A 288,358-nucleotide genomic window follows, 5' to 3' on the forward strand; every position below is an offset into this window, starting at 1 on the left:
CCTAAACAAAGTCTCCCATGAAACAGAATGTCAGTCATCAGACAATGGAGTGTCAGTGGGCTCAACTTCAGAGAAAGAAATATCCAGCCTAGAGAAAGGGAAATCAGCCTGTGCTCGAAACAGCTGCAAATACGCCCTTTCTATTGTTATTCCTTTCTCCTTCATTTACCTTTCGCCCTGGAAAACGCTCAGGCCCGTATTTCAAACCCCACTCCGAAGCGCTCAGCTAAAGAGTTAATTGAACCCCCAGCTCTGGCTGCAGATTCCAACCACAGTCTTGAGTGTGTCCTGCCTGAACCTCTGCTCTTTACTCAAAGCCACTTGATGAATGGAAACTTTAAACATTCTTTGGATGTTCGTGGTGTTTGAATCACTGTCTAAAATGGGTTTCACGTTAAAAAATTTGGAAACTTACTGGAGAAAGGGGAAAAGGTGAGGGAAAATGTGGGAACTATCCGTCTAAAAAATAGGTGATCCTGTGTTATCTCAGAACAGATCCACACCGTAAACCAAACAGCGGTCTCCGGAGGGCAAGTGTGAGTGGCATCTGGACAGCCCATCAGGGACCATGAAGACTGTTGATATTGCTGCCACCCTTCTGTCTGGACCTTTCTTGTAACACCCTTCAGCATCATTCTAGATTTGTGTGATTCTAAGTCTCTGTGGCTACAAGAAGAAAACTGAAGTCCAACTGAAGTAGAAGTAAAATTATTTTCTTGTAGTTCGTTTTTGTACGAACTACAAGTATTAGAAAAGTATTTGTACGAACTACAAGTATTAGAAAACCAGGAAGTTGAGGTGAGCTGGGATCTCTGGAGAATCTCTTGGATTTTAAGGGAGGTGTAGCTAAGTGTGGCCCATCAGAAGGTTCTCTGAAGTAACCCGCTGGAGGTGCCAGGGAAACTGGCATGGAGGAAGTCAGCCCAAATAGGCCTTATTAATAAATACCTCAGATTCACTGTCACACACAGAAGGTGAAGGGATGGATGGGACATGACAATGGAAATGGAAAATGGGGTGAAGGCAAAGCGGGGGTGAAATAACCAGGGTTACATGGATACAATGAGACAAGGAGAGTGGAGCAAGTGTAAAGGGCTGGTTGACGCTGAGATTCAGAAAAAAAAAATCTTTCTTTAAACAAATCAACACCATATTTTTCCCTCTTACAGAGGTAAGAAAAGTGGGGGTGAAGCAGCCCCAAATAATCTCCAAGAGCACCAACCTTTTTGGAGATATGACAATCTATAAAGCCTCTGATTTCCCAACACTCTCCCTTCTGTTCCTCCCAGGGCAAAGTGACGTCGATTTATGCAGCATAAGTGAACGAGGTTAATTTAGCTTTGAGGATTTCTCAACGGGCTTCTGATAATTGGAGACAGTCTAGGTTGTTGTGAACCTGAAGCTGGAAGTTCCTGCCATCCCACAAATCTGGGCCTAGAGAAACAGACTCACTGCCTCAGGGAGAAAAGAAAGAAAAAGGAGTAACCAAACCCCACCCCCCCTTTCAGGTAACTAACCAGAAAAAGAAGAGGCAATTGTATTTAATATATGATTTTGTGGGCTTCCCTGGTGGCGCAGTGGTTGAGAGTCCGCCTGCTGATGCAGGGGACACAGGTTCGTGCCCCGGTCTGGGAAGATCCCACGTGCCGCGGAGCGGCTGGGCCCGTGAGCCATGGCTGCTGAGCCTGCACGTCCGGAGCCTGTGCTCCGCAACGGGAGAGGCCACAACAGTGAGAGGCCCGCATACCACAAAAAAAAAGAAAGAAAAAAAATTTTAAAAAAAAATATATGATTTTGTGGCCTCAGAGATCCACCCTTCTGAGATCCAGCTGTGAGGTTGGTACTGCTGACCTCTGGTCCTGGAGAAGGGACCTGCTAAGGCCGAGGGCACTGTGGAACTCAAGACAGCTGGGTAGAGGCCTAGACAGGAGCCTCTGAAGGTGAATCATGCTGGTTAGTGAGTTTCCTCAAACAAAGAGCACACACGCGCACATGTACTAGATGGAGGACAACTTTCTATAAACATTTCCTTCTGAGCTAAGCTCAAGGCACAGGCCAGCTTTTTCCCGTGGAAAAGGAGAGAGCTGAATGGAGATCCCTACACTCGGGTTTTCTTGATGAGGTCCTAATTTTTCATTATTTGACGCAAGTAATTTTATACACGTTGAGATGGATGAGCCACCTAACGCGGACACGGCCGAGCTTACGGCTCAGCCTCCTGTTGGAAAGTCTCTGAAATCCTTCAGCTCTAAAATAAATCCTTCTTCCTATGCTCCCAACCAAGCTTTTGTTAACAGCAGCCAGAGCTGTTTTCAATACTCTTCGGCTCAGGGCTGCATCCAAAGCAGAGACAGGCTCAGCAACCTCTACGGAGGCTGTAAGGCTGATGCTTACGGAATATCTGCCTTCTGCGTGTCCGGTGTCACGAGAGGCCCCAGGGGATCACAGAGGAACAGGACCCAGTAGTTCCTGCCCTTGAGAAGTTCAGGGTTTAGCGGGGGAGCCAGGCTCCAAGGCTCCTCACATGGTAGCAGTTCCTGAATGGGGGCCATGGTTGCTAGGCAGTGTATTCAGGACAGTTATTCAAGTTGGGAAGTCAAGTCCTGCTTTTAGTTCTTCCCCTTGACATGTGAGGTAAGTCACTTGTCTCGGGATCCTGTGCCTACCGTGTAATACATACAATTAGAGAATTACTTAACATCTCTCCTATAATGAGCTGCAGTTGCATACATATATGCCTGGATATATTTTAATGATTAAAATTAAAAGGGAATATAATTTTGTTCCCAGATCATCTTGAGTAAAATCCAAGCACCTTTTCTCACCAGTCTCACAGGTTATTACTATATTTCTATGGTGTCCTCCAAAACGCCATTCACAAATTCAATAAGTATTTGCTAAGAGAATGAGCAAAGGACTCATGCTGCCATTTTGATTTCTTTGAATCATTTGTTGGCTCCTCATGCTACAGTGTTTAGCATTTAGACAACTCTGCCCTTCACTCTATCGTGGACCTCTGCCCAGTATCCATTCCCTCTTTTTCTAGTATAGAATACCCCTTCGTTTGGCTTTAGGGACAATCCCTCCTTAGAGGAGACAATCATGGTGGTTCTTTTATACAAACCTAAGCTAGGCTAGAAACATAACATCAGAGTTTCAGTCTGGAATGTTCTTGAGAATGATCAGAGTTCAACTGTGACTACAGTATTCTGAAGAGATTATTCCTTAGTTCCTGCTGCCAGGACCCCAGGACCTGATCTGGCTCCTGTCCTCTTCGAACCTGTGTTTTCTGCTTTCCCTTTAGCTCTGTGACCTACCTTCATATCCTCAATAAATACCTTTTGTGCTTAAATAAATTGAAGTTGGTTTCTTTTGCTTGCAGTTGAAGTAGTCTACCTGCTACACACACCTCCAGGTTTGGGTGGGTAGTTACACTAGGTTATCAGGTTATTACACTAGGATTCCAAAGTAGAAAAAGAGAACTTTCAGAGTTAAAGAAGCCTTCAAAATCTAGTCCAACCCTTTTGTTTTGCAGACGATCAGACCCAGAGGAGTTAAGTGACTTGACCAAAATCCTTACATTCGTTGGTGAGAGTCAAGCCTAGAACCCAGGAGACCTGGCTTCCTGTCTAGGTGCCTTTCCAATTGTTCACTGTTTCCTGTCCTTAGGTCTCCTCTTCTAAGGTTATTGCCTATGGCTGCTTTCACACTACAATGTCAGAGTTGAATAGTTACGATAGAGGACATACCATTCCCAAAGTCTCAAATATTTACTTGCTTGCCCTTTACAGAAAAAGTTTGCCAATACCTGCCGCACGCAATTCATAAATGAATGACTGTGTTTGTGTTCCAATAAAACTTTATTTATAGACATTGAAAAGCGAATTTCTTATAATTTTCAAGTTTCTCCTAATATTCTTCTTTTGTTTTGTTCCCAAACATTTAAAAACCTAAAAGCCATTCTTAGCTCACGGACTGTACAAAAACAGACAGAAGTCTAGGTCTGACCTAGTCCACCAATCGCTAGCTTAAGCCAGTTTGAATTAGGGTTTTTGCTACTTTCAGTGAAATACAACCTAACTGATACAATAAAATTATCATACATTTATTGATCATCTACCATGTGTTAGGTGTGCAGTGAGAAATGACATACAGTCTGCTGGGAACCCAAGGACCTCACAATCTAGTTAGGGACCCAAAGCCTTCCACAATCATAGCCACCATTTACTGAGCATTTATGACAATGTGCTAACCCCCTTGCCTTTAGATGAATTATCTCAATCTTCATTAACAATGCTACGAGACCGTTTATATTATTATTCCTACTTTACAGGTGAGGAAAGTGAGGCTCAGAGAGATCAAGTGCCTTGCCTAAGGTCACCTAGCTAGCAGGTAGTAGAGTGAAGACCTCTACCCAGGTTGTATGACTCTGAAGCCTGAGGACCCAACCACTGTGCTAGGTGAACCCTCTATAGTGTGGCTCACGCCCACACTTCGATTCCCACCGTCCACCATCTGCCCCCTCCTGCCCCATCCTCGCAGACTGGAGAGCTCACTGTGCACCACGCCTGTCCCTCATAGCTTTCCCTGCAATGCTGCTCAGCCCTCTATCCCAGTTCTTTGAACATCCTAACCACCAACTCTTAGTAACTACTCCTGAACACCCACAGCCTCCGATGTCTTGATGACTCATCTTGAGCTTATAGAGGGTTTTGATTGCCATTTAACTTTTTCTGTTTGTTCTCTTTATACTACTGGTGTCAGGGTGGGAGCTGCCTCTTGGGTAAACTTCATGGACTGGCGTACAGTGAGCTTAAAGTTGGGAAAAAACTCGGCTAAAGAATGAGATAAAAGGAGAGGTTGAGCAGCTAAAGAAATAATTAAGAACTAAAATAACAGCACCTTCTATAAATAAGAAAAATAAAAGCACAAAAGAGACCACCCCCTCCCCCCAAATGAAACAAATACATCTGGGAAATACTTGAGGTAGTAAAAGTTAAAAACAGGGAGACAAGATAAAGGTTAAAGCAACAATAAAGAAAGGAATAGAAATGGAGGATAAATTGGTGCCTATATCTGAAAGAGAAGCCTCCTCCCCACCCCAAAAAAGATAACTGGAAAAATATTTGAGGACATGATACAGAAAAATTTCTCCAAACTCAAGGAACATTTGAATCTGCAGATTTAAAAGTGTTCACTCTAGGGCTTCCCTGGTGGCACAGTGGTTGACAGTCCGCCTGCCGATGCAGGGGACACAGGTTCACACCCCGGTCCGGGAAGATCCCACATGCTGCGGAGCGGCTGGGCCCGTGAGAGCCATGGTCGCTGAGCCTGCGCGTCCGGAGCCTGCGCTCCGCAACGGGAGAGGCCACAACAGTGAGAGGCCCGCGTACTGCAAAAAAAAATAATAATAGAAGCACCAAAAATTGGGAGACGGGAAGAAGCATGAGAGCACTAAAACATCTCATCACCTGGTGGGAAGTCAATCAAAACTACCCACCCAAACTTTCAGTTGATTTTCATCATCTAATTTTTTTTCTTAACCTTGGACTGATCTTTTAGGAATGAATATATCTTGTCATTCAGGAACTAATAATATTTGAAGTTCATCAAGTTCACCTGAGTAGTCTGGAATATACTTACTGTGTGTTATGCATTATTTTGGGATGATAATAGTAGCAACAGGTAATTCTTGTTACGTGTTATCTTTACTACACTATGTGTCAAGCACTATCTTGAGTGATCTAATGCATCTGCATATTTAATACTCATAAGATTCCTAAAGTGTAGATACTATCATCGCCCCAAGTTTACAGATGAGGAAACAAGCATAGGGATGCTTCCTATGGTGGCACAGGTAGTAACTGGGAGAGCTAAGAGTCAAACCCAGGGCTTCAGGCCCCAAAGTCTGTGCTCTTAAGTATCACCCTATACTGCTTGTCCACAAGTAGGTAGGTAGGTCATTTTTGGCTGTCCTTGTACTTTGAATTTTTAATTGATGATTATGTATCATTTTTTTTTAAGTCATTACTGAACTATGAAAGAGCTTATACTTGGAAAACAGGATGAATACTCCCAGGTATTACACAGGCCAACAGAGCAGAGCCTAAAATAGCCCCTCACACACATCCTGCTCTCCCAACTACTAACCTAGGCAACTTCTCCTCAGAGGGAGGGGGGGTGTTCAGAAGATTAACTCCTTAACAAACTAGCACGGGCTTTGGAACAATAGGTGGTCTGAGACTTTAATGATAATCATTGCAAAAGAGTTGAATCGAAATTCAAAACAGTATACCTGTGTTTTATTGGCTTTGGACAGATTAGCTGGAGGAAATAAGCATCCTTAAGGGATCACCTCAGTGAGAGAAGAAAATGTGTAATAAACCAAAGGTCGAAGAAGTCCCTGGTGTTTGCAGTCACGCGTCCAGGTTACTGTATCTCTGAACAATTTGCTGGATGGCTTCCTTTCAAATGACATAACAACCAGCGTGATGCATTCTGCCATCCAAGCGCTATATAATACGGGTGGTAATGGGCAACACTCCCGGGAGGGTGGAGGAACAGCTGTTTGTGTCACCTGGGAATGGCGTCCACGTACAAACCTCATCTCTTTGACAACAATTCTAAAGTCCTCCATCACCGTCACTCACCCGCAACATTAATGACTAAAGGGGAGAAGGAGAGGAAATGCCTTAGCCCCTGAAACAGAGAGAAGGACTGGGAGAGGGACAGAGCAAGTTAATAAATAAAACAAGAGCCTGAAGGGAAGAGTTGCTTTGTCAGAATATAAATATTTCCCTTCCCCTTTTATCTTTAATGTAGTGTGAGAAGCTTATTAAAGGGAAATGCATCTCTGTCCCTGGAGCCCTCGCACAAGCCTTGCAGGGAGCTGCCTGCAGAACGGGCTCGCCTAGCCCCACGCTTATAAACTCTTCCCCCGCTGGAAGTGAGCGTTCACGTGCAGAGCAATAAAGAAGGGCTGAGGGAAGAAAGGGAAGCCATTGTGGCCATTAGGATCCTTATCTTGATGGTCTGGTGGCATGTTATGTTAATCATCGGGAGATGCTGAGAGACGGAGGATGAGGAATGCCTATCTGCTCAAAGGCTTGGCTTGAGATTCCAAGGGAAGCTGGCATGACTAGACCTTTACTCCACTCCATTAGAGAGAACAATATCCAAATTTAGACAAAGGGGAATTTGTCTTCAAGAGTAAGACAGACATAAAAGCTGACGAGCATCCTGTGAGTATTCCTCCTCCAAGGAGCTCTCCATGGCTGCAGGCCTCACGTCTCCGAGAAGATAGCCAGGCTGGGCAGTCCCAATGTCCAGCCTTCTTGCTCCCAGAAACATCATTATTCCAACAGCGCAGAAGATTTTCATCCTCCATGTCTTCTTCCCAAAAGCCCTAAAAGGAGGATGGAACAGGCTGCAAAGCAACTCAGGCTAGCACAGAGCCTTGAACTCGTTGGATACTCAGGAAGCTTGAATGGTATGGTGCAGGGACTGTGCTGGCCCTGTTTATCACTATACGTGTAGAGCCAAGCACGGCACCTAGTACACATGCTTTTGGATGGAAGAATTGAACACATGCATTTGGACACAATGAAGGTGTCTTTTTAGTTGGTTATCTTTTCGGCCTCTTCAAAGGATCTCAGTTCTGATCAAGATTGGGGTTCTGCCAAGCTCTGGTACTATCACATCTTTGCTGACCATTTAGAGATATTCAGCCATGTGATTACACAAGAAAAAGCCATCCATTCATCAGGTACCATAGTCTAGCCTAAGGCCAGATGGGGGTGTGGGTTGGAGACAGCTAAAATCGGCTGCCAAAAAGTGCTTCTCCTTCCTCTGGACTGAGCTTGCCCAGGGGAGCTGGCCCCAGTTGCTATATACTATATACTATACCTACCCCATAGCATACATACGCATTTATATTTCTACAGTGTAATTAATGGAAGGGACAGAAATTTTTTTAATCAGCATTTCTGGCTCTCTTGCCAGGGTATTCATATATCCCTTGCACTTAGCAAGGGTTTACTGCCATTTCAAACCCACCAGGCATCACGTAATCATTCCTGCTGCAGAACCTACTTTGCATCCCCATTCAGGCCCCGCCCCATTATGATGTCTTTTTTTGGTCTCATCCTCCCTAATTTTGTGTGTCTGGTTCCCTTTCCCACTGAACCCCATCTAGGCTGGAATAAAGACTCAGCTACAAATCAGAGGGCTCGAGTCATTGCTATTCCACTGCGCTCACCACTTTCAGGACCAATTACATCTTATGGCAATGTCTGTGTTACAGGGAAGTATGTAATTCAGGGATGATGAGCCATCCTTAGCCGGTTCCTAGGGAATTCCCTGCCCACTATTCTAAACATTGACTAAGAGCTATTTACAATACCTGATTTAATATTCCGCCTCCTACATAAGCCCTGTCCAGCCTCCCCTCAGCCTCAGCCGCTTTGGGGGCCTGGAATCTTGAGAGGGTATATTTCCAATGTTCCCACAAACAGTCCAGAGGAGGAGGAGGTGTGGGGGAAGGGTGGCACGCACATATCTGAGGGGCAGTTGTGTGGAAGAGGGATTAAATTTATACTGTGAAGATCAATGGAAGCCTTGGAGAGGCAGATTTCAGTTCAATAGAATGAAGGACTTTTTAACAATTAAAGCTGTCGGAAAAATGGAACAGGAACCCTTTAAAGAGACCCCTCTCTCCCTGGAGTTCAGGCAGGGGTGAGATCTCTCCAGCCAGAGCTGCCCAATTGTCAGCAACACACACACTTCATAGTTGTGTACTCAAGCAGTGCCTCCAGTTCCTGAGCCAGATTACCTGGGTTCATAATCCTGCCCTAAAACTTAGCAGCTCTATGATCTTGGGCAAGCTATTTAGCCTTTCTAAAAAACGCAGATAAAAACACATTAGACTTTCAGGGAAATTGTGAGGGTTTCTTTTCTTTCTTTCTCTCTTTTAAACGTTTACCAAAAGAATCTTTACACAGTAAGATAGTGTTCTAAGCCTTTGGGTTCTCAAAGTTCTTACTGGTTTATAGAAGTCATAAAAGAGAGGCCACCATTTTTCACTAGCTACAACATAAAACAGCATTTTGTAATTAATTGTTACTTTACATACCTACATATGTAACACAAACCTAACTGTATAAGTTTTCGGAAATTGTGATGAGGAAAATTCTTTTAAGCCAACATATTGAATTGCGGAGGGTAAAGAAAGGTAGAAAACAACAACTCATTTATTCAACAAATATTTATTAAGCACCCACCTTGTGCAAAGCTTCTTGGGAAATACAAATATGGCCGAGATGCAGATGTGCCTGCCTGCGGCTTGCTGTGTAGCAAGTAACTGTTTCTGACCCTTTCATTTGCAAAAATGGGCAGTGTTCCACAGGCTCTGTAAATTTTAAAATGCTCTGTAGGGCGTTTTCAATTGGTTTGTATTCTAACAGAAATGGACAAGACAATAATATAAAGCATGGTAAAAAATATACCACTTAAATTTTCTCTCCGTTTTCCATTAAAAGTTTAGCTTCTCTAAAGATTGTGATCATGTTGATAAACTCTGTACATATTGTCTAGGAATGAAAAATAACTTTTTTTCTTTCATTTGTACTTAGCACAGTTCTTGGTTCTGAAAGCCCTCTGCCTAAAAAGGACATGGGTAGAAATAAACATGCAATGCCCAAAATATCTTTTTTCTATGGGTTGTAGGCATCCAGATTTGGAAGAGAAAGCTTCCTCTTCGGTAGCTCCTGTGCTCTGCAGCAACTTTCAAATATCCAGCTCTTCAGCTTATTAATTCATTGGAAACATGACTTTCCCTTGGCCCTGCCATTTCTACAGTATTTGCATTCTCAACTGAGCATAGAGGATGCTGGTGGCCTTCTGAGAAACCAGAAACTTTAGCCCCCATCTGCCTCAACTCTTTAAAACCATTAAAGAACAATAATAATTACCCTTTACTGAGCATTTACAACATGCCAAATACTAAGTTCATTGCATTATCGCATTTGATCTTCATAATCCTGTGTGGCAGGTGTTAGTATTATCACCATTTTACAGATGAGGAAACCTGAGGCCCAGGGCAGTTAAGCAGATTGTCCAAAGCCACATAACCAACAAGCTGCTGGACAAGGATTTAAATCTACAAAACCTCTGCTCTCAACGTTACTCTCAAACTGCATCTCCAAAGAAAGAGGATAGGAGTCCCCACTACACCAAAAATGAGAACATTCAAAACAGATAATGGGAAGGACTCCCCCGGGGGTCCAGTGGTTAAGACTCTGCCTTCCAATACAGGGGCACGTGTTCGATCCCTAGTCAGGGAACTAAGATCCCACATGCCACAAAGAAAAAAAAAAAGTTAATGGGAAAACTATTTTATCACTCCCCCTAGCAGAGTGAAAAATGTAATATGGCTCCTGGGGGATGCCCAGCATCCTATACACCTCACAGTGAACCAGCATCCCATGAATGTCCTGGTCTTGTGATGTCCTCTTGGACAGCTGGCTACAAAAGAGGAAGATAGAAACACGTCCTCAAGGAGGCTTCCACAGAACACACATGTTCACCCTGTCTGTTTGCTCTCTGAGGCTTTCTCCAGGCCAGACATACTTAGGTGTTTAGGTGGCTCACACCCCTAGGAGCAGACTCAACTTCTTCCCTATACTTCTTTCCTTCCCACCAGTTTTCTTCTTCAAAGCGAGAACTGGCTTCAAAGTCCTGTTCTTTTACCCACTATCTGTGTGATTTTAGACCTCTCTCTACTTTGGTTTCCCCATCTATAAAACGGGTCCAATAAATAGTCGCCACCTCAAAGGGCTGCTGTGAGGATAAAGGTTCAAGGAGATAGTGCTGGTTAAGGGTTTAGCACAGTGCCTAACCACGGTAAGCCCTCAATAAGCATTAGCTGTTAATAAAAATAGTAATGATAAGACTACTAGCAGACACCAGAGTCTGTCAGCTGGCTTTCTCTTAACCGTGTTCAACGGAAATTTAAGTCAGGGTATCATCAACCCTGGGTGCTAAGACACAGCAGGACCAATATGGTCCTCAGAACTAAGGCTTTAAAAATAACGAGTCATCTCTGGGAGCGGTGGACTAGCTTTATAAATTTTAGGCCAGGGGAAGAGGAGGAGTGAAGTTTCACAGGTAAACCAAAGCCCCTTTTGCTAGAGTGAGGAGTCTGTCGCCTCTTTTGTTTATTTCTTCTCTAAATGTTTCCTCTCCCGCCTCCTGGGCTGTTTTCAAAACTCCTCCGTTTTGGTAGCAGCTCTTCACAAGTCCGCTGGAGGCCACAGGAACAGGCCAACAGCCCCTCCCCAGCTCAAACAGCCAGCAGGAACTGCCCCAAGGCCCTCCCCTGGCTCGGGTCTGGCTGTCCCACGGTGGTTTCTGCAGCCCCGCTTCCGGCACCTCCCTGACAAAGCACAGCTGAAGGGGCTCAGCCCAGAGCAGCCATGCCGCCAGCGCTCTGTGCATCTCCCAGCACAAGCCAACCTGGGGCCCCTTACTTAGCCAGTCGCCTCTGATCTTTCACTCTGGAGCTCACAAAAGTCATTTCCAGTGTGAGGAGAACAGGAAGCAGAGATAGATAGATAGATAGATAGATAGATAGATAGATAGATAGATAGATAGATAAAGTCAGGCCATTACATGCAAAGCTCTTGGATTAAAGTACAGGCCCAGGAACCCAAAAATGTGAATACTAGTTCCATCATTCTGTGATCCCTTGGACAGTTCAGTCCACCATCTTGGGCTTCAGTTTTCTCATCTATAATATGAAAGGGAAGAATTACTGAACCCTGATGTCCTTTCTGAAAAATAAATCCCCAAGCCATTCTCCAACTCGGCCCCTCCTTTTTAATCGCAGGATGTGCTGGCTCCTGGCCCAGTGCCAAACTCCCCTCAGAATTTTGATACAAACTCAATGTCATCACCAGATTCATTTGTTAATCAGGATTATCAGTTCCAAAGAACTAAACAGACATTTCTCCAAAGAAGACATACAGATGGCCAGCAGGCACATGACATGATGCTCAACATCTCTAATTATTAGAGAAATGCAAATCAGAACTACACATGAGGTACCACCTCACACTGGTCAGAACGGCCATCATTAAAAAGTTTACAAATAACAAATGCTGGAGAGGGTGTGGAGAAAAAGGGACAAACACTCCTACACTGTTGGTGGGAATGTAAGATGGTGTAGCCACTATGGAAAACAGTAACGGAGGTTCCTCAAAAAGCTAAAAATAGAGTTGCCATATGATCCAGCAATCCCACCCCTGGACGTATATCCAGACAAAACTATAATTCAAAAAGATACATGCACCCTTATGTTCACAGCAGCACTATTCACAATAGCCAAGACATGGAAACAACCTAAATGTCCATCAACGGATGAATGGATAAAGAAGATGTGGTACATATATACAATGGAATACTACTCAGCCATAAAAGAAAAGAAATAATGCCATTTGCAGCAACATGGATGCAACTAGAGATTATCATACTAAGTGAAGTGAGTCAGAAATAGAAAGACAAATACCATATGATGTCACTTATATGTGGAATCTAAAATATGACACAAATGAACTTATCTACAAAACAGAAACGGACTCACAAACATAGACAACAGACTTGGTTCTGTGGGGGAGGGATGGATTGGGAGTTTGGGGTTAGTAGATGCAAACTATTATATAGGGAATGGATAACAACAAGGTCTTACTGTATAGCACAGGGAACTATACTCAATATCCTGTAATAAACCCTAATGGAAAAGAATATTTAAAAAAAGAATGTATATATGTATAACTAAGTCACCTTGTTGTACAGCAGTAATTAACACAACATTGTAAATCACCTATACTTCAATTTTTAAAAAATTATTAATTCCTTGATGGCAGGGATACATTATATTCCCAGCAGTGCCTAGCACACTGTAATCTGTAAATATACATTTTTTTAAATAAATGAAGGCCATGGCATTTTATTTCAACTTAAGATGTGCCTTACTCATTCATGCAATCAATCACTTATTGAGCACCGCTATGTACCTAGTGCGGTATCCCACTGCAGTGTAACTACCCAAGACTTGAATAAACTTCTGTGACTACTTAAAATCAAAGTAACTGGTGACCGAGGAGGGGAATTACAAGCAAGGAGGGATTCCTCAATATATGAATAAGAGAGTTAGCTAAGAAATAAAGGGCTTCTCTGTTCCCCTCCCAGAGACTTCTGATAGCCAGCATCCTGATAAAAGTTGCTTTTACCAGCTTCACACTTTCAAAGCCAAAATTAACACCATACAACGGAAGGCCCCACACAAATTCAGAAGGCAAGACCCGAGCCAGGGAGGGAGTCCGATTTGCAAATGAAAAAGAAATCTCAAAGCCCTCTCTAGTCTCAACCAAGCTCCCTCCGCCCTCTCTTAACCACCTCTCTCCAACCTGCCACCTTCCTTTAGGGACCCTGCCAGGTTGCTCGCCACGCCTCAGCTCTTCCCGCAGGTGAAGGTATGGTCAAATTAAATCACAAAGAGGGGCAGCCAGTCTGCAAGGATCTGTGTTTATTTAGTAAATAGGTTGATGGCCCTCATTTGTGGAGATTAAGAGTTAATTTCTCAACGCAAAGTGAGCCATTTCTCGAAGGGCAGCCCCAGATAATTAACAGGAAAAAACAAAATTCAAATGCCTTCCCCCACCCTCCTGGCCCCTTGCCAACCAGTTTCGGCCTTTTGGTGGCCTCTCCTGCAAGGTAGCCATAGGCCCCGGCTTCAGAGAGTTTCTGACAGAGAAGAGAGAGGATTTGGTAAACAAAGGCTTAGGAATTCTTTAGGCCCCTTTAAACTGACATCTGGCAAATTCGAGATCCCCTAACAGTTTCTCTCTCTCCCCCCGCCCCAGCTTTGAAAGGCAAATGTTTTGAGGTTTGTGTTTTGCCCCATTCACAGCATTTTTAACCAAGCGGAGTCAAACCACTTTGTCTACACCTTAGTTGAAGAGCCTGGCTCTAGAGCTTAAAGTACTATTTTACAACAGCAGGGGGGAGCCAGGGAGGGGGAGAAGGAACTAAGTGGAAATGTGAACGAGAAGAAAAGCGATGGGTAAGTGGCCCTCGAGGACGCTCTCAGGGGGCTATGTGCTTGCCTTCTGGGCACACGTCGGGCACAGACGGACAGCGAAGGGGCTGCTCCGGGCCAGTCATCAGGAGCTGGGAAGAGACTGGCTCAGCTTTGGGGGTAACTCCCACAGAACATTCGACAAAGCCCCTACTGTGGGAAGTCCTGGCCCAGGGGAGGAACCCCCAAATAAGCCAATCACAGATCACAAAGCCCAGCTTCCTGGCCTTACTGATGAAGAAACAGGCCCACAGAGGTTAACCGATTCACCCAAGGCCAAGGGGTTAGTGGCTGGATCAAGACCCCGAGAATTCTTCTCATTTCCTTAGCTGTAACTGAAGCCTTTCCTCTGTTTGATCCTCTGGAGAAAGAAATGCACCACATCCATCTTAAAACAAGTTTCCCTTACTCGGGAAGACAGTTAAATGACTTCCTATATTTTTTCAAGTGAAACAACCAAATATTTTCACCTTGTCTTCTCATCAGCTGTTTGGGATCCTGGCTGCACATTCGATGCACATGGTGAGATTTTAAGGAGATTCTCTTGGGTAGGACCCAGGAACTAGTTTTTTTTTTTTCTTTTCTTAACTAGATTTTTAAAAATAAATTTATTTATTTATTTATTGCTGCGCGCGCGGGCTTTCTCTAGTTGCAGCGAGTGGGGGCTACTCTTCGTTGTGGCGAGCGGGTTTCTCATTGCAGTGGCTTCTCGTTGAGGAGCACAGGCTCTAGGCATGTGGGCTCAGTAGTTGTGGCTCACAGGCTCTAGAGCGCTAGTTGTGGCTCGCAGGCTCTAGAGCACAGGCTCAGTAGTTGTGGTGCGCGGGCTTAGTTGCTCTGCGGCATGTGGGATCTTCCCGGACCAGGGCTCGAACCCATGTCCCCTGCATTGGCAGGCGGATTCTAAACCACTGCGCCACCAGGGAAGTCCTTAAGTAGATTTTTTTATTATTAAATTTCTCCACCACTACCCCCACCTCCCCTTTAAGGATCACCTTTTTTTAAATTAATTTTTAGTGGAGTAGAGTTGCTTTACAACGTTGTGTTAAGTTTCTGTTGCACAGCAAAGTGAATCAGCCGTACGTATACACAATCCCCTTTTTCAGATTTCCTTCCCATTTAGGTCACCACAGATCATTGAGTAGGGTTCCCTGTGCTAAAAAGCAGGTCCTCATTAGTTATCCACTTCATACACAGTAGTGTATCTATGTCAATCCTAATCTCCCAATTCGTCCCACCCCCTCTCCCCACCTTGGCAACCATAAGCTTGTTCTCTGCATCTGTGACTATACCTCTGCTTTGCCAATAAGTTCGTACCATCCTTCCAGATTCCACATATAAACGATACCATACAACACCTGTTTTTCTCCTTCTGACCTTCTTCACTCCACATGACACTCTCTAGGTCCATCCACATCTCTGCAAATGGCACAATTTCATTCCCTTTCATGGCTGAGTAATATCCCATTGTATATATGTACAACAGAGGATCACTTTTTAATTTATTTGGGTTAGTCACTCTTCCTACTGGTTCCTTCATGCCACTTTATTTGGTTCATGTATCCCAATGCATGTTCAATTTAAAACATTTCACAGTCAACCCACATTTAGCTTGTGGTCTATCCTGATTCCCAGATCTTGTCCTTAGCTAGTCTTTCACCATTCTGTATTTCTGTAATTTTTAGGTTTTTAAATTTTTTTCACTGAACTTCATCTGAATTGTTCAATTTGATTCAACAAATGGAAACTTGTGAAAGGCAAAGGAGAAAAATAAGACACAGTTCCTACTCTCAAGGACCTTTGAGATGAATAGGTGGGATAAGGTAGGCACTAAAATAGAAGAGAGAATAGAAGTCATATCATAAGAGCTATAGCACCTTCAAAGAAAGTTGGTGAAGAAAACTGACATTCGATGAGTACCTACTATGTGCCAAGCCCCACGAGACAAATTAGATTAGGCTTGGCTGAGAGGCATAAGAAAACCTAAAATAATGTTGGCTTAAACAAGTCATAAGTTTACTTTTATCTCATATTGGAGAAATCCAGAGGGAGTCCATGAAAGGCTGGTATGGTGCACCACAGTGCTAGGGACCCAGGCTCCTCCTATCTCTTTCTTTTTTCCAAGGTTACCTCATGGTTCACAGCAGCCTCCAGACTTCCAGCCATCGGGGGGAGGCGGGGAGCACATCTACCCCCTTTGTGTTGAATACAACAACACAGCTGATGCTCCACTGGCCAGAACTTAACGATGAACCCATGGAAGGCTTTTATATGGAGTCTTTATTCCAAGTGGTCATATGTCTGGCTAAAGACTGGGGGCTCCACTACCATGAAAGAAGGGGAAAACATATATTGAGGGGCAATTTGCAGTCTCTGCACCTTGCTAAGGACTTTATAAATGCTTTAGAGCATTTATTTCTCTTTCTTATAACAGCTCAGAAGAAAGAGTTCTCTTGGGTCTTTATAGATAATTCCTATCTTGCAACACTTTTGCAATCATTCAATTGAGTCAACTCAGTGTCAACTGCAGTCCTAGGAAGTATCTTCTCAAATGCTTTATCCAGGCCATTGAGCAAGATGAAGGTGACTGCAAGACAGCCTTGTTAGTCAACCCTGAATGGTTGCCTCTCCTGGGCCGGTGCTGATCCTCGGAGGTCAGCCTTCCACAGCTGTGGGCCCATGCCCCAGGAGAAAGCCAGAAGAGACCTGTGTTTTCACCCTTTTGCAGACCCCAGCACTATTGTTAGTGAGGTTCTCTCTAGTTGCTAGAGCAGACAGGCAGGCAGGTGACTTCATTAATGGGGATAGTAGGATTCCAAGGGAAGGAGCTAGGAAACAGCTCTTGTGACGTGGTCTTCTTGTCTTCTTTTAAAACAGGTGTTCCTTCTCCTCTTCCATCCATCCTTTATTCCCTCCTTCCCTCCTTTCCTTCCTTCCTTCCTTTTCCCTTTCTCCTTTCCTTCCTTCCATCCATCCTCTCTTCCTTCCTCCTCTTCTCCCATAGTATTCCACCGTGAGAGGTCTTTACTATCCTGTCTTTCCATCCGCGCTCCTGTTACCACCATCTAATTGCTCTCCCCACTCACCTCACTATATCATGGCTCTTGCTTCCCCCAGGCTTCTATTCCTTCCTGGTTTCGGCTTGTTCCTTTCTCATTGAATGTTTCTCAGCTTTTCTTGTCAATGTATTTTACACTCAGACTCCCCAGATGAAAGGATCTGATTGGGTGGCCACTGTATATCCAGTGGGCACACATGTTGGACAGAGGTCTGATGCCAGAAAACCTCATGGCTGGGTCAGATGCTTGCCTATTCCTGGCTCAATCATCTGGGGTTAGGGTTCATAGAGTACAGGGGGCAAGGATGGCAACATTAGTCTGAGGAAATGCTGTGAATGAACTGTAGGAGTAGCAGCTGTTACCTTTTAGAATAGCCACTGTGAACTCACTGAGCTTCGTAAATGAAAGTCTCAGACCTACCATTGCACCCTGCAACCAGACATTCATCCAACCACCCCCCCCTTTCTCTCTCTTATCCTCTCTTACACACACACACACACACACACACACACACACACACACACACCCCTCATCCTCCTTGATGGTTCTCATTATTCCAACCTTCAGTTCAAAACCTTATCAAGTAGAGTGAGGACTTTATGCAAGACCAGAGACCTTCTATGAGGCATCAGCGACACAATACAGCTTTGTAATACGAGTCTGGGTCAGCAGTTCTCAAACCTGACTAATTCAAAAGAATCACCCGGTCAGCTTTTAAAAATTAAATCTCCAAGTCCAATGCCAGAGATTCTGACTCAACATGTCTGAAGTGGGGCCCAAACTTCTGAAAAAACTCCTTAGGTGATACTGATGACTGATCAGGTTTGAGATCCACTGCTCTAGCTCCCATGGTCTTTCTTCTAGAAGGTTCTGGGGGATTTTATTACTACTCTGAGTCTTCTTCCTGCAGCTTTTCCTAGCTCTCTGCTGACTGTCCTGGCCTGCCAAGGTGGGGAGGGCCTGGTACCCTGTCAAATTTCCCATCTGCCCTAGTGGCTGTAGCAGAGTGCCCACATTTCCTAATCTAGAACTCACTGGTGCAGTTTCAGTAATGGGAATTAACTTGTTCCTTGGAAAATTAGAAAAAAATAGTGGTCATTACCGAGTGGGTTTGAAACCTATATAATATTCAGAGGGTCATCACCAATCTAGGCTTGATAGCCCAAGCCTAGAAAGTCTGGGGTTTCTCTAAATTTTAGAATGGCTTTTGATCCGACATATAAAAGGACCAAAATTAGTGATATTTACCATGAAGACATCAAGTAGCAGTGCAGTGTGATGTGAAAAATGTTATATAGATCAGGTTTTAGTCCTGGCTTTGCTACTATGAAAAGGAGCTTATACCTGGAACCTTGAAGAATTGTTATAAAATTAGAGTTAGTGTACCTAAAGCACCCGGTACCTTATAAATGGTAGTCATTCTATTAAAAATATAACTGTTTTTGATGCTCTAAATCATCTGAAAAGAGTAAGTCCTTATAAATCCAGTGGTGTGCTAGAATCAGCCCTTAGGGGCTTGTGAGAGCTGATTATGTGCATCTTTTCCAAACCCCAAGTTCAGTAACATCATGTAGCTAGAAATCGGCCATGGTATCAGTATTCACACCATGGAAATTGGCAAGTGTATAGATCAGGGCTTATTTCCTGGAGAGCTAGTTATTAAACATTTACCAGCATACCACTGTAAAAAACCATAACCTCAGCAAAGAGCCAACACCATAAACTATGTACCTAACTTGGTCTTCTATTTATCTCTATGATTTGCATCCATATAACCAAACCAGGATTCTGCCCTCATGATATTTTGCCCACAGATCACGAAGCATTTTGTAAATATTATCTCATTAATTCCCACAACACCCTGGAGAGCTAGAGATGTTAAGTGACTTGCCTGAGGCAGGACAGGAAATCAGTGGTGAAAAGCAGAACTAAACCAGTCTGTACTAACACCTCTGCCACACTTCCTACACATCATTATCGTCCAGACTGACATAAAGCCACAGGTAGTGATTACCAATGATGATTTTACCTCATAACCCAAATAGCCAATAGTCAAAGACTTGGTCCAAATGCTTGGTCCTTTGAGTACAAATCTGACTCCCAAGAACGGCTCCCTTCTGCACTTGGAGGTTTTTCCCCTGGGTTGCTGATGGTCTTGTGTTAATCAACTTTCCCACATTCTTTCTCCCTCTAGTCCAATGACATGTGTTTGAAAAAGACAGTTGACTTTCCCACATTCTTTCTCCCTCTAGTCCAATGACATGTGTTTGAAAAAGACAGTTGGCCAGAGAGAGTTAGGGTTTTGTTATGACTCCAGTAGATGCAACTGGCATTATAACCAAGCAACATGGGTTGTTATTTGTGACCCTTTCTCTGGACACTGCAAGGGCAGAGACCCAAGAGTTTTGTCTCTCTGAGGCTTTATCTCCATAATAAGTAACAGGAATAAGTAACACTTGTGGTGAACCACCTCTACAGGGGTTCACCCTTCACCCTTCAATGGGTTTTCACACTCTAGAGTAACCCTGCTGCCCCTTGACTGTGGGTAGACTTAGTTTCTTGCTTCTAAGGAATAAAGTAAGGCAAAAGTGACAGCATGTCACTTCCAAATTAGATTACAAAAAGACCATGACTTCTATCTCTCGGGAGCAAGGTGCCATGCTATAAGTGGCCTCATGAGAGCTGCACATAGCAAGGAACAGATGTCTCTGGCCAACAGCTAGCAAGAACCTGTGGCCTGCCAAAAGCTATGTTATGAGCTTGGAAATGGATCCTCCTCCAATCGAGCCTTGAGGTAACTGCAGCCCTGACCAACACCCTGATTGCTGTCTTGTGGGAGACCCCAAGCTAGAAGACCAAGCTAAGCACATCCAGATTCCTAACACACAGAAACTATGAGATATTAAATATTTGTTGTTTGAACCTGCTGTGTTTGGGGGTAATCTGTTATACAGCTATAGATAACTAATACAGTCCTCAGCCAACAAGGAAAATGGTCAAATAGACTCAATCACTGGCTCTACCACACAAGCCACCTCTGCATGGGAGGGCCTAGCATACCCGACAGGACTTCAGCATGGCCCTCCTCTAACTCTTCTCATTCAATCTAGACATCTCTAACTTTCATAACCCTTAGGGATAAAAATGTTCCCATTTTTTGAATGATCCAACACCCCAAACTAAAATGAAAAGAAGTTAATGGCAACCTGCAATTGGAAATTCCAAGTCCTCAATGTTATAAAGTCACAAACTGTCTGGTAAAAGGGAGGCCAGAAAGGAAAGTATATGCTAAAAGCTGCCCTTTTGGGTCTTGCATTAGTAACTCTTGCAGCTGGAGTTTCACTACAACCACAGGATTGTGGCACCACGAAGGTGGCCATTTTCAAATCTGGCCTGACATCAGAATGTAATTCAACTAGATAAACCTGGGACTTGGCCAAGATAAGTAAGTATTATTTAAATAATAATTGGAGCCAATGAATAGCATCACTTTTCTATGGAACCATATGACTATGATGTGAAGAAATAAAAGCCTTTGTTGTTGTAAAGGGCAGGGACAATTGGAAGTTTTGCAGCAGACGGTTACAAAATTTTCCACCCTTAGCTCTCCAAAGAAGATACCAGTTAATGGCTTTGGGAGTTGGGTGTGGAAGTTGTTACTTGGAAAAGACAATTAAATTGATTCTGAACAGATGTGAACCAATGTTACTACATTTATCATAGAGCCTAAAACAGACTATTTAGGCCCCTACACTGTGAGCTTACTTTTCTGAACTACTCCCTTTTATTACTTAGCTCCTTGAAATCAGCATTCTATATCAGGCAAGGCATAGAAAGCTACCACACCCCTCTCACAAACAGCAAATTCTTATTTTTCAGAATAATTTTGGAGTGGTTTTTAAAAAAACACTACACTCTCCACAAAATTGGCTTTGCTTCTCTGTTTTTTGCACTTGTCTGCCTGGGTCAGAGAAAGAGGACTCCCATCTGTGATACATTTCATCTAGATAAATAGGGCTGGGTTTTCTTCACTTTACATGTAGATTGTTTTAAAAATATATCATTTGTCCCTCGTATTTTTTTTAAAAGATTTATTTTATTTATTTTTGGCTGAGTTGGGTCTTTGTTGCTGCATGCGGGCTTTCTCTGGTTGCAGCGAGCGGGGGCTACTCTTCGTTGCTGAGCCAGGGCTTCTCATTGCGGTGGCTTCTCTTGCTGCGGAGCACGGGCTCTAGGCGCGTGGGCTTCAGTAGTTGTGGCTCGCGGGCTGTAGAGCGCAGGCTCAGAAGTTGTGGCGCACGGGCTTAGTTGCTCCGCGGCATATGGGATCTTCCCGGACCAGGGCTCGAACCCGTGTCCCCCGCATTGGCAGGCGGATTCTTTTTTTAAAAACGAAACATTTATTTATTTATTTATTTTTGGCTGTGTTGGGTCTTCGTTTCTATGCGAGGGCTTTCGCTAGTTGCAGCGAGCAGGGCCCACTCTTCATCGCGGTGCGCAGGCCTCTCACTGTCGCGGCCTCTCGTTGTGGAGCACAGGCTCCAGACGCGCAGGCTCAGTAGTTGTGGCTCACGGGCCCAGTTGCCCGGGCATGTGGGATCTTCCCGGACCAGGGCTCAAACCCGTGTCCCCTGCATTGGCAGGCGGATTCTTAACCACTGCGCCACCAGGGAAGCCCCTGTCCCTCGAATTTTTTAAGGGCTCTCTTTTTTTCCCCTCTTTTTCAAAAATGATTCCTATTATCTCATCAGGGAGTTGTCTGGGGCTATAATATGAGGAGAAGAAGCTCATAACTAAACTGGTTTTAGTGGTATTTAAGACAGTATTTTATCCTGTCAGTTTTCATTTTATTAGATGACAGTGCTTGTAATTTCTCCCTCAATAAGCAAAGATGACTTAGATCAGTGGCCTGATGAATAAGCATGAACATTTGATTTAGAAAAGGAGACCATCCTGGAGCTCGCAGAGAGAAAAAAGGATTTCCAACCCCCCACCACACACACTTTAAATGACAAAGCAAAGAAGCAGCACCGTCTTTAAACAACATCTTTCAAGGCAATCAATATCAAGGCTCCCCAGGGTTAGGTGATAAGAATAATAATTTAGAAAGAAAATGAGGAGCCCTTAAAAAATACAAGGAGGCAATAAACATTTTAAAAGAAAATATTATTAATCCTTCCTATTACCTTGAGGCAGACACTCCAAAAGAAAGAAAGAAAGAAAGAAAAAAAAAAAGTCCTGGGTGTGAAGGGAAAACTGATGCTTTGGAAGAAAAAGATGAGGACTCCTGTTGAGGGCCGGACGGAGAATGGGAGCAGTCTGACACCCTACCTTGGCCTAAATGATTCAGCCCTCCAGACTCATTAACAAGAGTGGAGAAGGACAAAGAACTGTGAAGTGGAAGGACAGATTCCCCGTAAACCAGTAATAGAAAAGAAAGAAAAACAGAGGAAGCCAAAGTCTCCCATAGAAGGGAACACAATTAATTGTCTTCGATTTCAGGATCAGTGTTTTTTTGCTGGAGAAGAGGCTCACCGGGGGCAGCAGAGGCAGCAACTTCTGCAAACATGCATCCTGATCAGAAATCCCTCAGGGCTCTAGCGCCTGGAACTGAGCTGGCAGGAGTGAGAGCTCAGCCAGGAGTTAACACTTTTTAAGGCATAGAATTGCTGTGCGTGTGCGTGTGTGTGTGACAGAGAAGCAGATTTTTCCTTTCTCAACATGTCACTTTCCTGCATAGGAATTCATGATATTCCTCGCAGTCCAGCCAGAGAGGAGAAACACCCCCCCGCGCCCCCGCCCCCGTAACTTCTGATCTCGCCGGGAGTAACCAGAGAGAGCGCGCCCGCGCCCAGTGCCTTCAGCCGGGCGAAGATTTGACCGGGAACAAAAGGACGCTCGCCAATCAGAAAACGCTACCCGAGAACAAGGATAACTACTCTTTGCGTTTTGAAAACTAATTAGCAAATGCCCTTGGTTTCTAATACGCATGAAAACTTTTCTACGGAAATTCTAAGGATCAAAATCATTGCTTCTGCGACGAAGGTGGGGTCCCGAAGGGCCACGCGTCGCAGAACTAAGGAAAACAAGGCAATCAAATACTCGCTTTAAACCGTACAGTGTTCCTGGACACTCGGCCGCAGGTTTTTTTTACAGTAATTTTCTCCAACACTGTCTTAGTTTTCTAATGATTTCACTAAAGCTATACCAGATCCCTAGACTCTGGGCCGTGCGCGCGGTCAAGGCGGGCTGGGGCCTGGGTCCCCCGCGCCCGCCGCTCCCCGGCTCTCTCCCCTCAGAGGGGTCTGCACTTACTCCTGCCTTAAGCCGGCCCCCTCCGCCCGACTCCGATTTCTCCCTGGACGCGGCCCCTCCTCCTTTTTACCGCGGGGAGAGGGGGTGAGAGGGGATTGTGTCCTCACGTGGTCTGAGTCCCGGGAGAGAAAAGCAATCCGCGAGGCGCACCCCTTTCTTGCCCCATACCGAACCCCACATTTAGGATCCCGCTACCTAAAAGCGCCCAGCCAAACCCAGCATTTTCAGCCCGGGGAGAGCTAAAGTGAGTCCGGATTACGTCTCTCTCCGCTGAGGCGCTGCTCTATTCTCAGCTTCTCCTTGCAAAAGCCTTGCCCGGTGTGCGCCCTTCTGTTTAGGAATGTGTATTTTAGTGTATCCGGAAGAGGAACAAATCTTTCAAGCAAATTCCCTTTCTGGTGCGCTCCCCCCCTCCCCAGGCGAGCGAATTCAGGGTAAAAGTTTTTCTTAACTTTTCCCTCCCAGCCCCCTGCCCCTCCCCTCAGGAATCCGCCCAGAGCGCTGCGGACAGTGCCTCTCCGGTTCCCTAGCCCGCCCCTTCCGACTTCCACCCAATCCAAAGGCGGCCACACAGAAAACAAAGGCTGCCATTGGGCCGCCCTGGAGCTCGAGGGCCCGCCCCCGGAGTGGTTTGTGAATGGGGGGAGGGGAGGGGGCGGGGCGGCCCGGAACCCTGCGAGCCCGACGCTTCTTCTGGCGAGTTGAGCGGCTCCGAGGCGTTACTCTGCGCTCCCTCCCGGCGGGCGGCGGCGGCTGCGGGCGCTGGGACTCACCAGCCAGGGTTGCGCGGGGCTGGAGAGGCCAGGCCCAGGCCAAGGGCACCGGGATCTCGCAGCTTTGGACGCAGTGTGACTGGATTTCTTGAAAGAACTCGCTGAGCTCTTGGCTCCAAGAAGCCGATCGGACTCAGCGAGAATCAGTCGTTTGGCTAAAACTTCGGGCCAAGCTTTTGGAGCTGAAGAAGGAGCGGGGAGTGGAGAAAGAGGCGAAGGAGGAGGAGGCGGCGGCGGCGGCGAGCGGAGCCTCGAGGCGAGGAGGCGGAGCAGCACCGTAGAGGCGGCGGCTTTGGCTAGCAAGCGGCGGCGCCCGGCTCTCGCCTGCTCGGGGGCCTGACTTGTTGTGGGGGGCGCGCGCGTTACTGTGCGCTGTGAGTCAAGAGACTTGGGCAAACTTTGAAGGGTAACCGGAGACGCTTGTTGCTCCTCGCTGCAGAAAAAGCCTCACCGTTACGTCGCGGCGAGCGGAGAAGGCGGCCCCCGCCGGCGCCCCCGGCCCAGGCAGACGAGTTTGGGCCCCCGGCTGCTGCGCGAGTGCCGGGCGGAGGTGGCGGCGGCGCCCCCGCAGCGCGAGCACCCCAGCTGCAGCGCCCTCGGCTGCGCACCGCCCACGGCCCAGCCCCGGCGCCGCGAAGACTCTCATGCGCCCGGCGCGGCGGCGCCTCCCCGGATCCCAGCCTTTCCCGGCTGCCTTGTCGCGATTCTCGGGCTGAGAACGCCGCTGCACCCGCGGCCGGCGATGCTGGGCCCCCGCGCGGCACCGTCGCGCTCGCCTCTGGGCCTGTGTACTCTGGTGATTGCACTGCTGGGCGCACTGCCCGCGGGAGCCGGGGCGCAGCAGTATCACGGCGAGAAGGGCATCTCAGTGCCGGATCACGGCTTCTGCCAGCCCATCTCCATCCCGCTGTGCACGGACATCGCCTACAACCAGACCATCCTGCCCAACCTGCTGGGTCACACGAACCAAGAGGATGCGGGCCTCGAGGTGCACCAGTTCTACCCGCTGGTGAAGGTGCAGTGTTCTCCCGAGCTGCGCTTCTTCCTGTGCTCCATGTACGCACCCGTGTGTACCGTGCTCGATAAGGCCATCCCGCCGTGCCGCTCTCTGTGCGAGCGTGCCCGCCAGGGCTGTGAGGCGCTCATGAACAAGTTTGGCTTCCAATGGCCTGAGCGGCTGCGTTGCGAGAACTTCCCCGTGCACGGCGCCGGAGAGATCTGCGTGGGCCAGAACACTTCGGACGGCTCCGGCAGCGCGGGAGGCGGCCCCACCGCCTATCCCACCGCGCCCTACATGCCCGACCTGCCCTTCACCGCGCTGCCTCCGGGGGCCGCTGACGGCAGGGGCCGCTCAGCCTTCCCCTTCTCGTGCCCACGCCAGCTCAAGGTACCCCCCTACCTCGGCTACCGTTTCCTGGGCGAGCGCGACTGCGGCGCCCCTTGCGAGCCGGGCCGCGCCAACGGCCTCATGTACTTTAAGGAGGAGGAGAGGCGCTTCGCCCGCCTCTGGGTGGGCGTGTGGTCAGTGCTGTGCTGCGCCTCGACGCTCTTCACCGTGCTTACCTACCTAGTGGACATGCGGCGCTTCAGCTACCCAGAGCGGCCTATCATCTTCCTATCGGGCTGCTATTTCATGGTGGCCGTGGCGCACGTGGCCGGCTTCCTGTTGGAGGACCGCGCGGTGTGCGTGGAGCGCTTCTCAGACGACGGCTACCGCACGGTGGCGCAGGGCACCAAGAAGGAAGGTTGCACCATCCTCTTCATGGTGCTCTACTTCTTCGGCATGGCCAGTTCCATCTGGTGGGTCATCCTGTCGCTCACCTGGTTCCTGGCGGCCGGCATGAAGTGGGGCCACGAGGCCATCGAGGCCAACTCGCAGTACTTCCACCTGGCCGCGTGGGCGGTGCCCGCTGTCAAGACTATCACCATCCTGGCCATGGGCCAGGTGGACGGGGACCTGCTCAGCGGAGTGTGCTACGTGGGCCTGTCCAGCGTGGACGCGCTGCGGGGCTTCGTGCTGGCGCCCCTGTTCGTCTACCTCTTCATCGGCACGTCCTTCCTGCTGGCCGGCTTCGTGTCGCTGTTCCGCATCCGCACCATCATGAAGCACGACGGCACCAAGACCGAGAAGCTGGAGAAGCTCATGGTGCGCATCGGCGTCTTCAGCGTGCTCTACACCGTGCCGGCCACCATCGTTCTGGCCTGCTACTTCTACGAGCAGGCCTTTCGCGAACACTGGGAGCGCACCTGGCTCCTGCAGACGTGCAAGAGCTACGCGGTGCCCTGCCCGCCCGGCCACTTCCCGCCCATGAGCCCCGACTTCACCGTCTTCATGATCAAGTACCTGATGACCATGATCGTAGGCATCACCACTGGCTTCTGGATCTGGTCCGGCAAGACGCTGCAGTCGTGGCGCCGCTTCTACCACAGACTCAGCCACAGCAGCAAGGGGGAGACTGCGGTATGAGCCCCGGCCCCTCCCCCACCCTTCCTTCTCCCACTCCCTAGCAGGGGGAAAGGCGCGGTAGGAGAAGAACTGCGGGGTAGGGGGGGGCTTGTTTCTGTCACCTTACGCTCCAGTGAGAAGTGACCTAGAAGTGAGAAGATATATGTAGAGATATACGTGGGTTTGGAAAAGAGGCCTGAGTGGAAAGACGGTTTGGATGAAAAGACTTCTGGCAAAGACTTGCAGGATGACGATCATCATCATCACGTTAATCCTGTACGGTACGGACCGACCTGGGCCAATCGAAAAGATTGAGATCAGGAGGTTGCTGTGAGTTCTTCTCGGCTCTGGGGCCGGACTGGGACTGTGAGCGATTCCCCTGCTGCAAGACAAGTGGCCTGTCCTCACTCCTGTGAGGCCCGGGTGAAAGGCACAGCTCTGTCTGCGGCGGCTGCTTTGTTGGGAAAAGGGAGGACTCCCTGCAGAGTCCTTGTTAAGCGGTGGTCAAACCGTAATCTCTTTTCACTGGGGCCATACTGGAGCCCAGATGGGTTAATTTCCAGGGTCAGACATTACAGTCTCTCCTCCCCTGCCTCCTCCCGCCTGTCTTTCCTCCTCTACTCCTTTCAAGTCTTGTGAAGTAAGCATTTTGAAGTCTTGGGAGGCCTGCCTCCTAGAATCCTAATGTGAGGATGCAAAAGAAATGAAGCTAACATTTTGCAACAAGGGAAAGACGGCGAGTAGTAGGTATTTCTACTACTTTTTTTTCTTTTCTGGGGAAGGCAGGAGGAAGAAAGAAGGGTGTTTTATTTGGTTTAATACCCTGAAAAGAAGTGATGACTTGTTGCTTTTCAAAACAGGAATGCATTTTCCCCCCTGTCTTTGTTGTAAGAGACAAAAGAGGAAACAAGTGTCTCCCTGTGGAAAGGAACAACTGTGAAGAAGACAGCAACTTTTATAGGCAAAGCAGCGCAAATCTGAAGTTTCCCTTTGAATGTTAATTTGGTTGCGATAAACATTCCTTTTTAAGGAAAAGTGAAGGGCAGTGTGCTTCCATACCCCTTTCCGTCAGAGGTTCTGAGTTGGCTAAAGGAAATGCAAGGGGTTTTGTTGTGTTTGTTTTAAGTAAATTTAATTCAGAACACATGATCTAACAGGCTCTGTTAAAACGTTCAGGGAAATCTCCCACTTCATTTTCTTGTCTTCCCATAAACCTGCATTTAGGTTTTTTTTTCTATTTTTTTCACTTCAGTTTGAATCCTTCAAGATAAAAGGAGACGCATAATGCCTTTAGCCTCATAATAAAGGAACGTTAAATTTTTTAAGAAGTAAAAAAGCATTTTGTCCTGTTTCCTTTGTTCCATAAATCCGTTTATAAAATATCATGTGTATGCTGACCCTGTCTTTGTGTGGCCGGGTGGGAAGGTGACCTGCAGAAATGACAGTGAGTGAAGCGGACAGTTCAAACCATGGGCCCCATTTTTAAGGAAAGTCATTAAAAGAAGGTAAACTTCAAAGTAATTCTGGAGTTCTTTGAAATGTGCTGGATGACTTAAATTTATTAATCTTAAATCATGTACTTTTTTTTCTATAATAGAACTCCAATTCTTTTGCGTAATGGGCTAAAGCTGAGCAGAGAATCACGGGAGCTAACCTTTACTCCACCTTTGACACCACCCTCCAATCTGCCAACACTATCCTATTTCTCAAAACCGTCTTTAAATGCTGTTTTAAATAGTTTTTAAATCATAGAGGGTACTGTCAGGAGTACAAGTTGCTTTATATATGTAATGTTAGGTTGAGTGGAGCTGCTTTTTATATTAAAGTTAACATTGACCTTGTGTTCCTTAAACCTCCAAAACTGTCTGATTTGTCAGATTTTTAAAACTCCCACTACACGGTTTTTGGCATCTTTTGTGTTGTATCTCTTGCATGTGAAATTTGTAAAATAGAGACAAGTGCAGTATGTATATTTTGTAAATCTCCCATTTTTGTAAGAAAATATATATTGTATTTATACATTTTTACTTTGGATTTTTGTTTTGTTTTGCCTTTAAAAATCTACAAGGAAGCCCCACTTTATCACTTGTACAGATCACAAATAAATTTTTTTTTAAATACAAAGTGAACGTATATTTAGTTTATGGTTCCTATGTAAGCCAAAGAATAGAATGTTGTATTATGGAAAGATGGTATGGAGGTATGCCACTGTATGTGTCCCTCATAGAGGAAGATGTTATATATATTAAGGTCTTTTTTTCTTGCCTTTTAAAACACAGAGTGTGATGAATGCCTTCACTGTCCTTTATTTTTTTTTCTGTTGTTGTTGCTTCCGGCCTCTCTCCACACCACCCTACCACACACACCACTAAGCTTTTTCACATCCTGCTCTGGATAAATTACTGAAGGTACAGAATAAGCATCTCTTTTAGAGGGGTGCTATGTGATCCATGTTTTTACTACCCTTCAGGCATACAGTCCATATTTGAAAGAGGACTAGATATTTTTGGTCCACTTTTCTGGAGATGTTTTCCTTGGGAAGAATTCTGAGATTTTTTTTTTTTAATCACTGATTGGTGTTTTTGTATTCTAAGGCCCCTTATCTAAAGTGTAGGGACTTAAATCCTTTGGGTTCAGGTGGCTGGGAAAGTCTGTAGTTGATTCCAGAGATCATAACAGGGGCATTGCACGTGGAGCCTTCCCAGCTGTAGGCTTCACTCTACCTTGTAGGTCAATTGAGCCAGAGGTCAAGTGATTCCCCAAGATGGCAGTGACTCAGCAGCTCCGGCAGGAATAGACTCCACGCCTGACCCCAGGATGGCCTCAGAAGCCACTGAAGCTATTCTTTCCTCTTGTCGGAGAGGCTAACTTTGGAATCAGATTAGACCGAGAAGCCTTCCCTATCCAGGCACTTTGATATTAAACAGTCCCTCAGGGAAATAATAAAGGCATTCTAAATACTTCCAATACAAGCCCCGCTAGCTTTTTTTGTTGTTGTTTCACTTTAATTCAGGTGTCTATTTGCTGGCTTTTCATAATAGAGTCCCCTCATTCTCTGGCAGTCATCACAGCAGCAGACAGGACGCTGCTGTTTCTCCTTCCCTGATTTAGCTCTAAGTTTCTGTACTTCTAAAGCTCAACAGAAACAGTTCTGGTTTTGTTTTAATTAATAGGCTCACACACATGGCTGGTGTGTTTTACAAACACATGGAATGAAAACCAGTGACAGTCCTCCCCAAGAGGAGGAAGGCTTGCGTCTGCACTGTGTGCAAAGCGGCTTTAAGATCCTCCTGGGTTTTGAACATCACAATGGGTGGGAGGTCATCTTAAGCTGTGAAGATTTTGGCATCGAGGCAGGGAAAAAATAGCGACTTCAAGTCTCTTAAGGTTTATCCCGTTTTTGCTCATAAAATGACACCTTTTAGGTTAAAGAATGCCTCTTTTAACACCACAGTAATACTGCCTATTAAGAATGTTTGCTTTTGGAGTAGGTGGAAGGCTCCCAATGGGTTTTTTGCTCGCAAATTAACTGCTGAAGGCACTTAGACCCTTCTGTGGGAGAGCTATGTGACTGCTCCTGTAAATGTGTCCCCTTCCTCTCTTGTCAGTGCTGCCTCGTCCTGCAGGGCGCTCAGATTGCAGAGCACTTGTCTTTAGCGAGGGAACAAAGACTGTGTATGAATAAATTACTAGCTGCTTTTTTGCGAGCAAAGATAGAACTGTTCAGTTTAATTCCTTTCACAATGTGGTACGTCCTAACGTCATAGATTCTTACCTAAGAATTTTAGAGGCTTGGGGATCCTTAAGGAGGTGCATCTTTGCAGAAAATAGGTGAGAGAGAGTGCTTGTGAAAGGGCATGTGTGGAGTTTAGGAAAAACATTGGCAGGAGTTTGGTGTTAATCCCTAGTTAAGGAGCAGAAACACTTGTGAACATTTTCTTCAGTTTATAAAACAAAATTAGTCTATACAATAACCCTATGCAACACCTAATCATTTAAAGTAGGTTTGTGAGAAATCTTGGTGAGAAACAAATAAATGTCCTGTTGACAACATCTCACCATTAAAGAAAAAGATTTTTTTTAATGTGCTTGATAGAAAATAGTGATATCAGAAATTCTCTGGGTAGAACTATAGAAGTATAACAGCTGTAGGTTTGAGCCCTGTAATTATACTGGGAAATTCTCTTCTAACTCTCCCATCTTTAATTTCACTGAAAAGGCAGGTGGCTATTTATAGATGGTATATTTTTATATATGCATATGTGGATGGTGAATAACAGTCTACAGGGCTCCAGGAAATTCTAGTAGAGACCGAAGCACGCCAATGTGGACTTAAATATTTCATAGATCTGTTCTATTTTTCTCTTATTTCACTGTCAGTGACATTAAAGTGATTTCATAAAACTTGGTTTTTCAACTCTTACTTTCCCATTAGCGATATTTCTTACCTCTGAATCTGTATTCCTCACATTTCATAGAAAAGTGAACTAGTTAAAAAGGTACCATTAAAATGTCAGGTCTTTGGTAAATACACATTGTGCCTCTTATTCTCCGGTTGGAAAAAAAAAAGTTCTAATTGGAATTTTCTCAGTACCACAGTGGTGGAGAAAGGGAAGTCGAGTCAAGACAATAGTTTAAGTGATCTAGTCCAAGAAGCACTGATCAAGCAACCACTACAGAAAAGGTAGTATGACAGGTACTAAAGGGATTACAGGATGACAGATAAGAGCAAGAAAGACACATTCCACCTAAAGTAACTTGCAGCATAGTTCAGGGTGAGGGAGGACAGCATCCCCCATGGAGGAATAAGCAACTAATTATCTTTCCAGGAAGAACTTGACAAGCGTCATCACAGAGGCCCAAATGCTATTTAGAATAATATTACTTGACATTTGGTGGCATTTACTGTTTTAAAGGCTGCTTTCACATTCACTATTTGACTTTATCCTCAAAATTATTGTAACAATCACGTAACATGGAATAATTCCTATTTTAAAAATGAAGAAGCTGAGCGGCTTAGTGAGTTGAAGTGACACAGGAAGAGGAAAGAATCATCTCCTGTCCTGAGATTCTGAGCTCATCGCACTCCCTGTAACATGCCACACAGCCTCCCTCTAAAAGTACTGGAAGGTTCAGTCGTGGGAATAACCTATCTAATTGCAGAGGGTGGGTATCCAGCAAGAATACATTTCCCAAGAACTCAGATTATGTGATTCACCATAACTTTCATGCTCTTAGATCAATTCCTTCGTCTCCATGGGCCTTGCTTTCCTCAACTGGTGAAGTTGACGTCTGAGACCAAGGCCCTCCTCCAGCATCCTGCGATTCCAAGCAGCTGGTATGAAGTACAAATATGGCTCATCCATTTGTGGACCATCCGCGGGTATTTTGAAATCCCTGACTGGTTGTTTTTTCCTCCTGTAGGCCAGAGTGTCCCACCTCTCAGCAAACCAAGCCACTGTGTGCTCAGTGAAGGAAAATGAACTTTCCGTCGGCCATTATAAGCGCAATTCAAAAAGTAAAATCATTAGTGTATTACTGTACACTGAAGCCAAAATATGAGTTTGGGAGGCTGTCTAGTTTCTTCAACTAGCTACCATCTTCTCCTCACTCCTCTTCATAAGCAATTGCTTTCTGCCCCTGGGAGTCTGCCTTCCTCAATGCCAAAGGGGTTTATTGCATCAGATCTTCTCGGTTTCTCTCAAAGACCACGTCCATATCACAACCAGGTTGGCTGCAGTCTCCTTATCCTGGAATTCTCATTGCTGGGTATTTCAAAGCCAAATCAACGTTTTATGTGGCTGAAATAACAGGACAAAGGTTTTTGGTTCTGAACAGTTATACCGGCCAAAATTTTAAATGCTTCTCTAGGTCATTGTCCTTAAAGCCTCTTTCAGAAGACTTCAAACTAACAAAAGAATATTGAAACTACTATGAGGGATTCCAGTGTGCTTTGGCTGGGGGTCTACTTCACTTTGGAAGGACCTTTTGGGGAGCTCAAGGCCACCTCGTTTGCTGTTGAACTTCCTTTAAAATGCTTCACACCTGCAAATCTGTTTATGTGGCGTTTCCCTAACATCAGTTCAGCTTCGAGTTTAAGAAGTGGTCTCCGAGAGACGGGCATATCAGAATAGAAGCAAGAAAGGGCATTTAGGGGGCAGAAACAAAGGGAGGAAAAGTGGGGAGATAAAGTGCCAGAGTCCATAAATGAAAACAAGCTGCTCAATTGATTTAGGTAAGACGACCACCTCATACCACCTACCCTTAGAAAATGTGATCCCCAAACTTCAGCATGGCCTTGCAGATTCTGGAGGACAATTCATTCAAAGGGAGAAGCATCTTGGGGAGAGTATGGTGGGACGGTGGATAGGAAATGTAGTAACGAACAATGAAACTTGTGTGGCATAACCTAGCACCAGTTATATTTTTTAATTTCCAGAGGAAAACAAATGGCATGTAGCATTTAGTTCCAGTTTCCAAATCTGGGTTAGCTGGAAGGAGGGATGCATGGCAGCTGGTCCCTGAGTTGCTTTTTGTAGCAGATGATGTACAGAATAAGCCCTTGAGCTAAAAATCATGAGTTATCTTCAGTGCCAACAAATTGTTTCTTGAGGACCTAGGACATGCCAGGTGCTGTGCCAGGCACTGGGTTTAGCAGACTGACTTCTGGAAATTGTTATCCTGAGTCTTAGCCAGAGCTAAGCACATACTTCTCACCTCACTTATTTCCCACACCAGCCTCTCAAGTGGGGAGTGGGCCAGAAATACCTTCACTGGTGTTTACAAACTATATTTCTCACCACTGTCCTAAAGTACAATAAGTGGTTAATGGTAACTTGATCACATTCTGAAGATGGGGTAACTAGTGAGGTTAAAAGCAGCTTGTTCAGTGTCTCGAGTAATCATGGGCCAGGCCATAATGAAGGATACACTCAGGATTCCCAAAGACCCTGAATCTGAGCTTCAAGATGGGGTGTGGCTAGAAGGAGAGGGACATAAGACGGACGGGGGAGTGACGGGTGATTCGGACCAGCTTTGGGAAAGGGAGCATGACTGCACAAACACTTTGCCAAGGGCAGTGAAGACTGGCTCTTTGTACTTTGCTGATATTGTCATTATCTTTTTTTTTTTTTTTTTTTTTTTTTGCGGTACGCGGGCCTCTCACTGTTGTGGCCTCTCCCGTTGCGGAGCACAGGCTCCGGACGTGCAGGCTCAGCGCCCATGGCTCACGGGCCCAGCCACTCTGTGGCATGTGGGATCCTCCCGGACCGGGGCACGAACCTGTGTCCCCTGCATTGGCAGGCAGACTCTCAACCACTGCACCACCAGGGAAGCCCACAGCTTTCTTAAAAAAAAAAAGCCAAAAGGCTTGATAAAGTCAGAAGAGTCTCAGAAAATGTGAACAAGTGTTCAAACCAAATCATCCTCTCAAGTCCTAAAGATGTTTTATTTTACTGCTAGCACAAGTAGCTGACAAAAAGGAAGGCTAAAAATTAAGCTTTCAAGTTCTCCCTTCAGGGTTCACTTAGGGGAACTCCCTCTACAAAAGTGGATTCATATTTCTTTTAAGGTGGGAATCTATGTCACTGTAAGAGTTAAGTGAAACAGCAAGGAAGTTCAGTTAGTTCATCTCTGATGAGAGGAAGGTGACATACAATTCTTCCATTCACCAAGTGGTTTTTGGTCTACAGGTTATACAAAATGTTTACTCCAGATAACTAAGTCCCCTTTCAGCACACACACCACTATTATGCATTTATAACTGCACTGTGCTTGTCTCTCAGCATTGCCCAAATCTGTCTGATCAGTTGAAGTGGAGGCTGAAAAAAATCTAAATTCGATCTCTACTATCCAATCAGAATCTACCTAAATTGCCTTTTCTTATTTTTAAATCATAAAACACAATTTTCTGCTAGTCAGAATACCAGGTTTGGACTCTGCTTAAAAACACAAATACTCAGTGGGTTCCACCTCCATGACAGGTACTGCATGTGTAGGGTAAACATTATGGTGTCTCTTAATCCTGGCTATTCGATTTAAAAAATGAAAGAACTTAACCCAAGTTTAGCCTTCTGCATAGGATCAGCCTTCAAGAAAAAGCAGAATGGAGTTAGCCTCATTTTCCTCAGGGACACTTCTTTTACCCTAGAGATCTTTCTTACCTGTTACTGTGAACCAAGAAAAAGGAAACACAAAGATGGAATGAGTTTAAAAAAAAAAAAAAATCAAAGGGAAAACCCAGGAAGGAGAGACAGCAAGATAGCAAGAGAAAATTCTGAACACAGCCCTGCTTCTGAGCCACTGACACCTCGATTCAATCATTCCTTTGACAACTATTAGTTGAAATAGTTGAGAGATCATTACCGTCATTCCCCGTGCCCCAGAGTTATGATGAATGGTAACATTAATTGAGGGTTTTGATGCACCAGGCGCATATGCAGAGTATACTAAGCACATCTTATCTCATTTGATTCTCTCAACAACTCTCTGAGCTAGATACTATTATCCCAATTTAAAGATAGGGAAAGCTGAGTCACCAAGAGGTTAAGTTACTTGCCCAAGACCCCTTGATTCCTATGCTGTACTGCATTCCTCTTTCTGCTTTATTTCCTACCCTGACTACTGAATTGTTGGTACCCATAGAATAGGCTCTGTTTCTCTGAAATAACTCTAAAACTGTGATTAGTTTTTCTTCGGATTGTGAAATATATTTATTCCAAGTCATGCGTTACTTATTAGCAGGGTATTAGACCCTGTTTTTCCATTATCTATGCTTAATGACTTTACCCCACATGGCAGGGTATCATAGGAGGATCATGGCCACCAGTGGGGGAGCTGGTGACTAGTGGAGCCAAAGTGGATTTGGATTGAGCTCATCTCATTGTGTTGTTACATAAAAGCGGTTGCAGGGGAGCCTCGTAAGAGCCCCCCTTGGGCAAAGTGACTCCAGAAGATCAACATCCAAGTCTACATGATGACTGCGTGTGGTCCCCAAGTGTTCACTCTGAGTTCAGTCTCCAAACTCCCCATAAAGATGAGGATTTGAGAAATAATGACAGGTTCCCTAGGGAGTTTGGGAGTTGTTTGGGGAAATGAGTTAATGGCTCCCTCTAAGCGTTAAAAAAAATCCACTGCTGTTATTCAGTTTGGGGAAATAACTTCAGCTCATTTGTTGTGTGCATGGTGCTAAGATGGTCAAAGGACAAAAGAATGTCTCAAAGCCAACCTAGGCTCTGCCACTCCACAGCCTGAGATGTCCCCTTTCTCTACCAGAGGCATCCTGGGTAAGAGAGCACTGTTGGCAGAATAAAGGCAAGCAGGCATCTCTCTACCAGAGAACTAGTTATTGTAACTCCTCTATGGGACTTGCCTCAGGGGAGAGAAGGCAGTTACAAGGAAAATCACGCTCCCCCTGTGGTTGTCGGAGGCTGGCTTTCTCCACTGTCTTCCCCTGCAGACCTGCAGGCTCTTGGTGTTTAAGAGGCATCGTGGCCCGCCATGACAAAGTCAATATTTTACTCTGCCAGCAACTGCAATTTATCCTTAGCTCTGTCCTCTCCCTTAACCCCTACAATCAGCCAACCAACCTGGATTCCAGTTTCCCCACGACCACCATCTCTTGCTTAGATCACTGTAATGTCCCCCTAATTGGGCTCCCTGCCCTCATTGTGGTCCCTCTTCCAAGTCATCCCCACTCCATGCCAGAGGGAAACATGGTAAATGCAGCTATAACTATGTCTCTTCCTTGTTGAAAACCCTAAGCACAGCATACAAGGCCTTCCATGGTCTCTGCCTAACTCTCCAGCCTCATCTCCCACCATTCATGCTCTGCAGAGACTACTCTGGTAATGTTGACCTGTTTAGAGTTGCCCTACATACTCACGATTCACTTGAATTCTTTTTTATTTTCATTACTGAAGTATAGTTGATTCACAATATTGTGTTAGATTCAGGTGTCCAGCAAAGTGATTCGGTTATATTTTTTCAGGTTATATTCTATTATGGATTATTACAAGATATTGAATATAATTCCCTGTGCTATGCAGTAAATCCTTGTTGCTTATCTATTACAAATTCATGTTTTGATGAAAGGGAGAATTTGTAGCTATTTTGACTGCTGAAAGTGAATCATGCCCCTTATTGGATGCACTCCAGCTCTCTTGCTCCCTACAAAAATGGACAGGAATGTAGATACAGAAGAAAAACAAAGTGGAGACCTAAATACCTCCATCATCACCCTGGGACACTCCTACATCACCCCAGGACAACTAAAAGAATTCCAAGAAGAAAGGACACTGCTGGTCAAAAAAAAAAAAAAAAAAAAAAGTTAAACAAGGTCATTAAGTAGTATTAGTACCTAGGCAGCGATCTGTCTTATATTTAGTTTCTGGTGCCCAGTGTGATATCCAACACATAGAGATGCTCAGTGTACTCGGTTGGATAGTGTCCCTCCAAAATTCATGTCCTTTCTGGAACATCAGAATGTGACCTTATTTGGAAATAGGGTCATTGCAGATGTAGTTAACTGAGTTAAGATGAGGTCATACTGGAGTAGGGTGGATCCTTAATCCAATATGACTATTGTCCTTCAAAGAAGAGGAAGAGAGGCACACGGAGAGAACATCATGTGATAGCAAAAGCAGAAATTGGAGTGATGTGTCTACAAGGCAAGGAATGCCAAGAATTGCTGGCAACCACCAGAAGCTAGAAGAAGCAAGGACGATTCCTCCCCTGGAGGCTTCAGGGAGAGCGTGGTCTTGTTGACATCTTATTTCAGACTTCTAACCTCCAGAACTGTGAGAGAATAAATGTCTGTTGTTTTAAGCCACCTAGTTTGTGGTAATTTGTTACAGCAGCCCAGGAAACTAGTATACTCAGTGAATATCTGTTGGATAACTAAATAAAAGAATGAACGATTGAATCATATGTGAAAAATTATTTGAAGCCAAATAAAATATTAGCACCCTTAGAAATATGATTTAGAGGTTATCAAACAAAATCATGTTCTCCTGCCCCATGACCCCATAACTAGATTAGAGCTGAACGTATAGCTGGAACTCTAAGTACTAGTTTTGCTATAGACTAGCTACAATACCTCACTACAGCTAGAGAACAAAACTAAGAACTCAGAGGTTCTTTTCAAGGAATCATAGATCATTTTGAAAATCTGATGGAAACTACTGGCTCAGTCCTCAGAAAAATGCATATATGGTCATATGCATATATGACCAAGACTGCAGACAATTTCCTCCTACCTCCCAAAACCCACTGAACCAAGATTAAAAACTCCTGAATCAGAAAATATAGGTAGAAGGCTTCCCTGGTGGCACAGTGGTTGAGAGTCCGCCTGCCGATACAGGGGACACGGGTTCGTGCCCCGATCTGGGAAGATCCCACGTGCCGCGGAGCAGCTGGGCCCGTGAGCCATGGTCGCTGAGCCTGCGTGTCCGGAGCCTGTACTCCGCAACGGGAGAGGCCACAGCAGTGAGAGGTCCGCGTACCGCAAAAAAAAAAAAAAAAGAAAATACAGGTAGAATATTTAGGATTTTTCACCGATTCTTTGGACACACCGAAAACAGAGAATGGTAGCAGAGTTTTTTCTCCTTTTTAAAAGGCCTTGCCAAATCACAATGCCCCCATCATTTGAATGGGCTTCAGTGGCTCATCGAAGAGTGAAGACAGGCTACAGGAGAGCAACCCAGTCTGGAAATGTAGAGACCTGAATTCTAAATCCAGCTTTGCCATTTAATTATCTTGTTCTTTCTCTCTTCTGTTCACACCAAGCCGCAGTAAAATGTGGATGCTTTTGGGGTCAGAGGACAGGTTAATGAGATAATGCTGGTAAAGCACTTTGCCCCAGGGAAAAGTTCCTACATAAACATGAGATATTATTAGACATTATCAAACTTCAGCCTTGCCAGCATTGACCCAGCCAGTGGTGAGTCCACTTTCTTATCTACTGTTTGGCCAAATGGGGTTCTTTCTCTAAGGCAGAGAGTGTAGGAGGTCTCCTATGGCTGGTGTTGGGGACTCTGATAAGTGGACCTTATCACCGCCCCTTGAGCAATGCGAACAGCTCATTTGACTACGTTCAATTAAAGGCTCCATCCTTTACTAACAGCCCTAAATCTCTTTGTGCATACATATTAAAGCAATAATCTTTAGGGAATTCTTTCTTTCCTGTGTGTGTTAAGTTCAGTGCAAATTATTCAAATATATCAATAGGAAGATAAATGTTATTTCATATTTGGTGATTGCGATTTTTTTTTTATCACCTATGAGGAATGATTACATAGAATTTCCCCTTTATTTCTGCTGTTCTTGGACAATTTGAACAAAGGAGAAAAACATGATGACCATTGGTTTAGGGATCATTAGTTTTAGAACTTATTAAACGTAACAAAAAGAAAAGAGTAATTTCTACAATTAGTAAATTATGGTTAAACTCAAATGTTTCAAACTAACACTTTTTTACACTCCAAAAAACAAAGGAAAAAGAAAAGCAATCACTTTTCTATGGGAAAAGTTCTATGGGAATTTGTTTAAAAAAAAAATCTCAAAAAAAAAAAATCTCAAGGGAGCTTTTTTCATCATCAGAATTGACAAGGACACAGTGAACTAAGGGGAACTTAAAACGACAGCAGTAATTTTCATCAACATGAAGATAACATGGAATCTTAATTCAGACCCTTAAGAAATCCCACTACAAAGGGAAAAGTGTTCACCCACAATTACCCACTCCTCATGCCACATACTAAGGGTACCTGACACATGACATTAGCCAGTGCTCTGCATTTGGTCAAAATACATTTTACCAAATTTCACCAGTCATGCATTTCAATCAGAAGAATGATCTTCCAAAGAGATTATTGAATCCTAACAATGTAGAATATGAGCATCTTTTCTCCATCCTTCCTTCCTTCTTCCCTCCCTCCCTCCCTCCCTCCATCTTTCCCTACTTCCTATCATGTATCAGGCACTGTGCTAAACAAAGGTGAATGACTTACATTCTACTCCTATAAGATCAGTATTTAAACCACTGGGATGGTAGGTCTCACAAACTTGGATAGACAGAGATGCACTTTGGGATGAGGAAATTTTCTTATATGTGTGTGGGGGGAAGGGGAGGGAGCTGCAGGAGCAGAAGAGGGATAATGGATAAGAATGATTGCCCTTGGGAAGTCCTATTTCAGACAAGTTTGAAAGGCATAGTTATGATCTACTGCTAATATTCCCACCATTTTACTTCCTCTCCTTTCCCTCCAGTGAATCAAATATTTAACTCAAAACTTAAATGACCCCCCCCAAAAAAACCTGATATATGCATTTGTACCTAGGACACATGTATTTATATCCCAGGCTAAATTATGAAGACATGGTGTTCTCCTCATTTCCTCTCTGCATAAGAAACATTCATGCCTAGGAACATTCATGCCTCATCAAAAAGGAAAGAGGATGAATGAAAAGTAACCCGAGAAGGTTTTAGAAGAGGTATACATTGAAGTTGTTCAAATACATATTTAACATTTACTAAAAATAGCTCTGATTGCAGGAGAAGATTAATTAAAGCAGACAAAAATCTACTAATCAGATTTAAGCTATCTGATCGTGTAATTAGACCTGGCTTTTAGGCCATCCTAACAAGTTTATCTGAAAAGGAAGAGAGATCATTGTTTATTGGAATGGCAATAATGTTTTAAATTAATTTAATTTATTTATTTATCTATTTTATAAATTTATTTATTTTTGGCTGCCTTTGTCTTCGTTGCTGCATGTGGGCTTTCTCTAGTTGCGGTGAGCGGGGGCTTCTCTTCATTGCGGTGTGAGTGCTTCTCACTGCAGTGGCTTCTCTTGTTGCAGAGCACAGGCTCTAGGCACACGGGCTTCAGTAGTTGTGGCACATAGTCTCAGTAGCTGTGTCTCGTGGGCTCTAGAGTGCAGGCTCAGTAGTTGTGGCACACGGGCTTAGTTGCTCCGTGGCATGTGGGATCTTCCCAGACCAGGGCTCGAACCTGTGTCCCCTGCATTGGCAGGCAGATTCCTAACCACTGCACCACCAGGGAAGTCCCCAGGAATGGCAATAATTTGGGTTTCTTTAATTGACTCCTGGTGTGAATACCTTGATATCTGCTGTTCTCTAAGAGGCAGCATGGAAAGTTTCCAGGAAAAGTTCGTATTCCCGGGGCAGCTTTGGAATCTACTTACCACTGCAACCCAAGTCTGCCACTGGGGCTTGAGTTCTTCCCAAGGAAACACCAGTTTTCACGGGCAGCCTCACCAGGTGGCAGTCACTGCAGCTGTGCCAGGGCCTGGACAAGGAGCTCAGCATTGAGCAGGGACATCAAGGTAATGGAGGGCATTTCTGAAATCTCACCTTCCCCATGTCCAAAGCACTAAGGGCACCAGAGGCTGTGATTTCAGGAGACAACAGTGAGGATTTGGAGACAGCATTAACATCCTAACATTAAGTCAGCCCAATGGAGCTGCAATGAAGTGGGGGAGGAGAGCACCAGATCTTTCTCCTCCCACTGCTCCCAAATGCCCAAAAACAGTGTGGCCAGGTGCCTGCTAAAAATGAATACATTCCATAGGAATTTAATAAAGTGCAAAATAAAAATAATCCATAACCTACTTGAAAGCAGAGGCATGTTTTGAAGTCCCTCACTGCTCTAAGCTCTAGTAAACTGACGTTTTCTTTATGAGAGTTTTAGGTAAGAAGGAAGGTAGCGACTGGGGGCCTGAAAGAGGAAGTGGGGATTTCAAAGCCTGGTTTGATCGCAGGTGACCAGCTCTAGACACAATCCTAACAGCGCCGTTTACTGGGCACACCTGTGGCACGTTATGCCTCAGTTCATCCTTAAGTTGCAAGGTTAACGGTGTTATTCCAATTTTACAGATACGGAAGATGAGGTTGAAGGAGGTTAAGTAACTGATCCTGGATCTTCTGGCAAAGTTTAGCCGGTATTTGAGTTTAAACCTGTCTGACTCCAATATCCATGGTCCATTGTCCACTGCCATCCGGTGTGCCTGGCCACACTCTCCCCCACTCCCTACAGATTAGCCAAGACAATTGGACCGAGACAACTGGGGACAACACATGAGGTTACGTGATATTTCACTCTCTGAAATATTCACTATGTCCTCTCACCCTCTCTGGAGGGGACCATGCATTTATTTATTTATTTATTTTGAATTTTATTTATTTTTTATACAGCAGGTTCTTATTAGTTATCTATTTTATACATATTGGTGTATATATGTCAATCCCAATCTTCCAGTTCATCCCACCACCACCACCACCACCTCACCACTTTCCCCCCTTGGTGGGACCATGCATTTATATCCCAGTCTCCTCTTTTTTTTTTTCTATGTTGCTTTTACCTTTCCATTAAATGGACAGCCATCAGCCAAAGCAGATAAGAAAGCTTCCCCCGGGGCTTCCCTGGTGGCGCAGTGGTTGAGAGTCCGCCTGCCGATGCAGGGGACAGGGGTTCGTGCCCCGGTCCGGGAAGATCCCACATGCTGCGGAGCGGCTGGGCCCGTGAGCCATGGCCGCTGAGCCTGCGCGTCCAGAGCCTGTGCTCCGCAATGGGAGAGGCCACAACAGTGAGAGGCCCGCGTACCACAAAAAAAAAAAAAAAAAGAAAGCTTCCCCCATTTCTCCATCTGGCCCACTCAGTTCACTCGAAGCCGAAGGATGTGCTGGACCAGGCCGAGCCACGACAGGGGAAGAGCATCTTCTCTTTCCTCCTCTGTCTCTCTTAGCATCTGCCAAACAACTCTAGAAACACACTCCTACATGGGTATACAAGAGGGTCCCACTTCATCACGCAGAAGGTGGAATACTCCCAATAGTCAGAACCATGTTTTTTTTTTTAACTTTCTTTTTTTGGCCACACTGTGCAGCATGCAGAACTACACCAACTGGGGATCAAACCCGTGTCCCCTGCAGTGGAAGCTTGGGGTCTTAACCACTGGACCACAGGGGAAGTCTCCAGAACGACCTTTTTTTTTTTTTTTTAACATCTTTATTGGAGTATAATTGCTTTAAATGGTGTGTTAGTTTCTGCTTTACAACAAAGTGAATCAGTTATACATATACATCTGCTCCCATATCTCTTCCCTCTCGCGTCTCCCTCCCTCCCACCCTCCCCATCCCACCCCTCTAGGTGGTCACAAAGCACTGAGCTGATATCCCTGTGCTATGCGGCTGCTTCCCACTAGCTATCTATTTTACGTTTGGTAGTGTATATATGTCCATGCCACTCTCTCACTTTGTCACAGCTTACCCTTCCCCCTCCCCATATCCTCAAGTCCATTCTCTAGTAGCTCTGTGTCTTTATTCCTGTCTCACCCCTAGGTTCTTCGTGACATTTTCGTTTTTTTTTTTCTTAGATTCCATATACATGTGTTAGCATACGGTATTTGTCTTTCTCTTCCTGACTTACTTCACTCTGTATGACAGATTCTAAGTAGATCCACCTCACTACAAATAACTCAATTTCATTTCTTTTTATGGCTGAGTAATATTCCATTGTATATATGTGCCACATCTTCTTTATCCATTCATCTGTTAATGGACACTTAGGTTGCTTCCATGTCCTGGCTATTGTAAATAGAGCTGCAATGAACATATTGGTACATGACTCTTTTTGAATTATGGTTTTCTCAGGGTATATGCCCAGTAGTGGGATTGCTGGGTCATATGGTAGCTCTGTTTCTAGTTTTTTACGGAACCTCCATACTGTTCTCCATAGTGGCTGTATCAATTTACATTCCCACCAACAGTGCAAGAGTGTTCCCTTTTCTCCACACCCTCTCCAGCATTTATTGTTTCTAGATTTTTTGATGATGGCCATTCTGATCGGTATGAGATGATATCTCATTGTAGTTTTGATTTGCATTTCTCTAATGATTAATGATGTTGAGCATTCTTTCATGTGTTTGTTGGCATTCTGTATATCTTCTTTGGAGAAATGTCTATTTAGGTCTTCTGCCCATTTTTGGATGGGGTTGTTTGTTTTTTTGCTATTGAGCTGAATGAGCTGCTTGTAAATTTTGGAGATTAATCCTTTGTCAATTGCTTCATTTGCAAATATTTTCTCCCATTCTGAGGGTCATCTTTTGGTCTTGTTTATGGTTTCCTTTGCTGTGCAAGAGCTTTGAAGTTTCATTAGGTCCCATTTGTTAATTTTTGTTTTTATTTCCACTTCTCTAGGAGGTGGGTCAAAAAGGATCTTGCTGTGATTTATGTCATTGAGTGTTCTGCCTATGTTTTCCTCTAAGAGTTTGATAGTGTCTGGCCTTACATTTGGGTCTTTAATCCATTTTGAGTTTATTTTTGTGTATGGTGTTAGGGAGTGTTCTAATTTCATACTTTTACATGTACCTGTCCAGTTTTCCCAGCACCACTTATTGAAGAGGCTGTCTTTTCTCCACTGTATATTCTTGCCTCCTTTATCAAAGATAAGGAGACCATATGTGAGTGGGTTCACCTCTGGGCTTTCTATCATGTTCCATTGATCTATTTTTCTGTTTTTGTGCCAGTACCATACTGTCTTGATTACTGTAGCTTTGTAGTATAGTCTGAAGCCAGGGAGCCTGATTCCTCCAGCTCCATTTTTCGTTCTCAAGATTGCTTTGGCTATCTTTGGGGTCTTTTGTGTTTCCATACAAATTGTGAAATTTTTTGTTCTAGTTCTGTGAAAAATGCCAGTGGTAGTTTGATAGGGATTGCACTGAATCTGTAGATTGCTTTGGGTAGTAGAGTCATTTTCACAGTGTTGATTCTTCCAATCCAAGAACATGGTATATCTCTCCATCTATTTGTATCATCTTTAATTTCTTTCATCAGTATCTTATAATTTTCTGCATACAGGTCTTTTGTCTCCTTAGGCAGGTTTATTCCTAGATATTTTATTCTTTTTGCTGCAGTGGTAAATGGGAGTGTTTTCTTAATTTCACTTTCAGATTTTTCATCATTAGTGTATAGGAATGCCAGAGATTTCTGTGCATTAATTTTGTATCCTGCTACTTTACCAAATTCATTGATTAGCTCTAGTAGTTTTCTGGTAGCACCAGAACCACCTTTTAAAGCACAAACTGCAAGCCACTCTGAGGCTTCAAACCTTCAATGGCTTCCCATCCCAAACCCCTTAACGTGGGCTCACAAGGCCGTGCTTGATCTGGCCTCTACCTCCCTTACCCTTGTCCTTTACTACCCTCCCCCTTGCCCACTGCTCCCCCCCGACCCCCACCATACTCCTTTCCGTTGGTTGGACCCACGAAACAGTCTTACTGTGAGGTTCTTGGTGTGGGAATGCTATGCCACCCTTAGCCCAGCAGGCTCCTTTCCTCTCTAAGGGCCTCAGCTGAAATGTCCTTCGAGAGGATTTCACCGACTATACTACCTAATTAGGTATCTCCCCACCCCATCATTCTCCATCCACATTCACTGTTTAATTCTTTTTTTGGAACTTATTACAACAACTTGCAATTATATATTTTTTGTTTCTTTGTATACTTATTGTCTGTCACCCCATCTGGGCTCCTAGCACCTGGCACATATTAGATGTCCAAAAAAATATTTGTTAAATGAACAAATGTGCTAGCTCCAAAAACTGTTTTATTATTCTTGACAGAATGGCTATAAAACACAAAGCATTATATCCAATATACTTTTTCAAGTAGAACTGGAAGACACCATTTCCTGCAGAAATGCCAATACGTGATTACAGAAAAGAAAAAACTCATGATATGGGCAAGAAAGAAGAACTTAGTTATAGAAATATCCTCATTCATGATCAAGCATTATCATGTAATATTTTAATTATCTGTGTATGTGTCTGCTACCCCAGTAGACACCAAGTTCTCCAAGAACTGGGACTGGGTTTTGTTTTTATGTCCAAATCACAGTGCCTGGTATATACCAATTGTTCAATAAATGTGTTAGGAGGGAAACAAGGAAGGAGGGGAGGGAGGAAGCCAGTTAGTTAGTTAGTTGGTTAGTTTCAAGTGAGAGGGTAGTGCTAAGCATAAGAAGTGCCCAACAGATTTCTAACAGATTGACAATGTATTGAATCATAGGATCTTTGAGTTGGGAGTCCTCTTCACTTGTCTAAATCCCTAACTGAAGAAGTTTCAGTGCAGAGACTAAGTGGCACATAGCTGGTTAAAGGCATAACCAGGATAAGGCCTCCTGACTCTAAACCTAAGGCTCTCTAGCTATGTTAGAAAGATTCCTTCTGGTCAGGGAAATAAGAGGCACTTGAAAGGAGAGCTCTGCAAATCTGATGATTTGGGGTGGCTGGGAGAGGGTTTCTAGTAACTCTGAGGTTGCAGTCCCTATGGAGCTGATAAAGTCCAAGAGCAGTGTGCCCTGACATGGGTTCATCCCCTGCTCAGTCTCCTCCTGAGAGGTTGTCAAGCTCTCTGCACAAGAGTGAGGTCTGAGTGCTTATGCATGGCTGAGCAGCAGTGAAGAAACATACATTGCAAACATATTCTGTGTAGCGTGACTGTGATTTTGTCATCTCAGCAACCCTCCTTCCTTCTTCTGAGAACATCCAACATGCACATAGTGACCATGAACCCCACACTGCTGGTATAACGTGGACCAGTCACGGCCTCTTCCCTGACCCAGTCTCCATGAGCACAGTTGATCGTGGTAAGGGTACGCATCTGACCCAAGCTAGGCCAAGTTGAGCTTTCCCCTGGGAATCAGAACTGGCATTGAAAAGGGGAAATCAGTCTCTCTTTGGGTCCCTGGGTTGTAGGATGTAAAGTCCAAAAGCCATTAGTGGCCATCTCACGGGCCTCAGAAATGAGAGGCAGCAGTAGCATGCTAGTGCCGTCCCGGCCTCAGGTTCTGCTTGTTCCTGCGATGAAGGAACTCAGCAGCAGCGTCACAATAGTTCACCATTTTACTTAGTCTAGTTTGCATTGGGTTTCTGTCATTTGTAACCAAAAGAGTCCCGACTAGCAAAACAAACCTTTCTTTAAAAAACAAACTATATTGAAAGAAATAATTAGCATAATAAGAAAAAATTAGGATGTCTTTCTCATCATCCTTTTTTCCGGGAGACTTCGCTATATGCACTTCTTACTACCCAAAATGCGTCTCACCCTGGAGAGTAACCAATGATGCCAACTTCTAAAACACAGTGGTAACTGGAAAAAAAGGTGAGAATAATAAAGCAAATGCAACAGCAGATTTGGAATGCATTGAAGACACCCACCTGGCACCTCCACAAGACTGGGTGCCTGTCCAGGTCCTCCAAGAAGCGGACACCAAGACAGGATTAGGTGTGCAAGGGATTTATTATGAAAAACACCTGTAAGGGAAAATGGGAAGGGAGCCAGGAGAACTACCAGGGACAGGTCTGACCACATGAAGAAGGGAGAAGAAAGTTTGGATTGTAAGTATCTTAGACTCTGTGCAGTTCTAAAGAAGCAAGTCTACCCGGGGGTCCTTGAGCCAAAGTCACTCCTGAGGAGCCCCCATTGGCAGTGCCTCCTGAGAGCATACCTGCCTGTGGTAGCACCTCTCTCATTCTCAGTCCTCTGCTAGGAACAGCCTGCGGAAAGCTTGGCCTCAGCGCAAACACAGTGATGGATTTCAGAGAGCACAAGTGGGCCCTCGGTCAGTTATGCTTCTCAAAGTTGGAGATCTGAGAAGTGTTTGGGTTTTTTTTGACCTCGCCACCTGCATGTGGGATCTCAGTTCCCTGACCGGGGGTGGAACCCATGACCCCTGCAGTGGAAGCACAAGAGTCAACCACTGGACAGCCAGGGAGGTCCCGAGAGGTGCTTTTTCATGGCCACCACAAGCCGCCTCTTTTCTCCACATGACCCCATCCAGTACGTATTTCTTCAATGTCCACTTGAATATCACCTCCTCCTCTGCCCTGATTTATACAAGCAGAGGTACTCTATCCCTCTGAATTCCCATAGCATTTTCTCCATTCCTCTCTTACACAACTTAAAAGTTTCTATCTTGTTTTACTTTCTTGTGATACTTTCTATTTTGTATTGTGTGTGTTATATGCAACACACCCGGATACAACTAACCCCTGAAAGACACGATTCTGTAAGGGGACTGAGGTGTGGGAGGAAGCTGCTTACCTTATTTGCTAACTCTGGGCACTGGAATCTGGAGCTGAATGCTGAGAGTTTACCTCATTTAGGTACCCTCTGTATTCCCTTCATTCTCAGACTCTTATTTGTTCACATCTTAACAATTCCAGAATTGGGATGCTGCTTATATCATGTCCAAAGAAATTTGCCACCTGCTGGCAGGAGAGTGAGTAGAGACAGAGGTGTTGTCTACCCATGGGAGAGCTTAGCAAGGCATATTTACAATAAGTGAAGCCAATATTTATTGCTGAAGGCATGACTACACTTTCATGTTTTCTTGCAAAACAACAGTCAAGCACTTCAGAGGACACAGGAAGGGGATTGCCAGTCTACACAATGGGCACTGTAATTACTTACAATAAAAATGGACAGATCTCTCAGGAGAAATAGAATTTTTAAAGTTAAAGGAGGTTGGAATGATCAACTCATTCATTTCAAAGTCACCTGCAGGTGCCAAAGAGTTTTCTGAACCTTCTGGATGACTTTCAAGACAAGCTGTTTACCTTCCAGAAAGGAATAATTTAATTAAGGGTAGGAGAATACTATGAGTTTAACCAAACAGGAAATACAAATGAAGCCCTGGTATGACTAACAGACTGCCTAGCCTACATTTGCTAAGGAGTTTGAGATCTCTAAGCCAGGTGATAAAAAGCAGAGAATCCCCATAATGCTATGCACAGCTGCCAATGGTCAAAAATGACTCAGGAAGAATCATTAGGCTGAATTTGAAAGAGATTTATTCTCAGAAGTTGAGTGAAGTACTGAAAATAAAATGTCGGGATAAATGTTACCTTTAGTGTTCATATATATGGTAGGTTTTTATCCTTAAAACCTGTTATTAAATTAGCAATATATCTTAAAATATATGACATCTTGGAATTGAAGAAATGGGTTTAACATACTAATAAGTAGAATAGTTCTTTAACTTTTGATTTTACATTAACGCCAAGAGGATTTGTTAAGAATAATTAAATCCACACCCTGTAATGACAATTTACAACAACAGTTGTAACACTGAATTGGCAAAGCTCACTGTCTGTATCACAATTCACTCTTCCTCCCTTGCCTATGGAAGACATAACAATCAACTATGGAACTCTATTTTGCTAGGCTAGGATCCTGCAGAATTATTCTCAATCAAGTGTTCTAGGGAGCCACTACCAACTGATTCTACTTGGTACATAACAGTAAACCTATATGCCATCCCTGTACTATGTTCTTTTATGGAATTAACTCCAAAGAATATACAAGGGGTTCTAACCCCAGTCTCCTCTTTCTCCATCCTAAAGAATTAGTGATGGGAACTCTGGTGGTTCAGTGGTTAGGACTCCATGCTTCCATTGCAGGGAGCACAGGTTTGATCCCTGGTTGGGGAACTAAGACCCCACAAGGCTCATGGCACAGCCAAAAAAAAAAAAATTAGTGAAAACTCACAATAGTGTGGCTAAAAGAACCATTTGGGGATCAGCTTGGAATCTTCTTGCAGGTTCTGGAATCTCTAGACTTTGTGCCCCACGTTGCTGTGGCTGCCCCCGCCTTGTTAGTAATCACAAAAAGTTGTCTTTGTTTACATATTTACTCTTATACAGCCTTTAACACCAAACATCTTTCAACTGATGCATGTGAAAGATTTTCTTCCTTAAAATATGCCCTACAAATGCTTGCTTGCTGTCTATTCTGCTAACTAATGAAAATGGCAGTGTAGTATTTCATAAAGTCAACCGCTCTAACCAAGGGTTCTGCGTCTTTCTTCTCTTGGTCTTTAATCAGAGTGTGCTATCCTTTGCTAGGAAGGATAAGAATCACTTCCTGCTTAGAATCCAAGCTGAAAATGTGTTTCCCACTTCAGAGTGTCTTGAAACTTCCTGTGTCACACCATCAAGCTTCCCCCAAGGAAAATCAGCTCAGAGTCTTATTACTTAATCATGCCCAGCCCAGTAACATACAGGCTCACTGTAGCATGTCTTCTTTTCCATTGCTAGGCTGTGAGCTTCCTGAACCCAGGGACTATATATTTATCTATTTATCCCTATTACACTATCTGTTATCGAAACCTTCATGTAGATGCTCAATAATTTTTTTCCTTTTTCTTTTTTTTAATGTAAAAACTATTTGACTAAGACCTATCCGGAAAGGGCTCAAAGACAGAGAATGAAAATGCTTCCACTGCACCAGGCTACACGTCCGTTCCAATCTGTTGTAACTCCTGGATCTGAAGAAAGAGTTAAGGAATTTTATTATTACCTCCTCTTCATCTCCATCCCCAAGAATCCCTGATGTTCAAGGAATTCCTCAGCCTAAAAAATAACCGAAGAGAGCCTTCCATCTGCTGCATCTGTGGTTCTCAACACTGGCTCAATATTAGAATCACCTGGGGAGCTCCTAAAAATGATTAGCGTCAGGGCCCTACTTCAGAATAATTTAATCAGAATCTTTGGGGGTGGCACATTGTTTCTCCTAGTCCTTGCCATAGCCCCACATGATAAATGCTATCATCCCCATTTTCCAGATGAGGAAACTGAGGCTCAGAGGGGTGAAGAATTTTTCCATCACACATCTAGTAAGAGATGGAACAAGCCTAGTGCCCAAATAACTCTCAAATGTGTGTTGTTTCTGTTAAGTGCCCTCAATAACACATTTTAACAGCTTGTGAGGTAGCACCACCCAGAGCCCTTACCCTGCTAAGCTGCAGACAGGCTGGTATCAGACACAGAGAGCCTTTCATCCACACACACAGCTGCAGGAGAGGACCTTCGCTTGCCAAGCAGAGCAGCCACAAACCCTGTCTCTGAATTGTCAACTGTCCCATTACATTTTGGCACCACGACCAGGATGACTGTTTTCCCTTGAGGAACCAGAAGGTTAGGGCAGCACAAATATTAGGATGGATGGCCAGGCCAAAAGTCAACATCTTTTGTAAATACTACCGTGAATTCTGAACACTTTAATTCCTGAATGATGCTATGTGTTTAGATTTCAGTGAGTATAATAAGTACATGGGATGAAATTTGATTTTAAAAAAAGATAAAATGAATTAAATGGATCGGTATGGGTGAACCAAAAGTGAGAACAGCTTGTCTTTGTCCTCATCTCTACTTTATTGCTTTCATTTTATCCATTCCCTAGACAAAACAAGAAAACTCAAAGCAATTCTCCATAAGATTAAAGAATTCCCCTAAAAATGCCCATCTTTATTAGAGAATCTCATCAACTTTTTTTTCCCCCAAATGCTGCACGAAGAGCTACTTTTTCCTGCTATTCTTAGCAAATCTGGAGCTGCTGAGACTTCTTGGGGCGGGTGGAGCAGCCGCCAGACTCCCCGGGTTCTATTGGAGGCAGACTTCTTCCCCCAGCTTGTGGCTGACTGGGGACAAGCCTTCCACAATATGGATTTCGTCGTCTGAACTCCCTCAGCTCAGCAACGCCCCTTGTCAGAGCACAGAGCCCGCAGTTATAACACAGATCAGCCCAGGAAACAGCTAGTCATGAATCACAGCGGCTCATGGGTTTCTGCAGAACAAAGAAAGCCAGCTCTGGGAAACTTTCTGGCCCAGGCTTTCTCCCTGTCCCAGTGGAAAAGCAGGTAATTTCCAACTGGTCCTCTAGAAAAGCAGTACAAGGATCACACAAGGCAGGTGTATCCAACCCAGTCCATTGCTTTATCTTCTCACATCCACAAATGCTATTTTTCATACCAGCTGCATCCTAAGCCCTGAGTTAAGATGGTGATTAGTGGTGGTGGTGGGCGTCTCAGTAGGAGCTTTCTTAAGAAGAAAGGGCTTTGATTGAGCCAATGAAAGCTGTTGCCAGGGAACCAGATGCCATGAACAGACCACTCCAGCAGCGTAAGAATACAAGCCGGGAGTGCTGGACTGAGCATTAAGTGTACTTGGCAGCCGAGTCCTACGAGACCTGTTAACCCTTTGTGCACCTAACTACGTCTAGACAGCGAGTCAAGGGGAGGATTATGGTAAAATCTGAAAAGCTACCCCTGCTATCCGCCTATCTCATTGGAATGTACCCTTTCAAAGATGTTCTCCCTGCTTGACTAATAACTGGCCCGGACACCTGCTGTAGAGCAGGTTGGCATCAGAGGTTGGCATGAACAAGGGCTGGCTAGAAGTATAAGGTTCTGCAAAGGGCACTGCTCACATCTGATCACACTTGTGATAACACTAGTGAGTAGAGTTGTATCTGGTCTTTGGCCTCTGAGAAGGGACTCTGCTGCCCCAGGTGGGTCTGCTCTGCAAGATAAGAAGGAAATGCTCCCCTCCTTCCTTAAACATATACTTACAGAACTTCCTCGGGCCAGCCCGAGGTTAGCTACCCCTGCCCCATTTTAAGATTGTTGCCTGGAGGAGCACGGGCACAGGCTGGCTCTCTGGGAAAATGGGGAAACAGGCAAAGCCTCTGTGGACAGGCCTTCTGACCTACATCCCAAGGGAAACCATCCTCCATCTTGCCCCACCTCTTCCTCTCCCTCATTTCTCCCCCATCAATCCCAAAGCCAGGGATCCACTCTGGGTCCCATTCCTGCACAGCATGGTTAATTCAATCTCTGCAGAGGGACTTGCATCTTAACTCAGTTCTCGGGAAGATGTGAATGCTTTCCCAGAGGAAACTATAAAGGTTGAGTAACAGGCAATCAGTATACCTGTGGGCTAGGGGCTCCTGGGTTCACAAAGTGAACTCTAGCAATGTGGGCCTTGAGGGGAAGTTCTCCCAGAACCCAGGCTCCCTGATGCCTCTTCCTCTTCCTCAGATTGTCAGCTCCAGCTCCCTGGCTGCTCTCCTCCTAGGCTGAGAGTGAGGACTTTGATTTGTACATCAAAACCTCACTAATGTGGGCAAACAGTGGGGAGGTATTTGTGTACCTTGCTTTATGCAATACAATGTCGCTGAAAAGATACATGTTATCAAATTAACATTTCTCTAAAATGATTAGCAGACAGCTGACAATTTTTACTCTGTAGTAGTTAGAAAGTGTAAAAACCATTCTCATCAGAGAGTTTACAGTGAACTGGAAGCCAGATGGCAAAGAAGTATCTAGTTGTACAACCCAGTGACTTACTGTCTACTACACATGAGAGTCCCTAGTGTGAGAAAATGGCTTTCAGAGCATCATTTTGCACAACAAAACTTCACTACTGTGTGCTAATAGCAGGGAGAGAATTCATGTGTATTCTCAATTGTGTGATGCAATTATGTCTGTCATACAGAATTACGTAAGTCAGAAAGAAAAAAACAAATATGTTAATGCAGATACGTGGAATCTAGAAAAATGGTACAGATGAACCTATTTGCAGGGCAGGAATAGAGATGCAGATGTAGAGAACAGACATGTGGACACAGAGGGTAAGGGGAGGGTGGGACAAACTGGGAGATTAGGATTGACATATATACACTATCATGTGTAAAATACATAGCTAGTGAGAACCTGCTGTATAGCACAGAGAGCTCAGCTCAGTGGTCTGTGATGACCTAGAGGGGTGGAATGGGTGGGGGGAAGTCCAAGAGGGAGGGGACATATGTATACATAGAGCTGATTCACTTCACAGTACAGCGGAAACTAGCACTATGTTGTAAAGCAGTTATACTCCAATAAAAAAACATATATATATATATATATATATATTTCTATTTATTGAGTACATACTATGGGCCAGGCACTACACTCAGTGCCTTACATAAATCATCTTGTTAATTAAATAAGCATCACTGTACCAATATTTAACAAAAATCAAAAGGAAAAATTTATCCACCACCGTACTAACCTCATAAGTAAAGCATTTTACCTTCTTACGCTAATAGTCAATGGTTCTAAGTTATCAGCATCCGTGTACTTTTGGCGAATGGCATCTGCTCTGAGATTCTCCACTTAGAACTGAAATTGCCACTGCTTTCATCACCCTTCACAAGTTGGCTCCTATGAAGGTCTGTTCCATTTGCCCCTAGTGACTGAGCCGCTAGCCAAAATAATGACTGATTTCCCCCATGTTACGAAAGAACGAAGAATGTGTGATTTTTATTTCTCCTCTAAACTTACTATCTCTCCACCATAAATTTAAAAGCTTGAAATTACTGTGAGCACTCCTACTAATAAAATAAGCCCTGAGCAAAAGCATAACTAAATACTTTAGACTCCCAAAGCAAACTCTTCAGAAAGATCTAAAGTAAATAGATCCCCAGCCCTCTCACTACTCAACTAGACGGACCACGTGGTCATAATTTTTCCATAAGGAGAGGAAGGGAGCAGAGTCATCGCTGACACTTTCTCCCCTGCTATGATTCTAGAGTATTCTTTTTTTTTTTTTTTTTTTTTTTTGCGGTACGCGGGCCTCTCACTGCTGTGGCCTCTCCCGCTGCGGAGCACAGGCTCCAGACGCGCAGGCTCAGCAGCCATGGCTCACGGGCCCAGCCGCTCCACGGCACGTGGGATCCTCCCGGACCGGGGCACGAACCCGTGTGCCCCGCATCGGTAGGCAGACTCCCAACCACTGTGCCACCAGGGAAGCCCCTAGAGTATTCTTGATTGCCTTTTGCATTTTCTTCTTTCAAACCTGACCTGGGCTACGTGAGAAATTAACCCTACCCTCTGAACAAGCCAAGGAACTTATCCTCATCAAGTCTGTGCTCCTTCCAACAAGCTGAGAGCTCTGTGTCTTCCACACTGATTCTCTTGGTGCCCTTCAGCCTCTAAATACCAAGTTTTCGTTGGTCAGTGACTCTGACCTAGGACTCTGAGCTTTGTACTACAGGCAAACTACTAATCACTGAAACAGGCTTTGACCTAATTCTCTTCTTTTCATACACCGCTCATACTGGCTCAAGATCATTACACATCTCGCTGCACATGTTAAAAGCAAGCAACAAATATTTATTCAGTTGTTACTATATGTAAGGGGTGCTATGGGAAGTATTAAGAATTATAAGATGTGGTCTCTTCCTTCCAAAGACTTACAGTCTAGTTGGGAGTATAAAACACAAGCAAATAGAAAGAGTTTTAATAATGCAAGGCCATGCTGACTGTCATATACACAGCCCATATTTTAAAAAATCCTTTGTTTGGACTTTTTCATACAACTCGTCTTTGGTGCTTATGGCAGATAACCGCAGATGGCTCTACCAACCTTCATTCCACCTTCCCTCCAGTGTAGGAGGCTGGAAAGCTTAAAATGTGATTTCCTAGATTCCCCTGCAACTAGATTTGCAAACTAAAGTGAGGAGAAACAAGGTTGGGGAGATATGAGTGTTCTGAGGTGGTCACAGTAGCTGGACACAGATCCAGGGTCCAGTCACCAGCTTCATGGCGGAAGAGGGCGCTGTGATGGCCTCAGTCAGCAGCTTCCTGACGGGTGGATATTAGCCATGATGTAATGTAGCTACTTATGAATAGCTGCTGCTCTGTTGCAGAAGTGGGATGAACAATAGGCTTGGATTAGGACAAGATTTGGACAAGGTATCGTTTCGCCTCTGTTTCATCCGTGGATGAATGAATCATTTGCATTTATGCAAATCATTTCATTTCTCTTGCCCTGGTCCTTCCTCTTGGAGTAACAAGGACAACAGCAACAGCTCCTCTTGTAGGCTGCCCATGCAGGTGACTACAATTCCCAGACCACACTCTCACACTGCCCTTTAAAGGGAGATGAGGACCCTGGCACCATCCCACAGGCTACTGCCCCAACGTGGCATCCATTTACCTCAAAGCACTTTGGAGCAAGGGACAAATTCCTGGATGCTCTGGGGACATGGCCATTAAATAACATATCTTTTCTTTGTTTCATGTGGTTTCTATTTATTTACAGAGCACCACGGTTATTCGTGATGCTTTACAAACCATAAAAACAAGGTCTCCACCCTATAGAATTTACAGAGTAATTTAAACAGACATGCTGCATGGGCTGACAGGTCAGGCATGCCAGGAGATGGTGTTGGTGTTATATAACATGGGTGTGGAGGGTTTCTTCTTGAGTTATAAATACTTTCCAGTTACAAGGGCCTTTCATCTGGGAACCCCTACCACTTTAGAATAGCAATAACTTCGATTGCTTTCTAAATGCACTTTCCATAAACTGCTGTGGGGATGGAGTAAATGCTTTTAAATGTCTATTAATTGATCTGTACATCTGTTCATTGTCCATATTAAACAGCATGGATGTAAACACGACAGTTTAGGAGAGGTCCACTTCGGGCTCTGGTCTGGCTGCTCCCAGACTCCAACCCCAGAGGGGCCTAGCAGCCTTGCTATACAGCATTGAGAGGGCCAGATGGGCACCTGGCTATTTTCCCAGGTGAGATGCTCATTCAACCTAGACTCAGAAAGATCACTTCCTGGGGACCGACTTCACCATTTATAGATGAGTTAACATTTCCAAGTCAGGTGAGCTCAGAGGAAGAATTTCCAATGGCAAAACTTGGAGTTATTCCTTGGATGACAACAATGGCTCTCATTCCTGTCCCAGTCACTCCGTCACTTTTCTCTTATGCTACCTTACTTCTCTTCCCTGAGCAATGGCATTTTCAAAATGGCAACATTTATATTTCATTGCAGTTGGTATGGAGTTTCCCCTTCTATGTCTCTCTCAAAGGCCATTTAGCAAGTGACTATTCCTGGCCTATTTGACAAATTCATTCACACCCAAGGGAAGGTTGGCCTGGGATGCAAGGTCCTAAAAGTTCACTTTTATGAAATAAGCTAACATCCCTCATTCTATCCATCCTTTATACTGTTCTCAGAGTTATCTTTCTAAAATCCAGGTAGAATCACATCACCCCCCATTTAAAAAACCCTACCTGAAGAATAAAGTCCAAGGTGCCTTCGCAGGGACATGTGGCCTTCATGGCCTTGGCCAGCTGGCCTGTCTCTCCAGCTTCACCTCTGTCCATGGTATCTGGGGCTGTGGCTACACCAAAGAAGTTGTCCCTTCCCCAGAGATCTTAGACTTTCCTTTCCATGCCTCCTGCCATATGCTCTCTCATCTTCCCTCCTCACTATCCACTACTGTCCATTAAAGCCCACCTCTAATATCCCTCATCTTCGTGACCTTCTACAAGGCCCACCATCATGCATCATCCCACCACCACTCCCTCTTCTTTCCTAGGGCACCTACTCATTTCCACCTCCATATCACCTTGTCACATCATCTTTCAGATACTGGCTCACACGCACCTGTCTTATCACCCTGCTGGGAGCTTCTTGAGGGCAGAGACCACATCTCACATATAGTAATCTCCCAGTAGAGCTTTGTTGAAGGGTCCTTTTGGCACTTTGAAGGGATGGAGAAGGGGATGGGAGACAGCAGCTGTAGCTTAAGACCCGGGAAACTATTTGGAACCCTCAGTTTGTAGAATTTTGTCTCATCTGTTGTGAGGAATTCACCCTACAATTATGCTGACCAATTGGCTTTCACATTATAAAGTGCTAAATTCAGTTTTCTGTTTTCTTTGCTCTACATTTGTTTTAGATTTTAACTCAAAATCTAAAATATGCATAACGTAAATTTTATCATTTTAATAATTTTAAAATGTACCATTCATTGGCATTAAGTACTTTTACATCGTTGTACAATTATCACTATCACCTATCTCCGGAAATTTTTCATCTTCCAAAACTGAAACTCTGTACCCATTCAACACTAACTTTCCATTCCCTTTTACCACATCCCCTGGGAAACGCCACTCTACTCTGTCTCTATGAATTCGACTACTCAAAGTACCTCATATAATTGGAATCATACAATATCAATATTTGTCCCTTTGTAACTGGCTTATTTCATTCAGCATCGTGTCTTCAAGGCTCAACCATATTGTAGCATGTATCCAAATTCTTTCCATTTCAAGGCTGAATAATATTCATTGTATATGTTTGTTACATTTTGTTTTTCCATTCATCTAACATCTGTCAAGTGGACACCTGGGCACTTCCCTGAAGGTCCAGTGGTTAAGACTCCATGCTTCCACTGTGGGGGGCTCGGGTTGGATCCCCGGTTGGGGAACTAAGAGCCCACATGCCATGCGGCATGGCCAAAAAAAAAAAAAAAAGTGGACACCTGAATTTTTCCCACATTTTGGCTATTGTGAATAACAGTGCTGTAAACATGGGTGCTCAAACATCTGCTTGAGTCCTTGCTTTCACCTCTTTGGGGTCATATACCCAAAAGTGGAATCGCTGGATCGTATGGTAATTCTATGTTTAATTTTTTGCAGATCTGCCATACTGGTTTTTGTTGTTCTTGTTGTTGTTGTTCTAGGCTGGGCCACGCAGCTTATGGGATGTTAGTTCCCCTACCAGGGATTGAACCAGGGCCCTTGGCAATGAAAGCTCAGAGTCCTAACCACTGGACCGCCAGCGAATTCCTGCCATACTATTTTCCATAGCTGTTGCACCACTTGATATTCCCACTAACAGTGCACAAGGATCCCAATTTCTCCACGTCTTCAGCAACAATTGTTATTTTCTGGGCTTTTTGTGCTTGTTTTTATATTTTTTTAACAGTCAATTCTAATGGGTGTTGAAGTGGTATCCACTGTGGTTTTGACTAAATTCTGTTTTGAGCCTCTGCATTCACTGACTTGATTCCCCATGATAAGCCCAATCTAATTATACACGATGACCTCTATTTCTTCCTCATGAGACTTGAGCCTGCCTCCGAGAAAAGTGACAGCCACAGACGGAGATTTAAAGGTAAGTGGGCCTGGATTGGGGCCAGCTGCACTTCTTCATCCAGGTCAGCAGGGGGCGCTCCCGTGGGACTGCCCTGAAGGCTCTGATGACAGATGACAAGGCAGGTCGCTTTTCCAGACCAAAGCAGAGTCCTAGATAAGCAAAAATGTCTCTTTGTTTTCTGACCCTCTTCCCCCAGTTCTGTCCTCCTCACAGTGTCAGTATCAAGGAGAACCAAGCAGCCTAGGCCACAGCAGTGTTTCTCAAAGAGGATGCCATTGACATTCGGAGTAAGACTATTCTTCATTATGCAGGACAGCGGACAGTCATTGTGACAACAAAAATGTCCCCACCCGCATCTCCCAAGTACCCCCTCCCTCTAGAGATGGGAGGTGCCCAAGTGACATCCAGGTATGCAAAGGAATCTGGAGATTCCCAGTGTCCTGCACTCACTCCTGCAAAGCAGCGACCACCAGAAAGAGGACTCCTGTCCAGCTGAGGAGACCCTGGAACTCAGCCAAGGAAAACATCACAGGTCGCCTTAGGTGACCTAGACGATTCCTCTGAGTCTGTTAATGATCACTTGACAGTGAAAGGCTCGCGTATCAGGAGAAGGGGGAGATGCTCTCTAAAAGCAAGACCAATACTATAATATAACAGAAAAAATATCCCAACATACCCACCCTCCCAATCCCAAAATCAGGACTTGAAATCTGAGCCTGGTCTCTTCGATGTCCATTTGACCCTCCCTCCCCGCAGGGTGTGAACCCTGTCCTCCGAAGTCCCTGACTTGCCTAGTCCGGCTTAAGGGATTTCACTTCCCTGTGCTGCCATAGCAACCAGGAAACAACCTCCGCTCACAATGAGAAGGATGGTGCTGTGGCCCAGATCTGCCGAGGTGCACGGCCGGTAACAGAGCAACAGGACCCGGGGACAACAAGGGCACAGGCGAAGGGGAGAGAGAGGTTGCCCAGAGAGTTGACAATCCAGGGCTTGAGGAGTCTGGGTTTGCGGTTTATTTTTTCTCCCGACAAAGACACACACTGTCTAAACTGTGTGACTGGTTGTTATTAAGAAGCTGCTGTATGAGGGGAAAATGTATTTAATAAAAGGCCCAGTGTTTGTGGTCTTCTTGGGCTCACTGCTGAGCTCAGGAAATCTTGAGGTGTGACCAGTTTTCAGCCTTCAAAACCAAGATGAACTGCCCTTGAGAAGGGTGGTCAGAGGGAAAATATGTTCACCCTCTCTCTCCTGAGCCGGGGACAGGGGAAGTTGGTCCAGAACAAACAGAAGCTAGAAGTCTATTTTGAACCAGAGGTGAGTCTTACAGCTGAATAAAAGCATATTTTGGAGGTGGAGGAGGAATGTTCTATTTTTTCATTTGGGGCTGAGCCCTGTGTGTTTTGGTTTGTTTTGTTGGTCCAGTGGTGGGGATCACTGGAAGATTGTCCCTCCTCCTTTTCTTAAATTCGAGAAAACAAGAAAGTTTGCTTGACACACAGAGATTGCCACTGGGGCCCTCGTCCTCCCCCTCACACACTGACTTACAGCCTCATTTGCTTTAGACTGGAGGAGATTCCAAATTGTCTAGAAATTGGGCGGTTTGGTACAAGACCAGAATTTCCACCTGTGTTCTAGGCAAGCTGATGGCTGTTTGGTTTTTAGACATTATGCTCTGTGGTTGAAATGCTGAAATATTCGTGCCAATTCAATGGCTTCCTTGAACCTTCTGGAATTCAACCCCCAGGACTCACATGTAATATAGGCCAAAAATTTTTTCAGTTTAGAAGATTTTAAAGAGGTAGCAAAATTCCCTTGTTGTACTGGAATTTTATTTCATTGAATCCTGCCAGGAATAAGAAATCCACTGGGGGTACTTTGAAAAATTTTGGATCACACAGAGATTTCCTCTGTTGTTGTAGTTTGTCATGATATTTGACTTTCACTGTATTAAAAGACATATAAATTTTCAAAGGACCTCTGTGGCCAATGGCATTTACTTACTTACAAGATATGTAACTACTTTATAGGCTCTTAAACAGCCAAATTAGGTAACGTTACATAGCATCTAGAATGTATGGAAATTCTCCCTGTGTACAGCTGAAGTGATGGGCTGGAATGGTTTTCTCCTATTTAAACTGCCAGCCGGTCCAGGTCTAATTTCAAAGTTATCTGCTGCCCTTGGTAATTCTGAGGACTTACTTGCATACCAGGAAATTTTAACGGGCCTGGAAGCTACACTCTACCCTATTTAAGCCTCCAGGCATAAATGGCTCTCCTGAAAGTTATATAGGGTAAAACAGAATCGTGCCCTAGGTTCTGCTAACTCTGAGAGGCAGAGAACAAAAACAGTTGCTAAGAAGAGTGAATGTATTCTGTGACACCATGTGAGCAATTCAGAGAAAACCAGTCACTAAAAACATGCCAAACACCTGCCCAGGCAGTATTTCCTATAAAAGGGCCTTCCACTGTGGACCAATCAAGGAGGTTTCTTTCCATTGCAGGATTACCTGAACTGGAAGTCCCCAGAAGATTATACCCTGGTCAGCAAACCGCAGGATGAGGGCAATGCCAACCAGCACAGGTGGAGCCTCTTTCTTCCTAAAACATTCAGCACTAGAAAGGGTGCCCTGATCCTCTACTCGGAAGGCTTAGCCATATCAGCATTGACCCCCAAAGAGAGGAGTAAAGGCCCCTACTGCCCCAAAGGCCACAGGAAGAGGCTGGATCTTGAACTGCACACACTTCAGGACCTCAAAGAAGCCATCCTGGCGTACGGAAGGAGACAGGTAGGCAGAGCACTGTCCAGGGTTCAGGGAAGGCCCTGGTCTGTGTCTCTAGAAATCCAGTGGCAGCTTTGGATATAACTTCTTTGCAGACCCTAGGAAGGTATGAGACCCTCAGACCTCCATTTCTTCATCTCTAAAATGGGATAGTACTCACAGTACACAATTGTCATGAGGCTTAAATGCAATAATCTATGTGAAAGGGCTCTGAAAAGCATAAAGGGCTATATTATTATCATTTTGTGTTTTCCTTTCCATTAGAATATGACACAAAGTCCTTTTCAGCATTCAGACAGATCTGGGCTAGCACACGTTTCATCAGAATCCTTGAAGTTCTGTCTCATAGCCACAAGCATCATCATCTCACCTCTGATGTTCTGGGCTTTGTGGAAATGAGGAGAACGTTTAAAATATTTACCTTGAGCCCTTCAGCATCTGCAGGATAAGTTAATGACTTTTTCCACTCTGAATTTAATATTAAGGGGAAACCCCTGTTCTCATTTCTCTGATTCATATGCTCTAATGTCTTATGAGATGTGTACATGGCCCCTGCTTTATATAATGACATGCATCAGCCCTATGGTTGAGGCCATGAGAGAGGCTGGGACAATGTGTCACTTTGTGAAATTCTAGCTTATAGATGGTGGGTGACTCCCTAGTTTAAAAGTCTCTGCTGGCTTCTCATTCCCCACAGGATAAAGTCGTTAACTTCTTGTACCAAGCGCTTCAAGCACTGGCTTTCTCTTCCATTTCTAGCCGTATCTGCAACTTGTTCTAGCCACCGCCATGACTATGGACCCCTCAAGACCCCACCCATGTGAAGAGCTTACCGTTCCACTAACATCCCATGCCCTTTTGTGACTCTACACTTTTGCATATGTTTCTACATCTGGAAAACTCCTATTCATCCTTCAAAACACAACTCCAATGTCATCACCCACTGAAGCTTCTCCCACTTCCCTAGACAGAGCTATCCCATCACTCCCTCCTCTGTGAGCATTCCCATACCATCATACATTACAATTCATCTCTTTGTCCAATGGTTACCATCTCCTTGAGGGCAGGAGCCACATCTAAATCTTAGCTTCCAGAAAAAAGTGAGTACCCATAAATGTTTGTGAAATGAATGAATCGATCATGCATGATACCGTCAATGTTTTTTAGATCATCCCCCAGTATCATTACTGAGCAATTTATCACCTACCCCACCAAGGCAGAGTTTCCAAAAGGAAAGTTCCTCTGCTCCTTTTCCTTCTTTCAAAATACAAAGAAGCTTAATGACCTTGACCAAATGCCCAATTGCTCTTTGTATTAAAAATCATAAATTCTTGGACGAAAGGAAACCAACTGTTGTTGAATGCTTAGTATTATATTACAGCTATTATTTCATTAAATCTTCACAATGACCTGTGAGATATAGTTTTTCTTGCCCCCTTTTGTAGATGAGGAAAATGAGGCTCGGAGGAGTTAAGTGATTTGGCCAGGGTCTCAGAGCTAGTTAATGACAGAGCCAGGATTCAAACCCAAGACTGCCTACTCTCCAGGGCCAGCATGCTTTGCACTCCACCCTATTGTCCGTGGACTTGGAAGGCCTTGGCGTGTTTGCCCTCACATCCACTCCTCACCCTTACCTTACTCTACTCTGCATCACAGTGGGGTTGACCACAGGCTGCATATAATTCCACAAACATCTGTGTCAACTGGCTTCTAATTGAATTTGCCATTGGAAGACACTGGAAGGAGATTGGAGAGGGAGAAGAAAAAAGCCCGGGTATTTCTCCCCTCCCATTCTACCTGTAGTGGTGAGAAGCACCCGTATCACCTCTGTGGCCCAGCTCCCAACAGACAAGCAGGGCCGTTGTAGCTCTAGGTTCCTCCAGGTGACCCTGCCAGCTCCTCACTCTGCCCTTTCACCTAGGGGTCAGACTGCCTTCCTGATGTTACTAATCTCAGTGTTGCCTCAACATCTTTTTGGCTTCTGAGCTCTCTATTCACTTGTGTAACCGATTACCTGAATTAAATTCCTTCTATGCTTAAATATTTAGAGTGGTTTCTGTTTTCCTGTCTGGATGCTGATAATGTAGGCTGACTTACTGCCCAGAGCAAGAATACCCTCCACAGCTTTCAGATGCTTGTCTATAGGGCTTAAATATTCCAGGCAACAGTGATCTTATTACTTTATAAAGTAGATGAGTCTGTTTGGGGATGGCTTCAATTTTAGTTAGACTTGGGCTCCATGAAAAAAAGTTCCTGTCTTCCTGAGGTATCTAGCTACCAGATTTACAACATGTAACTGTACAAACAGAACACTGTAGTCTCACTCCAAATGAGTAGAAGGGAAATGGTGTGAGGAAATCAGAAAGGAAAGAAAAAGTTTGGAATAGTAATAAGGCAGGAATTTAAGATTAGAGGACGTGGTACATTAAAATAGGAGGAAAAAAACTCAAGAGGGATTTGGAATTAAATACAATGAACACGGGCTTCCCTGGTGGCACAGTGGTTAAGAATCTGCCTACCAATGCAGGGGACATGGGTTCGAGCCCTGGTCTGGGAAGATCCCACATGCCGCGGAGCAGCTAAACCCGTGCGCCGCAACTACTGAGCCTGCGAGCCACAACTACTGAGCCTGCGTGCCACAACTACTGAAGCCCGCACGCCTAGAGCCCGTGCTCCACAACAAGAGAAGCCACGGCAGTGAGAAGCCCACGCACCACAACAGAGTAGACCCCACTTGCCACAACTAGAAAAAGCCCGCACACAGCAACAAAGACCCAACACAGCCAAAAATAATAAATAAATAAATTTATTAAAAAAAGACAATGAACACCTCAGAAGAGGAGAGCTTTGGAAACTACAGAGCACCATCTGATTATGAAAACTATAGCCTGGCAAGAAACTTAAAATCATAATATCCAGTGCTGGGATGGCTATGGGGAAATGAGATGTCTCATACATTAGGAGTACAAATTCACATGATATTTCTGGAGGGCATTTTGGCAAAAACCTAAAAAGGGCTAATACTCTTTGATTTAGCATTCTACTTTTAGGAAGTTGCCTTAGGAAATAATCAGAGATGTGGCCAAAGATTTACACACAAGAATGTTTACTACAGGGTTATTTATTACCATATAAAACATTGAAAATAATAAATGTCCAACAATGGAACAGTGATTAAAGTACAGTCATACAATGGATTTGGGGTCAGGCAATAAAATCATGTATTACTCATGAATTACATGAGAAAATATAGTGTATTTTTTAAAAGCAGGTTATAAAATAGTATTCATATTAAAAATAGCAAAGTTCATTAACATTTTTTGAGTATTTACTATGTTCCTGCCACTGTTCTAAGTGCTTTCCATTGCATAACTCAATATGCTTTCTATCAATTGTAGGGGTAGGTACTATTATTATTCCATTTTAAAGGCAAGGAAATTAAAGCACAGAGAGTTCAAGTAATTCACTCAAGATTTATATAGCCACATAGATAATTACACCAGCATTCGAAACTAAGTGTACAAAACATCACCTCTCGAATATAATCTCAAGTTTTAAAAATTAGTTATACAAGAAGGAGGATACACATCAAAATTTAACCATGGGTGATGGGACTATAAGTCATATTTTTATTCATACATATCTTTTCACCAAACATTATTTTTTTCAAGTCATGGAATTTTTAAAATAAAAGATTTGTCTAAGTGACATACCCACCAGCACCATGACAGTTCTGAGGCCGACCATCAGAGATCAAAAAGTGGGTGGTGGCCCCATTCCTAGAAATCTCCGCCCCTTCCCCAAAATATTGATAGTTGAAGTAATCCTTCCCCTCATTAGCCTATGCAATTACCCAGCCCATAAAAACTAACCATGCCATATTTCCGTGCCTCTCGCCTTCTGAGATGGCCCACACTCTGTCTATGGAGTGTTTCTCTCTAAGTAAATCCACTTCTTACCTATCCAAAAAAACCAGAAAAACAAAACAAAACTATGACTTCAAGGAGGTAGACAATGAAAGGGAAGGCCAGGTTAACCCTAGAGAGCCAGGTGGGAAACAGAATAGAGCTGCAAACTGAGCCCCGCAATAACCACACCATCTGTTCCTCGGGATCAGTATTTCTTCGTCCAAACAGTATAGTCCAAGAGTTAAAAACACCACACTCAAAGTAAAAGAGCCAAAGTGGGGAGGGGAATAAAAGGGAGGTTGGGTAACCAATAGAGTAGCGCTGCTCACAGAAGGATCTCTCCTGGCTAAACTGTGAATCAGGAAACCTACACAACGCTGGCTCCACTCAGACCTGTGACAATCAAGGCTGTCGCAGGAAGGTGAATTAAATTTTTAAAACATCTCACACCATCTCCAGTTCTACATATGGATCTAATGACATGCATGGGGCAATCCATCTGGGTTTCATTTTATAGCTCAATACGCACCTACTCTAACTTTCTTGATGGCCCAACTTCCTAACGAGCAAAGATAAATGCGCTAAATCGAGAGATTAGATGTCAGAGTTCTTACACTTCTAGATACACACAGATGTGTTGCTTGTTTGTTTTTTTTTAAAACTGAAGGAAATACGGTACAAACATTCCCAAAATTAAAACCATTCTTCTTGAGGCCTCTAATTCGTCCAGCTTCCCATCACATATTTAAAACTCAAATAGCTATGAAATCTAAATAACCATAATTTGGGGTAGTATCTAAATGATACTCATAATGATGCTTTTGAAGCATAGCAGAAACCTCAAGTACCTCTCAAATCCCTGGAAATTTTAAACAATTCTCACATTGTTTTCGTATTTCTTATTCTTATATTTTTAAAATTTTGCAAATCCGGTGATATTTTTTACATGTCCAACATGGTACATTGATTAAATAATGTATTCGAAATAATATGTTTTAAAAGTTCAGTTCACAGAGCATCCCATTTCTTTATCCCATTGAAGCATGAACAGGATTCAGTTTACAATAGCTGGTTTCAACCGAGATTGTATTGCATCTGCCATCTCCCTTATAAGTGTGATCACATTTAAGAGTATTGTCAACCTTGTTCCACTGATTCCATACTGCCTAATCTCTCCCCACATCTCAGTACTCAAGGTGCTTAACTCTTTAGTTGGTGTTTTCAGTCAATATACAACCCATGAAGGCACTTTCAGACTACTATTTTATCAAGTAATATTGTGATAAGTTATGTTTTCTGAATAAAGTTTATTTTTCCACTCTAATCATAACATCAGCTCATTATACAAAATAGAAAGATATAGAAAAATAGGAAGAATAATAAATTATCCTTTCAGCCAAAGATCAGGAAGACAAAGTTCCCTTTGCAAGTCCTAATCAATTACCTGCTACTGGTTTGATGGTGCCCCTACGAAGTGCTCTGATGGCTGTCAGCAAGGTTCTAAGAGGTACCAAAGCAGCAAGGGGAGAAAGAGTGGCTTGACTGCACTCATTCTGCCAAGTGTGCTCCATTTGAGCAGCTCCTGAGCAGTTGTACTTAGAGCCTTTAATAAACCTAGAAGTAGGAAAGATCAGGAGAGAATCACGGTCATCCGTAATGATGAGGTCAAAGGTATTGTCAGCAATAGCTAACACTTGTTGAGTGCTTGGTGTAGGCCAGGCATTTAATCTCTATAACCACACCCAATCTGCACAAGCTAATGAGCTGGGTGCCACCATTACTTCCATTTTGCAGTAGGAAAAATGGGGGTTTGAAACTAATTAACTTCCCCCAAATTATACATCTAAGTGGTGGAGCTAGAATTGGAGCCTGGACAATTGAGTCCAAAGCCCCACTTTTAGTCCCTAGAGGGCCTAATTTTGAAGATTCCACATGCTCCAGGGAAAAGAAACATCTCTCCTGCTTTAACAGTATTTTTTTTTTTTTTTCCGGTACACGGGCCTCTCACTGCTGTGGCCTCTCCACGCACAGGCCCAGCGGCCATGGCTCACGGGCCCAGCCGCTCCACGGCACGTGGCATCCTCCCAGACCGGGGCACGAACCCACGTCCCCTGCACTGGCAGGCAGACTCTCAACCACTGCGCCACCAGGGAAGCCCAACAGTATTTTTTTTTAAGGGATCTTGGTCTTCCAACACATCCCTTAAAATCCTTTATTACACAAATCAGATTTTCATTAAAACCAATCTGGGTCGTTAGGTAACATGTTCAAGTAAGCCATATATATGATCCAGTAGGCTTGGCTTTATGTATTTCATCCATTGGTTCCCTTGTATAACCACTAGATAGAGAATATTTATAATAACGGCTAACACTTAAGTAATAGTCTAACACTTAAGTAATACTATTGTACCCATCACCATTCTAAGCACTTTATACTTACTATCTCATTTAATCCTCACAACAACTTTATGTGTACTTTTTATTGTTCTAAAATATACATAAAATTTACCATTTTAATCAATTTTAAGTATACAGTTGAGTGGCAATAAGTACATTCACATTGTTATCAACCATTACCACCATCCATCTCTAAAACTTTTTTATCTAGCAAAACTGAAACTCTCTACACATTAAACAGTAATTCCCTATTTTCCATCATTCTACTTTTTGTGTCTATGAATTTGACCACTGTAAGTACCTCATATGAGTGAAATAATAGTTATCCTTTCAGTATTTTGTAATTGGTTTATTTCATTTAGCATAATGTCTTCAAGGTTCGTTCATATTGTAGCATGTATCAGAATTTCCTTTCTTTTTAAAGCTGAATAATGATTCACTACGTATATATCACATTTTGTTTATTCATTCATCAGTTGATGGACACAAATTGCTTCCACGTTTCGGCTATTGTGAATAATGCTGCTATAAACCTGGATGTACAAATACCTGTCAATGTCCCTGCTTTTAATTCTTTTGAGTATATACCCAAAGTAGAATTGCTGGATCATATGTAATTCTATTTTTTGTTTTTTGAGGAAGCGCCATACTGTTTTCCATAGTCGCTGCATCATTTTACATTCCCATTAGCAATGCCCAAGGGTTTCAATTTCTACAAATCTTCAACAACACTTGTATTTTCTGTGGGTTTTTTTAATAATAGCTATCTTAATGGGTGTGAAGCGGTATCTCATTGTGGTTTTGATTTGCATACCTTAGTAACAAGTAATATTTAGCATCTTTTCATGTGCTTATTGGCCATTTGTGTCTCTTCTTTGGAAAATTGTCTATCCGAGTCCTTTGCCCATTTTAAAATCAGGTTGTGGGCTTCCCTGGTGGCGCAGTGGTTGGGAGTCTGCCTGCCGATGCAGGGGACACGGGTTCGTGCCCCGGTCCGGGAAGATCCCACATGCCCCAGAGCGGCTGGGCCCGTGAGCCATGGCCGCTGAGCCTGCGCATCCGGAGCCTGTGCTCCACAACGGGAGAGGCCACAACAGTGAGAGGCCTGCATATCGCCACAAAAAAAAAAAAAAAAAAAAAAAATCAGGTTGTTTGTTTTTGAGTTGTAAGGGTTCTTTATACATTCTGCATATTAATCCCTTATCAGATATATATGATTTGCAAATAATTTCTCCCATTCTGTGGGTTGCCTTTTCACTCCTGCTAGCGTCCTTTGATGCACAAAAGTTTTACATTTTCTTTCTTTCTTTTTTTTTTTTTTTTGGCCACGTGGCATGCAGGATCTTACTTCCCCCACCAAGGATTGAATCCGTGCCCCCTGCAATGGAAGCACGGAGTCTTAACCACTGACTGCCAGGGAAGTCCCAAGCTTTACATTTTCATGAAGTCCAACTTATCTATTTTTTCTTCTGTTGCCTATTCTTTTGGTGTCATATCCAAGAAATCATCACCAAATCCAATGTTGTGAAGCTTTCTCCCTACGTTTTCTTCTAAGAGTTTTATAGTTTTAGCTCTTAAGTCTATTCTACTTTGAGTTAACTTTTGTCTATGATGCAAGGTAAGGATCCAACTTCATTTATTTTTGCAGGCAGGGTATGTACTTTTATCATCCTTATTTGACAGATAAAGAAACTGAGGCACAGATGGGTCAAGTAATTTCCCCAAAGCCACACAGCTAGTAAGTAATGGAGCCAGGATTCAGACTGAAGCAGACTGAGCTCTTAAAGAAACTGAAGCTTAATTTTTTCTGTTTTCATTTCTAGTTGTTGTATCTTTGCTTTTGTGACATATGGCTGGTCAAATCTTTGATGCTAAATGGTTTGGTTGAGAATCAAACCCTGTTACAACATTGCAACTATGGGAAAATTCAGACCACTTTATGATTCTCTTCTTAATGGCTTGATACTCAGGAACATATGGCCACCAAAGATATGTGGGAGAGATAGTATCATTTGTACAGACTCTCAGAAATTAAACCTGCAGAGAAAAGGGCTAGCTGAAAGTGGCAGTGTTTACACGAGGCTGATTAAAGTCAGGCTGGGGCTGAGAAGACTTTTCAGGCACAGCTGCAAGTGGACACACATCTCTCCCCTCCCACCTCACCCTCACCTCAACTCTGGTTGCACTCACCTGGCAGCCCCAAGTCTGGCTCCAGGCACACCTGCACAGGTGCAACAACAATGGTGGTTACCCTCTGTTCTAATAAGGCTTGGCCTTTGCCAGGGCACACTAACTCCGGCAAGCCTGACCAAGGGGCAAGAGACATGAGCTATGCTCCTCCAGAGAGAAGGACTTCTGACTGGAGTGGGCAGCTCAAGGTACAGGTGGTCAGCAGGAAAGTACAGACATTTGGGGGATTTCTATTCCATTAAGCTAACATCTTGAATAGTTATTAAATACTCAGTGCCTTGAACATTGCCTGACACATGGCAAATTCTCAACAGATAGTTGTTAGATGAACATATTAGTTGCCAGGGTGTGGCGGTGGGAGGTCATAACCTCTACCCAGTAGGGTTGGGTGTACAATGTGGTCAGGTAGGCAGATTTGTGCTCCTGCGATACCTGATACAAGGCGGCCCATGAGAGGAACTAGACTATAATTTATTAATATGCTGTCAAAGTATAAAGATGCTAGAGACTGAGATTGCTTCCTACTAGGAAAATCTGGAGTGGCGTCATGGAGGAGGTAGAATCTGAGCTGAGTCTTGTGGTAAAAAATAAATGGAGCGCGGCCCTCTAGGCATAGGTCAGTGAAAGCCCAGGGGGGAGAGTGGGCAAAGTCAGAGTAATTAGACAGGTGTGGCTCTTACCTGGAGAAGCGGGTGGGGTCAAACTACAGAGGGCTTTGCCTGCCAGCCCTGGGAGAGCTGGATTTCTCTCTTTACCTCTCTGTTGACTCCTGCACACAAAGGGTGCCCACCCTCTGTGGTACGATGACAGCTGGCGATCTGGGCATTTCTTGTCTTCCTGGGGACACTGGCACCCTGCCACCGCGTATCTGCTGGGCAGGAGTACTGCACACATGGGCTCCTTCCACCTTCTGAAAACCCTTGCCTGCCAGGACCGAGGTGGGGTGGCCATGACAGCCAGTGTGGGGCTGCGGACAGATGCATGGGCGCCCCTTTGCCCCTCTGCACATGGAGGCCGGGGGAGCACCAGGGAGCTGGCAGGCCAGAGCTAGTCCCTCGTTAGAGGAAGCATTCCCGGTGGAGTGTGGATAAGAGACCCCTCTGTGCACACTAATTACTCATTTCAGAAGAACCAAAAGCTGGGGTTGATTAGCAAAGCCAAGGCAGGCCTGAGAAGTCTGGAACCATCGGCAGCCAACCTCCTGCTATCGTTTATTTCCCTGTTCCAGAAACTCCCTTCCTGGCTCCCTTCTGCCTCCTTTTATGTTTTAGAGTAATTTTGGTGGTTAGAGGTTCAGGATAATGTTGGAGAAGGAACAGAAAAATACGGAGAATGTATGCAACGGTGGTGGGTGCAAACGTGTTTTCCATTTATAATATAATCTATTTTACTGAAATTTTGATTCCATAAAAAGAGAAGAAAAAACGATCTGTAATCTTATGCCCAACACCCTAATACTATTGTTATTAGAATTTTAATGTATTTTCTTCCAGTTTTTCCACCATGATTATATATTTATAAAATAAACTTTAATGGGATTGTAGTTGTACTATACATTCTTTCTAATACCTTGCTTTTTTCCACTTAACTTATTACTCTACATGTTGGAAATGAGTGAATAGATTTAACCCTGAGTGAGCTTTTTGGTAACCTAAGCAGGCCTGCGGCCTCCCGCAGTACTTCAGTTAATCCAATGAGATGTGAAATTTATGAACCAACTTCACAGGCATAATTTGAGAAATTACGAACAGGAACCAGAAAACCAGAAAAAAAAACTTAAAGAGGTTGTCGTAGGCAGAATAATGGCCCCCCAAAGATGTCTACAACCTAATTGCTGGAACTTATGAATATACTAGGTTATATGGCAAAGGGAAATTAAGGTTGCAGGTGGAATTAAGATTACTAACCAGATGGCCTTAAAACAAGGCGGTTATCCTGGATTATCAGGGCAGGCCCAGTATAATCGCAGGGATCCTTAAAAGGGGAAGACGGAATCAAAAGAGAGAACCAGAGAGATGGCAGCATGAGAAGGACTCAGCCCAATGTTGCTGGCTTTCAAGATGGAGGAAGGGGTCACAGGCCAAGGAACGCAGGCAGCCTCTAGAAACTGGAAAAAGCAAAGGAACAGATTCTTCCCTAGAGCCTCCAGAAAGCCCTGTAACACCTTGATTTTAGCCCTGTGAGACCCATTTCAAACTTCTGACCTCCAGCACTGTAAAATAACAAATTTGTATCATTTAAAGCCACTAAGGGCACTTCCCTGGTGGCGCAGTGGTTAAGAATCCACCTGCCAATGCAGGGGACATGGGTTCGAGCCCCAGTTTGGGAAGATCCCACATGCCACGGAGCAACAAAACTCGTGCGCCACAACTACTGAGCCTGCACTCTAGAGCCCACAAGCCACAACTACTGAAGCCTGCGTGCCTGGAGCCTGTGCTCCGCAAAAAGAGAAGCCACCATAATGAGAAGCCCGCACACCACAACGAAGAGTAGCCCCCCCTTGCTGCAACTAGAGAAAGCCCGTGCACAGCAACGAAGACCCAACACAGCCATAAATAAATAAATGTATTTTTTTAAAAAATCCACTAAGGGGGTAATTCTCTGGTGGCCCAGTGGTTAGGACTCAGCACTTTCACTCCAGGGGCCCAGGTTCAATCCCTGGTCGGGGAACTAATATTGTGCAAGCCACGCAGCGCGGCCGAAAAAAAAAAATAATAATAAAAAGCCACTAAGTGTATGGTAATCTGTTAAACAGCAATAAGAAACTAATACAGAGGCCAAGATCAGCTTTCAAACTCAAGGCAAAAATGTATCTAGATGTGCCAAATTCCAGGATAAGGGATTCCCTAATTCTTCTCGGCAACTCCCTGCCACATTGAGCAAGTGGCCAAGCAAAGCTACAGAACCAAGCAGGTGCTTCAGAAATGCCCCCTACTGAAAAACAAGGGGCTCTTATCCAGATCAGACAGGGCGTCATGCCATCTGCACCAGGGCCATAGCACCTCAGAGGAGGCTTGGTTTTATCACATTTAGAGGGAAGTCATTGGAAGCAAAGATTTACAGGAGGAAATGAAGTTCCAGTTCATCCAGAAAAAGCCTTGGATCTAGTGGTTCCATAGACCAGGGCTTAACACAGTGCCTGGCATGTAGAAGGTGCTCAACAAATTTTTATTGCACAACCAAATGAAAAAATGGAGTGAGTGAAAGAACATAAGTCATTTTGTGTCCACTGCCCTCCCTACAACTCCCTCTCTCATGTCCTCTGGAAAAAGCCTCAAGATTTACGTGGGGCTGAGTTTTTCAGGCTCTTTTTGTACTTGAAGTACTTGCCACATAAACTGTCCAGACATGAAGGACCAGGTGATGCTCTGTGCTTGGATTCCAAGCATTCATTTAATTAACAAATTCTGAGACAGTAGAGCCAATTGAATAATAAGCCATGCTTTTTTTTTTTACCTTTAGTCAATTTATATATTAGTTATCAATCTGCCTTATTTGTCGCTTTTTCTCCAGAGAAAAAGCAAAGACTCAGATCACAATCAGTTCTTCAGTAAAGAGTGCTGTGATTGATTGGTGATGTCTGCCATGGACAACAGGGATGAGGAGAGATGTCAACACAAGGACCACGTGTTTGCTATTCTTGTGCTTAACTGATTATCCTTAGAGAATTTCTACCTCATTTAAGTGGTTATGATATTAACTTGTCCACCTTAAAGGATTATAATGAAGTGAAAATTATTTGTAGAAGATAAAGCCCTAGCCAAGTGTAAGATGTTATTATTCACATTTATTTCCCATGATGTCTTGCATAGTGACTTTGGCAGGTAGATTCCCAGAAACTTCTCCCTGGCTGAAACAAAATGCAGCAGAGCCAGATGTTTTCAAAATGCCATGCTCCTCGTGAACACGGACAGAGTTTGTCTGTCCCATTATTCATACTGCAAACATTGAACGCTGATGCTGATTTGTCGACCTGGCTTTCTCATACGGGGCCACTTTTTAAGATACTAAAATGATTTCCACAGGCTTAACTAAATGATGTGTTTTCTTTTGAGGCTCTTTATCCTTTTCTGGTGTTCTATCTCAAGATGGGATCTGGTATTTCTCATTTCTCCTTCTCCTTCCAACTGCAAATACACAGGGGCCTTTCAGAGCTTTGCTTGGTGGGCTCTTGGTTTATGTCTGTTGGCCGAGGCATCCGTTTCTGGTGCCTTCCAGCACCTTCCGGGAGTCTCCCAGATTACTGATGAGGATTGTGCTAGCCAGCCTGTATCACTGGGAGGCTCCCAGCTCAACAGCCATGCTGTTTCCTGACTGCTGTCCCCACAGAGAGAGCAGGACAGAGCCTGGCAGCCGTACCTCCACTTCCGAAGCCAACCAGAGAGCCAGGGCCTACGGTGGATCCAGCCTGGGTATTCAGCCACGAGATACCTCCGCGGCCTCCTGCGGACGTGGCCCCCTGACACCATGTACAGGCTCCAATGTGCAGGTCAGTGGGGACATGGGAGGAGGTGCACCTTGAGCCTCCCCGCCTCGCATTCTGGTGTGAGAGTGTGTTTTCCATCAAGGTCTGAAACAGCAGAATTTCAGGCCCAATTCTGTATTAATTGTGCCGTTGCACCTTTTGCCCATCAGCTTCCCCCACGTGTGCGGAGGGAGTGCAGCCTGAAGTCTTGCCTTCCCTCTACTGCCTCTCAACAGTCTCACGCTCTGCATCCCAAGCAGAACGTGCTTCCCAAGCTTCCCCATGCAGAGAATCCAGATCCTCCAGTGCAATCCCAATCTTTTACAAGGGAAGGAGAAAGAGGCCCAGAGGGGCAAAGTAATTTGTCCAAGGTCATTCAGCCAAAAGCAAAGCTGAGACCAGAAACCAGATCCTCCCCACACCCCAGGTGCCACCCTCTTCCCAACATCCCCTACTTCCCCTTCAGAGGGACCTCAGGTCCCCCAGGACGTAGAAATGTTAGGCCTCCTCCTCAAAGAAGGTGGCTCTCCAGCACAACCCACCCAGGAGTGAGACAGACACCCTGCTCCTAAACAGAGACCCCAAACACACTCTGTAATGGCTTAAAAATAAAAACAGGCAACGGCTGGGAATTAGAGTTGCCAGATTTAGCGCCTACACACGTGCACATACACACAGAGGCACGCACAAAAAAGTTACACTTGTAATATTTGGTACATATTCCTACTAAAAAAGTATTCATTGTTTATCTGAAATTCAATTTAAACTGGACATCCCATATTTTATTTGGCAAACCTACTGGGGAAGAGAGGGGAGAGCAGTAGGATTTGCCAGTGGCTACTCAGCTAGCTGCCACCTCTTCAGCACCAACGAACAGACGGGACCAGAGGAAAACTGCCTTTCTTCTTGCTCTACAGGTTTATTTCGGGAAAGGAGAGAAAACAGCTCTCTCCTCAGTAAGTGATGACTTGAAGGAAAATGAGAGATGTGCGTTTGTCCAGTAATTGGTTTGCCCCTCACGGTGGACCCACGGTTCCAGGCAGTTCCATTTATCTAACACTTGTGAGAAAGAGCCTCTTAAACAGAGATATGTTTATTGTTGGGTGGGGCGGAGGGCAGAGCAGGCCACTGCCCCATGGCCCAAGCCCAACATCTTCAAGGAGGAGAGCCCCTCTTAACATCAAAAAATGTCTCAGACCCTTCTGTGAAAGTCATGTAGCTACAATGTGTGGTTTAAGGAAAGGTCCATGTGTACGTGCATTCTTGGGCCTCTTGCCATAATTCCTCATCAAAGGCCTTCTTGAGGGTGAGACTCTCAAGCTGGAGGAGCAAAGACAATACTGGGATTTGAGATCATTGGCCCAGTGGGCTCTGCCACCCCCTTCCTTCACATCTCAGAGCTCACCACCTTTGTGATGCTGGTATGTTCCCATCTTTCCACTCCTATGATAAATCCTCGCCACCCTTCAGGCACACATCTTCTACAAAGGCTTCTCTGACAAATCTAGCCAATGTTGAGCTCCTCATTTTCTGGCCTTATATAACACTGACACTTGGGACCACACGCATAGAGCAGAGGAGAGCTTTGTCTCTCCAACAGACTATTAGTGCCTTTAAAAAGGACCCATGTCTGGTTTCTCTGTATCCACCCTACTGCCCAGTAGAGAGGTGGACCCAGTAGAGAGAGAGACCATTGATAAGCCCTCAATAAATACTTATAGAATGGATTGAAAATCATGGGGGTTGCAGAAGCAAGCAGGATATATCCATGAGAAACCTTTAGATTTCCTCCCGAGGCAGGAGGTGCCTTTTGGCCAACCCCAAAGAAGCAGCCATGTTTCTTCCACAAGGGGGACCCAATTCCTGGGAATGGTGGAGCGGAAGAAGTATATATGTGGCACAGGACCAGAGGCACCCAAGACACTAGACAGAGAACCCTCTATGGCTTCTATCTGACTTTTTAATCTCTCGCATCTTCTAATTGTCTTCCTTAATGGGCAATGTCCAAAACTAAGACTAATGCAAGTGAGGAACCCTATAGTTATCACCAAGACGTCTAGACTGGCAACCATTACTTCTACCAATAACTCCTGACCTACTCTTCAGGATACATCAAGGATTCTGTCCTGCTCCAGGAAAGTCAACTTAATGTACCAAAGAATCTCAGGCCACAACAGGATCTTTCAGGTGTACCCCCCAACTACCATCTCCTGCCTGTCTTCCCTCCATTTTGGATTCAACCAGGAAAATCTTTGGAACAAGGTACATGTTGATTTTATCAAACCAGACCTCAAATACTTGGATTTTTAACAGCTTAAAATGAAGTTTTCCAAAATAAGGTCTAGGGATTCTGGGTTTCATTGTCCTCATCTGTAAAATGAGGGAGTTAGTCTAGACCAGCACCATCCAATAGTACTTTCTGCAATGATGGAATGTTTTATACATATATATTTTTTTATACATATACGTGTGTATATATATGCATGTATGTATATGTATACATACATGTATATGTGTGTATATATATATATATATATATATATATATATATGCTGTCCAATTCCAATATAGTAGCCATCAGCCACATGTCGCTATTGAGCTCTTGAAATGTAGGTAGTATGACTGTGAAAATGAGTTTTTAAATTTTATTTACTCTTAATTAATTTACATCTAAATAGCCACATGTGGCTAGTGGCTACTGTATTGGACAGTGCATATCTAGAGTCTAGATTTTAGACGATTTCTTATGTCTTTTTCACTCTAACACTCTTTAACCTGTGGCTTTGTGGCAATATCATAAGAAAAAATACAGGCTTTGGAGCCAGAAATCTGGCTGTTCTGCAATGGCTGTTCTTTCTCTTATTAGATGTAAGATCTTGAGCCAATCACTCAACCTCTTTGAGCTTGTTTGCTTATCTCTGTAATGGACATAATAAGGCCTACCTCGTTACTGCACAGAAAATTGTGAGCTGTCTGTAAGCTGTTCAGTACTATGGAGGTTCCACCTGTCAATATTATTGTTGGGAACTTGAAGCATTAAAAGAGCCAGATTTGCTTTGCTAAGGGACATGGGAAAAGATGACTGGATAAAGATGACTGGGCAAAGAATAGGGTCTTGACTAGTACCAGAGTTTTTGAGAAACGAGAAGGAAAGGACAAGAGCCTAACATAATATAAAGTTAATTTTTATGAAATGAAAAAGGAATTTTCCAGAAACAATAGTCGTGCCTAACCAAGCCCTGTACTTGCAGAACAATCTAGTCAGGATAAGTAGAGAATCTGATCTATCAAATGGAGTGGAGAGGAACATGGCAGGTTCACAGAGCCTGGTGCCATAAACATGCCTACCATATACCTCCCTTAAGTCTAGACTCCATTATCAAGGAATTTTGGTCATAACCTTGTCCAGTAGTTCATCTGTGGGAAACATGCTGGTCAGGCAATTGTATTTCTCTTTGTAATTATACCCCGGTCTATATATCAGTCTCTATGCACTTTGCTAATGTGGGTCAACATCTCTGAGACCAGTTGATTCTGAGGCACTGATGAGATCAAGTTTCTGGGCCATCCATGTACTCACCCAGTAATCCTCCTGTGCTGGAACCTTCTGCCCTTCCCCAGGTGGCACCCCACCTTGCCATTGCCTAATGCCTTCTTGCTTCAAAAATTCTACTGTCTCCAGTTAATATCCTTAGACTTCGATGCCCTAAGATCTAAAAATACTGGACTGTGGACTACAGTACTTCCATTTGAGGGTGGATCAACACTGCACACCTAAGTGACTTCCCTAATTGATGCCATATATGGAGGAGTTGTCACAATCAGGCAGAAACAGAGAGGCAATATTAAATAGTGATTAAACACATGCCCATTAGCACCAGATTCTAAGCCATGTGACCTCTCTGGGCCTCAGTTTCCTCATTTATAAAATGAAGATGACCATACCCACCTATACCTCACAGGATTGGATGTGGGACTTAAACGGGATAATGCAGTATCTGGCTCATAGCAAGTGTTCAGTAAATGTTAGTTATAGACCTCCCTACCTTGTGGTTTTTAAGCATAACTGTAATGCCCAATTGCCCATGATCACAGGGACCAAAAATCAACTTGTAAGGAAGGAAAAATAGCTCAGAGACTATAGCCTGAACCCTGACTGATGGTTTATTTGTTTTAACTTTATCTCCCCTTGGTCTCCGTCTCCTTGCCAGACACTGTATTGGAGAAAGTAGCAAAAGTCCTGGCTGCAAATCTCAGATCCCCCAACAATGTGATGTTGGCTAAGTCACTTATGCTTTGTGCATACTTAGTTTGCTCATCTGTAAAATGGTAGTAGTGGTGTCTGCGTTCCACTCTCTCTGGGTTGTTGTAAAAAACCATAGGAGAAGACACAGGTAAAAAAGCTCTCTAAGAGCTCTAAATTACTATCCCCATGCACACTGTTTGGGTAATCTGAACCCATATTTGAGATAGAGAGAGACCAAGTTGTGTGGTCTCCTTTCAACAACTGAAACTTCCAATACCTTGCTTGCAAACCTGTTTCTGTTAAGCATAGATAAATGAGCCACAGATGATGTTTACTAGAAGGATCTTGGTTTCCCTCACATAGATTGAGTCATATATTCAATATCACCTGGGATACAGCCAAAGGGAAGAATGCCTCTCTATATCCTCTCGCCCCAGAGCACCCTGCCCCAACTTAGCCAGTCTGCCATATAATACCGTTCAGCAGGTGAGTGGCCATTTGGCCAGAGTTTCACTTCCTCTACCCTCAGAAATGCATTTGGCTCCCTGGTGAATCTGACCAGGAAGGATGGCCCTGAAGTCCAGCTTGACCCCAAAGGATCATTCTAGAACACACAGAAAGGTCTTTAGTGCTCCATCCTATATGAAGTTGAGGCTTTCTTGGGAGCAGGCCTAACGTGGCCCTGGGCCACCCCAGATTCAGGGATTCCCTGGGTCACTAAAACCTGAGCAGTCCCCCTGAACCTACGTCTGCATCTGCCCCACCAACACTCTCAGCATCAGCTCAGACCCAAAGTAGCCTTCAGGAGCCAATGGGCAGAGGAAGGGGAGCTGCAGGGAGGGAGTAGTCCCACAGATAAGCACTTGGCTCTTGACCCAGTGACACCAAGGATGAGAATGATGTAAGGGAATGACAAGCGTTGGGGAGTATGGGGGACAGTGAGGCTGGCTGGGAGCCTCCAGAAGCCCAGCGCTCCAACATACACAGAGCCCCTGAGGGCTTCCAGCGCCTCTGGTTGAAAGACAGCCCCATTGTTCCACGGAGCTGCAAGCAGAGAGTGGAGGTGTTGCTAAAGCGGCTCCAAACGAGGAAAGTTTGCCAGACTGTTTCAGCAATAAATTTACCTTGAGTAAGTGATGAAAATAGCTGCAGGACCCTTTAAACCATCGATGAAAGATCTGTTAACTATGCTGGAGTCATCTGTTGACTCAGATCCTTCCTGAGGGTTACACAGACAGGGTAAGTGCAGATTGCTAAGCAGTGCATTTGCCTGAGTTTTTCTACAAGTAAATGGACAGCAGACATCCCAGGAAATCAAATGCTTCAGACTGAGCATCTCAGTGACAACAGAGCAGGGCTGCAGGTCACCCCACCATCATCACACCTCTGTTATCCCCGAGTCCCTCACAGTTTACAAAGGGGTGTCATGTTCATGATCTTATTTGAGCCCCAGACAACTCTGCAAGGAAGCGAGAGCAAGAAATCAGTATCCCCATTTTACAGATGAGGACACTGAGTCCATGAAACAAAGACTCAACCTTGAGCCTCCTGACTCTTAAAGCAGTTCTGTTCCACTGACCTGGGTGCCACTTCCGTGGAGGCACTAGCAGAAATACAGTAATAAGGAGGGAGGAGGAACAAGGGCCTTGATCGACACTTTTGCTCAGAAAAGCAAGAAGGAAGGCAGTTTGGAAGCAGCTAACAGCATCATACCTATCTCTGGGCCTGTGAAGTTGACACACTGTTCACCTTTGCAGGTCAGCAGGGCCTGGATGAAGGGGAAGCTGGGGCTGGTGGACACATGGACCTGGGCTCTGTAGCCAAGAACCATGGCAGCCAGGGGACTCGCTTGCCACCACTCAGGAAGCAGCCCTGGCAGGAAGATGAAACCCAGGCAGAGGTACCATTTCTAATGGGGTCCCCTCTGTCACTATTCTTCTTGACTTTAGAGATAATGCTCCCTCCCTTCACCATTTCTTGGGGTCCTCCAGAGAAGAGAAGAGTACTTTGAGCCTACTGACCCCTGTTTCCCAAAGTGTCACCTGTGGAACCCTAGCATTGCCAGATGCTCCATGCAAAAAAAGGGTTTCTTGGCCAAATACATTTGGGAAATGCAGCACACCATATCCTCCTCCCAGAGAGTCACAGTGCACATTTGACCATGGACCATAGGTAGTTCTATAGGTAAAGTGGCTGGTTTAGCTTTAACTCATGGTTTTCCAATCTTACTTAACCACAGATCCTCCCTACACTCTTCACCCCATCTAGGCAGCTCTAGTCTTCTCTAGAAAAAAGAGCATTTTGGCCTTAGAGTTGGAAAAGCCTTGTTTTGAGTCCTGCATCTTGCTAGCTGTGGTGACTAACTTAACTAACTTTGAACCTGAATTACCTCTCTTGTAAAATGGAGCTGTTATCATACACACCTCCCAAGGTTGCTATAAGGATTAAATAAGTTAAAATGTAAAAATGCTTTCTAAACTCTAAGGCCCGTGTGTGTGTGTGTGTGTGTACAAGGTGACAGTGGTTCAGAGAAACGTAGACAACACGTGCTCCTATCTTGAATAAACATGTATGACTTACAAGCAGGTCACACACCAATGAAACAGGAAAGGGGGAGAAGAGAAGTACCACCTAGTGAGAGAGAAGAGACATTTTATGATGGATAAAGACAATGATACTAGCGTGAATATACTTAATGCAGAACTATACACTTAAAAATGGTTAAAATGATAAATTTTATGCTACGTATCTTTTACTACAATAAAAAAAAGTTTGCCAAAAAGAAAAGACAGTGATACTAATGCTTGATTTTTAATTTTTTGATTTTGATTTTTAAATTTTTTGCAAGAAAGCACTATATGTCAGGCATGGTTAAATGTCATTCTCTCTATCACCAATAATAAAATGTTTTATTATAATAAACATCATGAAATATCTTGCCATTATAACCATGTTTTTCTTCCCAGGCTGCTAAGGAGATTTCATCCTTGGAACCACCAGTCTAGCCACAAGGTCTGACTGTTATAGGAACCTGCTCTGTTCCTTTACAAAACCTGTTTTCAGGAATGCGTATCTGTCGTTCCCTAGGACACGTCAAAAGGGAATCACCGTTGCATCCACACTTCAAAGGAAAGCCACCATGAAAAAACACAGCAAACCTCCAGGAGGGCCCTTGGGCATGCCCGCATCGATCATTCTTGGCTCCTGCGTGACAAATCCCACACGACATTCTATGGAGGCGCCTTCCCCAACAGGAAGGCAGATCTCAGCGGTAAGAAGCCAAATATCTTGCTTGTTGATCTCGGTAAACCTGATCCTGCAGAGAGCACTGAGGCAGGCTGAGTGTCACTTCCTCATGCCACTCACCTTAGAAAATAACTGCCAAAGTCCAGCTGGAGGTAGGAATGAGACCAGTCCTCAACCGCACACATTCCGCAGTCAGACTGCCTGCGCTCAAATTACCCCCACTTACTAACTGTGACCTTGGGCAAGTTATTTAATCTTACCGAGGCTCCGTTTCCTCATCTGTAGAATGGGAATAATAATAATACCTCCATAAGGCTATTATGGGGATTCAGTTAATGCATATAAAATACTTTGCATGATTCTTGTCCCATAGTTAACACTTAATACATAGTAACTATTATTATAATTGTTATTATTCTCCCTATCACCTGACTCAACCAACAAGAACCCAACCCAGATAATGAGATTAGGGCTCCCTGAAGCTGCCTCAGCCAAAGCCATGGCTGTCTGAGTGCCTCGGCACTCTCTTTGCCTCTCTTCCCATTAACCCAAAAGTGATAAAAGTTGAAAGTCAACTGTCCATTCCCCACCCCGGCAACTAATAAGTTCTTGTTCCCATCCTGTTTCTACAGACAGACAAGGGAATATGAAACTCCACCAGGGCAGAAGCAGCCACTTGTTCCAGGAGCCTCCTGCTGAAAGGTGTCTTTTCCTTCCTGTAGCGTCTGCCACGGGCTCAGAAAAAAACACATCTGGAGAAGCGAGGAGGAGAAAGGTTGTGTGTGTGTGTGTGTGTGTGTGTGTGTGCTTTTAAGCATGCGCGCGCTTAAAAGATTCATCTCAATCTAGGAATGAGGTGACTCAAAGGGATGTCTCAGAGAACAGGCCTCACTTGCTTCTGCGCTCACCGGGTGGAGCTGGACTAAAGCTGTAGTAATTTACTAAATGTTGAAAATAGTGAAGTACAGGAAATTTCAGCTGCCCCCGATTAAAGCGTTATGGTGTTAACCAAACTTTCTGGTGCCAACAGAATCCTTTTTTCTGTTAAGGGGCTGAGGTTTATCTGTAAGCATGTAAGGACAGAATTTGAGTTTGTAAGCAGCTGACCCACTTCAAACTCAAAATGCTGGAACCCAGAAATGGTTTTGCTTAATTTGAGGGTCTGTCACCTTTGAAAATGTAGGATAAATTTTGCAGGTTTATCAACCCCCTTCAGAAGTCAGGTACACCTTCCTTAAAGACGTCCTTCGCTGTCTCTGGCCTGGTCCTGCCTTGAAATTCTGTGTGGGTCTTCAGTTTGGTTGGGAGGCACCTGTGCTGAGTGGGAATGAGCAGGGACTCTGGAATGTTCTGCCCGTGGCAGCTGTGTTACTCGAGCCAGTGGCTCACCACTCTGAGCTATAGTGACCTCCTCTGATAATAATAATGCCAGCCTCACAGGGCTGATAGAAGGATGAAAGGAGATGAAGCATTTATGTGAAAGTATCTTGTGTCCAACTGGAAACAACAGCAGTGTTAGTTCATGGTGGGGATTCATACCATCTGAAGTGGTCCTGAGGAGCCATGGGCACACCAGGTGGTCCTGGTGCCAGTGAGGGAGGTCGTTTTCAGTCTGTTCAGGATTTTCTCAGATTTTCCATGTCTAAGCTGATCTAAACCTTTCCATTCACACCAGAAGGGCATCTGTCTTCCCAGGTTCCTTTGAACCAGGAGTAAACAGCAGGCCTGACCTGCCAGGGTCACTCAGGCCTAAGGAAAGCCCTCAATCTCACACCCAGTTCAGCCCAGAACCGAGCCAGGCTCAGAGGACAGGAGTCCCTTCCCTCGACCCATGTATATGATTTAGCAGAGGAAAGCAATATTTTCCACTATATTAAAACTCTGTAAATTTTTAATTACAATAGAGAAATTAAGGCTTGGCTTATCAGCCATACCTCACACAAACCATTTGAGTTTCCACATAGATTTCCCAATGCAAACCTTGTCAAACAAAATACACAAGGTCAGTATTCAGAAGAGGGCAGTTGGTGGGCAGCCGGCACCTGGACAGTGGAGGTCTCCAGGGACATAAATATGCTATGTGCATGTGTTGGGTTAATCATTTTCTTAACGTCTCATAATTATACATATTACCCTAATATATTTGGGTGAATTTCCTTCCTCATTCAACTCTAAACACGTTAGGATACTTGTGTGTGTTTCTAATCTTTTTTCTTTTTGAACACTGAAAAAGTGAGAGACGTTTTTATTTTTCCTCCTGTGAAACTGAAGTCCCTGAAACCCAGCACACGTATACATTTCATAGAACCAAGTTCATATGTTAAAAGCTGCAAACTAAAAGGAGAAATTTTCAGCAACTTCTGAATAATTGGAAACAGGAGACTCTAAGTACTACCCATAACTCCTTTCTCTCTCTCTCTCTCTCTCTCTCTCTCTCTCTCTCTCTCTCTCCGTATACATATACACATACACCACACACACACATATGTTTTGGGGTTTTTTGGACATAAAAAAACTGGGTTACAGTTGTGACTGATTCTGACACACAGTGATTTTTTTCTAGCTATGTTCATATTACAGACGTGTGGAGATGCCTAAGTATTCTGCTAGTGGCAAGATTAGGTATTAAACCCTAATGAAAGAAGAGTCTTCTCTCAAAGAAATATCATAGAAAAAAGTCTAGTTCCAAACACTGTTGTAACTACATATAATTAACTCATTTAATCCTCATGGCAATTTATGAGGTGGGAAGTATGATTACTCCCATTTTACAGAGGAAGAAATTGAAGCTTAGAGAGATGACATGAGGAAAGCAAACACAAATGTGTATTCCTACTTTCTGCCCTTTCTTACCTACAGGTTTGCACAGTCCACAATCTGAGCCATACTTTTTTCTCTTAACGACACAAGCCAAGATTTCTCCTTCTCCGGACATGGAAATCTCAGCTCTATCATTTTAATCTGGCTCAGTTTCCCGACTGCAAGAGAAAGACTGTATTTCCTCACAAAGGCTCTTGAATTTACCACATTTATACTTCTAGAGCAATCAGAGGCTAGGTTAATGGGTGCATAACCAAGTTCCCATGAAGCAAAGCAGCCCTACTCTCGTGAGTTGACCGGTTTCCAGGTCTGTCAGCTTTATCTCCCAGCCCTGGGTACAGAAGAGACATTACACTCAGCAGCTTCTGATGCTGGAGATTCAGTAAGATACAATGTCATTTATCCCTTGCAGGCAGCAAGATTTAGATACCTGCCAGATGGGGGTGTGTTTGTTTTTACATTTTCTCCAGGCACCAAAGGCTTTGAAATCACCTCCTGTCTCAGAGGAATCACCCAGAGTCCTGGACCCCCTGAGGAGTCAACTTAAAGCCAATAAGCCCCCAGCAGAGCTCTTCATCTTCCCCATGGAGATTCATTTCCATACCCAACACCCCCCAAAAGGAAAGGCACGAAGAAGAGGTAGGTCCCTGTGACTCGGTCTCCTGAGGGAACCCGGCAGGCCAGGAAGGATTGGGGTATGGGTCCCGCTAACGTAGCCCTCTCCCAAATTGTGGCTGACACTCTTCAGGGTCACCCCCTTGAGAGAACTTTTTTTTAAAGAAAGAAAAAGGATAAGTCTACAAGTAGCTCTCTTCTGGTCATACTCAACTCAATTTTTAAAATATTTATTGAGTCCTCGTCAAGCAGAGCATTTTGCTAAACTGTGGAAGAAAATGGAAGTCAGCCATACACATAAATTAAGTCCAATGCACCGTAGATGTTATAAAGGTGCAAGAATTTTCAGGCAGCTTACAACAAATAAATGCAATATATTAAGAAGGACAAATAAAATTGAAATTGAAAAAATAAAACACCTGGTTAAAAAGAGTAGAGAAATAGATGTTATCAGACATCTGGGATGAATTCATTGCTTTTGGTAAGCACTGGATTTAGATGAGTTACCTGGCAGCCAAGATAAAGAGGATCTTTGGATCTTTGGACCTTTGCTTTATAAAAGAAAGATAAGTTTGTCTGAAGAGCCATTTTCCTGATTTTTTGTAATTTATTTTATTGAGGTATAGTTGATTTACATTGTTGTTAATTTCTACTGTACAGCAAAGTGATTCAGTTATACATATATATACATTCCTTTTCATATTCGTTTCCATTACAGTTTATCACAGGATACTGACTATAGTTCCCTGTGCTGTATAGTAGGATCTTGTTGTTTAACCTGTATTATCATATAATATACAAACCTGTATATCATAGTTTACACCTGCTCATTCCAAACTCCCCGTCCTTCCTTTCCCCACTGCCCTCCCCCTTGGCAACCACAAGTCTGTTCTCTATGTCTGTGAGTCTGTTCCATTTTCCTGATTTTGAATTAGGTACCATTATTATGCAATGTTAGATGATTTCTACAATCCTTGTCAGGGAAGAGATTTTGAGCTTCTAAGCAAAGTGCTAAGACAGTACAGGTAAGGGAGAGAGCAATTCCAACTGGGACTTAGAAAGGCTTTTTGAAAGAGGCTTCTGAATGACCGCTCAGCTCACCCTGCACCCTGCACAAGGAGAAGTTCTTTCTGACCTTCCCAAGCCATTCCACATTCTTGCCCCTGGGACTTTTCTGGGCAAGCCGAGACAAAAGGCAACTCTCTAAACAGCTGACTCCAATTTTGAAGAAGTCCTAGTTCTGAGCTTTCTAGAAACTTCAGCAAAAACGGCCACTGATTTCTCAGTTTTTGCTCTACGGCTGTTTGGAATTCTCACTATGAAGAAGAATGTCTGTTAATCTTAAAAGACCAGTCAATGGAAGGGGTCATAAGGGAACTTTCTGAAGTGATGAAAATGTTCTATATCCTGGTTGGTTGCATGTATATATATACATTTGTCAAAACTCATTGAACTGTACACTTAAGATCTGATCTGCACATTTCACTCCATACATTTTAACTTTCAGAAAAAAATTACTTAGCTCCTTAAAAAAAACACATAGTATTACAGTATTTTTAAATGTAGGTTTTTCTTATTATTCAGGTGTGATGAGGCCAATAGAGATCAGGAGACAACTGCCAGTGAAAAGATAGTCTGTTACAGTTCGCAAGAGGAGAGAGCATGCCATGACCCTTGAGGCCACATGGAGAAGAACCAGGGTCAGCTAGGAAGCAGAAGGGCTGGCGGAGTGGGGATGGGGGGGGCATGTGGGATGGGCAAGAGTCTTTATTGCATTTTTGGCAGGAAGGAATGGGCGAGGCAGGGCAAGCAGGCTAAGCCGGTTTGGGATTGGCCAGTTTGAAAAGTTTGGGCAGGCTCTGTGCATCAGGGCTGTCCCTGGTTGTCTGGTACCTGGCCCTGGGGTCATTAAGGCAGGGGGATAGTGGCCTGGAAGTGTTAAGGAGGTCATGGCTGGGGGGGGGGGGAGGGGCTCTAGATTGATTGGTTTCCATATGAAATGTGCACTTGCAGGTGGTCCTTTACAGTCTCTAGGAACTGGCTAGCCCTGGGAGGGACAGCCTCCCCAGGGTGAGTAAGGTCCCAGATGTCAAAACACTAGAATAAAAAGATATGCTTACTGATTCACTTTGCTGTACACCTGAAACTAACATTGTAACTCAACTATACTCCAATTAAAAAAAAAAAGACATGCTTAATATACACAAAGAGAGGACTATTTGCAGGATTTGGTTAAATCCTGATTATCTCCCATGATGACCCTGGAAGGACGGTCACCAGGCCATCATGGACCAGATTCTTAAACCTATTAGATCCATTGAGCTTGCCAACACTGACAAATGAAAAATAGAAATAAAATATACAGAAAGTGAATCCATTGAGTTCTTCCTTCTTTTGTATGTCAGTGAGGACTCCTTCAGTAACAGGTGTTAGAAGCCTAACTCAAACTCTCGTAAGCAAAAAAAGAAATGTATTCACTCATGTAATTGGATAGTGCAAGGACTAGCCAACTCCAGGCTCAGCTGGATCCAGGCCTCAGAAAATGTCCTCTGGGCACTATTTGTCTGAGTCTCTCAGCTCTGTTAGCCTTTCCTCTCAAGCACGTTGTCCCCATGTGGTGGTAAAGATGGCCTCCTGCAATTCCATGACAACTTGTTAACCCCGGTAGAAAGGATATGCCTCTTGGACTTCCCTGGTGGCGCAGTGGTTAAGAATCCACCTGCCAGTGCAGGGGACACAGGTTCGAGTCCTGGTCTGGGAAGATCCCACATGCTGCGAAGCAACCAAGCCCGTGTGCCACAACTACTGAGCCTGCACTCTAGAGCCCACTAGCCACAACTACTGAGCCCATGCACCACAACTACTGAAGCCCCCGCACCTAGAGCCCGTGCTCCACAACAAGAGAAGCCATGGCAATAAGAAGCCCATGCACCGCAAGGAAAGTAGCCCCCACTCACTGCAACTAGAGAAAGTCTCTGCTCAGCAACAAAGACCCAATGCAGCCAAAAATAAATCAAAGAATAAATAAATTTATTTTAAAAAAGAAAGGATAATGCCTCTTAAAAGCTCTTGCAAAAAGTACCAAACTTGCCTGTGATTGGCCAGGCTTGGGCTATGTGCCCACCCCGGACCCAGTCACCGTGGCTAAAGCAATGAGGTGCTCTCGTTAGCCAGGCTTCAGTCACTTGCCCATCCCTGGAGTCAGGGAACGGACCACCCAAACCACATGGTCTGAGTGAGAGAAAGATGGGTCCCCAAAAAGAAGAGAGAGCTGGCAAAAACCACAGATGTCTACTACAACTTGGCTTTCTCTTTGTCTCCTAGGTGCTCCTGTTTCTGAGTCAGCACCAGAAACAGAAGAAGAGTCCAGGCCTTTATGGAGGCCTCCCCTGAAGCAGGTGCCCCTGAAAAGGCCAAGGGAATTAACAGTACATCTCCCAGTAGGCACAGGGAGGGACACACTCTTGCCTCAAGGTAGCTATTCCTTCCCTCCAGCAACCCACAGGGATCTCAATCCAAAGGAGAGCCAGGCAAGACACATCAGGGTCCTCAGCCATAAAAAGGAGGCTAGAGGGACTTCCCTGGTGAAGCAGTGGTTAAGAATCCGCCTGCCAATGCAGGGGACACGAGTTCGAGCCCTGATCTAGGAAGATCCCACATGCCTTGGAGCAACTAAGCCCGGGCACCACAACTACTGAGCCTGTGCAGTACAGCCCACGAGCCACAACTGTGGAGCCTGCGCTCCTAGAGCCCATGCCCTGCAACAAGAGAAGCCACTGCAATGAGAGGCCCACACACCACAACTCATCGCAACTAGAGAAAGCCCGTGCTGAGCAATGAAGACCCAACGCAGCCAAAAATAAATAAATAAATAATTTTTTTAAAATAAAGAGGCTAGAAGGGAGGCCACTCCTCCCCGGCCACTTGAAGATGGCTTCTGCTCAGGCAGCAGCTGCCTTAACCAAAGTGCTGCAGTGAAACCAACTTCCTGTCTACCTCACAAGTTACTTACTCACTAAATCAAACCCCCTACTAATATTTCCTGGTTGCAGATGTAAAACAGCACCAAACTTACTACGTATTTGCTGCATGCTCTATAGTTTCTCCCATGTTTTTAACCAATGGGATTTCATTTCTAATCTATTTGGGACTATTCATGAGAAGTTCATAATATCAACAAAAGGCATCACTCCAGTTTTTCAAAACATCTGAAATTATACATGTGAGTGCATCAAAGTGTATATTTTTATGTGTTGATAGGTTGGAAATAATGGGCCATATTTAGAAAGCTCTATATTTTCACAAAACTGAAGCTCCTTCCCCAAGGGCAAGATGACAGTATCACAAATGCTAGGTGATCTCTGAGGGGTGGTAATCGGAAGAAGTAGAAGGATGAACATTCATATTTAAGGAGTTCTTCCTCAGTGACAGGCACTGGCCTCAGGTTTTAACACATCTTATCTCATTTACTTCTCACAACAGTCCTACCCTCATTTCACAGATCAGAAATCTGAAGCCCTGGGAGATGAGTGACTTGTTTGAGGTCACACAATTATAAGTGGTCTCGCTGGGCTTGGAGCTGAGGCCTTCCAGTGTCAGAATCTGTGCTCTTATTCATTATACTGCACGGCCTCTCAGAATAAAAAAAACAAAATGAACCCAGGTCAGGATGTTCTTGAGACATTTCCATTTTGAGAACGTCCTTTGATTAACGAGGCAGGCGCTTGTTTACCATATCTCTTAAGTGAGAGTTAATCATCCTAAAGACTTCTAAGTTTTTTTAAAATATCCACATATGGGGACTTCCCCGGTGGTCCATTGGTTAAGAATCCGCCTTCCAGTGCAGGGGACGTGGGTTAGATCCCTAGTCAGGGGACTAAGATCCCACATGCCGCGGGGCAACTAAGCCTGCGCGCTCTAAAGCCCGCGTGGCACAACTAGAGAGAAGCCCATGTCGCAGTGAAGATCCCACGTGCTGCAACTAAGACCCGATGCAACCAAATAAATAATAAATAAATAAATAATATATATATTTTTTTAATCCTCATACGGCAAGGGTCACTCTACGTGCAGACAGGTAAGAAAGCAGCTTAGCCCCTGTGCACCACAACGTCGGGGCCACCGCCTGAGCCACCAGGAGGGATGGGCAACACCAGGGAATTTCATCTTTGGTGCTGCTCACCTCACACTGCCCTCCACTTGTTTTGAGCTGCCATGTCCCCTGGGGACCCAGTATCTAGAGCCTGTCCATCCTCTGCTACCCTGCCAGGAGGAAGCTGGGCTAAGAAGTCCCTGGTAGCTTGGTTAGTTCAGTGTGTGACTCAACTGGGTAGTAGATGCATTAAAAAAAAAAAAAAAAAAAAAAAAGGTCTAAAGAGGCAAGATTTTCATGGCAATCTTTCTCACACAGGGGTCCCTGGAGCAAGGGTGTTTAGAACTAGTAAGCGGGACTCTCATCGCCCCAGAGGTTGCACAGACCCATTTACGTGCTTAGCTCTGGATTGTTTCACTTCTCATATCATAAAAATGAAGCCAGATTTTTTATACGCACATATACACACATACATATTTTATTTTATTGCTGAACCATCCGAGACTAAACTGCAGACTTTGTACATTTCATCCCTTATCAGCACGTATCTCCCAAGAGCAAGGATATTCTCCTTGTAACCACAGTACAATGATCACATTCAAGAAAATTAACATTGATGTAATACTCTTTTCTAATATATAGTCCACATTCAAATTTCTCTAATTACACCAGTAATATTCCTTACAGTTGTTTTTTTTTCCCCCAATCAATCCAGGATTCCACTCAGAATCATACATTGTATTTAATTGTCACATCTCTTTAGAATCTTTTCATCTAGAACACTTCCCCAGTCTCATTTTTCATGACACTGACATTTTTGAAGAGTTTAGGCTAGTTGCTTTACAGAATTATCCTCAATTTAGGTTTGTTTCCTCATGATTAGATTCAGATCAAACATTTTTGGCAAGAATGGCATGCTGGTGACGTGTGCGTCTCAGTGCATTACATCAAGGGACACAAAATATCCCTTTATATTAATTCCCTTTGTTATAAGTTGTTCCATTATAAGTGATGTTAAATTTCATTATTTGGTTAAAGAGATGTCTTTCTCCATTGTTAAGACACCTCTTCCCTTTGTAAATAAGTAGCTTGTGATACTTGGAGACTGTGTGTGAAGCCAGCCTTTAAACACAAACACCAAGAGTGTGTCGAACATGAAATAAAGACCACTCTCTCTGAGATTAAGACAAGGTCCCAATCACTTTTAGATTACCCTCTAAAAATTAGGTTTTGCCCTCCCTAGAGCAGCTCCTAGAGCAGAGCCTGTTTTGGGAAAGAGTGAGAGAAAGAACAAAATGGAGGTCAAGACGTGCTTTGTGTTTATCATCCATCCTGTTACCCTCTAACTACCATCTAGAAGGGGCTACTTTGTACTTTATGACCTGGAGGAGCCATGAGATCACTGGTTCTGCTTAGAAAAATTGCTTTGTGGTTGGAACTCTGCAGCCAATAGTCCCATGAGCTTTAACGCTGGGGTCTCCCCAGTTAGGGAAGGACCTTGCAGCCCCCCTAGTCTATCTCCTATCTCAGGAGCCCATCAATAGGATGAGGATAACAACAACCACTGTTCAGTTCCTCCCAGTTCTTGGAGGTTCCCCAACAGTAGGGCTGCTATTCTAGCCAAGAGTAATCCCACCTTGGCTGTGGGAGATACCCGGCCTCTGCTCCTTAGCAGGGCTGGAAAAGAGAGACAAACTTGAGAATGAGGGGAATAAGTGATCCTAGACACTAGGAGCCACATCAACAGAATTAGAAAAGAGGTTCCTTCACTTTCTTACTGATCCAAATTCTCACTCATACTTTTTCTCCTTTTGCTTTTGAAGAGGATGATGCTCCAACCCAGGATGGCACCCCACCACCGTCCCTGACGGAAGGAAGAAAAGGTCCAGAGAGCCAGAGGGGCCTGGACAGCCCCAGGACATCAGGCCACAGCAGCCCCATGGGCCCCCTACATGTGAGACAGGCCAGCGGGGCACTCCCAGCAGCAGGACAAGGTAATCACTCCCGGGGTGCATGGATGCACCCTCTTGGCTTGTCTGTGGCTCTGGGCTCATTTTAATCATCTTCCAGGGCCACACATAAGCTGTCTGAAAGCCACCCCATTGAAAAAGGGAAATCAGCAGTGTTTCCAATGCTGTCAGTGGGATTAACGGTCACCACGCATATTCCTCAAGAGCCAGTACATGTTTTAAGGGTTTTCTGCACCAACAGGCACTGCCAAGCTGTTCTGTGCTTTCCTCGCTCCCGGCCGCAGCGTGTGATGACACAGCCCCCTGCGCTCATCAGGGAGACTCGCTACTGGGCTTACCAGGCATTCTCAACACCGAGCCATAACCCTGCACGGGGCAAGGGAGCCTGGGGACGCTGCCAACAGGAAGAGTCCCCGGGGAGGAGTCACCCTCCGGCCCAGGGCAGAGCCTGAGGCCTGTGCACAGAGAGAAAAGGACTCTGGATTTCTACTGAAGGATGAGGCAGGCAGGGCCACACCCTCTATGACTTAGCCCCACTCAGAGTTCTTATCCTTAAGAGCCAACAGTCCAGGAGGAAACTAAGACAGTGCAATAACAGCTTCCACGGGGTCTTTGATCTAAACGCAGCACATAAAGCAAAAGTTGCTTAGGGTCCAAATTACCCCTGAAAATCCCTTAGGGAGGGGCCATGCTGGAGACCAACAAACCATTTTCTAGAAAGTGCAGCCCAATCAGCTGTTCCTCCCTCATCGGGTGATGGGTGGCTTTCTCTGATTGAGCACCAGATGAAGGAGCTGGTGTGTGTTTGGGTGCCAGACAATGTGAACAAAGTATCTCTGTTAACAGCAGAATCACACTCAGGGCCTAGAGAAGCTCACACTCGAGAGGAATGTGGCAACTGAGAGCTACCAAGAAGACAACAGATACCACAGCTTTCGTCCCATCCCAGGCTCGCTCAGAGACAGATGCCTCACTATTTAAATCCTGCTCGCCTGCGTTCCCCCTGCCTCGACCCAAGCATTTATTTATATTTGAAGCCTTGTAAGCATAAATTCAATACATGGATCAATAATTCCATATGTGCTTGCAGTTCCTCTGTTTAAGGCTGGAATGGTCAAAGTCAAATTCTCTCTCTCTCTCTCTCTCCAAAGAAACTTACAAACTATTTCCAAATGGAACCTTTCTCTTACAACCTCCTCCCTTTTATATTTGCATGGCAATGATGCTCTCTTAATTTTGAGCTAATGAACTGAACTTTAGGTACAGTAGCGTCACCACCAAGGGTATTCCTAGGAGGTTGCATTGCCCAGAACAAATCACACCAAACACACACACACACACACACACCCCGAATTAGACACCCTTACAAAAGGAGAACCTGATTAGAATGAATGCCAGGGCTGTGACTATGACGAGTGCAGCCTGAAGCCTCAAGTGTGTAGGCTGAGTGTGTGTAAATGAATGTGTGTATGGGGGCACACATGTGTCTTAGGGTATGTGTGTGCTTATATAGCTATGGGAGTACATGTGTATACTTGCGTGCTCGTGTATGTATGTGTGATTATGCAGGCATGCAGGCCTGCCTGTGAACAAGTACACATGTGTTGCTGTGTGTCCTTCCTCATGTGTGATACATGTGTGTCCTTGCAGGCACACCTGCATATGTGTGCATGCCTTGTGAGTGTGTATATATGTACGTGTGAGTGCACACCTTAGTGTAAGTATGTGTGAGTGTTTCCATGTGTGTGTGTGATGCCTCTGTGTATATGTGTGTTTACACACTTGTAAGCATCCACTGTGGCTGATTGCCAGCTCTACTCCTGACCCTTTTGCCTTGGAAATGGGGAAGGTAAAGTTATAGAAACACCCTCAATCTTTCTAAGCAACTGAGAGAAATAGAGCTTCCTTCTCCTCCTTGGCCTGAGCCCCTTGGAGTCACTAAGCAGTCCCAGCATTTGAACCACAGGGCACAGCTGTGCCACTGAGTACTGCACAAAGGCATGTGATAGAGCAGGAAGCAGAGGCTGGAACCACCGAGCCCTGTGCCCAGGAGCTGGGCTGCATACACTTGGAGGATGGGGCTCCTTTCCTTCACACAAGGTGCCCCCTCCAGGTTCACCTTGTCCCTGGAGGGCTGCCTGAAACCAGAGTATTCCCCCTTTTCTAGACCTTCACAGAAGGCACGTCGTAGGCTATGGCAGCCCCGCCCTGTTCATCCCACACTGACTCCAGATGATGGGGCGTGAACCCTGGCCCTGCTCTGCCGAATCCCAGGAGTGGGGCTGGCCCTGCACCCTGGCAAGCACCTGAGCACACGGGCATCTGCCCGCTGGGGATTCAGGGAGCACGGTCCAGGTTCAGCCTCCCTCCCCTGCACTGGTGCTAACACTGCCCATGTTTGTGCTTATTTTCAAGAAAAATCCAGAGACCCCACACTGGGACACTTCTTGCTGGGTCCAAATGCAGAAAACAGCTGCCTGTCCCTCCCAAGGCCTACCCAAGCCGAGGAGCTTCTGTCGGGTGAAGGTAAGATGATACATCCCAGGTCAGCCTCGCTTTCTTGGGGGAAGATTTTACCTGCAGCTTCCAAAACTCCCCAGCAGCAGAGACATCATTAAAAACAGATGCAAGTCAACCAGTTTCTCCCCTCTCACTGAACCCAGGGATGCTTCTGTAGCTCAGACACAATAACCCAATGTCTGCGTAGCAAGTTTCCTCTTGTTGGAGCATCTGGAGAGAGACGGTCCCATGGAATGGCTTGGAGGAGGCCTAATGTGCCGTGCTGATGTCTTGATGAGGATGATAAAGCCCTCTTGGTATTTGCCCAAACTAAACTCTGCCTTTTCTCTTCTTTCCAACCACCCTCCAGAGGTGGAGGTGGCTAACTGGTAATCCAATCAGTTATCCTTGTTATGTGTATTGGTTCATTGCTGTGAATCATCTGGCTCCTGACAGATATCAAGGCCGTTTCCAAAAACCCTTCTGGCATGTTCACTTTTTGGAAAAGGGATGCTGGCTCTGGGCAATAACCATCTTGCAAAGGAAAAAAAAAAAAATGAAGTCAGAGGGTGATGAGCGTCAACCACCCAGGAGCCATCATGATGTGTATGCATGAGTCGTACAGCCAGCAGGCCTCTTAATGAGGGAGATTAAAATCTGCACTCGTTTGGTGGGTGATGTCATGACTGCCTCAACAAAAAGAACATGGAATCAGAGCCAGGAGATTGAGTAGCCCTGGCTTGTCCTCTGTGTTGTCAGATGACTTTGGGTCAACCCTTCCTTGTGTCCAAGGTTCCTCCTCTCATTCGAAATAAGGGGATCGACTCCACCACCAGCAGCTATGGACTATTGCTGCATTTTATGTGTTGTCTCTGTTGCTGTGGAAGTAGCCATTTAGTACATGGATTTCCAGAAACCAGAATGCATTCGGTTCCAAATCCAGCATTAAAGAACTTCCATCACCACTTGGGCTGTCCCATGATATGAGTATAAAAATAACTTGGTTCTGAACTGGCGGAAGCAGGAGTGAGACAGGTGGAGGCCACTGTCACTGTGACACAGCTGGTACAACAGCTGGAACGCAAACACGATTCTGTTCACCTGCTGCACATTTGTCCGCTCTCTTCCAAGAGAAATAGCTCCCCTTTGGGCAAAGCAAAAGCCAGAAGCAGAAGAGGAAATATTTAAGTTCCATGTTTAAGTTTGTTGTCATCTCGTCAGTATCATGTTTCAGTCACTTCGGCATCCTCAGCACTTAGCACAGTTCCTGACGCAAACAGAGCAGGATCACAGTAAATGTTCATTGAAAATCTTTCAATAATTTCCACACAAAAGAAAGAAAGAGAGAAATGAAATTTATGCTGAATAAATCGAGACTTGCCTGCCATCTTGTCTTAGTCCCATGAACAATGTATTTAATCCTACTTGCCTCTCAAACCTAAAGGCATTCACTGTGAGCTTGCTGAATAAATGAACAAATGAATCATCCGTCAATCAGTCAGTCAGTCAATGGCCTCTCTCTAGCCTGTCCTCCATATACAGCTGCTGGACCTCCAGCCTCAACCATGATTGCATAAGGCCCTCGGAGGCAGGCAGAACCTTAACCCACATCTCCCTACAAGCGCCCACAGAACAGGCCCAGCTTTCTAAGAGTCTCTGTTAATGGGAAAGCCCTGTTTTGTTTTGCTTTGGGAAGCAGGATACTGAAAAACATTTTCAACTCCTGCAAAGGATTTGCTCCACCCACACCAAATTCTTTGCAGCTGTTTGTTCAAATGTATCTTGATCACCATCCCCACCCTACTCTTCCAGTCTCATCTCCCACTATATCAGGCCCACCCTTTTCTCATCTGTCTGATGGCCCAAACATTCAGTCTTCCTTCTCTTATATCCCAGCCTTTGCCCAAGTTGCCCTCAAATATTTAGAATCATTTTAAGTTCCAGGGGAAGGTTCATCTTTTCTGGGATATTTTCCTCAATAAATCCACTTCATCTCACTGAACTGCTATGATGTAGCTTTCACCCATTTCTCTCTCTCAATCCCACTTTTGTGATTACTGTATTTATATGCATCTGTTTGTTGTTTAGCTCCCAAATATATTAGAAGAGTCCTAGAGATCCTCTTATCTTTATCATATGTCCAAGAAATGCGTGGACAGAATACCCCAGGTGCCATAAAGGAAAGTTTGGGGGGGAATCATAGTTGTGGTTTTTTAATTTAAAAAAATCTTGGGTTAAAGCGGAAATATGATCTGTCTGATCATTCTGAGACTTTCAGACTCTGCCAACATCTACATGGAAATAAATTCTTAAGCAATTAGATCATGATATCTTGCTTTCAGATAGCATAGAAGAATGAGTATAAACCTTCAGAAGAAAAAAAAAAAGATGTGAAGACTTGAGCTGGAATTCGACCCTCTTGGTCACGTTGGGATATTGCAACACTTAGAAAATTCAAAGGCTTAAGAAAGGAAAATTTAACTTGGAAGGATACAAGTCAAAACATTGGAACATTGGAGTTGCTTATCCTTGATTCAAATCCTTCATCTATTCTCCTAGTCACAGTGGAGCAACAGAAGTTTTCTTTCAGAAGTTCTTTTATTCAGAAGTTCTTTATTGCAAGAAGCTCAAGAATGTCTGTGCCAGTGGTTCGGTTTGGGACTCCAGGTCCCACGCAAATTTGAATTCTTCATCTCTTTCAGAGTTTCCAGTTGACACCTGCTCTTGTCCTAAAAGGCTTTTTACCCCCAAAACTTGCCTTGTTTTTTGGTCATTTAATTAGCATCCTTCTCTCTTGCAACTCTTTCTTGGTAAGGTGGTTTTAAAATATGTCTACAAATTCTTTGACACTTGTTCTTTCAAAAGGGGGAGCCCAATTCTCCTCCCCTTGAGTGTGTGCTGGACATAGTGGCTCACTTCTGATAAATATAGAATATGACACAAGTGACAGTGTGTGACTTCTGAGATGGTCCAACCCCAGGGAAATCTCCAGATGATTGCATCCCTGATTGGCATTGTGACTGCAGCCTCACAAGAGACTGCACCGGAATCACAGGCCTAAGCCCCTCCCAGATTCCCATAGAAACTATGTGAGATATAGTAAAGGTTTATTGCTTTAAGTCACTAGATTTGGGCATAATTTGTTTTCATAATAGATAATATACTGGTGTCATTTCCTGATGGTCTACAATTTGGTAAACAGAAAAATGAAGGGTCCAAGAATATCCCAGCTGGTCTCAAAACACTGATTATCGGGGGGCAAACATATGCTAAGTGGTTGACTTTCTCTGTGTTGTCCCATTTGTCATTTGTGGTAATGTTGGTTGTGGGGACTCATGAGGAAAAGGATCCTTCCATGTTGATGGGATATTTGACAGAGTATGATTTTCCTTGAGTAGCCTTTCTCTTAGCAGCTGTTGCTTTAGTGAAGATGCCTAGAGATTTAAAAGTGAAGAAGCCCAGGGCTTCCCTGGTGGCACAGTGACTTAAGAATCCGCCTGCCAATGCAGGGGACAGGGATTCGAGCTCTGGTCTGGGAAGATCCCACATGCAGTGGAGGAACTAAGCCCATGAGCCACAACTACTGATCCTGCGCTCTAGAGCCCATGAGCCACAACTACTGAGCCCGTGTGCCACAACTACTGAAGCCCATGCGCCTAGAGCCCCTGCTCCCAACAAGAGAAGCCACCGCAATGAGAAGCATGTGCACCGCAATGAAGAGTAGCCCCTGCTCGCCGCAACTAGAGAAAGCCTGTGTGCAGCAACAAAGACCCAACGCAGCCAAAAATAAAATAAATTAAATTAAATAAATTAATTTTTTTTAAAAGTGAAGAAGTCCATTAGATGAGACAGCATGAAGAAGAAAGAACTTTGGATTAAATATCCAAAGTCTTGGGTTTTATTCTCAGCTCTACCACCCTGATTTCTGTGATCACTGGCAAATAAATCTACTGCTTTGGAGCTCAGCTTCTCCATATGGAGAAAGAGGACCTGGGATTAGATCCAATCCTCCCAGTGTATATCCCATAGAACTCCAAGTCCTCAGAAGGTTACCAGGCATTCTGTTAAAAAAAAAAAAAGTTCTGAGGCCAAATAAGTTGGAAACCAGTAAGCTAAAGCGAAGCACATTCCTTACTGCAGGAGCCTTTACTGTGTTAATATGGATTATGGTTCCTCAAGATGCGGATATGCAATGTTTCCCAAACTTATTTGACCACTGAATTCTTTCTTGTTTTTAGTAAAGCATTATGTGCATCTAACTAGTTTTTGGAACACACTTTGGAAAACACTAAACATTATTTCTAAGGTTCTTTCCAGTTGTAATGCTGTATGTTTACTAAATAACCCCCTTTCCCAAGGAGACTCTCTCCGTAGAGCAGTTCTGTTGTCTAAGTCCTGAAGCAGGATCTCAGTCATTCAATAATTCATTCCTGTTCTTGCTTTCATTTTCCAAACATCAGTTCTGAATCACTGAGTCCACAATCCCTCCATCTCCAGGTAAAAAGAAGTAGAGGAAGGTAGGAGGAAGCCTGGGTGGCAATAAAGCCCTTTTGCCCAATCAGTGTTTGTTAATAATCCATACGCAATTATGTTGGTGGATTTACCAGTTCTCAGATGTTGAAATAAAGAAAAATATGGCTGGATATGGTCGCTTGGTACCCAGCATTTCCTTCCAGTGCCTTCCTGTACTGCAAAGGCTGGAAGGCTAAAAACTACATTTCCCAGATAACCTTTGCAGTTAGGGGGTGGGATGCAGATGCGGTTCTGCCAAATAGATGCATTTGCATGAGATTTGAAGCGCAGGAGTGAGGCGGAGGCACTTTGCCTACTTACCCTGGCAAGCGAGCTCGTGAAGACTGTCAAGAGGCAGTTGCTGCAGCAACTCTGTAAGCACCAAGTTCTCTATAGTAGCTCCATTTCTTCTTAAAATACCTTGGTGGTTTCGGTTCTCCACTGAGTCCTGACCCATATACTCTCCTCCCCTTGCAGAAGTTGTGGGGGATTCCCATGAGGCTCGGCATGGGGCTAATTTGGGTCTGTCACATGGACCACAGGGCAGTGATAGCTCTGTTTGTCAGGACTTCAGAGGGAAGCGGGGTTCTTTCCCTCACCACAGTGAACCCAGCACCGCATCAGCAGCCCACACTGGAAGGTGTTCTGATGGCCACCTGCAGAGAGCCACTAAAAACCACTGGGGAGTCTTCTTTCCTTTGACAGAAACCGCTCATGATTCCTACAAGTACAAAGACTCCCCTCCCTCGTATTTGGCTGAAAATGTGATATTATCGCCACTTTATGCCTTCCAAAGAAGAAAAATGTCAAAAATAATAGTTCTCTTTGAATCCGCTGAAAATTCTTTTTTTTAAGAAAAAAGTCAATATGAAGTGTTGAAGAATATTTAATTCCTCTTTATTTTTTGCACATGTACTTATATTGTTTCTTACAGAGCCTGTAAAGCTGTAAATTCTACCTCCCTCGCATTTTTTCTGTTCCAGAGAACCTTAGAATTGAGATGGAATGTAGGCAGCACCTTCATCAGCATTTAAGCAGGGGAAGCATTTTATCAAACAGACTTTCTGAGGACACCTATAGATAAAATGGATAAAAGCAGAGCTGCCTGGTTAAAGTAGGGATGGTCTGACTGTGTCCCCCAACAACTTCGTCAGAGCCCAGCTAATTCTTTCCCTCCTGAAATGATTCCTGGCTATGGGGTCTATGCAGTCACTAGAACTATGAGACCACAGTTTGAAAACTCTCCTTTTATGGATAAGGAAACTGAGGCCCAGAGAGGTACGGTGACTTGCTCAAAGTCACACAGCTTCTATGCAGCAAATCTAAGGCTCAAACCCAGATCTTCCTGTACCTACTTAGGCCAAAGCTCTTCTCACTAGAACTTACTGCCTCTAGGCCCTCTTGTCCAGGTTTCTAGGCTTCAAGGACTAGCTGCAGTCCCACCTTCATTGTAGCACCTCACCTGACCACCTCAGCCCACATTGATTGCTACTATCTTAGGTCAGCAGTAATTCTTACTACCTGGGTCTCTCACCAGGTACTCCCTTACTTCCTCTATCTTTTTTACTCTTTTTCTTCATCCTCCTCCAAGATCTCCTATGGATAGATCCCCCTCCTCGACTTCTGAATATCCCAGAGAACATCATAGGTACTCCCAGAACGTTGCCCATAAATATTGATTGAAACTGTCAGTAGCAAAGACTTACTTGTTCCCCAATATCCATTTTTCCATTACTCCTGTTATTAGCAGAATCCCCTACCCTGAAGTTTAGTTGAACACATGGCTAGTTGGCTAGAAATTATATTTCACAGCCTTCCTTGCAGCCAGGTATGGTCACATAACTGATGTGGCTGATGAAATGTGAACAGAAGTAACTTGTGCGACTTCCAGGTCATTTCCTTAAAAGGAAATCACTGGGGACTTCCTTGGTGGTGCAGTGGATAAGAATCCATCTGCCCATGCAGGGGACACAGGTTCGATCCCTGGTCCGGGAAGACCCCACATGCCGCAGAGCAACTAAGCCCAGGAAGATCCCACATGCCACAACTACTGAGCCTGCGTGCCAGGCTCTGCAACAAGAGAAGCCACCGCAATGAGAAGCCCGCACACCACAACGAAGAGTAGCCCCCGCTCGCCACAACTACAGAAAGCCCACGCGCAGCAACGAAGACCCAAAACAGCCACAAAAAAAAATAATTTTTTTTTAATTTTAAAAAAAGGAAACCATTGGACTTGGTTGTAGTGGTGAAGTAGCTTCAACCACGTGGAAGAGGGGAATACTCTAGGGGATGATGAAGCCATAAGATATAAGGAAGCACAGTGCCCAGATACCTTCAGGGAGCAGAGCTACCCTGGGCTACCCCCTTCCCTCTAGACTCTTACCTGAAACAGAAATACATGTTTATCTTTCTGAGTCTCTTTGTTGCAGCATATAATGCAACTATATATTCTTTCTTAATCTGGACAAAGCAAACCTAACAGATTTTTCTGATGAGCATGTTTTTGAATCCTCCATTGTGCTCCATTCTATCACACGTGCATTTTTCATTTTAAACTGCAATTACTTAAACTCTTCCCCTATCCTTCTAAATTAATTTCCCAAAGTAGGAGTATAGTCTTTTCCCCCTTAGGCTATGCATTAAGTGAGGCTTTCTTTTCACCATACTTTGTAATGTCTAGGGTACAGTATTTCTACTTCCCACATCTTTGCTCTGCACAGCACCTTGCCCTTCCTCCTACCACCTAAGAAGAAAAGATGGTCAGACTAACAGGTGAAGTCTACAAGGTGTCTGTGTGTTCTGTGTAGCTTCAGAGTTAGATTGAAATTGCCAGGCACAGATTTAGTCTTGTCATTTTGTTTACACATTGGGGAAAAAGGATTCAGTTTATTAAACGTTTCATGTAACTGCACCCAAGTTTTGCCAAGCTGGGAACTTGGACCTTTTCTGTGTAGTGACATTTTAATTCTAGTTTTCATAACCTGGAGATCAGACTGTTGCTTTTGCATAATGTACATAGTGTCTCGTGACTAGAGTTTGCTTTGTTTTATAGTATCTGTACTCGTATTTTTCAAGAGCTATTTTGTAAATAGATGATATATTTCTCCCTTGAAAACACCATAAAAAGAAAAAAGCACCCAAAAAAAATGCATCTATAATAATACCTCCCATCCTAGATTGCATTGCTTTGTGACAACCAAACCAGATCATACGTGCAGTATATAATAAAGTATTAAGTAAAATTCCAATATAAAATATCACTGGACCTAAAAGAGAGAAGACCCATAATATCGTGTCCGACTCTTTAGATCAAATGGACAGAACGCCTACCATGTTCAAGGGAAACAGAAGGATGTTGATATCAAGAGCAAACATGCTCAGGCACATATGTCATCTCATTCTATCATCCAATAATCCTTTGAAGGGAGTATTTTCATTCACATACCACAGGTGAGGAAACTGAAACACAGGAGGTTAACCCCCTTGTGCACATTGATCACACCTGGTGAGCAGCTGAGCTTATTCATTCCCAGGCCCGTCTATCCCAGATACTGTGCTCTTTTCTTCCCACTTCCCAGGGATCAACCCCAGGCCCTGTGGCTGATGCCCCCAAGAACCTCACAGCCCCTGTGAGAAAAAATTCACAAGCAACTGACTCTTCTGCAAGGCAGAATGAGATGAGTGCCGTAACAGAGATCTCAACAACACAATGCAGGGGCCTCCAAGGAAGGAGCGATGAATTCTAACCTGGGGGACGAGGACGGATTTTTGCAGAGGAATCTCTATTTGTACTGACTTTAAAGAGACTGGTAGGGAATTCCCTGGTGGTCCAGTGGTTAGGACTTGGTGCTTTCACTGCTGAGGCCTGGGTTCGATCCCTGGTTGGGGAACTACGATCCCAAAAGCCTCGAGGCACAGCCAAAATTTTTTTTAAAATAAATATAAACAAAATTCTATTAAAAAAAAAAAGAGGGACTTCCCTGGTGATCCAGTGGGTAAGACTCCGTGTTCCCAATGCAGAGGGCCTGGGTTCAATCCCTGGTTGGGGAACTAGATCCCGCATGCATGGTGCAACTAAGAAATCGCATGCTGCAACTAAAAGATCCCACATGCCGCAACTAAGACCCAGTGCAGCCAAAAGTAAAAAATAAATAAAAAATAAAACAGAGAAAGAAACTGGTAAAGTGGATAAACAGAGAAGAGAGAAAGACATGACCAGCTGAGGGACCAGCATGAACAAAGGCAAAGAGATAAGAAAGCAGAGTCCATGCGGGAAATGATGAGTAGCCTGTAAGAATGCCCCGTGCGGGGGCTTCATGGGGGGAGATGGGGCTGAAAGGCAGGCCAGGACCAGGCCAGGGAAGGCCTTGTGTGCCAGGATAGAGCTGAAATGCCGCCTTTTAGGCAACAAGAAGTCACAGGTGCTTGAGGAAGGATGTCATGCAACCCACCCTGTGTGCCAGGAATAGGCAAGAGAAAAGGCCGAGTGCTCAGGCTACTGTAGAATCATCCAGACAGCAGCTGACCAGGGCCTGGATGGAAGGCAGTGGGCAGACGCAGGAGACGCGGCAAAGGGATAATCCCCAGGGCTGCCGACTGGATGTGGGGAGCCCACCCAGCACTCTGAGCAACCAGTGACAAACCTGTTTATAGTGTCTCTTTACAAAATTGGCTACAATTCTCATCTCCAATTTTCTACTCAAACTACCATTTTTCTGTTTTCACTTTCAGCTAAGAGGATGACTTTCGGGGTGTCTTGTGTACAATAATTAAGATAAAACAACAGTCAAGGCCTTGGAGCCCGAGTTACCCCACGGCGGCACACACAGGACCACAGCCCTCTCCCATGTGGCACTCAGCTCCAGTACTCCTTTTACTTAAAGTCAAACTCCCACCGACACACATAAAACATAAATTCCAGTGCTGAGTGCCTCTCAGCTTGTCATGCACTGTGGCTGTTTTCAGGCTTATGTGCTCTTGGGGAAGTGGCTGAGCTCCCCAGCAGTATTTACCCACAACTGTGGTTAATAATACGAGTTCTAAGGAAAAGCCTGATAGCAAATACTTGGGAGCTGTAAGGAAGAGGCAAAGCAGTAAGCAGTGATGGAGAGTGTTTGTATAACCCTCCTGCACCCTCTCACCCTGACACACATTGAGCTTTCTCTTTCATGATTGTTTTAGCCTCTTTTTCCCTTCCAACCACCGACCACTCAATTCTTTGAGGGAAAATTAGCATTCATTATGCAATTTATCTCTCTCTTTTTAATCCAGAGTGTCTGTCTCCAAGGTCCCTACTCAATAATTAATGTTTGTTCTCCTTTCCCATTCTCCAGAGCATCTATTCTTGAACTGTAAGGTCAACAATTAACACTAATTATGGCTTTTTCTCTCTCCAGTGTTGGTTCTCAGAATCCCAAGTTGCCCTGCTCAGCCTAAGTTACATGTGTGCACATGGCTGCTTGTGTGCACATGAAGGTGGGAAAGCACCCAGGAGCAGGCTTCTCCAAGCCCCCCACTTTAGCAAATCAGTAAAACCAAACATTCTTTTTTGGCAATGTCTCTAGTATATGTATTATCATTAATGAGATGATGAAGCGTAAATATATACACATACATACATACATGTACTTGGAAGTGAGCTGGGGGGATAGTTAGATCTCAAAATCTTTTTCAGATATATTTGATTCCCTCTGACCTTTTTCCTCCCTATTTCTATCTCCTTGATGTCTCATACCTCTGTCTGTCTGACATACACACGCAAACACCAAATTTCTCATTAAAAGTCATACCTCTTGGGCTTCCCTGGTGGCGCAGTGGTTGAGAGTCTGCCTGCTGATACAGGGGACATGGGATCGTGCCCCGGTCCGGGAAGATCCCACATGCCACGGAGCGGCTGGGCCCGTGAGCTATGGCCGCTGAGCCTGCGCGTCCGGAGCCTGTGCTCCACAATGGGAGAGGCCACAACAGTGAGAGGCCCGCGCACTGCAAAAAAAAAAAAAAAACAGCCATTCCTCCATTTCAGATTCACTCAGCTGATCTCCTTGCTATCTATTACCTCACCCCTAACTATCTTTCTCTGGTCTGTCATCCTAATTCTCCTCAGCCATTAAAACAGCATTATTTTAACTAGTGTTCCTTTTGACGGACAAGGACAGCTAGGAGAACGATTCTCATCAAAAGTGACTCTAAGAGATTGCAAAAAAAATTCATCAGGGCTGTGCAAAAGCCTATCTTTCTGGCTAGAATCAGATGGGCTAGAATCCCTCCTGTCTCCCTGGTCCAACCCTTGAATTTGCGCTACAGCTGGAAGCAGGGGCTCCTCACGTTTGTCTGTCATCTCCCCCCATCGCTGCATGCGCTGGGGTCCCGCAGCACATCTCCTGTTCAAATCTGGACATCTCCTCACAGTGGGTGTCAGGCATTAACTCTTTCATGCTCTTGTTCTGTCAAAAGTTCTCCTCTCAGAACTTAAGCATCACAGTACCTGCAGGGTTTCACCCTTAAACATCTTATAATAAATAAAATCCTAGATTTTAAATCCTAGATCAACCTTCCCTCCATGATAGCATCTAAAGGTTTTCAAAACTATCTAATTCATTATGAGGCTTAGGCATCAAGCCATCCACTTTGTTTTCCCCGTCTTGGGGTAAGGAATAGCTCTTTTTCAAGACTTTTCCACACTCTCAGGTAAAACCCTTATTGTTTTTCAGCCTGTGACTCTGTCAATTCAAATACCAGCCGTGGAGAGGAGGAGTCTAGTATTCAACATCTTCTGAAAGGTAAGATTCTCCCCAACAGAGTCACCTCTACTTCTCCTCTATGTTATTTGACTCACATACATATTATTTCATACCCAGACCTCCAGAAACACACAATTTCTCCCCAAATATACTAATAAGTAGGAAAGAAGATTCATTTCTTGGAGAGCCTGAGAAATGGAGTATCCTCAAGAGTTACTCATGGGCAGCCCCGTGTGCTGTGGTCTGAGAAAGAAGAAAAGCCGACCCAAATGCCTGTGCTGAGCTGGCCCCGGAAGGAGAACTTGCAGAGATGTCCTGTGGGTTTCGCAGATCATACCGTGCATAACTCACATTGTAATGAAGTGAGCATTGTCTCCCAGAGTTGTGTACAGTTCAAACTGCACATCCACAAACTAGAAAGCTATCTGGAAAAGACTCTCGGGCTTGTATTCTAAATGGAGGACTGAGGCCAGTTCTGCCTCGTCCAAGGTTCCTTTGCAATTTCATTTCCCCCATGGAGAAATAAGCACAAGATGAGAGTGTAGCTCATCCTCCACCTACTGCCACTGCTGCTTCTGCTTCAAACCAGGGGTAAAGGACAAACTATGTAAAGACTTTCTCTCACTCCTAAAAATAGTCTTTCATTAATAGAGAAATGTGTGTGGTCTTCCTCACTGCTTATTTTGGGGCAGGCAATGATGAATCCTGCATGAGAGACCTGCTATAGCAACAGGAAACAAGGTCACAGATCGAGGGCTGGAGCCAGAGCTGGGTGGAGGGCACTGGTTTTGCTAGAGACTGCAAAACTAGAAGGAGAGAGGGCACCATCAAATGCTTGCCAATCTCAAAATCTGTAAGCAGAGAAATACTTGGGAGCCCAGCATTCTGCGTTACCCCTCTCATCATTCTCCTTGGGTGGACATCCTGACCGTGGTACGAAGAGTTTCAGGGTCATTTCTGTTCATTCTCACTTGTTGGCTAGAACTGGGCCGGAGCAGCTCTTAATAGGAGCCCACCAGCGAAAGATATGACGATGATGATGATAACTATCATTGCTATCTATCTTCATGCCAAACATTGTGCTGAGTGTTTTACATTCATTAATTCACTTCATCCTCATTGCAATGATATGAGGTAAATTCTATTATTATCCTCACTTTTCATCTAGGACAGTGTGGCTCAGAGAGGTTAAGGAACTAGCCCAAGGTCACACAACTAAGTGGTGAAGCTGGGATTTGAACCGTAGAAACCTACATTTTTACCACTATGCATGGTGACATCAATCTAAACAGGGACGTTTCCCAGACTCACAGATACAGAGAACAGACCTGTGGTTGCCAAGGGATGGCGGTGTTGGGGGTGGAGGATTGGAGGTTTGAGATTAGCAGATGCAAACTATTATATATAGGATGGATAAACAACAAGGTCCTACTGTACAGCACAGAGAACTGTATTCGATATCCTGTGATGAACCATAATGGAAAAGAATATGAAAAAGAATATATATATATATATACACAAAAAACCAAATCACTTTCCTGTACAGCAGAAATGAACATAACATTGTAAATCAACTATACTTCAATAAAATTAAAAAATAATAAACAGGCACCTGTTTCCATCTGACAATATGTGAGACTTTAGGAAGTTCCTGATTTCATAATAACTCATACTCATAAATGACTTATGTTGCACATCCTTTTGTCCCTCCAATTCCCCTTACTTAGCATCAGACACCCTTTTGTGGGTAACACTGAAAATGATTTGCAACTTTTAGAGATATGGGGAGAAGCTGAAACCCAGTAGAAACAATTTGGAAGAACCAAACTCCTCAGACAGATTATCAAGCCAGATAGGCCTGTTTACAGGGTAGCTCTCCAGACCAAAAATATCCTTCCTAATATGGCTGAAAATGTTACAATTTCACTTCATTCTCCTATTAAAGTCTCACTAATAATAGATTCACTTTGAATTCTGAAGTAGTCTCTTAAAAAGCTGATACTTCTGAGAAGCTAACAATCATTCACACTTCAGTAAAAATGTATTGAATCAGATGGCTGTCCTCTTGTAACCTAGCTGAGAAGAGCTGCTCTGAGGGACTAAAAATTCTGACGGGATGGGAACAGAGGTGGATAATTTGGGAGTAAGTGGAGTCTTAAGGGTTGAAACATACCTGCCTGTTGGGGTACCCTGGAGGGCTTGTATGAACAGAAGAATATTAGCTATATGGAAAAAGAGGCACACAGAGAAAAGAACATAAAGGGAAATGGTAAAGTGACAAAGACAAACTTGAGCTATTTCAGAATTGCCCCATGGCAAGCTTTATATCCAGGAAAGGGAAATAAAACTTTTCTTCCTTGTCTTCTCTACTCCTAGTAACTAAACGACCTTGGGCTAATGCAAATCTCTTTCTCATTTCCAAGCTTTTGAACACACAGTTCCCTTTGCCTGGAGCATAATTCCTCATCTCCTCCTATCCCCTAACATCTTTTTTTTAATTGTGGTAAAATACACATAAGGTAAAATTTGCCATCTTAACAATTTTTAAGTGTATGGTTCAGTAGTGTTCAGTAGATTCATGTTGCTGTGTAGCCAGTCTCCAGAACTCTTTCATCTTGCAAAACTGAAAATCTGTATCTATTAAATAACTCCCCATTGCAATGGGACTACCCATAGAAGCACAGAATACCTGCTGCAGGGCTTAGAATAGAGGAAATTTATCTGTTCCCTTGATTTGCTCAAAGACCTTAACAAAAAATTCTTACATCTCTGAGCTTTAACACTCCCTATTTGTTTGTAAGAAAATGGATATAACACTACTCTGAAAATACCAGATACCCCCTGGAATTGAGTTCAAAGAGCTATTTATTTATTTATTTTTAAATTTAGATATTTAGAAGACCCTCAAACAAGCACATACGCACAAACACACACACACACACACACACACACACACACACACACGACAGAGAGAATAGGAGACAGAGAATCTTCCAACAGTCTTCCAGGGGATCACAACTCAACACCTCTCTACACTTCACTTTCCCCTTGGATTTTTTTTTTTTTTTTTTATACAGCAGGTTATTAGTCATCAGTTTTATACACATCAGTGTATACATGTCAACCCCAATCGCCAAATTCATCACACCACCACCACCGCCCCCCCGACACTTTCCCCCCTTGGTGTCCATACATTTGTTTTCTACATCTGTGTCTCAGTTTCCGCCCTGCAAACCAGTTTATCTGTACCATTTTTCTAGGTTCCACGTATATGTGTTAATATACGATATTTGTTTTTCTCTTTCTGACTTACTTCACTCTGTATGACAGTCTCTAGATCCATCCACGTCTCAACAAATGACCCAATTTTCTTCCTTTTTATGGCTGAGTAATATTCCATTGTATATATGTACCACTTCTTCTTTATCTGTTCATCTGTCGATGAGGATTTAGGTTGCTTCCATGACCTGGCTATTGTAAATAGTGCTGCAATGAACATTGGGGTGCATGTCTTTTTGAATTATGGTTTGCTCTGGGTATATGCCCAGGAGTGGGATTGCTGGGTCACATGGTAATTCTATTTTTAGTTTTCTAAGGAACCTCCATACTGTTCTCCATAGTGGCTGTTACCAATTTGCATTCCCACCAACAGTGCAAGAGGGTTCCCTTTTCTCCACACCCTCTCCAGCATTTGTTGTTTGTAGATTTTCTGATGATGCCCATTCTAACTGGTGTGAGGTGATACCTCATTGTAGTTTCCATTTGCATTTCTCTAATAATAAGTGATGCTGAACAGCTTTTCATGTGCTTCTTGGCCACCTGTATGTCTTCTTTGGAGAAATGTCTATTTAGGTCTTCTGCCCATTTTTGGATTGGGTTGTTTGTTTCTTTAATATTGAGCTCCATGAGCTGTTTATATATTTTGGAGATTAATCTTCTGTCTGTTGATTCATTTGCAAATATTTTCTCCCATTCTGAGGGTTTTCTTTTCATCTTGTTTATGGTTTCCTTTACTGTGCAAAAGCTTTTTTTTTTTTTTTTTTTTTGTGGTACGCAGGCCTCTCACTGTTGTGGCCTCTCCCGTTGTGGAGCACAGGCTCCGGAAGCGCAGGCTCAGCGGCCATGGCTCACGGGCCTAGCTGCTCCGCAGCATGTGGGATCTTCCCAGACCGAGACATGAACCCGTGTCCCCTGCATCAGCAGGCAGACTCTCAACCACTGCGCCACCAGGGAAGCCCCTGCAAAAGCTTTTAAGTTTCATTAGGTCCTCCTTGTCTCGTTCCTGATCTTTGAGGAAATGCTTTCAGTTTTTCAGCATTCAGAATGATGTTTGCTGTGGGTTTGTTGTATATGGCCTTTATTATGTTGAGGTAGGTTCCCTCTATGCCCACTTTCTGGAAAGTTTTTATCATAAATGGGTGTTGAATTTTGTCAAAAGCTTTTTCTGCATCTATTGAGATAATTAAATGGTTTTTCTTCTTCAACTTGTTAATATGGTGTATCACATTGATTGATTTGCATATACTGAAGAATCCTTGCATCCCTGGGATAAATCCCACTTGATCATGGTGTATGATCCTTTTAATGTGTTGTTGGATTCTGTTTGCTAGTATTTTGTTGAGGATTTTTGCATCTATATTCCTCAGTGATATTGGTCTGTAATTTTCTTTTTTTTGTAGTATCTTTGTCTGGTTTTCGGATCAGGGTGATGGTGGCCTCATAGAATGAGTTTGGGAGTGTTCCTTCCTCTGCAATTTTTTGGAAGAGTTTGAGAAGTATGGGTGTTACCTCTTCTCTAAATGTTTGATAGAATTCACCTGTGAAGCCATCTGGTGCTGGACTTTTGTTTGTTGGAAGATTTTTAATGACAGTTTCAATTTCATTACTTGTGATTGGTCTGTTCATATTTTCTATTTCTTCCTGGTTCAGTCTTGGAAGGTTATACCTTTCTAAGAATTTGTCCATTTCTTCCAGGCTGTCCATTTTATTGGCATAGAGTTGCTTGTAGTAGTCTCTTAGGATGCTTTGTATTTCTGCAGTGTCTGTTGTAACTTCTCCTTTTTCATTTCTAATTTTATTGATTTGAGTACTCTTCCTCCTTTTCTTGATGAGTCTGGCTAATGATATATCAATTTTGTTTATCTTCTCAAAGAACCAGCTTTTAGTTTTATTGATCTTTGCTATTATTTTCTTTGTTTCTATTTCATTTATTTCTGCTCTGATCTTTCTTTCCTTCTGCTAACTTTGGGTTTTGTTTGTTCTTCTTTCTCTAGTTCCTTTAGGTGTAAGGTTAGATTGTTTATCTGAGATTTTTCTTGTTTCTTGAGGTTGGCTTGTATAGCTATAAACTTCCCTCTTAGAACTGCTTTTGCTGCATCCCATAGGCTTTGGATCGTCGTGTTTTCATTGTCATTTGTCTCTAGGTATTTTTTGATTTCCTCTTTGATTTCTTCAGTGACCTCTTGGTTATTTAGTAACGTATTGTTTAGCCTCCAGGTGTTTGTGTTTTTATGTTTTTTTTCCCTGTAATTGATTTCTAATCTCATAGCATTGTGGTCAGAAAAGATGCTTGATATGATTTCAATTTTCTTAAATTTATTGAAGCTTGATTTGTGACTGAAGACATGATCTATCCTGAAGAATGTTCTGTGTGCACTTGAGAAGAAAGTGTAATCTGCTGTTTTTTGATGGAATGACCTATAATTATCAATTAAATCGATCTGGTCTATTGTGTCATTTAAAGCTTCTGTTTCCTTATTTATTTTCATTTTGGATGATGTGTCCATTGGTGTAAGTGAGGTGTTAATGTCCCCCACTATTATTGTGTTACTGTCGATTTCCTCTTTTATAGCTGTTAGCAGTTGCTTTATGTATTGAGGTGCTCCTATATTGGGTGCATATATATTTATAATTGTTATATCTTCTTCTTGGATTGATCCCTTTATCATTATGTAGTGTCCTTCCTTGTCTCTTGTAACATTCTTTATTTTAAAGTCTATTTTATCTGATATGAGTATTGCTACTCCAGCTTTCTTTTGATTTCCATTTGCATGGAATATCTTTTTCCATCCTCTCACTTTCAGTCTGTATGTGTCCCTAGGTCTGAAGTGGGTCTCTTGGAGACAGCATATACATGGGTCTTGCTTTTGTATCCATTCAGCAAGCCTGTGTCATTTGGTTGGAGCATTTAATCCATTCACGTTTAAGGTAATTATCCCTATGTATGTTCCTATGACCATTTTCTTAATTGTTTTGGGTTTGCTTTTGTAGGTCCTTTTCTTCTCTTGTGTTTCCCACTTAGAGAAGTTCCTTTAGCATTTGTTGTAGAGCTGGTTTGGTGGTGCTGAATTCTCTTAGCTTTTGCTTGTCTGTAAAGCTTTTGATTTCTCCATCGAATCTGAATGAGATACTTGCCGGGTAGAATAATCTTGGTTGTAGGTTCTTCCCTTTCATCACTTTAAGTATATCATGCCACTCCCTTCTGGCTTGTAGAATTTCTACTGAGAAATCAGCTGTTAACCTTATGGGAGTTCCCTTGTATGTTATATGTTGTTTTTTCCTTGCTGCTTTCAATAATTTTTCTTTGTCTTTAATTTTTGATTAAAGACAATTTGATTATTATGTGTCTCGGCGTGTTTCTCCTTGGGTTTATCCTATATGGGACTCTCTGCGCTTCCTGGACTTGGGTGGCTATTTCCTTTCCCATGTTAGGGAAGTTTTCAACTATAATCTCTTCAGATATTTTCTCGGGTCCTTTCTCTCTCTCTTCTCCTTCTGGGACCCCTATAATGCAAATGTTGTTGTGTTTAGTGTTGTCCCAGAGCTCTCTTAGGCTGTCTTCATTTCTTTTCATTGTTTTTTCTTTATTCTGTTCCGCAGCAGTGAATTCCACCATTCTGTCTTCCAGGTCACTTATCCGTTCTTCTGCCTCAGTTATTCTGCTATTGATTCCTTCTTGTGTAGTTTTCATTTCAGTTATTGTATTGTTCATCTCTGTTTGTTTGTTCTTGAATTCTTCTAGGTCTTTGTTAAACATTTCTTGCATCTTCTCGATCTTTGCCTCCATTCTTTTTCCGAGGTCCTGGATCATCTTCACTATCATTATTCTGAATTCTTTTTCTGGAAGGTTGCCTATCTCCACTTCATTTAGTTGTTTTTCTGGGGTCTTATCTTGTTCCTTCATCTGGTACATAGCCCTCTGCTTTTTCATCTTGTCTTTCTGTGAATGTGGTTTTTGTTCTACAGGCTGCAGGATTGTAGTTCTTCTTGAAAGAGCAGTTTAAAACATCTCTTCATTGGAATCTATAGAGCTTTTACAACTTTTTGTTTTCTTTTTGGTCTTTTGTTCTTAAGGAATATTTTCAGTAGGTAGTCTGTGAGAATTGTTTCACATTACATGTATTTTTGATGTATTTGTGGGAGGAGGTAAGCTCCACGTCCTTCTATTCTGCAATCTTGATCTCCGCCTCAAGGAATATTTTCAGATAAAAATGATAGAATTTTTTTAAAATTATATAGATGGCAGACTTGGGTATTTGTGGACTTGAAAGCCAGTTTTGACTATTTGCAATGACTTCAGAAGTCAGAGACACATACAATTTGTCATTTTACGGAGGCAGGAAGTCAAATCATAGATATGGCAAGGCTGGGAGAGAGAAGACCATCACTAAGCTAGTGAATACACCCAGCCAACCTCAGCGTTGTGGTCTGTATTCACTGTTACATGTGCAAGAGCTCTTGTGAAGTTATTTTTTAAAAAGAAGAACATTGATTTTTAAAAAAATTTTTATTGGAGTATAGTTGATTTACAATGTTGTGTTAGTTTCACGTATACAGCAAAGTGAATCAGTTATACATATACATATATCTGCTCTTTTTTTAGATTCTTTTCCCATGTAGGCCATTACAAAGTATTGAGTAGAGTTCCCTATGCTGTATAGTATGTTATTAGTTATCTATTTTACATATAGTAGTGTGTATATGTCAATCCCAACCTCCCAATTTATCTCCCCCCACCCCCATGTCCTGGTAACCATTACATTTGTTTCCACATCTATGACTCTACTTCTGTTTTTGTTTTTCGTTTTTTTTTAAGATTCTTTTCCCATGTAGGCCATTATAGAGTACTGAGTAGAGCTCCCTGTGCTGTAGAGCAGGTTATTGTTAGTTATCTATTTTATATATAGTAATATGTATATGTCAGCCCCAATCTCACAATTTATCCCTCCTCCCCACCCCCATCCCGATTCTATTTTTAATGGCCCTATAAAGTAGGCCAATTTCTGGGACTGGTGATGGAATTAAGAGAAAATGGTCTAACAATTTGATGATTCTCTGCCAAAAAATAGTTTTATAAATCACTCTAATCCTTTATCTATCAACTCATTAAGAGTCTGAAGAACTCCCCCTCCTTTTTCATTTCTACTTTAGTTTTACTGGTCATATGAATACACGCTAGTGATATTCACAAATCTAAGGACTCTTGAAACTCTCAGGATGTGTCCCTCCTAAAGCCAGGATCCACTGTCCATTTAGTGTATGATATGCATGAGGAATCAGGACCTTGCTCAAGCAGTGAAGTCATGCCACTCTGCGGCATGTGGGATCTTCCCGGACCGGGGCACGAACCCGTGTCCCCTGCATCAGCAGGCGGACTCTCAACCATTGCGCCACCAGGGAAGCCCAGCACAATGCATTTTAAAGCTGGTATGGATTTCAAGATGTCTGTGTGTATATATCAGCTATATTTCTCAACTATAATAAAGTTGAGAATATTAAGTTTTGTTCTGTCAGAGTGATCAAAAAATAACTTTTATTAACTAGTAATCCATAACTACTGTCTTCTGTTTCATCACTCTTCAGACATTTGTGTTATCTTCTCATCAAAAAGACCATAAAGAAGCATGAGGCTTTTCTTAAGGATATTTTTCCTCCTGCTTCTCTCTTGCTTCTTTCACACATCTCCCTGTGGCCTAAGGATTTACATTTGCTGTTGCCTTCATTCCTAGCAATTACTCATTTGAAAATTAATGAAGACACCAGCATCAGAACATGTCCGATAGAAAGAATTAGTGTGTCTGTTTTACAGAGCACATAAAGATTGCTCATTCATTCACTCAGGAAACAGTGGTTGACCATCTACTAATGCCAAATAATGTGCTGGGCATAAGGATTCAGTTTAGAGATGAAGTCCATGCCTTAAAGTCATCCACAGTAGTGGAGTGTGCTGAGAGCTATGGATGAGCACAGGCTAACTCAGCCTAGAGTTTAGGAAGGCTTTTGGAAGGAGAGGACACCTAAGCTGAGTTTCTAAGGATATATGTAGGAACTAGCCAAGTAGAAAAGAGGAAAGAATGCTCCAGGGAAAAGGACCATATCAAGGTTAGAGAACATGGTGGCATGGGAGAAATGTAAGCAGCCTGTAATGCCTGGACCCCAAGGTACATGTAGGGGAGGAAGTAGTGAGAAAGACAGCTGGTGGGGTAGGCTGTAGCCAGATCATGAAGGCCCATAAGCAGCAACTAAGGAATTTATCCTAAAGATTGTGAGATCCTGTTTACACAGAAACTGACATAACCAGATTTTTATTTTAGAGAAATGACTCTCCCGGCTATGTAGAGAATGGATTGAAGGGGGTAAGATCAGAGGCTGGGAGACCAGATATCTGCATTTGTTTGAGAGCAAGTGACCAAGAACAATATTTTCTGCAGAATACTGAATTGAATTGGTTGGCTGCTTTGTATGTAGCTCTACCTTCAGCCTCTTTTTTGAATTCCCTTCTTCCATACCATCTTCCACTACAGGTATCCTTATTAATCCTATGATGTATATCGATTGGAGGGTTTCTCGTGTAGTTGATATTTTATTGCTACACAACTCGAATTTCAATTCCGTCATCTAGCTTTCCTTCTATTTGGGGCTTGGTAAACTGCCACGTACCTTTGGACCTCTCCATAAAAAATAATTTATGAACTTTTGAGAGAAGTTGGTGTTCCCAAAGCTAGACTCTTGAGACTGAGCAAGCCTTGGTCTAAGAAGATATAAGTAAGTAAAAGAAGTTATTCCAAATTGGAAGAAAAATATTGTCCTTGTATTTACGAGGCATTTCCATATTTAAATTCAGACTGACTCATATCTTCTAGATCTACTTGGCTCCTTTAATAGAGCTCCCTGGGGTATGTCTTTAGGCTGGAGACTTTCTCAGGTCTTAAGCAACTGTTTGATATGCCCATCTCACCCTCCTCCTCAACCAGGAAGATTTAAAGTGAAAATGTGTAGCATAAACAAGGTCTTAAATCTTGTTCCAATAATTTGATGATGACAATACCAAAAGGCCATCTTTGGTCCTGATCTCCTGCATTAAACAAACAGACTCAAGATTTGGTCCTGATCTCCTGCATTAAACAAACAGACTCAAGACATCAAGACTGATGAAAGCTCTACAGGTCATAGGCATCTTGAGTCTTATTATATAAAGTAAAGAAGGAAAGATCAGCAGGGCTATGTAAAGGGACCAGAATTATCCTTCCTTTTATGGTTATTTTCTACTGGGAAGAATTTTTTTTAACAACCTGGAATTTGCATTTTCCATTTTCGACCAAAAATACAAAACCATGAAGGTACAGAGGCTGACTTTTAGGCCTCCTCCCATTGGCTTCTGCTGCAAGTCCACATGCAAAGCTGTGAGAAGGCAAAGGTACTTTCTGAGATCTGTTTGGCAATGGATACATCCCCTCCTCAATGATGAACTACTGAAAGTTATGGGGGGGAGTTCTATGAGTGCACACTAGTGGTCAAAAGGTACTCGTGGCTCAGAAATGGTATGTGTGGAAAAAGACCCTACACATAACTTAGAGGCTCCTGCCAGCACTTTCGATAGCTCCTGCCCTTGTACCTACCAAATGTTTGGCCACTTTGGCGCCTGCAGGTCTGATGTTCTCTCACAAGCCCTGACACGCATCTAGGAAGGAATTAGGTGGTCCACTGTGTCTGATAAGGTGACTTTCTGGAGTTCAGTCTCTATTTTGATATCAGATGAGCATCCTATACCAAGGGAAATAAATATTCTGAAACAATGGGAATATGACTATGTTTCATTTTTATTTAAAACAATAAACAACTTGGGAATTAAACATGGCCAACATAGGCTGAAATAGAAGTTTTAAGGCACCCATATTCCATGCTAGCATCAGATGCTCTTTCCTCCTTTTCAAGTTTTGAGTGTTTGCTGAAGGATCCCATGATTTGAAGAAGGCAGAAGAGGTTTGGGATGAGACCCCATCTAGTAAGGGTCATCTCTGAAACTGCCTGATTATCTGGTGGGAATGCTATCTCCTTGCTAAAAGCCTGTGGCTAGATTAATGCTAGCGTTTGAAAATCTACTCAGGCCTGATGGTGGGCGGCCAGGGAAAGAATGTGTTTTCTGTTTATCTCTTTCGTGGCAGAAATGTTCATCACAGAAAGACTCTGAGCTCCCAGTTTCAGGCAGGCCTGGAAGCTGTGTCGTCTGTAGTCTGTGAATGTACACACCAGCTCCGGAATAATGGGAAAGAACTAGGCCTGTGTTCACAGCCAGTTGCCTGCATTGGTTGATGGGTCAGTTTCTTCAACTTGATAAGAGGGGTAGATTCTGCCACATGGTTCAGGGAGAAAGTTTTACCACCCCCATTGCTTTATCTCCCAGGAATGCAGTTTGAGTTGTGTCTCCTCCTTGACAGCTCGGACCTCAGTAAATTACCAGGGTTTTAACCCAAGAAATGGAGAAGTCTTAAGCAATTTTTCAGTCTCCTATCTAAAAATGTGTTTACATTTCTTGAACTCTGGCTGACTGATTCATTCTCCTGGTGTTGCAAGAACTTTCCTTATGCATTAGAATTTATTTATAAGTTTCATTTCTAAGAGACCCATGGTTCCTTCCAAGCCACAGTGAAGTGAACCTCATCGCAACACAATTCTGTTGGGCTGGATTTGTGCAGAGGATGGATCGGGGCCAAGCAGCTGTGATGTGGCAAGACCAAGTGAGGTTAACAGGAGGCAGTGTGAGGTGGAGGGGAGAGTAGGAGAGGCTAAGTCAGGAGGTCGGGGTTCAGGTTCTGGGCTTGCGCTCTTTCAAGGTATGGCCTTGAGTCAGTCACATGAAGTCACTCTCTGGGCCTCAGTTTCCCCAGCTGTCTTAAATAAGAAATGTTTTAAATCTGTGCAGAAGCTATTTTCAAACAAGATAGATGAGAACAGCTGAGAAACAACAGAAAAGGGAAGGTCAGCCCACAAGGAATGAGTAGAGGCTTTAGGTCAAAGAGGCAAAGATGCTGAATCACATATGGCCAGACTCTTAACAGAGCTACTTAGGAGTAGCAAGTATGTAAAGAACTTTTTGTTGGACACTGGTCCCACACAAGAGACTAAAATCCTTGTCAGGGGAGCCATGCACTTAGCTAAATCTGTCTCTCAAATAAACATTCCTTTATAAACATTAAATTTACTTTCTTAGGGGAAAAAAAGGAAAACAAAATCAATCCTATCCCTTTGCAGCATGAGGTTTGAGTGAGGCAGTCTTGGACTCAAATCCTTACTCAAAACCTCACTAGTTGTACATCCTTGGGTGGGTTACTTTATCTTTCGAGCCTCAGCTTTCGGACCTATAGAGAGTATGATAACACAATAACACAATCATGGAGGAGAGTCGTGCAGATTACACGCCAACCACATATCAGTGTCTGTGTAGTGCCTGCTTCAGGGTGAGCGCCATGATTTCCATTAGTCCCCTCCCATCAGCCCCCTTTTGGCCTCTGCCTGTTTGCTTCATGTTTCACTTCTCCTGTTGCCCTTCCACAACATGAGGGAAAAGGGAGGTCTCTGATCTCTCTATCTGGAAGGTTGCAGAAGCATTTTCTTACCTCAGTGAAGTAGGATCATACAAAATCTATATTCAACAGGATCAGCAGATTTTTTCCATCAATATTTCCTTCTTAATTTCAGCTTTATCTGAATTTTAGTAGCACAAAGAATATACTTTTGTTCTTTTAAAGAGCAACCAAAACAAGAAAAGAGAAATTTGAATATAAAGTCTCAACACTATATTTAAGGTGGCATATAGACTGTGCCTGTAGAGGTTACATGTGTTATTTGGTGAGTAAATATGAATGCCATAGGCATGTGTGTGTTTCCAATCTTACACATACGAGCTAGGTGTGTACGGGTGTGGTATATATAAAAATTCATGAGACCTAGGTCTGACAACCTTGACCCTTTTCTCTCTGATTTTCATCATAGCAAACACTGAATCCAGAACTGATCTTCGCATGAATCTTAATGAAACCTCACCTTTGACTCAAAAGCCAGAGAAGCAGGTACAGTACTGACTCTGCATGAGCATGATACTGGACTTTGGGGTTGTTGACCCTACTTGCTGTGTGACCTTGGGTGAGATTCTTCACCTCTCTGGGCCTCATTTGCCTCATCAATTAAATGAGACAAGTAGACTATAAAATCACAAATGTTCCTTAACTCATAGACTTGGAATGTCTTAACTCAACTTGGACTGTTTTGTCTGGCTCTTCGCGTGTGCAAATAAGCTGAATAGGCCTTTCCCTGACTTCTGCAAAGTCAAAAAGGGAACAAGGAAACACAGAAAGGCATCCTCCAGCGAGGCAGTAGGCACTTAGACTTTGTGCCAATGGGCCCATTTTTCTACTCCAATTCTCATTCCTAATAGGGAGGAAAAAATAGCAATCAAGAAAAAAATGCAAGGATACTGTGAAGAAAGGGAAAAAATGCTCTATCTGAATAGATTAAGAATACCGGGCTTCCCTGATGGCGCAGTGGTTGAGAATCTGCCTGCTAATGCAGGGGACACGGGTTCGAGCCCTGGTCTGGGAAGATCCCACGTGCCGCGGAGCAACTAGGCCCGTGAGCCACAACTACTGAGCCTGCACATCTGGAGCCTGTGCTCCGCAACGAGAGGCCGCGACAGTGAGAGGCCCGTGCACCGCGATGAAGAGTGGTCCCCGCTTGCCACAACTAGAGAAAGCCCTCGCACAGAAACAAAGACCCAACATAGCCATAAATGAATAAATTAATTAAAAAAAAAAGAATATGTACCAAAGTTGATTTAACATTTGCCCATGTCAGATACGTAAAAGGAACCCAATTTAAATATATATATATATATATATTAGTGGTTCAAGGACGTATGTTCGCAAATATTTATAAATTTGTTCCTTCGGTTGAAGCTTTGAGGCTGGCACTGTCTTCAGATTCACTCTAGAGAGACAACTCAGGGGAATTCCTAGAGCTTCCCGGGTCTCAGAGAAGCTGGGGCAGAAGCCCCACAGCCCAGGGCTTTCTCAGGTGTCCCCCTGCTGGGCGACAGCAGGATGGCGGGACTGGGGGTGGCACCGGCATGGTCTCTGTTTCTCCCTTATCTCCAACTTCCTGACTTTCTCCTCTTCCCTCACACTCATTAAATAAACAGTAATAATAAAGGTAGCTTTGTTTTCCTGTGTGTGCCTAGCCGCTTCTGAGGAAGAACCTGAGCTCTCCCTGTTAGGACCCTGGGCCCGGGTCAGGCCTCCCCTGCGCTGAAACACAGCCCAGTCGACCCTTACCGCTACTGAGGAACCACAGAACCAACATTTGCATGTTTTTGTTTTTGTTTTACGTGCCTGCTTTCAAGACACCCTTTATAAGGGATCTAGAAGGTTTTCTTTTTCAAGAGAGTCTGTGACTGAGGAAAATGTGCTGTCATTCGATAATTCCACAACTGCAAAGGCCTTGCAAATACCTCATATACCCTAAACTCTCCAAATTCACACAGCCCCGTGGTTGTATTCCAGGAGACCTCATATCACCTGCAATAAAAGAGTGGCTCAGGGCTTCCCTGGTGGCCCAGTGGTTGAAAGTCCACCTGCCGATGCAGGGGACGCGGGTTCGTGCCCCAGTCTGGGAAGATCCCACATGCCTCGGAGCGGCTGGGCCCGTGAGCCATGGCCGCTGAGCCTGCGCGTCCGGAGCCTGGGCTCCGCAACAGGAGAAGCCACAACAGTGAGAGGCCCGCGTTCCGCAAAAAAAAAAAAAGAGTGGCTCAGTCATGTCAAATTAAGTCCTAGACTGAATTATGAACCTTCCAGTCAGAAAGAGGAACAGCAGACTGAGGGTCTTCAGCTCTAATCCTGGCTTTCCCCTGCGCAGCCGTGGCAAACCAGCTCCCTCGGGGCATTGCCTGTGCCTCCCTGGTGAAAGGAGGGGGGCTGTTCCCACCAGTTGGTTTATTCAAGTCGCAGTAGTCTTATTTCCTTTAGTAGTAGCCCCCAAAGCAAAACCATCTGAGGAAAAGTATAGGAAGCCCCACCAGCCCCCAAACACAGAGAAAGGGGGGTGGGGTCCGGGAGGGGATGGTGTCCCCCCTGCCTCCCCTCCCCCTTATTTCTTGAGGCAAACGACTCTTCATTAGATTAATCACTGACTTCAGTTTTCCCTGCTTTCTCAACCTATTCCATGGAAATGACTAATTTCATGTTTACTGTAAATCATCTGGAAGGATTTAGAAACAAATTTCTGCCCAGCAGATTTCGGTTACGTACCCTGATGGGCCACTGACACACTCAGTGGATTCCTTCCACTGTCACCCTCCCATTCTGAAGCAGGCTAGGATATCACACAAAATTCTTTATCAGCATCAGCAGTTTCTGCTCTTCTTTCCTTTCCATTAATGCCGCCCCCCGCCACGCCCGACTCACCCCCTCCCTCCCTTCACTGGGGTCTGACCATATTAGGAGTTCGGTCACACAAAATACCTTTACTTTTTTATCAGTGTGCTAGCTGCGAGGGAAAAAACAAAAACAAAAAACCCAAAGGTGGGATATGTTGTTATCACCATGCTTTATCGAGAAGTCACATACCTCGATTTGGAAACCCATTTCTGACGGGCGGGTGAGAAAGCCAGACAGCGCTTTGCAGACGTGACTGGCTTCCGGGATTTACCGGGTTCTGAAGGCCGCCTCTGGTGCCCCCTACTGGTTGGATTTTAAAACCTCCGCTGTGCGTTTCCGAAGCGGAGGTCTGCGCTGCGGGCGTGAGCAGGGAGGAGGAGGGTGCCCGCCCCCCGCCCCCGCACCCCCCCGACACAGGATGGCAGACCGTGGGACTCGCGCCTGAGGCACCTCTTCCGCACCTGGCCGAGAATCAGGGCCTCGGCGGTAAATCCATAAATAGAAATGCGTAGTCACTGACATCAACAACTTCCTAGGAGTTGGAGGAGGGGGAAGAAACCTACAAGGGGAAATGTGGAGATGAAAGGAGAAATAAAAAAAGAAAAAGGAGACAAGCAGACATGTCTCAACTCCAAGCTCCCATTTCCTCTTTCAAATGAACTGCCTCCCCACTGTGAACAGAATCAAGTATTTATGAAGGCATTTTTTGCATATTAATAGCATGTGGAGCATTGCCAGTTCTGAACTCCTAAAGGTTTGGTGCCCTTTTTTTTAATGCAGGTCCTACAAACCCCTCACAGAATTTGGTATTCTCCTTCACATATATTTTCTTTTCTGCCTTGTGGCTTCTCTTAAGGAGTTTCATTTGATTAAGGGAAATTAGTTCCGGGGGTACAGTCAGAGACCGAGCCCTGCTCTTAACCTCGGTGGCTGACATCAGTCGCTAGAGAAGCTTTTCCTTTTCCCCAGGGCCTCTCTATGTAGATAGAGGTGAAAGGTTGGGTGAAGTGACCAGCACCTAAAAAGAGTATTAAAATTGTAAATGAAAATTCTAGCAGGAAGTGTTAACATATCTATCCTGAGCGGGGGAGGGGGGAGGTAAAACTTTTTTTAAAAAAAAAGTAAGAAAAATAATTATAATTGAATTAACTACAGCAGCATTACTATCTATACTTGGTAAAGATCCCATTCAATTTTAAAAGAAAAACATTGAAACCCGTTAGAAAAATAAGCAAAAGACATAAACAATTCATATCAAAAATAATAGTAATAGAAAACAAATGTGGAAACAATATTCATCCTGAGTAGCAATTTAAATTCAAACTGAGGCAAACTGGAGGTACCATTTTATATTTGAGATGTGTGCCTCCTCTCACCTGTTTTTCATGGTAACACCCACAACTGATGAGTTTTTGGTAAAACTGGTACACGTATACACTTCTGGTGGGTTGTAATTTGGTTCAATCCAGTTGTAAAGCAAAATGGCAATATGACTTGCAAAACATGAAAAAATATTCATACCCATTGATTCAGTATTTCTGACTTCTGGGAATTTATCCTAAGGAAATAATTCCGCAGAAAAAAAGTGAGTGAAGATGTCCATTGCAGCAGCATCTATAATAGAGAAAAACTGGAAACAGCCAGAGAAATGACTAAATTGTGAGGGGTTTAATTCAGGCATTAAAGTGATGCTTGTTCATCATAGATACTGTGATTTAATACAAAAGGTTTAACACATGGTTTCTCACCTTCAGCACCATTGCAGTCTTGAGCCAGATCGTCTTTGTTGTGGGGAGCTTTCCTGTGCATTGTATCAATAGGATGTTGAGCAGCATCCCTAGCCTCTACCCACTAGATGCCAGTAGCACAACCCCCTGATTGGTGACAGTCAAAAAACGTCTCCAGGGCTTCCCTGGTGGCGCAGTGGTTGAGAGTCCTACTGCCGATGCAGGCGACGCGGGTTCGTGCCCCGGTCCGGGAAGATCCCACATGCCGTGGAGCGGCTGGGCCCGTGAGCCATGGCCGCTGAGGCTGCGCGTCCGGAGCCTGTGCTCCGCAACGGGAGAGGCCACAACAGTGAGAGGCCCGCGTACAGCAAAAAAAAAAAAAAAAAAGTCTCCAGTCCTTGCCAAACGTCCCCTGGAAGGCAAAAATCACACACACCCCAGCCCAACCCCACATTGCAAACTACCGATTTCATTTTAAAAGTAGAAATCAAAGTGATGTCAATTATGACTGCAACTATGTACAAAAAATACTGTATCTATAAAGACTTGCAAATAATGCTTGCAAAAAAGTGCAGTCATGCTCGTTTGAAATTGTCATGCTCGTTTGAAATTACGACTATGTTGGGTTGAGTCTTTTGTTTTTATTTTGTCTTCCTGGTTTGTCATTGTTTTTCTTTTCTTTTTTTTTTTTTCAAAATTCTCCCTGTAAGGAGGAAAAATGAATCATGAGGAGAGCTGGTTTTATTCAAGTCTAGCTTAAAATGATGAGGAGTCACAGTAAACAGCAAGCGAAACAAGGGTCAACACCACAGTTCCATTATTTTTTAACTACTGTTAGTTGAAATTATTTAACATTAATTAGGTTTTTATTAGATTATTGGGTCAGACCATCAGAATGCTCCTTCTAAGGATCTCAGCCCCTTTTCAGCATTTTCTCCCTCTGATCCTAGACTTTGGTGGGGGTGGGAGGCGACAAATTCACCCGTTTTTCTGAAAAGTCTGGATCTCAAAGTAAGAAACTCTCTAATCCATTCAGATCCATCTGTGTAAGCTTGGGACAAGACTGGCCCTGAGCCCACTGGTTTATGGAGTTGTCAGGGCAGAGAGGTTGTCAGTCAAGAGTATCAAAGTAGAAGCTCACACTTCAATTAGATTCCCCAAGAATCATTGCATCTCTTTGTTTAAAATAAGAAACCGGCTCACGAGTTTTGACATTGTGGGTTTTCTCCCTTTGTTAGAGAAAGCAAACATCCTTTCTCACTTCCTTTATCTTGGGTTTTGTTTTTTTGCTTTGTGGGGATTAGAACTTTGGTAGCGTCCTAAAAATCCTGTTAAACAAAAATTATGTCCCCTTTTCCCATTTCACAAAGCCACTTCTCTTTCCACCTATACTGTCTCTTGAGTTCAGGTTTCATGAGTTTACAACAGTATAAACTCATATTTGATCTTATGTGTCCTAAATTTACCTCTTTTGGATTTCAAAGAGTAGCCTGTAATTCTAGCGCACTAAGGATTTAGGTTGAATAAACCTGTGTTTACCCCATCTGTTTCTTTGGTGGTTTCACAGATGGTGTTCATCTCCCCTTTCAGCCTTCTTCTTTCAGGAGAAAAATAGAACACCTGTAGACACACTAAGTTTTTGTGCAAGGTACAAAGGTAGCCTTTTGTTTCAGTGTCCTTCTGAACCATACCCTGCCTTTTGTTGAACTTTTTTGCTGTTTTCTAAGAGAGCAAGCTACTACTCTTTAAAGACAGATTTTTTTTTTTCTTATTCTGCTTTATTCACCCTAGCATCTCACATGTTTAGGACAGTTCTTGGCACACGGTAGCTCCTCAAAAAAAGAAAAATTGACAAATAAATCTCTTATTGACATTAAGGTCCATGCCCTGGTTGGAAAAAAGCCTCTAAGTAGGATTTGGAGATTGTACTTCTTTTCTTTCCAGTGAAATGATACAGAAGTTCAGCTGCCGTTTCTCTAACACCTCACACCATCTCAGAATACTTCCTACTGTTGGTTGCCATGATTTGGTGTTTCAGTCTCTGAGAAGCTTTGGGTCTTGTGCAGATTGGATGTGTCACTAGGCATCCTGCTTGGAGATCTTTTTGGAGGCTGATAAGTGAGACTGGGCCTAGCAGGAATACCTGGGAGAATTAACCATCTGCATCTCCTCACCTGGAGAAGTTCCCTTTCCTCCCCACCTTCTATCCTCCTGTCTCTCATTTCTAAAGGCATGGCACAGCATTTCCCCAGCTCCATGCTCTTCCCCCCTCAGCCTGCCCCCTCCATCGCCCCGCCCCACCGCTCTCCTTGGTTTTGTAAATAGCTTTGGTTGGGGAACTTGATTCAAAAGTTTTTTTGAAGATCTAAGCAAACTTCATCTTCTGGCTCAATCTTACCCACAGGATTACTTTGTCAAACCAAAAACTCCATTGACAATTTAAGGATAATTTACTGAGAGGGACTTGTTTTTAATTACAAAGTCGAGACTTTTATTTGTTGAATTTTCACTGCAACTATTATTTATTCCAGTAAGTCTGTATTTATTGATCTGTTGGCTACTAGATCCAACCAGACACATATGTGCCTGATTTTCTTTTTATTTTTATTATGGAAAATTTCAAATACATGCAAAAGTAGAGAGAATAGTATAATGAACCTCCATGTACCTATCATAAGCTTCAATAATTATCCCTCCATTATCAAGAGGGTCTTTTTAAATGGTCATAACAGCCAATGTATTTGAGGTTTCCTATGTGCAGGATTTAGAATTATCTCCCTTAATCCTTAAAACAGCCCTATGAGGTAGGTACAGTTATTGTCATTTACAGATGAGGAAACAGATGTCATGACAGACAGGGCCCCATTTAACATGCTACCTGCACTTGCCAAAAGGCCTACTGGTTTGGGAATCCCACAAAGTTGCTTTTAGATCCCAGCTTCTTCCACACTGACTTGTGTGGTTTCAGGCAGGTTGTTTAACCTCTCTGAGGCTCAATTTCCTCACCCACAAAGGACAATGATATTTTCCTCATGGGGTTGTGACAATGATTAGATGAAACAACATATGGAAAAGGATTAGCACAATGTTGTCACTAGGCAATCCTGATAAATTACAATAGGAATTATCATTCTATTCCCTCGCCCTCTGCTTGAAAGCTATTGTAAAACGGAACTCGGAGCTTGTGTACAACCTAAGGGTGCAGATGTAGAAGAGAAGCTTGAATGGCAGGAATAACTTAAAGGGCTACAAGTCAATCTACCTACCGTTTCGCCCCTCCTCCACTCCACCCACCCTCAACCCCCAAGCCCAGACACCTCAAATATCCTCCATGCTGTCTGGAATTTTGTTTCACTACTTTATGTAATTCTACCTATTGCAGATTCCTTAGGGTTTCTCATATCTCATTGTGGATTGTTTTTTAATTGTTCTCCTTACCCCTTATGGGAGCACAGCTGAAGGCTGAGGGGAGGGGGAGGGGCGGGGGGGGTGAAGCAGAGAATTTTGTAGTGAGGACCCCGTATCCAGCAGCGCCCCAACTCCCCCAGCACATGGCTGCCCAGGAACAGTGAGAGGTCAGAGGACAGGCGGGCAATGGAAGGGAAGGGGGCAGAAAAGAAAAGGATATCTTTCTTTCTCTTCTTCCAGCCCTCTGCTATTCCAGCATTACCAGGACTAGTTCAGCTCCTTAGCCAAGCTAAATTATGGGTTAGATAAGTTTTTATGGGCCCATGTGGGAATCAGAGCACCACAGGTAACATTTCTTTTCCTAGTGAAAATTTCATTTTTTTTACAATGAAATCAGTTTGCAAGTTGAGATTCCCTGTCTCTCAGTTGTCACATTGGAAAAGTCACACGGGAGCCAACATAACAAGGAAGTCACACAGTTTGGGGTTAAAGTTTGGGGTTAGAAGGAGCTGGGGACTTGTTCAGATTTCCCACCCTGCACCCCACCACCTCCCATCTCCCCATCTAAGTCTAAAACAGGATGTGTCATCTCTCAAATACAGGCAGAGTTCCGGCCTGAATGTAGCCAGACACCCCCTCACAGAAAAAGCTCTATCTTCTATCTCCCCTGGGGCAGACGAGGTCACTATTTTGGCTTACATTTTTTCTCCTCCAGCTTCTGCTAAGCCAGATAAACAATGATTCTGTTGTGTCAACAAAGCACTTAATTAAACTGAGGACAATGTCAGTTAGAACAATGTCAATTAGATAAGATTTACTTCCAGATAGTTGAAGCCTTGGAATTAAAGTCTCCTGGGTTTCATTATTCAAAAGTTCCTTGAGGAAAACACTGAGGTAGAGAAACTCAGGCACAGAAAGCTTAACGAGTTGACAAAAGTCACCACTGAGTCTCTCATAGACGTTAAGACTAGAGATTGCTGTGTTTCTCTTCCTGGTCCACTGTTTGCTAGCTCTTGGGCTAATTTGTAAATGCTTAGGAGGATGTAAAAATCTCCTTCCATAGAGTTGAGGATGAAGTGGATGAAGACTAAAATTCGCGACAGGAGGGGAACGAGAAAGCTCTTCTCTGGTTTCCAACAAAACTGTACCTCCACCACGCCTCCTTGTGGAGCCCTCCTAAAACTGTCCACTCAGCCCATTTCACCAGCACCAAATTGCCTCGAGAACACAAAAAGTGGGCCAGGATGTCAGGTGGCCAAGATGAACGCAGGAGACAGGCACATGGACCACTGGGCAGACTTGCGGAGGATGGAACCACGCTGCGGTTTGGGGTCCCGTCTGCTCCTCAGAAGGAGGCCATGCAGCAGCCCAGGTTGTTGAGTTGAGATCCTGATGTTCCGTCTGGCCTTCTGAAGACTAAAGTTCTCCTGCTCCTCCAGGCCAGGGAAACCTAAACAGAGAGAAGGTCTCAGAGTGGGACTCAGGGTGGCCAGGTGGCTGGCCTTGCACGGGCTGGGTCCCCTCCATGTCAACCTGAGCTGAGAGTGTATACAGAGCCCCTGGCCCACTCAGATCCCTCCCCAGGAAGCCCAGCCATAGGGAGTCCAGCAGAGTTCCATGCCCCACTCAGCCCCACCTGTGTCCCCATTCCTACGGCCCACTTTTAGTTCCACAGAATGCCAAGAGCAAGAAATAACAGGGCCTGGGAAGGCCAAGCACAGGGAAACTTGCCAGACCCCTGAGCTCCTAGCACCAGGCAGGAGTGACCTTCTCCAGGATTTGGTCCCCACCCTCAGTGACTTCTCCATCCCCACCGGGATTCAGAGCCACCCGGACCCTCATCTTCTGGGAAAGTGGAAGGACAGACTCTCAGCCAAGGAGGGGGGCCCGGTGGTCCAAAGAAGCTTCTGACTCTTTTCCTTTTGTTTGCTCACAGGAGGGGACAAACGCCCTGTGTGCATAGAGGTTTGATGTGACAACTTGATGGACCACATGAGGGTTTCAGCAAAGGCCTCCCGACCCCACTCTCCATGCGTTAAGATAATGGTGGGGTGTGTAGCGTATTTCAGGTCTTGGCTACAGAGGCCCTCCTTCCTTCTGTTTTCCTCCTCCAGCTCAAGCTTGCCCACAGGTTCCCAGAGACTCTTGGCAGCTTGCTCTCAGGCAGAATGAAGCTGTGAGCTGTGTGGGAGACAGACAGCAAGAGTGTTGCAGCTTCCTTAATGAGGGACCATAGCTCTTCTTGGAACCACGAAGCCACAGCTACCGGGATGGGGAACCCCAATTAGAAAGGAGTGGGAGAAGTAAAGAGCTGCCTGCAACAGATCTGTGTCTGTGGTGGCTCTGTGGGACCCGTAGGTGGAGATCTAGCTGGTTGGGTTTAGAATCTCCTTTTCCTTCTTAAGGTAAGACGTTCCAGTGACTTCAGAGCCAACCCATGCTGGTGACCCTTCAAAATACACAACTTGAAAGGCGGAGGAAAAATTGTTGGAGAGAGGGTTTCTCTTTGAGTTTGTAGCTCAGATAGTGTAACCCAAGGATAAGAAAGGAAATGATATGTATTTTATTTAATGGACATCCTCTGTTAGTTTTACTACGTTACATATGTGTGCAAATGGATATTAGTAAACAGCCGATAGCTCTCTTTTGTTCTGGCTTTCAAGTGAATCACATTATGTTTACAGCAAGATAGTAAACCTGGATTTCCCATGGCTCAGTCTGTCGGAGCATAAGATTAGCTCTTGAATTCATTAACAGTCATCTCCTTTTAAATGTCAGATAACTTTTTAAATGCCAAGCACTTACACAAGGGCCTCTGTGCAATTCAAATCAGGTTTACCAAATTAACTCATTAATCTTTATTGTTTCATTTCCTGAAGAGAAAGGCTTCCAGGTGTTTTTAGCAGAACATAATAATATTAAAGTATTTACAATACAATATAGGTGAAGGAATGGGCTTTGATTTTCCGCTAAGCATCTCACCCTGCCATCAGTTTTGTAATCATTCCCACTGAAGCGTACACAGAAAAAAACGAAAAAGCTTCAGGCATCTCCACCTTCTTCTCCTTGCCCTGTTTTCCTTCCCTTTCTTTGTGTTTTCTTCTCCCCTCTACTCCCTGAGGCCTTAACTCCCTTTTACTATTTATTCTGCCATCTTTAAGAGCTACAAGCGTCGATTATGATGGCTCTACCACCTAGAAAACAGAGGGGTACCTCACAGGGTCCGGGATGGAGTCAGAAGGCTGGGGCAGAACAGGTCTAGATATCAGGAATTCTACTTTCCTTTTCAAAGAACCCCTCTGAATAATCAGATACAGGCTACACTGACTGCTAAAGATAGATCCTTCCAGGACTGGCCCCTTCTTGTCACCCAGCTCTCTGCTCAAATGTCACTTCCCTAGCGAGGTCTTCCCTGATCACCCAAGGGCAAACCCCATCCCCTCCCCCACCAAACTCCATCCTGTCACCATTTCATTGTCTTCACAGATTTATCACCATCTAAAATCATTCTCTTTCATGTGTTTGTTTGTATGACACACACAGTAGCACTCAATAAATATCAGTTAAATGAATAAAGTGAAATGAAAAACCACCCCAATGCATAGCTTTCTTTCCTGCTTTCAACTTTCTTTCTCTCCTCTTACCACTACCTCCCAGAAACCTCTTTAAGTATTTAATCTTCTTTCCTCCCGTCTCCCAAACCCCCTTTCACTATCATTTGTTTGTTCAAATACTTGATCATAATAAGCAAAAACAGTACTGCACACTCCAGTGACTATAGAGCCTTCACTGGAAACATTCCATCAAGCCAGAATTGATGGCCCCTAAACGTTAGGGAGATGAGCCACATAGTCAAGAGAATTGTTTTATCAAACGATTTATAGGTCAAGTGATTTGGAGAGACTTTTCTCAAAGCCTCTCAATTCCCCACTCTTTAATCTGAGCCCCACATAAGGAGTTAAAGTAACTCCAGCCATTGGAACTAGTCTTGGCTGTGCCTTTTGTCCTCCCACCTAACACAAAATCTTCTCTTAGAGATAATAGAGAAATTTCCCTCAAATCAGTATTGTCTGATTTCTATTACTCCACCCAGTGATTCATGCATGGTTTCGGAAGCTAGAAAGCTTGAAATACTTTGTCTGATTCTTGATTGGACCAAACACTTTCATTTGATCTAGAAACAGGGAGGGGAGGTCTCACTCTGAGAAGTGAATCAGATATATAGCTGAGATGACAAAAAATTGGATATGTATTTGTCCAGAAGAACCTTTCTCTCTAGCCACATTTCAAAACAAAGGAAAAGGGTGTGGGTGTTCATCGGAATGATGGCTGCTTGTGGGGACCCACAAACTGTTAATTCATCATTAACACTTAAAAGTAATATAAATGTGATGGGAAGGAGAGTTACGCCCAGAGAGACAGCCATCCGTGAGTTAGTCTCTTAGAAAATATGGAAATTATCAAATCCACACCCGGGGTGATCTCATGGCACACTAATGTATGTGACCCCAGGAAATCAGCCCTGAAAAATAACAAGTAACTTTCCTCTTTGGGAATGAGGAGCCAGTGCTACGCAGAGGACAGGCCTCTGGAGGTCAGCACATGCGTCCTGGAAAGCTGTCTTTCTTGCCCTCCTTATTCTTTTTTAAACTTTTTTTTCTATTTATTTCTTTCTTTTTCTTTCTTTCTTTCTTTCTTTCTTTCTTTCTTTCTTTCTTTCTTTCTTTCTTTCTTTCTTCCTCTCTCTCTCTCTCTCTCTCTCTCCCTCCCTCCCTCCCTCCCTCTCTCTCTCTCTCTTTCTTTCTTTCTTTCACTGTGCCGGGTCTTAGTTGCAGCACATGGGATCTTCCTTGCTGCCTTCGGAATCTTGCCCTCCCTATTTTAACTAAGTTGGGCCATAACATGTAGCTTGCCGGTAATGTTATCATTCCTCTTTTTCTGAAAGTATGTATCAAGTATGTATCAAGTGTGTATTCTGAAAGTATGTATCAAGTGTGTACTCGTTTCCAGACTCTGTGCCTGGCACTGCAGCTATTTGGAAACAGGATAGTTGTGGTTCCCGCCCTCATGGAGCTTACAGTCTAGTGTGGAGGAGAGGTGGCTGTACAAGCATGAGTATCACTCTGGGCAACGGTGGGAAGGGCTCAGTTCTCTGGGTTGTCACGGGAAGCACAGATGAGCCAGACCTGAAGGATGCAGAGGAGTTAGAAGGGAGGGGTGTGTTTCCCAGGGAGGGAAGGGCATGTGGGCAGCCTTGCTCCAGGAACTGAAGCAAGGGTCAGTGTTGATGGCAGCCCCCTGAACTTGCTATTCCCACAGCGAGGTCAAAACTTCCTGCAGAGAGCCCCACAGAAACTTCCCTCGCCTTCTTGCGGGCTTTGCGCTAACACTGCTCTCTTGCCAGGGCAGGTGGGAAGAGGGGCCCTTGACTGCTTAAAATTGCCGCCGCCACCCACCCTCGCCAGCTACTCCTCACTCCCCTCTCTGTTTTCTTTCTCTCTACATCACGAATCACCTTCAGACATTACTTACGTGCCACCCGTTCGCTTCTTTCCCCCCTCGGTAGGATGTATGCGCAGTTTTCCTGAGAGTGAAGACTTCTGTCTGCTTCTTACACTGCCATATCCTCTCTCCTGGGCATAGAACAAGCATTCAATCAATATTTGTTGAATGACGGAATGAGATGGGAAAGACAGTCCAGGGCCAGGCAGGAAGGGTCTTATAAGCCTTTTAAGAAGGTTGGCCTTCATCCTGAAGGTAAGGACCTTTGAAGAATGATGTGGTCCGGTCTGCATCCAGAAAGATCACCTAGGTTGCAGTATGGGGCATGGGCTGGAAAGCAAGTTCAGATTATACTTTGTCGCTCTGAGGCATGACACCATTTGCATGTTGTGGCGACAGGAGGCGGGAGAGCCCCCAGGGCCTCCCAGACTCCTCCAACGGCCCATTCTTCCTTCCCTCTCTGCTAGATTTGTTCAAATCACTCTTTCTAACACACCAAATACATTTTAAATTTGGGAATAAACTGGAATCTTGATATAACTTTATTTGCTGCAAGGCAGGTTTGATAACTGTTCATAGAAGCTGTAGATGTATCAAAAAAGGCCTCATTAAAAAAGGAGTTTTAGGCAGTCCATGATTTCGGCTCTACCGTTTAACAGCTGTATGGCTTTGGGCAAGTGACTTAACCTCCCAGAGCCTCCAGTTCCTCATCTGCAAAATGGGAATAACAATACGTGCCTCGCAGGGTTGTTGAGAGGATTAAATAAAATGAGTACTACCCTCCAACATAAGGTCCCTTTTCCCACTTTCCCATTACGCCAACCCCAGGTATGAATTATTAACCAAACTCGGGTTATTCTCTATACATATGGATCCCCTGTGTCTTCCATGGTAAAAATAGGTGTTACAATTAGTGTTCCAACGATGAAGAATTGCTTTCTATAAATATTTGGGGATTCGGACTAGCTCTTGTCACACTGTGTATCATTCCTATGAAAGTGGGGCTTTCTGCTTCTCTTCACAGGGAGCCCAGCAGTCCTTGGAGGCAGCAGCTCAGAAGACAGGAGAGCCTCAAAGTTGTATAAATAAAGGGCTGATATGTTCAAACAGAAAAGAATTTTACACGCGTAAGCTGCATATCGACATGACGCCGTTCCTGAAGGTGCTCTCACACTGAGAAGACTAGGGGTTTTATAGACACACACACAGGAATTCCAGTTAATGCACTTCTGCATGGTACAAAAACAGCTTCAGAAGTCCCTCAGAGATCTTGCTTTATCAGAAGGGACAGAAAATAGGCAGTTTGTAGCACATGAAGAGAGAACAAATTAGGACAGTAATCGCAGGCAGCCATCGGGGACAAATCAGTTGGGTGTCTGGTTCGGTTGAGGGAGGACAGGGAACAGAGAGGAGAAAGGATAACCTTGAACCACTCATAAAACAGGCAAATATAATTCATTTTATCTTGACAGTAGCTAAAATAATAGTTACTGTTTTACCACCGTCACTTGGTAGAGCTGATATTCCTACTACAGGGAAGACTAATTCTTGAGTTAACCATTTAGAAGGCAACTGCCAATCCTCTTCTGGATGTCTGACCCTGTTTTCTGCTCTCTAGGAGTTCATTACTCTCCCAAGCTCAGCTTTGTATCCAGCTTAGGGTACTGAGAGCTCCTGTGGTAGGGATGGCATTTGTCCATCTTTGCAATATGCCTTCCTGCCCCAGCATCTAACAGCGCCTGGCACATGGAAGACGCTTCCTAAATGATCCATGAATTGACCCCCTTTTCATCCCACAGCCCTCTGGCTTCAAACCTTCTTTCTCCCCATTCTTTGCCCCCTCGGAGGTGAATGAACAGGAAATATATGACCTTGGAATATATGAAATTGATCAGGAACAAAGCAAGTCTTGGCATGGAAGGATCTCAGATCCTTCATCCTACCCTCGAGGACAACGTCCCAGGCCCTTGATAAGAAGTGACTAAGAAAGACAAAAACAAAGGAGAAGAAACCAAATACTCATGGGGTTCTTGATGGTGGCACTATCCAGTGCTATAGACTGGCAGGGACTTCCAAGGTCGTGAGGGTCACCCTCCTAAACTCACTGATCCAAAGTTCTTAGGTTACATCTTCTTTGGACGACCCCAATCCCAGCTCTGCAAGGTGGGGCTTTGTTTAAGAGTCATGTATTTGCCCCAAATCTGTCTCTCTCCATGGCTGGGCTCTGCTTTCCTGTTTCCTCTTAGATAGGCTCTTTCCCCATGGTTGCAAGATAGCCATGAGCTTCTGTTTTCTAAATCATTGGCCCAACTTGGGTCACATGCCTGTATGCAAATGAATCGCCATGGCCAGGGGAATGGAATACTCTGATTTTCCCAGCTTGGAGCCACAGGAACTCATAGGAAGGAGGGGAGGAGTGTCTCAAAAAGGAAAAAAAGAAAACCTAAAAGTTGAATAAGATAATGATTCTGGGGAGCAAAACGAAAGATTTTTGCTACAAGTATTCAAAATAATTACCTTGATTCATTACTCATTGTATTAGCTTGCTAGGGTCACCACAACAATGTACCACAGACTGGATGGCTTAAACAACAGAAATTTATTTTCTCACAATTCTGGAGGCTAGAAGTCCAGGCTGACGGTGTCAGCAGAGTTGAATTCTTCTGAGGCCTTTCTCATTGCTTGTGTCAATAGATAGCCATCTTCTCTATGTGTCTTCACATGGTCCTCCCTCTACATGCAGTCTGTGTCCTAATCTCCTCTCCTTATAAGGACACCAGTCGTTGGATTACAGCCCACCCTAATGACCTCATTTTACCTCTTTAAAGATCCTGTCTCCAAACACGGTCACATTCTGGGGTACTGAGGGTAGACTTCAACATATGAATTTTGGAGGAACACGGTTCATCCCAAAACACTTACATTAATGAAACTATCCTTTTCGTTTACTTAGCAACAGTTTAGTTCTTCCCTCAGGGCTTGAAGAATTATGGTTGGTACTTCCTGGGATGAGATATCATCATTACCACTATTCATTCATTCAACCCATAATGAGCATCTACTACCTAATATGTGTCCGGCACTTTCTGGGCATTTGAGATACAACAGCAAACGAAACAGATAAATCCTTGTCCTGCTCCAGGCAACATATATAGCAAATTGATAGTTGCTATGGAAATAATAAAATATTTATGGAGCCTCTAGAAGCTGCAAGTGAGGAATTTTACAATAATTTTTTGTGTATTTAGTGTCCACAATGCTTTTGTATTACACTTTTTCATCCAGCAACTTTGGCGTCCTTTTCCTTATAGAAGGAAAGGCATTGTTATCCCTAAGGTCCGCTTTCCAGTCCACCCTTTTCAAGACTCACAGAAATTGTAACTTAGCCTGCTTCTACATGAGACTCACGGGGACACGCTAGACTTTCTGACTCCCAGACCAGTCCTTGCCCCAAAGACTATATCTTTTCTTGCAAATGTTCAGTGTTAACAGCTCCCCCTAGATAGACCTTCTCCTCATTGACACGGTAGCTCCCAGATTCTTAGGGAGTGCCTTGTAGAAAGACACAAATCTCAGGATTGTACAGCAAAGGATGGAGAGTTCAAATCAAGAAAGGCATACAGGCTGTCCAATTCAGTCTACACATTTCATTGGTGCATTTCCTGCCTAGTCACAGGACATTTCATTCATTTTTTCCTGGTGCATGTTGGAAGTAGTACACATTTCAGGGGATGAGGGTAAGAAATAAAAATATTGAGGCAGAAAAGGAAAATGGAAAGAGATGTAAATAATCACAATTGCTAACATAAATGAACACTTACTCCATGCCCGGCTTTGTTCTAAGTTTTACATGCAAGAACTCATTTAACTCAAAAAACGAATCTAAGAAGTAGGTAGTGTTATCCCATTTTACAGATGAGAGCTGAAGTAACTTCTCACATGACATACAGTTGGAATATGGCAGAAACAAGATTCAAAGTCAGGCAGCCCTGCTCCGGGTCCCATGTTTTCAACCCTGCAGACCCCAACTGAGTCCTATCCAATCAAAAGCACTGCCTACCACATTAGCTAAGCATCCAGCACAGCTCCTTCTAGAAAATTCCATCCCTGTGCACTCATCCAGTCTGTTGCAGGAATATTTTCTGACTCTCCAGTACTCTGCCCTTCCCCTCACTCCCACCTGCATTCTGTGGACCCAACATAAAGCTTTCTCTCCCAATGATCATCCACTTTCCTTCAGACAACATATATTGAGCATCCATTGTATATCAGACACTGTGCTAGGCACTGAGAACACAGAGATGAATCATCTCCATCCCTGGCCTTCCAAGGAGCCTATAATCTAAGAGGAAGATAAACAAGAAGCAGATAATATCAGCACAGTATTATGGCAGAGGCAGGCACAGGTTGCTATAGGAGAGACTCATTCATTTCTCAGTTATTACACGTGGAACCCTCCTCAAATTTAAAAACCTATTGATAACACTGAAGGCAATGCTATTAGCCCATTTTATAGGATAATCCATATCACGCTTAGACATGGGGAAACACGATTGATCCAGAGTACATCTGGGTTCACGTAAAAATTGAACCATGTTTTTTTTAATTTTTTTTTTTTTTTTTTGCAGTACGCGGACCTCTCACTGTTGTGGCCTCTCCCACTGCGGAGCACAGGCTCTGGAAGCGCAGGCTCAGCGGCCATGGCTCACGGGCCCAGCCGCTCCGCGGCATGTGGGATCCTCCCGGACCAGGGCACAAACCTGTGTCCCCTGCATCGGCAGGCGGACTCTCAACCACTGTACCACCAGGGAAGCCCTAAAAATCTGTTTTTGAAAAAGAAATGGTAATTGATGAATAAATTAAGGTAGAGATTTTTTTTCCCCAGGAATTTTAATAAATTATCAGGGTTCGTGGTAGTAGGGAAGAAAATAGCAATAATGCCAATTAATGCTATATACAGAATTGAATATGCTTATACTCAACATTGACATCAAAGAGTATGTATGTTATGCCCAGAAGATGTGAAGAATGAGAAATAAGTTCCACCTCACAGCATTCACACAGGCAGTTATCACTTGGTACCCTCAAATCAAGGCAGAGGAACCTGCCTGAAATCAGGTACTTTGAACAGTCCCCTGCCCCTGGTTTGGGGCCAGCCCTGCGTTTTACTTATGCAGGCAGGTGTGGGCACATGCCACCAAGCAGAGGATGGCTGTCACCGCCACTGAATCCTGTGGTCATGTGGGGAAAAAACAGCATGGATTTCAGTGAGAAGAAGTAACAGCAAAACAATGTTGGGCTCAAGATGTTGTCCTAAGATGGAGCAGGCCCCTCGGGAGGCAAGTCCTAGGGCCTAGAGTCCTTGACACCAGCTTTGTTGACCACCAGCAGGAGAGCTGCAAAGGGCTCACAAGCTGGTTTCGAGATGCAATGATTCAAGGACACTTGAATAATAATTTCGCCAGGAAAAATTTTCAGGGCATTGAGTCTGTTACAGTTCCCAAAGAAGGAAGCCCAGGATTAAGTAGACTATTATCAGTATTAAAGCGTCTGACCAGCAGTTGGGAAGCCCTGGGTTTTCTCTGACTCTGAGTAACCTTGTAATGCATCTGGGATTCCGCTGCCTCTTTAGTAAAATTGGAGATAATAATGCTGGGACCTCCATACCTGCCTCTCAGCAGTGAGGTGAGAATTACATGAAATAATAATTTTCAAAGTATGTTCATATCTATAAAGGGTTCAGTTCACAGAGAGAAAGAAAGAAACATTCACTGGTCCCTGCCAAGAGCCAGGCCTCTCACATATTAACCATTATTTAATTTCCCCAACCCCCTTCCTGTTAAGTGTGCAATTCGCCACCATGCAGATGAGGAAACTGAGGATTGGCGAGATGAGAGGCCAAGGGTGACGTGGCAGGCAGCAGACGGAACTAGGACTCAAAGCCACCAAACCCACAATTCCTGATATTGATTAGGCCTATCCTGTTCCTGAGAAGAATTTAATTGTACTTCTTTGTTCTGGCTTCAGAACCTGGGAGAGGAGAAGAGACAATATTTTAATAACACAAGATACCTTATGACTTTCATAAATCCGTTTTCTTTATTAAAGAATAGGTGTGAGGGCTTCCCTGGTGGCGCAGTGGTTGAGAGTCCACCTGCCGATGCAGGGGACACGGGTTCGTGCCCTGGTCCGGGAAGATCCCACATGCCGCGGAGCGGCTGGGCCCGTGAGCCATGGCCGCTGAGCCTGCGCGTCCGGAGCCTGTGCTCCGCAACGGGAGAGGCCACAACGGTGAGAGGCCCGCGTACCGAAAAAAAAAAAAGAATAGGTGTGGGATCTTTTTAATACACAAGAAAATTTGTACGACCTTAAAGTTGACACTCACAAATGAGATACTGATTTCCTTCCAGCAGTAAGAAGGCATTGAAATTAGTCATTTAGATGTATGTGTTACATATGTTACACAGAATGTCCAAATGTATTTTCCTAATTTAGCTTTTCAAGAACTCGTACAAAATTTATCATTACCCCCATTTCACAGATGGAGAGGTTGAGGTTCAATGATAGGTCATACAGCACATACAGCCCCCTGGAGCCCCACCTCTGGCTCCTGCATTCCCCATCCTCCCAGCAGTTCCTTCCCGAAGCCTGTGGTGAACCTAGAAGTACCATGCTCAGATAGGGCGCTGTGTGTGAGGGGAGAGGGCAGGACCAGTGGAAGGTTCTCCAGGGACAGATGAGAACTTCAGGCCACCTGGCCCAGCCCCTGTCAGTTGAAGAAACTGAGGTTCAGGGATTAAGTACCTCGCGTGACCTGTAAGGCATGAAGTACAGGATCAGGGCTTCAGGGCAGGCAGTCTGACTCCAGGATCTGCACCACAACCATTCAGGCAACTGTCTCTCTTGTCTGGTTTCAGTGCTACAGTTTGTGTTTACAAAGTGTTTGTTACTATCCCCACGCACCCCACCCCGCCCCAGACCTATAACACCACCCTGTTGCCAGCGCTCTTTCTAAATACAGCTCAGTCATATACCACTGGTTTGCTTGAAATTCCCTACCACGTCCCCGTTGGCCTTCCGGTTAATTCTGGCATCAAAAATGTATTTCTTTTATAAATAGAAAAATAGAACAAATGAATATCTTTTTAAAACTCCAGACTGTGACTTGGAAGATCTGGCCCGTGTCTGATTCCCACTGTCCGGGCCCTGCAGCCACACCAGAATGCGCCCCCCAGCCAGTACATGCTCCTTCCTCTGCGGGAACTGCCCTAACCTCCCCTTCTCTGCAAGACTTAGCACCATGTCCACTGGTAAACCAACCTTCCCAGCCTAACTTAGCTTCACCTCCCGTGAGGTCCTGCAGAAACCTGTCATAATCTGTCACAGCATTTATCACACTGCATGGCGACGGTGAGGTTTCCTGTTTCTCTACAAGTCACTGAGCTTCTTACAAATAGATCTTTCAGCTTTGTGCCCCCTGCGCCCGGCACAGTACCTGGCACACAACAGACACCCAATAAATATTCATAAGCCAAATGTAGAGATGGAGAGCAAATGACTTGGCCAGAATAACAGAGCTGGGATTTGAATTTTCAGTCCTTCAGCTTGTTTTGCTCACTCACCAAGTATTATTGCCTGTGTTTCAGTCATTACCTCTATAACTCATTAAAAGTGGCAGACTGCTGTCACTTTTTAGTTTTAGTTTTTTCAATTCAAATCTTGAATCCGAAATATACTCAGGAAGTTTAAACAATTTAAGTATAAAAGGGTATGTCTCCCAGCTGTGTTCCCTCCCCCTTGGACACCACTGATGCTAGTTTCCTGTGTACCTTTCCCGAGTTGTAGTATGTATATACAGTCCAATACAGGTAGAAAAATAGAGACATTTTATACATGTTTTTATATATTATACACATTGCTCACAGTCTTACTTTTTTTTAACTTATTATATCTTGGAGTTCTGTTAATTCATTAAGAGATGCTTCTTAATGGTTGCATTGTATTCCATTGTGTAAATTACCATAATTTATTTAAAACATCCCCCATTGATGGGATACGTAGGTTGTTTCCAATCTGTTGCAACCAGTGACCTTAGGTATAAGTCTTTTCACATGTGTGCTTGTATATGTAAAAAATGATAGCTTTTTGACACTTTTCTAAGCAAGAGGCAGAATGTGGTTTTTTTTAAGACCTCACAGCAGCGTGGTTTGTGGGAGCTTAGTTCCCTGACCAGGGATTGAACCCAGGTCCCTGGCAGTGGAAGCGCAGAGCCCTAACCACTGGACCACCAGGAAATTCCCCAGACTTTCAAATTAAGACTACTGTACTTCTTTTTCTCACAGGGACTCATCAAAAGATTCTTTCCAAATCCCCAACTCTCTCTGCCTCCATCTCCCCGTCTGTGAAATGAGAAGAATATTTCTTGTCCCTGAAGGCTCATAGCTGCATGTTGTGAAGACTCAAGTTTTATTCTTCTGAGCTTTGAAATTCTTCCAAAAGAGGAAGCTTGTTTCTCCCTTTTAATCCAATTTCCTGTTAGGCTAAAAGGATTTATAAACAGAATTTTAAAAAATTTATCTCTTTTCTAGTCTTCTAACTTTGCTGTTTACTGGACTGAGGCAGGTTTTTCTTGCAATCATTTTTTTAAAAACTTTCCATTTATTCAGACATGATTTTTTTTTTTATTGCATCAGGCCAAATGTGCTTTGTCTCCAAAGAGATAAATGCAAAAGAAAGAAAGTTGCTTAGCTGTTTTAGGTTTTTTTACGTCAGAATATCTCATCAGCTGCAAACACTAAGCTAACAAGTGAGAAACACGCGGGGCAAAAAGCCATCAAGCAAGAAGAGAATGTCAAACAAATTAGCAGATAACTGTGTCTTTCCAAAGCAGCTGGGGTATTTGATAATAAAGAGGAAAACTGTCAACTAAAGAGTGAGGAACTTTAGTCCCAGGAGTGGATTCTAGGGCCCTCAGATTCCTTCTCCACAGCTGAAATGAAGCTGTGGATTAAGCAGAGATCCAGGTGACAAAGGCCAAGAGCTGGCCTTATCAAACACTGAGGGCTTTACTTGAGTCACTGACTCTACCTGCCACGTTTCCTTGGCAACTGAAGTGCTGTTCTTCCAATCCTCTAGAGAAGACCCATGGTTCTCAATCCTGGCTGCATGACGGAATCACCCAAGAAGCCTTAAAAATGCCCCAGCTCCATCCAGAAAGTCTGATTTTAACATTTGGGGTTATGTCCTAGGAATCTTTCTTTTTTTTTTTTTTTTTTTTTTTTAAGCTTCACAAATAATTCTAAGACACAGCCAGGGTTGAAGACCATCGTTATAGAGATTTCTGGGTGGCGGGATTGCACGCAGCTTGTGTGACTCAGAGAAAGAAGGAAGAGGGGATTCCATGTGATAAGAAACCTAATCTGGGGACTTCCCTGGTTGGCACAGTGGTTTAGAATCTGCCTGCCAATGCAGGGGACACGGGTTCGACCCCTGCTCTGGGAAGATCCCACATGCCACAGAGCAACTAAGCCCCTGCGCCACAACTACTGAAGCCTGCACACAGCAACGAAGACCCACCGCAGCCAAAAGTAAATAAATAAATTTATTTAAATAAAAAATAAAAGGAACCTTATCCGTGGTAATCCTGGAAGCCCTACAAAAGGCCAATCTGATCCTTTTGCTGCCCTGTTTTAAACCCTCAGTGCCTTCCATTTGTTTTCAAGGTAAAGGCCAAAATCCTTAAACTACCTCCAAGGCCCTGAGAGTCTGAGTCCTCCCCACCCTTCCCACTTCACCCCATCTCTGCTCTGGTCACACTGGACCTCCCTCAAATCCCTAGAGGTACTCTGTTGCCTTCTGCCGGTCGGCCTTTGCCTGTGACATTCTTTTTCCCACATATGCCAGGCATGGAGCACTGCTCTGATGGATGGGACAAGCCTCCCACAGAGGAGGACAGATAAGGACGGTGCTCAAGGCCACTGCTAAGCCCACCTGGCTCTTCAGGGCCCTTCACGCTGGCAGCAGAATTCTTGGACACAAGTTAAAACAGATAGACAAAGAAGAAGAGACAACTAAGAAGACTGGATTCCCTTTGACCGAAGGGCATATGGACCCTAGGAGTGCTGGTACTTATTCTGTCTCATGTGTTTATTGTTGTTGTTAACCTAACAGGAAAGTGGAGATGAACTGGACTATCATGAAGAGCCTGGAGGACCCCTCAGAGAATATCACCCAGGCCCTCAAGGTAGAAACAGCTGGGTTGGGTTTTATAGTCTGATTGCAATAATTGTGGGATGAACTTTGCACTGTTCAAAGATGTTAATGAGGAAGGACCCTTCCATTTCCTCTCAGGTCATGGGTTGGAAGTCAGAATACAGACTCTGATGTGCTCTTACTGTATCACAAGCCAGCTGATGGTAACATGCTTGTATGTCCTTGGACTTATTGAAAGATTTATTTCCTGCCAGCAGCTGCAGGTTGATAGAAGAGAGTGGAGACTTTGGGGCATTACAAAAAGATCCCACAGGCACCTCTACCTCTGGCTTCTCCTGCTTTCATAGGCTCCTGGATAAGCAAGTGAGGGAGCTGAGGTTCTCTGCCTAGAGGGTTAACATTCCACAGAGGGGGGACCAGCATCTTTAGAGACCCAGCCCGTGTCGCCCACAGCTCTGGGTGGCCAGAGCTCCTTGAGTGTGACTTCCTCCAAAAATGATGCTGCATTTGATAATCAGGATGATTCTTGGAAAGACTGGGCCCACAACTGGGCTTTTTGGCATAGTTCATATTTTGATACCCTGAACTGGACTCTAAGCTCTTCCCTGGGGTCACCTGGGCATGCTACGTGATGCTGCAGTTAGCTAGTCCCAGGTAGCAGAGCTGGTCTTCATCCTCATTGCTTCTTGCAGGGGTGGAAACAGATGTGTGAGAGATGTATTCTCAAGGAGCGGATGCAGGGCCTGCCAGCCAGAGTTGCGCTTGTCGTTCACTGTACAAAGGCGTCCAGCAGAGGGAGCAAGAGGGGCTGAAATCCAGCCTGTGCTGCGCACCCTGAGCCACGCACTCCAGCACTGGGTGCATCCACCCAAAGGAGGCTCCTTTCCCTTTGGCCCTTCTACGGGAATGCCTTTCTCTAAGTCCTATAAGGTGCTCTATATAGGCTAGCAGCAGCAGATCTGGGCAGCTGAGTAGAGAGCATGGGCTCTGGAATAGGACTACCTCTGCCTTCACATCCCCGCCTGAGTCCTCAGCTGACGTTGAAAACAGTACTGCCCGGGTTTCCCTGGTGGTGCAGTGGTTGAGAGTCCGCCTGCCGATGCAGGGGACACGGGTTTGTGCCCTGGTCCGGGAAGATCCCACACGCCGTGGAGCGGCTGGGCCCGTGCGCCATGGCCGCTGAGCCTGCGCATCCGGAGCCTCTGCTCCACAACGGGAGGGGCCACAACAGCGAGAGGCCCGCGTACCGCAAAAAAAAATTTCACTGTTTCTGGATATCAGACAAAATATTATGGTAGCCTGATCCCTGTGTTCGGTCAAACTTTTAAGCAAGGCTTCTGCTGACATAGGTCTCTCACCACCTCCATTTCCAAAGCTGAGTGACAATAGCCAGGGAAATGTGTTCCAGTCTTCAGATCTTCCATATCGTAAATCACATGTCTAGATTGTGAGCACCGAAGAGGCCCCAAGGTCTTGGCCAAGTGCAGTGGAGGTTTTAGGCAGCGTAGAACACGGCCAAATCTAAGCAATGACCAAGTCAGTCAGAACAGATTTCCTGTCTCCTGACAGAGAGAGGCCCAGCTGAGTTCCATAAAGGTTATTCAGACAGACTTTAACGCAGTGAAATATCACCACAGAAAATTAAAGAAGGCATTTGCCTGTCCCGAATGACAAATGCTAATGTTTAAAAAGAATTTCAGATCTTTGAAGGGAAAAAAAGGCGGGAGTGCCAAGGAATTTTTTTTTAACTATTTAAGGATCAATTTTCCCTTCATAGATCTTACGACTAATTGTCAGGATTGTTTTCCTACTCTAAATTAAGTAGTGATCTATAAGATTAATTATAAGCAGTGAGCCGGGGCCACATCCAATGAGAAAAGCATGAGTCTTGGTCTTGGTGAGAATACAGCATGCAAGTTTTCACAAGATAGGTCAAATCAGCAACCTCCAGAGAGGGTTTGGGAAATTGCTCATTTTAAATACAAAACTTTTCTTTCTGCCTCTCTTTCCCACCCCCAAAGTCCAAGGAAAGAACATAATTTCCATTCTTGTTTCAGTTCTTGTTTATTTACTAGGCCAATGGTTCTCAGACTTCGGTGTGCCTCAGAACCACCTGGAAGGCTTATAAAAATAAAGATGTCTGGGCCCTGCCTCCAGAGTTTCTGATTCACTAGATCTGGGCTGAGGTCATAGAATTTGAAATTTTATTAAGTTCCTCAGTGATTCTGAGGCTAGTGGTCCAAGGACCACACTTTGAGAACCACTGCCCTGGGCCTTGCTTCCAGAATTTAGTTCTCTGAATTTGGCAGTGACTCAATTTAATCTGTTCTTTTAAGTATAATGGGAGTAGGAGGATTGGAGGACACTGTTTAGGCAGCATCACAGTGATCAAGAGCATCTATTATCAAGTCTGAGTCCCGGGGTTCAAATCCTGGTTCCACCACTTGCTAACTGTGTGGCCTTGAGTAAGTTACCAAACTTCTCTGGGCATCTTTTTTCTACATCTGTAAAATGGAGATACTAATAGTATTTATCTTGTGGGGTGGTTGTGACATAAAGGAGTTAATACATGTAATGTGCTTATAAGAATGCCTGGCACACAGTAAGTGCTCACTAAAGGTTAGGTATTAGTCTGTTTCTTAAAAACCTTAATATTAGTAGCCTTATCAGGAGAGACTTGTTCTAAGTTGATAACATGATGTAACACGATGCTTTATTTACTTTCCAAATCAGTCTCAATTGCAGGGAGTGGAGGTGGGATTGCTTGCTCTTGGGGAACTGGCTGAGTCCTCTGCGTAAGTCCTCCTCTTACTTAAGTCCAGGGGTGGGCAACAGACCCAATCTGAATGAGGTAATGTTGTGGTAGTGACATAACCCCTTGGAATGTGGCAGAACTTAAGATATTATCAATAGCTTTGAGAGATTTGGGGAGCCCTGAATGAGTGCAGAGGATCCCTAGTGAGTAGCCTGAAACAATGGGGGGTGGGGGACAAAAGGCAAGTCTCACAGAAAACCCTAGAAACCAATGAGCCATTTCTATTCTACCAGGAAAAAAAAGGCTCAGAGCATCATTGCTTTATTCAAGAGACAGATATGTAGTAGTTAGGACGTTGGTTCTAACAAAGACCAAAATAAAGTGACTTCAAACGAGATGGAAGTTTTACTTCTGTCTCATGGAAGAGTCCAGGCTGGCAGGCAGGCGGTAGGACAGCTCTGCTCCACAGGGCTGTCCAGGGACCCAGGCTCTTTCTCTCTTATCGTCTCTCTGCCACCCTCTTTGCTATCACCCTTGTCTGCATGGTCAAAGCTGGCTCAGCTTTTCCCTCACCCTGCAGGGCAGGAGAGGAAAAGGCACAGCTGCCTTTTAAGGGCCTGATTCTGGACTCACACCTCTTCCACCTCCGCTCATATCCGCTGGCCTCCTACGAGCGAGGTTGGGGAATAAAGTCTCTTGCTGGGTGTTCACGTGCCAAGCTAAGACTCGAGGGGAATGGACATTAGGTGGCAGTTGGCATCTCTGCCACGTGTGGGTAGATGGCTCTGTCTTGCAGATGCTACCACTTTCCTACCTCGTGGACTCAGAGTCACCATGGTGGGTCATTTCTCTGTTTGCTGCAGACACCATGCGTGTTTTAGGCGCCCCCTCTGTGACTCGCCTGAGAAGAGGAGCTAGAGCATCCCTGTTTCCTCCATCGGTCTTTACAGTGTCAAAGGGAGAGCTAAAAATTATAATGCATTTGTGAATTTGCCTGATAACTTTGAAAAGTGCAGAGACTCCTGTGAGGCTTCGGTGCTGTCATTTCCACTGACCCCAATGGGAACTGCCTAAGGAACCAGACACCCTTCTTTGAAAACAAGCCCCTTATTAGGTAGTGGCCAATACCAGCTGCTCTCCATTGCCCTCTCTATCACTTGACGACACTGCCACTTCCCCCAGAGCACCAAAGCATAATTCAGTTGCACACATGCTTATTGGGCAACCACTAAGTACCACTTTATAGCCCATGTGTTATGTATGTTTCTTGAGGACAAGGACTGCGCCTTAGTTAGCCAGGCCTAGCAATGTTCCATAGACGAATGAATCCAGTGAATGGAGGAATGAGTGAGTATTCAAGAGATTCAGAGATGACAAAACCAAGGTTCCTACCCTCAAGAGCTTGCAGTGAAGACTCAACTTTGGGCCTGGCACACACCCTGTGAAGAAACAGTGCCTGCAAGTGTTAGCAAGGTACAAGTCCTCCAAAAGGGGTGCACTCACAGACCAAAAGCCACCAGCCAGGACCTGCATCTCCACCAAAGACACAGAAGCAGCCAACAGGGGTCGTGAATGAATAACACTGTTGGGGAAGGACGAGCAGGTGAGGAGGGTGCTGGCCCCACTGGCTTCTAGGTTAAGGGCCCACTAGCTGCCATGCCTTCATTAACCCGACAAGACTGGTCTAATCAGTGGTTAGTGCACTAAGTAGTTACATCATAGTAGAGCTAGAAGGTGAGACTCGCTGGTCTGGACCCTTTCTAGCTAGAACCTGGGGCCTTGTTAGAAATGTAGAATCTGGGGTCTCACCCAGACCTACCTGTGCTTTAACAAGACCTTCAAGTGACTCGTGTGTCCATTATTATTTGGGAAACCCTGGAATAGTCTCACTGAGGACCCTGGGTTTCAGATTCGACAGATATCGGTTCAGTTACCAGCTCTGCCTTTGATTAGGCCCATAGTCTAGGACACATAACTTCTCTGAGCTGTGGATTCCTTTTCCATAAACCATGGCGGTGGGTTGGATAATCTCTCAGTCCCCATCCCACCCTCATGCTCTTTTTATCTATGACTCACCAGGGTTGCACAGTGATAAGCAATAAGCAGCAGGGCCAGGACTGGGGCTGGGCCTCCTTCCCAAGCTCCTTCCACTTCACCTGCTCCCAGGGAAAGCCAGCCACCATTTTAGCGTGTCGCACATAAAGCTCTGCCACCCGTCACCCTTGGGTGGGCCCTGACCAAGAGAGTCTCGAAAGAGACCAGCAGTCCCCATGCTGCACGGGGGCCCAGGCTCAGCCACAGCGGCCAGTGAGTAAGAGCCCAGCGGGTCAAGAATGAGAACACAGTCTTCACCACGGTCCTCCTGTACGGGCATGAGGCTGCAAGAGACCTGCTGGCCTCTCTAGCCTTCCACTTCCTCATCAGAAAATAACACAACTGACCTTCCAATCTCTTCCTTCCATTTCCTATGACTCAGTGACCTTGGGATTGTTTCTGTTAAGGGGAAGAGTAGAAGTCTCAGTGTTAGCGCTGAGACAGCTCCAGGGTTCAGACCCCAGGTTCAGGCCTTCTTAGGTCTTTAACCACTCGCTGCATGAATGGAAATTGCCTTCATTTACTTAGGGACCATTTGCTGATCCCCTACTGAGTGCCAGGCCCTCTGTGGTTGGATGAGACACACTCCTTATGAAGCTCCCACTCTAATAGAGGAGCCAGACCTGGGCAGGCATGGTTAGAACCACCTCTGTGTTCAATGTGTTTAGTGTTCCCAGAGAACACAGGAAGGACAACTGATCCAGACCAGCATGGGAGAGACAGGGAAAAGTCAGGGAGGGCTCCCTGGAGGAGGTGATGCTGGACATGATGGAAGGAGTTTAGTGAACCCAGAGTGCATTTGCAGTGAAGCCATTAAGACGGGGGTAGCAGTTCACACTCACTGTGTGCCAGGCATCAGGCTAAGCATTTTCTGTAAATTGTTTCATTTAACTTTTATAACAATCCTGTAAAGAAGGAGCTCTTATTATCTCCATTTGCCAGATGAGAACACTGTGGCACAGTGAGGTTAAGGAACATGTCCTTGGTCACAGAGCTGGGTAGAGGCGAGGCTCCAGACCTGACTGACCTCCCAGACTCCATCTATAGAGATCAAGTCTGGTTGTTAACAGTTACCAAAAGGAGCGTTTGCGGATCCTGGAGTTCTGGTAGGTAAAGGGCGAGAAAGCAAAAAGGTCAAGGCGAAATAGAGAAGAAATGCTTCACACACATATAAAGTGGAGAAACCGAAATGAAGAGAATCTTCAGGCAAGTTTTTCAAAAAAAAAAAAAAGAAGTGTGGCAAATCGGGGGAGCGAGGAGAGGACGAAAGGTCCCAGCAGGCGGCGGCGGGGCGCGCCTTCCATCGTCTCCCGCCCCCCACCGGCGGCTCCAGGGGCCGGCGGCGCCCGCTCTCCCGCCAGTGGCCGCCCGGCGCCGCCGCTCCGCCAGCGCGAGGCCGTCTCCACCTGTCGCCTCTGACCTCCTTGCAAACGGAGCTCCTTGCAGCGAGCTCGGGACTCCAGGCTCGGCTTGCCCCAAAGGGTCGGCTCTCCGGGCCGCATCTGTTAGTCTTTTCTTCTCCTCTCTGCGGTAGCTTGTGATGTCGCTACCCGCTGGCACCTCCTGCGGATCCCAGGCCTGGGTGGAGACTCACAGAGCTAGACAGTCTCAAAATCTACCAAACAGGCCGACTTGGACTCTAGGGAAGAGGTGGGAGGCAGGCAAACGGGAAACACCTTGAAGTGCCAGACAAACAATTTAAACTTTTAAATTTATAAAGCTTATCTTTTGGCTACTTTTCCACACATCGTCACTTGGGTGGAGAAAAGGGAAGGAATTTTTGGCACTTACTCTGCAGAAAGACACTTTGCTAGGTACTTTCTTTTTTGTACTTTTATCTTATTTTATCCTCACCACAACCTTATGAGGTAAAGTACATTATCTATATTTCACAGATGAGGCAAAGGAGGCTCAGAGAGGTTAGGTAAATAGCCCAAGGTCACACAGCCAGTAAGTGAAGGAGCTGAGATATGAACCCAGGTTTCTATGACTCCAAGCCCCTGGCTCTTTAAGAGAGCCATCCATGTGTTTCTGATTAGGAATAGTCACAAGGTAGAAGAAATACCACAAAATAATGGCAGCATTTTTTGAAAGCCAGCATGAAACTTGGAGATTATTTAGAATCTCTAGAAGTTTTTTTATATTGTAGATAAAGGAAACTGAGGTCTAGAAGCCAGGAGAATTGTGCAAAATCGTGGCTAATTATTAAAACCAAGGTAACCCAAGTCTCTCTCAACTCAGTGTCTGTAGGTGTTTAGTTTAGTTCAATTTAGTTTGGTTTTGAAAGCATTTCCTCAGGGGCAGTTCCTGACTCCAGGAATAAACAGCTCCAAACGGAGCAAGTGGGGACTTCCCTGGTGGTCCAGTGGGTAAGAATCCGCCTTCCAGGGGACACGAGTTCTATCCCTGGTGGGGGAACTAAGATCTCACATGCTGATGAGCAATTAAGCCCACTCACCACAACTACTGAGCACGTGAGCCACAACTAGAGAGCCCAAGTGCCACAACTACTGAGCCTGCATGCCACAACTAGAGAGAAGCCTGCACACCACAATGAAGAGCCCGTGGGCCACAACCAAAGAGCCTGCATGCCGCACCAAAGATCCCACAGGCCGCAACAAAGACCCAACACAGTCAAAAATAAAATAAATAAATTTTTTTTTTTTTTTAAAAAAGGAGCAAGTATAATGACTGCCCAATCTGTGCCAAGAAGTGAAGCAGCCAGTGATGCAAAAATTTCTCTTAATGCTGGGGAGAAAATAAGGAGACAAGAAATATGTGCCCAGGAGTTGAGGCACTGCCATTACATCAGAATCCACAGCCTGGAAGATGGCCCTACTGCAAAGGGCCACCTCACAACATGGGTTGGGGCTCCTCACTTCCTCTCTGCGTGAGGCCTGCACAGTCACCCTACACTGCCAGGCTGTGCTATCTGGAGCCCTGGTACTGGCTTCAGCATAGTCCGCTAGTTCTTATCAGCCTACATCAGGGGTCCCCAACCCCTGGGCCACGGATCAGTAGCGGTCCGTGGCCTGTTAGGAACTGAGCGGCAGGTGAGCGAGCGAAGCTTCATCTGTATTTACAGCCGCTCCCCATCGCTCGCATTACTGCCTGAGCTCCTCCTCCTGACAGATCAGTGGCGGCATTAGATTCTCACAGGAGCTCAAACCCTACTGTGAACTGCGTGTGTGAGGGATCTAGGTTGCGCGCTCCTTATGGGAATCTAATGCCTGATGATCTGAGGCGGAGCTGAGGCGGTGATGCTAGCGCTGGGGAGCGGCTTCAAGTACAGATTATCCTTAGCAGAGAGGACTGACTGCACAGTGACCATAATACATCAATTGCTTGCAGACTCATATCAAAACCCTATCAGTGAGTGGCAAGTGAAAACCAGCTCAGGGCTCACACTGGTTCTGGTGAGTTGTATAATTATCTCATTATATATTACAATGTAATAGTAATAGAAATAAAGTGCACAGTAAATGTAATGAGCTTGAATCGTCCCAAAACCATCCCTGTCCCCCATCCGTGGAAAAATTGTCTTCCACGAAACCGATCCCTGGTGCCAAAAAGGTTGGGGACCACTGGCCTAGATGACCTACATCCTCTAGTATAACTCCTTTATTTCTCCTTATGGAAAGTATTTTCAAAGTTCTCCTCTATAGTGGGAAGTGACACATCCTTAGGACTGTTTCTGGCTCACTCCACTCAGCCCAGGATGGAAACCCCAGGGAAGACCCCAGAATCCCAGAATACAGCTGTTGCCCTTTGACCCTGAAAATTCTCTTCACCTTGCAGGAAGTAAAGCTCATTTCTAACTTGAGACCTAAATTCATCAAAACCAAAAAGCAGTTGAAAGTAGAGACAAGAACAGCATAAGAAGAAAATTTATAGACCAATCTCACTTATGATCAAAGATGCAAAACTCCTAAATGAAATATTAGCCAATCAAATCATTATACACACACACACACACACACACACACACATACATATCTATATACCATGACTGAATTCAGTTTACCGCAGAATTAAAAATGGTCTAACATTCGAAAATCTGTTTCTGTACTTAGGGTCATCTCAATACATGCAAAAAGAAAAATCAATTTATAAAATTCACCCATTCATGATTTAAAATTATCAAACTAAGAATAGAAAAGGACTTCCTGATTTTGATAAAGAGTACCTACCAAAGGACTTCCATCGTGGCGCAGTGGTTAAGAATCCGCCTGCCAATGCAGGGGACATGGGTTTGAGCTCTGGTCTGGGAAGATCCCACATGCCGTGGAGCAACGAAGCCCATGCACCACAACTACTGAGCCTGTGCTCTAGAGCCCGCGCCACAACTACTGAAGCCCCCGCGCCTAGAGCCTGTACTGCACAACAAGAGAAGCCACCGCAACGAGAAGCCTGTGCACCGCAACAAAGAGTAGCCCCTGCTCGCTGCAACTAGAGAAAGCCCGCGCACAGACACGAAGACCTAACGCAGCCAAAAATAAATAAATAGATAATTTTTTAAAAGAAAGAGTACCTACCAAAATCTGCAGTAAACATCACACTTTAATGGTAGAACTTCAGAAGCAGTCTCTTTAGAGGCAGGACTAGGATAAGGACGCCCTCTCTCATTGCTTCTTATTCAACATTGTACCAGTACAGTAGGGTAGGCAAAATAAAGGAAAAGGAAGAGGATAGAAAGGAGGAAATGACATTGTCATTATTCTCAGACAATAGTATTACCTATGTGAAAAATCCGAGGGCGTCTCTAGAAAAGCTATTAAAAGACAAGCCATTAAAAGACAAACAAAAAAATTCAGCAAGATTACTAAATATACATCAATAACAAAAATTAATTGTGGAAAAAAATAGTATTTGCAAACATAAAGTACAATTTATAATGCAATTTTAAAATAATTCTTATTATGGAAAACCCCAAACATACACAAGGATGGACAGAACAGCACCAATGAGTTTCACGTACCCATCTCCTGGCCAATATTGTTCACCTATATTCCCAATTCCTTCCTGCCTTCTATAGTATTTTGAAACAAATTCCAAGCTCATATCATTTTACCCATATACACTTGAGTATATATCTTTAAAAGACAAGAAAAGACTCTTTTGACATAACCGTAATACCGCTATTGTACCTAAAAATTAGAACTATTCTTTAACATAATTGAATATCCAATCAGTTTTTTCAACATTCTAATTGTCTCAAAATTATTATAATTGTTTTAGACTTTGTTTGCAATCGGTTGATACGGCCTTTTTTTTTTTTTTTTTAATTTATTTTTGGCTGCGTTGGGTATTCGTTGCTCAGCCCGGGCTTCCTCTCGTTGCTTCCTCTCGTTGCGGCGAGCAAGGGCTACTCTTCATTGCGGTGTGTGGGCTTCTCATTGCAACGAGTTCTAAGAGCACAGGCTCAGTAGTCCTGACGAACGGGCTTAGTTGCTCCGCGGCATGTGGGATCTTCCCAGACCAGGGCTCAAACCGCTGTCTCCTGCGTTGGCAGGCGGATTCTTAACCACTGCGCCACCAGGGAAGTCCTGACACATGGCTTTTAGGGTCCATTAATTTATCGAGTCTTCTCATTTCTATTTTCTTTCCCCTCACTTAGTTTATTTTCAGGAAACTGGGTGACTTTTAATGTAGAGTTCCCCACAATCTATACTTTGCTGATTGAATCCTCAAAGTATAGTTTAACATGTTTCTCTGTCTTCTGTATTTTCTGTAAGTTAGTACTTGGATCTAGAGACTTGATCAGATTCAGGATTGGCTTTCACAAGACCACTTCATGGAGGGCATTGTGTTCTTCCATCAGGAGATGTAATGTTTGCTGGTCTCTTCACGATGCCACCAGCTACAGATCCATTCATTCATTAAAGGTTATGAATTACTTGGGAAACTCCTACCAAAAAAATTTCTTTTCTCTTCTACTATTTAGTTATCTAGTGGTACATATTATACAGGAAGGCAGAATAAATGTAATTTTAAAACATATGTATCAATAAATTTTAAAAGCAATAAATCAATAAATCTAAAAAAAGATGTGTTAGACGTTCATGAAGAAATTATAAAATCTTATTAAATTAACTAAAAGTAGGCCTGAATAAATATAACATTCTATATAGTGCTATATATAATGTTCAAAGATTTGAAGGTGACAGTTCTCCCTAAATTAATCTATAAATTCAATGCAACTCTATTTTTAAAAATCCCCAGTAGGGTCTTCGGTGGAACGTGATAAGTTGATCGCAAAATGCATAAAGAAGTGTCAACAATAGCCAATACAATTTTTTTTTAAAGTGTGGGGTCCCCACCAATGAATGGGTCTCCCTGGAGTAGTTAGTTAGTTAGTTAGTTAGTTAGTTGTTTATTTATTTATTTATTTTGGCTGTGCCGGGTCTTAGTTGCAGCATGTGGACTTGTCAGTTGCGGCATGCAAACTCCTAGTTTCAGCCTGCATGTGGGATCTAGTTCCCCGACCAGGGATAGAACCTAGGACCCCTGCATTGGGGAGGACTACCCACTGGACCACGAGGGAAGTCCTGTCAATAAAATTTTGAAGAAAAACAAAGAGGAAGAGTTTACCCAGCCACATATCAAAAATTACTTTAAGGCTATGATATTGACTTAGGGACAGACAGAATGGAGAATCCAGAAATAAATGCACCCATATACAGAAATGAAATGTGACAGAAGTGGTATTAGAAAACAGTGGGAAGAGAATGAGCTATTATTCCCTATATAATTTTCAGATAACTGGTTATCCATTTTTTAAATTCTTACCTCACAAAATAACGGATGTATTCAGGATCTAAATGTGAAAAAGTAAAATTCTTAATCTTTTAGAAGAAAATATACAAGAATATCTTTATGAATTTGAGAAAGGGAAAATTTTCTTACCCATGATTCAAAACACAAGCCATAAAGAAAATTATTGACAAACCCAACTATATTAGAATTAAAGTTTTTGATATGTTAAACAGAGTTAAAAGACAAATACAGATTAGAACACAATATCTGTAGTGCATATAACCAACAAAGAATTAGTACCCCAAACGCACCAAAAACTGCTACAAACAGAGAAGGCAAAAGACAATCAACCCCGGGCTTCCCTGGTGGCACAGTGGTTGGGAGTCTGCCTGCCCATGCAGGGGACACGGGTTCCAGCCCTAGTCGGGGAAGATTCCACATGACACGAAGCAACTAAACCCATGTGCCACAACTACTGAGCCTGTGCTCAGGAGCCCGCGAGCCACAACTACTGAGACCGTGTTCCACAACTACTGAAGCCCACACACCTAGAGCCTGTGCTCCACAACAAGAGAAGCCACTGCAATGAGAAGCTCGTGCACCGCAACGAAGAGTAGCCCCCGCTCGCCGCAACTAGAGAAAGCCCGTGTGCAGCAACGAAGACCTAACACAGCCAAAAATTAGTTAATTAATTTTTTAAAAAAAGACAGTCAACCCAAATGAAAAATGGGTGAAAGATGTTAATAGGTAATTAACAGAAGAGGAAACCTAAATAAATGACCATTTATTTCTTAGTCAAACTTGCTACTCAGGAAAATTCAAATGCAAAGAAAAAGAGATATTTCATATATACCAGATTAGCAAAAAATTTTGTCTGTAAATATTCATTATTAATGAGGATATGGAGTTTTAGAAACTCAGAGCAATTTGGAAATACCCAATAAATTGAAGATGCATATACCCTGCAACTCAACAAGTCCATTCCCAGGTATACGTTAGAGAAACTCTTTCATGTATGAACAGTGACTCACTCAAGGAGGTTCATTGCAGCATTGTTTGTAATCACAAAGAACTGGAAATAAAAAAGCCATCAATAGCAAAATGGATAAATAAATTGTGGTAAGTTTATACAATGGTATAATAAGGTACAAGAGCTTAAAATAAGTGAATGGAAACTGTATGTATTAACAGGGGTTAATCTCAAAAACAAGATTTTAAGCAAAATAAAGCAAGTTGCAAAAGTGACATAAATGATATTACTGGTACGAAGTTTTAATATGTAAAATCATATTATATGTTGTTTAGAAGTGCTTTATATGTGGTAAAGATATAAAAATATACATGAGGACAGTGTAGGAGAGAAAAAACTTTTCTTCTACTCTCTTAGAGGCCCTGCCTGGGCCGGAAAATTAAACTGACAAAGACAAACTAACAGGAGAAAAGCACACAAGTGTATTTAATGTAAGCTTTATGTGATGCAGGAGGATTCATAAGGAAGTAGTTAAGCCTGAGCATCTTTATACTTGGTTTGATGAACAGTGGACAATGTGATAGTACAAAAGGTAAGTGCAAAGTGTAATTAACTGGGGGAAACAGAGCAAGGCCTGTTTGTTTGGGTTCCTCTCAGAGTCTCTCTGTCTTCAGGGATAAGGGCGCCCCTTTCCTCCAAGTAGAACCTACCTCTCACATGAGTAGCCGTCTCATAACCTACACTGCCCTTTCTCAAATTCCTTCAGCTTAAAATACTCAGTATGCCAAGGTGCCATGTTTGGGGGTAGCATATTCTGAACCCAGTCAACTGATAAATACCAAATTTAAGAGAATGGTTACTTCTGGGGAGAGAGTGAGGGAAATAGGATTATATGTGATACAATAAAGTCTTAGACTATATCTTAAATGTTTTCTTTAGAAAAAAAATGTGAATCAAATATGGCAAACTGTTAAGATTTCACAAAGGTAGGTGGTAAGTTCATGGGTAATCATTATACGGTCGTTTTTCTATACTCTGCATTCCTAAAATATTTTACAGATTTTTTTAAGGCAGTCAAAAGTTGTAGGTTATTATTCAAAGTACTGGCTTAGTTTATTCCAATACTTCCTAAATATAAGGTTATTTTACTAGAGAAACAAAACAAAACACCCTGCTACGATCCACGTCCCAGCGACAGGATTTCAATTCTAATCAGTGGTGAAATCACACCAATTGTAGAACCCCATCTTTTGGTCAATACAAACGCGCCCTCTGCTGGTCATATAGTGCCCTGTCCCAAAGTTCAAAATAGTGGGGAAGAGCAGTGAAACTTGTCCAATGAGACAGCTTTTACCAAGCCAGCCAAGTTAGGGAAAGAAACTCTCACAGAATTCCTCCCAATCACAAAAATACTTAAGTCAGCTCCCACTCTCTATTACTATTACATATGATCCAAGACAAAATAAATTCCAGGGTACCACCGCAATCAACCTTTCCAGTTCCCTCAACCACCATGTACATTAACAATTCTGTCCCTACTCCAAAGTCTGGAGGTTGATGTATGAGATAGTAGATGCCACCCTTAACATTTGGGAATGGCAGAAGAGAGCCCAAGTTCCTCTGGGTGGTGGTGCGGACACCACTGAACACTGAAAAATGGATAAACTAGTATTAAGGGAATAATGCTGGTGGGATGACAGGTAAATTTTTTCTTTTCAAATCTTTCTTTAAAGTTACAATATCTTTAAACAAAATTGAGGAAAAATCAATTAATTCATGCAAGAATCTACTGCTCAAAGAGAGAGGGAAGTGAGGATTGAATATTAAGAGTCTTCCTTTCAAAAAACATTTTTTAAAATTATTTCGTTTTGCTTTGTTTTGCTTTGTGCTAATATCCATCTTCCCCACTAAAATTTAAGCTTCCTGAGACCAATGTGTGAATCCATCCTACTCACCACTATATTCCCAGCACCTAACACAACGACCATCAGGTAGTAGGTATCTAATAAACATGTGATAAATAAAGGAATGAATGACCATTTCCTTGGAGTGTAAATTGGTACAAATTTTCTGCGGAGCAATTCAGCAGCAGACATTGTGCTTTTAAGACTGTACATTCTTCAGTAATCATAGATGTGGACAACGAGTAAGTCCTTTAATAATCAGAAACATTCCTTTCAGGGATATGCTATGCAAAGTTCATTTTAGTTATAAAAAAAATTCAAAACAACCTGAATTTTAAAAGTTACATGTTTGGTTAAGTCTATTATGGTATATCCATATGATGAAATGCTATGCTGTTATTAAAATCATTTTTAAGAATATTTAATGATATGGGAAATTCTAATAACATAAAAATAGATTAAAATTATATATACATTATTTTATTAACTCTATTAAAATATGAGTATATATTTATTATATATGCATGAAAGTATACACACCAAAGTATTTTGCTGTAGTTGTATGTGAGTAGAGGGATCATGAGTCAGGGGTTTTTTGTTTGTTTTTGTTCTTGTTTTTAACAGGTGCCAGCACTGTTTTAGACACTTTATTTGTATTAATATATCTTTAAGTTTTTAAGCAGCTTTATCAAGAGATAAATTACACCTTTATAAAGGTGCCTTATAATAAATTACACCTATTTAAATTGTACAATTAGATAAGTTTTCTTTAAGTGTTAAATATTACTTTTTCTATAAAGATTTTAATGCAATCAACTTCACTTTTCCTTAGATTTTAATTATGTATAATTATTTGGTAGAATATAAAATTATTCAACCAACAATTTTCTTCTATTGAGACATTAAATATTGCTATGATTTGTAGGGGAAGGTTCTAGTTTTCTTGAGATTAATTGATATATAACATTGTATTAGTTTAAGGTGTACAACATAATGACTTTATATTGCAAAATGGTTACCACAATAAGCTTATTTAATGTCAATCAGCACACATAGTTACAATTTTTTTTCTTGTGATGAGAACTTTTAAAATCTACTAGGTAAGTTCTGATACTGTATATTTCAACACCCGTGAAACTATCCCACAATCAAGATAAAACATTTCAGGGGACTTCCCTGTTGGTCCAGTGTCTAAGAAACAGCGCTCCCAATGCAGGGGGCCTGGGTTCGATCCCTGGTTAGGCAACTAGATCCCACATGCCACAGCTAAGACTTCCATGCCACAACTAAGAGTTCACATGCTGCAACTAAAGATCCTGCATGCCATAACTAAAAGGTCCCACATGCCACAACAAAGATCGAAGATCCCTCGTGCTGCAACTAAGACCTGGTGCAGACAAATAAATATATATTTTTTAATTTCATCTTTCCCAAACGTTTCCTCATGCATCCCCCAACTCCAGTCTCTATCATTTCCAGACAAACACCTATCTGCTTTCTGTCACTATAGACTGGTTTGCAGTTTCTAGAATTTTATATAAATGGAAGCATACCATTTCTTTGTCTGGTTGCTTTTACTCCCCATAATTCTTTTGAGATTCATCCATGTTGTTGAGTGTATCAATACTTCATTTCTAACTTACTACTACTGAATAGTATTGCATTGTATGTATATACTAGCCTGTTTATCCATTCACCTGTGGATGGGCATTTCGGCTGTTTCAAGTTTTTGACTATTGCAAATAAAGCTGCTATGACCATTTGCATATAAGTCCTTTTATGGACATATGCTTTCATTCCTCTTGTGTAAAACACCTAGGAGAATAATGGTTGGATGCTATGGTACATCCAATATTTAATTTTTTAAGAAATTGTCAAGCTATTTTCCTAAGTGGTTGTACCATTTTACATTCTAACCAGCAGTGATTGAGAGTCCCAGTTCCCCTGCATCTGTGTTAACTCTTGATATACTCAGTCTTTTTAGTCATTCTAATAATTATATGTTGATTGGCAGGGAGGGTTCTTCTTTATGCTTGTGTTTTCCAAATTTTCTGCAATGAAATATATATTTCATAATTTAAAATTGCTTACAGTATCTAAAATTAAAAGTAGCCTAGTCTAATATGAAGTCAGTCTGGAGACTTCTCATTCTGAAAACTACCCAATATGGTCTTCAGAGCACCCAGCAATAGCTGTGTAGCCTGCATAAGCGTTCCTCAGAATATAACTTTTTTTTTTTTAATCAGTTTTCTTTTCAATGATATAACCACACTGGGGTTTTAAGAAAAAATTTAAACACATAAACCTCTTTATCTAGCATGTTATTTCCTTTTTCTGTTTTCTCTTCCAGCTTTTACAGTTTTAATACACAATTCTATAGTTTTCTATTTTTACTTGTCATTATATCATATTTTCCATATCGTATTTTCCATGATGATTTATCTTTTCAACCATAATTCTAAATGTCAAATTAATGCATCATAAATTTCCCATTGTTTGGCTGTTTCTAATTTTTTATTATTAATGATAATGTTGTAATAAATAACTTTGTACAAAAAGCTTGTTTCTTCTTTTAAATTATTTCCTTATGAAAATACACAGGAGTGAGATTCCTGATCAAAGACAAGAACGTTTTTCTAGGTCTAGATATGTACTGTCACATTGCTTTCCCAAAGGGGCTTACTGATTTTAATGTCACTTGCCATGTGTCAGCACTGCAGCATTTGCCAATTTCCTGGGTATAACATACCTTGTTGTGCTAATTTGCACACCGTTGACTGCTCACCAGAGTAGATGTTTTCTCACGTGTGGGATCACTGTCTGCTGTCCTTTGCTAATTAAGGATGCTTTGTCTTCACAGACCCAGAGCGGAGGAGTATGACCCTTGACCCTCTTAGTGCTTCCCTGGCTGAGCACACCCAGACTCCTGAGGCAGATACTGTCCAAAAGGCGTAAGTATTCAAAGTCATAATGACATGGACTTCTCTACTTTTGTTTTTCTTTCTTTTTAATTAATTTCATTTCCGTTTTTTCCTAAGACGCATGAAGATTCTCAGCTAACCAGCCCCATGCTCTACCAGCCAGAATTAAATTATTGTCTAAGAAACAAAGATTCTTGGGGAGGATTATACTGTGATGTGTTTCCTACTTAAACATATTCTTTGGCTGGGTGGGTGAAGAGTGAAGTTGAACTCTAACTACGTGGAAGCAGCTTTCTCCATTTTTCCACATATCTGAGCTCTGCAGACATGCCTCGAAAGCAGAGGTCTCTCAGCTCAACCTGGGTTTCTCCTCTCAGCATTCACTCAGCTCTGGGTAAAATCAATAATACCAATAATACTAATACAAATTGCTAACGTGTATTAAGTGATTCCTGTGTGCTCACCATGTGCTTACTATGAGCTCATCAGCCAGCAGCTCGGCCGGTCAGGCCCAGTCACTTCACCCAAGCCCCGGTTGGCAGTGGCAAGCTGGACCGATAGCCTCTGTGACCTCCCATGAGCCTTAGTGACTTTAGAACCTGCTCTCACCTGCCTCATGGTATAAGGATTCCCTCCTGGGTCAGAAAGGCTGGGTGCTCTCTATGAACAAAAAAGGGAATGGGGCACTTGGGTATTGAGGCAGCTATCTGAAGAACTCCACGTTTTAACTTTTGTAACTCATCTTCTCCAAAATGGATTTAAACTGCTTACAATAACAACCCCCTATCCACCAAAAAAGAAAGATGAGACAATCAAAAAAAATTTATTTTTAATCTGGAGGAAAAGAAAAAAGAACACCAACACTCCCCAAAAGTCATTATAGTCATTGTGACTAAAGTTCAGACTTTCAGACTGAATGTGAAAGCAAAAAAAAAAGAAAGAAAAAGGGCTTCCCTGGTGGCAAAGTGGTTGAGAGTGAGCCATGGCCGCTGAGCCTGCGCATCCAGAGCCTGTGCTCAGCGACGGGAGAGGCCACAACAGTGAGAGGCCCGCGTAACGCAAAAAAAAAAAAAAAAAAAAAAAAGGAGGGGAGCAACATGATCAGGTTTTGTGGTTATCATTTGCAGCATGCCGGTTCCTCAGGGGAAATAAAGGTTTTCCTAGCACTAAATTCTAAAGTATTCTTCTATAGGTTTTATAGAGTGACATTGAATGATTTAAAGACTCATATATTTACAGGAAATTCCATTTACCTCATTTGATAAATATTTCTCAAGTTTCTATAGTAAGGCCCTGTGCTAGCCCAACTCAGTAAATATAATACTGATTTAGCTAAAAAATAAAATATCCAAGACCAGGCCTGGCACACAGTAGCTGCTGCTTCAGCTGTTACTCAATCCTTATGGCTCTTTCTTAGTTACCTTTTTACCCAGAGAACATAAGTCAATTATCCTCCAGACACATGGTCAGTGACAGCAGTTCTACAAGGGATCACACTAACACAGTACATGACATTTTGGTATCTGAATTTGATCAAGAATAGAATTCAGAGGGCATAAAGAAATGGATATATAGGCGCATGTTTCTGTGACAACCTTTCTTAAAGGTCACTTTTTTTTCAGCTAAGCCTTCGATAGAAGAAATTTCAGTTAGGTAATCCTATTTCATTTTGTTAAAGTCATAAATATGCAACCCCAGAGAGGCAAACTATTCCTTCCTTGGGGGTGTGGAGAAAAGGGAACCCTCTTGCACTGTTGGTAGGAATGTAAACTGATACAGCCACTACGGAGAACAGTATGGAGGTTCCTTAAAAAACTAAAAATAGAATTACCATATGACCCAGCAATCCCACTATTGGGCATATACCCAGAGAAAACCATAATTCAAAAATACACATGTACCCCAGTGTTCATTGCAGCACTATTAACAATAGCTAGGTCATGGAAGCAACCTAGATGCCCATCAACAGACAAATGGATAAAGAAGAAGTGGTACATATTTACAATGGAAAATTACTCAGCCATAAAAAGGAACGAAATTGGGTCATTTGTAGAGACGGGGATGGACCTAGAGACTGTCATACAGAGTGAAGTAAGTCACAAAGAGAAAAACAAATATTGTATATTAACGTATATATGTGGAATCTAGAAAAATGGTACAGATGAACCAGTTTGCAAGGCAGAAGTAGAGACACAGATGTAGGGAACAAACGTATGGACACCAAGGGGGGAAAGTGGGGGGTGGTGGTGGTGGGATGAACTGGGAGATTGGTATTGACATGTATACACTAATACGTATAAAATAGATAACTAATAAGAACCTGCTGTATAAAAAATTAATTTAATTTAATTTAAAAAAAAGAACTATTTCTCCTTCTCCCTAAGGTTTAGAACTTAGCCTGAGAGAACCCCAAAAGTGAAGACTAACTTTCTAATTTCCTTTATTCAGGGATGTGTTGAGAAGAAGAGGGCTGACCAAGTGTGTAAAATGCCCACCACAGTGAAGTTCCTGGCAGAAAACAGATGCTCAATTAATGTTTGTTCATTTTCCCTCTTCTGTGTCCACGAGTTTTTCTTTTTTCTTTTTCTTTTTATGTGAAGTATAGTTGATTTACAATATTGTGTTTCAGGTGTACTGCCACGTGATTCAGTTATACAATACGTATCTTTTTTTTTTTCCAGTTCTTTTCCATTATAGGCTATTACAAGATACTGAATATAGTTCCCTGTGCTATACAGCAAATCCTTCTTGTTTATCTGTTTTACATATAGTGGTGTATACATCAGAGCTCTTCTTTAGCTTGGTCCTGTTGTTTTGCTTTTTTCAAAGGGGCAGAGATTACAATGTGCGCCATCAACACAGAGGACTCCCAGGACATGGGCCTGACTCCCCAGAGGGGCTGGATCCTATAGATACATCTCTTCTTCCAAGAGGAAAAGAAGGGAAGACTGAACCAAGACTGTTCAACCAGCAGACACCAACCAACATCAGTCATGTGAGTGTAAACACTTAGGTAGGAGCTTGGTCCAGAACCCTACCTGGAAGGTGCTCCCATCAGGGCTGCCATGTACAGTTGTATAGATTGCTTACTATACAAGGGCACCTGCAAAGGGAAAAAGTGGGAGCTGAAATCCACTCTGTGGTCCACTCACCATGCCCTGCACCCCAGTATTGGGTTGCATTCTTCTGAAGGATGGGGTACCCATTTCTAATTTCTACTAAGGTACTAAAAGGACACTCAGTTTTCCTATACTCACCTCACTTCTGACACCACATGTGTGAAGGATTTTCCCACATCAACCAATTCTCCAGCTCTCTAGACACCAACCGGGTGTCCTACAATTCAACTCCGACACTAGCTACCCAGAGTTAGCACAGACCCCACAGGTTAAGGGCTCAGTCCCACATGCCTGCTCCACTTAAGACACCAATCACAAGTCCCAGGTTGTCACCTGTACTTCTGACCAACAATCTATAAAATAAGGGGTTCCTAAAACCCATCCTCATGTTCAGTAATTTGCTAGAACAGCTCACAAAACTCAGGAAACATTCACTTACTAGTTTAGATTTATTACGAAGGATATTTTAAAGGATACATATGAACAGCCAGATGAAGAGATACACAGGGCAAGGCCCAGAAGGGTCCCAAGCACAGGAGTTCCTGTCCCCATGGAGTTGGGGGTGTGCCACCCTCCTACTACATAGATGTGTTCTCCAACCCTGAAGCAATCTGAACTCCTTGGTTAGGGCTTTTATGGAGGCTTCATTACATAAGCATGATTGATTAAATCACTGGCAAATGGTGATTAATGCAACTTCTAGCCCTTCTCCCCTCCTCTGAGGTGGCGGGAAGGGCAGGGGGCTGAAAGGGCCCAACCTTCTCATCCGGTGGTTTGTTCCCCCTCCTTAGGGGCTTTCCAAAATAACTCCATTAACGTAAGCTCAGGTGTGGTTGAAAGGGGCTTGTTAATGAATAACAAAAGACACTCCTTTCCTGTTTATGCTCCAGAAATTAGAGGCATACCTCTCATTCTATTATGTTGCACTTTATTGCACTTCACAGATAAATGTGTTTTTACAAATTGAAGGTCTGTGGCAGCCTGCTTCAAGCAAGTCTATCAGCACCACTTTTCCAACAGCATTGGCTCACTTTGTGCCTCTGTGTCACATTTTGGTAATTCTCACAACATTTCAAGTTTTTCCATTATTATTATATTTGTTATGGTGATCTGTGATCAGTGATCTTTGATGTTACCATTTTAATTGTTTTGGAGCACCATGAGCCATGCCCATATGAGATGGTGAACCTAATCAATAAATACGTGTTCTGACTGCTCCACGGATCAGCCATTCCCTCTCTTCCTTTCCTCAAGCCTCCCTATTCCCTGAGACACAACAATATTGAAATCAGGCCAGTTAGTAATCCTACGATGGCCTCGAAGTGTTCAAGTAAAAGGAAATGTTTCACGGCTCTCACTTTAAATCAGAAACTAGAAATGATTAAGCTTAGTGAGGAAGGCATGTGGAAAGCTGAGAGAGACCGAAAAGCTAGGCCTTTTGCACCAAACCGTTAGCCAGGTTGTGAATGCAAAGGAAAGGTTTTTGAAGGAAGTTAAAATTGCTACTCCAGTGAACACATGAATGGTAAGAAAACAAAACAGCCTTATTGCTGATATGGAGAAAGTTTGAGTAGTCTTGATGGAAGATCAAACCAGCCACAACATTCCCTTAAGCCAAAACCTAATCCAGAGCAAGGTCCTAACTCTCTTCAATTCTATGAAGGCTGAGAGAGGTGAGGAAGCTGCAGAAGAATTTGAAGCGAGCGAAGGTTAGTTCTTGAGGTTTAAGGCATGAAGCCGTCTCCATAACAAAAGTGCAAGGTGAAGCAGTGCTGAGGCAGAAGCCTGCAGCAAGTTATCCAGGAGATCTAGCTAAGATGATTAACCAAGGTGGCCACACTAAACAACAGACTTTCAGTGTAGATGAAACAGCCTTATGCTGAAAGAAGATGCCATCTAGGACTTTCAGAGCTAGAGAGAAGTCAGTGCCTGGCTTCAAAGCTTCAAAGGACAGGCTGAATGTTAGGGGCTACTGCAGCTGGTGACTTGAAGTTGAGGTCAATGCTCATTTACCTTTCCAAAAATCCTAGGGCCCTTAAGAATTATGCTAAATCTATTCTGCCTGTGCTCTGTATATGGAACAACAAAGCCTGGATGACAGCATATCTGTTAACAACACGGTTTACTGAGTATTTTAAGCCCACTGTTGAGATCTACTGTTCAGAAAAGAAGATCCCTTTCAAAATATTACCGCTCATTGACAATGCACCTGGTCACCCAAGAGCTCTGATGGAGATGGACAAAATTAATGTTGTTTTCACGTCTGCTAACACAACATTCTGCAGCCCACATGTCAAGGAGTCATTTCAACTTTCAAGTGTTATTTTTTTAAGAAATACATCTCGTAAGACTCTAGCTGCCATACCTAGTGATTCCTCTGATGGATCTGGGCAAAATCGAGAACCATCTGGAAAGGATTCACCATTCTAGATGCCATTAAGAACATTTGTGGGGAATTCTCTGATGGTCCAGTGGTTAGGACTCAGCGCTTTCACTGCTGTGGTCCGGGTTCAATCCCCGGTTGGGGAACTAAGATCCTGCAAGCTGCAAGGCACAGCCAAAAAACAAAGGAACGTTTGTGAGTCATGGAAAGAAGTCAAAACATCAATATTAACAGGAGCTTGGAAGAAGCTGATTGCAACCCTCATAGGTGACTTTAAGGGGTTCAAGACTTCAGTGGAGGAAGTAACTGCAGATGTGGTCAAAATAGCAAGAGAACTAGAGGAGCAAAAAACTGGTTTCTTGAGTTGAAATCTACTCCTGGTGAAGATGCTGTGAAGATTGTTGAAATGACAAAGGATTTAGAATATTACATAAACTTAGTTGATAAAGCAGCAGCAGGGTTTGAGAGGATTGACTCCAATTTTGAAAGTTCTACTGTGGGTAAAATGCTATCAAACAGCATTGCATGCTACAGAGAAATCGTTCACGAAAGGAAATGTCAATCAATGTGGCAAACATCATTGTTGTCTTATTTTAAGAAATTTCTACAGCCACTGCAACCTTCAGCAACCAACATCGTGATCAGTCAGCGGCCATCAAGACAAGACCCTCCACCATGAAAAGATTATGACCCATTGAAGGCTCAGATGATTTTTTTAACAGTAAAGTATTTTTTAATTCAGGTATGTACATTGTTTTTTTAGACGTAACACTATTGCACACTTAATAGACTACATAAGTAAACAAAACTTTCATAGGCCCTGGGAAACAAAAATATTCATGTGACTTGCTATATTCCAGTATTCACATTATTGGAGTTGTCTGCAACCAAACCTACAATATCTCTGAGGTATGCCTGTACAAGAATTTTAGGAGTTCTGTGTCAGAGGCTAGCGACAAAGACCAAATATATATTTCTTATTATGTCACAACGTCACAGGTACCGAGTGGGTAGTTGTGGCCATCCTCTCTTAGGAAGAAACTCTATATTGTTTCAGCCCATGGGGAAAGGTGAAGACTGACATGGCTGTGGTCATATGCTTGAAGTTTCCCAAAAGTTAGGAAATGATGCAGCAGTGAATAGAGCTGGTTTTGATTTGATTTAAACTAGTTAACCATTAATTGTGGCAACAGCAATCTATCAAAGGTGAAAAATGCTTTACTTTGGTCCAGCTCTGTAGATGATGGTTTAGCATCAAAAAAGGGAGCAGGCAATTCCCTGGTGGTCCAGTGGTTAAGACTCGGGCTTTCACTGCCACGGATCTGGGTTCAATCCCTGGTCAGGGAACTAAAATCCCACAAGCTGTGCGGTGCAGCCAAAAAAGGAAAAAGAAAACAAAAAGGGGGCAGATCATAAAGTATATTCTATTTCTCTTTCTTTTTATGAAATTATAACTTAAATTATAGCAAAGGCTGAACCTTAGGATCTCCCTACAAGCTCCACATTCTCTAAATATCACTCTTGGGACTTCCCTGGTGGCACAGTGGTTAAGAATCCGCCTGCCAATGCAGGGGACACGGGTTCAAGCACTGGTCTGGGAAGATCCCACATGCCGTGGAGAAACTAAGCCCGTGCGCCACAACTACTGAGCCTGTGCTGTAGAGCCCGTGTGCCACAACTACTGAGCCTGCACGCCTAGAGCCCGTGCTCCACAACAAGAGAAACCACCACAATGAGAAGCCCTCTCCCGCTCGCCGCAACTAGAGAAAGCCCACATGCAGCAAAGAAGACCCAACACAGACAAAAATAAATACATAATAAATAAATAAATAAAATTTAAAATAAATGAATAAATATCACTCTTCTGCTTCATATGGAACCCATATGAATTCCATTCTTAGCCATTCTGTCTTGTTCAACATAATCTCCGTTTTCTTTTGTTTTTTGTTTCTGTTTGTTTGTTTTATAAATTTATTTATTTATTTTTGGCTGCGTTGGGTCTTCATTGCTGCCCGTGGACTTTTCTCTAGTTGTGGCGAGCGGGGGCTACTCTTTGTTGCAGTATGTGGGCTTCTCATTGCCGTGCCTTCTCTTGTTGTGGAGCACAGGCTCTAGGCACATGGGCTTCAGTAGTTGTGGCACATGGGCTCAGTAGTTGTGGCTTGCGGGCTCTAGAGCGCAGGTTCAGTAGTTGCGGCGCACGGGCTTAGTTGCTCCATGGCATGTGGGATCTTCCCAGACTGAGGATCGAACCCATGTCCCCTGCATTGGCAGGCAGATTCTTAACCACTGCGCCACCAGGGAAGTCCTGTTTGTTTTTTGGCCATGCCACAGGGCCTGAGGGATCTTAGTTCCCTGACCAGGGATTGAACCCAGGCCCCAGCAGTGAAAACGCCGAGCCCTAACCACTAGGCTGCCAGGGAATTCCCAACATAATCTCCCTTTGATGTTTTTTTTTTTTCTTTGCTTTCTACATATATCATGTTCCCTTTCCTTAATTTTTCACCTTTAGGAGATGGAGTTGATCGACAAAGCCAAGAGAAAGAGAAGAACCAAGACAGATAAGTCCAAGGCATCCAAGAGGGAGAAAGAAGGAAAGCTCCGTGGGGAAGCAGAGGCTGCTGTTGGTAAGGGACCATCCAGGAGAACACACCTAATGGTAGCCAGGAGGTGCCATGGAGAATCAGTATGGATCCTATGGGACAAACTATCTGTGTTGAGTCTCCTTGACTACCACAGCTGAGATGGTGTTGCAGCCTTACTTCATGTCAATATCTTGGGAGATAAGGATAGAGGAAACCAGGGGACTCTAGAGACCTATAATCACCAAGAGAGAAAATTACAATAATAACACTAACACCTATTAAATGAATACCCACTGAATTAGGAGCTCTGCATTTATGACGTCATGAAATCCCCACCACAGCTCCATAAGGTAAGCGCTATTATTATATCATGTGGAGAGGTTGGGTGACTTGCGTAACATCAAGCAGATCAAACGGTAAAGTGGTGGACCCAGGGTCTGGACCTGTCATTTGATTCCAAACTCATAACTCTCAAAGACTGCCTCTGTGAATAATAAATATGTCATAATCTGAGAACCGGTCCGTGAGAGCATTTGGGAAGGGGAAGGCTGCAACATGCTCTGAATGGTTACTCCAGCTGTCATTTTTCTCCTTGGTTCCTTGTGTTGCACCTCACGAGGAATTCAGGTTCCTATGCTTCTGGGGACTTTCTTTTCTTTGTTTCTTTTTAATTAATTTTTATTGGAGTAGAGCTGATTTACAATGTTGTGTTCTAAGGACCTTCTTTAACCTAAAACCTACACTCATTCTTTCCCGGCCATATGAAGACCCTCAAAATAAATCAAAGGCTGTCAAAAAAGATGACATTGGATAGTTACCTGGATCAGATCTTTTCTTTTTTTTTAAATCGAAGTGGAGTTGATTTACAGTGCTGTGCCAATCTCTGCTGTGCAGCAGTGACTCGGTTCTGCACGTACATTCTTTTTTATATTCTTTTCCATTATGGTTTATCCCAGGACGTTGAATATAGTTCCCTATGCTCTACAGTAGGACCTTGCTGTTCATCCAGATCTAGTTTTGAGGTTTGCTTTTTAAAGTCTTGCTGAATTTACATCGTTGTCGCCCGTAACTTAGGTAGCATTGGCAGGACTGGGGAAGGAAAGACTTGTGGCCCCAGAGAAGAATTGAGGAAAAGGCCTTAAGAGTATGGAAGGTTTAAACTTTACCAGGTTACAAAGCTGCAACCTCAAGCTAGACTCCTGAGGCATGACTTTCCAGCTGTACCTATAGGTCTTCCCTCCAGAGAGTCTTACCCCCACCATAGGTCAGGGTGTATCAGAAGTTCTTTAGTAGCAAGACTGCTGAATTACAGTTGATCCAAGTAGGATAGGGCAGTTTCTCAAAGGGTAGTCTATGGACTACCCTTCTCAAAACGCTTGGAGTGGTTGATAAATGCAGATTCCTACAGAATCAGACTCTGGGGTGTGGCTCAGGAATCTGCACCCAGGTGATTCCATTGCACACGGAAGTTTTAAAGTTACTGAAAAGGATGCAGAGAGCACATTTATTAGCTATGTCTCTATCCTGCATTGTTCTCTCCCAGGAAAGTCAAAGGAATCAAAGGCCGAAAAGAAATCAGAGCTAATTCCCAAAGAAAAAAAACCTGGAGTCAAAAGGAAAAAGACACAGAAGGAAAGGAATCTGGAAATAGTAGCAGAGCTGAGTGGGCCTGATGTCATTAACACTAAGAAAACTAAAGACACCTCAGATGGAAGTTTCTTTCCTTCAGGCTCTGTTGTAGAGGACCCTTGGCTTTCTTCCAAATTTGATGCCCCTGAGAGCCAAGTTTCTATAGATGGAAGGTCATCGCCCATCCAGACTGCAACTGTCCCTGGAAACATGGAATCTGAAGAAGAGGGAAGCCATAAAGACCCTTCCAAGGTAGGGTCCAATATTCTCACCTTGGCCAGAGGGATTTCAGTCCTCACTGGTGCAACTGCAGAGGTGGGAAAAACTGCCCTGAATTACATTGCAGTTACTGAAACAGCTCTACTACATAGAGGCTTTATTTGTTCTACTTTGGTACCTTCTGACCCTTTAAGAAGCCAGATCTGATCAAAGACACAGGGTGGCAAAGCCCCTCTGAAATGATGTATTCTGTGAGGCTCTCAGACTACTAGGGCAGGTACCCACCCTTAAAGAGCAGAAAGTTGGCACAGCACCCATTTGTGAGAGGTACAGGCCTCACAGTTACAAGGAAAGGTGAATTCAGGCCTCAGAGCCAAGCACATATTCTTTTTTTTGCTGTATGCGGGCCTCTCACTGTTGTGGCCTCTCCCGCTGCGGAGCACAGGCTCTGGACACGCTCAGCGGCCATAGCTCACGGACCCAGCTGCTCCGCGGCATGTGGGATCTTCTCGGACTGGGGCATGAACCCGTGTCCCCTGCATCGGCAGGCGGACTCTCAACCACTGTGCCACCAGGGAAGCCCCAAGCACATATTCTTGACTTGGCCTGGACTTCATGTATTGCTTGCCTCTCAAAAGCTGCAGAAATTCCTCCATTCCTAATCTGCTTTTCTGCGGCACACCTCTGGGCCATGGGTAACTTACACACACATCTATCTCCCTTTTCTTTAAACACTGCAAACGTACCCACAGCTAAACCACTATGGTTAAACTCGCATAAGTTACATGCAAATATGGTACAACTCTGCTGAATTTCATTTAATCTTTACAGCCACACCTGTGACCCAGGTATGATTCGTCCCATTTTACAGACCTAGAAGCTGAGGCTTAAAAGAGTTAGATGTTTGTTGCCAGAAGTTACACAACCATCAAGTGGTAGAGCCAAGACTTAGATCTTTCGACTCCAAAATCAGAGCTCTTGTCACTATATTAAATTATTGTGTATTTATTTATTTTACAGCCTGTGGTCTTCCAAAAAGGATTTCGGAAAGATTTTTCCTTTCTAGTTCTCAATCTTCCCAGCTGCCTAGACTATAGGATTCTGCTTTATACAGCAGATGAAAATTTTAAGCTGTGGGCAGAACTTTTCTGAGCCTGCTATAGACTCAGAATTTCTAGATTTATTGTCAATCCACAGTACCATGCTGCCTCAGTAAAGGCTAAAAAGCAAGGAAGTATCCACCCCAAGTTGGATACAGAGTGCCCATGGAAGAGTTGCCATTCAAGGTTCCCCTCATGAGGATATCTCTGACTGAGGAGGAGGCATCAGGAAGAAAAAGAAAGCTAAGATGCTCTTCACAGAAACTAAGAGAACGTTTCATTGAAAAAGTGGATTTGCATAGGATTAAATATGAGTTTGACACATCTACACCTAAGTCTGCCCCTAAAACAGCCTTTATCTAGAACCTGTGGTTCTGAGCCCTGGCTTCACGTTAGAATCACTGGAACATGTTTTTTAAACCACCAAGAAAAAAAGTATATTAAAAAAAAAAAAAGGAGTTCCCTGGCAGTCCAGTGGTTAGGACTCCGAGCTTCTACTTCCGGGTCTGGGTTCCATCCCTGGTGGGTGAACTAAGATCCCACAAGCCCTGTGGCGTGACCAAAACAATTAAATTAAATTTTTGAAAACCCACCAAGGCCTCCCACCTAGGTATTCTCATTTAATTGGTCTGGGTGGGGCTTTTGGCCTCAAGTACTTTTTAAAAGCTCCTTGGGTGATTATAACGTGCATCTAGACAAATGATGTACCAGACATTATGTTGTCTCTTTCACTATTTCAGTTAATTCTGGTAACAGCCAGCTAAATGGAAGACAATATCCGAGAAATTAAGTTATCCCCAAATTCTGAAGCAAGTAAGAGAGAGACTTAGATCCAGGTCGATCAGATCCCAGAGCCCAGGCCAGTGGTGGCAGAGTTTATACAGCTGTGGTCAGAGTGTGGAAACCACCTAATCTCTAATTAGAGGCAACATCCCGTGGGTGGAGGACGGCTCGCTGACGATACAAGGTCCCCGTGATTAGCATATGTCCCTTGCACTATGAACACTCTGGTTCCTTAGGCCCTCCTCGCTAAGAGGGAGCCAGAGAAAGCTTCCTGGGCCTGGCTGCGAGCAGAGAGGGCCGAGATGAGACGGCTGGAGATGGAGAGGAAGAGAAGGCAGCAGGAGCACCTGGAGCGGGCAGAGAAGATGAAGGAGGAGCTGGAGCCGCGGAACCGCGCGCAGGAGATCCGGTGGGTAGGGCAGCCACGGCGGCCACGGCGGCCACGGCCACGATAGGAAGCGGAAGATAAGGCAAGGGTTGACTTCCACTAGGGGTAAAGCTGGTTCTGAGGCTCATGCCCTGAAGTAAAACAGCACGTCTCGTTTTTCACTATCCTGGTTATCCCAGGGACAATCTGGACCAAAGATAAGATGTGGTGTCTTAAACCATTAGGGTTACTCCAGACAGATGTTCACAGGATCTTCCCAGGAGGGCTTTGAGATCCAGTCCAGCAAACATTTGTTGCGCCTCTTGCCACATGTGTCTGCATTGTGTTAGGCTCTTCCGTTGGCCTCTGGGCTCATTTAATCTTCACAACAACACTGTGAGACAGGAATTTCAAAATCCATTTGATAAGAATGGAAAATGAGGCTCTGGGAACTTAGGCTCCCGCGCCAGAGCACAGAGCTGTGTTGAAACTTCCAGGCTTCTAGTTCCAGGCCTGTTGTGTTCTTGCTTCTGCTCTTCAGTTAGGCTTCCCTTAGAAAACGAGTCTCCTCTGAGTGGGACGCTCCGTGTGGCCTGCAGCCTGCAAAGCCTCCATCAGAGGCACGGTGTGTCCTAAAAGGACAGTGTTTTCTGCCATTTCCCTGACCAATTTGTGGGTTTTCTCAGCTTTAGGAAACAGAAACTCGAGGAAGAACAGCAGAGGCAGGAGAAGGAGGAGAAAGAGCAGTGGCTCCAGTTGCAAATGGTCCAAGAGAGAGCTCGGCAGCAACAGGAGTTCCGGAGGAAGCTGCAGGAACTGCAGAGAAAGAAGCAGCGGGAGGAAGCCAAGAAGGCTGGTGAGGGGGACTCAGCTCTCTGCAACGCCCATCTATCTGGGACAGAAGTATATTTATCCCACTGTGGGTGTTCATTTGACTCTCCCCAGAGTTATTCCTATCCTAGGTCTCAGTGTGAAGCACTCTAAATGGATAAGCTGATTTTTTTCAAAGTGATTTAATATGTGTGACTCTAGTGAGTTATTAGATCAAAACAAGAAAGACTCATTTGTGGAAATGACTTTTGGGTCCCACTCCCAATTCAGTAATCTCCTGAAGTGGGACCCTGCCCCTCTCATTGCCCTTCCAGCATTGCTCAGAAGCTGCCTAAATTGGAGACATGGCCCTGGCTCCTTGCTTCCTTCCCTAGCAGATGGAAACAGTCAAACATCTGGATAGCTTCAGGGCAGCCTTTCAGGTGATGTGTGGAATCTCTACAGCCTCACGTTTGAGGAATAGGAAAGCACTTTAACAGATGACATTCTAGACTGGTCAGTCCAGCTGAGTAAGCACCAAGTTTCTCCAGACCCTGCTGTGACACCTGTCCCCAACCCATCTGCATACCACCCATGAACGTACCAGGCTCTGGAAACTTCTTCCCCAAGGTTTTGTATTCATTGCACACAGTGCACTGCACATAGTAGGTGCTTGATAAAGGGCTCTTAAATTAGTAAATTAACCCAAGGTAATCCCCACAAAGGATCTGGCAATCTGCTGTCAGGTAAGCTACAGAGTATCTCATTGGGAGTCCCTGGGAATCACAGACTTGAGAGTCAGATCAGAGAGTTGTTTTCCCCAATAATGAGACCCCTGCTGAGCCTACCTGCCTTTCTATTCTGCAGAGGCAGAGAAGCAAAGGCAGAAGGAATTGGAAATGCAGTTAGCAGAACAAAAGCGCCTGATGGGAATGGCTGAAGAAGAACCGCTGGAGTATCAGCAGTGGAAACAGGAAGCAGAAGAGAAGGCTCGGCTGGAAGCAGAGGACAGACAGCGAAAGGAAGAGGAAGCAGCAAGGCTGGCTCTGGAGGAAGCCATGAAACAAGTCCAGGAACAAGCCAGGTATTTGCTATTTGGGCAACAGTTGCAGTAGTGGGATTGTTCAAAGGCTTGACTGCCTGCTACTAGTACTAGCTTTGCACTGCCTTTGGGCACGTGAAGTTTTCCCACTTCCCATAGCATGGTTTGGAAGAACTAAAAAATAGAGATTCTCCTACTGCAAAGGTCACAGAATTTCTTGGTGGCTTAAAGAACTCATATTGAAGCTAGAAGGGAGTTTACAGATCATCTATCTCAGCCCTCTGGTTCACAGATGAGAAAACCAAGTCCCAGAGAGAAGCATCTTGATTAGGGCTAACAGTGACTTAGGGGCAGTACCAGGACGAGATCTAAGACTCCCTGGTCCTGAACCAGTACTTTTCTCAGTAAGTATTTATTGGGTACCTATTATGTGCCAAACACTATTCTGGACACTGGGAATTCAGGAGTAAACAAGACAGATGCCTCTTCTCCCACGGCATTTACATTCTAGGGGTGGGGGGTGGGGAGACAGACTCTAAACAAAGATTTTTTAAGCTGGCAATAAATGCTATTCAGAAATTCTTTAAAGATGTGATAGGATTGCAGGAGGTTTGGTTCAGACAGATCGGCCAGGGTAACACCTTAGAAGAGGTGATACATAAGGTGAAACCTGAATGACGAGTTAGCCACATAAACATCTGGAAGAAAAATATTCCAGTAGGGAAACAGCAAGTGCAAAAGTTCAAAGAAAGGAATGAGGCTGGCATGGTGGAAGAATAAAAGAAAGCATGGCTGGAATGAAGTGAACAAGGCACAAAGAATATTCCAGATGAAGTCAGAGAGGTAGGCCTTGTTAGGAGAAATAGCCCAGAATCAGCCATCAGGGGCCAACAGCATTTCCCCCTTTGTTCTCTTGCAATAGTTATGATCACTGCATCTTTCTGCTAATAGAATCTCTTGAGTAAAGTGGTTTCAATTGACTCTTTAAAAACCAGTCCTCCGTAGTGGCTATATCATAAATTTCCCCTCTTAGTAAAGGCAAGAGTCATCCCCCTTTAGAACCATTAAAAGTGAAGGGTAAAGAAGCCCAACACAGAAAACCACAATTCCAATCTTAACTGTAAACAATTTACCCCTTGAAAGTAATTTTCTACAACTTAAGCTTAATCTAAGCTAATAAATACTCTTTAGGGGACCAGAAAAAGAAGGAAGCCAGAACAACTCTATTTCAAGGTTTTCCACCTAACCTTGAGTTGTTCCTCTCCTGAAACATTCCTCAGCTGTTACGCGAATTACAAAACAGATCATTAGGGAAGTCTTGATTCCATTTCAAAATTATGTGTTCCATGTATCATAGCAGTAGGGTTGGGTTCATAACTACTGAAACCTAAAGCAAGTTGCAGTTTTCCACAAAAAGAGAACTGGCAAGTAGTACGAGGGGAAGTTGAGCGATTTTGCAACACTAATCCAAGTAGGTGAAAGCAAAAAACCAAGTAATTAAAGGGGTATATGAGGGGTGTGAAAGAGCCTCATTCCAGCAAGGGTTAGGAGAACTTGATGCCAACTAGCTTGATTTCGTCTTCACTTGTGTGACATTGGCCCAGGTACACTTAACTTCTCTGGCCTGTTTCTTCATCTCCAAAACAATGGAGTCCCTTCCAGCAATACAAATTTAAGAACTGTTACACCGTTCCTTTTACCTTCCTAGTAGGAGGATCATGAAACTCTAAACCTCATATGTAAAGTCACTAAATGAACAGAGTATGATCTTCCACTAAAATGCAAGATCAGTAGCCCCAAGTCTAACTGATGATGACTGAAATCCGAAATTCTTCCACGAGCTTATAAGGACAATTTCTAGGATGCTTAATCAGTATTGTGATTGCGGGTGGGGTTGTTTCCTCAGGCAAAAAGCTGCTTTGAAGAAACATCTTCATTTCAACCAAGAACTCTGTAAGGAAGCCAATGGCCTACAGTGGACACAGAACATTTCCAGACCATGGGTCTACTCTTACTTCCAGTTCCTACAAATACCAAGACCTTAAGACTAGAAGAAAACTAAAAAGTTAGGAGGTGGTGACAGAAGACGAGTAACTTGCTTCTGTAATGAAGTTCCAACCTGAGCTCAGTTAGCTCTGTTTCATCTGGTTCACCTCACCTCACCCCACACTTCACTTCACTCTAGGCCTTCCCTCCCCACCACCCAAACATTACTCAACCCAGTCAAACTTGTCACACACCTAAATCCTTTATGTTCTCTGGAACCACATAAATCCAGAAGCTTTGGTGCCTAAAATTAGCCAATAATTTCATAATTTGTTTGAATTTCAGTAAATTTCAGCTTAATTTCAGTGAGTAAGACATTAACATAATCTTAGGGTAGCTGAAGTATTTCATTTCAGTGTCTCTGAAAGAGCTGTAGGTAAATGGAAATTCTATAATGCAATAGTTCTGAATTAGCAAAGAGGAGCCACAGGTAGCTATTTAAATGTAAGTTAAAACATTCAGTTCTCCAGTCACACTAGCCACATTTCAGGTGCTCAATAACCAGATGTGGCTACTGGTTACTGTAAGAGAACATTTTCATCCTCACAGAAAGTTCTGTTGGACAACACTGTATTCTAGAGCCCAGAAAATTAACCGATCTTGAGGTTTTGCTCCTGTGTCTTGAAAAACCAGCCACTCACATAATTTCCCCATTTTTTAAATCACACTGATCCTATAAGCGTCTTGATTAGGTAATGTCTTTAACATCTCCTTAATATCAGTAAGTATCTGATAAGTATCTATCATAGATTGATCATTAAAGGGGATGAAGGACCTTTAGCAAATAAGATATGTAAAAAGATGTTAAAGCAAGCAGTATCTGAACCTGAATTTTCCCACGGATTTCCTTTGGCCCTATTCTATACTTCACTGTCTACAGCTAAAAAAACTTAGTATTGGGGCTTCCCTGGTGGCGCAGTGGTTGAGAGTCCGCCTGCCGATGCAGGGGACGCGGGTTCGTGCCCCGGTCCAGGAGGATCCCACATGCCGTGGAGCGGCTGGGCCCGTGGGCCATGGCTGCTGAGCCTGCGCGTCTGGAGCCTGTGCTCCGCAATGGGAGAGGCCACAGCAGTGAGAGGCCCGCGCGTACCGCAAAAAAAAAAAAAAACTTAGTATTTGCAGATGATTCCCTCAAATCTCCCACCAATGCTTGTAAGGTGCTTTCTACAGGAAATGCGCTTCCACAATCCAGAAGTGAAGCTTAATTCTGAGTCTGTATTGCTGTGTTACTGGACTTGCTTAGATTTGATGCTTATTTTCAAACACTTGCTTTAAATAGAAATAAAATGGCCAAAACACTGGCTACCACAGTGAATTTAAATATGCCACTTAAAACTTTTTCTCAAACTTGTCGATCCTACTTGTACATTCATTCATTCATTCAATTCATTCAATAATACTTAGGTGAGAAAGGAGCACCTCAAATAATTCAACCGAGAAGAAAGAACACTCAAGGAAAACATCCTTGCGGGGGAAATTACCATTACTGATTTTATTTTCTCCCTTCTTTTACAAATTTAGGATGTTGCAGTCAAGCACCAGGTAGAGAGGCTACACTAAATGGTATTCGAGGTCCCTTCCAAATCTGATATTCTATTAAATTGTTGCTGTGAAAAGCCTATTTTATCAGCACTAACCAGATAAGCACATTTTTCAGTTAACCATAGCAGACTGCAAAGCATTTAGAAGAATCCAATAAACTAAAATCAAGAAAATTATATCCCCCAAATTATATTATAGTTAAGCTCCACCACCTAAATGCTGAGAGCCCTCAGAAAGAGATGCAAACAAAGCTAAGATACCAAACTACATATTCACGCATTCTGGATAGTTCCAATAGCCTATGAGGTTTGCGACTCAGGCCTGACAGAAATATGCAACTCAATGAGGACTTTCTAGAAATGGGTCTGACTCCTAGTTACTATTTAAATATAATGATAAATGCCAGGTAATGGTCTAAAAGCTCTAATTTACTATATATGTACAATACAAATAATTTTTCAGTTAGGGTCAAATATAAGAATTTATAAGGCAAGCCAATTATTTTTCAATAGAGGACTTGAGAAGGGATTCAAACTATAACAGTTTATAAAATGCGTTAGAGATAGGTCTTATTCGCTCTTCTAATGCAATTAGATGACATTCTATTTGGAATAATATGAAATAGGATTACATATATGCACAGATATACTGAATTCTGTGATTCATTAAGGATTTAAAAGAAAAAGTTAAGCCCTCTAATTAAGGAACTAATTTGGTATTTTAATTTTATACAGTTTAAAGAGAGGATATAAAAAAATAAAAGAAAATATAAACAAAATATACCAAACCTTAACTAAGCACAGAACATTCTGTAAATTGTTAAGGGAAAAACTGAAATTATCGATATCAATTAAGAATTTTTGGCGTGCCCATTTATTCAATATATTGGGTAATTGTATCATATATATGCACCATACAGGAATATCAAGTTTTTAAAAAAAACAACACTGGGTATTTAAAAAGGTGTTGTGGCCTTAATTAAATCCTTAATTCAGAAGGCACTTCAGTAACTTTCAGGGCTTCAAAGTCATGATCGTCATCACTGCACAGTACTAAAGAAAACATGCGTACCATGTACAAACAATAATTTCCAGTATTATGCAAGAAAACCTTATGTTTTAAGCATTTTCTTTTTTCCTTCTGTACAATTAAAAATAAAATGAACATTGGTACGGTTTTTACAAATATTTTGTTTATTTTAATGAAGCTGGTACAGACAATGTCCATTTAAAACCCATATCCCAGGCCAAAAAGTACAAATAAAGTCAAAAAGAGCAGCGTTCTGCTGTATACACTTCTGCATGAATAACTTTAACTGCTAATGAAAATTAGAACTTTTCTGGGATCTTCTGACAAGATTTTTCTTTCATCTTAAAATGCTTTCTCTTCAGTGAAGCCATCTTTGGAGTTAGTCATTATTTTCACCACCTCTGTCACCTTGACTCCAACCTGATATTCCTCTTCTTTTGGTCCAGACCCTCAGATTCTAAAAGTAGCTTCAAGTTAAGGGAAAGGTCATTTTTCCACAGTTCAGTTCTCTGAAAAACTTCCATCTCCCACTGAAAGTCACAGTCCAGGAGTGAAGCAATCACATGCTAGAACTTCAGGGCCAATTGGAAAGTCATTATGAACACTCGCATTAGTCAATCTTATTTATCACAAGCCTGTAAATGCACAGTCCTGGAAAAGGCAGCCTCTCTGTGCACACACATAATTTTTAAAAAGGAGAGGGCGATATGAATGGGGCTGAGGTTTGATCACCAAAAATCAGCACAATGAAAACAAACAATAATGAATAATGGGCACTAGAATTCAAATTACCAGATGTTCTAAAGAGATGGGGTGCCAGTTTTCAATTCTGTTTTGAACACCACGTTACAAAAGAACTATTTTTAAAAATAAAAAAGGATTAAGGGAAAAGAAAAAATAAAAATATCTAAATTGTCGAACGACCCCCTGTTTGTTCCTGATAAACTTCAATCACATCTTCTTCCTCCATTCCCAACTGTAAGAGAAAAGAAAAGTGTTAGTAGTACAATATAAAAGTACTATTTTTTTTAATTGGCTGCAATTATGTGGCCACTGTTTTAAAGTGCAAAAAGATACAAAAGTAATCCATAGTTATCCTGTTCTAAAATTAAGAATACTGTTTCTGGGCTTCCCTGGTGGTGCAGTGGTTAAGAATCCGCCTGCCAATGCAGGGGACACAGGTTTGAGCCCTGGTCCGGGAAAATCCCACATGCCGCGGAGCAACTAAGCCCATGCACCATGACTACTGAGCCTGTGCTCTAGAGGCCGTGAGCCACAACTACTGAGCCCACGCACCACGACTACTGAAGCCCGCACGCCTAGAGCCCACGCTCCACAACAAGAAAAGCCACCGCAATGAGAAGCCCGTGCACCGCAACGAACCCACTCGCCGCAACTAGAGAAAGCCCACACACGGCAACGAAGATCCAACGCAGCCGTAAATAAATAAATTTATTAAAAAAAAAAAAAAGAAAAAAGAATACTGTTTCCTTTAATCTAAAGAACAGAGAGGGGGACTTCCCTGATGGTCCAGTGGTTAAGACTGTGCTTCCAATGAAGGGTCATGGGTTCAATCCCTGGTCAGGGAACTAAGATCACATATGCCGCATGGCGCAGCCAAAACAAAACAAAACAAACAAACAAGTTTGTTTTGTTTTGTTTTTCTTTGCGGTATGCAGGCCTCTCACTGTTGTGGCCTCTCCCGTTGCAGAGCACAGGCTCCAGACGGACGCGCAGGCTCAGAGGTCATGGCTCACGGGCCCAGCCACTCTGCGGCATGTGGGATCTTCCCAGACTGGGGCACAAACCCGTGTCCCCTGCATCGGCAGGCGGACTCAACCACTGCGCCACCAGGAAAGCCCAAAACAACCAAGTTTTAAAGAACAGAGAGGTATATCTTTTCCTCTGATACCATGTCTATGTAGTCATTCATGTTATTTTGCTGAGCCAACTTCACGTCCCAGTTTATTAACCATATAAAATTTAAGTGTTTCTGAAAAGTACCTTAAGGGAGTTTTAAATCTAATCAAACATGTATATAATAGTTTAAATAATAGTTTGATGGCATATTTTCTAAAACGCATTTTACTTCTAGATGTAATTACTTGACAGAATCTCTTTCAAAAAACCTGCTCTCACTTTGAAATATATGTGGTTTTAGTTAGAAAAATACTGCCTAAGGATTCATTTCTAAGTGGTTTGCTTTGTCATCTACAGTTCCTTCTGGCATATAACTATTATTTTCTTTGATAGTAACCACTCAATGAAGAAAACTTACTACACTTCTACTCTTATTTGACACCTCCAATTGTATAAGCTAGATTTTTCAGACCAGTCCTTCTCAACTCTTACAGAAAAGGAAAGGAAAAGAAGAAGAAAAAAGACCCTTTAAAATGCCTTATACAGAACATTAAGCAAGTATAAGCAATTAAGTTGTTTTTTTTTAATGTGCTTTATATGCATTGAAATATTCTGGAATTTTTTTCTAAAAGACATTATTAATAATGGTTGCCTCTGAGAAATGGGAATGAAGAGATATCTAAAGTGTATTTTCCATTTTATATACTTTGGTAGTTTGGTTTTCTAATACTTTTATTTATTTTTAACACAAGTATTCTTTATTTAAAAAATAAAAGAGTACATAAGGGGGCTTGGTGTGGCATAGAAACCCAGGTGTTACACTCAGTGAGGCTTGTAAAGGACTGTAAATCTGTTGATTCTGATGTGCAGACAGAGTTAAGGAGCACTGTTAATAGGCAGACTGAAAACAAAAACTATCACTGTTTCCAATGAACTATAGTGGATCACAAAAGAAATTAAAAATAACATTTCAAAGGAAAGTCCAAGATCAGTATTTTATAGGTGACAATTTTGTGCTGAATTACAAAATGTGAAAATTAAAATATGCTAAGGGGGCTTCCCTGGTGGCGCAGTGGTTGAGAGTCCGCCTGCCGATGCAGGGGACACGGGTTCGTGCGCCGGTCTGGGAAGATCCCACATGCCGCGGAGCGGCTGTGCCCGTGAACCATGGCCACTGAGCCTGCACATCTGGAGCCTGTGCTCCACAACAGGAGAGGCCTGCGTACCGCAAAAAAAAAAAAAAAAAAAAAAAATTTAAAATATGCCAAGAAATCTAAAAATAAAACATAGACTTAAGTGGATTTAGAAATTTTTTTAAAGTGATTAATTGGCTCTAGTATTATGGGTATCTTGATTGTGATAGACATATGAATATTAAAATAATTAGTAATTAAAGAGGCTATTAAAATTTAATTTTAATTGCACATATAGCCTGGTAAATACAGCAAGGACTAAAATTCCAAACATTACAAGGAACCTTTAAATCAGGAAAGCAGCACATGTCCTCAAACTATGGAGAATATGAAGCCATCAGCTTTAAGGAGTACATTAGCAGAGGGACTTCCCTGGTGGCACAGGGGTTAAGAATCTGCCTGCCAATGCAGGGGACATGGGTTCAATCCCTGGTCCAGGAAGATCCCACATGCTGCAGAGCAACTAAGCCCGTGCGCCACAACTACTGCACCTGCGCTCTAGAGCCCGCAAGCCACAACTACTGAGCCTGCGTGCCACAACTACTGAAGCCTGGATGCCTAGAGCCCATGCTCCACAACAAAGATAAGCCATCACAATGAGAAACCCATGCACCGCAACGAAGAGTAGCCCCCCGCTCGCCGCAACTAAAGACCACGAAGACCCAACACAGCCAAAAATAAATAAATTTTAAAAAAAAAGTAATACGCTAGCAGAGATGAGTAAACAACAGTACAAAGAGGTCACTCCCTAAATACCTACTCTCTCCCACTGCCCCATTATTCTTCTTCTAAGAAGATAAATCTCTTAATGATAGTGAGGGAGGTGTCGCTAAAATGTATTAAGTATCTTCTGTGTTGCAGAGATTATGCCAAGCTAGGACAGGGAAAATACAACATGAGTTTGGAATATCTTGTGTCAGACAGTAAGGAAGTACTTAAGAAAGTGCGTAGATACTAAACCTACAGGGAAAAGTTTGATGAGAAAAAGGATAGTCACATAGTTTCAAAGTATGTGCCCACAAATTACTCAATTAAAACAGGAAAAATAGTAACTACACAGTAAAGGAAAAAGACAACTGTTAAACTCAATGATAAGGGACTTCAGATACTCCAGATATTACACCCTGAGAAAGACACATCACTATTTATGTAGTATTCCAGCCCAAAATACATAATCCAACTCTAGTCATGAGGAAACAGAACAGCCCAAATTGAGAGACTTTTTAGAAAATACCTGGTTTGTATTCTTCAAAAATGTAAATGTCATGAAGACAAAGACAGGCTGAAGAACTGTTCCAAATTAAAGATAATTAAAGAGACCCCTAAATAAAATATGTTGATACTGAACTGGATCCTGTGACGAGGGAGATAATTTATTATAAAAGGCATAATTGGGACAGATGACAAAATTAGGTTGAAGACTAAAGTTTTCTAACAGTGTTAAGTGTCCTGAATTTTATTAACAGTACTGTGGTTATGTAAAAGAATATACTTATTCTTAAGAAATACACACTAAAATATTTAGTAAATGGCATGGTGTATGCAACCCACTCCCAAGTGGTTTGGATGATATATACATATATATACACACGCATATATTATATATGGGGGGGAGGGGAATAATAAAGCATAGGTAGCAAAATGTTAAAAACTGGTGAATCTAAGTGGAAAAGAGTACAGTTATTTGGACTATTCTTGCAACTTTTCTGTAAATTGAAAATTATTTCAAAATAAAAACTTCCTAAGGAGATGGAGAGGTGTCAAAAAGGAAAGACGCCAAATTGAAGGGGTCCCCACTGGCCAATATCTAAAGAATGTCATTATTCACAGAGTTTGAAAGTATCTCCCCACAAATTACTTATTAATTACAAAAGAAAATGATAACTTTACAATGGATAAGAAATCTGGCAGTTACCATCTTAACTACATGACCAAAGTTAATATTACCCATAGCAGGACAAATGGACATCATCTAACTCCTGATACGATGCACTCGGAATTTCACAGCTTCACTCTGTGCTACTCCTACCAAAAATGCAAAACTGAATCTAATCATGAGGAAACAACAGACAAACCCAAATTGAAGGACATTCTAAAATATAGCTGGCCTGAATTCTTTTAAAAAATGTCAGTGTGATGAAAAACAAAGACTGAGTAACTGTTCCACATTAAAGCTAAGAGGCATGATAACTAGTTAGAATGCATATCCTGGATGAGATCCCAGGTCAAGTTAAAAAAAAAAAACAAAAGGGAGGGAGCTATAAAGGACCTTACTGAGACAGATGGTAAAATCAGACTATTTTGATTGTATATTCAATTACAGTATTGTATCAAGGTTAAATCACTTAAATTAGATAATTTAACTGTGGCTCTTAGGAGAACAATAACACTGAAATATTTAGGGATAAAGGGCCAATATCAAATGGCCCACCAATAATGATAATCTGTATATACAGAGAGAACAAAAAAGCAAACATAGCACAATGTTAATAACTGGTGCATCTAGGAAAAAGGTTATAAAGGAGAATATTATACTAGTCTCATAATTCTGTAAGTTTGAAATGTTTTTAAACCAAAAAACAAATAATAACCATACACTGTTCCCACTATCAGAAATATCAAAAATGTTATTTTGTATTTGGAGGGGGGAATCTGTATAAATATAAATACACACATTCTCTCTCACACTTTATTACTTTCAGATGCCTGGGGGGTGGCAGTGGGGATGGGAATAGAGAGGGTGGAATATATAAACAGAGAAAACAGTCCATACATACAATAAAACAAAGGCACAGAAGCATTAAAAAATGTAAACCAAGATGATAGAGCCAACTATATTAATATACACTAAGCTTCTATATTAAGTTCTCAAAATGGGTCAAAAGTCAAAATTGAACTGTGAAGGTCACCATCACCATGAAAATGTACCAGAAATCTGCCAAATTTGAGGACCATCTGTCCATCCTCAAAAAGACGTAGTATGTGCCTTATGACAAGTTCAGTACTCATTTTCTACTTTCCACCTCTCTTTTTACAGGCACTTTTTGAAGGCAATACAAGGGAAGTTCAACTCAAAAGATTATTTTTCTCTTTGACAAATGATATAACAGTTAAATCAGAGAATATTCAAGAAAAGGACAGTTTAATGGTACCAGTGAACAAAATCATTCAATGCAGAATTAAAAATATGCCTTGAATCAGAGAAGAAATTATACTCACTTCTTTTGGAGTGTGATTATCAGCAATTCTCTGACCTTCAAAGAGAAACCTGAGTGAATTCATGGGAACTCCCTAAAAAGGTAGAAAACATACAAATATACAAATCTTAGAAGAGATAACAGGTACTTTGATGCACAAAAAGCAAATATGAAAGTTTCAACAGAATATGTAGAACATAATAAAACTAGAGAGCTAATTCTATCATAATTATCATTTACTGAGTACCAACTATTTGCTAGGCACTCCCTGTACCAAGTATTTTATAAACATAATCATAAATTTTCATCACAACAGCCCTGGAAGGTAGGTATTATCGCGTTATCTTCATTTCACAACTAGGGAATCTAAGGTATGGAGAAGGCACACAAGCTAGCCAAGAACTGAAGGCTAAATCTGCTCCTAAGCCTGTGCATTCTTAACCACTATTCTATATAGTTTCCTCTCAAATCTGTAGGCTAACATAAAGTCAGATATTGGATGAGCAGCCTCACTAGCTTTCAACTGTACAAGCAAAATTGGTTTTTAAACAGATTAAATCATAGAAATTCGGTAAAGCACAGGAGCAAGCCAGATAAACTACAGTAAACCTGTGATGCCATTTACAGCACTATAAATATCACAAAAGGTATTAAAATATATTTTTCTAATCATTTATTCCACAAAAATAGCTAAAAGAGAATAGATGGCTCATTTAAAGAGAAATAACTTCACTAATAAGTACAAATCAAGAATCATTTAGTCCAAAAGTATTAGAAAGTTCTGCTCAATAACTAATGTGTTAAGATTTTCACTGTTTCAATACAATACTATCCCCAAAACATCCAAAAAATTCAAACTATCTTCCAATATGTACTATACTTAAATATATGAGACCTTGCAAACTTATCCTGTATTTGGTTTTAAACTATTTTTTGTGTTTTTTTGGCCACACTTCCGGGATCTTAGTTCCCCAACCAGAGATTGAACCTGGGAGCAGTGAAAGAGCCAAGTCGTAACCACTGGACCGCCAGGAAATACCCTGGTTTTAAATTATTCCCAGGGTTGGGACTTCCCTGGTGGCGCAGTGGTTAAGAATCCACCTGCCAACGCAGGGGACACAGGTTCAATCCCTGGTCCGGGAAGATCACACATGATGTGGAACAACTAAGCCCGTGCGCCACAACTACTGAGCCTGCACTCCGGAGCCCACGAGCCACAACTACTGAAGCCTGCAAGCCTAGAGCCTGTGCTCCACAACAAGAGAAGCCACTGCAAAGAGAAGCCTGCACACCGCAACGAAGAGTAGCCCCTGCTCGCCACAACTAGAGAAAGCCCACAGGGAGCACCGAAGACCCAAAGCAGCCATAAATAAATAAATAAATAAATAAAAATTATTTCCAGGGTTATGTTAAAAATAAACATGACTGGGCTTCCCTGGTGGTGCAGTGGTTGAGAGTCTGCCTGCCGATGCAGGGGACATGGGTTCGTGCCCTGGTCCGGGAAGATCCCACATGCCGCGGAGCGGCTAGGTCCGTGAGCCATGGCCACTGGGCCTGCACGTCTGGAGCCTGTGCTCCACAACAGGAGAGGCCACAACAGTGAGAGGCCCTCTTACCGCAAAAAAAAAAAAAAAAAAAAAAAAAAGAATAAACATGACTGACAAGAGTGGAATATTCTTTGATTTTAACTATAGGATCTTTCAAAAATGAAATATTTTATGTTGAAGTCAAAAAAGTTTCTATAGGGCTTCCCTGGTGGCGCAGTGGTTGAGAGTTCGCCTGCTGATGCAGGGGACACGGGTTCGTGCCCCGGTCCGGGAGGATCCCACGTGCCGCGGAGCGGCTGGGCCCGTGAGCCATGGTCGCTGAGCCTGAGTGTCCGGAGCCTGTGCTCCGCAAGGGGAGAGGCCACAACAGTGAGAGGCCCGCATATCGCAAAAAAAAAAAAGTTTCTATAGAAACCAGTCTATAAAATCAAAATGGAAAGATGATTCAATCTCTCTCTATTGGGTAAGTATTCCATACTTCAGATATATTGAGTGTCCCATTCCTCGTATATCAGCAAATATAAGAAAAAAATTATCAAGCCTCTGTGAACTGAGTATAGAAACTTCTAAAGACTGTAGACTCTGAAGCATAAAAAAGAAAGCTAGAAATTATACTAACTTGATGTTATATTATCTCCCCAAACCTAGCACCTTCAATTCTGGATCAGTTTAGTTTTCACTTTTGCACTGTTTTTTCTCAATAATCAACTCTCGCATTTACAGATGAGGTAAAAAGACCATATAATTTTCTTCAGAGTTGTTGTCAACAGTAATTGACAATGTATCCAAGTACCTACTAGCATACTGCACTTAATATGTTCGTTTCCAATTGTAGCTCCCATCATTATAACAAATGTGAGCTAGTTGAGACCCAATTAAAAGACTTTACTGAGCATAACAATTAATAGCAAAAACAGAAACAGGGAATTCCCTGGCAGTCCAGTGGTTAGGACTCTGCGCTTTCACTGCCAAGGACGCGGGTTCAATCCCTGGTCAGAGAACTAGGATTCCACAGTCCACGCAGAGTGGCCAAAAAAAACCAAAACAGAAACAAATATTTATTGTTGTACTTATTCTAACACCTAGATGATCTCTTTCTTCTTGCAAAGTCCTAACCATTAGACCACCAGAGAGGTCCCAAAGGATTACTTTTCTTTTGACAAGAAAGAAAAATTAATGATATATAAAGCACTGAATTTAATATTATAACATACAAACCTGTCTCTGACAGTATGATTCTTTGAGTTTCTTGAGATGTGTTGTCATTTTCACTTTGAAGTGAATCTCACTGCTATCCTACGGAGATATGAGGGAAAAAAGTCACTCTCTCTGTGTAAGCTATTTGCTTTGCTTGAAACAAATTATTTAATTACACATATACTACAAATAGAAATGTATACCTTGTCTCCTATATTTTCCCACCAAAATATTCTTTTTAGCATTCCTAACAGGTTTATTAAAATACTCTAATCATCCTCAAAGTTGCTATATACCCATTTCAAAATAAATTTAATAAAACTAACATAATCTGTTAGAGGTTTTATAATTAGCAGCATAAGTAAAAGTCTGCATGTGAAAGAATGCATTCCTTCAGAACTGCATGCCTATTCTGTTTTCAAAATGAAAATGTGAACTGTCACAAACTCCCAAAGGCAACTCAAAACAAAAAGTATCCCCACAACTGAAGTGTCACTGAAGACGGTAAAACCTACAAAAGGGACGTAGACCACAAAATAACAGACACTTACTCCTGCCATAAAAAGTCACCACACAGAGTCTGGCTTCTCTTGCATGAGTAAAATGAGTCAGTCAAATTGATATATGGGATCACAGATAATTTTTTTCTACCCAGACTGTCAAGTAAACTACCAGGCAACCATCAGAAAAAAATACTGGCACTTGCATACTGTAAAAATTTCAAAGCCAATCCTAATGATTACATATCACATTCACAAATACGTGTTAGTGGAAGTTGCATGTTTTGTTTGTAACTATAATTTTTTTAAATTAATTATTTATTTGTTTGTTTATTTTTGACTGTGTTGGGTCTTTATTGCTACGCGCGGGCTTCCTCTAGTTGCGGCGAGCGGGGGCTACTCTTCGTTGCCGTGCACAGGCTTCTCATTGCGGTGGCTTCTCTTTGCTGTGGAGCACGGGCTCTAGGCGCATGGGCTTCAGTAGTTGTGACACGTGGGCTCAGTAGTTGTGGCTTGTGGGCTCTAGAGCACAGGCTCAGTAGTTGTGGCGCACGGGCTTAGTTGCTCTGCGGCATGTGGGATCTTCCTGGACCAGGGCTTGAACCCATGTCCCCTGGATTGGCAGGCGAATTCTTATCCACTGCACCACCAGGGAAGCCCTGTAACTATAATTATCTTTAAAAAAAACAGGGAATTCCCTAGCAGTCTAGTGGTTAGGGCTCAGCGCTTTCACTGCAGGGGCTGGGTTCAACCCCTGGTCAGGGAACTAAGATCCCGTATGCTGTGAGGTGTGGCCAAATTTTCTTTTTAATTTATAATAAATAAATAAATACAAATTCTTGTCCTATGTATAATTTCACAAACAGACAAAATTTCTAGAGCAGTACCTCACACCATAAGCTAAAATCAGTTCCAGATGAATTAAAGAGCTAACATTAAAAAATTTTTTAAATATTTTCTGTTCTTCTTAGGGAGAGACTTTTTCCCTAATCTTGACACTGGGAAATCCTTATTTTAAAGCAAGATTTTAACTCATAAACCACTAAAAAGAGATTGATAAATATGACTTAATAAAAACATAAACCATCTATACAGTAAAAAGCACCACAAAAGTTAAGAGACCCTGAAGAAAATATTCACAACATATATAACAGACAAGAAAAATCAAGAAAATATAAAGCACTCCTACAAATCAGTAATTGTTAGAAAGGTAATCCATGGCATAGGACAAACATACACAGGCATACCTCATTTTATTGCACTCTGCTTTATTGCATTTTGCAGATACTATGTTTTTTTACAAACTGAAGCTCTGTGACAAACCTGAGTTGAGCAGGTCTACTGGCACCATTTTTCCAATAGCATTTGCTCATTTCGGGTCTCTGTGTCACATTTTGCTAATTCTCTAAATATTTCAAACCCTACACCTGCAAAAAAAAGGCTCACTGAAGGCTCAGATGATGCTTAGCACTTTTCAGCAATAAAGCGTTTTTAAACTAAGGTATGTACATTGGTTTTTTTAGATAAAGTGCTATTGCACACTTAAACTACATTATAGTGTAAACGTAACTCTCATATGCACTGGGAAACAAAAAATCCATGTGATCTGCTTTACTGCAGTGGTTTGGAACCAAACCCGCATGTCTCTGAGGTATGCCTGTAAATCAGTGGAATAAAACTGACAGCCCAGAAGTAAACCCATATATATCTATGGTCAATTGATTTTGACAAAGATGTCAAGCAATTCAATGCGAAAAGGACAGACTTTTCCATCAGTGGTCTGGGACAAACAGATAGCCACATGCAAAAGAAAGAAGTTAGACTCTTCTTCAAACTCATACAAAAATCATTCATAAAGTACTCAAAATGATCAAAAACTTAATGTAAGAGCTATAACCATAAAAACCTTAGAAGACTCTATAGGTATAAATTTTTGCGACGCTGGATTGGGTAATAGTTTCTTAGATATGACACTAAAATCATAGTAACAAAAGAAAAAATAAATTCAATTCATCGAAATTAAAAACTGTTTCTGCAAAGGACACAACCCAGAAAGTGAAAAGACAACCCAAAGATGGGAGAAAACATTTGCAAACCATCTATCTGATAAGGATCTAATATCTTAAATATATATGACGAGTTATTACAACTCAAAAATAAAGACAAGTAATCCAATCTAAAAATGGACAAAAGATTGGAATAGACATTTCTCCAAAGAAGATGTACAAATGGGCAATAAGAACAGGAAAAGATACTCATCATTAACCATCAGGGAAATGCAAGTCAAAAACACAAGACACCACTTCACACTCGCTAGGATGACTATAAAAAAAAGACAACAGCAAATATTAACTAGAATGTAAAATAACAAACCTTCATACATTGTCGGTGGGAATGTAAATGGTGCGGCCACCACTAAAAACAGTTTGGAAGCTCCTCAAAAAGTTTTAAAAAGTTACTACTACATTAGACACAACAATTCCACTCCTAGATATACAGAGAACTGAAAACATATCCACACAAAACTTACAATGAATGTTAATAGCAATATTATTCATAATAGCCAAAATATGAAAACAACCCAAACGTCCATTAACTGATGAATGGATAACAAACTCGGTATATCATACAATGAAATGTTATTCAGCCATAAAAAGGAGTGGAATACTGAAACACGCTACAATTTGAATGAACCTTGAAAATATTATGCTAAATAAAAGAAGCCAGGTCACAAATCATGTAATTCCATTTACATGAAATGTCCAAAATAGGCAAATCCATAAACGCAGAAAGTAAAGTAGATTAGTGGTTACTAGAGGCCGGGGGGGAAAGGAAGATGGGGAATTATGCTAATGAATACAACGTGTCTTTTTTGGGGTGATGAAAATGTTCTGGAATCAAATAATGGTAATGGTTGTACAGCCTTGTGAATATACTAAAGCACCTAAATTATACATTTTAAATGATGAATTTATGGTATCTGAATTATATCTTAATAAAAATTTTCAAAATAAGATGATCACAGAAAATAGGAAAAGGATATGAACACACGATTAATATAAACGTAATAGGCAAAAAAATTATACCTCATTGATAATCAGAGAAATGCAAAATAAAATGTCTAGCTATTACACTGGCCCAAAATTGAAAGACTGCTAATATCCCATGTTTCAGAGAATGTGGGGAAATGGTACTCTCATGCTTCCATGGTGAGTGTCTACTAGTTCTTTCTTTTGTCCCTTAAAAAAAAAACTATGAAGATGCATTCCTCCAATAATTTTCAGCTAAACTTTAATTATCTGTTAACATCTCAAAAAGAGTCAATAAGATACAGGCCAGAGTCTGTAGAAATAAGGTGCCAAGAAAGAGAAAGGGGTTAAGAAAAGGCCTGAGAGGCCCTTTGGTTTAAGGGCCCTAGCATTATCACTCAAGAGAAGTTGCTATATTTGCCACCGAAGCATGCTAACCAAGAAAAAAGTTTTATTAGAAGAAATTAAGGTGATCTATATCTGCCTAGCAGAGCAATTAAGAAAACAGTATCACCCTCTTCTGCCTCCAACAGATGCATATGTAGTAAATGAATCGCCATTTTTTAATAACTTGCCATAGTTAAATCATTTTCTCTGTGTGTCAGAAATCATTCACACATTCCGGGGTCAAAGGAGAAAAATAATGAAACTCACCTGTCCGATGACTTTGAGTTTAATATATTCTCCTTCCTTCTTATCCCCCAAGTCCTCAGTTGAAGGTTTTGCCTCCTGAAAGAAAAGTACATATAAAGATAAAAGTTCCTATATGCTATTTTAATTATTCACCCATTACTTTGACTTACGGTACGAAACTTGCCCCTGAAAATACAGCAAGCATTTCTTTGCTCTGCCAGCCAATTAAGCAAAAAAGGTCGTAAGTCAATTACTCTCTCAAACACCGGTTCTAAAGATCACTAAAAATCAAAAAAGAAGTCTCTTTTACTATAAAAATCCTATAGTAATGGTTCTAAAACTTCACTGAGCATCAGAATCACCTAAAGTACTTGTTAAAAGACTGCTGGGCCTCATACCCAGTTTTTTATTCAGTAGGTCTGGGGTAGGGCTGTAATACACATTTCTAATTAATTACCAGGTGGTGCTATTGCTGCTACACAAAGGAACAACCTGGAAACCATTATCTTCAGTCAACTCCTATTAGTCATAGGAAGCTCTTCTCCATGAATCCTTAACCAAACATGTTGAATCCAAGATTATTTTCTCACAACCTACTGGGAGAAGCTAACTACTCCAATTACAAAACCGTACTAAGAAACATAAATTAATCATATTAACATAAGCAAAGTCTATTTAGAAAGGAAAATCAAATAGCAAAGCATTGGCCTAATGTAGTCTTGAGTCAAAACAAATCAGTTTTATATCAGCTATTATTTCAGACTATCTGAAGCAGTATATCCGATTTTAAAAGATTAGGCTTGGCCGAAAAAAAAAAATTAGGAGACTTAAACTGGAATAAGAAAAAAGCCCAAACAGAGTAAGTAGTAAAAGGAAAGAGGAGACAAAATTGGAAGATCGAAGAGTATAACCCTCTTATAAATTATACAATAATAAATAAGATAATTTCAAATGAAGGCATATTGAAAAGAAAATGAAGTTAGAATAAACTAGTTGAAACAACTTTGCCACGAAGTATCTAAAAAAAGTAAGCCATTTTCAGTAAAGGCGTAGCTTGGTAAATTTCAGTCAATGGTGTGATAAAAGTAGCTTTCCCGGGACTTCCCTGGTGGCGCAGTGGTTAAGAACCCGCTTGCCAACACAAGGGACACAGGTTTGATCCTTGGTCCAGGAATATCCCACATGCCACGAAGCAACTAAGCCCCTGCGCCACAACTACTGAGCCTGCACTCTAGAGCCCGTGAGCCACAACTACTGAAGCCCACACACCACAACTACTGAAGCCCATGCGCCTAGAGACCATGCTCCGCAACCAGAGAAGCCACTGCCATGAGAAGCCTGCACACCACAACGAAGAGTAGTTCCCACTCGCCACAACTAGAGAAAGCCCATGCGCAGCAATGAAGACCCAACGCAGCCAAAAATTAATTAATTAATTTAAAAAACAACAACAACAAAAAGTAGCTTTCCCATGCACTTTACCTTAGTTTGGCCACCATATTAGTCACTTATTTAAATATATGCTTTTTTATGATTCACAGCAATTTCAAGCTGTTAATCCATGCTTGATAAGAATATAACCAACTATACTGTATTTCAGAAGTAAAGTAACAAGGCCATTACCTGTTTATCTCATGCCAGTAAGTGAAAACTAACAAACTCTTTAACGTTCAAAATTTATTGAATATATTAAACTAGAAGTAGTAGCTTTTAAATTTAAGATACAGGCTAGAGTCCAGGGATATGCTTAGATAACAGAACTGACTTCATTAGTGTGAAACCTTGCCTGTTTACCATTCTGTAGTACTTTCAACATTTGCTGACTACCGCATATTATGGCAGCAGGCCAAATTAACCTTCTTTAGTGAGACAGTATTTCACCTGAAAACTAGAAGACTGTCTTCAAACATAGTCTCACAACCACATTTCTATGAATTTATATTCAGAGTTAACAGTTCCTTCTTCCTTTACATATCTAGAGAGGACAAGGACAGCTTATTCCACGCAGTGAAGGGCAACAAAGAGCAAAGAAGCCCTGAGTCCTCTTTAACTAAGAGAAGGGGTGTTAAGAAGCTTTATAGGAGTTAACCACAAGGAGAAAAACATCCCCCTGCAACCGGAGCAGCAATACATCAGCATAATGGGAGTGATTTTGCTCCAGTGTTTCCTAGACAGGGTAGCTACAGAGGCTACTCAGAACAAAAGAGTTCTTCCCCCTTCTCCAATACATTGTCCACACTGCTTCAGAACTCTTTCTAAAGCACAGCTTCTCTGACTGTATAACTACCCCTAATAAAAAGGTGCTTTAAGGCCTAGAACCAAACTCCCGCAGCACCTCATTCAGTTCCTCCATTACCAAGCTCAATTCTCATTTTTCTCTCTCCACTTCCTTTACAAACCAAGTATTTGGTTAAATTGGACTATTTGCTATTCCCTGAACATGTCTATAAACATTCTTCCACCTTCAGCCCTTTGCTGTTCCTGTTTCCTTTACCTGTAATACATATCCTCTCTCAACCTCTCTTGAAATCATCTCACAAAAATCCATCCCACACATCACCTGAAGTCCAGTATTTAAAAAAACTCTTCCAGGAACCACGGCACCCCTCAACCTTGCAACTGGGATTAGTATTTTCCTTTAATGCTCCCAGTGACAATTTATTCATATCCTTTATGGCATTTATTCTCAATTTAAAAACACTCCCTCTCTACTGTCTTCTCGAGGAGTCAGCCTCATCTTTTTCTTCGAACTTCTTATGAGAGTACTCAGCATTTGCTGTTTCCACTTTTACTCTCAACCCACTGTACTCTGGTTTATATCCCACCATTCCACTTGACACTTCTCTCACCAGGGTTACCAGTTCAACTCCTTATTGCTAAACCCAGTGGAAAATTTCAAGTCTCATCTTTAACTAACAGATACTTATGACTTTTTCCTTGAAAACTCTCTACCTTTGGCCTCCAACATTCCATTGTCTCCTCATCTTGACCACTTCCTTAAATGCTGGTGCTCCTCTAGGTTCCATGTCTTTAATCCTCTTTTTCTTCTTCTTCCTGGGTGACCCATAACTCCAACTACCTCTCAGATAATGACTCACAACCATCCTCACCAACCTGACAACTTTTCTGAGTTTCACTCATTTTTTCAAGTGCTTGAACATCTATCTCCACTTTGGATGTCCCCATAGGCACCTCAATTTAAGTGTCCAAAACTGAATGAATTATCTCTAACTCCTCTGTTAGCTTTAACTCCTCTTTCTGAAAACCAAAATCAAAAAAAACCACAATTCCTCCTGGATTCCCAATTACAATAAATGGTTACCATACACTCAGCTGCCCACAACAGAAATTTAGTAGTCATCTTTGGCTACTCTTCCTCTCTTAAATCTCACACTTAATCATTCATCATTTTGACAATTATATCTCTTAGTGACTCTCATTCTCTCCATTCCACTGCCTTAGTTCAGGCGCTCATTGTTGCTCATTAGCATTACTGCAATAGCATAACAAATGCCCCAAGTCTAGCTCCCCTCAATTAATTCTTCCCAACTACAGCCAGAGCCATTTCTCTAAAATGCAATCTGATCTGCCGAGAACCTTCAGGATTAAGTTCAAACTCCTTAGCCAACATACACTGGTCTTCTGTGGGCTGGTCCCTGCGTAGCAATCCAGCCTTGTTCTACTTCTGCTAATAATATCTTTTGCTCCAGCCACACTGATCTACAATTCCTTAAACATGGCACCCTCTACCTTATCTCCACTATCTCTGTACATGTTAATCACCTCCGCTTGGTATGCCCTTTCCTACCCTATTCGCCTTTCAAGACCACTCAAGCATCGCTTCCTACAAAATGATTTCCCTCATCACCCTCTTAAATGTTCCCATACTGCTTACTTTAATCTTATTATAACATGTTTGCATATCTGCGTCTCCCACAAGATTGAGTTCCTTATTGGCATGCCTTACTCTCCTCTGTATTTCTGGTCAAGCACAGTGTTTAGTATATATTTTGAAGATACTCAATACACTTGTTAAATTAACATTTTCTGTGACAGTTTTGTATGTCCTGACTTCCCTACAAGTTTACAAGGAGAGGGTCCAAGTTTTTCATCTTTATAATCTCTGTAGTGTCAGGCAAATACCAGGCAATTATTTAATGCTGGCTGAATTAAGCTAACAGCACTATTTTCTGTATCATACCACAAAATCTTACTAACACTTCATACTTCTACTGTATTGACTACACAATAGTCAATACAAACAAAATCCTTTCAGCGTTTTATATTCACAGTTGGGAATAAGAGATAATTCACTTCAATTTCTTAAGAACATGTGAATACTAGGATTTGAAATTTCCAAAAATAAACTGCCACTTTCCCTAGTCACTCCATTTTGGTGATCTCTTCCCAACTCTGAAGCACTAGAGCAATGTCATCTACACCCACTTGTTTAATAGCCTCATGCTTGCCTAATGCAGTCACCCAACTTTTCATGTGCTATCTTTTTGTTCTTTTCCTTTGACAAACTAGTTTGGAAAATGAGAAGATCTCGGACAAAAAAGGCCAAAGTTTGTCTCCAATGATCTTAGTGTCCTTTGTATGCCTTCTTTCCTTCTCTCCCCTGTAAAAAAGCAGCCAATACAGAATGGTATGGCACACTAGTCACAAAACAGTGAAAGCATTCAGCACTGGGTGTGGGACAGTAGGTCATCAGAGAAAAGAGAATCCCAGAGAGGGCTGGCTGATTTGGCTGGAAAGGTTACACAGCCCCCAGAGCAGAAGAAACTGGTAATGTAAAGAAAAGTAAACGTATGTACAAGATGAAAGACAGGAACTGGAAACCTCTAAATTCTCTGGTCTGTGTCATCTAGAGATTAAATCATGGTAACTGGAACAGTAAAAGGAATTTATCAGACACCAGGCACTACCAACTCTTCTTTCCAAGATATAAATTAAACAGCTTAGAAATAGAAGATCTGAAAAGAAGAACTGGACAGGAAAAGACAGAGAACACAACAATCCTCATTTACAAATGTACAGAATTCAACAGAAGGTTTTTATTGTGCCATTTCAAAGTCAAAAGAACAAGAACTTTGCTAAAAATCACTATGGCAATCAGTATGTTGACAATTCAATCACAGGAAAACAGCACCACACTTAACTACCCCCAATCTGTCAATGACCCTTCCAGTTGTACAAGGATTGTTCATTCTTCTGAAAGAGGGGGGATTCTGGGGAAAACTAAAAATAAAGAATACATTTACTCTTATTTGATGACATTAACAAACCTGTTCAATTTTAAAGGTGGGACAACAGTATCCTGGTTTTGTTAAAAGAAAAAGTCCTTCTCTTTTAAAGACACATACTGAAATATTTGCAGATGAAAAGACACAATGTCTGGGTTGGTTTCAAAATAATGTTATGAAGTGGAGTGGCGTCATGCAAATGAAATACGATAGGCCAAGAGATGGGTATATGCGTTCAATTAAATTTTTCCATAACAAAACATTTCATTAAAAATACATTCAAAGTTCCCAAAAATTCTGTTAACCATAGTTCTTACTGTACATCGGTTTATTTCATTTTATTTCCTAATGAAGAAAGCTCAACAAGGACTAAATTGGATGATTCTAGGGCTTCCCTGGTGGCGCAGTGGTTGAGAGTCCTCCTGCCGATGCAGGCGATGCGGGTTCGTGCCCCGGTCCGGGAAGATCCGTGTCCGCCTGCCGATGCAGGGGATGCGGGTTCATGCCCCGGTCTGGGAAGATCCCACATGCCGCGGAGCGGCTGGACCCGTGAGCCATGGCCCCTGGGCCTGCACGTCCGGGGCCTGTGCTCCGCAACGGGAGAGGCCACAGCAGTGAGAGGCCCACGTACCGGAAAAAAAAAAAAAAATTGGATGATTCTAATAACTGTATCCATTATTTAAAGATACAAAGCCTCGGGCTTCCCTGGTGGCGCAGTGGTTGGCGGTCCGCCTGCTGATGCGGGGGGCGCAGGTTCGTGCCCCGGTCTGAGAGAATCCCACGTGCCGCTGTGCGGCTGGGCCCGTGAGCCATGGCCGCTGGGCCTGCGCGTCCGGGGCCTGTGCTCCACAGCGGAAGAGGCCGCAGCAGTGAGAGGCCCGCGTACACCAAAAAAAAAAAAAAAGATACAAACCCTCAAATTACAATAAAGTCATCTCCCTCATACTTCAATGGATTTACCACAATTCTAAAAGTACACACACACACACACACACACACACACACACACACACACATTTCTTCAGTGCATGCTGCCTATGTTCAAATTTAATGAGACAGTACTAGACGTTTGAAATAAAACTGACCAGACTTAACTCCGTAACTTGAAGTTAAGTCAAGCTATCAAGACACTGGGACTTCCGTAAATTTACATTCAACCCTAGAATTGCAGTTAAACACTAAACGAAGACAACTTCTCAGGAACTAAAGATTATAATTGAAAATCCCACTGGTTGGACTTCCCTGGTGATGCAGTGGTTAAGAATCTGCCTGCCAATGCAGAGGACTCGGGTTCAATCCCTGGTCTGGGAAGATCCCACATGCCGTGAGGCAACTAAGCTGTGCACCACAACTACTGAGCCTGCACTCTAGAGCCTGTGAGCCACAACTCCTGAGCCCACGTGCCACAACTGCTGAAGCCCACATGCCTAGAGCCCATGCTCTGCAACAAGAAAAGCCACCGCAATGAGAAGCCTGCACACAACGAAGAGTAGCCCCCGCTCGCTGCAACTAGAGAAAGCCCATGCACAGCAACGAAGACCCAACACAGCCAAAAATAAATAATTGTTTTAAAGTTAAAATATATATTTATATTAAAAAAAAAAGAAAAGGAAATCCTGCTGGTTATATAAACCCTACTCTCTGCAGCTAGACTATGGACCTATGCAAAGCCTAGAACAAACTGGCTTCACTGTATCCAAAAGTACTAGCAGGCAGATTTAGAGGTATGGCAGACATTGTTAATTACCTATCCAGGATCCATTTTCCCCTTCTTCCTTACAAAGAGAAGCCTAAATTTGCCAGCCAAAAAAAAGAAAGAAAAAAAAAATTCTAATCTTCTCTTATGGCCACATGATGCAGTGCTGGCCATGCAGATAGAAGGTGACATACTTTTTGCTGGTACATACTTTTTGGCATACTTTTATCCTTTGCTCCATCCCTTTCTCCTGCCTGGAACAAGACACAAAGTAACCTTGCCAGCAAGGAGACAAGCATCAGAGTGAAGACACCTGCTAAGGACAGAGGGGAAAGAAGTATCAGGGCATGGTGGAGCTGCCTTACCATCCCTGAACTACTTATGTCTGAATTTTCTTGCTTCATTAGAAAAATAAACTGCAAACTTGTTTAACCTACTATATATCAGATTTTCTGTTATTTAGTCCAAAAGCAATCCAAATTGACATAGGAGGTGCTCTAAATAGGTAGCATTTGGCTTATATTAAAAAACAGCTCCTAGAAAACCAGCTCAGTGTGCATCAAAAACAGAATAGATAAGTAAATTGTGGTATAGTCATACAATGGAATGCAATTGTAGCAATGGGATTTAACAACATACAACTATACACAATAATACAGACAAATCTCCAAACAATGCTGAGCAAAAGAAGCCATACACTGAAATATATACATACTGTATGATTCCACTTATAAAAAGTTATAATGTATAAAAGCAGGCAAAACTATGTTGGTAGTCAGGACATTCTTTTTCTTTTTAATAAATTTACTTTTTTTTATTATTATTATTTTTTTTTTGGCTGAGTTGGGTCTTCATTGCTGCATGCAAGCTTTCTCTAGTTGCAGTGAGCGGAGGCTACTCTTCGTTGTGGTGCACGGGCTTCTCACTGCAGTGACTTCTCTTGTTGTGGAGCATGGGCTCTAGGTGCACAGGCTTCAGCAGTTGTGGCACGTGGGCTCAGTAGCTGTGGCACGTGGGCTCAGTAGCTGTGGCACGCGTGCTCAGTAGTTGTGGCTCGCAAGCTCTAGAGCACAGGCTCAGCAGTTGTGGCGCACGGGCTTAGTTGCTCTGCAGCATGTGGGATCTTCCCGGACCAGGAATATATGTATCAAACCCATGTCCCCTGCACTGGCAGGTGGATTCTTAACCACTGCGTCACCAGAGAAGCCCTGGACAGTCGTTCTTAATCTGGGTGCTGGCTGCATGGATGTGACCAGTTTTTGAAAATTCAGCAAACTGTACATTTATGTACACTTTTTCATATATATATTTATCTTCAGTAAAACCTTTAAAAATATCTGACCCTGGCTATTGAGAACAGCAGGTCCAGCAAACAGAACTCCACCCTTCCTTCCTTCAGGTCTTTTCCTTCAGATTCTCAATAGCTCAGTAAAAGCAATCAAATGCAAAAAGAATGGTCAAAATATAAAAGTATAACAAATACAACATATCTTTAAATAAACTTAAGTCGTGTTGCAGGAATTCCAAATTTTAAACCATAAGACTAAGGTACTCAATAATAGGATCTGTGTGGCCTTACCCACATGACTTTTTTAAAGTAGAATATCAGAGAATAATCTACAAAAAAAAAAACCACACACAATTTTAATATATTCCAAAATGGGATACCAAACATGACTTCGAGAAAATGGGAGTTCCCTGGTGGTCCAGTGGTTAGGACTCGGTGCTTTCACTGCCTGGGCCCAGATTCAATCCCTGGTTCCCCTGGTCGGGGAACTGAGCTAAGATCCCACAAGCAGCGCAGGATTATTATTATCCATAACAATGGATAATATCCCAATGTCCTGGAAGAAGTAAATGATTCAATTTTGGAGATAACGTTACTAGGTCTATTGCTAATAGAACTAAAGATCCAGAAGGTATGCAAACACATCGTAAAAGGAAAACTACTGCATGACAACCAACCCTTCCTCAATAACAAAACACCATGGGAATTGAAAGAGGAGGAGAAAGATACCTGCTGTTTCACGTTTCTGAGGCAACCTTTCAATTCTAGGGCCTAGAATGCTGCCTGGAACATCAATAAATACTTGTTAAATCAATAAATCTGACCACTCATTCCTTTAAAAACTTTTACTAAGTATTCAGTCACTCTGCTAGGCACTTCAGAAAAAAAGGGTGAATAAACCCTGATTCCTAACCCTGGAAAGCAAACAGTAAAATGGAGAAAGGCACTTAAATAAATGATACAACACTAAATATATAACCTATAATAGAAACATTCTAACTGGTATGGGGGTCTAATGAGTGTCAGTAGATATTTGACAACTGCTTTACAGTTTTGAAATCTGAACTACTCCACTAACCCTCATGAGTACTCTTTTTGTTAATTAATTAATTTATTTATTTTTGGCCGCGTTGGGTCTTCGTTGCTGAGCACAGGCTTTCTCTAGTTGCAGTGAGCGCGGGCTTCTCATTGTGGTGGCTTCTCTTGTTGCGGAGCACGGGCTCTAGGCGCCCATGCTCTGCAACAGGTAGTTGTAGCACACAGGCTCAGCTGTCGTGATGTGCAGGCTCTAGAGCACAGGCTCGTTAGTTGTGGCACACGGGCTTAGTTGCTCCACAGCATGTGGGATCTTCCCGGACCAGGGTTCAAACCTGTGTCCCCTGCATTGGCAGGTGGATTCTTAACCACTGCGCCACCAGGGAAGTCCCCCTCATGAGTACTCTAACATAATAATCATACTCAGTTTTTAAAATACTATTAAATAATGTTTAGGTAACATTTTATTTGAAATGTTTCATTATAATCAATATGTTTGCAACATTTACTAGCAGCACTTCATGTATCTGTCAGAGAGAAGACAGAATACATCATTCCTCTCCTGGGGCATGGAATGTTTAATATATGTATCACTAACTAGATGCTCAAGTCATAGCTACAGTATGCAGCTATGTATGTTATACATACATAGTTATGTATGTAGTTATACATATATTATAAGTATTATAAGTATGTTATACTTATTCTATGACATAAAATAGTATACATAATTATAAACTTTAATATACACCTAGTTTATCATATTCTCCCGCTATCTCAAGCTAACAGAAAGATCAGCAAACATCAACAACAGAGAGATATAAAGAATGCTGCAGGGAATAACGCTATCCTAACAAAAGAAATACAATTAATGTGGTAGACTAAAGATAACTGCAAATTCTTTGTTACTCTTCCTATTAAGAAATGGAGTTTAGATGCCTTTCCCTTGGTGACTATAGTTAATAATAATACTGTATTGTATATTTGAAAGCTGCTGACAGTAGATCTTAAAAGTTCTTATCACAAGAAAAATTTGTAACTGGGAGATTGGGATTGACATATATACACTAATATGTATTAAATGGATAACTAATAAGAACCTGCTGTATAAAAAATTAAATAAAATTCAAAAACAAAAAAAAAGAACATTTGTAACCATTGTGGTGATGGATGTTAACTAGACCTATTGTGGTGATCATTTCACAATATATACAAATACTGAATCATTATGTTGTACACCTGGAACTAATGTTATATGTCACATATATCTCAATAAAAATAAATGCCTTTCCCCTGAATCTGGGCTGGGCTTAGTGATTTGCCTAACCAAGAGAATGCAGAAGTGACTTCCAAAGTTAGGTTCTAGGAGGCTTGGGGTTTCCACCCAAGGTTCTCTAGAACACTCTCTTGTGAGCCCTGAGCTGCCATAAGTCTGAATATCCTGGGGTCCCCATGCTCAAGAAGAATACATGACGAGAGCACTCAGAGGCCTTGAGACTATATGAAGAACCCATCCGTTACAGCCCACAGTCATGTGAGTAATCCCAGCAGAGGCCCCACACATCAAGGAGCAGTGATGAGCCCAACCCACAGAGCCCTGCCCAAATTGCAAATTTATGGGCAAAACAAGACTTTTGCTTTAAGCCATTACGTTTTTTTTTTTTTTTTTTTTTTTAAAGCCATTACGTTTTGAAGTAGTCTGTCAGGTACCAACAGATAACCAGAATTACATAATGCTTCAAAATCCTTGACTAAAGATAAAAGGAGATCATTCAATCAATATCTCTGTCTCTCTCCCTCTCTGCCCGCCCTCTCTCTGAGGTGGGGACGGACAGAGTAAAACTGCTACAACAGATTCAGTCAGCATTTGAAGCAAATCAGTTATCCAATTATTACAAATTAATAGACCTGAATTGAAGAGCTGAAGTCCATGCTGCCTTTCATGATTCTGATTTGAAAAAGAAACACTATAAATGTGAATGTAAGGAAGGAAGAAGGAAAAATATTTGTACAAATTACCCTTACCAGTTTGATATTAAACTTCTTGTTCTATGTAAGTGCTCAGTTTTGCTGCAACGTGAAATTAGGCTAAAAGTGAGCACCCAATCAGGTCTCTATTATTGGTTAAAGGCTAGTCCTTCACCTTTTTTGAGGGATCATGTACCCCTTATGAAAGCTATGGATCCTTTCTCCCTAAAAAAATACACACGCACAAATATAACTTCATACAATTTCCATACAATTTCAGTGGATTTTCAGCCCTTAGGATTCATGATCCTCAGGTTTAGAACCTGTATTATAGGATTATTCAATAATGGTACACTGGATAATGATGGCATTGTTAGAATTATGAGAAATTATTTCATTCAAATTCCAAAAATAATCATTTTTCATTAGTCAATGGAGAACCCAGCAATTCAAGTCTTATGTGACTTTAATGTCCACTTTTTTTTTTTTTTTTTTTGCGGTATGCGGGCCTCTCACTGTTGTGGCCTCTCCCATTGCGGAGCACAGGCTCCAGATGCGCAGGCTCAGCAGCCACGGCTCACGGGCCCAGCCGCTCTGCGGCATGTGGGCTCTTCCCGGACCGGGGCACGGCACGAACCCGTGTCCCCTGCATTGGCAGGCGGACTCTCAACCACTGCGCCACCAGGGAAGCCCTGTCCACCTATTTTAACTTGAAATTATTACTCAATTCCAATATCTTAGCACAGACAATAACCTTCTGAGAGATGCCTCAGAAAATACATCATTCTAAGACAACCTGGTTTATATTGTCTTTTGGGGACAGTGGTTCAGTCTCATGCTGCTGATATGGCACAGTAGTAACTTGGGATTCTTACTCTCACTCATAAGCCTCATCAGGGTAAGAGTTCAGCTTCATATCTCTTTAAATCCTTAGCATCCCAACACTAAAATTGTACTGGGTCCCGATTATTATTAACAACGACGTTGGTCAATCAGCCTAGAGCAACAGTGCTCATACTTTACGGTCACAGGACTCTTTTACACTCTTAAAAATTATTTAGAACCCCATAAAGCTTTTGTGAAGTTGGTTATATCTACTGAGGTTTGCAGTATTAGACACTGAAACTGAGAAATGTTTTATATACATATTAATTCATTTTAAGATAATAAACCCAATATATATTAGCAAATAATGTATTTTTATTAAAAATATTTTTCATGTTGCTATTTATGAAAAAAAATTTTTTTTTTTTTTTTGGCTGCGTTTTGTCTTCATTGCTGTGCATGGGTTTTCTCTAGTTGCGGCGAGCAGGGCTTACTCTTGGTTGCAGTGCACGGGCTTCTCATTGTGGTGGCTTCTCTTGTGGTGGAGCATGGGTTCCAGGCACGTGGGCTTCAGTAGTTGTGGCACACAGGCTCAGGAGTTGTGGCTCGCGGGCTCTAGAGCACAGGCTCAGTAGTTGTGGCGCACAGGCTAAGTTGCTCCGCGGCATGTGGGATCTTCCCAGACCAGGGATTGAACCCATGTCCCCTGCACAGTCAGGCAGATTCTCAACCACTGCACCACCAGGGAAGTCCCGAAAAATATTTTAATAATAGCAATATGGAACACTGGTAAGGATATGATGCTACCCTCATTAAATGGTACTGTGTATATAAATCACAATTTCTTGAAAGTAGCAATGAAGCATCAATCTTAAAAAATACATATTTTCAAAACAAAACTAGTAAGAAAAGTGGCACTGTTTTGCATTTTTGCAAATCTCTTCAATGTCTGGCTTAACAGCAGCTGGATTTCCACATCTGCTTCTACTGATACATTTTAATCTGCTGTGATATACCAGGTCATGTCAATCTCTAGAAAACTCCACTGAACACTCATGAAAGAATGATAGTGGAAAAGACAATGTTTTAGTATTATCGTGAAAATTGTTTTGGCCCCAAGGACCCCCTGAAAAGAATCTAAAGAACCTCTGGCCTAGAGGCACCTGTTAGTGTCCTAGGTCCTTTATTTCTTCCTTCAAGTCTCTTCTAAATGACTGGAATTCAAACTGGAGCAATAAATTCTACAATTTACTGTATAATCCCTTCTGTACACTGCTCTTTCATCAGACTATAGTAAATTTCAACAGGCTTCCTAGCCACTTCTGAGCATCAAAATAAAAGGCTGATAAAATTAAGCATTTACACCTGTTCTTTCCTCCCTGGTAACCAAGTAAACAACTATCTAGGGAGACAGTTATAACGCCATTCCCATACCAATTTGGGAATTAATCTAGACTGTTAGTAAGAAGATCCACCCAAAACTAATCTAGATTATGGTTTAACCTTAAAAATATAAATGTACGTTTTGCGCAACAGTACAAATCCACAAAAGCCTCACTTGCTCTCACCAAGTGGTACAAAACTGAACTGGGTTAAAAGCCAAGGGAATAAGTGTGTTAACTTTAAAAGTTCAAGTACATTATGGGGTTGAATGAGAAACAGTTTTCTAGATAACTATCACTAAACAAGCAAAAGGTCCAAAAATACTTTAAAAAGTCAAAGTCGTCTGAGCAAACAAAACAAAGTCCAGACAAAAAACCTATAAAGTAAAAACTAGCCATAAACATGGTTAAATAGAAAAGGATGAGGAAGAAAAACTTACCACATAAAATCGAACACTCCTGATTGAGTGCAAATCCCAAGTAAATTCTTGATATTAACATTCAGATGGAGCACTCTGCTATAACAGGAAGCTTTCTGCAAATGTTCTGCAACTGCTCTACATACACGAAGTTTTCCTATCCTTTTCCTCAAAGGTATCAGTCATCTTCATGTTAACGCCCAGATGAAACGCTTTCTGTTGCTCTAGCAGTTTTGTTCTACTTTGTTTCTTGATTATTCTGAGTTCTCTCTTACAACTGGAGAGCTACTGAACCAATCCCGAGTAAGAAATAGGAAAGTACAAGAAAGAGGCGACAGCTCTGCACACCCACACGGAAAAGGACTCAGAGCAGAGCAGAGACAGCCCGGCCCCAGCTGCAATCCGAACGGAAGGCAGAGCTTTCTAGGTTCCCAGCAACACCAGACAATGTCTCCCTCCCCCCCGCCCCCACGTCCCCACTCCAAGACTATCTAAAGACTAAGAACCCAAAAGTGGAGTCCACCCGCTTTTCAGGGCCACGGAGGCTCCGGGGCAGGTAATCTCCCCCGTTACATAACTGGGGCCTAGGGCCCTGCTTCTGCAATGAGTCCTCTGAAGAGGCAGGCACACGGGTTCCCCACGGACCCTCTCGGGAAAGTGGAAGCTGGGCTCTCTGCACCTGGTCGGCCCCGGAGAAAGAAGGGAGACGACTTGAGGCCGCGACCGGAGGCGCTGGGGCACAGGGGGTGATAAGCCAGCCAGGCGAGAGCCAGGGCGGCTCCCGAAGGCCCGCGGCAGGCCCGGGCGCCTCCGGTCCTACTCCACTCCCCTCCCTCGCCAGCCCAGTCCCCACCGGCCGCCCCCTCCCCCATTCCGCGCTCCCCTCCCCCGCGCCTCCATCCCCGGCCCCAGCCGAGCGGCTGGCGGACGTGCGGAGTAAGGCCTCGGCCACCGCCATCGGATGGCTCCCAGGCCAGTACCTGGTCAGACATGGTGACGGTGGTTTCCCCCGGGGTCTCCGCACAGCAGCGGCCTCGGGTAGGCAGAACCTCGCTCCGGGGTTTACAAATCCGTCTCCCTTCCCCACAGCACAACACCGCGGCTGAAGGCACTTCCGCTACGCCTGGCGTCACTTCCGCTACGCGCTAGGAGGAGGGGGAAGGAAGAGAGGAAAGGCGAGGCGGGAAAGCCGGGGGGGTGGGGGAGCGCTGCCCGGAGGCTGGAGGGCCGAGCGTCTTTAGTGGTGGTCGCGCGAGTGAATAAACGACAGTCCCCTCAGCTGCACCTAGACTAGGCCTTTTGCCTGGGTCCCGAGCCCATCCCCCTGGGGAAAAGTTCCGGGTGCCAGTCTCGACGTCGGGAAGCGTACTGAGCACAGACCCCTCCCTCTGATACCTTGCCCGTTTCTGAAGGCTGAGCCAAGATACTTTTTTTTTTTTTTTTTTTTTTTTTTTTGCGGTACGCGGGCCTCTTACTGTTGTGGCCTCTCCCGTTGCGGAGCACAGGCTCCGGACGCGCAGGCTCAGCGGCCATGGCTCACGGGCCCAGCCGCTCCGCGGTATGTGGGATGTTCCCGGACCGGGGCACGAACCCGTGTCCCCTGCATCGGCAGGCGGACTCTCAGCCACTGCGCCACCAGGGAAGCCGCAAGATACTTCTATTGTCTCCTCCTGGCCTTGCTCATCGATCTCCATGAATAAATTGGACTGTATACCTAGTGTATACAGTAGTGTATACTGTATACCTAGAACTCTAGTGCTTCTTACACTAGAGCTAGAATTTTTGGTTAACCAACCCTGGCCAAACACATGAACTTAATTAAAACAAAACAAAACATGATCCCATTGAGCAGGATTTTGATGGCTACTGATGAAAAAGATGCTCCTGAAAGTTCTAAACTGGTGGCGAGAAGAATCTGACTCCCACCCTTGACTTCATTTCTTTGAATTAAAGAATGGTCCTTCTGTGAGTTCTTTAAAATATAGTGGCCGTACTGACAAAAGCATAGAGCATAAGGATATGGACAAACAGAACAGAATTGAGATTCCAGAATAAATCAGTAAATCCTCACACATCAATTAATTTTGGACAAAAATGCCAAGACAATTCAATGGTGAAAGAAGTCTTTTAACAAAACTTACTCAGACAACTGGATATCCATATGCAAAAGAATGAATTTGGATCACTATCTCACAATATTTGAAAAATTAACTTAAAGTGGATCAAAGGCCTGAATGTAAGAGCTAAAACTATAAGACTCTTAGGAGAAAACATAGGTATAAATCTTCTTGACCTTGGATTAGGCAATGGCTTCTTAGATATGACACCAAAATCACAAGTAACCAAAGAAAAATAAATAATACAGACTTCATCAAAATTAAAACTTTTGTCTTTTATGTTGGAAAGACAACCTAAGAAATAGAAGAAAATATTTGCAAATAATATATCTGATAAAGGTCTAATATTCAGAATACATGAACTATTATAATTCAACAATTAAAAGACAAGTAATCCAATTTAAAAGTGGACAAAATATCTGAATAGAAATTTCTCCAAAGAAGATACACAAATGGACATGAAAAGATGCTCAACATCATTAGCTATCAGGGAAATGCAAATTAAAGCCACTATGAGATACCATTTCAGACCCATTAGTATATTGTCTATAAATTAAAAGAAAAATAATAAGTGCTGAAAAACATATGGAGAAATTGGAACCCTCAAACTCTACTTAGTGGGAACATAAAATGCTTTGGAAAACACTTCATTTGAAAAACATTCTGGCAGTTCCTCAAACTGTTAAACATAAAGTTACCATGACCCAGGAATTCTACTCCTAGATATACACCCAAGAGAACTGACGGTGTATGTTCACACAGAAACATGTACACAGATGTTCACAGCAGCCATATTCATAATTCATAATGAATTCATAATTCATTCATATTTTTGCTATTCATAATAGCAAAAAAAAGAAAACAACCCAAATGTACATCAACTGACTAATGGATAAAGAAAAGTGGTATAGCCATATAAAGGAACATTATTAAGCCATAAAAAGGAATGAAGTCTTCATATGATGTGGATGAAACTTGAAAAAATTATGGTAAGTGAAAGGAGCCAGTCACAAAGTATGATTCTGTTTATATGACATACACAGAATAGGCAAGTCTACAGAAACAGAAAATAGATTAGTGGGCTACTGCTCCAGCATTCTACTAGGGCTGGAGGATTAGTGGGGAAATGGGGAGTGACTATTAAAGAGCAGAGTTTCTTTGAGGGGTGATAAAAATGCTATAAAATTGCTTCAATGATGACTGTACAGCTCTGTAAATACACTGAAAAACTAAAAATTGTACACTTTAAATAGGTGAGCTCACAGGGAATTACATTCCAGATTTAAAGAAATGAATGGAAAGGATACGAAACATTAAAGTGTAGCAGGTTATCGTTCATACTTGTAAAGCACCTTATATGATTGAGAAAATAAAGAACAGTGCCTTAAAAGACAGACTGAAAGGTAGACTGTAACTTAAAATGTTGGTGATTTGTTCTTTCACATTAATGAAGGGAAAGGTTGGTCTGAGGATGTAACTGTTGATGTGAGCAGTAGTAAACCAGCTTTTAGATACCATACTGTTAGTATTTAATTGAAAACTTACCTACTTTATTTCAAGCCTGAGTAACTTAAAGGATGTTATACAAAGTCAGAAGCCTTCATCTATTGAATCTCCCAACATTTTACTTATGGCTGTTAAACAGTATAGAGATAAAGTTGATTTAATTATATTTTCCTTTGTACTTCAAAAAATTATCCTAACACTGTTGTACCTTAAAAGGATTTCCACGAAGCTTTCTGGAAAAGTAACTTCTGTAAGGCAAGAAAGAAAGAAGTTGTCTTAGAATCATTTATTAACTCTTTAAATGAGACAATCATTTTAAGTTTTGAGACAGCAAACGTGAGCAGTATAATTTCAGAAAAAAATTTTAGTTGATCATATTACTGTAGATTTTTAATGATGATTGCCCTGGATAAACAGGTTGTACTTTTTCTTTCTCCTTTTCCAACCTTTCTTCTTCTCAGTTTCAATTGCTGTAGTATAATAAGCATGCATACTTTTATTTCTTTAGCTTCCTTATGAAGCACTAGTTTATTCAGGTTTAGAGGGATACTTCTTCCCTGTCTTTGACACACTGGATTAGTTCAGAGGCTTAAATCAGTTTAAAATGAGCTTTTGCTTTTCTAGGTCATTAAGGTTTTTTGTTTTAGTTTCTTTAGCCTATAGTGGCTGTGTTTAGCACTTGGTTTTCAATATTTTATAGTAAGAAATGACAAGTTGCTTTGGTCCATTTCATAAGCCAAAATTCCTTACATTTGGATAAATAAAGGTTCTTAAAATGAAGATTTACTGTTTCTTCTTTACTTGCTGGTACAGCTAAAGTTTGTTTTACTTGCACATTGGTACATATACCTAAGTTTTCAAGTTCCTTAATTGTTTAAAATCTCTGGCTTCAAAGGTTTTGGGGGAAAGGTAGGCTTACCTCACATTTTTGTTTCCCTCAGTAGTAATATTTTAGGTACCTCACAAAAAATTTTATTATGGTTCCATGACTATTAGTTTTTAGTGAGTGCTTTAAGATACAAGATTCAGTTGAAAATATACAGAATTTCCATTCTCCCAAAGTGGTAAAAATTAGCTACAATGGTATAATTGTCATTTACCTAGATAGGAATACCTTGCCACACATTAATGTTAACACTATAGCTATTCTTGTGAAACTATAGCTGATGAAGCCTCTCATCTATAATTTTGAATACTGCTCTAACAGAATCATAATATGGAATTAGATTTTACAAAAAGAGCTCTTACAACAGAACTCACAGGCTTTCCCCCTCTTCCTTTAGCAGTTTAGTATCTTGGGCCATTAATAATTTTGGGGTTCTTTTTAATCCGGAAGGTATATAGAAACCTTTTCAGATTTTTCATCTGATTTGTTCATGCAGATTGTAGTTCTAGTAAAATCCCTTATTTTACCTTACAGATATTTGTTGCACAGACACTGCTGTATTTAGAAATTTCTATTTCAGTTCATTAAAAACTGCAAAACCAGAGTGAGGGAGACGCAAGAGGGAAGAGATATGGGAACATATATATATGTATAACTGATTCACTTTGTTATAAAGCAGAAACTAACACACCATTGTAAAGCAATTATACTCCAATAAAGATGTAAAAAAAAAACAAAACTGCAAAACCAATCTGTATCATGTACCAAACTGATTTAAAATAAATCTACATGTTTGCTGGATTAAGAAATAATAATAATAATAAATAAATAAATAGGTGAGCTGTATGATGTTAATTATATCTCAATAAAACTTTTGTTATATAAAACAAAAACAAAAATATAATGCTAATAAGTGTAGAGCTGCTAATAAGTGAAGTATAGCGTATTATTAAGGGAGTATATAGGACCTTCACATCCAACCAGGATGGTCATGAAAAGCATGCAAAAGAATAAATAAAATCTAAATTGAAATCCAAAGGGGAAGTTGAAATAGGCTAGAGCAGCAGTTTCAAAACATTTCGGTCACAGGACTCCTTTAAACTTTTAAATTTATTGAAGACCCCAAAGAGCTTTTGTTTATGTGTGTTATATCTATTGATATTTACCATATTAAAAATTAAAACTGAGAAAATTTTAAAGTGTGTATTAACTCACTGAAAAATAATAATGTCTTTTTTTACAAGCCCACATTTTTATTATTAGATTCAGCAAATGTAAAATTACATTTCAATAATATAATCAGAAGAAAACACAATAAAGATGACCAAAACTACACACTGTTCATTGAAATTATGGATATAGGTGATTAATAAGAGCATTGCACTTGTACCTTTTTATTCTTTTGCAATTTTAATTAAACAAAACATTATTAATGAAATAGTGATTCCCCATTTTCAAAACTCTACATACATTTTGAACATAACTGTGGATATCTATGTATTTTTTTTTTAACCAAAAAACTTCCTACCATTTTATTGACATCATGAAATCTCATATGTAATCTTTTTTTTTCTTTTTTTTTTTCACATCTTTATTGGAGTATAATTGCTTTACAATGGTGTGTTAGTTTCTGCTTTATAACAAAGTGAATCAGCTATACATATACATATATCCCCATATCTCCTCCCTCTTGCGTCTCCCCCCCTCCCCCCCTCCCTATTCCACCCCTCTAGGTGGTCACAAAGCACCGAGTTGATCTCCCTGTGCTATGCGGCTGCGTCCCACTAGCTATTTTACATTTGGTAGTATATATAAGTCCATGCCACTCTCTCACTTTGTCCCAGCTTACCCTTAATAATAAGTATTTGGGGACTTCCCTGGTGGTGCAGTGGTTAAGAATCCACCTGCCAATGCAGGGGACATGGGTTCGATCCCTGGTCCAAGAAGATCTCACATGCCGTGGAGCAACTAAGCCTGTGCACCACAACTACTGAGCCTGCACTCTAGAGCCTGCGAACCACAACTGCTGAGCCTGTGCACCGCAACTACTGAAGCCCATGTTCCTAGAGCCTGTGCTCCACAACAAAAGAAGCCACTGCAATGAGAAGCCCACACACCGCAAGGAAGAGTAGCCCCTGCTCGCCGCATCTAGAGAAAGCCCATGCGCATCAGCAAAGACCCAACACAGCCAAAAAAATAAGTAAAAAAAAATTCAATTAAAAATAATAAATAATGTCATTTATGTGTTAGCATAAATAACATATTTGTATGAAAAATGACCATGTTTTCCAAATACAAAAAAAGCTAGTGAGTAGAGTGGCAGTGTTTTTGAGTTTTGCAAATGTCTTTAACTTCCTTAATGCCTAATTGGTAGAAGACGGCAGGATAGTTATATCTACTTCATTCAGTTGTTGCCATATTGGTTGCAGTTGGTCGAAATATGTAAAGAAAATCCAGCCTCATACAGACATGTAATTGGGAGAGGGGAGGAGGACTATATTAATAACCTTTGCTGATAAATGTAAATATTTTCTTTCATAGCACACCCAAACCTGATGAGTATAGTTTCTTAATTGAAATGTGGAATTTGAAACTGTATCAATGAACTTTTTGTGCTCTGTTACATTAAAAATCCATTGGTCTGTCTTGCACTTCAGAGAGCTCTTTTACCCATGCATAATTCTGTAACATGATGGATTGGTCATTTAGAAAACATTGATTCACTGAGTTATACAGATCTCCTAAATGTTGACACATTTCATTATACGGTATCTAAAAATCACATTCATTGTTTTCACAGACTTAACAGAAAAAGTCTTTAAATACTGGGAAACTGTCAAATTCACAGTGATCAGTACAATTTTTCCAAAATGCTAATTTTTGTGTGAAAAGTCAAATTTTGTCATTGACAACAAATATAGTCAGTTGTTTTCTTTAAGTGTTAGGCTCATCAGTTCATTTTTTGAGAAAATATCTGCTATATTTCCAAGTCTGAAAAACCATTATTGACCTGTCATTCATTCTGTCACATAAAAATACTGTTCCTTTTTTTAAGGGCTAAACAAGCTTATAACTCAATCTCTTGTGAGCTTTTCCTAGAGGTAGCAATCTTTTTTAAAAAATAAATTTATTTATTTTTTATTTATTTATTTTTGGCTGCATTGGATCTTCATTGCTGTGCACGGGCTTTCTCTAGTTGTGGTGAGTGGGGGCTACTCTACTTTGTGATGCACAGACTTCTCACTGTGGTGGCTTCTCTTGTGGTGGAACACGGGCTCTAGGTGCCTGGGCTTCAGTAGTTGTGGCACACAGGCTCAGTAGGTGTGGCGCATGGGCCCATTTGCTCCATGGCATGTGGGATCTTCCCGGACCAGGGATTGAACCCTGCATTGGCAGGTGGATTCTTTTTATCATTTAAATTTTATTTTATTTATTTTTTTATACAGCAGGTTCTTATTAGTTATCTATTTTATACATATTAGTGTATATATGTCAATCCCAATTTCCCAATTCATTCCACCACCACCCTCTCCGCCACTTTCCCCCCTTGGTGTCCATACGTTTGTTCTCTACATCTGTGTCTCTATTTCTGCCCTGCAAACCGGTTCACCTGTACCATTCTTCTAGGTTCCACATACATGCAAGAATATATGATATTTGTTTTTCTCTTTCTGACTTACTTCACTCTGTATGACAGTCTCTAGATCCATCCACGTCTCTACAAATGACCCAATTTAGTTCCTTTTTATGGCTGAGTAATATTCCATTGTATATATGTACCACTTCTTCTTTATCCATTCATCTGCCGATGGGCATTTAGGTTGCTTCCATGACCTGGCTATTGTAAATAATGCTGCAATGAACATTGGGGTGCGTGTGTATTTTTGAATTATGGTTTTCTCTGGGTATATGCCCAGGAGTGGGATTGCTGGGTCATATGGTAGTTCTATTTTTAGTTTTTTAAGGAACCTCCATACTGGTCTCCATAGAGAAGGTATCAATTTACCTTCCCACCAACAGTGCAAGAGGGTTCCCTTTTCTCCACACCCTCTCCAGCATTTGTTTGTAGATTTTCTGATGATGCCCATTCTAAGTGGTGTGAGGTGATTCCTCATTGTAGTTTTGATTTGCATTTCTCTAATGATTAATGATGTTGAGCAGCTTTTCATGTGCTTCTTGGTCATCTGTATGTCTTCTTTGGAGAAATGTCTATTTAAGTCTTCTGGCAGGTGGATTCTTAACCATTGCGCCACCAGGGAAGTCCCAAGATAGCAATCTTATGGAGAAGAAATGACTGCTTTTCTTCACATAGAATATTTTTTAAATGCTACTCAAGCATTAAAACTTAGCAAAATTAGTGTTTTAGTTTCCTATTGCTGGTATAACAAATTACCACAAACTTCATGGCTTACAACAACACAAATTTATTATCTTACAGTTCTGGAAGTCAGAAATCCTAAAATCAAGACATTGCTGGGCCAAGTTGCTTCTGTAGGCTCTAGGGGATATATATATATATATATATTTTTTTTTTTTTTTTTTGGCCAGGCTGCACTGCTTGTGGGATCTTAGCTCCCCCACCAGGGATCGAACCCATGCCCCCTGCAGTGGAAGCTCAGAATCCTAACTGCTGGACCACCAGAGAATTACTGGGGAGAATTTATTTTCTTACTTCTCCAGCTTCTAGAGACCACCTGCATTCTTTGGTTCGTGGCCCCTTCCTCCATTATCAGGGCCTGCTGGATCTTTAATAACTCCCCTCCTCCCCTCCCACCTTCCCTCTCTCCCTTTCTCCCTCTCCGTCTCCTTAGCTTCTGTGACCACATCTCCTCTGACTCTCACCCTTCTGTCTCCCTCTTATAAGAACTCTTGTGATTTCATTGAACTACCCAGATAATCCAGGATAACCACCGCATCTCAAAATCCTTAACTTAAATCAAATTAGCAGGAGGGAGTCAAGATGGCAGATTAGGCAGACGCAGAGTTCGCATCCCCGCACAACTAGGGCACCTACCAGGCACTGGTGGGGAACCTAGGACACCTAAGGGGATGAGAGGAACCCCCGTGAGACTGGGTAGGATGTGGGGGGCAGCGAGGGGGGAGGAGAAGTGGAGGCGGGACGGGACTGGTGCCCCTGAGGGGCAGCTGGGGGAGGGGAGGGGTTCCAACGCTCAGGAGGGGCCCACCCACTGTGAGGGGATCAACAGGGATGGGGAGGGACCCTCGGAGGACCGAGGATCAGAAGGGACATGTGGACACGGGGGGTGGGGGGGAAGGGGATGGTGGGATGAATTGTGAGATTAGGATTAACAAATCTACACTACCATGGGTAAAACAGATAGCTAGTGGGAACCTGCTGTATAGCACAGGGAGCTCAGTTCAGTGCTCTGTGATGACCTAGATGGATGTGATGTGGTGGGGGAGAGGTCCATGAGGGAGGGGATATATGTATACATATAGCTGATTCACTTCGTTGTAAAGCAGAAACTGACACAACATTGTAAAGCAATTATACTCCAATTAAACAAAAAATCACATTAGCAAAATCCTTTTTGCCAAGTGAAGTAACATATTCACAGGTTTCAGGGATTAGGAAGTGGACATCTTTGGGAGGCCATTAATTAGCCTACCATAATTAATTTTTTACTGTTTCATCAAGGACATTCTCAGGTGAAACTTTTTTTTCAAGTGCATCACAGTATGGAATACAATGAATACTAGTACATTTGGTGTCACTCTCTTGATTCATGCTAAAATGACAGCAGTTTAACAAACCATTGGTTTTACACTATCAGTGCCAATGTCCACATAGTGAAAAAAACAAATAATGTCTTAATATTATTATGAAAATAGTCTTGAACTTGCAGACCCCCTGAAAAAGTCCCAGGTCCTCTAGTAGCCCAAAGACCATATTTTGAGGTAGAGGAAGGGAAGTAAAAGCTTTTCCTGGCCTAGACAATTGACAAGAGGTAAAGAAGCAAGCATGACAAGCTCTGTATAGTAGGAGCATGGTTTGGAAAGTAGGAGCTAGAATGAATCGCCAGAAAGGAAAGTAAGGGCCCATTCACAGAAAGTCTAGTAAACCATATTAAGAAATTTGGACTTAATCCTGAAAGGCATAAGGATGGCAGTGAAGGGGTGTAGGAGGCATAAAACGTTTCTAATCAGTGGAAGTGATGATACCAGCTTGCAATGTGAAGAAGCAAGACAAAAAAAAGAGGAAAATAAGTTAGGAGGCTGCAACAGTAGTCCAGAAGAAAAAAGAGAATGACAGGAAATTAGATCAATGGTAGTAAAGATGGAAATGGAGATGATACAATCAACAGGTTTTGGAAATTGATCAGATTCTGACTTGGGTAACTTGACGTGATGTTATCGTTTTAAGATTTGATAGAAAACCTTGGAGAAAAGGAACAGATTTGCAAAGAAAAGAAAAGGATAAGATTTAGATGTAAGTATGCAGTGCCCAGAGTCACCCAGGGAAACATGTCTAGCAGGCAGTTGATGTGATTTGGAGCACTGAGAAATCCAGGCTGAAGATAAGAGATTTGGAAATCATTGGCATAAAAATGTTGTTGATGTTGATCATTCTTAACATTTATTGAGCTGCAAACCCTCTTCCAAGTACTGTACATTTATTATTTCACTTGATCCTATAAAGTATGAATAAGTGATAATGCTATCCTCACAGGTGCAAAAAGAGATGCAAGAGAGATTGAACTCACCCAGATAAGTGATAGAGTCAGTATTTGAACCCAGGAGATCTTTACTGCAGTTCCTTCAGTGATTTATAACAGGTAGAGAAGGCAGGAGAAATGCTACCTGTAGAATGCTCATCAAAATCACCCGTGAGGGTTTTCAAATTAAGCAAACCTCTGAGATTCAGATGAATGCCCTTAGCAGTTCATTCCTTTCTTCCTCACTCCTCACCTTGAGAATCACAGTCAAGGTAAACCACAATTACTGTTGGGGGGACTCTTACATTCCTCAGGTGTGTTATGGCAGTAAGAGTGTGGCTTGAATTTAAGATTTCAGAGGTGAGAAATTCTTGGTGATAACACGGAGTAGGGTGAGGGCTCTGAAGAGAGTGGCGAAAGTGTCCTGAGAAATGAGGAGATAGAGCAATGTAAGATTAGGGTGTTGGATGGGTTATAACATAAAAATTGAAGTTACTCTAGATGACAGTGTAGCTTGGGAGTGTAGGGAAGCCAGTGACCAGTGAATGAGTTTAGTGTATGGCAGTAAAGAGGAAGAACAAGTTTTTAAACTAAACAGAAGAATGCTAGTCTGAAAGTAAGATTGGAGAGGCTCGGAAACAAGAAGAACTTTGACCAGTCTTCTAGTGTTTCTCAAACAAAATTCTTGGAGAAATTAAACATTACCTGCAAATCTGTTCTGCCTCCACGCCCTTGGCCATTCTTTGGTCATCAGCTCTTTGTCTGTTCTCTCCTTCCCTTCCCCAAAAAAGAGTCACAGCAGTTTCTTCCTACACTAGCAGGACACTATGGGTGAAACAGAATTCCACAGCTGTGTTAATTAATGGACAAACGAGCCAAGAATAAATTCCTGAGTTGAGGGATAAACAACTTCTTTGCCATCTGAGGGAGTTAAGCCCTGTCTGTGGAAGCCATTGGTAGTTGGAACATTCTTAAGGGCTGGAAAAGGCATAAAACGTAAAAGTAAGGAATGGTGGGAAAATGGTAGAGAGTTGCCTTTGTTAGGATGTGGTACCTTTTGCCTCAGGTGCAAAAGCAAAGTAACAAAAAGTGAAAGCATTTCCCATCCATTGGCAGATCATCCAACAGGCTTAGAAGAACTTCAACTATTCCTATTTTTCTAATAATTTCCCTATTATAATATTAGTAGCTCTGAAGAAGAGGCCTTTTCAATAAGACTACATGTGCAATCAACATATTGTCTTCTACGAATAGAAACAGTGCATAAAATTAGAAACTGGTGAAGCCTGCAATTCCCATACTCATACTTTCTCACTGGGGAAAGAAAAGAAGTCAGAAGATAGAGAAGAAGTTTTTAACCAAAAAAAACAAAAAAAACAAAAGGAAGAAAATAAAAGAAAAATTGAGTCAAAGGGAAAAATACATAGAATGAAAAATTTGACTTCTTCCAACTTGATTTTTAGAGTCAAAATATGACTTAGTTGCTCTTTGGAATGATTTTGAAACCTAATCTATTTTTTGTTTCTGATTTCAACATCTTAAGTATATTGTATTTATTTCAACAAATCCATTTTTAAAAACCTGTGTTAAATATTGACTAACATCAGAGTAATTTTTTTTGGAAATCAAAAGGAAATAGCCCACTCAGATAAAAAGAACAGATGAACTTAAGAGGAAACATTACTAAACAAAATATTTTGCCTAAGTCACATAAAAATTACAAGGTTGGGACATAGTGAGAGTAACATATCTTATTTTTTCCTCTTTTAAAAAAACCAGTTCAGGGCTTCCCTGGTGGCACAGTGGTTAAGAATCCACCTGCCAATGCAGGGGGCACGGGTTCAAGCCCTGGTCCGGGAAGATCCCACATGCCGCGGAGCACCTAAGCCCGTGCACCACAGCTACTGAGCCTGCACTCTAGAGCCCGCGAGCTACAACTACTGAGCCCGCATGCCACAACTACTGAAGCCCACATGCTCTAGAGCCTGTGCTCGGCAACAAGAGAAGCCCATGCACTGCAATGAAGAGTAGCCCCTGCTCGCCGCAACTAGAGAAAGCCCATGCACAGCAACGAAGACCCAAGACAGCCAAAAATAATAAATAAAAATAAATTTATATTAAAAAAAAACAGTTCAAGGGGACTTCTCTGGTGGCACAATCGATAAGACTCTGCGCTCCCAATTCAGGGGGCCCAGGTTTGACTCCTGGTCAGGGAACTAGATCCCACATGCATGCTGCAACTAAGGAGCCCACATGCCACAACTAAGGAGATGGTGAGCTGCAACTAAGACTCAGCACAACCACATAAATCAATCAATAAATAAAACAAACCCAGTTCAACCCGAAGTGTCTATGAAATTAATGATCTAACCATCAGTGAAGAATTATTTCAAGGGCAGTAATTTGATTGTACATAGCAAACGGGATATATTCTAGGAACAAAAATAACAAATTTTTTTTTAAAAAAGCACAAATCTTGGGGCTTCCCTGGTGGTGCAGTGGTTAGGAATCTGCCTGCCAATGCAGGGGACACAGGTTCGAGCCCCGGTCAGGGAAAATCCCATATGCCACGGAGCAACTAAGCCCGTGCGCCACAGCTACTGAGCCTGTGCCCTAGAGCCTGTGAGCCACAATTACTGAGCCTGTGTGCCACAATTACAGAAGCCCACACACTTAGGGTCCGTGATCCGCAATAAAAGAAGCCACCGCAATGAGAAGCCCACACATAGCAACGAAGACCCAACGCAGCCAAAAATAAATAAATTTTTTTTTGAAAAGCACAAATCTTAAATGAGTTAATATTAATAACAATGTTATCAGTGTTATTCTGAAACTTTATATATCAAGTATGAAGTATATAAATATTTTGCTATCTTTTTAATGTCTGTAGAATCAGAAGATCCCCCCCCCCTTTTTTTTTTTTTGCGGTACGCGGGCCTCTCACCGCTGCGGCCTCTCCCATTGCGGAGCACAGGTCCGGAAGCGCAGGCCCAGCGGCCATGGCTCACAGGCCCAGCTGCTCTGCAGCATGCGGGATCCTCCCGGACCGGGGCACGAACCCACACCCCCTACACCGGCAGGCGGACTCCCAACCACTGCGCCACCAGGGAAGCCTGTGCCCCCCCTTTTTATTCCTGATATTGCTTGTTTATACCTTCTCTATTTTTTCTTGAACGGTCTCATTAGAGTTGTATTAATTGTATCAGTCATTTCAGAAAATAACTTTTGGCTTTCTTGGTTCTCTATATTGTAGGTTTATTGCTATTTTATTTCTGCTTTTATCCTATTTCCTTCCTTCTTCTTTCTTTGGGTTTAATTTGCTCTTCTTTTTCTAGCTTCTTGAAATTAATACTGTGGTCACTGATTTTTAACTTCTTCTTTACCATCTATAAATGGTATATATTTCATTGTAAATGCAGCTTCAACTTCCTCCCACAAAATTTGACATATAGTGTTGATATTTTCATTACTATTTAACTCAAAATATTTTATAATGTTCACCGTAATTTCTTCTTTAACTCATGGATTATTTAGAAGTGTATTCCTTAATTTCAAAATATATAGGAGTTTTCTACATGTCTTTTTGTTATTAATATCTAGCTTAATTTCACTGTGGTCAGAGAATATACCATATACAATTTCAGTGCTTTGAAATTTGTTGAGACTTGCTTTAAGGCCTAGCATATGGTTAGTTTTGGTAAGTGTTACACATGTGCTTGGAAAAAAACGTGTTATTCAACTGAAGTCCAGTTTTTGTGCCCCCTGCTCCAAAGCTCTGTTTAGTTTCTCCATCTCTCAGCCACTGCTTTCTGTTCAGTTTCTCATTCCCCTAGTCATCACCTTTGGGTTAGCAAATTCCACAAAGTGAGAAGTGGCACCAAAGTAGGGGCTCACTTCTCTGGACTTCTCTCTCCTCTGACATCTTTTCCTTGAAAATCCTCACTGCCTTGGTAAGCCTCAGATACCTTCAAATAAGTGTATATTTTTCTTTGTCTTTCTTTTTTTTTTAATATTACTTTGGTGTCGGCTGAAAATTAAGTTAACTGATAAGTGTCAGACTATCTGATATCTTGAAATCAGATAGTGTAAGTCCTTGAACTCTGTTCTTCATTTTACTTTTTTATTAGTTTTTAAAAATAATTTTTATTGGAGTAGAGTTGATTTACAATGTTGTGTTAGTTTCAGGTGTACAGCAAAGTGAATCAGATATACATATACATATATCAACCTTTTTTTAGACTATTTTCCCATATAGGCCATTACAGAATATTGAGTAGAGTTCCCTGTGCTATACAGTAGGTCCTTATTAGTTATCTATTTTATATATAGAAGTGTGTATATGTCAATCCCAATCTCCCAATTTATCCCTCCACCTCTAGAGTCTTAAAATAAACCTTGGGGCCCCAACATTTTGTGAGCAGAAAGTAGACTGACAAAGCAGAACAAACTCCCCCCCAAATACATGCAATGTCCACTTCACATATGACCAAGGAGAATAACGAAAAGAACCTCCCAGAATGCAGCAGCAAGAGGCCTGGAGAACAATGGACAAGGGAGTCCCTCCCAAGGACAGAATTAAGGCCACATTCCCCACCACAAGGATCAGGGGTCCTTGGACAAATGACTGCTGTGTATCTCCCATCCTTCCCCACTTTCCAAATGGGAACTTTATTATAGTTACCCTGTCCCTACTCTAACTCAGCATTCTGAGTATGTGGGTACAGATATCTTGCCCCTTTCGTTCATAAGTCTCTCGATCAAAAGAGACCCACACGTGGGCATACTGAAGAGATATCCCCACAGCTTCCATGATGTAGAGACTACTGTGTATGACCCAGACACCCTGGGCTGTGAGCTTGATGCTGTGACTGGATGGCATTTTTGGTTTGTCTCCCTAGAGTGATGGCGAGTGTATTTTACCTGCAGGAAGGAGAGTGAGCCAAGTATATTATGACCAGAAGAGCAGACTTTGGTATTTGTGGATGTCATTCACCAAATATTTGGGACTCTCAACTGTTCAGGCACACGATAGGACTACTGGCTCTCCTGCAGTTGAGTGAGGTCATGTGACTAGTACTGGCCAGTGGGTTGTGATTGGAAGTGACAGATGTCATTTATTGGAGGACATGTAACAAATGTGTGATTGACAGTGTGAAACAGCCCCAAACCCTACTTTCCTCTGGTAGAGATTTCAGCACCTTTGGAGATGATGGCTGCTCCATTAGCCTGTGATGAGTAGAGCCCTTTCCCTTGCCAACACAGAATAGCCATGTAGTGTGAGCAAGAAATAAACCACTATTGTTTTAATCCACTGACATGTTGGAGTTGTTAGTTACCACAACATGAGCTGGCCTATCCTGACCAATACACAGTCTTAATGAAATCATGAGTTCCTAGTAATATATCCTAATTATAAGCAATGATTGCTCACTCACCCTACATTCATACAAAAGTGCTGCTCATGTGATTCGTTGCAGGAGAAAGGAATTGTTTTAACAAATTAAAAGAGCAAATCAAAATCACAGTGAGATACCACTTCATACCTAACAGGTGGTTATAATTTTAAAAATGGAAAATAACAAGTATTGTCATGGATGTGGAGAAATTGTCAAGGATGTGGGGAACCCTCATACATAGCTGCTAGGAATGTAAAAAGGTGCAGCTGCTGTGGAAAACAGTTTCACAGTTCCTCAAAATGTTAAACGTAGAATTAACATACAACGCAGCAATCCCACTCCTAGGTATGTATCCAAAAGAAATGAAAACATATATCTATAAAAAACGTGTACACGAATGTTTATAGCTTCATAATAGCCAAAAGGTGGGACAATTCAAATGTCCATCAAGAAATTAATGTAATGTAATTGCAAGATCAGGAATTTGCAATTTTCTAAGCTCCCTGTATGAGATGTATGATAGTGATTTGAACATCATTGATTTGATAAGTTATTTTTAATGGAGATACCTCGGGATAAAGCAAAACTATCATTTAGAATACACTGTATTAGAGGAATGAATGTTAGCTTTTGCTATGGTACAAGGGTTGATAATCTTTCCTAAGTACCAGTTGTGTCTTCATTGGTTCACCTGCTCAAAAACCGAAGGAATTGTGGGCTTTCATTGTTCTCAGTAAGTCTAACCAAGTGTGATGAAAAGACAGCTGATTCTTTTTATCCTAATGTCCATCCCTATAAAAAGGTCAACATCTCTAATAATAAAAGAAATACACATTAAAATGAGATCCAATCTTTCACCTACCTGTTTTGCAAAGATTAAAATGATAGGGCTTCCCTGGTGGCGCAGTGGTTGAGAGTCCGCCTGCCGATGCAGGGGACACGGGTTCGTGCCCCGGTCTGGGAAGATCCCACATGCTGCGGAGCGGCTGGGCCCGTGAGCCATGGCCGCTGAGCCTGCGCGTCCGGAGCCTGTGCTCCACAACGGGAGAGGCCACAACAGCGAGAGGCCCGCATACCACAAAAAAAAAAAAAAAAAAAAAATGATAGATAATGCCTAGTATTGATGAGGGTTGGAAAATCACGGATGGTGGAAGTATAAATGATATTTTTATTGGAGGGCAAATTGATGATGTCTACCCATATTTTATACATACATAACTTTGACATGGCAATTTCTATTCTAGGAATTTATCCTTTGATAATACTGACATGATTGTTTACAGCATACATATTCAAGGTTGTTCTTTGTAACATTGCTGGTGATAGCAAAAAAACTGTATACAATTCTATGTTGATCAATGGGGAATGAGATTTAAAAATTGCTACTTCCTTTTTTAAAAAAAATATTTATTTAGTTAGTTAATTATTTGGTTGTGCCAGGTCTTAGTTGTGGCAGGTGGGCTCCTTAGTTGCGGCACGTGGGCTCCTTAGTTGCAGCATGTGGGCTCCTTAGTTGCGGCTCCAGGGCTTCTTTGTTGTAGCATGAGAACTCTTAGTTGCAGCATGCATGTGGGATCTAGTTCCCTGACCATAGATCAAACCCAGGTTCCCTGCATTGTGAGCTCGGAGTCTTATCCACTGCACCACCAGGGAAGTCCCTATGCTACATCCTTATAATAGAATTATATGCTATCATTTTAAAAAATGAGATTAATCTATAGAGACTGACATGGGAAAGATATCCAAGCTATACTTACTGTAAAAAAACAGGGGCTTCCCTGGTGGCGCAGTGGTTGAGAGTTCGCCTGCCAATACAGGGGACACGGGTTCGTGCCCCGGCCCAGGAAGATCCCACATGCCGCGGAGCGGCTGGGCCCGTGAGCCATGGCCACTGAGCCTGCGCATCCAGAGCCTGTGGTCCGCAACGGGAGAGGCCACAACAGTGAGAGGCCCGCGTACCGCTAAAAACAAACAAACAAACAAACAAAACAACAACAACAAAAACCCTATGTATGTTTATTATGATTTCCATTTCTGTGAAGGAAAAGAAACTGTTACAAAAGTAGTATTATTACTAATAACAGCAAACACTTACCGTTTGTAAGACACTGCCCTACGCAAAGTATAAATTATTTCATTTAATCTTCAGAATGACCCTATGAGATGACACTATTTCCAGATGAGCAAAATGGGGGAGAAATAGGTTACGTAACTTGCCCAAGATCTCATAGACAAAAAACTGGAATTTGAACCCAGGCAGTCTGGCTCTGGAGTCCATCACCTTAACCCGCTATACCAAGTCACCTAATGTATGTATGTAAGCATCCACACACACAGTTTACAATAACATACCTCAAACTCTTAACAATGGTTCTTTATCAAGGAGGAATTACAGGAATTTTCAAGTTCTGTTACATTTTTGGGATAATAGCTAGATTGTTTGTTACACCACGAATATACTACTTTTGTAAACGAATAATTGTTTAGTTCCTGCCATGAGCCAGATACTGGGGAGAGCAGTATTTTAGTAACAAGGCAACTAGCTACTAACAAGTAACTCAAAGATCTCAATGTCTTAAAAAAATTAAGCTTTATTTTTCATTCACATCACAGCCTGAATTGGGTGTTCAGCAGGCAGCCTTTTATATTTTGATTTGAGGATTCTGTCTCCAATCAACTTGTGGTGGCACCATCTTCTCAAGCAGAGATCTGCAAATATTTTCTATTAAGGGACAGATAGCAAATATTTTAAGTTTTGTGGGACATATTGTCACAACTACTCAATGCTACCATTGTGGCATGAAAGCAGCCCTAGACAATATGTAAATAAATGGGCATAGGTATGTTCCAATAAACCTTTATTTACAAAAACATTTGGTGGGCTAGATTTGACCCATAGGCCATAGTTTACCAATCCCTGTTCCAGGATCTTCTCAGAGTCCTGAACTGGATCCTCTCTGCATTCAAGTGGTCAAGAGAAAGAATGAGGCAGGCTTAGAAATGGGACATGACTTCAACCCATATCCTACTGGCCAGAATCTAGTCACATGGCCTCAACCAGATGAGTCTAGGATATGTACCTTTCTTGTGACTCAATGAAAGGAAAAGACGTTGCTGACTCGCTGCCAGGCTGTGGCACAGTCAGCTCTTTTTGTCACCATAGATTGTTTACTATTTTTCCTTTGTATAGATAATGTTTTCTCCGTCACCAAGGGGATGGCCCAAAGTTCCACCCATAAATACATCCAGCTCAAAGTCCATGCTCTCCAGGTAATGTCCAGTTTTCTTCATCAGGCTCAGATATGACTCTTTATGGTCTGGTGACCTAGGAACTAAAAAGACTAGTAATCTGCCAAGACACAGCCACACCCATTGATAATGAAATGCAAGGAAGACTGCAAAAAACATTCATATTCAGAACAAGGAAGAACTGAAGACACACAGTATTCACTGGGCCAGAGCGGTTCTGAAATCCCACTGGTAAATACTGTGAAGGTCTCTTTCTCTGGGAGTAGGTCAACCCCTTTGGTGTTCTGATACCTCACACCAGCCTGCTACCCCACAGGGATGCCCTCACTCCACTCAAGCTCTAATATCCTGCACTGGACAGCCATCCACATGAACGTCTCCCTCCCCCGCCCAAGTTCTGACACCCCTTGCTAAGCCTCCCCTCTGCAGGACAGCCTTCTCACCCCAGGCTGTTCACTCCTATTCAGGTGACCAGGTCATTAGTTAATGACTCTACTTAATGACTTAGGGTGGAATAATTCAGGAAGGAAAAGAGAAAAAAGAAGAGAAAATGAAGGGAAAAGAGCTGAAGAGGAAAAGAAAAAGCTCAAAGACTATTTTATCTCTTACTATTGAGGTCTAGAAGCAGCCAGAGTTTTTACCTGCAAGGTTCTATTCCCTTCTATTTCTTACAATCCCATGAGGAAATTCTTTCCTGATATCATCTCTTTCTTATAATATCTTGCCACACACTGCTAAAAATAACCTCTGTTAAGTTTCTATTTTCTATTCCAGTCCCCCAGGACTCAGTAGACACATGGTCTGCTGCTCAAGTAGTCTCAGGCAACAATTTTGCCAAAAGTTTTGCCACTGCATCTCATGGCTAACCATCTTTTCAGCCACTAATACTAGGTTCATTGCAGCCCACCACCCACCTGCTCTGTAAATGCCACACAGGTATTTTTTTTACAGTAGTGTTCCACTTCAAGCAGTGAACAAAACAAAGTGTCTACTCTCCCTGAGCTTACATTCTATAGTATTCTTCTAACTCCTGATATGCTTCTATTTTGGGAAGGGCATGCTTGTTTTAAAATGTGCTCAGGGAATTCCCTGGTGGTCCAATGGTTAAGAATTCGTGCTCCCAGTGCAGGGGGCACGGATTTGATCCCTGGTCTGGGAACTAAGATCCCACATGTCCCCCCGCCCGAAAAAAAAAAAACAACAATAAAATGTGCTCAGGATTTGTTTTAATCAAGTATGATAAGACATGCAGATATGGAAATGACTGTCATAAAGGAAAAAGTTTTTATATTCACAGATCTCTGGAAGCAGGAGGCATGGCACACCATGCAGGACCACACGTGGAAGCACCGCGAGGCACAGGGAGTGAGAGGAAAGCATGGTTAAAATCCTTTATTGTGAAAAAAAAAAATGTCACCTAGGGGTAAGATGGGAATAAAGACACAGACCTACTAGAGAATGGACTTAAGGATATGGGGAGGGGGAAGGGTAAGATGTGACAAAGTGAGAGAGTGGCATGGACTTATAAATACTACCAAATGTAAAACGGATGGCTAGTGGGAAGCAGCTACATAGCACAGGGAGATCAGCTCGGTGCTTTGTGACCACCTAGAGGGGTGGGATAGGGAAGGTGGGAGGGAGGGAGACGCAAGAGGGAGGAGATATGGGAACATATGTATACGTATAACTGATTCACTTTGTTATACAGCAGAAACTAACACACCATTGTAAAGCAATTATACTCCAATAAAGATGTAAAAGAAAAATCCTTTATTGTGGTTTTCACAGGAAGGAAAGGATGAGGCAGAGTAAGCAAGCTGAGCAGGTTTAGGATTCGACAGTTTGATTTTAGTGGAGAGCTGTAGGGTTAGTCCCTAGATGTCCAGTGTGTGGCCCTGGGGCTATTTTAGGGTATAGCATCCTGAAGGCTATTTTAGGGTAGAAGGATGGCATCCTGAACTACAACAGCCTGGTAAAAGGAGCTGGGTGGGGTGTGGACTCAGGATTGATTGGCTTGCCTGTTGCCAAGTTGCCAGACTTGCCAGGCAAGTCCTTTACTATCTCTGGGAATTAACAGGGAGGGACAGTCCCTCCCTAGGTCCTTAAGGTCATCATAAGATATGGAACATTTAAAAAACGTATTAATACAATACTGCTCTCTCTGACTAGAAGAGAATCCTATCCCCTTCCTAGTTCACTTCACTCGGATCATTCCTATCTATTTAGTAGAACTCAGAGTATCTCCATCAGCCACCTTTTCTCTTGCCCAAACATCCAGATTCAAAAATCATTAAGATTTTGCACAGTTCCTGCCTCTCTCTCTCACCATCTCTCTCTCTCTCCTGAGTTCTCTTAAGGCAACCCAGACATGTCATTTCACCCCTACATACTTCAGAATGCATTGCTCAAAAAATTAATATTTTCTTAAATTACATATTATTTCTAGATGCCTAGAAATAAAATCACTCTTCCTTTAAAAAAGAGTAACCAATCTGTTGACAGTTCTGATGTCTGTGGTAGGCAGAATAATGGCCCCTCCCAAATGTCCATTTCTAACCCCCAGAACCTGTGAATATGTCACCAAACAGAGCAAAAGGGACTTAGCAGATTCAATTAAGTTAAGAACCTTGAGATTGGGAAGTTGTCTTGAATTTTCCAGGCGGGTCCAATACTATCACAACAATCGTTGTAAATAAAAGAAGGAGGCAAGAGAGTCAGAGTCTGAGAGGACATGTGAAAACTGCAGTAGGGCCATGAATGCGGGAAACCTTTAAAAGCTGGAAAAGGCAAGGAAACAGGTTCTTCCCTGGAGTCTCCAAACTCTAGATGCCCTACTGAGACACTGATTTTAGCCCATTTTGGACTTCTGATATCTAGAACTATGAGAAATAAATTTGCGTTGGTGTTGTTTTTGTTTTTAATTTATTTATTTGGTTGCACCAGGTCTTAGTTGCGGCAGGCAGGCTCCTTAGTTGCAGCACGTGGGCTCCTTAGTGGTGGCTTGTAGACTCCCTAGTTGTGGCATGAGAACTCTTAGTTGCGGCATGCATGTGGGATCTGGTTCCCTGACCAGGGATGGAACCCAGGCCCCTGCATTGGGAGCACGGAGTCTTATCCACTGTGCCACCAGGGAAGTCCCAAGTTTGTGTTGTTTTAAGCCACTAAACTTGTGGTAATTTGTTACAACAACAATAGGAAACTAATGCAGTTTCTTCGTATGTGAACATGAGTGTGTTTCTAGCCAACCTGAAAAGTACACAGTCACTGAAGCATACTCATATCAATAATTGATATCATTTTGATTCTATATAATTAACTTATAGAAGTTGAGTTTTCTTTTTTATTTAGCAGTTCTCAAATTTTGAGCTTGAGAAACAAGAGAACTTTCATAGTAGTGTTGAAATAATTAAATATCCAGAGAATGCCAAGCATATTTAATTATAATCAGCATCATCTTCTTTGTATCAGGTGAAAAAGAACTTCCTTGTTGTTGTCTACTGCTGTCTAGGAAACTCCAAATAAAATTTAGGTGTAAAAGTCATCTGGACAGTTTTATTATTTTGAATTGCAGAAGGATTGTAATTAAAAGACTTATCAGAAGGAGACAAGATATGAACATAAGTGACATAAGTAACTATTAATCTCTATAAGCCAAACAAAATAGGAGCTCTGTTAAACTTAAGATAATTTTTAGGGAATTCCCTGGTGGTCCAGTGGTTAGGACTCAACGCTTTCACTGGCCCAGGTTCAGTTCCTGGCCAGGAAACTAACAATAAGGTCCTGCAATCTGCATGGTGAGGCCAAAAAAAAAAAAAAAATATATATATATATATAAATATATAATTTTTATTACTTTTTTTCTGGAGATAGGCAAAAGTATACTAGCATATTTACTCAGAAAATATTTCACATTCACACAATAGTAGAATCTTATTTAAATTTCAGGCAAGCTAGGATTTTCTGAAGAATTTTCTTTCTTTTTTTAATTAATTAATTAATTTATTTTTGGCTGCGTTGGGTCTTCGCTGCTGTGCGCGGGCTTTCTCTAGTTGCAGCAAGTGGAAGCAACTCTTCCTTGCGGTGCGTCGGCTTCTGAGGGCGGTGGCTTCTGTTGTTGTGGAGCATGGGCTCTAGGCCCTTAGGCTTCAGTAGTTGTGGCACACGGGCTCAGCAGTTGTGGCTCGCAGGCTCTAGAGCGCAGGCTCAGTAGATGTGGCACACGGGCTTAGTTGCTCCACGGCATGTGGGATCTTCCTGGACCAGGGATTGAACCCATGTCTCCTGCATTGGCAGGCGGATTCTTAACCACTGCACCACCAGGGAAGTTGCTTCTGAAGAATTTTCTAATTGGAACTCTCCCTGAGCCATCATGCACTGTGTGGTATAATATTTGTTCAGTCAGATTATGAATTAATCTAGGGGCACAACTTTAGGATTTGTTAATATTGAGTTGGCCAAAAAGTTCGTTTGGGTTCTTCCATGAGATGTTACAGAAAAACCTGAACGAACTTTTTGGCCAACCCAATACTTTGTTTATACATAGAGCTTTCTGTCACACCTTGACTTAGTTCATTTGTATATTTCTATGGGACTTTCCTACGTCCCTTTAAGAAAGGGGAGAGAAAAAGTCATGCCTCCAGAACCCTTTAGATTTCTTAGGAGGTTATGAAGCTCCAGACAAGTCATAAACAGTAAGTCCTACTTTATTTAGAGTTCCATTCTATCACACATTCACGCTCATTCATATAGTTGTTATATAAAACAACTGAATCCATTTTAAAGTTCTCTTTTCTTTGTTCTAAATCCATATGCCTGGAGTTAGCCAAACTGAAGAGTTTAGAGCCATCTGTTCTGTTTAGAGAACACACAAGTCTTCCACAAGACTGCCCTCACCTTGGACCCTAACTGCAAGTTGAGAGGCTTCCCCAAACCACTCTCAGGTTAGACAATTCACTAGAAGGACACACAGGATTTACTGAAAGCTGTTATACTCATGGTTACAGTTTATTACAGCGAAAGGATACAGGCCAAAATCAGCCAAGGTAAGAAGCACACAGGGAAAAATCTGGGAGAGTTCCAAACATAAAGTTTCCAGAGTTCTTTCCCACAGAATTAGGATGCTGTTATCCTCCAGCATCCGTGTGTGACAATATTCAGGGGTATCACCAACCTGGGAAGCTCACTTGAGGTTTCAGGTCCAGAATTTTTATTGAGGCTTCATCATACAGGCAAGATTGATTGACTGATTTATAGATGATCCATATGGTTGAACTCAGTCTCCAGGTTGGTCACATGGTTGGCCTTTCTGGCATGGCCAAGGCCAACCCCCACTTTAAAGGAGCACACTCCTATCAGGAGTGACACAGATTACCTCCCAGAAGCCAAGGGCAAAGGCCAGACCTCTCTTTGAGCAAGGTCAAATTATTTACCATACATCATATGAAAAGAATTCCAATTTTTTCTTTTCTTTTTAAAAATATTATTATTATAATTTTTTGGCCATGCCGCGTGTCTTGCAGAATCTTAGTTCCCTGACCAGGGATCGAACCCTCGCCCTCGTCAGTGAAAGTGCAGAGTCCTAACCAGGGGACTGCGAAGGAATTCCCCCAGTTTCTTCTTTCATTGTATACATTTTCTCCCCTTTGATGGTGATTTTTCTGATTGCATACAAATGACAGATTTTTACGACCAATTAATCTCTAATAGTTTTCAGAGAGAGGGTAGATAGCTAAAGATACAAAAATATAAATTAACCATTATTAAGGCTAGCTACCTTTCTTTTGCAGGGAAAGAAAAGGCTTTTTTTCATTCATACACAGCAAACCAGTAGCCATAGTTCTCCAACTTCAGCCAAGGGTTGAAAGGAAACAGAACATATTACTCACCAGTTGGTTATAGCAGTTCCAGACCTCAAAAAGCTGTTTTCTGTTCACGGACACATAAAATATTTTTAGTTCTTTAACTCATAATGACCTACAGACAAAACAAACAACACAGACTGCCAGGCCAAACAAACAGAAAGATAAACCAACAAAAAACTTAAAAAAAAACAAACATAGAAAGACAGATACTCTGACTTCTGCTACCCAGTCATGACCAGATTCCCTCTGTCTGCCATCTGGCGTAGACAAAAAGGTTACATCATAAACAAACAAACAAATAAATGCCGGATTCCATGTTGCTGCCGCCAGCAGTTGTGCACAAATCAAAACCAGAACTATATCCAGACTTGGCCATTAACTTGAAACATAGAACCAGAAACCCAGAAAGAGATTTGGTCAAACTCCATCGCCACATGAGAGTGAACTCAGGAATCAACAAGACTACGTCTAGGTGAAAATAGCCCACTGGTTCCCTTCTCTGGCAATGGAGTGTACTCAGATCCGATAGGGAAAATCCACGTGGAATTCTCAGTGGAATCTGAAACTGCCAAAAGAAGACTAAGGAGGCCAATAAATTAAGAAGGCCGGTATTTAAAAGGCTTGCTCACCACAAAACAAAGCAGAATAACTGAACAAACATCTTCTAAAAGGAAAATACCCACCAAGTACCAAGATTATCAAATTAAGTTTGTTAATAAAGGACAAATAGCAATTTTCTCACATGATTATCTTATCTATAAAGCTTCCCCCCATATCTTCAGATATTAGCATGGCAAAAGTCAGAAATAGAATTGTTTTTGTTTGAGAGTCAGTAATTTAAAGGAAGGCTCAAGGTTTCATTTAATTTGGGATCCAGAACTAGACCCTGGTTTTATTGTGTTTTGTTTTTGTTTTTTCAGTGTGTAAAGTGTTGTGCATGCGTGTTTGTTTCCTACCTGTAGGATGTGATATGTATGCTTATTCTTAGTAGAAGCAGGCAGTGTGGATTTTGTTCCATATTTCTTTTTTTTTTTTTTTTTTTTTTTTTGCGGTACGTGGGCATCTCACTGTTGTGGCCTCTCCCGTTGCGGAGCACAGGCTCCAGACGCGCAGGCTCAGCGGCCATGGCTCACAGGCTCTGCTGCTCCGTGGCATGTGGGATCTTCCCGGACCGGGGCACGAACCCGTGTCCCCTGCATCGGCAGGTGAACTGTCAACCACTGCAGCACCAGGGAAGCCCTCCACAGTTCTTTAGTTTCCTTCTTGATATCTCCCTCCCCTAGTCTGTTTGAATTATTGTTTTAGTTTAATTTAATTGCATGGTAACAAAGGTCATTTACTGAGCACTTAAGTTATGTCAAACAAAACTCTTATCTTACTTAATAGTCACAATAACTCTATGAGGTAAATGTTACTCTTATTTTGTACACACAAAAATGCCAAAGAAGCTAAATCATTTATCCAAGGACCCAAAGATCCATAAGTAGTAAGAGGCGAAACTGAGGTTTGGACTCCTGCTTACTTCCATCGTATTGTTGTCGTGTTGTGCTAGTTTGCTTTCTCCACCAATCATAGGCTCCTTGACAGCAGGGATTATGTATTGCATCTCTGAATGACCAAAACAAAATATATGGTGTAGTATGTAGTAGGCGTGTAAACAAATTAGCTATCCTTTAGAATTTTATAATTGTCTAACATGGATAGATCTAATTTTTATATATATATATTTCTTTATTTTTTGACTGCGTTGGGTTTTCATTGCTGGGCACGGGCTTTCTCTAATTGCGTCGATTGGGGGCTACTCTTCGTTGTCGTGTGTGGGCTTCTCATCGTGGTGGTTTCTCTTGTTGTGGAGCACAGGCTCTAGGTGCACGGGCTTCAGTAGTTGTGGCACACGGGCTCAGTAGCTGTGGCTCGAGGGCTCTAGTTGATCTGTGGCGTGTGGGATCTTCCCGGACCAGGGCTGGAACCCATGTCCCTTGCATTGGCAGGTGGATTCTTAACCACTGCGCCACCAGAGAAGTCCTAGATCTTATTTTAGAAAAAGATATTAAGCTCCCTGCAGGCAAGGAATGTTGAAGTTAAACCAGAGATGGTAATGTCAAAGGTAGATGCCAGCTAATGGTCTGCCTTGGCCCATACTATGATGGAGTTCAGGATATGGACCTCAGCTTTACAAGTAAGAAACTCTGTTTTGGGGAATTCCCTGGCAGTCCAGTGGTTAGGACTCTGCACTTCCACTGCAGGGGGCCTGGGCTCGATCAAACTAAGATCCTGCATGCCATGTGGCCAAAAAAATAAAAGAAACTCAATTTTGACCATGTATCCAGAGTTGATTAGTTTACAGGGGATACTCATTTTGTCCAAGCTCACAAGAAAGTGATGAATGGGTATAACTGTATTTTATCTGGTCAGAGATTAGATTTTCTTGGACAGGTTTGTCACTAGAACATAGATCACCTTTGTGTTCTCTGGATAGACTAGCCTCCAAAGTTTTATGTTTCAATGTTCAGGAAACTCTAAAATGAGCATAGGAACTCAACTGAAACAAATGCTTTTGATTTACATAGGGCCCACAGGGTAAGATAAGGGAAAAACTTGGGTTACTTAACTTCTCTGAGAAGGAAAATGAGGGTAACAGTAAGAGTACCTACTGGCAAAGTTTCTTATGAGCACTGAGAACCAACAAATATACTAGTTGTTACACTGGTAAAATTGTAACTCCTTTTTTTTTTTAATTTATTTATTTTTGGCTGCGTTGGGTCTCATTGCGGTACACGGGTTTCTCATTGCGGTGGCTTCTCTTGTTGCAGAGCACGGGCTCTAGGCGCATGGGCTTCAGTAGTTGTGGCGCACAGGCTTAGTTGCTCTGCGGCATGTGGGATCTTCCTGAATCAGGGATTGAAGCCATGTCCCCTGCAATGGCAGGCGGTTTCTTAACCACTGCGCCTCCAGGGAAGTCCCTAAAATTGTAATTCTTTTTTTTGTTTTTTTTGTTTTTTTGCTTTTTTGTTTTTGTTTTTTGACCGCAAGTCTTGTGGGATCTTAGTTTCTGACCATGGGCCCTCAGCTGTGAAAGCTCAGAGTCCTAACCACTGGACTGCCAGGGAATTCCCTGTAATTCATTATTTTAAAATGGAGGTCATTTATAGTGACTCCAATACTGGTCCCACTGTTCTGAGAGCGTACCAGGCTCCCTCCTGCCATGGTGTCTTTGAATACAGTGTTCTCTTTGCCTCTTTTCCTCTGTGTTATTTATTTATTTATTTATTTATGGCCGTGGGATCCTAGTTCCCCAACCAGGGATCAAACCCATGTTCCCTACTGTGGAAGTGCAGAGTCTTAACCATGGACCACCAGGGAAGACCCTCTTTTCCTCTATATATCTTCATCTATTCAAATGTCATCTGCTCAATCAGGCCTTTCCTGATTATCCCAAAACATCTTATTTTTCTCTCCTGCTTTACTTTTCTCTGTAGCATCTATATAATCTAATACACTAGGTATTTTTGTTGTTTTCTGTTTCCCCTTACTAGAATATAAGTTCCATTAAGTATGGAGGTTTTTCCATGTTGTGTTCACTGCTATGTTCTTAGTACCTGTAAGGATGCCTAGCAGAGAGTAGACACTCAAATATTTGTTGACTACATGAAAGATGTTCACTACATGAACTACGGGAAAGATCCAGAACATCCCCTTCCTGTTACAAGGCACACAGGAGGTCTCTGGGCAAAAGATATCTTTTGCTAATACCAGTAGGTCTCAAAAAGTACCTGGAAACCTCTGTTAGCACCTTGATATAATTGGATCCCATCATTCATTAATTCCAATCATTCATTTACCCATTTACTATTCATACTCATGCAGTTCTTACTATATGCTAGATACTAGCTTAGTACTGGGGGTCCAACAATGAATTTTCATGGAACTTATTCTAGCTGGGACAAAGATGTGGTTGGGGATGGGGAGAGAACAGAAGAACCATGTTTCTTATTTTTGTCACCTTGCTAAGCCACTAGTTAATTATAAGCCCCTTTTTTGGGATATCTATGGTCTCCCATATTCTCCTCCTCATACTTTGTGTTGTTTGCCCTTGACCTAGCAGTTTGTTTAATGAAGTATGGAATCTCTTGCTTTTCTCTTGTAACAGAGAATTTTCAGGCAATTACTGTATTTGGTCAAGATCCAAATCCAAAATCAGAGGCAGCTCTGAACCCCTAACGCATCACTAGCTGATTATATAAATGGTAATGTGCAAAGACAACTTCTTGAAGATGCCACAGTAAAGATGTTTCTCGTTAATAAGTGGTTTAATTTCTCTTTGGGTAAAGGATGCAAGCTTTGGATGTAAGGAAAATAATTTTACTTCCTGCAAACATTCACTCATTTAATGTTTAAGAATTACTTAATGAGATCTTACTTCATGCATAGCACAATATGATGCTCTATACGGATACAATAAGTGTAAGATACAGACTGTGCTCTCTAGCACATGGCACTTCCATTAAGGAGACCAGACACAGCCATAGTGTTTCCATCCACCCATCCACTCCCTCTCCCCATCGAGCCATTTTGGTTTCTCTTGCCTCCCTGACCACATGGTATACTGTGGCTATACTCTTGTCTGTATCCTAGATTCTCTCATGCCTTGACTTTTCCCCACTTTCACCTTTTCTGTTACTCAGTTCAAGATTTTCATTCCTTTTGATCCCAGGTTGCAGAGCTGCACAAGAAAATCAAGTAACTTAATATTACATAACTTTCAGCAGGTTGCAACTGAATGTTTACAAGCAATCTGCATACAGGGCCTGGGAAGTGGGGAAAGAAATTTTACTCCTATTGGAAGCCAGATTTGTGGAATAACTGAGGTATTTAAATCAGTCATTGAGACTGAAAAGACCCAAATTACACTAAAACAAGGAAACAAAGTCTAAATGCAGACGAGAGTCCTTGAAGCAAAAACGGGAAAGGTCTACATATATTTGGACGACATCTATGGTAAAAATCAGTTTGGCCAGAGAGAAGAGAACGGCTACGAGTGTTCGCAAAAAAAGTGACAGTCATGGTGAGGTCATTCTGACGACTTCAAAGCACGGCGATCCGGGGAGTAAATTCTAGCGGCTAGCATCTCCCGAATTCCAAATGCTTAAGGAAAACAGATGAGACAGCTTCGCATTTCTCTCAAGGTAAAATACATCATATATGGGAGTTTAAAAAAACAATTTAAAAAGCGCGATGGCTTTCGCTTTCAGACTTCCGTGAGCCTAATCGTGTAAAATCACATTTTCTTCCTTAAGAACTCTCGCGATATTTTCGTGGTCTTCTGCGGCGGGAACAAAACGGAAGCCAAGGCGCACTATGCGGCACGTCATCTGGCGGAAGTGAGGTCATAACCCAGAAGCCATGGAGAAGGAGAAGCGTGTTCACGCGTTCTGCTTGTAGTGGAGTGTGGAACATTTAGGCAACGTGATCTGGTTCTTTTTGGGAAGGTGGGCGCCCTGGTGCTTGGCCAGCCGCGGCGTTGCGGGCCTTTGGGGGCCGCAGATTTGATCTTTTTTCACTGATATAAGAGCTCGGCGGCGGGCCGCGCAGTTCCCTGACCCGTCCTCACCATGTTGGTGCTGTTTGAAACGTCCGTCGGCTACGCCATCTTTAAGGTAGGTGGGAGATTGAGCCGTTGGAGGGGGAAGGCAGGTGTTGGGCAGGAGAGGAGACGGAAAGACGTAAGGAGAGGACGACGGTGCTCAGGATCGCGTGGGTGCCTTTTGTGTCCCCCTGCTGTGAAGGAAAGGGGGAAGGCTTTGGGCCTGGGAGGCGCATATTTCGGTGAACACGTGGCCGCGCCGTTTGGGGCGCTGGGTTCAGTAAGAGGATTTGGCCCATTTAGGGAGGTGGACAGGAGCCGTATTCGAATTTTACAGGTTATGATAAGGAGTATGGGTTTTGTTCTGAGAGTTTTGAGGAATGATTGGAAGGTTTTAACAGAGGACTGACCTCACCTAATTTTGTCTATTAATGCACTTGTTTTGCTCTGTGCAGAATAGATTACGAGGGATGGGGTGCAAGAACGGAAGGAGGATATTTTTGCATTAATCTAGATGAGATGAAGTTGCTTGGGTTAAGGCTGGCATGGAGGGAAGGAAATATCAGGAGAAAATTAGAAGGTAGAACTGACGGGATTGGCTGGTTGAAGAATGCGAGGTTTGGGTTTAAGTAAGTGGGTTTGTGGTGGTAGGGAAGGGAAGAGAAGGTTTAGGGATTTGGGGGCTGGGAATGGGGAGGATACTAAAGAGTTGCAGTTTGGGTTGTGTGAAGCTTTTGATGTCTGTTAGACGTGGAGATACAGTGGTCATTTCAAATTTGAAACCCAGGGGGGAAATCTGAGCTGGATATAATCAACCTGAGTTTTGGGTTTTTTAATAAGGAAAGTTTGAAATTAACTTCAAGTTCATCAGCAAGGAAATAACTGAGCAATGGGACATTCGTGTAATAGGGTGCTGTTGAGATGATAGGAAGCATCAGGTAAATTGAGTCCTATCTACGTGTCGGACTCTTGGGTTCAACGAATATAGCAACGAAAAACAAATTTTTCATATGTACTGACAAGTCAAAAAATGCTAGGTAAACTATATATAGTGTGATTCTAGTTATAAATCAAACACCTGTGTGGTACGGGTGCAGAGTCTAGAAGGGTACATACCAAAATGTTTATTTGGGAAAGTTTTTCATTTTATTTTCCAAGTTTCTCTTTGACATTTGAAAATATACTTCTGTTTGCATGTTACATGAAATACTTGTTATTTTTAAGGAAACCAATGAGATAATTAAAAATTGAAAGCTGTTTTTGCTGCTTTTTCCTCTCATTAGAGTTGTCTGAGATTGTAGTATTAGCAATTTTAAGGGACTTTATAAAAGGCTTTGGAGCCCGGAAACGGGTCTGTTAGACTTTCCCCAGCTTTTTGCGGTCTTTTCTAAATTATTATTATTATTTTTTAATATTTATTTATTTGGTTGCAGCGGGTCTTAGTTACAGCAGGCACGCTCCTTAGTTGCGGCTCTCAGGCTCCTTAGTTGTGTCATGTGAACTCTTGGTTGCAGAATGCATGTGGGATCTAGTTCCCTGACCAGGGATTGGACCCCGGCCCCCTGCATTGGGAGTGCAGAGCCTTAACCACTGAGCCACCAGGAAGGTCCCTCTAAATTCTTAGAGTTCTGCACATGCCCCCAAATTCTCTTAGCCAGAGTAGTCTGTCATATTTTGAATCAGCATCTGTGGATGAATTTCATCCAAATTGATGTTACGTATACTGTCCTGACCTGGATGCTAAGAGGGGAGGGGTGACTGCACTGTCCAGTGGTTGCTTCTAACAGTGGGGAGGAGTCGGTTTAGCAATTGTATGGTTTCTAGACCTGGGTCATAAAGTATAAAGTCATATGATTTATTGATTTCTACTAATAAAGAGTATTCTCCATAAAAATAAGTCTTGAGTATTCTGTTGCAGTTTTTAATGTTGTTTATCTGCAAGTTACTGTTCAACATTGTTAAAAATTGTAGTTTATGTTTTATGTAATCTAATATTAGAGAAATAACTAAAGGCTTAAATATATTGAAATATTGCTTCATTTATAAGTATTTGGAGTTAGTAGCTGTTATTGATTCTTCCTGAATAAAATAGGCATACAGAGTATTCCGGAATTAGTGATGGTTGCACAAGTTTGTGAAAATTACTGAAAAGTAAATTTTACACCTTAAAGGGGTGAATATCATAGTACGTGAAATATCTATGTGTGTGGAGATATGCAATACAAGGTTATTAGCTCCCTCTCCCATAATCTTTCAAAATGCTGGGGTATAAAATTACCTTGGTTGCATAAAATTCATGCTTGAATAAGAATGCTTTAAGAAAGTTTTTCATACTTTTTTTAATCTCAGTTCACAGTGAGAAATACATTTTATATCATGACCCAGTATATGCACATCCATATATACAGTGATTCAAAAAGCATTTAAAACTTTCCAAAAAATGTTGCTTGTTAATAAAGTTATATATAAATGCAGAGACAATACCTAAAAAGAACTATTATTATTATTTGTAGAATATTGCAGAAACTCAAGCCTGTGTCCCTTATGTCACAGGGCACACAGAGTAAGACTAGATATTCTTCAGTCTTACTCATCCCAGACCTTTTGTAGCTGTGCTTCCCAGTATGGTAGCCACTAGCCACATACAGCTATTTAGCATTTGAAATGTAGCTAGTAAAGCTGTGGAGACGAATTTTAATTTGAATTCATTTAAATTCTTAGTAGTCATGTTGTACAGTGCTGCTGTGTAGCATAGTGTTGTGTGTTCCTTTATTTCTCAAGGGCTCGAGGAAGAGCTTTTTATGTGAATACCAAAGTTCCTATATAACATGATTACTAAGCAATAAGTTTTTCCAGCTTTATTGGGTATAACTTACATAGTATATAACTCACTTTTTGTAAATGTAAATGGGTACATATAGTACTTATTATAGTAAAACTAGCAAACAATGTAACAGTGGTGCCAAAGATTTTAGTGGTGACAATAGCTAAATTATTCATTCCATCTTAATCCAAAACGATAAAACTTAAAATGGATTTGCATATTAATGTTTCAGATTTCCTTGTCTGAAAATGAATGATTAAAAATTTGAGATAGATGTATAACAGAAAATGTAGCAATTATTTCTAATTCTGTTTTTGTTCAGACTTTATTAGTAATGTTCTTTTAAGTATGTTGTGCATGACTGGGAACATAAAGTAGCCAAGGTTTTGTTTGCCATAACAAAATCCTTGGAGACCTTTCAGTGGTCATGAATTAACATGATTCCTTTGTTGCTTTAACTTGAAATAATATCTCTTTAATATGCCAATTTTGTTATCCAAATGTTATCTTCAAATATACTTGCTTTTCAACTAGAAAAAATGTGAATTTTACTCCTGAGTCATATCCCCTATTTGCTACGTATCCTGTCAACAATCATTGAACTTTAGGTATGGTTAACTGCATACTGAGTAAACTACTACTAAAAATCACTACTCTTCTGTGAATTTCCTTTAACAAAAAAATAACTTTGAATTAAAGTTTCAGTGCATTCATGAGATTTGATGGAATGTCTTTGTATTCTAAAGTTTTCATGACATACAAAATAGAACTGTTAGTGGTTTGTAATTTTTTAATACAAAACCGTGTGCTTTGCAATTGTTTACTGCTTCATTACTCTGATTCCTGTTTTAACAGTTCTGTAAATATGTTTGATTCAGCTGTGTGTGGGATTAAATTTAAACAACACAATAAATCCTTAAAGTCATCTTGCCACTCTCATCTGACAGAAAATAAAGGTGTTGTGCAATATCGTGTTTCATCATGGAAATATGTACTAGGCTATAACTGGGTAATAAGTCTTAACTATGTAAATACTCTATGGTACTGTGGATTTGGTGAAATGTGGCTTGTCGGTAAAGTATAATTTTTAGTTGATCAGCAGCCTTTTTCCACAAGATATGTATAATATCTATAATACTATATTTCATCAAGTATAATACACCGTTATTTTACACTGCTAGTTAAACTGACCTGCCATCAATTGTAAGACAGCCCAATTTCAAGGATGTTAAATATGGGGGGAAATGGATTTTAGGATTGATCCTACCCTAGCTTATACTTGGGCAGCTGACTTATCACACAGTATTGGTGAGGGTGTAGGAAAATAAGAACTTTTATTCACTCTTGATTTAAGTGAAAGTAATAGAAGCTTTTGAAGGCATTTTGATAATACATATGTCAACATGCGTTTCTTATATGATCATTTAACTCCACTTCCAATAATTTGTCCTAAGAAATACAACATGTATACATACAAAACTATGTATATTTATCAATAAGGGCATAAATGATGGTATATTCATGCAATGCGATTCTTGTTAAAACCTAGAATTATGTCCACAATGTTAAGTGTTAACTGTATAGCACGATTCCTAAAAGTACGCATTAATAAAATGCAGCATAGACAGTCAAAAAGTCTTGAAGAATATATACCTAAATGTTAATGGCTGTGTTTCATAGATAAAAGTACCCCTTTTTTCCCTTGGCATGTTAAAATTTCTTACATAAGGATGTGTCTTAGAACTAATGGTATCTTAGTTTTAGAGAAATCCGTAATTCTTGTCAGGATGTTCATAGCAATAAATAACAATTTTTTTTTTTTAAGTATTTATTTATTTATTTTTGGCTACATGGGGTCTTCGTTGCTGGGCACAGGCCTTCTCTAGTCGTGGCAAGCGGGAGCTACTCTTCGTTGCTGTGCGCGGGCTTCTCACTGCAGTGGCTTCTCGTTGTGGAGCATGGGCTCTAGGCACGCGGGCTTCAGTAGTTGTGGCGCGCTGGCTCTAGAGCGCAGGCTCCGTAGTTGTGGCGCAGGGGCTTAGTTGCTCCACAGCATGTGGGATCTTCCCAGACCAGGGCTTGAACCTGTGTCCCCTGCATTGGCAGGCGGATTCTTAACCACTGCGCCACCACGAAAGTCCCTAAGAACAAATTTTATATTCCATAGAAAGTGGGCAAATAAATTCTTTTGATCTGTGAATATGACAGACTTTGTGAAGGGGTTAGGGAGCTCCTTAAAAATAGAAAGTTTTAAACAAATACCCAGCTAGATCTAAATTCCACCCAGTTACTCATTGGGCTACTTGATTTATTAGTTTGACCAAAAATTTATGCAGGGTAAGAAAACTGGTTATTTCAGAGAGAAAAATAGCTCCCACCACCCTCATTTTGCATGTACAATTGTACTTGAAGGGTATAGCTGTATATGCCTAAGCTGTGCAATTTAAAGAAAATTATTTTAAATATTTATTTACAGGTTTTGAATGAAAAGAAACTTCAAGAGGTTGATAGTTTGTGGAAAGAATTTGAAACTCCAGAGAAAGCAAATAAAATGTAAGTCATCTTGAAACTAAGAACTTAGCAGTTAACATTTAGAGGTTTTTGTTTTTGTTTGTTTTGTGTGTTTGTGCACCCCCCTCATGTAATATATCCATAACTTTTTGTTTTGAACTCACTTCAGGAATAATATTGGTATGAGCCCAATTATTAGATTCCTTATTTGGAGCATAGGCCATCTCAGCTAATTTGTATTAATTGCAGATGAGGTTGGACAGCACCTATTTTTGTAAGATATTTGAAAGCGTAAATTGATTGTGAATTAAGTATAAATTTCTGTTTAAAGTAATAACTGTCAAAAGCATGGGCTGCTAATTGATTTAACTTATAATTTCTCTAAGTTAGTGTTATTCAGGTGTTTTTGAACTTAATTCGTAGTTTATTTATTCTTTATGACCTGTATTTCCTAACTCCCTCTGACGTAGTAAAATAACTAGCTAGTAAATACTGGAAAGGTGTACCTTTGTTTCCCAAGGTCTCTGGACAGGAATATAGAATATAACCTTGATGCCCATTCTAAGAAAGGAGTGGTGGGAGAGAGAGCTGGCTTTTCCTCAAGGTAGAGTCAAGAAGGCTATTTCACCATCTGTGAATCACCCTGTGAAATATCCCATTTGGTGAGTGTGGTCCTAGGAAGGAGCCGACTGATCTCTTGATTATGTCCTTGGATGCCAAAGGGCATTTCATAATTCATCTGTTCGTGCTAATAAAAACTCACTAGAATAGAAGGAAACTACTCAAGCTTGCTAAAGAGTGTTGAACCCCAAGAGATGTCATACTAAATAATTAGGGAAACATGGTATACTGGAAAACCATGCTTCAGAGTAATGTGTAAAACGTGATTGCATTTTGCAAGTGTTGCTGTACGCCTATATATGCATTTATGCAAATATACAGAGATATGAACAAATGCCACTTCATATGAGTGGAAATGGGGTTAGGTGGGATAAGGTGAAATAATTGCTTTTTTCTTACCTCTTTCTATTGTTAAGTGTGCATTTAAGGTACCACCAGGGTGTTCCCTGACGAGGTGAGAAAACCTTGCTTAAGATAACATTATTTTAGGGGCTTCCCTGGTGGCGCAGTGGTTGGGAGTCCGCCTGCCGATGCGGGGGACACGGGTTCGTATCCCGGTCCGGGAGGATCCCACATGCCGCGGAGCGGCTGGGCCCGTGAGCCATGGCCGCTGAGCCTGCGCGTCTGGAGCCTGTGCTCCGCAACGGGAGAGGCCACAACAGTGAGAGGCCCGTATACCGCAAAAAAAAAAGATAACATTATTTTAGATACAGTGGAAGACTAGTTTTCCTTTTTAAAGGGCTATATGCTTTAGTTGTCTGAGTTAACTTGATTCGTTGTTGTCGATGATGTGTCCTTTTTGGACCTGAATTTACGTGATCTAACTCAAATATTCGTCACTACCACTGAGACAACAATGGATTAACTATGTGTTTGTTTTGATATAAAATAATGTTGCCCTGCACATAAGTGAGTAGGGAGGAAGAGGGTAAAGTAAGGGTAACAGGAATTAGATCTAACAATTAGTTATTTTTTAATGGAACCTGTACTGGATGCACAAATCAATGTCATGAGATTTCTGACGTAAGAGGGACCCTTACACCTTTTCTTAAGCCACTTCTGTGCTGTATAGTAAAAGGCATTTGTGTCTAACTTTAAGCAGCAGAGGTTATGTTGAGGCTTCAACATCTTTCCTGTCGTTTAGATGTGGCAGCAAACGTCTTTTCTGTTGTTCCAAGTTTCCTTCAAAACCTACAACCTCTATAATAGTTCAGCCATTACTAGCCTAACATTTAGAGAAATTGGTCATTTTATTGGTCATTTTAGAAGAATATCTAACTTTACACCAATGCCCAATGGCAGGAAAGTTTTTTATTGGTGTATGCTTTGGAAACAGTCCAACACCTCTTCTCCTAAATATGTGGCTTTTGCACAATCAGTGTGCCCCCATAACATTTTTTTTTTTCCCTTAATTCTAGAGTAAAGCTGAAACATTTTGAGAAATTTCAGGATACAGCAGAGGCATTGGCAGGTAAAGTCAAAGACTGGCTCTTTTGGTTTTTTAGATATTGGTGATTTGTCATCCTCATTAAAAGATTGTTTGCTTCAGTTGCCTGAGTTAACCCTATTCAATGTTGTCAATGATGCATTCTTTTTGGAACTGAATTTAAGTGATCTAACTCAAATTCGTCACTACCACTGAGACAACATTGAGTTAGCTTTTTTCACTATAGGGCTGGTTTTTTCCCTACATGTGATGAGAGGTGAGAAGTGGTTAAGTTGATCTCCCTGTGGAAACCAACAGCATAATGCTGAAGCACAATTCAGTAAAAGCTGTTCTACAAGGGATCAAGGTAATGTGGTCAAGTACACTGCTCTCTGATCATTTTAATCCAAGGGTAAAGTTGAGAATAGCCAGGATTTAGAGTTGGAATAATAATAAAACAGCTCTCCAGGTATTTACATTTTTAGTTTAAAAAAGCACAGTATTATTAAAAGATTTAAGAAAACTAGTAGAGGGGTGTGTGTGTGTGTGTGTGTGTGTGGTGTTTGTTTTGTTTAATACACAAACTACAGAAATGCATAAGAGTTTACCTGAAGGGGGCATGATTTTTTTATGATTTAGAAGAATGGATGGCTGTTATATCCTTCAGCTAGTCCTAGGGATGAGACAACAGACATGAGCAGGGTTTACTGACTAGGCTTGGCTTCAGTAGGCACTTGGTCTCATAATGTTCTTTTAATGCTAGGGAAAACAAGATCAGATATAAAACTCTAATCATGAATTTTCAGTTGCTTAAATTCTGTATCTCAGATCAGCCAACTACTTAGTGGTATAATTTGAAAATGAAGGACCATAAGGAAGAGTGTGGCTTAAAATTAAGCCATAAGATTCATTTGACTGAACCAAGTAATTTTGTTCACCAGCCACAGGAGAAGGGTATAGTTCTCTTATATAGTGAAAATTAAGAATCTTATTAAATATGTTGGAATATTAATGGGCCACCCCAACCTTGGCAGAGGGGTGAGCTGAAGGAGGAGCCAACGAGACCAATTTTCAAATTTTTAAAAATAGTTCTAGGGCTGCACACATCCAGTAATTGAAGTCTTATAGAGCCATAAAGCATAAATATGGTAATTTTTGCCTGGAAAAATTTTAAAAGATAGTTCTGTACATTACAGCTTTAAAAATAAATATGGGTAGAATTTTGGTAATATCCCAGGCAAGATTGTGTTAGCTATTCTCCAACTCTGGGGAGCATTATTCATATAGATTGATTTGAGTAGCTCCTCTTGGAGTTGGAAAGTGCTGCAGCTCTGATCTCAAGTGGCCCTTTTGGGAGGGGGCAGGTATTCCTTAAAATAATGTAAGATAAATGGAGAAAATAGCATGCTGGGTAAGAATTTAAAGTCAACCCCACACACACTCAATCTAAATTCCATGAGGGAGGAGATTGTGTTGTTCACCATCAAATCCCTAGCACAAAAATATTTTTGGGTAAATGAATGAAGGTAGTGAGCTCTGTCAGGAATCTAGTCATCGAAATCTACAATGCCTTTTCCCATCAGTTTTCACCAGAAAGTTGAACATCATCTTATTATTATTAAGAGAACAGAGTCCTTCCTGGAAATTAACTTCCCTCTCCCAGTTATAAGGCAGTTTTGACATGACAGAACTAGAACTAAGTGGTTGTAGATGTCAGGGAATACATTTAAAACCTGTAGCCTAGGGCTTCCCTGGTGACGCAGTGGTTGAGAGTCCGCCTGCCGATGCAGGGGACACGGGTTCGTGCCCTGGTCCGGGAAGATCCCACGTGCCGCGGAGCGGCTGGGCCCGTGAGCCATGGCCGCTGAACCTGCACGTCTGGAGCCTGTGCTCCGCGGTGGGAGAGGCCACAATGGTGAGAGGCCCGCATACCACAAAAAAAAAACAAACCTGTAGCCTAAGAATGAGTCCAGAGTGTGTCAACTTATAGTGGTCTCAGTAGCTAAAATGTGCCATTTGCATAGCAAGGTTTATTTTTACTCTTGGTTAGACTTGTAAGTTTCACATCTTACAAACAGCCACAGTAAGGTTTGGAGCCAGCCTAAATTCGGATGAAGGGGAAGACTGCTGAGGGATGCTGAATAGTGGCTAATAGAGAAGAGGGAAGATTCAGCTTCCCCTTATCCCTGTCACCATCTCTGTATACCATCTTTTTAAAATACATATAATGAAGAGTGATTAACAGGGAAGTTAAATGTTTGTGAATGTTAGAGTGGATCTAGAGTAGAAATTTTTTTACTTTTAAGAAATCTTAAAGGAGAACACTAGGTTAAAGTGTGAGTAAATGATAGGAAAGATTGAGAGCTAGAAGCAGGACATTGAATAAAATCTTTTAAATAGAAAAGATTAAACACTTGTAAGGAAAATACAGTTATTAGAGAAATGTATATTAGAAAGGAGTCAATGTTTTACAATATGTAAATTGTTAGAACTCAACAAAAGTAGCTTGAATCTTAGCTTCTTAGAGTGTAGAGACCTCTGTAAGATCTGTGTGGGTTTTGTCCTCACCTTTCATCTTCCAGATAGCAGATAAAATGCACTTGAAATTCAAATGATTGGGAATTTGAATTCCCAAGGAGGAAAGAGCAAGTACCTGGCTGATTAAGCACAAACTGCTGCCTGACTTAGAAATTGTGACAGACTTCCTGCCAGGCATGCTTTAAGTTCAGCCAAAACCCAGACAACTAGAAGAGGTATTAGTATTAATTAGTCCATATGGGTCTAAAGGGTCTAAGTATAGGTCTAAAGAAGGGTGAGAGTTACAAAGTAGCACATTTAGAGCTTGCCAGAAATGAAAACAGCCTCCAACTCAAATTGGCTGCCTTCAGTAGTAAGTTCTCAGTCGCTGGAGGTTTATAAGTTAGAGGCCTGTTGACACATCTGGATCAAGGATTAGCAAAAGTAAGACCTCCACTTGGACATACTTAAACTGTGGCAGAACCTTCAAAATGAATACACTCCTTTTTACCGGTCTTGACACGGTTTTTATGGTATCTCACAATCAGGCCAGTCGGTCTATAGTGACACAGGAGAGTGAATCAGTTTATCATTCCAAAACAGATTGTTTCTAACAACTTATAATTCTGAGTTCAGAAGGATTGTGTGACCATAGAGAAAGGAATGCTGGATCTGTTTTAACTCCTGGTTCTGGAGTGGAAATGAGGGTGGGAAGATCAGATGAGATTGTGAAATGTGTAACGTTTATCATTTCACTTCAGAAGTAATATTAAATTCAGCTCTTCTGAAAATAAGTGGGGTTTTTTTTCTTTATTTATAAAATTTAAATAAAATCTTAAGCTCTTACAGTTAAAGTTTTGAGTTAACTCTTTTGTTTTTCTTCCTAAAAAAGCATTCACAGCTCTGATGGAGGGCAAAATCAATAAGCAGCTGAAGAAAGTTCTGAAGAAAATAGTTAAAGAAGCCCATGAACCCCTGGCTGTAGCTGATGCTAAACTAGGAGGCGTCATAAAGGTAGAGTTATAATTTCCTTTTATGCCTGCTGATAAGAGCTCACCGTACAGCATAAAGACTACAAAGCCTAGCCTTTGCAATGAGTTGTTTATCATAAGTTCTCAGATTTGAATACTTGATCTTTTTCCCCTACGCTACATAATAATTGGTTTCCAATATGATTATCAAAACTAAGGTTATATAAGTGATGCCCCAAAATGATAACATTTTATATATATCCTGACATTTTTATTTAGTGACATTTTTTTCCCTTTCAACATAAATCACATTTCTTTTTTATTGTATGTGTTTATTAGAAAACTTTAGTAGGGAGTAGAATTGCTAAGGTTAAACATAAAGTGAGAATGGAAAGAAAGGCTGGATATGTAGGCTCCCAAACATGCAAGGCAGAAAATTTTAGAGGTCAGTTGCGATACTTTGTATGTATGTATGTATTTTTGGCTGCATTGGATCTTTGTTGCTGCGAGCGGGGGCTACTCTTTGTTGCGGTGCATGGGCTTCTCATTGCCGTGGCTTCTCTTGTCGAGGAACACAGGCTCTCGGCGCGTGGGCTTTAGTAGTTGGAGCACGCAGGCTCAGTTGCGATGCATGGGCTTAGTTGCTCTGTGGCATGTGGGATCTTCCTGGACCAGGGCTCGAACCTGTGTGCCCTGCTTTGGCAGGCAGATTCTTAACCACTGCACCACCAGGGAAGTCCCAGTTGCGATACTTTGATTTTCAATAGTTACAGTAGGTATTACAGTGCAAGTTCATGAACATACCTCTCATTCTTTTTCTTTTTTTTTTTTTTTTTTTCCTCTGGTACACGGGCCTCTCACTGTTGTGGCCTCTGCCGTTGCGGAGCACAGGCTCAGCGGCCATGGCTCACGGGCCTAGCCGCTCCGCGGCATGTGGGATCTTCCCGGACCGGGGCACAAACCCATGTCCCGTGCATCGGCAGGCGGACTCTCAACCACTGCGCCATCAGGGAAGCCCCTTTTTTTTTTTTTTAATTGAAGTATAGTTGATTTACAGTCCCCTCATTCTTGAAGTAAGGATCAATTCTAGGTGTTTGGAGGTAGGAAAGTGCTGAAGAGATTAGAGGGGGTTTTTTTATTTTGAGGTAGGATTGTGAATTAAATAAGTTCGTTAGGATAGATTATTTCTAATACCGTCAGGTAATTTAAGTTTTCAGTGATATCAATTTCTATCTTCATCCTTTGAAGTGCGCACAAGTCTTAGTTTATATTTTTCTGTTAAAAACGTTGAATTTTAGCATAATAAACATACAGAAAGGCACATGGGACAGCAAATTGCTGGCTGGTGGGATTATTAATATCTTTAATTTTTTCTTCTCAGTTTCTCCTTTTGAAAAACTTAAACACTGGTTGGTCTCTTGTATGCATACTAAATATTTGTTTCTTTAAATGTGATGCAACATACACAATTTTGCATGCTTGTCATTTGCATTTGTTGCAATAGAACTGTAGCTTTGTGTAGAGTTAGCAAATACACTGCAAAGTGGAAAAAACAAAGGCGTTCAGAACAGCTTCATCCTGTTTGCCTGGGGTGTGTAAAAACTTAAATTTTATAAAGATTTATGTATATGTGTACACATATACATTAACATTAAGTAGATTTGGAAGTACTTCAGGGATCCTAACAGTGGGGAAAGGGCCTAAGGCCAGAACTTGTGCTTTTCATTCAGTCCCCTTCCCTATAGTACTATTGATTAAAATCTTCTGTATGTATTACCTTTATAATTTTTATAAGAGGCTAAATAATGTAAGGTAGTAAAAGATCCCTCAAACCAACAAAAATAACAAAATTACTAGGTTAAATTGTATTTATCTATTTATGGCTTTGATTCATGTAGACAGGCTGCCTTCCCGGAAGCTTATACCAATTTCGACCTCTACCAATAGTATATTCAAGTGTTCTTCCCACAAACACGAGAAACTGCTTTTATGAAACTGAGAAATGTATACATTTAAATCAATGGTATTTTAGTATTTAAATAATTTTAGGAAAAGTTTAGTTCTTTATTTGATACAAATGTTCTTGTTCTTATAGGAAAAGCTGAATCTCAGTTGTATCCATAGTCCTCTTGTTAACGAACTTATGAGGGGAATCCGTTCACAGATGGATGGATTAATCCCTGGGGTAGAACCACGTGAAATGGCAGCCATGTGTCTTGGGTTGGCACACAGGTGAGATTTACTGGAAAATAGTCTTATTATTTTTATTTAATAAACAGTTATATAGCACAGTTCAAGGTATGTTACAAATACTATCTTAATCCTTAAGAATCTTATGAGGAAGGTAGTAATAGTATCCTCATTTAACAAATGAGGAAATTGATGCCCAAAGTCCATATAGCTGGTAAGTGATGAAGCCATAATTTGAACCCAGGCAGTTTGGCTCCATTGTTTGGGCTGTAAACCTGATGATAGGCATTCTCTACCTCTCTAGTATTAGATGCCACAATTCTTGGGCTTTCTTTTCTCTTTTACATCTCCTAAATCATTTGCTACCATTCCATCTACTTGCCATCTCCCTGAATTTCCTCATCTGGTAATGACCTCCTCTTCTGCTTTGTGTGTGTGGCTTGTTTTTGAGTTTTTTCTTGAGTTTTTATGAGGCAAAGAAAAACATTAACCTGTGATGTTTAGCCAGAGGTCCATTAGACCAGGAATTTCTGCTATACTGTGATATATATAATCCTGAAAAGCTTGGCATTCTTTGAAATTGCACTACAATAATAGAGTTTGTGAAATAAAAATAGGATTAAGGGTAAACCACTCAAAACCTAAGTAATCCTAAAAAAACCTTTGTAAGCTAAAAAAATGAACAGTTGAAAAGACATGTTTGGGACTTCCCTGGTGGTCCAGTGGTAAAGAATGCGTCCTGCAATGCAGGGGACTCGGGTTTGATCTGTGGTCAGGGAACTAAGATCCTACATGCCGCAGGGCAGCTAAGCCCAGTGTGCCGCAACTAATACCCAGCACAGCCAAAAAATAAAGGACATGTTAAATTTATATTACAGAAATACTACAGTAAACAAAGGTCTGGACCTTTGAACAAATAAAATATGAGCATAGATTAATGAAAGGGTTAAAGCTGAGTTACAGAATGAGCAAAATGCACAAAAGTCAGGAAAAACTTTGTAATAAACATTTCTAAGAGAGAACAAATAGCTAAACTGAGTTAGGGTCCAAATTTAAGATTAATTGGCGTTGTGCACAGCAGTAGTTCTCAATCAAGGGCAATCAGATACCCCTCAGAAGACATTTGGCAATTGGGGTGAGGCCAGGGATGTTGCTACACATCTGACAGTGCACAGAATAGACCCCATAACAAAGAACAATCAGGCCCACGGTGTTAATAGTGCAAAGATTAAGAAACCCTTATGTATAATATTGTTCCTACATGGCTTTCTTCTTTTCAGGTGTTACAGTGCTGTACTTATTTTTTTTTTCCAGTGGCATAAAGCATTAAATATGCTGCAAAAATCGTATGTGAACCAGTATTGTTTGAGCTACACAGCATTATCCTATTTATCATTCATAAATTAATTCATGTTTCAGAAATGTAGCAGGACAGATGTATTCGTTTTCTTTTTAAATGTGTATTTTTAGATCTTAAATATTGTATTCTTATTTAGCTGATGTTTCCCATGCATGAAAAAGGTAAACAGTGTAGCTCCAGGATAGGGATTCTGGTAAAAGTTTTTTTAAGATGTTAATTAAATGCTTTTCCCAAATGCTTTTTTTAGTGATTTATATTTTTCCCCCTTCTCCCCAGCTTGTCCCGATACAGATTGAAATTTAGTGCTGATAAAGTGGATACAATGATTGTTCAGGCAATTTGTAAGTATAGTACATGAGAGGACTAATCTGTTTGTCTCTTTGTTGTGGGTTTTTCCTACTGTTAAAATTGTATCTTTTATAATTGTTGAGGAAGAAAAGGGAGATGAGCTAGAACTTTTAGTAAGTAAATTGAAAAATGCAGAAAAGAAGAAAGGAAAAACGAACTATAATTTGACTAGTTGGATAATATGGATTACACTATTAATGTAAACTGATTGATTTCTCTTTTTCCATGAAAAATCATAAGACCATAAGTGGGATCTGTGTTGTGTTTTATTTTGCTTTTTTCACTTGTAGTTTATAATAGGTCATTCGCCCATGTCATTGGATGATTTTTGGACATCAAAGTCTTAACGATTTCCAATTTTAAAAATCCCTTTAAACAGCGATTGTATTTGTAGGTGTATATACCCAAAGAACTGAAAGCAGGTACTCAGATACTTATGCAGCTATGTTCATAGTAGCATTATTCACAGCCAAAAGGTGGAAACAACCCAAATACCCATTAACAGATGAATGGATAAAAAAAATGTGATATATACATACAATGGAATATTATTCGTCCTTAAGAAGTTCTAATACATGCTACAACATAGATGATTTTTAAACGTTATGCTAGGTGAAATAAGCCACAGGCAAGAAGACAGATATTGTGTGATTCCACTTATGAGGTACTTAGAATAGGCAAATTCATAGAGACAGTAGAAGAGATTACCAGGGGCTGGGGAGGTGGGGACGAGGAGTTATTATTTCATGGGTACAGAGTTTCAGTTTGGGTTGATGGAAGAGTTCTATAAATGGATACTGGTGGTGGTTGCACAGCATTCTGAATGAATTTGAGTCATTGAAATGTACACTTGACAATGGTTAAAATGGTAAATTGATATTTCATCACAAGTTTTTTAAAAATCCTTTTAAGTTCCTATTTTCTTTTTCATTTTAATCTACTGCAGCCCTGTTAGATGACTTAGATAAAGAACTAAACAACTACATTATGCGGTGTAGAGAATGGTATGGCTGGCATTTCCCTGAATTAGGAAAAATTATTTCGGATAATTTGACATACTGCAAGTGTTTACAGAAAGTTGGTAAGTAATTTGATCCTTTAAGGCATTGAAAATAGCGATTTATTTTTATTTATTCATTTCACTGTGACTCATTTAAAACATGAGTTACAGTGGGTTTTTTTCTTAAACTTCCAAGATATTTTTATGTCTTGCAGGTTTGGGGAGTGTAACCATATTAATATCCGTTAGAGTTCAGGAACAAAATTAACTTTGATTTCGATGGCCTGTGCAGCAGAGAACATGGTTCTCTAATTTGGTTTTTCTTTCAAAAAAAAAAAAATATATATTATTTATTTATTTATTTTTGGCTACGTTGGGTCCTTGTTGCTGAGCACAGGCTTTCTTTTAGTTGCGCTGAGTGGGAGCTACTCTTTGCAGTGCACAGGCTTCTCATTTCGGTGGCTTCTCTTGTTGCGAGCACGGGCTCTAGGCACATGGGCTTCAGTAGTTGTGGCACTCGGGCTCAGTAGTTGTGGCTTGCAGGCTCTAGAATGCAGGCTCAGTAGTTGTGGCACACAGGCTTAGTTGCACCAAGGCATGTGGGATCTTCCCGGACCAGGGCTCGAACCTGTGTCCCCTGCATTGGCAGGCGGACTCCTAACCACTGTGCCACCAGGGAGCCCCTAATTTGGTTTTTCTGGAAATGGTTTCTTATGGTTAATGGTTTCTTATGGTTAATGAAATTACCATTAATAAGGACAACTGTGGACTGGGGGTATCCTGCAATATATTAATAATAATTAATATTAAAAATAGTATTGCTATCTATACTGTTAGTGTTAAATTGTATACTATTAGTACAGCAATATTAGTAGAAGAACGTAGAGGATTGTTAATAAATATGAGTTACTTGGCTCATATTATATTATCATATTACTACCCCTAAGAATTCATGGCCCTAGCTTCAGTATAACCTTAGCTACAAATTGTCTATCACAGTATTGTAAGTCCTGTTTCATGGTGTATTTTGTTTTTTTTGTTATCTGTAGTTTTTTGGAGGGAGGTGGTGGGGAGAAAAATCAAGCCTTTATATGAGGAAAGTTACTAGGTCAAACTTGTTCGCTTTTTGTTTTGTTTAGGCATCCTTTTCATTGGCTTATCTCTACTTTTTTTTTTGACTGTTTGGTGGATTTTATATAATTTGTTGAAGAGTGATTCTCCCTCATCCTCTGCAAACATTCCATAGGCGATAGGAAGAATTATGCCTCGGCCACACTTTCTGAATTACTGCCAGAAGAGGTTGAAGCAGAAGTGAAAGCAGCTGCAGAGATATCTATGGGAACAGAGGTTTCAGAAGAAGATATTTGCAACATTCTGCATCTCTGCACTCAGGTAAACTATACACATAGGGAAACTAGTTGTGGTACCAGCTCTGTAATTTCTGATGGCAATGATGATTTTTTAATGTATTGTTCACCTGATAAATAAATATGAGGGTGTTCAGTCACTACCTCATCTGATGCCATCTTGATTTATACTTGGGGAGATATATACTAAAATGAAGTTAAGAGTACTGTCTAATTTATATTGTTAGCATTATCTGAATAATAAATCCATTGAAAAGGCTGAGAAGTATAGCTTCATTTATTTAATTCTAACTTTTATGTTTGTAGCCTGTATTTTTTCTCCCTCTCATTTGAAGATAGCTATATGAGAATCACGGGATGACAGAAATGTCTAGCCCTTGGAGTGTTTTAAAATAACAGTAATATTGATTAACATTATTTTTAGCCAGTGTATTAGCTTGTTTCCATACATTATCTTATAAGATCTTCACAACAGCCCTTTTATAGGAAACTGAGGTAAGAAATGGTTAATTTTCTCAGGTTGTACAACTGCTCTATGATAATTTGGGACTCCAATGTTTTAGACATGTGAATTTTATACTATTTTTACTCTTGTCATTTATGACTTATTCATTCTGTTCCCTACACCAGGTGATTGAAATCTCCGAATATAGAACCCAGCTCTATGAATATCTGCAAAATAGAATGATGGCCATTGCACCCAACGTTACAGTCATGGTTGGTGAATTAGTTGGAGCACGGCTTATTGCTCATGCAGGTGATGATTTTAATGTAATTTGTAAACATCGGTATTGAGAGTTGAGTTGTTTTCTAGGTAGGATTTTTTTTCTTTTATCTTTAAACTACACTTATTAAAGTAATTCTAGGTAATAAATAGAAGTAAATGGTATATTTGTGAGGACTAAGGCCCAGGTGTTCAATGATGATTTTTATTTGTATGCCTGATTTCCTTTCGGATAATGAAGGCATCTTTAGTCACTGCCTCTTCTGAGACACCTGTGGTTCCTTGTCAAAAGTTTGTTATGGTTAATTAGAACAATCAGATGAATGCAGGAGGATGAGATCAGTTAGTATAGGCTTACCTCGTTTTATTGCACTTAACAAATACTGCCTTTTTTAAAAATTCAAAGTTTGTGGCAGCCCTATGTAGAGCAAGGCCATTGGCATCATTTTTCCAACACCATTTGCTCACTTCATGTCTCTGTGCCACATTTTGGTGATTCCCACAATAATTCAAACTTTTCCATTCTTACATTTGTTAACATTGATCTTTGGTCAGTGATCTTTGATGTCACTACTACAACTTCCTGAAGGTGAGTATATGTTTGTTGAATTTTAAACACGTATCTAGTGGTTGAGCAACTGCATTAAAATTGATGTTTTCTGGGGAAATCCTTGGCGGTCCAGTCGTTTTGACTCCACGCTTCCACTGCTGGGGGCCCGGGTTCAATCCCTGGTCGGGGGACTAAGATACCACAAGCCGCGTGGCCAGGCCAAAAAAAAAAGAGAAAGAGATTTTTTTTTTAATTGTTTTCTGACAGAAAATCAGTGCAGCACATCTAACAAAGCATCAACTTTAATACCTAATTATTGTGCTTATATTTCCTCGTCCATATCTTTTTTTTTTTTTTTGGCTGCGTTGGGTCTTCATTGCTGCCCACGGGCGTTCTCTAGTTGCGGCGAGCGGGGGCTACTCTTTGTTGCGGTGCGTGGGCTTCTCGTTGCAGTGACTTTTCTTGTGGAGCACAGGCTCTAGGCGTGCGGGCTTCATTGCTCTGCGGCATGTGGGATCTTCCCGGACCAGGGCTCGAACCCATGTCCCCTGCCTTGGCAGGTGGATTGTTAACCACTGTGCCACGAGGGAAGTCCTCCTCATCCATATCTTAAACGAGGGGTAAATAAAGTGTAAGAAGTTTATCACATAGATCTACTGAGATGTCCTAATACTAAATTTTCACTTTATTTATCTGTATGTCTTTTCATATCTATAGTAGTAGGATATCTGATGTCTAAAATAAATCTCAGAAAAATAGGGGCTAGATGGGGTGGTGTCTGTGAATACATGTGTTTTTATCTCTCCCATGGTATGCTAATGAAATGTGAAATAGTAATACCATCTCTTCAGGCAAATAAGTAAAATTGAACAAGTAACCTTCAACTTGTCATAGACATTCATCACAGACCTCTGCTTGTGGTGGTAATGGATGAATCACAAATGCTGAGATATCAGGAATTTGGGGTAATTCCAGACTATAGAATCCTGTATTATATCAGATTTTTATTTACTCTGATGGCTATAATATTAAGACTATAGGTCTTTTTAATATATGGAACTTTCAAATACTTGCAAGTACATTCCTGGTAACTACTTCTTTTCTTTTGAAGGTTCTCTTTTGAATTTGGCCAAACATGCAGCTTCTACAGTTCAGATTCTTGGAGCAGAAAAGGCACTCTTCAGAGCCCTCAAGTCTAGACGAGATACCCCTAAGTATGGTCTCATTTATCATGCTTCACTTGTAGGCCAGACAAGTCCCAAACACAAAGGAAAGGTCAGTTACGGTTTTCCTGGAGTAGGCCTTTCTTTCCTCCAAACCATTTTCCTCCTACTGTTTCTTTTTCATCAAATAGAGAATGGTGAATTCTTTAAATAAACACTTATGTACACTGAAAGAAAAGGTTAGAAGAAAGTGTTATTGCTTGCTGTTACTATTTTTCTAGACTCCACCCATTGGTGGGGACAGGGACGGCACATCAAGTTTTCTGTGTGGCAGGAAACCAATTTAACATCAATATTTATGACCTATAAAAAATAATAGCACATACACTGTGCTAACACTTGATAGGACTTTAGTGAATCCTCTTAATAGCCTTATGAGTTGTAGGTGTCTATTTTACAGAGGAGGAAACTGAGGCTTAAAGTACTTTCAAGCTTTTTACAGGATACATAGTTTAACAGGAATTGAAATGTTATAAAATTCAGAGCAGAGTGATGAGGCAGATAAAGGATTCAGTAAAATAAAATGTTAGTTAAGCTTGCGGGGGCTGGGGGCTATACTTAATCTGGATGATCCCATGGTGTAGGACTAATGTCACATAGTAGAAACTAAGGGAAGATGGAAGAATGGTTTGAGCTAGTTTTAGACATAAGCTACTACAATATCTTTTCATCCAACAAAATAATGGTGGTTGTGTATATAACCAGTTAGCCATCATTCTGTGGCAGAGATTCAAATAGAAGATTAAGTGGCTTGAGTTGTATGGTTTACAATACTTTTGTAACTCCTGATTTTTCAAAAATCCTAGAGTGAATTGTAGAGTCAATGATTCATCTGTAGTATTCTCATGAATAAATTATTGAGAGAATTTTTTATATCTCATCTTGGAGTATAGTTTGAATGCCTCTAATTTCAAGTTCTCTATTAGATTTCTCGGATGCTGGCAGCCAAAACTGTTTTGGCCATCCGGTATGATGCTTTTGGTGAAGATTCCAGTTCTGCGATGGGAGTTGAGAACAGAGCCAAATTAGAGGCCAGGTTGAGAACCTTGGAAGATAGAGGGGTAAGAATCACACCCTGCATATTGCAGAAGTGTTACCTGTCAAAAGTTAATAAACCATGAGTAGTTTATGTACTTTTTCATTTCATTTGCTAACCAGTTTTACTCTTATGATACATTTTAGTATGTCTAATATATTCTTTTTCTGCCTGCTCTTAACAGTTTACCTAATATATACTAAGAATTGACATACTACCATATATATTATAAAGAGATTATGTCTTAGAAAACTATTAATGATTTTTCTTTTCTTAGATACGGAAAATAAGTGGAACAGGAAAGGCATTAGCAAAAGCAGAAAAGTATGAACATAAAAGGTGAGTGAGTACATTTGGGAGAGCATGAATGAACAATTTTTGCTTATTTAAATGTTAATTGTTGACAGTTTTTTTGTTGTTGTTTAAAACAACTAAGTATCCCCCTAATTTATTTCTTTGCCATTTACAGTTTTCCATATTCATGTCTAGGGTTGTTTTTTTGGTTTTTGGTTTTTGGGTTTTTTTTGCGGTATGCGGGCCTCTCACTGTTGCGGCCTCTCGCGTTGTGGAGCACAGGCTCCGGACACGCAGGCTCAGCGGCCATGGCTCACGGGCCCAGCCGCTCCACGGCATGTGGGATCCTCCCAGACCGGGGCACGAACCTGTGTTCCCTGCATCGGCAGGCGGACTCTCAACCACTATGCCACCAGGCAAGCCCCACGTCTAGTTTTTAATCATATACACATTTTTACGTTGTTGCAATAAGTACATATAATATATTTGTTTTGGCCTTTTTCCTTAATATTTAATTTACTCATTTTCAGATATTGATAATAAATATTTTTCCTTCATAGTTCCTATATAGTATAACATTTATCGAAACCAAAGTCCATTCAGAGTTAAGTCACAGGGAAACCTGTTTTTTTTTTAAAAAGAGTCAAAAGACAAAGGAAAAGTCTAAAAGTGGCTAAGAGGCATGATAAGTATTCAGACCTCACTATGAAATTACAAAAGATACTTGTGGGGAGTGGTGTTTTTGTTACTATTTGAGATAATGTTCAATACTGATGAGGTTGCAATGATAGAAATAGAATGTGGAAAAGAGATTGACGGTATATGTCAGCCTTAAAAACATTTCTAGTCATTAATCCATAAACTGCTTTTAGGACTTCTTACAGTCCTTCAGTAAAATCTTATAAGTGGGCAGGGAAAGCAATATAGTAACATCTCATTATAAATATGTATTTAGATATATGTTTTAGTATACACATTCATAAAAATTGTTTTCCTTTATTCTGGAAAGAAACCAAATGTATTCAGTTATGGGCATTAATTAACATTTACTTTTATATTGTGAATTTTCTAAGATCTCTACAATGACCATGTATTTTATAATTTTTAAAGCCTAATTTGTTGTGTTTAGTTGAAAAAAATGTGGATCTTTGTTTTGGGGCTTTGTTTTTGTTTTTCTTTTTTTTACAGAAAGTCAAAAGTTAATAACACATATATCTGGGAGAGACCCAGGAGAACCTAGTCACTACTTTGTTTCTTAAGTTATAAATGTTTTTAACCTATAAAAGTTAACAGCCGTGAGCCTGCAAGATAGCTTAATAGAACATTCCTTAGCTTGTTTTGAACAATGTTTTAATGTTCCCATGCCATTATGCTTATGACTTTAAACACATGTGCTTAAAGCACCAATTATGAGGTTTAGTTCACATTTTTGGCATGCAGTACTTTAATTTTTTTCTACTTTGTTAGAACAAAAGCAAACATTTGGGTTTCAAGGAATCTTTATCCATATCTATCCCTTCTTGTTCCTCTGCTGCTTGGAATCTTGTGATGGAGTATTCTGTATTAAATTTGATTTAGGGTTTTTGTTTTGTTTTTCATTGAATTGCCCAGTGTTCTAAAACTCGAATTGGTTCAGTTTTTACTTTCTAGTGTAATCATTTGGTATAAAGAGATTTCCTCCATTTTTTCCCCTATGCTGATTGACTATTTTTCTATACTATAGTCACTACACTGATTACTAAAACAATTCATTTAGCTCACCACTTCTCTTGAAGTGTGAAGTGTGACCTACTGTTGACACCTCTTTACCTTTTGGAGACTTTTTCATAAACTGCCCTAAAGCCACTAAAATGAAACAGCATTGTATGTTTGTGTAAGTATTACCTAATGACGTTTCCTTTTAAATCTCTTTAGAATTATTTGATTACTGATATTTGTAGGGATTTTATAAAATTCTATGGCTCTTTCAGTGAAGTGAAGACTTATGATCCTTCTGGTGACTCAACACTGCCAACCTATTCTAAAAAACGCAAGATTGAACAGGTAGACAAAGAGGATGAAGTGGTTGAAAAGAAGGCCAAAAAAGCCAAGGTTAAAATTAAAGGTTAGTTTGAATTTTTTTAAATGTCATTTATACTCTTATTCCTTAAGAAGTACAGACTTCATAAATCTTAGGAAAGTACATACCACTGAACTTTATTGCAAAACCATCCATATTGAAAGCTAATGGTGTTTTAATAAACCATCATGTTCTCTGGGAATAGTTAGGATATTGTTAAATTTATCATGATTCATAGAGGAATGTGAGAAGTGCCTCTTTGAATATGTAGGATTATTCTAAGTGTACTAAAACTTTAGTTTCTACCATCTGAACTATTTTGAGAATCAGCTTAAAATGGAAAAAAAAGGTATGTGGTTTCTAAATTAGTTGTTGTTATATATATAGTAGAACATAGAATTGATGCAGCACTACTTTTCGTCATTGTTTCTGTTACATGGAAAGGACTAGAGTAATAACTGGGTAGCCTGCCAACAGAGTGATAATATTTAATAGGTGCTCACCAGTGAACTAGGCTCTCTTGCAAAGTTGATAACTGAGCTCCCCCATTTATTAGCTGTACCTGTGTTGAGTTGCCTACCAGCTGGTCTAGCAAGAAAGGCATTAAAGCAATGACTGATATAATTTTGGGTTTCTAAATAGCTTAGTGGTCAAAAATACTATCAGCAAATGTGGACTCCTGCTCTGGGTAAAGAAAATATAAACAAGTTATTTATTTAAGTGATTCTATTTCCTTACTGAACAATAAGGAGATCCCTAAACCCATCAGTAACATTTGAAACACCCAACTCCAGATTTGTATCTTTACTCATATATCCATTAAGCTTTTCAAACTTAACATTCCTGGACCCTTGCCACTCCCAACCTGTGGCTCCATAATATTCTCCATCTTATAAATGGCAGTTCTAGTTGCTTTGGCCTTTAACACTGACTCTTCTTATAACCCAAGTCTATTCTGGCAGCAAATCCTCTTAATTCTACTTTTTTTTTTTTAAAAATTTTTTTTGTTTGGTTGCGCCAGGTCTTAGTTGTGGCAGGTGGGCTCCTTAGTTGTGGCATGCGAACTCTTAGTTGCGGCACACATGTGGGATCTAGTTCCCCAACCAGGGATCAAACCCAAGCCCCTCTGCATTGGGAGCGCAGTCTTAACAACTGTGCCACCAGGGAAGTCCCTTAATTCTACTTTGGAAGTGTATCTAGAACTGAACCACTTATACCCATCTCTGTTATTCTTAATGTAGTAGCTTCAGTGGCACCCCCATTAGCTCTCTGATCTAATTCTACTCCTTGCTCACTCTGCTCCAGCCACATTGGATTCCTTGCTATTCCATGAACCCGCCAACCCCCCTTCCTTCCTAAAATAACCTTAGCATTTGCTCTTCTCTTTACCTGAATATTTTCCCTTAATATAGGTGCATAATTCACTCCCTTCCCTCTTTTATTTTATTTTTATTTCTTTTTAATTCCTTGGCCACACGGCATGTGGGATCCTAGTTCCTCGACCAGGGTTTGAACCCCCGCCCCCTGCAGTGGAAGCATGGAGTCTTAACCACTGGACCGCCAGGGAAGTCCCCTCCCTTCCCTCTTTTAGGTATCTGCCTAACTATCCTGTCTAAAATGTCCACATGTATTGCCCTCCTCAGTGTTCCTCTTCTTTATCCTTAGGACTGTTTACTATGTAATATAGCATATCTTTTTTTCTTTTTTTGGTCTCCATTCTCCTACTAAAGTAAAAGATTCATAAAAGCAGGAATTTTTGTCTGTGTTGTACCTTGCTGTATCTCTAGTTGTCTAGAACAAGCCCTGGTGTATAGTAGATACAAAGTAAGTATTTGATCAATGAATTTCTAATGATAGCAACCAATTATTAAGTCCTCATTCTAATGTGCCAAGCATTCATGCTAAGCATTTTGCATAAATTTTCATGTGTTAAATCATTAAATCCTAGAAATTGTCCAGTGAGGTAGACATTACTAAATTTTATAAGGATGAGGAAGTTGAGTTTAATAAAGGTTGTTAAATGACTTACTCTGGGTTTCAACAGGTTGGATAAACCCAAGTCTCCTAACTCCAAACTCCTATTAATCATTTCTAATATAATTGACTAGTCTTCCCAAAAAAGTGGGTTTGGTAATCAGATGATTTGTTTTAATCCTGATCTCTCTATATAGCTACATGATCATGAGAAATTTACTTCTCTGAGTTTTCTATCATTTAGAAAGTTAGTAGTAGTATACTAGGTAGATATTTGAAGGATCTTTGCAATTATAAAATTATGTAATAAACATTGGATAGTTGACCTGAATGACAGGAAAAAACTAAGACTCTCAAAGGGGTTTTGAGGGAGAGAAGTCTGATACAATGTTAATTGTAGTATCTTTACACTTAACCTTATTCAGTTGAAGAGGAGGAGGAAGTAGTAGAAGTAGAAGAAGATGTAGTAGAAGTGGTGGAAGAACAGGAGACATCTGTGAAGAAAAAGAAGAAAAAGGACAAAAAGAAACACATTAAAGAAGAACCGCTTTCTGAAGAAGAACCATGCACCAGCACAGCAATTGCTGTATGTTTGTTTTTAATTACCAATACTTTATTGACATGGGCAGGGTTTCTATATTTTATTCTACTCTGTATATTAGAAATGAACAGGTAGTTTTTAAAAAATGGTTTCATTGATAAGGAAGTACAACAACATTGTTGTGTTTATATTATAAAGGGCCATTTCCTAAACCTAGAACCTTATTGCAAAATGGGTTTTGTTTAAGGGTGGAAAAGAACATCATTTGGTACAGGTGATAAAGGTGATTTTATATTTTTAGATTTTAGTCTTTGCTCCAAACTTGTTTTCCAGGGAAATAGAATAGACCTACTTTGCTTTTTATGAGGAAAAGCTGTTTTTAATCACTCATACATTTACAGGTCTTTCAAAAGCATTCTTGTTGGTTATTTTCAGAGTCCAGAGAAAAAGAAGAAAAAGAAAAAAAAAAGAGTTAATGAGGACTAATGGAAGGAACCATTCTTTCAAAGATTTCTTAATTGAATCACCTGGATACATCATGCTTAATATTCAGTCAGAAATACATCAGAGATGCTCTCTAAAATAATCAGTGGGAGGTTGGATGAAACAAAATGATTAATCATCAATAGCATTTCATACCTATTTGTGTCTTAACATCACATCAACTGTGTTAATTTTATTATATCATCATTTCTTAGAATATTTGTTATACAAATAAAAATATTTTCTTTGTATTTTAAGGCAGTTCCTGTGGTTTCTCTGTTTTATGTAGAGAATTTTTGGCCATTTCTGTATGTTATTTAGCATTTGATGATTAGTATTTTGATAATTATACCTGAAAAGTGAGAGTTGTGAACCATTAATTTGAAACGTAGCCTTTTGGAAGGTAGCAATTAGATGGACCAGTTTAAGAATCCCAGTCTAATATGTTTCTCTTGCCTTTTTGGACTGTCTTTAATTTTTCTCCTGTCTTTAAGTAAAGTTGTCTTTTGTGTTCAAGGTTTTAAAATTAGGTGAGCAAAACATTTTGGTGTCTCTTCAGGAAGAAAAAAATTGTTCCTAACTTTATTTGTTTGCATTTCTGAAAGGTACAAGAAAATCATTATTAATCTAGACACTGATTTATTTTTAAAGTAATCTAAAGTGACTTAAAGGATAATACGGGGCTTCCCTGGTGGCACAATGGTTGAGAGTCCGCCTGCCGATGCAGGGGACACGGGTTCGTGCCCTGGTCCGGGAAGATCCCACATGCCGCGGAGCAGCTAGGCCCGTGAGCCGAGGCCGCTGAGCCTGCACGTCTGGAGCCTATGCTCCGCAACGGGAGAGGCCACAACAGTGAGGCCCGCGTACCGGAAAAAAAAAAAAAAAAAAGTATAATACAAGGTTATTTATAGTAAAGAATGGGGGGATTATAAAGGGAAAACAAGATGAGCAAAAATAAAATGTCAGTAGGAGTGAGGTGTAAACCAGGACATAGAACACTGAAGAGAAATCTTTGTTTCTAAAAGATGGTGTATAATAAATGAATGGCAGCCATATAGTCATGACAGCTACAAGTTTCATGGACTTTTATGTCTTGCATCTTTGGGTATGCCACAGGCATGGTGTGAAAAAACCCAATTTAATAAAAGCATTCAGCAGTGGAGGAGCTATAATGACTAAGCTTTTGAGTTCCACCTCTGCTTTTCATGTAACCTTGGGCAAGTCAAGTCAACAGCTCCTGACATTAATCCCTCATTTGCAAATCAGAGACAATGGTCAACTTTCCTCCTAACAATCATTTGTAGAAAATGAAATAGTACAAATTTTCAGAGATGGAAATACGTTTCTGATGTAGATGTTTTGATTAAAGTAAATGCTACATGAAGTACATGTAGCCATCTCTAGAAAATTTTATGTAATAAAATTGGCTTTTTTGCCTCCAGGAGAATATTGTCATTTTGGACCACCTACTCCAGACACATCCTTGATTTGGGACATAACAGACTTTTTTTTTTTTTTGCCGTACGCGGGCCTCTCACTGCTGTGGCCTCTCCCGTTGCAGAGCACAGGCTCTGGACGCGCAGGCTCAGCAGCCATGGCTCACGGGCCTAGCCGCTCCGCGGCATGTGGGATCTTCCCGGACCGGGGCACGAACCCGTGTCCCTGCATCGGCAGGCGGACTCTCAACCACTGCGCCACCAGGGAAGCCCCAGACTTATTTTTAACAAATTTTGATGAAAGGAGTCTGTTGATGTGTTAGGGGCTGTATAGTCCAGAAGCTTTATATCTGAAAAAAGATAGACCTTGAGAATACTAATTAATAAGCTTCTACTCGTTGAGTGGTCTCCTGTAGGCCTGGAGGAAACCTAGATGAATCACAGACCTATCCACTTTCTTAAGTGCTAAAGTCCTAACTATTTAAAACACTAACCAAGGGAATTCCCTGGCAGTCCAGTGGTTAGGACTCAGCGCTTTCACTGCCCAGGCTGCGTTCAATCTCTGGTCGGGGAATGAAGATCCTACAAGCCTCTCCGTGCGTCCAAAAGAAAAAGAAAAAAACACTAAGCGAAAGGTAGGTTGTGGTTCTTTGTGCTAAAACAAAACACTTGTCCTATTGAAAAGCCTTGAGAACTTAGGCTGGAATGGGAAGCTCAAGTGAATTGTATGTAGCTAATTTTGATTAGCAAATTTGAAGAATTTCTGTGACAAGGCCACATAAAATAATCCATGCTTAAAAAGTTACTGATTGTCCTCCATCCCCTTCCCTTCAAAAATGCAAATTTATATTTTCTGGTTTAAACTACTGTATCTCTCCAGGGTCTGCTGGGTCCTCAGTATGCTTACTTATCAAGACCTTGGCTGAGCTCTGCCCTCTCTCCAGAACTCCAGCCTCAGAACACTTTCTCCAGTTCTCTGTCCTTGAATTCTCTTCAATCCATTTGTTGCCTTTCTAAGGCAACAAATTAAAACTTGGCTCTGGGGACTTCCCCAGTGGTCCAGTGGTTAAGAATCCACCTTCCAATGCTAGGGGACTTGGGTTCGATCCCTGGTTGGGGAACTACCCACATGCCGTGAGGCAACTAAGCCTGCATACCACAGCTAGAGAGAAGCCCGTGCACTGCAACGAAGACCCAGTGCAGCCAAATGGCTGCATATTTCTCAGTCTTAGCTTTGGTTGACTATCAATTTAACATGGTAAATCAGTGTTCATGCCAGCCTCACCATTTTTTCATATCAAAGTGTTTAGTATTTTTCTTTCGAGTATTTGGAGTTTTTGTTTTTGCTGGTTTCTTTTGCTGGTTATTACAAAGCTGCAGTGAATGTTTTTGTACATTTATCTTCATGTACTTGTGTTCCTGTAGGATAAATTTCTAAATGTAAAATTTCTGCATCAAAGGGATCAAGTGTAAAATAGTGTCAGTTTGCCTCGAAAATATTGTAATTTATATGCCAACTAATAGTGGTAAGAGAAAGCTCCTGTTTCAGGAACTGTCATACTTGTCTTTTTATTAGCATCTACCCCAGCCTCTTACTTGCTAACACAGTTTTGCACATGGTAGTTAAGTTTTTTAAAATACTAACTTGAATTAATTGGTTTTAAATTCGATAATTTTCCCTTTCTATTTTTTGAAATTCTGTAGTCAGGATGTACAAGAGGATTCCAGTTTATCAGTACAGAACTGAATCATATTCAAGATTATACACTCCCACCCAACCCTGTGCTACTTCTCCAAAGAGGGAATTTGAGTAGAAAAAGATAACTTTTCTTCAACACACTATACCACTAGGTGCCGGAAAATACAGATCAATGACTCCCACCCCAGGTGTGCACAGAACAACTTGCACGGTTGTAAGCATGGCGCTGCACCTCTGTGGTTCTTAATTATGGTCTACTATCATTTATTGGAAAATATGAATTAGTAAGCCTAAAATGATAATTAACATTTATTGAGCACTTATTATGTGTCAGGTGCTGTTAACTTTTAGTCAAACAGCCCTTTCTAACGAATACTATTATGCCCACTTTATATGTGAGATGCACGGAGAGGTTAAGGAACTTAGTCAATGCCATTCCAATCATTAGGAATGCCTCTAATGCTAATGCTCTATGATTCTGAAAAGTGCAAGCTACTCTATGTTGAAACATTTTCTTAATAGCGAAACATTTTCTTAATAGCCTGAAGATAGTTCAAATCTTATTGAAATATGTGGTGGTGGATATATGGATGTTCATTGTATTTTTTTCTGTATGCTTGAAAATAATCGTAATTAAAAGGTTTATTTTTTTAAAGCAATAGCATGCTATTTATTTTGCTTTAATTCTGTGTTCTTTGTCTCTGAAAACTTCTAAGATCGTTACAACATTGTTGATCAACAAGTATTTGGGGAAAGCCACTATGGGTACTTGTTAGATGACCAGGAGAACTCAAGGGAACAGAAGATTCAGCAGCAGCTGCCCTCAGGAAGTTTACGAAGTGAACTTCAAACCTCACACCCTCCTGGGATGAAGGTCTTTTTTAAGTCTGTTTTGAGGAAGGGGAAATTCAGGGAAGCGCTAGTAGAGATCCCAGTAGAAGATGAGAATATGGAAATTATGAAGACAAAAGCTGCAAAGTGGAATTTGAATTTATGGAAGAGAAATCATCCCCCTCCCTTCTTCTGAAGGAAGCAGAGAACAGCAGAAATAACAGCAGCAGAGACCTACCCCTTGGCAGGTAATAGAGTTGTTAGTACAGCTGCATCCCGTTGTACCCTGTATCCTCATCCTAAAACTGCTCTCCAACAGCCTTTGAAGCTTGGCAATTTTTTTTCTTTTTAATAGCAGTTATTACCATCTGTTGATCACAGCAGCATTTAGGTTTTTTTGGTTTTGTTTTGGCTGCGTTAGGTCTTTGTTGCTGCGCATGGGCTTTCTCTAGTTGTGGCAAGCGGGGGCTACTCTTCGTTGCAGTTCGCGGGCTTCTCATTGCGGTGGCTTCTCTTGTTGCGGAGCACAGGCTCTAGGCGCACAGGCTTCAGTAGTTGTGGCTCACAGGCTCTAGAGCGCAGGCTCAGTAGTTGTGGCACATGGGCTTAGTTGCTCCACAGCATGTGGGATCTTCCTGGACCAGGGATTGAACCCGTGTCCCCTGCATTGGCAGGCGGATTCTCAGCCACTGGGCCACTGGGGAAGTCCTGAGCCTTGGCAATTTGATACTCACTTGGAGCCATGCTGTGTCATAGAAGTGTGGGGAAGCCATCTTGTGAGTTCTTGGGGCCTCAAAACTCCTGCCTTCTTAACCTGAGCCGAGAAGCAGAGAAGGCCTTGTTTCATAGCAAGAGTGAATGTTAAATGTGCCTGACTCCAGCGAAAAAAAAAATTGGTCAGACAACAAATGCATCTATTTATATCCTATAATCTGCTGGGCCAGCAACATGCTAATAACCAGCTGGGCATGATGGAGAGGCCACAAGCCGACTGTCAGAATGGGAAGATCCCTACACTAGTGGTCAATGAAAATAATCCGCATGAAAGTACTGCATAAGCCAAAACTGTATAAAGTATCCTTCCTGTTAGTATGAGCTGATTTCACCACTTACTAGTTCATGTCCCTGGACAAGTAAACCTGTGCCCTCTTGGAGCCTCAGTTTCTGCATTCTATAAAATGGAAATAATAGTTCTCTGTTTATCTTAGGGCTCTTGGAAACTCAGGTGAGATCATTTATGCAAAAATTCCTTGTAAACTGGACAAATCTAAGGTATTAATACTCAAGATCTGTTCTAGTTAAAAACAGTAAGACTCGAGAATTATGTATGCCAGGGGAGAAGTCAGTGGGAGGGATTGGGGAACCTTGTGTGGCAGCCACTAGCAAGCCATTTACCATTTATCCCTTTCTGGGCACACGGCTTGACCATATTCCTCAGCCTTGCTTGCAGTTAGATGTGGCCATGTAACTGAGTTCTAGCCAATGGAATGGTAGTGATGTACACCACTTGGAGGCCTGGTCCATAAAATCCCCCCCTGCACTCCTCAATGCCCTATCACCCTGCTGTTGGCTTGATGCAGACAAACACAGTAACCTTAGAAGCCAGTGTTAAGATAGAAAAGCTACAAGGTAAAAGATACCTGGGGCTCTGAATCACCACCAGTGGCTTGGAGAAGAGCTACCCACTGATCTAGAACTTCCATTTTGGATTTTATAGAGGAAGAAATAAACTTTTGCTACACTTGGGCCATTATATTAGCTTGAACCATATGAAACTGCCAATATTTGACTTTTCTACCTATATAAATGATAATTTCATATGATTCAACCTATTAGATATTCTTGTTTGTTTCAGCAACCAGTGCACCCTTAATAACACCATCTTAGATAAGGTCAATCTTTTTTATTTTATTTTACTTTTTAAGTAATTATTATTTTAAAAAATATTTATTTATTTGGCTGCATCAGGTCTTAGTTGCGGCATGCGGGATCTTTGTTGTGGAGTGTGGGATCTTCGTTGCAGCGTTCAAACTCTTAGTTGTGGCACGTGGGATCTAGTTCCCTGACCAGGGATCGGACCTGGGCCCTCTGCATTGGGAGCCCGGATTTTTAGCCACTGGACCACAAGAGAAGTCCTTTAACCTTTTTTAAAAATTGAAGTATAGTCAATTACAATGTTGTGTTAGTTTCAGGTGTACAGTAAAGTGATACATTTATATATGTATTCTTTATATATATGTTCTTTTTCAGATTCTTTTTTTTTTTTTTTTTTTTTTTGTGGTACGCGGGCCTCTCACTGTTGTGGCCTCTCCCGTTGCAGAGCACAGGGTCCGGACGTGCAGGCTCGGCGGCCATGGCTCACGGGCCCAGCCGCTCCGCGGCATGTGGGATCTTCCCGGACCGGGGCACGAACCTGTATCCCCTGCATTGGCAGGAGGACTCTCAACCACTGCGCCACCAGGGAAGCCCTCTTTTCCATTTGAAGTTCTTACAAGAGACTGAATGTAGTTTCCTGTGCTCTAAAGTTGGTCCTTGTTGTTTGAGGAAGTCTTTTAAAAACCATGTTCTCAGAGGTGGGACGGAAATTGGGATTGTTGAGCCCGTGGATAGTAAACTGCCTGCTTTTGGTTCAGATTCTGATGTAAAGATATTTGATTTGCTCCACAGAATGCTGGCCCACATAGTTTTAATTCACTGTCAAATCGAAAAAGTTGAATTCATTGCCGAATCAAAAATAACTGATTGTCATGCAGTCAAAATATTTTTTTTTCATTTGTTTTTTTACCTTTTAAGAATCAACATAGCAAAGAAAAAATCTAAAACCAAACTAAACAAGGCCAAAAGAACAGAACCTCTTTAACAGATAAATAATTAAGCTGTTTAGGTCTTAAAAGAGACAGAGAAATGTATAATTATGCAGGGAGGAGTTCTTTCTAAAATATAGGAAATTCAGAAAATGGGAAAAGGTTGATAAAATTGACCACATAAAAACTTGTATGGCAAAAATAGTGTAAAATAGTCAAAATATGACAAGGAAATGGTTTAATATGTAAAGAAGTTAAATTAATAATAAAAAGATAAAAAAATACAAATAACAGGTAGTCCTAGAAAGAGTATACAAATGATCGATAAACATAAGAGGAGTTATACCCTATCAAATTACCCTTATATAATAATAATACCCAGTGTTGACCAGATTGTCGGAAAACAGACATACATTATAGGTAAGAGTATAAACTGGTAGAAGCTTTTTGGAGGGCATTTGCTAACATCTATTAAAAGGGCTAATCAAGCAATGATATTGCTAGTTTAATGTACAAATATAGTCATAAACATCACTAAGATGTAGGTACTAGGATATATATTATAGCATTGTTCATATAGTAAAACAAACCAGAAACAACCCCAATAACCTATAAATAAGGGCCAGTAAATAATCATATGTCCAAAAACTGCAACCATTAAAATACAGAAGAAGACATATGGGAACATATGTATATGTATAGCTGATTCACTTTGTTGTAAAGCAGAAACGAACACACCATTGTAAAGCAATTATACCCCAATAAAGATGTTTAAAAAAAAAAAAAAAAAAATACAGAAGAATCTCCCAGGTACCTATTTAGTGGAAAAAGCAAAGTGCAGAACAGTGTGAAACCATTTGTGTAAAATCTTTGAAAGGATATATATGTAAGTCTTTTCTTTTTTTCCACTGGACCCATCTACAAGAAAACTTAACAGTTGCCACCTTTGGAGAGAGCAGTTGGAGATTTGGCGATCAGAGAATAGGGAGGCAGATTTTTGCTTTCCATTCCTTTCTGTATCATTTCATTTTATGAAAACCATGTGCTTATGTTATTTTTCACATGTATTATTTTTATTTTTTTTAATATAAAATAAACAAAGCCATAGTCCAAAGCTATCACAATGTACGTTTTATCTAAAGCTTTGATACCGGCTATTTGTTTTGTTGTTTATTGGTTTAATTTTTTCCCTGCAGAGGGCAGGAGGGCTATATATTTTCTGTTAGCTTTGTGATCTCACCAGTGTAATCTCCAGGGCTTTTCAAATAAAGAGCAAAGTGGGGAGTGTAAAGTAGGAATGAACAAATTATTTGAGATTCATCAGTTCTCCACATATTCCCTCCCTTAGTCCCCAGTTACTAGTCTTTATACTTTAGGCTGAGAAATCATCCTATGGTTTTTAAGGTATTAAGGTCTCATCCCCATTTTATTACTGTTATTTTTTTTTTTTTTTTTTTTGCGTTACGCCGGCCTCTCACTATTGTGGCCTCTCCCATTGCGGAGCACAGGCTCCGGACGCGCAGGCTCAGCCGCCATGGCTCACGGGCCCAGCCACTCCGCGGCATGTGGGATCTTCCCGGACCGGGGCACGAACCTGTGTCCCCTGTATTGGCAGGCGGACTCTCAACCACTGCGCCACCAGGGAAGCCCCTATTATTGTTATTTTTTATTTACTCATATTTTGGCCACACTGTGGGGCACGCGGGGGATTGAACCCACACCCCCTGCAGTGGAAGCAGAGTCTTCATCACTGGACTGCCAGGGAAGTCCCTCATCCCCATTTTATAGCAGAAGAACTAGAATCACAGAAGAGTTATGGTCACAGAATTATAACTCCAGGTTCCACCTGTTTAATATAATGGGAGAAACCTAATGTTTATGAAATGCTAGACTGGGGACCTAAGGGTTGTAGTTAAGTGTAAATTAAGGAAGATGATCTGATTTGATCTTAAATGATCTGTAATAATTTGAAAGAAAGCATAAATAGATATTAAGATTTTGTTATTCATTCTTTACTTGTTCTAGATGTGCTTTTCTTTCTCATGGTCTTACTTAGAGCTTTCCTCCATCTCTCGTCAATTCTTAGAATTGGGTTTTCGGGCTTCCCTGGTGGCGCAGTGGTTGAGAGTCCACCTGCCGATGCAGGGGACACGGGTTCATGCCCCGGTCCGGGAAGATCCCACATGCCGCGGAGCGGCTGGGCCCGTGAGCCATGGCCGCTGAGCCTGTGCATCCAGAGCCTGTGCTCCGCAATAGGAGAGGCCGCAACAGTGAGAGGCCCGCGTACAGCAAAAAAAAAAAAAAAGAATTGGGTTTTCTTTCCTCTTCCCAAATCACAGATGTTTTCCCACCCTGTGAAATGTAGTGACTGGCTGGCCAGAGCTTACCATAATTGTGTTCTTCTGAAGGAAATCCTTTTTTTAACTGCCGGGAATTTCAGGCTCCAAACTGGGAGGTGAAGGGAGCATGCGGGGTCGGCGGGGGGGGGGGGGGGGGGGGGGGCGGGGGAGCGGGGAGGGGTGGATTTTTGGTATACCGCCAGGTAATTGCCTTCTTCTTTTCCCTTCAGCCATCTGGAGGTGACTGGCTGGAGGCCAAGGATAAAACCACAGCCTCCCAGGGCTGGAAGGGACAGACTCAGAAATCCTGGGAGGTTGAGACCAGTCATTTCCCTCCCTACAGACAGGACCTCTTTAAACCACAGCCTAGCCTAACTTTAATGCTTTCCAAAAGGAGAAATCATATAAACTCCATTGATCACATATCCCAGTGTTAAAAGCAGTATCATAAAACCTTTTCTTTCATCTAAACCAGAGTTTGGCAAACTTTTTCTGCAAAGGATCAGTAAATATTTTAGGCTTCACAGACCATATGCTCTCTTGCAACCATTTAACTCTGCTCGTGTTATGCAAAAACAGCTATAGATAATATCTAAACAAATGAGCTTGGCTGTGTTCTAATAAAACTTTATGGACATTGAAATTTGAATTTCATCTAATTTTACATGGCACATAAAATAATCCGTTTTTTCCCCAGCCATTTAAGACTGGAAAAACCATTCCTAACTCATGGTCCATTCAAAAACAGGCAGCCGGGTAAAGTTTGTTGACTCCTGACCTAAACCACTGGTTTTCAAACTGCTTTGGCGAGTCCTCTGAGGGATGAAAGAGCTGTTTGTACTAAGCTGTCCCCACTCAGGCTTCCATTATCCATTCCCCTTTTCTCTGTTTTATATATCGAACTCCCAGGTTCCGTTTTATTTAAAGAAGGTGTTCCATTGCCAAAAGTTTAAAAGTTACTGATCTAACCGGCATCTCCTTTTTGCAACTTAAGCATATTTTCCTTTGCTCTTCCTTCAGTGGAGATGAATAATTTGTTATGTAACTCATTTTAAGGGCCTCTCAAGAAATAATCAACCATTCAATCTTAAATGAACCTTGTCTTTTCATCTACTTTATAAGCCTGTCATATTTTGCCAATCCTTTATTTTGCATTTTTGATCTTTCTCCCCAAGTTCTCAAAGTCCTACAGAATTCTACAAAGTGAAATAATACTTCACAAGGAAGAGTACCTTGCTGCATATTCCAGCATCTTTTCTCTGTTATTCAGGATGGCCAGCAGCACCATGGCCTGAGGGAGAGTCCAAATTGTGCTAGAAGAAAGAAACAAGTGGCAAGGCCAAGGAGACTGTGCTTGGAGTCCAGTCTGAGGACAGAGAGAGTCCCTACATGAGGAAAAAAGAAGTCCTGAAGGTCAGAATCTAGGAAAATCTTGAATGGACAAGAAACAAAGTGGTAAGTAGGTAGGAGAAAGCAATTTAGGATAGGTGCCACGGGGAACAAGGGATGCCTCAAGATCATCTCCTACGCCTCCCTGATACACAAATAATACATGTTCATCATAGCATGTATATACTAAAAAGAATTAAAATCACCCATAATCCTACCACTCAGAAATAATAACTTAAAACTTTGGTGTGTGTCCTTCCAGAATTTTTTCTATGAACAGGCATATGTATACATTTTATACATTCAGTATTGCTCCTTAGATGTCTCATGGGCAACTCAGATTCACCATGTGCCAAAAAAAATTTCTTCATCTACTCTAAACCTGCTTTACTCATATCCACTGCCCATTTCAAAACCTAGGAAGGCGTTCCTGACCTTGCATCTCCCTCACCACCATACCATGTCTCACCAACTCTCCTTGTTAGCTTTTCTCTTCCAGAAGTCAGAATAGTCACACTCTGACCCATTCTTCCTAAAACCTACGTCTGATTCTTAAGCAAATATAAAACACATTTATTTCAAAGAGAGTTATTTACATTTGAATAACTAAAAACCAGGCTTCCCAGTGTAGATTGGGCAGTGTCACTGCCAGGTAATATTCTGCTACCTGCTGGACATCTGAAAGTTGTCCTTATCAGGGAAACAAATAAAGGCTGGTGCAAAGCCTTTTTTGAACTAAGACCTCAAACAGACAGACATCCACAATAGAATGAGCCAGTCTGGGCTGTTAAAGAGACTCTGGGTAGAGAGTTAGCTGCCCTGGACGTTAAGGCCAGAAATCTGCCAGGTATCCAATTTCCTGTGTCCACTGCTGTGCAAATTCATCACGTGCTGCTCATCTCCGAATTTAACAATCCATATGCAGAGTTACCAGAAACCTTTGGGATTCCAAAAACACTGTCATCCCATATAGCACTCACTTCAATAATACATAGCCCTTGCAAGCCACCAAAATGCCTGAAGATCAGTTACGCATTCATTCAGCAACTATGTACCGAGTACTGTGTTTCAGGCACTGTGTCAGACGCTGAGTACATAGTGAACAGGAAAACTAAAGTCTCTGTTTTCTTGGAGCATAGGAGAGAAAACAGTTGATAAGGGGTAAATTACAACAAGGTGTGAGGAATGATGTGATGGGAAAGTACACGACTCTAGGAAAACACAGAAAAGAGACTTTCCAACTTGGAGGTCAGTGGACGTCTCCTTGAGGAAGTAACTTGTAAGTTGAGCCCTGAAGAAATAGACCTTAGCCACATGGAAGAGGAGGTAATAGGGGTCTTCCCTGGTGGTCCAGCTGTTAAGACTCCACGCTTCCAATGCAGGGGATATGGGTTCGATCCCTGGTCAGGGAACTAAGATCCCACATGCCATATGGTGTGGCCAAATAATAATAATAATAATAAAGAAGAAAGAGGAGGTAATAGAAGGCGAGCGATCTAGGTGGAGGAAGGGTAGCCTGGTGGCAAGGATGTGGAGAAGCTGCCAGAGGAGAAAGAGAGTGAGGTCAGCAGTTGGAAGGGAAAGGGAGGTCCAGGGAAAGGTTTTTGGTTTTATTTTTAATTTTATTTATTTATTTTTTGGATGCATTACGTCTTCATTGCTGTGCAGGGGCTTTCTCTAGTTGCGGCGAGCAAGGGCTACTCTTCGTTGCGGTGCACGGGCTTCTCATTGCGGTGGCTTCTCGTTGCAGAGCACGGGCTCTAGGTGTGCAGGCTTCAGTAGTTGTGGCATGTGGGCTCAGTAGTTGTGGCACACAGGCTTAGTTGCTCCACGGCATGTGGGATCTTCCCAGACCAGGGATCGAACCCATGGTCCCCTGCATTAGCAGGTGGATTCTTAACCACTGTACCACCAGGGAAGTCCCCAAGGAAAGGTTTTTGCTGTTGATATTTTTGAGGTTTTATAAGATGGGATAGAAAACAAATAAGGGTAAAATTAACCGACTGATGAATTTGAGTAAAGGGTTTATGGAAAAGTTACCCCCTCCAAAGAAAAGTGATCATGTTAGTCCCCTGGTAGTAACTCTCTGATGGCTTCTGAAGACATGAAAAGAAAAACTCATTAGGACTTACAAAGTCCCTGAGTGGTAGACCCTGCTTATCTCCCTGGCCTTATCTCCTTTCATTCTGTTCTTTGATCACAGCCTTCCAGCCACATAGATCGGTGAATACTTTAAGCACATTCCTGCCTCAGGGCCCTAGGCTCACAGGCTCTAGAGCCGCAGGCTCAGTAATTGTGGCACACAGGCTTAGTTGCTCCACGGCATGTGGGATCTTCCCAGACCAGGGCTCGAACCCGTGTCCCCTGCATTGGCAGGTGGATTCTTACCACTGTGCCACCAGGGAAGCCCTCAGTTATTTATTTACTCGCCTACGTCTGCCTCCTCCAGTGGACTGTAAATTCCCCAAGAGCAGGATCCATTTCATCTTGTGCATACCCCATCTCCTGCACTTAATTCGTATAAGAATTAATGCTCAGTAAATAGTTTTTGAATAAATAAATGAACAAACAAAGAAGGAGACTGTGGCCAGAGAGCACATTAATGAAGGAAGTGGAGCCTAATGAAGGAAGTGGAGCCGTAATGACAACAAGGTTTGGGTGTAAAAGTGGGTGTGAGTCCCCGAAGTGCAGTGAAGACAGCTCTTTGAATGATGAATGGAGAGAGTAGATGTCTATGAAGGTAGGAACCATGATGTTGCACAGAAGAAGACAGTTCCTATTGTTTCCCTATTTCCCTCCCTTCCTTGGAAGCTGGAAAAGGAGCTGCCAGGGATTAAAGCATTTGCTTCTACTCACTGTTAAAGCTACATTTGAATCTTTGCAGCACTCCTAGAATATAGAAGCTGGAACACAGCTTAACATAGTCAAAATCCTGACTTTGATTCATAAACATGTTCAAAAAAAAGAAAAAGAAAGGAAAGAAAAAGAAATTGTAGTTAGGACCTGACCATAGTCAGGTTTGGTATTAATGGAAGCCTTTTATCTTTAGGACTTTGTACTTGGACTGCCAAGCAGAGGAAGGGAAAATGCAGAAAGCTTGGTCTGCATAATCACACCCTCCCCAGATTCGGAGCTCCGCGTGAAGGCTCACCCCCTGGTTCTCAGAGGCCCCAGGCTAGCATGAGAAATCAGTGGGAAAATATTCCTTTAGATTTCAAATCCACAGCTTCTACCAGAGAACAAGGACAGATGAATAAAGCCTCAGGCAAGGACAGGCAGGCCCTAATGTTGCTTATGTGAACATTCTAAAAATTTCCTCGTAAATGCTTAGCATGGAGTTGCTAGACCAAATGCTAATATGTTCTGACCTAAAACACAGTTTATAAAATTAAGGGATTCTTTCGAAGGGCACCTCACTGTCACCCTCATGGCCTCTATTTCTTTTTTTTTTTTTTTTTTTTTGCAGTACACGGGCCTCTCACTGTTGTGGCCTCTCCCATTGCGGAGCACAGGCTCTGGACGCGCAGGCCCAGCGGCCATGGCTCACGGGCCCAGCCGCTCCGCAACATGTGGGATCTTCCGGACACGAACCCGTGTCCCCTGCATCGGCAGGCGGACTCTCAACCACTGCGCCACCAGGGAAGCCCCTCTATTTCTTGATAGGACCACTTTCAAGAGAGAATAATTTATACAAAAGTGTATTTTACAACCTGAGGCTCTCTCCAAAAAAAATTACCTTGTATATAAGCATTTTTAATTTTTTAATTTTTATTTTTGTAAAATACATTTATTTATTTTATTTATTTTTGGCTGCGTTGGGTCTTCATTGCTACATGCGGTCTTTCTCTAGTTGCAGTGAGTGGGGGCTACTTTCCATTGCAGTGCGCGGACTTCTCATTGCAGTGGCTTCTCTTGTTGCGGAGCATGGGCTCTAGGCGCGTGGGCTTCAGTAGTTGCAGTGTGCCGGCTCAGTAGTTGTGGCTTACGGGCTCTAGAGCGCAGGCTCAGTAGTTGTGGTGCACAGGCTTAGTTGCTCCGCGGCATGTGGGATCTTCCCAGACCAGGGCTCAAACACGTGTCCCCTGCCTTGGCAGGTGGATTCTTAACCACTGCGCCACCAGGGAAGCCCTGTAAGAATTTTTTAAATAAAAGTTTTAATTTGGGAATCATTTTAGATTTACAGAAAAGTTGCAACAATAATACAGTGCCCATAACCCCTTATCCAGTTTCTCCTGTTGTTAACATCTTATGTTACTATAGGATGTTTGTCACAACTAAGGAACCAACGTTGGTCCACTACTATTAAGTAAACTCTACACTTTATTTAGATTTCACTGGTTTTTCCCTAATGTCCTTTTTCTATTCCAGATTTCATCCAGGGCACCACACTACATTTAATCATCTTGTCTCTTTAGGCTCCCCTGGGCTGTGACAGTTTCTCAGATATTCCTTGTTTTTTGATGACCTCGACAGTTTTGAGGAGTATATTTTGTAGAATGTCTCTCAAGGTAGGATTTTTTTTTTTTTTAATCACAAATAGACTGGAGTTATGGGTTTTTGAAAAGAACACCTCAGAGGTGAGGTGCCCTTCTTATATCAGGGGTAGATGACATTACATGACATCACTGGTGAAGTTAGCCTTCATCACTAGGTTAAGGTAGAATTTGCCAGGTTTCTCCATTATAAAGATATTTTGGGGAACTACCCTGAAGGTCCAGTGGTTAAGACTCCACGCTTCCACTGCAGAGGGCGTGCGTTCGATCCCTGGTTAGGGAGCTAAGATCCCCCATGCCACGCGGTGCAGCCAAAAAACAAACAACAGTTACTTTTTTCTCCCTTTCTGTAATCTATTCTTTGGAAGCAAATCACTAAATCTAGCCTACTCTCATGAAGGTGGAAGCGGAATGGAATGGGGGAGGGGTAGAGATTAAGTTCACCTCCTGGAAGAGGGCCAATCTACATATATTAAATGGAATTCTGTCAGTAAGATTTGTTTCTTCTCCATTTATTTGTTTATTCATTAATTCATTCATATCTGTGTGGACTCATATATGCCAAATTTTACTCTGAGTTATAATCCAACACTATGTTATTAATTTTGTTACTAAAGTTGTTCCAGCTTTGCCTATCTGGAGTTGTTTCAGTTGGTCCTTTGTGTCCCTTTGACATGCTCCATTTCTGGGTGTTGCAGAGCTGGTGCTGGCCCACTAGTGAGTGGGGCTAGATCCCGGGTTTCTGGCTGCAGGGCCCTGTGGGTCCTGGAGCTAGTGCTGGTGTACTGGTGTGTGGGGCAGGGTCCTGGGCCATCTGGTAGACAGGGTCGGGCCCCATGGCAGGTGTGGGCCTAGAGGGACTTAAGGCCTACTGGTGGGTGGGGCTGTGTCTCCCTCAGACTAGTTGCTTGGTCCAAGGTCCTAGTACAGGTGCAGCAAGGCTGGTGAGCGGGGCCAGGTCTTGGTGCTAATAAGCTAGAGGGAGGAGTCCAAAATGGAACTTGCCATCACCAGCTTCCACATGGTAGAACGAGCTCCCAGAAATGACTGCCACCAGTGTCATGTCCCCAGGGTGAGCTCCAGTTGCCTCCTGCCTCTCCGAGAGGCTCTCCAAGATCAGCAGGTGGGTCTGATCCAGGCTCCTTTCAAATTACTGCTTCTGCCCTGGGCTCTGGAGCCTGTGAGATTTTGTGAGCTCCCTTTAAGAGTAGAGTCTCCATTTCCCACAGCCCTCTGGCTCTCCCGAAAGTAAGTCTTGCTGGCCTTCAAAGCCAAACATTCTGGGGGTTTATCTTCCTGGTGTGGAATCTTAAAAAAACAGAACAAATGAACAAACATAACAAAACAGAAACAGAGTTATAGATACAGAGAACAAACAGGTGGTTGTCAGAGGGGGGAGGTTTGTGGGGAGGAAAGAAATAGATGAGTGAGGGAGATGAAGAGATACAAACTTCCAGTTGCAAAATAAATGAGTCACAGGTAAAAAATATACAGGGTAGAGAATATAGTCAATAACTGTAATATCTTTACAAGGTGACATATCATAACTAAACTGATCATGGTGATCATTTTGAAATGTGCGTAAACACCAAATGACTACGTTGTATAACAGGAACTAATATAGTGTTGTAAGTCAATTATACTTCAAAAAGAAACAAACTCATAGAAACAGGTCAGATTCTTGGTTATCAGAGGTGGGGGAAAGGGGAGGGGGAATTGAATGAAGGCAGTCAAAAGGTACAAACTTCTAGTTATAAATAAGTACTAGGGATGTGATGTACAACATGATTAATTAACACTGCTGTGTGTTATCTATGAAAGAGATGAAGAGATGTCGAGAGTAAATTCTGAGCTCTTGTCACATGAAAAAAATTTTCTTCTCTATTTCTTTAATTTTGTATCTGTATGAGATGATGGGTGTTCACTAAATTTATTCTGATAATTTCATAATGTATGTAAGTCAAATCATTGTGCTGTACACCTTCAACTAATGTAGTGCTGTATCTCAGTTTTTTTCTTTTAATTTGTTTTTGGCTGCATTGGGTCTTTGTTGCTGTGCACGGGCTTTCTCTAGTTGCAGCGAGCAGGGGCTACTCTTCGTTGCAGTGTGCAGGCTTCTTGTTGTGGTGGCTTCTATTGTTGCTGAGCATGGGCTCTAGGCACGCAGCTTCAGTAGTTGTGGCGCACAGGCTCAGTAGTTGTGGCTCATGGGCTCTAGAGCACAGGCTCAGTAGTTGTAATGCATGGGGTTAGTTGCTCCGCGGTATGTGGGATCTTCCCGGACCAGGGCTTGAACCCGTATCCCCTGTATGTTGATTATATCTCAATAAAACCGGAAGAAAACATGTATATATTGTATATAGTTTAATCATTAATTTGTACCATAGCAACTAAACCAGTTATTTTCGAACTTTGATTTGCAAATTCTAGCTTCTTAGATCTTTACTGAAATCATTCAGCATGAGTTTTAAATTTATTTATGCTGCTTGTTGTATAGCTTGCACTATAAATATCAAAGCACTTGAAGCAGGACCCCTGCTTATGATATAAAAATGGAGGCAGGAGACATAAATCTAAGGAAATATATAACATGATATAGTGGATATATAAATGCTGAAGGAATTCCAAAGAAAGAAAAATAATTTCTGACTTAGCTAATGTTGGTGTCACATGATTGCTTACATGTGGCAGAGGCTTGGTGCTCACCCATAATTGTGTTCTTTTCTTCCTGGCCCACAGCTAGAATCCATTCCGGCTTGCACTACACTTAGGTGTGGCCATGTGACTGTGTTCTGGCCAATGGAATGTGAGCAGACATGGCAGAAACCACTTCTGGGTCCATAAAAACCTCCCAAGCACAATCCTCACTCTTTCACCACCCATTCTCCTGCTGAATGGAGATGACTTTAAGGACAAAGAAATAAGTGGAGCCATAAGATGGAAAAAACCCTGTCCAAAATGTGGAAGTGCCAAAGATAACTCTGCTTACCTCCAATAAGATCTGGCTTAAAGCTCAGAAAATGTCTGGTACTTGATCATGTACTTGGTACATGATAACAGTGGAACTGATGTTGATACTAATCTGAAGAGCAAATAAAGGGTGCTAAGTAATCAAGACTGGTTTAACAATCGTGATTTCAAATCAAAAGGATAACAATAGTATTTTACCTTTACAAGAGTATCTGAGAATGTTCAAAGCATCTGTGCGTCCATTAATTTATTCAAACCTGACTGAGGTAGTGAGGAATAAGGACACTGAGGTTCAGAAAGAGTGTTTCTATCACTAGCTCAAGGACCACTCTCCTAACTAGCAGAGCTGGACTAGACTCCAGGCATCTTTACTAGGGCTAGTGTCTTTTCATTTCACTTCTGGAACAAATCTGATCCTCAGAGTGACATGATGAGAGACTTTCAAAAGAATCCACAGGAAGGGATATTCCAATAACAGAAAGTTCAAAGCAAAGATTGTGAAAAATTATAGTGTTCTGAAAAACAGAGGCCCAAACCATGTAATGTTGGATGATTGTTTTTGAATTCCCTTGATTCCCCATCAAGTTAGGTCCTGCATAGACATTCAGGTTCACTCTTTGTTTATTACTTGGCTTGAGTCACTAAAGTCAGTTGATCACACAGTTACAGTGTGCAACCCAAACACATGAGGGCTGATTTCTTCCCTCCTCTGCTTCGTGATGAAAATTTCTCAAGTGAGTAGGTGTTATTTGCCAAGAGGAAACTTCACTGAAAAATGCTTAACAGGGGCTTCCCTGGTGGCGCAGTGGTTGAGAGTCCGCCTGCCGATGCAGGGGACACGGGTTCATGCCCCGGTCCGGGAAGATCCCACATGCCGCGGAGCGGCTAGGCCCATGAGCCATGGCCGCTGAGCCTGCACGTCCAGAGCCTGTGCTCCGCAACGGGAGAGACCACAACAGTGAGAGGCCCACGTACGGCAAAAAAATAAAAAAGTAATGTTTCCAATACTGTATTATGAATATGACTGTAATACTGTATGCCATAAAAATTTTATAACAACTCATTCATTATTGTATAGGCTGGCTACCATGAAGCAATTGTATTGATTACACTAGGCTACCATAAAGCAATCATATTGCTACTTCTTCGTTATCGATGCATGAATTGTTATACCTATATATAAATACGAATTTATTTTTCACATTATATTTTCCTTTTTGATGCTTAGTGTTAGTAATTTGTATAACATCCACAATGCTTTGTATCATATAAGACAATATTGATGTAGGTACTGACGATTCATCTTATAAATAGACAACATAAATTTATGGTACTGATAAACACAGTACAGCACTGTAAATGTATTTTCTCTTCCTTCTGATTTTCTTATTTGTTGTTGTTGTCAGCTTTTGTTTTTTTTTTTTAATTTAACTTTTTTTGGCCACACCACACAGCATGTGGGATCTTAGTTGCCCAGTCAGGGATGGAACCTGTGCTCCCTGCAGTGGAAGTGCAGAATCCTAACCACTGCACCACCAGGGAAATCCCTAGAGCCTACAGTCTTAATCTTTAATCTATGTTGCCTCAACTGAGTTTTTGTGAAGGTGCAGTTGAAACAACTTTTAACCTCAGTTGAGAAAGTTCCACATCATGTTGCTACATGTAGGCTGACCAAGAAACCAGCTATAGCTATAATAGTGACCACCACAGTTCGGAGATCATTCTTCTGAACTGTACCATTAATAGAGGGGTAAAAAAAATGGCTTAAAGTCTGCTGGGTACATAGAGAAACCAAATGTTGATGATTATAAAACAGCACCCAACTTTTTGGAAACTCCTCCCATTCATTGGTGAAGTCTGTGTCTTTCTCTCCTTGAAACTGGAGCAATGGATTTAAAGGACAGAACATGAGAATGGAAGGCAATTAACTTTAAGCACTGGATCATTGTACTGCTTGGTTGGTAAGTCTCTGTCTTATTCATTCACTCTCATTACAGCCTTATGCCCAATTCTGTCAAGTTACTGTTAGATCTATTTCTAAATTTGTTTTTTTGGTTTTTTTTTGCGGTACGTGGGACTCTCACTGCTGTGGCCTCTCCCGTTGCGGAGCACAGGCTCCGGACGCGCAGGCTGAGTGACCATGGCTCACAGGCGCAGCCGCTCTGCGGCATGTGGGGTCTTCCCAGACCGGGGCATGAACCCCTGTCCCCTGCATCGGCAGGCGGACTCTCAACCACTGTGCCACCAGGGAAGCCCTGTTTCTAAAGTTTGGAAATGTTCATTCATGTTGATTTTCTGGCTGGTGAAAAGGTTTTTGACTTGGAAGACAAAGTCCAATGAAAAACTTTTTTTTTGTTTTGCTTTGTTTTGTTTTTGTTTTGTTTTGTTTTGTTGTTTTGTGACAGTGTCACACAGCTTGTGGGATCCTAGTTCTCCGACCAGGGATTGAACCCAGGCCTTCGGCAGTGAAATCACTGGACCGTCAGGGAATTCCCGATTGACTTCTATTTTTAACTTATTGATTAAAAAGATACATCACTAATGGTAACTGGGAAGACTTGTACTAATGAAGCCAGTAAATATACATAGTAGAGCAGTTTGCAAAGAAAGAAAAATGCTTGCCACAAGAAGGTACTGTCAGCTAACCCCATCAAAGGAGAATCCAAATGTTAGTTTTGACTAGGACCCAAAGGTAATACTTATATAACATGTCACATGGTGTTTAACCCAAGTATCCTAAAATGAATGCTACATGCATGATCTGCATTTGGAATTAGATGATATAACAGGGAGTAACTCTCAGAATTAAAATTTTGGCCAGGGCAGTTAAAGTCAAATCAATCATAAATTCATTTTTATATTACATTAAGAACTGTTTTATAAAATAAGATATAGAATTTTCTTATTAACTAAAATGTCTTGCTTTGTGACTTTACCATACTACCAGGCATAAATGAGCAGGGTACTGATAGACAGGAATTAAGGTCTCAGTCATTTGGCACATGGACATAAAATGGGAGGAAACTTTTCAAGGTAGCAATAGAAAACCAAGTAGTGCAATATATGATTCATAATCTTGTTTCTGGATATGGACACAGCACTAAGATACATTTATATTTGAAATTAATGTTATTCTATAGGTAGTAATCAAATATTATGGTGTTTGGGGTCTCTTATGCCTAATTGGACGGAGAAGGCAAGTATTCAGAGAGCCTGAAAATTCTGTATGTTTTCACAGCCTGTTTCTAGATTGCAAGACTGAAGTCGGTAAAGTGGATTTGAGAGGGATTTGTTGATAATATTGGCATAGCAAAAGTCCTAAAAGAAATCGTGAGTAAATATATTAATAAAATTTGAATGAGAGCAATTCAAGCTGCTTCGTTTATGCAGAAATTGACAAGCTGATTCTAAATTTCATATGGAAATGGAAGGGGCCCAGTAAAGCCAAAACAATCCTGAAGAAGAACAAAGTGGTAAGATTCACACTTCTTGATCTCAAAACTTACTACAAAGTGACAGTGAATCAAGACTGTGTGGTACTGACATAAGCAGAAACATTAACATCAATGGAATAAAATTGAGAATTCAGAAATAAACCCATACATGTAGGATCAATTAATTTTTTAAGAATTATTTATTTATTTATTTGGCTGCTCCGCTTGTGGGATCTCAGTTCCCCACCCAGGGATGAACCTGCATCCCCTACAGTGGAAGTGAGGAGTCTTTTTTTTTTTTTGGTATTTTTCTTGCTTTTTTTGGTTTTTTTAAATATCTTTATTGGCGTATAATTGCTTTACAATGTTGTGTTAGTTTCTGTTGTACAACAAAGTGAATCAGCTATACGTAAACGTAGATCCGCATGTCCCCTCCCTCTTGAGCCTGCCTCCCACCCTCCCTGTCCCACCCCTTTAGGTGGTCACAGAGCATCGAGCTGATCTCCCTGTGCTATGTGGCTGCTTCCCACGAGCTATCTGTTTTACATTTGGTAATGTATATATGTCAGTGCTACTCTCTCACTTCGTCCCAGCTTCCCCGTCCCCCTCTCCGTGTCCTCAAGTCTGTTCTCTACATCTGCATCTTTATTCCTGCCCTGCCACTAGGTTCATCAGTACTGTTTTTTTACATTCCATATATGTGCATTAGCATACAGTATTTGCTTTACTCTTTCTGACTTACTTCACTGTGTATGACAGACTCTAGGTCCATCCACCTTATTAAAAATAACTCAACTGGGACTTCCCTGGTGGTGCAGTGGTTAAGAATCCACCTGCCAATGCAAGGGACGCAGGTACAAGCCCTAGTCCGGGAAGATTCCCACATGCCACAGAGCAACTAAGCCTGTGTGCCACAGCTAGTGAGCCTGCACTCTAGAACCCACAAGCCATAACTACTGAGCCTGCATGCCACAGCTACTGAAGCCCACACACCTAGAGCCTGTGGTCCGCAACAAGAGAAGCCGTGCAATGAGAAGCCCACACACCACAGCAAAGAGTAGCCCCCCGCTCACTGCAAGTGGAGAAAGCCTTGGTGCGGCAGCAAAGACCCAACACAGTCATAAATAAATAAATTTATAAAATAAAAAAGAAAACTCAATTTTGTTCCTTTTTATGGCTGAGTAATATTCCATTGTATATATGTTCCACGTCTTCTTTATCCATTCATCTGTTGATGGACCTTTAAGTTGGGAAGTGAGGAGTCTTAACCACTGGACTGCCAGGGAATTTCTAGGATCAACTAATTTTTTTATAATGATGCCAAAACAGCTCAAAGGGAAAAGAATTGTCTTTTCTGGGGACTTCCCTGGCGGTCCAGTGGTTAAGACTCCGTACTTCCACTGCAGAGGGCATGGGTTCCATCCCCGGTCAGGGAACTAAGATCCTGCATGCTTCGTGGTCAAAAAATTTTTAAAAAGAATCATCTTTTCAACCAGTGGTGCTGGGACCAGTGGGTACTCACATGCAAAAGAATGAAGTTGGACCTCTACCTCACACAATACACAAAAATTAACTCAAAACGGGCCAAAGACTTAAAACTAAGAGCTAAAACTGTACAACTCTTAGGAGAAAACATAGGAATAAATATTTATGATCTTGGATGAGATAATAGTTTCATAGATATGACACCAAAAGCATAAGCAAAAAAAAAAACATAGATAAATTGGATTTTATCAAAATTCAAAAACATTATACTTCAAACAACACTACCAAGAAAGAGAAAGACAGCCCACATAACGGGAAAAAAATACTTGCAAAATTATGTATCTAATTAGGCTCTAGTATCCAGGATATATAAAGAACGCAATCCAGCAACAACAGCAACAAATCCAATTAACAAATGAACAAAGGATCTCACTAGACATTTCTCCAAAGAAACTAAACAAATGAGCGCATGAAAAGATACTCAACATTATTATCCTTGCGGAAATGTAAATCATAACCACAATGAGAGATGACTTCACACCTACTAGAATGGCTAAAATACAAATAGCAGATAATAACAAGTATTGACGGGAGTTCCCTGGCAGTCCAGTGGTTAGGACTCGGTGCTCTCACTGCTGTGGCCCAGGTTCACTCTCTGGTCAGGGAACTAAGATTCCCCAAGCCGCGCAACCAAAAAAAGGAAAAAAAAAAGTATTGACAAGAGTGTAGAGAAATTGGAAACATTACTGGTGGGATCGTTAAATGCTACAGTTGCTTAGGAAGACTGGAAGTTCCTCAAAACGTCAAACATAGAGTTACCAGATAACCCAGCAATTCTACTTCTAGGTATCTACTCAAAATCACTGAAAACAGGTGTTCAAACAAAAATGTGTACACTAATGTTTGGGGGGTTTTTTTGGCTGCTTTGGGTCTTCGTTGCTACGCATGGGCTTTCTCTAGTTGCAGCGAGCGGGGGTTACTCTTCCTTGCAGTGCGTGGGCTTCTCACTGCGGTGGCTTCTCTTGTTGCGGAGCACGGGCTCTAGTCACGCAGACTTCAGTAGATGTGGTGCGCGGACTCAGTAGTTGTGGCTCTGGGGCTCTAGAGTGCAGGCTCAGTAGTTCTGGCCCATAGGGCTTAGGTGCTCCGTGGCATGTGGGATCTTCCCTGACCAGGGATTGAACCCGTGTGCCCTGCATTGGCAGGCAGATTCTTAACCACTGCACCACCAGGTAAGTCCCTACACTAATGTTTATAGCAGATTTTTGGTTTTAGCCATGGAGCTTATGGGATCTCAGTTCCCTGACCAGAGATCAAACCTGGGCCCTCCTTAGGGGACTTCCCTGTTGATACAGTGGTTAAGAATCAGCCTGCCAATGCAGGGAACATGGGTTCAAGCCCTGGTTTGGGAAGATCCTACATGCCACGGAGCAACTAAGCCTGTGCACCACAACTACTGAGCTGGAGTGCTGCAACTACTGAAGCTTGTGTGCCTAGAGCCTGTGCTCTGCAATAAGAGAAGCCACTGCAATAAGCCCAGCGCACCGCGATGGAGAGTAGCCCCCACTCACTGCAACTAGAGAAAGCCCTCGTAGAGCAACAAAGACCCAATGCAGCCAAAAATAAATAAAAAACCAAAACAAACCTGGGCCCTCCACAGTGAGAGTGTGGAGTCCTAACCACTGGACTGCCAGGGAATTCTCACAGCATTATTCATAATAGCCAAAAAGTGGAAACAACTCAAATGTTCATCAGTTGTATATCTGTAAACAATATTATTCAGCCACGTAAAGGAATTAAAAACAGATACATGCCACAATGTGAATGAAACTTGAAAACATTATGCTAAGTGAAGTAAGCCAAGCACAGAAGGCCACATATTGTATGATTCCGTTTATTTGAAATGTCCAGAAAAGGGCAAACTATAGAGCAGAACTAGGTTAGTCATTGTTAGAGGATGGAAGGAGTGGGCAATGGAGAGTGATTGCTAAGGGGTATGGGTTTCTTTTTGCAGTAATGAAATGTTCTAAATTAGATAGTGGGAATGGTTGCACAACTCAGGATTATACTAAAAACCACTGAACTGTGTACTTTAACAGCATGAATTTTATGGTATATGAATTATATCTCAAGCTGTTACAAAAATTGTTTTGAATGAGAGAGGGCTCTCTGAACATGTAATGCAACCCAGAAGCCATAAAAGAAAAGACTAATGTGTTGGACTCCATAAAAATAATAGAACTCCAAAAAAATAAGACAAAACAAACCAAAACAAAAAATGAAATAAAAAAAATAAAGACAATGACTGAGGGCTTCCCTGGTGGCACAGTGGTTAAGAATCCACCTGCCAATGCAGGGGACATGTGTTCAAGCCCTGGTCCGGGAAGATCCCACGTGCCGCAGAGCAACTAAGCCTGTGCGCCACAACTACTGAAGCCTGCGTGCCTAGAGGGTGCTCTGCGACAAGAGAAGCCACTGCAATGAGAAGCCCACGCACCGCAACTAGAGAAAGCCTGCACTCAGCAACAAAGACCAAACACAG

General features: G+C 42.1%; 4 protein-coding genes and 4 non-coding genes across 9 annotated transcripts; 7 read left to right on the forward strand and 1 right to left on the reverse strand.

Moving 5' to 3' along the window:
* The first annotated feature begins 24,971 nt into the window (after positions 1–24,971).
* Positions 24,972–27,159, forward strand: FZD7 (frizzled class receptor 7). Its single transcript, XM_065880744.1, has one exon. The coding sequence runs from the start codon at positions 25,024–25,026 to the stop codon at positions 26,746–26,748; it is 1,725 nt and encodes a 574-aa protein (XP_065736816.1). The 5' UTR covers positions 24,972–25,023; the 3' UTR covers positions 26,749–27,159.
* Positions 27,160–59,761: 32,602 nt separating this feature from the next.
* KIAA2012 (KIAA2012 ortholog) lies at positions 59,762–176,054 on the forward strand. Its single transcript, XM_065880791.1, has 23 exons — positions 59,762–59,845; positions 61,033–61,317; positions 74,138–74,297; positions 76,380–76,535; positions 80,277–80,419; positions 81,607–81,790; positions 82,398–82,540; positions 85,056–85,224; positions 88,525–88,674; positions 92,116–92,286; positions 94,678–94,788; positions 105,984–106,052; positions 119,286–119,362; positions 133,385–133,522; positions 142,531–142,603; positions 159,912–160,002; positions 162,802–162,967; positions 167,987–168,101; positions 169,603–169,940; positions 172,027–172,199; positions 172,844–173,013; positions 173,835–174,051; positions 175,916–176,054. Exons 1-23 carry the CDS (start codon positions 59,762–59,764, stop codon positions 176,052–176,054), a joined length of 3,522 nt encoding a protein of 1,173 aa, XP_065736863.1.
* A 2,713-nt stretch (positions 176,055–178,767) lies between these two features.
* SUMO1 (small ubiquitin like modifier 1) lies at positions 178,768–206,756 on the reverse strand. The gene is made up of 5 exons (XM_065880413.1): positions 206,622–206,756; positions 191,804–191,878; positions 187,642–187,719; positions 184,899–184,970; positions 178,768–179,602 (listed from the first exon to the last, which is right to left on the reverse strand). The coding sequence occupies exons 1-5, from the start codon at positions 206,631–206,633 to the stop codon at positions 179,534–179,536; spliced, it is 306 nt and encodes a 101-aa protein (XP_065736485.1). The 5' UTR covers positions 206,634–206,756; the 3' UTR covers positions 178,768–179,533.
* A 29,961-nt stretch (positions 206,757–236,717) lies between these two features.
* On the forward strand, positions 236,718–263,186 carry NOP58 (NOP58 ribonucleoprotein). 2 transcript variants are annotated; one of them, XM_065880434.1, is made up of 15 exons: positions 236,718–236,990; positions 242,218–242,294; positions 244,292–244,344; positions 247,709–247,830; positions 249,883–250,019; positions 251,614–251,678; positions 252,632–252,766; positions 253,932–254,077; positions 254,683–254,809; positions 256,438–256,601; positions 257,476–257,610; positions 257,863–257,924; positions 259,850–259,983; positions 262,362–262,498; positions 262,889–263,186. In XM_065880434.1, exons 1-15 carry the CDS (start codon positions 236,946–236,948, stop codon positions 262,937–262,939), a joined length of 1,590 nt encoding a protein of 529 aa, XP_065736506.1. In that variant the 5' UTR covers positions 236,718–236,945; the 3' UTR covers positions 262,940–263,186. The 2 variants fall into 2 exon arrangements, with proteins under 2 accessions (XP_065736506.1, XP_065736505.1); XM_065880433.1 differs by having other exon boundaries at positions 236,755–236,990; positions 262,338–262,498; positions 262,889–262,939.
* Positions 243,646–243,734, forward strand: LOC136126171 (small nucleolar RNA SNORD70). The gene has a single exon (XR_010656067.1). It is a non-coding gene; the product is annotated as a small nucleolar RNA SNORD70 (small nucleolar RNA).
* Positions 244,441–244,527, forward strand: LOC136126170 (small nucleolar RNA SNORD70). The gene has a single exon (XR_010656066.1). It is a non-coding gene; the product is annotated as a small nucleolar RNA SNORD70 (small nucleolar RNA).
* On the forward strand, positions 254,128–254,213 carry LOC136126183 (small nucleolar RNA SNORD11B). Its single transcript, XR_010656076.1, has one exon. It is a non-coding gene; the product is annotated as a small nucleolar RNA SNORD11B (small nucleolar RNA).
* LOC136126182 (small nucleolar RNA SNORD11) lies at positions 254,965–255,048 on the forward strand. The gene has a single exon (XR_010656075.1). It is a non-coding gene; the product is annotated as a small nucleolar RNA SNORD11 (small nucleolar RNA).
* Positions 263,187–288,358: the final 25,172 nt, after the last annotated feature.

Source organism: Phocoena phocoena, chromosome 7, assembly GCF_963924675.1.
Source record: "Phocoena phocoena chromosome 7, mPhoPho1.1, whole genome shotgun sequence".
NCBI lineage: Eukaryota > Metazoa > Chordata > Mammalia > Artiodactyla > Phocoenidae > Phocoena > Phocoena phocoena.

What these genes read in the sequence shown, in the direction of transcription:
- FZD7 (XM_065880744.1), top strand. Translation starts at nt 25,024, where the DNA reads ATGCTGGGCCCCCGCGCGGCACCGTCGCGCTCGCCTCTGGGCCTGTGT.
- SUMO1 (XM_065880413.1), bottom strand. An exon ending in AACTCAAAGTCATCGGACAG is followed by an intron (nt 187,720 to 191,803) that starts GTGAGTTTCATT and finishes ATATCTCCGTAG; the next exon opens with GATAGCAGTGAGATTCACTT. An exon ending in AATCATACTGTCAGAGACAG is followed by an intron (nt 184,971 to 187,641) that starts GTTTGTATGTTA and finishes CTACCTTTTTAG; the next exon opens with GGAGTTCCCATGAATTCACT.
- KIAA2012 (XM_065880791.1), top strand. Translation starts at nt 59,762, where the DNA reads ATGTTCACCCTCTCTCTCCTGAGCCGGGGACAGGGGAAGTTGGTCCAG. An exon ending in AAGTCTATTTTGAACCAGAG is followed by an intron (nt 59,846 to 61,032) that starts GTGAGTCTTACA and finishes TTTCCATTGCAG; the next exon opens with GATTACCTGAACTGGAAGTC. An exon ending in AAGATGAAACCCAGGCAGAG is followed by an intron (nt 80,420 to 81,606) that starts GTACCATTTCTA and finishes GTCGTTCCCTAG; the next exon opens with GACACGTCAAAAGGGAATCA.
- NOP58 (XM_065880433.1), top strand. Translation starts at nt 236,946, where the DNA reads ATGTTGGTGCTGTTTGAAACGTCCGTCGGCTACGCCATCTTTAAG. An exon ending in CAAGTGTTTACAGAAAGTTG is followed by an intron (nt 252,767 to 253,931) that starts GTAAGTAATTTG and finishes AACATTCCATAG; the next exon opens with GCGATAGGAAGAATTATGCC. An exon ending in GAACCTTGGAAGATAGAGGG is followed by an intron (nt 257,611 to 257,862) that starts GTAAGAATCACA and finishes TTCTTTTCTTAG; the next exon opens with ATACGGAAAATAAGTGGAAC.